Below are 288,358 nucleotides of genomic sequence, written 5' to 3' on the forward strand. Positions count from 1 at the left end.
TTGAAAATTTCCCTGACCTGAAGAAGGAAACAGATATCCAGGTTCAGGAAGCACAGAAGATCCCAAATAAGGTGAACCTCAAATAGACACCCACCAAACAAAGCTGAAACTCCAGTACTTTGGCCACTCATGCAAAGAGTTGACTCATTGGAAAAGACTCTGATGCTGGGAGGGATTGGGGGCAGGAGGAGAAGGGGACGACAGAGGATGAGATGGCTGGATGGCATCACTGACTTGATGGACGTGAGTCTGAGTGAACTCCAGGAGTTGGTGATGGACAGGGAGGCCTGGCGTGCTGCAGTTCATGGGGTCGCAAAGAGTGGGACACAACTGAGCAACTGAGCTGAACTGAAGACATATCATAATTAAAATGGAAAAGGCAAACAGAATTCTAAAAGCAACAAGAAAAAGAGAGTTTTATACATGGGAATCCCCTTAAGACTATCACTTGTTTCTCTGCAGATCTTTGCAGGCCAGAGGGAATAACATGATGTATTCAAAAAGGTGAAAGAAAAAACCCTACAACGTAAATACTCTACCTAGCAAGATTATCACTTGGAATAGGAAGAGAGATTAAAAAAAAAAAAAAAAAACAATAAACTCTCCAGGGAAGAAAAAACTAAAATAATTCAGCAATATTAAATTCATCCTAAAAGAAATGTTAAAGCATCTTCTCTAAATGAAAAAAAAAGGTAATAATATATACGAAAGGGAAAATTTCACTAAGAAAAGCAAATATACTTTAAGTTTGGAATAGCACTTAAGCCAGTACATAGATATAAGACAGAAGACAAAGAGGTATAAAAGCAAATGTAAATACAATAAAGTATGAAGGGATAAGCATGAAAATGTAAACTATAATGTCAAAAACAAAATGTGGGATAGGGGAGTATAGAATGTAGACCTTTTAGAATGTGTTTGAACTTAAGTTTAAAACAAGTAGATATAATTATGGATCAACATATACAAACCTCATGATAACTGCATATCAAAAACCTATGATAAGTACACAAAAATGTAGAAGAAAGGAACACAAGCATAATATTCAAGAAAATTATCAAACCTTAAGGAAACAAGGAAAAAAGATATGAACAGAGGACTACACAACCAGAAAACAGGTAGTAAAATGGCAATAAGTACACACTTATAAGTAATTACTTGATGTCAAGGGACTAAAGACTCTAGTGAAAAGACATTGGGAGGCTGCTTGGATTAAAAAAAAATAAAAAGCAAGACCCTTTAATATGCTATCTACAAGAGAATTCAGGCTGAAGACACACAGTGCCTAAAAGTGAGTGGCAGATGTAAATGACAAGAAAGCAAGGATAGCAATACTCATATCATAGAAAATAGACTTTTAAAGGCTAACAAAAGAAAGACAGCCACCACACAATGATAAAGAAATCAACATGAGAAAAGAATATTAAATTCATTAACATGTGTGTCTCTAATATAAGAACACCTAAATATAAAAGCAAATACCAAGAGACATAAAGGGAGAAACTGACAATACCATGATAATAGCTGTAGGCTTTAACATCCTATGAAGATCAATGGACAGATCATCCAGATAGAAAATGAATAAGGCATCAAATGGTCTTAAATGAGATAATATTGGGCTGGCTAAAATGTTTGGGTTTTCTGTAACATGGTGTGGAAAAACCTGAACTAACTTTTTGGCAATCCAATAGATACCTAAAGGACATTACATCCAAAAACAGAAGAATACACATACTCTTCAAGTGCACATAAAACATCCAGGATAGACCATATGCCAGCCCACCAAATAAATCTCAACAACTTTAAGAGGCTCAAAATAATATTAAGCATTTTTTCTAACAACAGTGGTGTGAAACTAGAAATCAACTACAGAAAGACAAATGGGAAAAGAACACACACATAGGGACTAAACAACGTGCTACTACAAAACCAACTGGTCAATGGAAAAATGAGAAAATAGCTTTACATAAATGAAAATTTAAGTTCAACACTTCAAAATCTATGGGCTATAGCAAAAGCAGCTCTAAAATTGAAGTAACGATACAGGCCTAACCTATGACCTAAAATAATTAGGCAAAATAAAACAAACAAAGACCAAATTCAGCAGCAGGAAGGAAATAACAAAGATTCGAGAAGAAATATTAATGAAACCAAGTTCCACTTAACAAACAAACAAACATAAAATTGATAAACTTTTATCCAGGTTCACCAGGATGTAAAGAGTGGACCCATAGTACTCCTAGAAGTGAATATAGATGAAATAGTCTTTGGCATAAATCACATCTTTTTGGGTCAGTCTTGTAAGATAGAAGAAATAAAAGTAAAATAAATAAATGGAACCTAATTAAATAAAAGCTTCTGAACAGCAAAAGAAACCAACAATATCAAAATATGAGTTATAAAGCTGGAGAGAATATTTACAAATGATATGATCAATAATTGGTTAATATCTGAAATATATAAACAGTTGATAATAATATAAAAAATCCAATCAAGAAATGTATAGAAGATCTAAATAGACATTTTTCCAAAAAGGCATACAAATGGCTAACAGACCCATGAAAAGTTGCTCAATGTCTCTAATTATGAGGAATATAAATCAAAACAGCAATGAGATATGAACTTACACTGGTCAGAATGGATGCCATTATAAAGTCTGTAAATAAATGCTGAAGAGAATGCATAGAAAAGGGGACGCTCATATACTGTTGCTGGGAATGTAAATTGGTGCAGACAGTAGGGAAAACAGTACAGTGTTTTCTCAAAAAACTAAAGTATAAAACTCATAATCCATCAGTTCCACTTTTCAGTTTGTTATCTACAAAAAAATGAAAACAGCAATCTGAAAAGATACATGCAACTCAGTGTTCACAGCAGTAGTATTTACAATAGCCAAGATACAGATGCAATCCAAATGCCAAGTCAGATGAATGGATAAAAAATATGGTGTATATATATACACACACAATTGAATACTACTCAGCCATGAAATGAACATGGATTGACCTAGAGAATATTATGTTTAGTGAAATAAATCAGAGAGGTAAATTCTATGTGATATCACTTGTATTTGGAATATAAAAAAATAAAATAAATATTTGTGCAGAGCAGAAATAGACAGATATGGAAAATAGTGGTTACCAAAGGGGAGAAGAAAAGTGAAATATTAGGGGTTTAGGATTAAGAGATGCAAACTACTATATATAAAATGGATATGCAACAAAGATATATTGCATAGCATAGGAAATTATAGCATTATTTTATAATAAAATTTAATGGGGTATAATCTGTAGACACATCAAATTATGATGCTGTATACCTGAAACAAATATAACATTGTAAATCAACTATACTTCAATTTAAAAAATTAAAAATACTCACACATTCTTTTTTTAAAGATTAAATTTAAATGATTTAGGAACATAGGAGAAATCAGGCCACAAATTTAAAATAACAAAAATATTGGTAAAAGAAATATATTGATATTTCTTATGTTTAATATTGAATATTTTCATATAAAGTCTGATATTAATGCTTGGCTTTCTACTCTAAAAGCTATTGTGATTCAAATAATTCAAGTATGACTGGTCTTGATTATTCTGAATTTTAAATTCATAGAATTCTGCCTTCTATTATATATAATCAAATCTTCAAAAATATTTATATGCCTAAAATTTAATTTTGATCCATAAAAAAGCCATTGTTTTTGATTCTGCATTTAAAACATCATTCTTCTAACTCTAGACTGTATATTGTCTCTATATTTTATCAAACAGTCCTTCAAATAATATTTGAAAATAACTACTAGAAAAAAAGATTTAAAAATTTATTTATTTTTTAGAATGTGTTTGAGCCTATATGACTATCAATCTAAAGCAAGTTGATTTAAGAAGGGGTTACTGTACTCAAAAAATAGGGTAACCACAAATCAAAAACACACAACAGAGTCACAAAACCCCAAAAGAAGGAAACATAGCATAAAATAAAAGGAAATTATTAAACCACAAAAAGAAAAAGGAACAGATAAGAAACACAGAATTAGTAGGAAAAAAGGTTTAAAATGGCAATTAAATCTGTACCTATCAATTAATTACCTTAAATATCAATGGACTAAATGCTCCAACCAAAAGACATACAGTGGCAGACTGGATAAGAAAATAGTAGCCTACAATATGTTATCTACAAGAGACCCACTTTAGGGTAAAGGACATACATAGATTGAAAGTGAAGGGATGGAAAAAGATATTTCATGAAAATGGAAATGACAAGAAAGCAGAGGGTGCAAAACTCAGATGAAACAGACTTTAAAAGAAAGGCCATAATGAAAAATAAAGACACTATACTATTGAAAGGGTCAACACAAAGAGATTTTATGCTTATCAGCATATATGTGATTAATATCAGAGCCTCCTAAAACGTAAAACAAATACTAGCAGACATAAAGGAATTGACAGGGATACAATAGTAGCAGGAGACTTTAACACCCTGCTCTTATCAATAGACAAGTCATCTTGACAGAGAATCAATAAGGCCACAGACATCCTAAATGATAAAGAGCAGTTACACTTCACTGATATTATCAGTGTATATATGTGCATATATATATACACACACACACACATTCTTTTCTAGTACACACGGAACATTTTCTAGCATTCGCCACATACTCAGAACAAACCTCAACAAATTTAAGAGCACAAAAATTATCTCAAGTATCTTCTCTGAGCACAATGGAATGAAACTTTAATAGAAATCAACCTCAGAAAAATAAATGAAAACACACAGAAAAAGTTACATAGAGACTAAACAATCTACTAAAAAAAATTAACAGGGAAATCACAGAGGAAATAAAAAAACACACTGAGACAAATGACAATGAAAATATAACCAAACAGAATCTAAGAGATGAAGCAAAAATCATTCTTAGTGGGAAGTTCCTAGCAATACAGGCCATTCTCAAAACAGAAAATCTCAGATAACCTAAACTACCACTTAAAATAGAAGAATTAAAAAACAAAATCAGCAGAAGGAATGAAATAATAAACATCAGAGAACAAAGAGATTTAAAAAACAGGAAAAAATAAAATCAACATCTGGTTCTTTGAAAGTATAAATTAAATTGATAAACTTCTGGCCAGGCTTACCAAAAAGAAGAGAGAAAAGCCAAACAAACTTAATATTAATAATAAAAAAAGGAGAAATAACAACTGATACTGTAAATATGCCAAAAAAAGAAAAGCATAAGTGAATACCATGAACAGCTATATGCCAAGAAATTTGATAACCAAGAAGAAACGGACAAGTTTCTAGACACAGCCCATCAAAATAGAATCAAGAAGAAACAGATAATTTGAACAGACTGATCACTAGAAGTGAAATTGAGTCTCGGGATGGAAACATACATGCACACACACTCTACAAATAAAAGTTTAAGACCAAATGGCTTCACAGGCAAATTCTACCAGATATACAAATAAGAATTTATCTAACCCTTCTCAAGCTTTTCCAAAAGATCAAAGAGGAAGGAACACTTCCACAAATGTTCTATGAGGCCACCATGACTCTGATATTGAAACTAACAAAGCACCACCAAAAAATAAAATTAGAGTCCAATATCTTTGATGAATATAGATGTAAAAATTTCCAAGAAAATACTAATAAACTGAATCTATCAGCACATAAAACAGATTATATACCACGACCACCGGGGATTCATCCCAAGTTCACAAGGATAGAGCCACATACTCAAACCAATCAATATGATATGTCATGTAAAGGAAAAAAAACACACATTATCACCTCAATAGATATTTAAAAAACATTTGACAAAATTCTTACATCCATTCATAATAAAAACACTTACCAAAGAGGGTATAAAGGGAACATATTTCAAAATAATTAAAGCTATTTATGGCAAACCCATAGCTGATATAATATTCACTGGTAAAAAAGGTAAAAACCTTCCTGCTAAAATCTGGAACAAAAGAAGGATGCCCACTATTACCTCTTCTATTCAACAGTAGTCAGACAAGAAGAATAAATAAGTTTATCCAAATTGGAAGGGAAGAGGTAAAACTGTCGTTATTTGCAGATGATATCACACACACACACACTATGTATATATATATATATATATGTATAACTCTATAAAGACTCTACACAAAAACTTTTAGAGCAGATAAACAAATTCAGCAAGGTATAAGATTAACATACAGAAATTGGTATTTCTTTACACTAACAATGAAATATCAGATAGGGAATATAAAAAATATACCTTGTAAAATTACTTCCCCAAAAATAAATTATTTAAGAATAAACCTGAACAAGGAAGTAAAAAAAAAACTCATATGCCGAGAACTGATAAAACATTAATAAAGGATATAGAATGTGATTCAAAGACGAGGAAAGTTATCCCATAATCTTGGATTGGAAGAATTAATATTGTTAAATGGCCACACTACCCAAAGGAACCTATGGATTTAATGGAATCCCTTCAAATTACCCATGATTATTATTATTATTATTATTTTTTGCATTCTTTTTTGTAAACCATTTATCATTTATGTATTCATTTATTATTATTACTTTACAATATTGTATTGGTTTTGCCATACATCCACACGATGTTTTTGCTGAACTAGAACAAATAATTCTAGAATTTATATGAAACCATAAAAGACCCAGAATTGCCTAAACAATTGTGAAGAAAAAGAACAAAGCAGGAGACATAATACCCAGATTTCAGATAGAACTACAAACTTCAGTAATCAAAACCCATAATAATCTATGGTCAATTAATCTTTGAAAAAGGGGGCAAAAATATCCAATGGGAAAAAGTTTCTTCAGCAAATGGTTTTGGCAACATTGGACAGCTGCATGTAAACCAATGAGGTTAGAACACACCATCTCACCGTACATAAAATAAATTCAAAATGGCTTAAAGACTTCCATAAAACTCCTAGAAGAGATCACAGACAAAATATTTTCTGACATAAATTGTACCAATGTTTTCTTTGGTCAGCCCCCCCAAGGCAATATAAGTAAAAACAAAAACAAATGGAATCCAGTCAAATTTGCAAGCTTTTTCACAGCAAAGCAGTCCATAAAAACAGATAACCTACAAAATGGGAGAAAATATTTGCAAAAGATGCACTGACAAGGGCTTAATTTCCAAAATATACAAACAGCTCATATACTTAAACAACAAAAACACAACTCAATCAAAAAATGTAAGACCTAAATAAACATTACTAAATAGATACATGAAAAGATGCTCAACATCACTCATTATTAAATGCAAATCGGAACAGCGATGTGGTAACACCTCAAACCCTTCAGAATAGTCATCACTAAAACCTACAAATAACAAACGGCAGAGAGGATATACTGTTGGTGGAAATGTTTCTACAATCACTATGGAAAACAGTAGAGAGGTTCCTGAGAAAACCAAAAATAGTATTACCATATATCCAGCATTCCTACTCGTAGGCATATATCCAGTCAAAACCAACCCTCAAAAGGTACCTGTACCCCTGCATTCATTGCAACACTATTTACAGTAGCCAAGCCAGGGGAACAACCTTAATGTCCACTGACAGAGATGAGTAACTGTAGAAGATTGGTACATATATACAATGAATTGCTACTCAGCCGTAAAAAAAGAACTCAGCTACGGCAAAAGCTACCCCACTTGCGGTAGCATGATTCCAACTAAGAGATTAAATTGCAACGTTAAATAACTAAGTAAAATAAGTCAGAAAGAGAAGGACAAACACCATATGATATCACCTATATGTGGAATCTAAAATGGGACACAATTAACCAATCTACAAAACAAACATACTTACTGGACAGGACAAAGAGAACAGACTTGTGGTTACTGAGGCGGTTGGAGGAGGGATGAAGTGGTAGCTTGCAGTTGGCAAATGCAAGCTATTATGTACAGAATGGATACACAACAAGGTTCTACTGTATAGCACAGAAACTATATTTAATATCCTATGATAAACCAACAGAAAAGAATATTTGAAAAAACGTAAATAAAAATAAAGTTTAATACATACAATAAATAAAAAATAAAAATACCTTCTTGAGTAAGAGGATACAACAGTTAAAAACAGCAAGAATATCTCCTTACCTGGTTAACAATCTCACTGTCAGAATCTGTCTAATGTAACCACTGTAACTCTGTAGTCTGCTAAAAACTTGTAAACTTTCAGGGAAACCTTGAAGGGTAAATGGCAGTTAGCTTTGTTCACTTAAGAAGAGGAAGCACTAATATTAGATGAAATGGATGTTCCTTAAACTAAAAATAGAGCTATCATATGATCCAGCAATTCCACTCCTACACATATATCCAGAGAAAACCACAATTTGAAACAAGGCATGCATTCTGATGTTCACTGCAGCATTATTTACAATAACCAGGACATCAAAGCAACCTAAATGTCCACTGACAGGAGAATGGGTAAAGAAGATGTGGTGCATATATACAATGAAATATTTCTCAGCCATAAAAAATGAAATAATGCCAATTGTAGCAACGTGGATGGATCTAGAGATTATCATACTAAGTGAAGTAAGAAAAAACCGAATACCATATGATATCACTTATATGTGGAATCTAAAAAAGGCTACAAATGGACTTATCTACAAAACAGAAGTAGAATTACAGATGTAGAAAATAAACTCATGGTTGCTGGAGGGTAAGGGGCAGGATGGATAAACTGGAAGATTAGGATTGACACATACATACTACTCTACATAAAATAAATAACTAAGATGGCAAAACCAATACAACATTGTAAAGTAATTAACCTCCAATTTAAATAAATAAATTTATATTAAGAATTAAAGATTTTAATGCATGTAAGAATTAAAGATTTTAAAATTTAAAAAAATATATAAAATTAAAAAATAAATAAATAAATAAATAAATTTATATTAAAAAAATAAAATTAGTTGAGTGCCCCAGGGGGGAAAAAAAAAGAGCCTACTGTATACCACAGGGAACTCTACTTAATAGTAGCCTAAATGGGAAAATAATTTTTAAAAGTGGATATTCATAACAGATTCACTTTACTGTATACTCGAAACATAACCCCTCTTATAACAGCATGTTTTCCATTTAGTAGCAGTACCACAACATTTCTTCTTTCTGCCTTGTTTTCTCTGTATAAAACTCACAGCACATTTTTTTCTAGTTTTTTTTTTTTTCCTTTATGACATCAGCTTCATTAGCACTAAGGGAGATTATGAGTTCTTTAAAAACCAGGTCTTTACAATGGAGTAAAGACAATCTGTTTAACAAGTGGTGCTGGGAAAACTGGTCAACCACTTGTAAAAGAATGAAACTAGATCACTTTCTAACACCGCACACAAAAATAAACTCAAAATGGATTACAGATCTAAATGTAAGATCAGAAACTATAAAACTCCTAGAGGAGAACATAGGCAGAACACTCTCAGACATAAATCACAGCAGGATCCTCTATGATCCACCTCCCAGAATTCTGGAAATAAAAGCAAAAATAAACAAATGGGATCTAATTAAAATTAAAAGCTTCTGCACAACAAAGGAAACTATAAGCAAGGTGAAAAGACAGCCTTCTGAATGGGAGAAAATAATAGCAAATGAAGCAACTGACAAACAACTAATCTCAAAAATATACAAGCAACTTATGCAGCTCAATTCCAGAAAAATAAACGACCCAATCAAAAAATGGGCCAAAGAACTAAATAGACATTTCTCCAAAGAAGACATACGGATGGCTAACAAACACATGAAAAGATGCTCAACATCACTCATTATTAGAGAAATGCAAATCAAAACCACAATGAGGTACCACTTCACACCAGTCAGAATGGCTGCAATCCAAAAATCTGCAAGCAATAAATGCTGGAGAGGGTGTGGAGAAAAGGGAACCCTCCTACACTGTTGGTGGGAATGCAAACTAGTACAGCCACTATGGAGAACGGTGTGGAGATTCCTTAAAAAATTGCAAATAGAACTACCTTATGACCCAGCAATCCCACTGCTGGGCATACACACCGAGGAAACCAGAATTGAAAGAGACACATGTACCCCAATGTTCATTGCAGCACTGTTTATAATAGCCAGGACATGGAAACAACCTAGATGTCCATCAGCAGATGAATGGATAAGAAAGCTGTGGTCCATATACACAATGGAGTATTACTCAGCCGTTAAAAAGAATTCATTTGAATCAGTTCTGATGAGATGGATGAAACTGGAGCCGATTATACAGAGTGAAGTAAGCCAGAAAGAAAAACACCAATACAGTATACTAACACATATATATGGAATTTAGGAAGATGGCAATGACGACCCTGTATGCAAGACAGGGAAAGAGACACAGATGTGTATAACGGACTTTTGGACTCAGAGGGAGAGGGAGAGGGTGGGATGATTTGGGAGAATGACATTCTAACATGTATACTATCATGTGAATTGAATCGCCAGTCTATGTCTGACGCAGGATGCAGCATGCTTGGGGCTGGTGCATGGGGATGACCCAGAAAGTTGTTATGGGGAGGGAGGTGGGAGGGGGGTTCATGTTTGGGAATGCATGTAAGAATTAAAGATTTTAAAATTTAAAAAATAAAAAACTAAAATTAAAAAAAATAAAAAAAAATCAAAAAATAAAAAAATAAAAAAAAATAAAAAGCAAAAAAAAAAAAAAATTGTATAGTGTATCTTAAGGCTGTAGAACAGTGCCTAAACCATTATAGACATTCAATATTATTATTAGTAACTTAACAATAAATATGTTGATTTTCATCTGTATACTATTTTTCTTTTATTAATTTGATGAAGAATTGTTTTATCTACTTTTTGTCTTCATTGATTTCAAGAGAAACTAATTCCACATGTTATTAATAACAGCTTCTGGTCCCCGTATCACTCTACTTTTGATGCCAGAGCCAAACACTTTTCATTCTTTTATTTGTCACTGTTTTTTTTCTGTTTTTGATACTCCATGTATCTAAATAATATTATCACATGAATACTTCTTAAAACCGTCAGTTTGAGAAATATTTTAACTCCCTGCAATTGAAGGTAAACATTTATCTATTTAATATATCACACTGCATCACCAAATCCATCACAGACATTCACATACACATTCATACTCACACACTAATATGGTATCTATAGCCTATAGACTGAAAATAGTTACTTTGTTTATAATATCATTTATATTAAAACTACATGAATGTCATTTGCAACTTAGATTCATAGAATTTGATTATCTTACCCATTTTGAGCAACTTCTTGTCCCTGAAATTAATAGTTGTCTTGTTTTCATTTCCTTAATCTTTCTTGTACTTATCATAAATTCAGTTGCAAATACCCCTTTCATCAAACTGTCTAAATCTTCTTTAGCAAATGAATTTGAAAAAAAAATGAAAAACAGAGCAATAGTAAGGATTAAAAATTATTTGAAAATTATAGCCATATCCATTTCCTGCAGCTGCTCTAACAAACCACCACAAACTATGTGGCTTAAAACAATAGAAATTTGTTTTCTCATTGTTCTGGAAGCCAGAATTCCGAACTCAAGGTGCTGGTAGGAATATGTCCCCTCCAGAAGCTCAGGGGGAGAATGAGTCTAAGCCTTGCTCAAAGCTGCTGGTGGCAATTCTTGGCCTGCCTTAGCTTTCAGATGCATCATTCTCATCTCTGCCTCTATCCTCACACTGCCCTCTACTCTGTCCCTGTATTTTCTCCTTTTCTGACTGTCCTCAATTCCTTTGCTCAAATCTGGTAACACTCACAGATTCTAGGGGTTAGTGTGTGAATATATTCTTGGGAGAGGCCACTGTGCCTCTACCCACAGTAGTACTACCCACAGTAGTAGCATTCTGTTGAAAATTATGTTTTCCCTGCAACTTTTTTCCTAAACAGAGAACCCAAGATTTTACATATTTTAATGTACAATATTAAACTTTAATATACAGTATTATACTTAGTGTATAGTATGTATCATATAAAATTTTATCTAACACATAAACTTCAGTTATAAAACAAGTAAAAAAGAACAGATATACAAAACAAGCTATGAAACTATATTTACTAATGCATAACAAAATAACAGTGTTACTAGACCAAGCATCTTAGGACAGATGATATTCATGGTGTAGCAAAACAATGCAAGATACAGAACTGACACAGTGCTGTGCTTATCAAAAATGGTTCACAGAGTACATACTTCTAAGACTTGACATCATACCTAAATTAAGCAGAAAATTATTCCTCTGAAAATGTGAAAAATAAGCTCCAAGTACTATGACGTGTTCATTTAATAATCTCAGTTCATCTAATACCAATAATTTGGCTTAACTAGTAGCTATGTAACTTTTATTCTTTTTAAAATGTGACAATCTACAGTAAAACAGTAAATGCAAAAATCAGATGGTTGTAATCTGGAGAGGATTATGAATAAAGAACAATATACAGAGATTTGATGTTTTGATTAACCTAAAAGAAATATTGTTAGTTTTTATTTTAAATTTAGCTCTGAAAGATATTTTACTTCTTTTCAGTGTTATCAATGTTTAATAAATTTTGCAATTTATTGGGTATTTTACTTGAGAATAGAACGGTTTGCAAATTTAGCAGTAAAATTCAGTGTATATGTGACACATTAAAATGTTAATATTTCTTTATGGCATTAAAGATTTGCTGATTCAAGAAGCAATCACAATTATAATTTATTACCATACTATTCCAGCAGCAAAATCCATTTGCTTATATGCTGACATTTATATTGATGTCTGTTTTCTTTAATTACAGTTAAGCCATTAATAGAACATCAATTCTGCATTGTCTTTCTAGATAACTTACCTTATCTAGGTTTGCATGGTTTGTCAATTCAACTGGTTCAAGACTGCATGCCACCAGTGAATAAGATTGCTGAATGGATAATCTAATTCAGTCATTAAAAGAAAGCCCTTTCTGCAATCAACATAGATCTTTCTCTTTTATAACGATCAAGCCAGCTTTACTTTGATGAAGCACATTGGTTAGGAATTTTTCCTAAAGCTATTTGCAGAAATCTAATAAAGGGATAGCAAATAAATTAAGAGTTATTTTTATTTTACATAAAAGAAGTTTGGTTGTAGGCAGCTTAGATACTGCATAGTAGTTCATCCCATCTTTCTCTTTTGTAGCACTTGTCTGCCTGCTCTCAGGGAACCTGCCAGAGTTTTGGCTTACACTAGTCATGTTTCAAGTGGCAGGATGGTACAGAATCAAGCAAATGACCCATGAAACCTCAGAGTCTTTTCCCATTAAGGAGTTTTTTCAGAAGTGTTACACCATGACTCCCTTTATGTTCTGTCTACTAAAATCATATCACATGACTAATTCATCTTGCAGGGCTTGCCTGTCATAGGCAGAATAATAGCTCCCCAAGGATATTCATATCTTAATACCAAGAACCTCTGAATTTATTACCTTATTTGGCAAAAAATTATTCTTTGCAGATAATTCTTTGCGGATTAAGATTAAAGACATTGATGAGATTAAACCTAACTCTTAGGATGGGCCCAGTCTAATCACAAATTTTTAAAAACTGAGTATCCTACCCAGCAGGCTGAGAGAGAGAGAGAGAGAGGGAGAAAGAGATGGGGCATGAGAAAATCTCAACCAGCCTTTAAAGATATAAGGTGGTGGTCATGTGCCAAGGACTATCTTAGACATGTTATTAGCTGGAAAAATAAAATAAAAGGATTTTCCTCTTGAGTTTCTAGAAATACAGGGTACCAGCACTTTGAGTTCTGCTTGCTGAAACCTATACCAGGCTTCTGATATACATTATTATAAGATAATAAATGTGTGCTGTTTTAAGCCATAAAGTTTGGGGTGATTTGCTGTGATAGCAATAGAAAACTAAGGGGGGGATATATATATATATATATATATATATATATATATATATACACACACACACACACACACACACACACACACACATATATATATATATATATATATATATATATCTGTGGAGGATTAGTGCCCTTAACAAAATAAGATTTCTTTGGATGAAGAAATGGCAAATGGGTACTAGATAGGCAGTAATTTAATATTATCAAACTTTCTCCACTCACTCAGCCTCCTGTAAAAAGCAAAATAATTAGAATAAAATAGAATCCCAACCAATGAAGAATGTTACTAATCTAGAAGGTTAAAAAATCAAAACTCTAGATAATGTTAGTCAAAAATTTTCAATATCCCAAGATTTAATGCTTACCTTTCAGTTTTATAAAGAAGTAAGTTTGTTGATGTTGCTTTAGTCACTGAATTGTGTCTGACTCTTTTGCAACTCCAAGGACTATAGCCCACCACGTTCCTCTGTCCATGGGATTTCCCAGGTGAGAATACTGGAGTGGGTTGCCGTTTCGTCTCCAAGGGATCTCCCCAAATCAGGGATCCAACCTGAATCTTTTGCATTGGCAGGTGGATTCTTAACCACTGAACCACTTAGGAAGCCCAAAGAAGTAAATATCTGTACTAAATTACTAAGGGACAGATGCAGTTTCAAATTTTTATATTTAGTACTCTGTAGATGGTAATTGCAGCCATGAAATTAAAAGACACTTACTCCTTGGAAGGAAAGTCATGACCAACCTAGATAGCATACTAAAAAGCAGAGATTTACTATGCCAACAAAGGTCCATCTAGTAAAGGCTATGGTTTTTCCAGTGGTCATGTATGGATGTGAGAGTTGGTCTGTGAAGAAACCTGAGTGCCCAAGAATTGATGCTTTTGAACTGTGGTGTTGGAGAAAACTCTTGAGAGTCCCTTGGACTGCAAGGGGATCCAACCAGTCCATCCTAAAGGAGATCAGTCCTGCATGTTCACTGGAAAGACTGATGCTGAAGCTGAAACTCCAATACTTTGGCCACCTCATGCAAAGAGTTGAATCATTGGAAAAGACCCTGATGCTGGGAGGGATTGGGGGCAGGAGGAGAAGGGGACGACAGAGGATGAGATGGTTGGATGGCATCATTGACTTGATGCACATGAGTTTGGGTTAACTCCAGGAATTGGTGATGGACAGGGAGGCCTGGCATCCTGCAATTCATGGGGTCACAAAGAGTAGGACATGACTGAGTGGCTGAACTGAACTGGATTGAACTCTGTTTTTCTGTAATCCTTTATGTTTTGTCTTTCATATATTAAGGTCCCAACTTAAATATTTTTTTTGTGAAGAAGCTTTTCTTGACCACACCTGAATGGTATAAATTACCACATTCCCTCTCATTTTTCTCTCCACAGCATTACTTTCTATTACTTTTGTCATAGAACTAATATTTATTAATATCTCAAGTTATCTTGTTCATTCTTGCTTAATTTCCTAATTTCACTTCTATTAATTTTATCAGGTTGGACTCATTTTCTGTCTTGTACACTCTGTATCTCAAATACCTAGAACAATGCCTGGCACTTAATATGCACTCAGTAAGATTTCTTTGAATTAACAAGAAGCCAAGTTGCTTCAAACTCATATGAGTTAACTTTAATTATCTAATATACATGAAAATCATATAGTTAATGTCGTGTAGTCAATAAAAATATATTAGGTGCTATAAATGAAGTATGAGCTAAAAATGAGTCAGGTAGTACTTGATAATGATAATATATTTTGCATTACATCCAAAAATTGAAAGGAGCAGAATGGACTAAGTTTTTTTCCTAAGCAGAAGAAAAGTATCTGAAAGCCCAAAACCTCTGGAAATGGTCTAAAGAAGTGGTCCTTAAGTTATAGTGGTTGTATGGAGCACATGAAATGTTTAAGATTAATATTACTGTGGCCTGATCACAGAGATTTTAAGAAATAAGACCCCACTGAGAAATTGATCTAACAAGTTAAAAAAAAAATGGTGAGCAAGTAACTAAAATGTTGTTAGAGTTTTATAAACATTATGGAGCTTTTGAAAGTGAAGTGAAAGTGAAATTCACTCAGTCATGTCGGACTCTTTGCGACCCCATGGACTATACAGTCCATGAAATTCTCCAGGCCAGAATACTGGAGTGCATAGTCTTTCCCTTCTCCAGGGGATATTCCCAACCCAGGGATCAAACCCAGGTCTCCCACATTGCAACAGGCAGATTCTTTAGCAGCTGAGCCACAAGGAAAGCCCAAGAATACTTAAGTGGGTAGCCTGTCCCTTCTCCAGTGGATCCTCCTGGCCCAGGAACCTGGAGTCTCCTGCACTGCAGGTGAATTCTTTACCAATTGAACTATCAGGGGAGCCCTAAATGGAAAGAGAAATAGATAGAGAATTGTTCCAAGAAGAATAACTAGACTGAAATAATATAAAATCATGGGAAAATTGAAAGACATTTCTGAGGTACATTAATAATTGTGATGGGTAATTGGATGGGGGAGAAATGTATAATTTGGAGGCTATTGCCAAGTTTTCCTCTGAGGAAAAAACTCTACAGGTATCATAGTAAAGTTGAAAAGAAAAGGGAAATTTTAACTTAAAAAAAAAACAAACTTGTTTATTTGGAGGTGCCTAAAAGTTGGTTCTTTGGCAGTGCCTAAAAATTATTTATCATATGGTTCCTAAAAACAAACAAAAAACAAACTAAATCTTGTAGTTTTGTGACCTTGGGTAACAGTCTCCAATATTAAATTTTCGTGCAGTTCATTTCATTGCTCAGTCATGCCTGACTCTTTGCAACACCATGGACTGCATAGTGCCAGGATTCCCTGTCCATCACCAACACCCGGAGCTTACTCAAACTCATGTCCATCGAGTCAGTGATGCCAGGCAACCATCTCGTCCTCTGTCATCCCCTTCCCATTCTGCCTTTAATCTTTCCCAGCATCAGGGTCTTTCCCAGTGAGTCATTTCTTCACATCAGGTGGCCAAAGTATTGGAGTTTCAGTTTCAGCATCAGTCCTTCCAATGAATATTCAGGAATGATTTCCTTTAGGATGGACTGGTTGAATCCCCTTACCGTCCAAGGGACTCTCAAGAGTCTTCTCCAAAACCACAATTCAAAAGCATCAGTTCTTCAGTGCTCAGCTTTCTTTATAGTCCAGCTCTCACATCCATACATGACCCCTGGAAGAACCATAGCTTTGACTAGATGGACATTTGTCGGCAAAGTAATGTCTCTGCTTTTTTAATATCCTGTCTAGGTTGGTCACAGCTCTTCCTCCAGGGAGCATGCATCTTTTAATTTCATGACTGCAGTCACCATCTGCAGTGATTTTGGAGCCCCACAAAATAAATCTCTCACTGTTTCCATTATTTGTCATATATTTGCCATGAAGGGATGGGACTGGAACCATGATCTTAGTTTTCTGAAAGTTGAGTTTTAAGGCAACCTTTTCACTGTCCTCTTTCACTTTTATCAAAAGGCTCTTTAGTCCTCCTTCACTTTCTGCCACAAGGGTGGTATCACGTGCATACCTGAGGTTATTGATATTTCTCCTGGCAATCTTGATTCCAGCTTGTGCTTTATGCAGCCCAGAATTTTGCATGATGTACTTTGCATATAAGTTAAATAGCAGGGTGACAATATACAACCTTGACTTATTCCCTTCCCGATTTGGAACCAGCCTGTTGTTTCATGTCCAGTTCTAACTGTTGCTTCTTGATTGCATACAGATTTCTCAGGAGGCAGGTCAGGCGGTCTGGTATTCCGATCTCTTTCAGAATTTTCCACAGTTTGTTGTGATCCACACAGTCAAAGGTTTTGATGTGGTCAATAAAGCAGAAGTAGATGTTCTTCTGGAACTCACTTGCCTTTTCAATGAACCAGCAGATGTTGACAATTTGATATCTGGTTCCTCTGCCTTTTCTAAAACCAGTTTGAACATCAGGAAGTTCATGGTTCATGCAGTGTTAAAGCCTTGCTTGGGGAATCTTGAGCATTACTTTACTAGCATGTGAGATGAGTATAATTGTTGGAAAGCTTGAGCATTCTTTGGCATTGCCTTTCTTTGGGATTGGAATCAAAACTGACCTTTTCCAGTCCTCTGACCACTGCTGAGTTTTCCAAATTTTCTGCCATATCAGTGCTGCAGGGTTGGGGCACTGAATGCAGGACCTTTTGAAGGAGGTCATCATTATATTCATTACCTCTACCATATTTTGGTGTCAGGTCAAATAACTTGGAGGGAACACAGCCCTTCCCATTAATAGAAAATTGAATTAATGATTTAGTGAGCCTGGCCTTGCCCATCAGAACAAGACCCTGTTTTCCCCACAGTCAGCCTCTCCCTTCAGGAAACTTTTAAAGTCTCTTATCTTTATCCATTAGAGGGCAGACAGAATGAAAACCACAATCACAGAAAACTAATCAAATTGATCGCATACCACAGCCTTGTCTAACTCAATGAAACTATGAGCCATGCCATGTAGGGCCACGCAAGATGGATGGGTCATGTTGGAGAGTTCTGACAAACTGTGGTCCACTGGAGAAGGGAATGGCAAACCACTTCAGTATTCTTATCTTGAGAACCCCATGAACAGTATAAAATTCCATTAGTCCATATGAATTGATTTGGGCAACAGAACACTAACAAGCTTTTTGCAAGTGAAGGCTTGAGAAGCACTAGCCCATATAGGTTTGTTAAAGTGTAGCCTGAATTTTCCTTGGAAAATTCAGCTACCATGCTGTGAAAAACCAAACCCAGCCATATGGAAAGGCCACATGGAGGAATTCCTACACTCTGACCAAAGACTGAGACTCCAGTCAACAGTGAACAACTCCTTGCCTACCAGACAAGAGCTGAGGCCATCTTGGACTGCTAATCCTCAGCAGACATAGCAGATCCTTGTTTTATGCCTCTTAGTTTGGGGATACTTTGTTCTATAGCAATAGCTGATTAAGCAGAATTTTCTGTCTAGATGTTGGGTGACGCTGTAAACAATAACAACAACAAACATAAGATATTGGCTTTGGCACATGAAAGGTTGGTAAATAGTATTGATATAAGCTATAAAGACTGGTGAGAGCTGGAATTTCAGGAAGGACACTTTTATTGCAAACTGGAGAAAGTATAATGTGAAATGTAGAAGAAAGTATGACAACTGTCATCTGCAGTAGTGGGAAGGATAGTAAATGTACACAATGAACTTGTTCATCTGGCTAAGATTAACAGGAAGAATCTTGAATGGTTTCCTTTACTGAGCATAATAAGTAAGTTTAGAGCAGATGAATTAAAGTAGAAGTTGCTCAGTTTTAAAGTAGAATCTGGAGAAAAAGTGTAATCCATAACTGTTTGGGTTAGGGGATAATACTGTTTTTCATTCTCTTTACAGCTAACAAAAGAATCTCAAATGTCCTGAAGACCTCAAACATCAAGCCCAGGGTGCTACCAGTAAAAATGGAATCAGACTCAAGTCCAGTACAGAGCAGTAAGTCCTTTGTTATGACCTCAGAAAGATTTCAGGGCATTGTCCTACAGAACTCTGACTCCTGAAGTGGAGGGGGGTTTATCCATAAGGGTTTCTGATCCCATGGACTATTCAGTCCATGGAAATCTCCAGGCCAGAATACTAGAGTGGGTAAACTTTCCCTTCTCCCTGGGTTGTTATCTTTCCAACCCAGGGATCGAACCCAGGTCTCTTACTTTGCAGGCAGATTCTTTACCAGATGAGCCACAAGGGAAGCCCTCTGTCTAATGAATAAACCTCAAGACGATTCACAGGAAATAAATGCCAATTGTTTTCAAATGCAAAGTCTTCATGGAAACATCATTGCTCAGACTAAAAACATGGAGACAGTCTTAAATGAAAAGGTCCCTTTGAGTCCCCAATCACCCCCCATCTTTTACAAATAGGAAGCCAACTGAGAAAGTTACTTATCCACAATTATGGACTATATCTTATGGAAAAGGAGGTATAGGGAGCACTGAAGACTGGTTCAGTAATCCAGAAAACAGACCCAAGTAACCAGGAAATCCACTTCCAGGGAGTAAACCTCATCACCAATCAACATACCTTTCCTGACCGCAGAAGAAAAGGAATATTGGTAATATACAATTGATACAGAGCAGTAATTTCTAGGTACCACTGATTCTTTCACTCATTTATTTATTTATTTGGCCGTGCTACATGGCATGTGGGATCTTACTTCCCCCACCAGGAATTAAAACCTCACCTCTTGCATTGGAAGCATGGATTCTTAGCCACTGGACCGCCAGGGAAGTCCCTCCATTCCTCACTTTAGAACTCAACTGTCAACAGAGATTAGTCTATCTCAGCTTCACCATTACTACATTGCCTGTGTCTCATCAGTTTATAGGTAGGTAAAGACTGACAAATTAGATAAGAACTTCAGATAGAAAATAACTATACTTAAAAAGCTACACCTGAACAGTTACCTGCAATGACTTTGTTGCTATGTAGACCTTATTCACATGAAGAGATCCTGTATCCATAAATCTGAGCCCAATTCTGTAATAAAAAGATGTGTATTTTCTATGTGAAAGGACTATGACCCGAGGTAGCAAAGGCACACTGTGAAAGTCTTTTCATCTTGCTAGTTCACAATGAACCATACCTCTTAGCATTTACACCCTGCATATACCCTTACCTTTGAGGCAGGAATATCTTGTGATTTGATTATGTTTTAATCAATAGAATACAGTAGAAAAGTGATATCATGTCAGTTCAATCTGTGAGCCTTTAGAAGCTAGCATCTTCAGCTTTTGTGCTCTTAGGAACTTTGGATTATGATGTGCTAAATCCAGCTATCCTGCTGAAGATACCACATGAAGAAGTCATGTGGTGAAAGAGGGTTTTCTGAGACTACAAAGGAAGACAAAGGTTCAGGCATCCCAGAATCAAAACTGACTCTAGTCATCAGCTAACCATTCAGTTAAAAGAAGAAGAATGTTGTTCACTCACTCACTCGTGTCTGACTATTTGCATCGCCGTGGACTGTAGCACATTAAGCTTCCCTGTCCTTCACTATCTCCTGAAGTTTGCTCAGACTCATGTCCATTGAAGTGATGATGCCATCCAACCATCTCATCCTCTGTCACCACATTCTCCCCCTGTTCTCAATCTTTCCAAGCATTAGGGTCTTTTCTAATGAGTTGGCTCTTCTCATCAGGAGGCCAAAGTATTGGAACATCAGCATCAGTCCTTCCAATGAATATCCAGGGTTGATTTCCTTTAGGATTGACTGATTTAATCTCCTTGATGTCCAAGGGAGTCTCAAGAGTCTTCTCCAGTGCCACAATGCAAAAGCATCAATTATTTGGCACTCAGCCTTCTTTATGGTTCAACTCTCTCATCTGTACATGACTACTGGAAAAACCATAGCTTTGACTATATGGACCTTTGTAGGTAAAATAATGTCTCTGCTTCTGAATATGCTGTCTAGATTTGTCATAGATTTTCTTCCAAGGAACAAGCGTCTTTTAATTTCATAGTTGCAGTCACGATCCTCAGTGATTTTGAAGCCCAAGAAAATAAAGTATGTCACCATTTCCATTGTTTCCCCATCTATTTGCCATGAAGTGATTGGACTAGATGCCATGATCTTAGTCTTCTGAATGTTGAGTTTTAAGCCAGCTTTTTCACTGTACTCTTTCACCTTCATCAAGAGGCTCTTCAGTTTCATTTTGCTTTTTGCCATAATGGTGGTGTCATCTGAATAGCTGAAGTTATTAATATTTCTCCCAGCAATCTTGATTCCAGTATGTGATTCATGCAGTCTGGCATTTCACATGAAGTACTTTGCTTAAAAGTTAAAAAACCAGGATGACAATATACAGCCTTGATGTATTTCTTTCCCAAGTTTGAACCAGTCTGTTTTCCCATGTCTGGTTCTAATTGTTGCTTCTTGATCTGAATACAGGTTTCTCAGGAGGCAGATATGGTGGCTTGGTATTCCCATCTCTTGAAGAATTTTCCACAGTTTGTTGCAATCCACATAGTCAAAGGCTTTAGTGTAGTCAATGAAGCAGAAGTAGATTTTTTTTCTGGAATTATCTTGCTTTTTCTATATTGTAACAGATACTGGCAATTTGATTTCTGGTTCCTCTTTCTTTTCTAAATTCAGCTTGTACATCTGGAAGTATTCAGTTCATGGACTGTTGAAGCCTAGCTGGAAGGATTTTGAGCATTACCTTGATTGTATGTGAAGTGAGTGCAATTGTGCAGTAGTTTGAACATTCTTTAGCATTGCCCTTCTTTGGGACTACAATGAAAACTGACCTTTCCAGTCTTGTGGCCACTGCTGAGTTTTCCAAATTGGCAGACATATTCAGTGCAGGACTTTAATGGCATCATCTTTTAGGACTTCAAATAGCTCAACTGGAATACTATCACCTTTACTAGGTTTGTTTGTAGGAATGGTTTCTAAGGTCCACTAGACTTCACACTCTAGCATGTCTGGCCCTAGGTGAGTGACCACATGATCGTGGTTATCTGAATCATTAAGACCTTTCTTATATAGTTCTTCTGTAGTCTTACCACCTTTTCTTAATCTCTTCTGTTTCTGTTAGGTCCTTACCATTTCTGTCCTGAATTGTGCCCATCTTTGCATGAAATAGTCCCTTGTTCTGACAAAACCTGGTTTATTGGAGAAAGGAATGGCAAACCACTTTTGTATTCTTGCTGTGAGAAACCCATGAACAGTATGAAAAGGCAAAAAATGCGACGCTGAAAGATGAGCTCACCCACCCCAGGTCAGTAATTGTCCAATATGCTACTGGGAAAGAGGGGAGAAATAGCACCATAACAAAAGAAGAGGCTGACCAAAGCAGAAATAATGCCCAGTTGTGGATGTGTCTGGTGTTGAAAGTAAAGTCTGATGCTGTAAAGAACAATTTTACATAGGAACCTGGAATGTTAGGTTCATGAATCAATGTAAAATGGATGTGGTCACACAAGTGATGGCAAGAGTGGCGCATAGGTATTTTAGGAATGAGTGAATTAAAATGGATGGGGATGGGCAAATTTTATTTCAGATGACCTTTATCTCTACTACTGTGGGCAAGAATCCCTTAGAAGAAATGGACTAGCTCTTGTAGTCAACAAAGTCTGAAATGCAGTACTTGGGTTCAGTCTCAAAAATGACAGAATGACCTCAGTTCATTTCCAAGGCACACCATTAACATCACAGCAATCTAAGTCTATGCTTTGACCACTAATGCCAAAGGAGCAGAAGTTGAACAGTTATGTGAAAATATAAAAGACCTTCTAGAACTAACATCAAAAAAAGATGTCATTTTCACTGTCATTTCATTTTGGAATGCAAATGTAGGAAGTTAAGAGATACCTGGAGTAATAGACAAGTTTAGCCTTGGAGTAAAAAATGAAGCAGGCAAAGGATAACTGTGTTATGCCAGGAGAATGCACTAATCATAGCAAACACCCTCTTCCAATGACAAGAGAGACAGCTCTACACATGGACATCACCAGATGGTCAATACTGAAATCAGATTGATTATATTCTTTGCAGCCAAAGATGAAGAAGCTCTATACAGTCAGTGAAAACAAGACTGGGAGCTTGTTTTCAGATCATGAACTCCTTATTGAAAAATTCAGACTGAAATTGAAGAAAGTAGGGAAAACAAGTAGGTCATCCAGGTGTGAGATAAATCCCTTGAGATTATACAGTAGAAGTGGCAAACAGATTCAAGAGTTTAGATCTGATAGACAGAGTGCTTGAAGAACTATGGACAAAGGTTCATAACATTGTACAGGAGGTGGTAACTAAAACCATCCCCAGAGGGGGAAACAAAGTACAACAAGGCAAAATTGTTGTCTGAGTAGACCTTACAAATAGCTGAGAAAAGAAAAGCGTGACAGGAAAAGGAGAAATGGAAAGATAATACCCATCTGAATGCAGAGTTCCAAAGAAGAGTAAGGAGAGATAAGAAAGCCTTCTTTTAAGGCTTGAACAATACAAAGAAATAGAGAAAAACAGTATAATGAGAAAGGTTAGAGATCTCTTCAAGAAAGTGAAGAGGAATGAACCCTAGCAAGACCAGCAGAACTTCCCAACAAAGCATAACCCTGTTTGCAGTATTATGAGTAAATAAAGTGTTTCTTGATTCAAGCCACTCAGTTTTGTTGTGGTTTGTTATTCAGTAGTATATCACTAAACCAAAATCCAAGTGGAAAATGCCTTGAAAATAAAGATGTGCTGCTAAGATATAGTCAAGGTGGGGCATACAGATTTGGGACCAACCATGACATCAGCACTTACAGAAAAGTTTATGCCACTTTAGGGTATAATACTATGACCTAGTAAAATGTGCAGTGGGGCTTCCCCAGTGGCTCAGTGTAAAGAATCCACCTGCCAAAGCAGGAGACACAGGTTCAATGCCTGGGTCAGGAAGATCCCCGGGAGAAGGAAATTGCAACCCACTACAGTATTCTTGCTCAGGAAATCCCATGGACAGAGGAGCCTGGGCCCCATGTGGTTGCCAAGAGTCAGTCACGACTTAGTGACTGAACAAACGAAAACGCAGAAGATAATTTCTAGTGGCAGAAAGAGAGATATCTCCAATATTTATGATGCATAGATGAAAAGATTAAGAATTGTTAATAATTAGGAAAAGATTCATGGAAGCCAAGAGAAACTGACTGTATCTAGCAAAAACTGAAGTGTGACTCTTTGTGCTTCATTTTGTACTCCAAGGCTAAACATGACTATTACTCCAGGTATCTCTTGACTTCCTACTTTTGCACTCCAATTCCTTACAGTGAAAATGACATCTTTTTTTGATGTTAGTTCTAGAAGGTCCTATATGTCTTCATAATACTGTTCAACTTCAGCTTCTTTGGCATTGTGGCCAAAGCATAGACTACCAGGCTCCTCCATCCATGGAATTTTCCAGGCAAAAATACTGGAGAGGGTTGCCATTCCTTCTCCAGGGGAGCTTACCAACCCGGGGATCAAACCCAGATATCCTGCATTGCAGGCAGACACTTTACCCTCTGAGAGAGATGAAATAAAACTTCAGTTTAAAGGTCTACTGATTTGGTAATGAAGAGGTCATCAGTGCCTGCCATGTTAGCAATTTTAATCAAGTGTTTTCAGTCGCATATGCACTGTGCTAGATTAAGAAGGAAATAGAAGACTAAGTGAAGGTATGTGTGTGTGTGTGTGTGTGCTTTGGATATAAAGTTGATTATATGTTTTGCATTGGCATTGAAAAGATAGAAAAAATAGAAACTCAATGAAAGAGAAGGGAAAGAGTCAAAATGAATAATTCATTGCTCATGATCATAGAGTCACTGGGATCCTTTTCATTCTGGGAGAAGAGGAAAGGAGTATATTTGTCTTTCTGAGTAGGGAAAGTCTCTCAGATTTGATGACTACATATGCATATTCCCTTACAAACTTATGAGAAAATTAACTTGCTCGTAGGTGTACCATGATGTATTTTATCTTTTTCAGTAAAATTAGTCCTTGAATTTATTACACAATTGGATCATCAACAGTTCAAGGTAACCTTATTTATTAAAAAAAATGGCAGGACAGAAGAAATATATAAGTTTTACTCAAATCAGGCATATTAATTTTTTTCTATATTTTTAATCATTCAATTCAGTTTAGTCACTCAGTTGTGTCCGACTCTTTACAACCCTATGAACTGCAGCACCCAGGCCTCCACATCCATCACTATCACCCTGAGTTTGTTCAAAGTCACGTGCATTGAGTTGGTGAGGCCATTCAACTATCTCATGCTCACTTGCCCCCTTAGGCTCCTGCCCTCAATCTTCCCAAGCATTAGAGTCTCAGTTCAGTTCAGTCACTCAGTCAAGTCTGACTCTTTGCGACCCCATGAACCACACCACGTCAGGCCTCCCTGTCCATCACCAACTCCTGGAGTCCACCCAAACCCATGTCCATTGAGTCAGTGGTGTCATCCAACCATCTCATCCTCTGTTGTCCCCTTCTCCTCCTGCCCCCAATCCCTCCAAGCATCAGGGTCTTTTCCAATGAGTCAGCTCGTTGCATCAGGTGGCCAAAGTATTGGAGTTTCAGCTTCAACATCAGTCCTTCCAATGAACACCCAGGACTGATCTTTAGGAAGGACTGGTTGTATCTCCTTGCAGTCCAAGGGACTTTCAAGAGTCTCCTCCAACACCACAGTTCAAAAGCATCAATTCTTGGGCACTCAGCTTTCTTCATAGTCCAACTCTCACATCCATACATGACCACTGAAAAAACCATATCCTTGACTAGACAGACCTTTGTTGACAAAGTAATGTCTCTGCTTTTTAATATGCTGTCTAGGTTGGTCATAACTTTCCTTCCAAGGAGTAAGCATCTTTTAATTTCATGGCTGCAATCACCATCTTCAGTGATTTTGGAGCCCAGAAAAATAAAGTCAGCCACTCTTTCCACTGTTTCCCCAACTATTGGCCATGAAATGATGGGACCAGATTCCATGATCTTAGTTTTCTGAATGTTATTCATTGGAAGGACAGATGCTGAAGCTGAAACTCCAATACTTTGGCCACCTGATGCAAACAACTGACTCATTTGAAAAGACTCTGATGCTGGGAAAGATTAAAGGTGAGAGGAGAAGGGGATTACACAGGATGAGATGGTTGGATGGCATCACCAATTCAATGGATATGGGTTTGAATATACTCTGGGAGTTGGTGATGGACAGGGAGGCCTGACATGCTGCAGTTCATGGGGTAACAAAGAGTCAAACACAACTGAGCGACTGAACTGAACTGACTGAATCTTCATATAAAAACAGCAATTCACTTTAGATATACATTTTTTGGCATTAAAAATAAACCAAATAACATGAAAGATAATAGAATAGTTCAATTATATTAGTTTTTCCAGAAGCATTTGATGAAAAGTTCAGAAAATAATATATTATATGTTAACCTAGTCTATCTGAATTTCATAGTTAAAAAGTATCTAATATTGTTGCTACTAGATATTCTAAAGAGCAGCAACAATATCCACCTATAGACTGAGAAAGCCAAGTGGATATGTTGTATATGTATTTCTTTGCCTGACATTCTTACTAATTTATATTTATCAAATGGAAGAATTATAAAATTATGTCATGTCCTAAATTTTAATTCAATAAGACAGCAAAAATTATACTACAGAGAGAAAAAAGGTATTGATTACTTTCCTGGAAACCACATGAATATTTCATATGCTGTGAAAGACTAGATAGCAAGAAGTTACTCAATGTAAACTGGAATCTAAATCAGTAGGGTAAAGTACCAAGTACAGGAGCAGTGGCTAAGATCCTAGGATAAACTCAATGCAGCTGAGGATGTACATACCCTATAACATGGCAATTTCACTCCGAAATCTGTGACTTTGAGAAAACTTTACTTATGTGCATAGATCCAACCAGTACATTCTAAAGGAAATCAGTCCTGGGTGTTCATTGGAAGGACTGATGCTAAAGCTGAAACTCCAATACTTTGGCCACCTCATGTGAAGAGTTGACTCACTGGAAAAGACTCTGATTCTGGGAGGGATTGGGGGCAGGAGGAGAAAGGGATGACAGAGAATTAGATGGCTGGATGGCATCACTGACGCGATGGACATGAGTTTGGGTGAACTCCGGGGGTTGGTGATGGACAGGGAGGCCTGGCGTGCTGCAATTCATGGGGTCGCAAAGAGTCAAACACAACTGAGCAACTGAACTGAACTGATGGAGACATAATCACAAATGTTTTATTAAAGCATTGCTTATAAAAATTAAAAAAAAAACAATCTTTTAAATAGCAATAAACAGAAAGGTAAATTGCGGTAGATTCATCTAAAATGAATAAATATTATCATATGAAGCAACATGAATACATCTCTCTAAATCATCCTGATTAGCAAAAAAAAAAAAAAAAGAAAACACTGTATAAATGATATCATTTTATATCCTTCTGCAAAGTTGAAAATTCAGACTATGCTAAAATTCACAGATCTGTACATAGATAATAATTTTAAAAATTACCCAGAGTAAGACATGCTAGTTTCATGAAATTAAAAACATTTGGCAGGTGTGGAAGGGGTTGAAGAAGAATAAGACAGAATGTCATAAATAACTAGAAAACAGGACAGAATAAATATATTTGTGTATTTGTTTCATATTTATATTGATTAGATGAATAAATTCCAAGGCAAATACAGAAGATTATTAGGTTATGAGAAACTTGACTGTTATAAATGAGTATCTGTTACTTTTCTCCATATGATTCTATGTGCTTAAACTATTTCAGGGCTTCCCTGGTGGCTCAGAGGTTAAAGCGTCTGCCCACAATGCAGGAGACCCCGGTTCAATCCCTGGGTGGGGAAGATCCCTTGGAGAAGGAAATGGCAACCCACTCCAGTATTCTTGCCTGGAGAATCCCATGGAGGAAGGAGTCTGGTAGGCTACAGTCCATGGGGTCACAAAGAGTTGGACACGACTGAGCGACTTCACTTTCAAACTGTTTCAAGATAAAAAGGAATCACCATCAGCAAGGTGATGATGATGATGATGATGATAACAATAATAACAGTCACTAAAGACCTGGTAACTTCTTGCATATGCAAGAACTTCTGTGAGACTCAAAAAATAAGCACACATCTCTTGGATAATTTCTTTCTTTACTAGCTCTACATATGAAAATGGTTTGGCAAATTTTATACTTGAATATATACTTGCTAGTATGTAAAAAAAATTGATGTAGTACAGAATTTTATAGTTACTCAGTTCAGAGTCTAATATCAATATGAAGAAAAATGTCCTGATATGTAACATTATAAAAAAATATCCACTTTAATGTTATTATATTCTCAGAGGATTGTGAGAAAATAAAGAGAAAAGTGGTCTCCTTTATATATGACTTTATTTTGGGGGCTCCAAAATCACTGCAGATGGTGACTGCAGCCATGAAATTAAAAGACGCTTACTTCTTGGAAGGAAAGTTATAACCAACCTAGACAGCATATTAAAAAACACAGACATTGCTTTGCCAACAAATGTCCGTCTAGTCAAGGCTATGGTTTTTCTAGTGGTCATGTATGGATATGAGAGCTGGACTGTGAAGAAAGCTGAGCGCCGAAGAACTGATGCTTTTGAACTGTGGTGTTGGAGAAGACTCTTGAGAGTCCCTTGGACTGCAAAGAGATCCAACCAGTTCATTATGAAGGAGGTCAGTCCTGGGTGTTCTTTTCAAGGAATGATGCTAAAGCTGAAACTCCGGTACTTTGGCCACCTCATGCGAAAAGTTGACTCACTGGAAAAGACTCTGATGCTGGGAGAGATTAGGGGCAGGAAGAGAAGGGGATGACAGAGGATGAGATGGCTGGATGGCATCAGTGACTCGATGGACGTGAGTCTGGGTGAACTCCGGGAGTTGGTGATGGACAGGGAGGCCTGGCGTCCTGCAATTCATGGGGTCGCAAAGAGTCGGACACGACTGAGCGACTGAACTGAACTGAACTAATGTATGTACTAAGGGTAAAACAAAGCCAAACCTCAAGGATCAATTTTTCGGAGAGCAGTGAATTAACCCTCTTGGCACTTCTACCAAAAGATGAAAATCATGAATAAATATACTGGCATATCACAAACAATGCTATGCCCCTACATTAGCAAGTCTCGAAAATTATCAGTACCTGTTTTGTGACGACCACTCTTCTAAGAACTCCCATCATAAAGAAAATATTCAACACTTATTGTTAGAGTCGACAGGAAATGACCGTAATGAGGCAAACCCCAAAATAGATAATATAATAAAATATAAAGCATTAGAAAATGAGATAAAATATAGATGTAGATATAGATAGAGATTATAGGTACAGCTGTCTTGGAAAAAGCCATGAGTTTACTGATGCAAAAGGTTTTGATTTGAGTGTTGTGTCTACAAGAAACTTAACTCTGCAATAAAAAAAGGTTTTAGTTGTCAAATTGGTCCATCAAATTATAAGCCCACTGGGAAGTCTGTTGGAAAGATAGATTTTTTTTTCCTTCTAACTGAAGCATTATGGCATCTCTGTGTGGAGATCTGAAATACATTTTAGTATAATTCCAAGTTAGTAATAATAGACTAAAGCATATTACTATTGAGAAAATTACGAGTCATGGAAAGTGGTAAGGAATTTCAAAAGGTCAAGTAATCTTTGTTCATCAACCCTTTATTGAAAGTGACAACTCATGTTTTAAACTTTTTGTTAGCTTTATTAACCATAAAACAGTCACATCACATAATTTATACCATCTTTGAATTAAATTAGTAAGACAAACTAATCTGACTATCTGTCTCTGAACTTTTATTCAACTGTTCTTTGAGAAGTTTTCCTGCTTGAACAGCTCTGAGAAACTGCCCTAAATTGAAAGTCAGACATGTTAAAGATGTTAGTATGATCTTTACTCTTATAACATCAGTCCTTCCCCAACCTCAATAGTGATGGCCTTTTCTAGATCTTGAGTTGTGATTAAAAGATGATTTTACAAAGGGAAAAATCATTACTCTTGCATAAATACAAAATTAATATATGTCAAACCAATACAGTATTGTAAAGTAAAATAAAGTAAAAATAAAAATTAAAAAATTAAAATTAAAATAAAAATGGAAATTAAACCAATTTTAAACTATACAATGAAACTAAAAAAAAAAATTTGCTTACCTAGTACTTGAATGAAGAAGTAGCAAGGTGTCATAAGCCAGCTGAAATTTAATTCAAAAAAAAGAGAAATATATGCATATCTGTTACATGAAGTTTGTTAAAATAAAATTACCACATGCAAAACTGACATTTTTCATAGGAGATGAAGAGTGACTCATCTGCACCAGACAAAAATACTTTTCATTTCTCTGAAAGAAAATTATTTGCATCACTATTAATTTTTCTACAATATATAAAGTTATGAAATACTCTAAAAGACTTTGATGGGGAAGGAAATGGAAACCCACTCCAGTATTCTTGCCTTTGAAATCCCATGAACAGAGGAGCTTGGTGGGCTACAGCCCATTGGGTTGCAAGACAGTCAGACACTACTAAACAATAACAAAAGACTTTGAAAGACTCAGACCTCCACAGAATCAGATAATCTGATAATTTTTGCCATTTCAAACTCCTTCAAATTTTTTTTTTCCTGACCATAGCTGGAAAAGACAGAAAAATATAGAGAGAAGTAACTTAGAATATTCTATTTATTTCTTGAAATAAAGAGCAGTCAATAGAAAAATCTCAAAATTGCCTCACTGTAGTACAGTAGAGTTTAGGATTGTAGCAATCTTAGAAACTCTTTCTCCCTTGAAGCATATCAGAACACAGGGCAGAAGAGAGATTTTTGATGTTTCTCTCTTCTTGCGTCTTCTGTTCTCAACTTCCTGTTATCCAGTCACGGTAACCACTATGGATAGTGCTGTCAAGGTGTATCAGAGACATTCTTATTTTAGACTATCAATCAAGACTTTATTGTACCATTGGTTCTGATGGACTATAAGAACCCTAAGAACAGGAATAATTGAGAACACTGGTATTACTGCCCTTATACCAAAACTGCTTGCAACAAGAGAAGAAACAAACATGAACAAAAACTTAGGTTATTTTCAAGCACTTCTGTCTTAAGGGTTGAAAAGATTCCACTTTATGGTAATCCTTAACAAAGAGTGAGAGAGAAGGAATTATAAATTCATTTTTCATCTGAGAAAATATTCAGTGTTCTATCAACACTCTAAAAACATGCCTGTTAATATCTGTTATTTTGTCAAAGTATGAGAACTATGAATTAAAGCTTTATACATATTTAGACCTTTATATAATTATTTATAACTATAGTAAACCTATTTTGTATATCAACTTATAAAAATTATAATAAAACTTTAATAATAAATATATACCCATCTTGCCAGTCTTGTCCAGCTTCTTCAGGCCTTGGATTTTACATTCTCAAAACATTTTTTGGTAAACAAAATCCCTGGCACTAAAATTATTATCTTAGTAATGAACTGAAAGAAATTATTTCAGAAAGTAAAGACAGAAACTTGACATTCTTTTCTCTTTGTATTTCTGTATTAATAATGCAATTTTTTCCAGCAGCAAAACTTTTTTAATAAGAGGAAAGTTACAAGGAAGTTGAAAAAGAAAAATTTATTAATATTTTGATTTATTATTTCCCATTATTCTACACTTATGCTGTATATAGGCCCTGTTGAGAAAATCATGTATGTTCCCTTTCCTTTGAGTAGAAGTTGCTCCTTTTCCTCTTTTCCTTCTCTTCCTCTTTCTCCTTTCTTCCCTCCCCTTCTTCTCTTGGTTTCTATATTGAACCTCTCCATAACCATCGGTTCTGCACTTGTCACCACCTTATCAACCAGAACCTTGAGAACTAAGTCAAGATAAGTCAGAGCTTCTATTATATGGCATTGATTGATGTACAGAAATTCTAATCATTGATCTCATGGTGACATGGCTCAGAGACTTGTGCCAGGACATCCATATTAAATAGTAGCTTTATGTAACTGTAACTTCAGCCAACACACTTTTAAACAACCTCTATCAAAAGTGAGACAGTCATAGATCTTCCAAACCTCTATGGTGTGTAAAGCATAATGTGTAAACAAAAATCATTTAAAATTGGCTCAAATGCAATGTATTCAGAATTTGGGAAAGGGGGAGTCTAGGTTAATAACAGTGTCCTTTAGACCAACAGTTATTGACCATACAAATACATATACATCATATAAATGGGTATTCATCTACATGTGTAACTATACAACAGAATTTTCCTGACAAATACAGAAGCATATACCATAATATATGCATATCTGTAAAGGACAAAACAGAGCTATAGAGTCCAAGGGATATGAATGATATACTTCCTATATGAATCTATTGTGTTCCTAAGTTTTGGACAGTGCATAGCAAAAGATGGCACTGTAATGAATACCTGTATATCAAAAATTTTACACCAATCTACTGCGCATCTGGAATCAAGAAACAAGAGAGCAGATAGCCACAGAGAAGCCTGTGTATCGAATGGGTCATAAATGTGGACTTTGCCTCTGTGATGGGATTAGGCAACTCTGCCACCTTGTGGTGCTCAGTGGACTCACAGCAACAATCTCCTGTGATGGTGGTGGTGGCATTTAGTCCCTAAGTCCTGTCCGACTCTTGCGACCGCATGGACTGTAGCCTGCAAGGTTCCTCTGTCCATGGGGATTATCCAGGAAAGAATACTGGAGTGGATTGTCATTTCCTTCTCCAGGGGATCTTCCCAACCCAGCAATAGAACCCAGGTCTCTTACATTGCAGGTAGATTCTTTACTGACTGAGCTATGAAGGAAGCCAAAGTTGCTCAGTTGTGTCTGACTCTTTATGACCCCACGGATTATACAGTCCATGAAATTCTCCAGGCCAGAATACTGGAGTGGGTAGCCATTCCCTTCTCCAGGGGATCTTTCCAACCCAAGGATTGCACCCAGGTCTCCTGCATTGCAGGCAGATTCTTTACCAGCTGAGCTACCAGGGAAGCCCAATCTCCTGTGGATCATAAGTTTGGAAGCAGTTCTTAAGTGTCACTGACTGTGCCTATGCATTAAAGGCCATCTTCCCTGGTGGCTCAGACAGTAAAGAATCTGCCTGCAGTGCAGAAGACCTGAGTTCTGCCCCTGGGTCAAGAAGATGCTGTGGAGAAGGGAATGGCAACCCATTCCAGTGTTCTAAATCTTTTCTAACTAGGGTAGAGTACTGCTGAAACAAACACATTCTCACTGGCTTTACATATCTCGGTCAGTGTGGATATTTGTGTTAGGCAACCTCCCATAAGTGACCCAGCAACTCAGGCTCTACCTTGTGGTTGTGCTGTCTTCTAGGTCCTTCAAACTCTCTGCTGGCTGCTCAATCAGCAGATAAGGAATAAAGAAAATAGAAAATTGTGGGGGAAGCTTTTGAACGTCCAAACTTTTAAATAGTATATGTGATTTTCACCCATATTCTATTCTCAAAAAAAAAAACCTAGTCACAAAATCATACTTATATACAATGATGGTGGAAAATAGAACCTTATTTGGCTGAGAGAGAGAGAGAGAGAGAGAGAGAGAGAGAGAGAGAAATAAATTTAGCCAAGAACTAAATAGCATCCCACTCCAGTACTCTTGCCTGGAAAATCCCATGGATGGAGAATCCTGGTGGGCTGCAGTCCATGGGGTCGCTAAGAGTTGGATACAACCGAGAGACTTTACTTTCACTTTTCACTTTCACACATTGGAGAAGGAAATGGCAACCCACTCCAGTGTTCTTGCCTGGAGAATCCCAGATACGGGGGAGCCTGGAGGGCTGCCGTCTATGGAATCGCATAGAGTTGGACACGACTGAAGTGACTTAGCAGCAGCAGCAGCAGCTAGCCTCTGACTCTTTTTCTATAATTAGGTCTTATGTGTGTACGGATCCCACTCAGGGATTCATGACCCTAAAAAGAAACTGAACTAAAGGTGGAAAAACAAAAAGAAAACAATATATCCCCTTAGAGAAATTCACCATCAGTGATGTAAAAGACCAGAAGAATAGACCAGGCTAAAGATCATTATTCAGACATCAGGAACAGCATTGATAGGCTTTCATTCAGTGCAGTATCCTTCCTCAGGTTATGCATTGCTACTCCCTTGCCCAAGAGCTCATCATTCTAGAAAGTGAGGCAAATCACTAAAACTCCACAAACTCTCACAAGAGCTGGTCAAATCAGCAGAAGGTGCTCGGGAATAAAATATTGAGGTGTTTATTTTCTTTAAAATACATCAATATATTATTGCTACAATGCAGTTAGTACCATGAAGGGTAAATATGTACCATCAGAGGAAAAACAGTCTTGCTCTATAAACAAAAGTGAAAAGGTGGAGAGGTCACTCTGACACCAAATCTCCATCTACAAAAATAGTCTATTACTGAGTAAAACCTTGTCTCATGGATTTTGAAATGGGAAACACAAAACCAAAAACTCTCTAAGTGCTCCTAATATTAGGCCTATGGTTAAATTTTTAGGCTTTCCTTGTAGCTCAGCTGGTAAAGAATCCACCTGCAATGCAGGAGACCCCAGGTTGATTCCTGGGTTGGGAAGATCCCCCAGAGAATGGATAGGCTACCCATTCCAGTATTCTTGGGCTTCCCTACTGGCTCAGATGATAAAGAATCCACCTGCAGTTCAGGAGACCTGGGTTTGATCCCTGGGTTGGAAAGATACCCAGGAGGAGAGCATGGCAACCCACTCAAGTATTCTTGCCTGGAGAATTCAGGCAAGGTTGGCGCTAATTTAGCTTCATAACGATTTTAGAGTATTGATGCCAATCATTTTTCAAAGTACTTTTCATTTACTGAGGAGCCTGGTGTGGGGGGCTACAGCCCATGGTGTCACAAAGAGTCAGACTTGATTGACCTACTAATCATAGCACAGCACATAGTATGGTTAAATTTTCAGCTTCAGCATCCTGAAGGAAGTACTGGTCATCAGCATTGAGGGAGAGAAGAGGGAGGGGGGAAATACTCCTTTTTTTTTTTTTCCTTACCTATTCCTACCCATTGTGATTAATTATCTGCTCTTTGCTTGCTTACCTTATTATCCTCTATGACCAACATCATATAATTGGTATTATTGCCTTTTTTTTTTTCCTGTTGGTGTTTTCCATTTTTCTGTCTAACCCATACTGCCTCTATGTGGTAAGCACCTGAACCCTGACTCGTTTGTGAAGATGTATTTGTTATTAATAGTTATTTGGACTGCTGTCTCCAGACAGTCCTCTAATTTGGAGGATTTGTACCAGGCTTAGCCTGTTTTTCCCTTTCTCCAGAAAACTGCTTTCTTGAACTGAAATTGTGAGGAGCTACAGAAAGACAGCTGACTTTCCAATCATCTTTAGCAGTGACTATTCAACTTTCAGAAACCTCCTACAAAGTTGTCACATGAACCACAGAAATGTAAATATGCACACACCACTACTCCCATCCATATGACCCCTCTCTGATCCATTTTATTTCTTTTAGGCCATTTTCCTAATGCCATAGCCTTATGATTTTAGAGGATGAGCACATTTCAGACAAACAGTTATCATCAGTCTTTGACTTACTTGGAAAGGAGAGATTTATTTAACTCCTAAATATTATAGAAAACAAAGGAATGATACTGTATCTTTCAGTTCAGTCACTCATTCATGTGCGACTCTTTGCGAACCCATGGTTTGCAACACGCCAGACTTCCCTGTCCTTCACCAACTCCCAGTTCAGTTCAATTCAGTCGCTCAGTCGTGTCTGACTCTTTGTGACCCCATGAATTGCAGCACGCCAGGCCTCCCTGTCCATCACCAACTCCCAGAGTTCACTCAGACTCACGTCCATTGAGTCAGTGATGCCATCCAGCCATTTCATCCTCGGTTGTCCCCTTCTCCTCTTGCCCCCAATCCCTCCCAGCACCAGAATCTTTTCCAATGAGTCAACTCTTCGCGTGATGTGGCCAAAGTACTGGAGTTTCAGCTTTAGCATCATTCCTTCCAAAGAACACCCAGGACCAATCTTCTTTAGAATGGACTGGTTGGAACGAACTCCCAGAGCTTGCTCTAACTCATGTCCATTGAGTTGGTGATGCCTATCTCATCCTCCGTCATCCACTTCTCCTGCTTTCTGTCTTTCTCAGCGTCAGGGTCTCTTCCAGTAAGTCAGTTCTTCACATCAGGTGGGCAAAGATTTGGAGCTTTAGCTTCAGCATCAGTCTTTCCAATGAATACTCAGGACTGATTTCTTTATGATTGACTGGTTTGATCTCCTTGCAGTCCAAGGGACTCTCAAGAGTCTTCTCCAATACCACAATTCAAAAGCATCAATTCTTCAGTGCTCAGCTTTCTTTATGGTACAACTCTCACATCCATACAACTACGGGCGAAAAACATAGCTTTGACTAGATAAACCATTGTTGGTAAAGTAATCTCTTTTTAATACACTGTCTAGCTTTGTCATAGGTTTTCTTCCAAGGAGCAAGCATCTTTAATTTTATGGCTGCAGTCACCATCTGAAGTGATTTTGGAGCCGAAGTAAATCAAGTCTGTCACTGTTTCCATTGTTTCCCCATCTATTTGCCATGAAGTGATGGGACCAGATGCCATGATCTTCATTTTTTGAATATTGAGTTTTAACCCAGCTTTTTCACTCTCCTCTATCACTTTCATCAAGAGGCTCTTTAATTCCTCTTCACTTTCTGCCATAAAGGTGGTGTCATTTGCATATCTGAGGTTATTGATATTTCTCCTGGCAATCCTGATTCCAGCTTGTGCTTTATCCAGGCCAGCATTTCTCATGATTTACTCCTCATAGAAGTTAAATCAGCAGGGTGACTATTTACAGTCTTGATGTACTCCTTTCCCAATTTAGAACTGGTCTATTCCATGTCTGGTTCTAACTGTTGCTTCTTTACTTGCATACAGATTTCTCAGGAAGCAGGTAAAATGGTCTGGTATCCCCATCTCTTTAAATCTGTACCTTCATCAAAAAGAAGGGAAGGGTAAAGGAATGGGCAGCCCTCCCATTGTTCCACACTGTTCCCAAGGAAGATACCTGATTGGTCCATTGTGTGTAATTTGCATTTTCACGGGCTAGGTTCCTTGCAATGGATGTGTACTATGATTGTGTCATATACTCAGTCTTGTGGGCACAATAGCAGGGTACACCAATTGTTCCAAAATAATCATGGAAAATAGGAGGTAAAATTTCACAAAGTAAGTGCTCTTACCAGAGGCAAGAGAAATGCTATTAAGATAAAATTAAAAATCTTTAATGCATAAAGGGAAAGAGAATATATGTGTAGACTTGCACATAGACTTCCGTATATTTTATACAGCTATATAATGGTAGAGAGGACTATAAGTGTAATAGAAATAGGGCTCAACTTGAAGTTAGTAAACATTTCATGTCTTTTGTTGGTTCTGCTGTTAATTCATTCCATGGCCTTATGAAAATCTTATTCTCTTCTGTGATAATTTCTGTCTTCCTAAAATCAAGGTCTGGGCTAAATCAGAAGTCAAACTCAATTTCATATGGGTACTAAGATTGTAGCACAGACGTATGACATTGACTATGCAGGGCTATCTATCTAGCTTCTCTTTATTTGCATGTTTAATAAAATAAACAAAAAAGTTCACTTTTCTTTTCTTGAACTATACAGCCTTTAGGTACATCTGTCATTTTATAAATTCTGAGAGTTTGGCAAAGACAATCTATCCAACAAATGCTCTTATTCCTTCTTTCACACAAGCATTGAAGGAGCTGCGTGCAGGGACTTCATTTCTCAGCCCTCCCCTCGCATCTGGGTGGCACATGAGGCTTGTTACAGCAAAAGAGTGTCAGGAGAAATGGTGTGTGTCACTTCTAGGTCATGAAATTACATAGACACAGAATTATGAAATGCATGTACTACACACACGCTTTCTTTTCCCTTCCACTAAGTGGTCACAGACGATCTTGAGGTCTCAGGGGATCTAAAAGTCACAAGATGAAAGAAAAATAATTTCCTAAATCACCACTTAGAAGAACATACTCACTGAACTATAACATAAAATTTAAAAAATCAAATTATTTTGGGTTAGGTCACTGACTATTTTGTCCTTCTTCATAGAAAGTGGCCCTATTCTAACTAATATAAAAGTAAAAAGGGAAGAGCGAAAATTGTCTTTACTCAAAAATATATAGATGTGCATTTGTGATAAATGGGCAAGAAGACACTGTTGTAGTGTCTTGGAGAACAGTGACTGATAGGGACCATCTTGAACCAAAGAGCGCATGTAAATTTTCTGTTTTGCCCTTAGGAGTTTGAATTCTAATAACTGTGCAGTTTGTCTGTTTATTTTAATTTTCTGAGCAACTAGAAAATATTGTCCAAATTGGCCATAAATAGATATTAGTTTGAATAAACGAAGGAATAAATGTTTTATATAAAGGAAACAGTTGCTAAAAAAATGTAGCACACTGCTGTTACTCAATAATGCAGATTTTCTTTTGTCAGACTTTTCCTTTTTCAAGAGAAGCTGTAAACGTGAGTATTTTATGTTGATTCAAAATATCTGAAAACATTCCATGGGTCAAAGAGCTCATTTCTGTGAGTTGGACTCAGCCCACTTGCAGCTAGTCTGTGACCTCTGAATTGTAGTATTGATTCTCAAACTTGGATGAGCTGAATGCTTTTGAGAATTGCTTTGGGAGCTTTATGCTAAAATTAAAAAAAAAAGGCTCTCCTTTCATCTTGTTAATTAGAATATCTAGGAGTGGGGCATATTAATATATATATCTTAAAAGTTCCTCTGGCTATTTTCAGATAACCTGCCTAGAACTAATCCATGGAATAGCACTAGTAATCACTATATCAAATGACTCCAACTTGTATGCAAAATATTATATTTTCTATTATGAAACATTATAAGAAGTCAGACTAAATTATGACAACATTTTAGAGCTCCTATAATTTATACGAAGAAAGTTTTTATTATTAACATCTCAACTTTTTGTGTCCATGAGAACTTCCAGAATTTCTTTCAAATTACTAAGAATCAACACATACCTAGCCTTCATAATGTTACTATGCATTATAGGAGATAAGTTATAAAGCTATTAAATAAATCTATAATATATTCAAGTCAATATCTAATAAATGAATGAAGCCTTATGTAAATTGAAAACACCAGTGTTTTGCAATACCTAGAAGTAATAGTTACTGGATTTTATCAGTCCGCTTTCTCTGACTGTGGGACAACTTTCATCTTAACAGAGTTGGTGCAAACATTAAAATAAATATTTTAATATTAATGTGAAAATAACACACTACCAAATACTGATTTGAAGTATCAGTAAGCAATTTTTACAAAACTTAATTTGACTAATTTAAAGAATAATCAGTTTACATTTTGTCTCACATTAGGGATCTTTTGGTAATAAGTTATATCAAATTATTATCCATGTATTTATTTTAGTTGGTCACTTCCATTAAATATATTTAATGAACTGTGATCAATTTGTACATATTTAATCACTGCACTGAATCTGATGCAGCTGTAGCTGACTTTAAATGTGAAACATTCATTCACTTTGTAATCATTTATTGAGTCCTGTTGGGTAGCTGATCAGTATTCTAAACACAGAAGATACAAATAATGATAAACAATTACATTTCCTGCCCTATGTGAGTTTGTAATATATCAGTTAAGATAGACACTAAGCCAATAATTACATAAATAATTACTGAATCACAATTGTGCTTACTGCAAGAAGATAAAGCCCAGTGGCCTGAGCACATATATTTTGGGCAGGAATAGCATATAGCTTGTGAGATCAGGGAACATATTTAAAGAAATATCAGACTCAAAGGCTGAGTTAGTTATCCAGGTGCAGAGGGAGCAGAGTGGAACAGAAATGTGCCAAGAGAGATTACAGATGATGACTGAAAGAATATAATTAGTTGGAGTAACATTTTTGAAATGATATGAAAAACCTTGATTTTCAAAATGAGATTAAAGACGATTCTTTACTAAGTTTTAAGTTATCAGGAAATAAAATTTTCTATTTGTGGGGATTCTTATTGCCTTTATAAGATTATTTCCTGATACAAGCTGGAATGTAGGGAGAGAAGAAGAGATGCAGAAATAACATTAAAGTGCAGCAGCAAAATGCAATAGAAGATGGTGACTTACCTGATGAATGTGGAAAAATATGTACTGATTAAAAAAAAAAAAAAAAGAAATAGAGCTAACATAGCACTTCCTCAGAGAAATTTAGGCTGAATCTTTCCAATCTAACTTAGGTCATCTTACAATATTTCAAAAGGCACAGCCTATCCCTTTATGTAAAAATGTATAAATGCACTTATTTATTTTTAACATACTGTCCTTCACTAGTTGGTAAGGTCCACAAGCACAGGTTCAATGTTTTATTTGTCACTTGCTGCTGCTGCTGCTGCTGCTGCTAAGTCACTTCAGTCATGTCCGACTCTGTGCGATCCCAGAGATGGCAGCCCACCAGGCTCCCCCATCCCTGGGATTCTCCAGGCAAGAACACTGGAGTGGGTTGCCATTTCCTTCTCCAATGCATGAAAGGGAAAAGTGAAAGTGAAGCTGCTCAGCTGTGTCCGACTCTTAGCTTAAGTCACCATTAATGATAGAGTTTAGCAAAGAATATTTTTTGAGTTATTTTGTTAATTTTGGAATGATGATCTGGGAAACAGGAAAAAATTCTAAGTTTCTGGTGTAAACAGCTAGAAGTATGAGGATTTATTCTAGGTGAAGGGCAGGTTGTTAGGTCTGTCTTGAATGCACTGATGTTGAAGGCTCTCAGATATCACAATAGGTGTACTGAGCAAACAGCTGGACATAGGGGTCTGTGATTTAAAATGGACATCTGAGAGATATAAATTTGGGATCTGTCAGCATGTGAACTGTAAGAGAGATGGAGGCTACAAAATCTAAGCAGGGTATAAGAAGAAAAAAAAAAAGAAAAATCCTGGGACAGAATCTTGTGAAACCCCGAAATGTAGAGATCTTAGAAAGAAAGAGACTTGTCAGATAAAACCAATAACCCAAAGCCTGACAGGTTAGAAGAAAAGACAAAGAAAAAGAACCGTATGCTTTTTCTAAGAATTTGAAACAGGAATGTGTTTGAAAGAGGGAGTTATTAACTGGGTCAAAGGTCTGTGAGATCAGGTGAAAAGGGAAACTCTACAAATATTTATTGGCTTGTGTTTGTTTGAGGTCATTTGTCAGGATTCTTGGCTTCTTTCCTTGCCAGCCCTGAGACATGTCGCTTGAATTGTCACCATTCATCCGCCATCATCCACTCACTTATTAAAGCCAGAAATCAGGGTGTACTCATTGATCCTATCTTTCTCTAATTCTTTTAATTTTTTTTTAATAATTGGAGAATTGATTTACAATGTTGTGTGGTTTCTGCTGTACCATAATGTGATTCAGCCATAATTAGACATATATGCTCTCCTTCTTGAGCCTCCCTCCCATCCCCCATCCCACCCTTCATCACAGAGTGCCAGGCTGGGCTCCCTGTGTTACCAGCTCCCTGGGCTCACCAGCTACCTACTCCATCCTCTCCTTCTCTCAGTGTTCACAAGTCTCTTCTGTACATTTGTGTCTCCATTCCCTCCCTGCAAATAGGTCCATAAATACCATTTTCTAGATTCCACATGTATCACTTAAAATTACAATATCTGTTTTTCTCTTTATGGCTTCATGCCGCAGAACAGGCTTTAGGTTCTTGAGTCCTTGTTCTTTATGAAATCTGGCTCTTCAATCTCTAAGAGGTATCTGCATCTCTCCCTATCTCTGACTCAGTTGACCACTGTCCTAGTTTAAGCTCTCATTATCACCTAGGCCATTCTAACTGTCATTCCTTGTTCCTGCCCTTGCCCTCTGCACCCTTTCATTCCATTCAACATCTGAAAAGACAAAATCACATGCTATCACTTTTCTACTTAAAACATTTTCACCTTTCTGACCCAGAGGGATGGGATGGGGAACACATGTACACCCGTGGCAGATTCATGTCAATGCATGGCAAAACCAATACAATATTGTAAAGTAACTAGCCTCCAATTAAAATAAATAAATTTATATTAAAAATTTTTTTTCAGTGACTTTTCTTTACACTTAAATAAAACCCTCACTTCCTAACAAGCATTATAAAGTATTCCTGATCTAGAGCCTGACTAGTCGCAATCTCTTCTTTTTCAGTGTCCTCCTTACTCACTAAACTCTGCTCCTACCACCCTTTTAAAATTTTTTTTCAAGAACACAACAAACTCTTTTTCACCTTACAGTTTTTGTCATCCTTGTGTATTTTCCAGGAATGCTTTTTTCCTCAGATATGACTGAATTTACATCTCAGCTTGTCATCTATTAACAATAACAAACAAAAACTTCCCTTGCTACTTAAATAAGTAACTCCACTCTACACCAAATTACTTTTCTTTAAAATTTATCACTATTTGTAAATATCAGTATTTGTCTACTTTTTCTCTGTCCGATACTAGTTGTCCTGTTCACAGCTGCATTTCCCAACCCTATCATAGCGTCTGCCTGAGTGAAAGCATTCAATATATATTTGCTGATAATTAGTTAGAGCTGTGTCATTTAAGTCATGGGAACAGACTTTCTGTTGGGGTGACTAGAACAGTGAATGGCAAGTAAGAGAAAACCTGGGAGAATGGCCATGATGGAAAAGAGAGAATAAGAAAGATTTAAAGAGCTGTCTTTTTGAAGAAAATTTTACATACTCTTTTAATGGGTATGATAGAGAGAAGGAATAAGAATATATAGGAGAAAAAGGTAACATTTGATAGTGAAAGATTCCTGAGAAGGCAAGGGTGGCAGTGATTCAGATTGGCTGTGAAGGGATTAATCATTAATGTAAGGATAAATTCTCTTGTTAAGACAGAAGCGTAAAATTTGGGAAGAGAATTGTTAGTATGCAGTCTTCCTGAACAGTTACATAAATTTTCAGTTAGATAATGATTTCACTTTTGCTTCTGATGATTCTTTTTTTCCTTATTTTTTATTAGAAGCTTATGGTTACTCCATGATTAGCAAATTTCAAATTGATTATTTCAGTTCAGTAGGTTAATAGAAAATCTTCCTTATATTGTTTTGCAGCTAGTTGCATACTTTTCTGACATTAATGCAAAACTGTCCCACTAATTCAAAATATAGTTTCCTTATCCTATACATTGGTCTCAAAATTTTGGAGTATATTACTAAGACATTAAAGAGAGGTGTTGTATTCTGACTAAATTTGGAAATGCTATTAATTCTCTATGCATAATTTCTACTGTCTGTCAAAACACTTGCCAGTAAGTTTTATAAACTGATTTTCTGAACTAATGAATGTATTTCTCATTATTTCTCAGATATTGTATATAATTCCTGATAGCTTTCATTAACACTTTCTCACACATTTAATCTCATACCTTAAACACCTCATGAAATCCTTATGTGAGAGGTTGTCAACTCTGGTAATTAGCAATAATGCCCTAAATTTCTACTACTGAATGAGATATTAAAATAGGGAAAAATAAAATTAAAAAAAATCCCTTTGCTTATTTAGATTTTTAGCATTAGATAACTTTATTTTCTACAGGGAGGTCATTAGATTGACTAACAGAAGGAACTAAACTCATTATTTAGGCTCACTCCTGTCCACCTTCATGAGCTGAAAATAGTAGGTATACCCAGAGAGCAGAAACAGCTTTTTATTGTTGAGTCCTGGACATTGTTCTAGATCAGAACTGAAGAAAGTGTGCAAATATGCAAGTAAAAACTGGATATAACAGGTATACTGCAGAAGGTTTGCTGTGAAGTTTGTGTCTTTTATGTTCATAAGTCTCTTCTTAGTGAGAACTCACAAAAGAACAAGCAACACTGTATCAGAAAAAAAAAAAACACACCAAAAATAGCACTGATAGAAATGCATTTCATAAATGACATATGAAACAGACTTCCTGTATCAGAAAGCCATGACGTTTGACTTCCAGAAACAAACAGGAAATTTGGTTGCTCTGTAGGTCTTGAATCTTTCCTCCACAGAGCATTCCTCTCCCTTTCTCTTCAAGTCAATTCTGGCACTCACTCTTTAATGTGGTGCTGCCCTGTTGTATTTTAAAATTTTTAAATGAGTAGTATATATGGACTGAATATCTATGTCCTAATAAAACAACAGCAAAAAAGAGAAATATAGAGGTTAATGAAACAGGCTGCAGTAACCACTCTTTTAGATTTTCCGAAAATGATAATTAATTGTCTATCTCCTTTGCCTCCAAGTTTTTCTTACTGTTGGCAAACACATTAGGTGGGCCAACACTACACCTTGTGCTGTAATACAGACCTCAACTACACAGTGATCGGAGCCCTTATGCTTCTCCATGTCAAGGAGTAATTGCTTCACTGTCCTATTCAGTGTTATCACCAGGAATGGAAGCACCAAAAGACATCTATGTGAATTTTAGACCTATTGCTCCTTGATGACATTATATAGCAACCCTAAATTCTCAACACGATCACTTATCAATACATCTTTGATTATGTTACCTCATTTCTGTGACTATAGTCTACTGGCATAAAAAGCCCAAAATACCCTGGTCACAGTGATATGAAGTTCAGTAACCCTTATTTACCCACTAGCAGAAGCATCCTGCTCCTGGGATGTAAAACCAATAATAAAACATTCCTAAAGTAATGATATAGGAAGAACAAATTCTACAGGATAGTTAGTGGAAATAGTGGTGGGAGTGGTCAATTCTAACTTTTTGTTTTCTAGACCTATATATTCTAGCTTTTGGGGACATAGCACTATATGATCTTTAGTTTAATAAATATGCCATATACCATCTGGAAGGAAGTATAGCAAACCAAGATGGCACCATCTATAGGCAATTTCAAATTTCCATCAGGTTGTCTGCTTCTATATGACACGGTGTGTAGTGGTGAATATCATGGGTATGTCACACATCTTTCACTGTGAAATGTGTTTCTTTGAGACAACATTATCCATATTTCATGTCAGTAAATAAAACATGGTAAAGCCCTAGGATTATGGTGCTATCAAGACACTACATGCAAGAAAATCATGTCGCCATCTGGTATAAGTGCAATTCCAGTAAAGATGAATTGTTTTTGCTGCCTAGAGCAGAAACATTGAGATGAACTGATTCACTATCCAGTGCTGGTGGTTCCCTCAAAGGAGAATATCATACTGAGGGCTCAGTTTTTATCTTTGCTGCTGACCAGTTAGTCTTCAGTAACAGTACTCTTGGGCTTCTCTGGTGGCTTAGATGGTAAAGAATCTACCTGTAATGTGAGAGACCTGGGTTCAATCCCTGGGTTCGATCCTTGGGTGGAGAAGATTCCCTGGAGGAGAGCATGGCAACCCACTCCAGTATTCTTGCCTGGAGAATCCGCATGGACAGAGAAGGCTGGTGGGCTACAGTCCATGGGGTCACAAAGAGTCAGACATGACTGAAACTAAGCACAGCACAGCAGTACTCTTAATGAGAAGTCCCTGATGCTGAATCAGTTCATAGTTTCCAACCTGCCACTTTGTCCTCTACCTTCTGGGTGCCATTGCATAAACTGCCTCTATTTTATGAGGTATTTGACAGGTTGAAAGTGGTAGGGTTTGAAAATTCTTCTCTTTAAAGGAAACAATAAATTGGACAGTGAAAATGATTCAGTTGAAACAGTTAGATGAAAACAGGGAATGTGGTAGTCAATTCTGTGTTTCATTTTGATTGGCCATGGGGCCCCCTGGGGAAATATTACTGGGGGCTGTGTCTGTTTCTGAATGAGATTAGCATTGAATTGGTGGATTCAGTGAAGCAGATTGTCTTCCCCAATGTAAGTGGGCATATTCTAATCCCTTGAGAGCTTGAATAGAACAAGAGGACAGGAAGGAAGAATCTGCCCCTTCCTCCCACCATCTCTCACTGCTTGAGCTGGGGCCTCTTATCTTTTCTGGCCATTGGACTGGCATTCATATCATCAGCTACCCAACCTTCAGACCAGACTGAATTACACTACTGGCATTCCTGGGTCTTCAGCTTCTCATAGAACTTCTCAGATTCCATATCACATTAGCTAATTCCTCATAATAATAAATCTCCTTTAATATCTGTAGCTATAGATCTATAACTATGCCTCTATCTACATCTATGTCCATATTATATAATACACAGGTATCTTCATCCTACTGATTCAATTCTCTAGAGAACCCTGTCTAATATAGAATAGAAGTTCAGCTGTCTATGGATTCTATCTAGAAACTGTTTCAGAAAATTATGCCTTCAATTGAGAATAGTCTTTGGGCCAAAATGATAGGAGCAACTTGGATTTTTCAGAAGCCAAATCTACATTTACAAAAGATATTGGATGAACACATAAAACAGGAAATGAGCATAAACAAAATAACTAAAAATTACTAAGCAAATCATATTATTGAACATGCAATATTTCCAATAATGTATGACATTTTTCATATGATTTCATTTAAATTTTCTTTGAAAATTAGTATTAATATTACCCCTTTATAGATAAGGTAATTCAGGCCCACAAGCGCTTATCAATGCACCTTAGGTTACGCAATAATGAAAGACCTGGCTGTTACTCAACTTAGGCTCTTTTTATTCCAATGCTTATGCTCTTGCTCAGTGAAAGAAGCCAGACAGAAAAGAGTTCAAACTGTATGATTCTGTTTACATTTTTTAAATAGAATTCAAACTAATGTGTAATGAAAGAAAATAGATCTGGAAATCATGGGTAAAATGGGGGTACTGACTGTAAGGGACACAAGGAAACTTCTAGGAGAGAGGAAAATGCTTTTATTGCTGATTATATTGATGGTTTCATGTGCATATATAATTGTCAAAACTCAGACTGTACACTTTAATTGTACATAATTGTTTACCTAGTGGTATAAATTATGCCTAATAAATGACAGTTTTATTAGTAATTAGACATTAATGCATGTATTGAAAATACAAAATAGTATAAAGAAAACAAAAACTATCCAGAAGTTGGTTTTATTTTAGTTTTCTATCTTTCTTCTAAACATCTATATGTGTGTTTTTCTGAATAAATTAAAACTTTTACTAAATATACAATCAAGTAGATTTTATGTTTCAGCAAATTTTTCCTAAATAAATACATTTAATTAAAAAAAAAAAGGTAAATACTGAAAACTTCTCAGAAGTAAATATATTTGAAGGAAGGAAAATCCAAACCACATTGCAAACAAAAACATAACCTCTCAAATGAAGTGGATAATTTAAGCAATACTGTAATATTTTTCAGGCTCCCCTGATAGCTCAGTTGGTAAAGAATCCACCTGCAATGCAGCAGACACCAGTTCGATTCCTTAGTCAGAAAGACCCATGGGAGAAAAGATAGGCTACCCACTCCAGTCCGAGATATGAAGGGACTTTACTGAAGTTAGTGCATATGCTGATAGTATGTACTATGAAAAGCAAAAACATATTAAAAAAGAATTCTTTTAAATTTTCCTTTGTCTATACTGAACAGAAGCTATAAAAATTCATATTACCCATTTAGTTATTTTACTACAAGTTATTCATGAGAAAATTAATCAGTAATTCAGTCAAAATTTAGGTAAAATGATGTTTATACTTATTTTACTTTCTAAAAGCACAAAACAATGCAAGAGTAATTGTGATAAAGAAACTAGTCTCCATAATATATAGAACTTCAATTCACAGTAAAATAACTATTGCAGACATTTTTACATTTGCCTTCCTGTTTAAACACTATATGCCAGTTACAGATCTGAGGTATTTTCTGCACAAATCATGTGACTTATGTTATGAGCACCTCACTTTAGTAGATTTTAATTAAGTACAAATCCATCACTCCCTTTCCCATATTTCTCCCTTGGGGATATGCTCTCCTACCTGTGGTCACAAGGCTCTTGCCCTTCTTCCAATCTCAGGAGTAATTTTCAGGGGGTCATTGATTGTATTTGTTTATACAGAACGTCCTCATTTCAGTGTGGGAAGGTACTACTGACTGACGAGTGTCTTTCCTTTTCACAATTCAGTTCTTATAAAGGACAAGGTTCTATCTTCTTAGTCTTTGGTATTATTTTTCCCAACACTTGTATGAATTGTTATACAAAATTATATTATGAAGGCATTTTAATCATGGTTTTCAACAACTATTTAAAGGATTACAAATATCTTTGACATATAATACTAAGTTAAAAAAATAGTGCACAATTGTGTACCCAGCCTGCAGCAGGGAAATAAAGACTAGTTCAAAGTTAAATTAAGCATGTACAAAATGAGGGGTTTTTGAAAGAAGTATACTTGTAACTGCACTTCTGAACTGATTGTAGTTGTAATTGGATTTCTGCATTGCTTATGAGCTTTCTTTTTTCCTTTTCTCCCCTCAAGCATACAGCAAGGTTGAATCATATTTATTCTTCGTGTGTGTGTGTGTGAGTGTGTGTGTGTGTGTGTGAGTGTGTGTGAGTGTGTGTGTGTGTGTGTGAGTGTGTGTGTGTGTGCGCACATGCGTGCTTAGTTGCTTCATTCATGTCAAACTCTTTGCAACCCTATGGACTATAGCCTTCCAGGTTCCACTGTCCATGGGATTTCCCAGGCAAGAATTCTTGAGTGGGTTGCCATTTCCCTCTCAGGGTATCTTCCTGACCCAGGGATCAAATCCATGTCTCCTGCACTACAGGTGGATTTTTGCCCACTGAGCCACTTGGGAAACCCTATTCTTCAAGTGCCATCTTTCAATTACTACTCTACGGTCTAGATTCTATCAGTCCATACTGTTAATATGTAACTTTCAGAATAAGTTGCTTTTACCCACTGGTTTATCTCATACTTCAAAGATTTTACCTGGGTTTAAAAAAACACAATTTAAATAACTATATCACTCCTAATGGAGAAGGCAATGGCAACCCACTCCAGTACTCTTGCCTGGAAAATCCCACGGATGGAGGAGCCTGGTGGGCTGCAGTCCACGGGGTCGCTAAGACAGACATGACTGAGTGACTTCACTTTCACCTTTCTCTTTCATGCATTGGAGAAGGAAATGGCAACCCACTCCAGTGTTCTTGCCTGGAGAATCCCAGGGACAGGGGAGCCTGGTGGGCTGCTGTCTATGGGGTCGCACAGAGTCAGAGACAACTGAAGTGACGTAGCAATAGCAATAGCAATAGCAATAGCAATAGCAATAGCAATCACTCTTAACAAATATTTATGAAGGATTTACTATGTTCAGACCATACATGGATGCACAGTCACATCTGGCTCTCTGCAACCCCCATGGACTACAGCCTTCCTGACCTCCCCTGTCCATGGGATTTTCCTGGCAAGAATACTGGAATGGGTTGCCATTTCATCCTCCAGGGATCTTCCTGACCCAGTGATGAAATCGGCATCTCCTGTGACTCCTGAATTGGCAGGTGGATTCTTTCACCACTGAACCACCTGGGAAGCTCATGTTCAGAGCACTGCAGTGTAAATTCTGGTAATTCTAATGTGAAATTCAGAATACCTATGAGATAGTTCAAAAACAATGCTAAGAAACAAATGAAGGGATTTCCCTGGTGGTCCAGTGTAAGACTCTGTATTCCCAACTCAAGGGGCCCAGGTTCAATCCCCAGTTGGGGAATTAGACCTAACATGCTGTCACTAAGAATCTTTATGCCACAACTAAGGATTCTGCATGTCACAACTATGACCTGGCACAACCAAATAAATAAATATATTTGAAAATAAACAAATACATAATTTCAATGTGAGAGGGTAACAGGAAGGCCAGGGGTCTCCAAACAGAGGAAATAGCCTGAATACTGGAATGGGAAACCATTCCCTTCTCCAGGGGTTCTTCCTGGCACAGGGATTGAACCTGGTCTCCAGCGCTGCAGGCAGATTTTTTACCATCTGAAACACAGGGAAGCCTAATACATATAAAGTGCTCAATATATGCCAGGATTTAATCTAAATGTTTATAACTTATTTAATGTTCATAAATACATGCATTTACTTTTGTTCTTCTCAATTTATAGATGAGAAAATGAAAGGACTAAAGACATGAATTAATTTGAACAGGATTACATAACTAGTTCTGGAATTCAGATTTGAAGCCAGACATTTAAATTCCAGAGTCCTTGCTCAGAACCAACCATGCCATATCAACTTGCCTAATTGAAATAAAAGATAAAGAATAAAAGACACAGTTTATTCACTAACAAGAATGGGTGGTAAAGATAATGGATAATTTATCCCAAGCATTTAAATTGTAACATAGTTATGCCATTATTTTAAATTAACTACATATGTGAAGGAGAAAGTCTATTTAAGGGCCTTAAGGCTGTAACAAACATCTGAACCTTTCCACTGGTAACTTATTTCAAATCCTCAAAGAGTATGTATGGAAAAAAATTCAAAGAATTTCTTTAAAACTGAAGTTCATAAACTATAGTACATATCATGATTGCCTGATGAGTGCACTTGCCAAAGTTCCATTCTTTTTCCTTGAGACTGAAAATAGCATTTCTTTAAACTCTATATTTTCCATTGACTCCTAGAGGAATAACATAAAAATGCAAAAACAACATCATTTTTGTCACCTTGCTCATTGACTGGTAACAAGCTAATGGCTAACAAATAGCATGTAGTTAATCTTTTCTGCAGATTAATTCATGTGTACAAACAGGGTAGAGATACATTTCCAAATTAGTGTTCTGACAGTCAGTGTTCTCATGCATTTTTTATTACTGCCTGATGTACTAATGTTAGACATCCCCAGCACCTACCATCAGCAGGGAGGCTAGCAAATATTGTGAACTTCGCAGAAGTACAAAATTTCCTGTAGTAAAAAAAAGTCTGTAGAGAGATTTTAAAGGAATGTCCAAATCCTTAAAATAATCTGAGCACAAACGAGGCTATATTTGTACAGTTGTCATCTATGCTATAAACAATGATATCATAACATGTTTCCAGAGGCCCTCTGAATCTAAATTCTACCTCTGGGCTGACCTAGATTCCCTGAGAATACTTTCTGTGTGCTGGTTTGCCTCCCAGCTCCTATCCAGAGTTTTATAGCTATTTGTTCACAGCACTTACCGACCTGCTCACAGTGAATTTTCTCTCCCAGTTTAGGGCTTTTCAGAACCCCAGATCAGAGGTACATGTGTTATCAAGACTCTGTGCAGAGCTGTGGTGAATATTACTTTCATACTGGTAGTAGCTGTTTGCCATTTAATTTTAAATCTACCTTCTGGCCTCTAGGAAGGACCCATCTAAATGTGCCTGCCATGAAGAACAAGGAGCATTATCACCTCTTCACAGCCTTCATCACAGTTAAGAGCTTCAGGCTATTGGATGTCATACTCTCTCAGCCTGCCACCTAAAAACCTGGTCTGCCTGTCTTGTTTTTGTTTTTCCTACTTGTTTATCTATCAGAGCAGTGTTGTACATGATGTGGTTTGTGAGAGATCCAAGCCTGGGGCTCCAATTAGATGGGGTTGAATGAAACCAAAAGCTAGGATAACTGCAATCTGTCTACCACTAATATATTAGGCTCCAAGTACGTACATTGTTGAATAGGTGAGAAGCCGAAAGGAAAAAAGAATATTTTATTAATAACTGTTGGTATTTAAGTTAGGTTTTAATTTTTTTAATCTCCTGAAATAATGAAAACAATGGCACTTACTGGATGATGCAACACTTTGAAAACATTGGAAAACCCACTTGGATAATTTTCAATTGTAATTCTCATACTGCACATTAAGACACATGGACTAAGGTAGAAAATATTTACTTTTATTTTTAGTTAACCCTTACTCGTCTTTCATTCCACTTGTGTAGATCATGGTTTAATGTAAAATGTATTTACATAGCACCACTTCTTATTTGCAAAAAAAAAAAAAAAAAACAAACAATGAAAACAACATAAGCACTGTATATTAGGATTCTCCAGAGAAAAAGAACAATGAGGTATAGATACAGGTATATAGGTAAAGGAAACAGTGTCAGGCTTAATTTTTTGGGCTCCAAAATCACTGCAGATGGTGATTGCAGCCATGAAATTAAAAGATGCTTTCTCCTTGGAAGAAAAGTTATGACCAACCTAGATAGTATATTCAAAAGCAGAGACATTACTTTGCCGACTAAGGTCCGGCTAGTCAAGGCTATGGTTTTTCTTGTGGTTAGAGTTGGACTGTGAAGAAGGCTGATCGCCGAAGAATTGATGCTTTTGAACTGTGGTGTTGGAGAAGACTCTTGAGAGTCCCTTGGACTGCAAGGAGATCCAACCAGTCCATTCTGAAGGAGGTCAGCCCTGGGATTTCTTTGGAGGGAATGATGCTAATGCTGAAAGTCCAGTACTTTGGCCACCTCATGCAAAGTGTTGACTCATTGGAAAAGACTCTGATGCTGGGAGGGATTGGGGGCAGGAGGAGAAGGGGACGACAGAGGATGAGATGGCTGGATGGCATCATGGACTCGATGGACGTGAGTCTGAGTGAACTCCGGGAGATGGTGATGGGCAGGGAGGCCTGGCATGCTGTGACTCATGGGGTCGCAGAGTCGGACACGACTGAGCGGCTGAACTGAACTGAAAGAAATAAATATATATAGATACAGATAAGAGCATAGTGATAGAGATGATAAAGATTCACTGAGTGGTAGGTTTCTTTAAAGGAAGTGACTCATGTGACTGAGGACTACATTATTGGAGGCAATCAACTAGCACAATTTCTTCTTGCTGAAGGGAGTTTCCTTTGTTCTCCTAAGATTTTCAACTGATTGGAAGAATCCCATCACTTTATGGAGGGTAATCTACTTTACTCAAAGCAATGTTAATCTCACTGGGAAAAAAAAAAAAAAGCCTTCACAGAAACATCTAGAATAATACTTGATCAAATATCTGGGCACTATGGCCCAGTCAAGCTGATACAAAATTAACCATCATAAGCATCATATAAATTTCAAAAGAAAATTAAGACTAGAACACATTTATTTCTCAGGATTCTTGATTACAATATTTATTAAAAGATATGATATAGCTACTTTCCCTTTAACACCTAGCATTTTTTGCCTTATAGGAACATTTTTGGTTACTTTATATTCTACAATGATTTCAGTTCAATTTGACTAAATTAAACACATGCCCACAAGCAATATAGGGTAAAGTCAGAACTAATATTTTTCATTATTAAGAAGAGACATGGTGTCTCTCTCTTTTTTCATAATTTTAACAATTTTCCAAATTGAAAAATGCATTAAAATGTTCTTGTTGCTGCTGCTGCTAAGTCACTTAAGTCGTGTCTGACTGTCCAACCCCATAGATGGCAGCCCACCAGGCTCCCCCGTCCATGGGATTCTCCAGGCAAGAACACTGGAGTATGTTGTCATTTCCTTCTCCAATGCATGAAAGTGAAAAGTGAAAGTGAAGTCACTGAGTCATGTCCAACTCTCAGCGACGCCATGGACTGCAGCCCACCAGGCTCCTCCATCCATGGGATTTTCCAGACAAGAGTACTGGAGTGGGGTGCCATTGCCTTCTCCGAAATGTTCTTAGATAATGCCAAAAATCCCTAACTCACCTAGACTACTAAATTTATCAGGCTATTGATAAATTAAACAAGCTGTGTAGCATATCAGCTTCCTTTTTGAGATGTTTTTAAACACCCTATCCCTTGTTCAGTTTCATGAGAAATAATGTACATTATCTATAGATTTTTTAACTTAGGGAATTTATAGAGAAATGGATACTAAATACCTAAATATAGTATATGTTATTTAGGTGAACTTTTTCTTTTATCCTGTCTCATTTACATTTTAAGCAGTTTATTTTCTGCTTAAATTGAGAATTTGCTATGCCTTTTTCTAAGTTTCTTTATGATCCCAATGTTCTGTGCTTTACTGTCCAAACCATCAATCTATATGTCATGTCAAAGGGTAAATCTGAAGTTAAGCCTGAGGTATATTTGAATAACAATTCTGTTTATTAAGGACATTAAGTGCTTTACATATATGTCTCTGATAATCTAGTCATCAAATCTGTGAAGTTAACATTATTCCCACTGTTTATCTGATGACACCAGTATAACATAAATTGCCACTGCTAACATTTTCGTGGTAAAGTCATAATAGGTAAAACCAGGCTAAGTAAATTCTATCTCTGGAGTTATAATAACTCAAAGTACTTAGTTACTCAGACATTTTGTGGACATATATATATATATGGCAATGGCAACCACTCCAGTACTTCTGCCTGGAAAATCCCATGGACAGAGGAGCCAGGTAGGCTGCAGTCCATGGGGTCACTAAGAGTTGGACACGATTGAGCGATTTCACTTTCACTTTTCACTTTCATGCCTTGGAGAAGGAAATGGCAACCCACTCCAGTGTTCTTGCCTGGAGAATCCCAGGGATAGGGAAGCCTGGTTGGCTGCTGGCTATGGGGTCGCACAGAGTCGGACACGACTGAAGTGACTTAGCAGCAGCCGCAGCATTTATATATATACACACACTATTACTAGGATCAACAGCTAAAATTTAGGATGTTTGGTTAAATTTGAACTTCAGATAACAGTGAATATAATAATGTACAGGACACAATTTCACTTGAAAATTTTTGTTTATCTTATGTTCAAATTTAACTTTTTATTTATTAAATCTGACAATCATTAGAATGAATGAAATTTTATGTATGATAAAAAATCACTTAGTAAATACTCTGGAAACAAATCTCATCTCAGTAGATGAATTAGAAGTTTTAGTTTTATTTTTTAGGTACTGTAAGAGCACAGAATCATAACTTTTTTGAACCTCTGACAGCTCTCTTGTACCCATAGCTTCTACACTGAATTTCTTTCCATATTCTTTGTTCTCATTTTCAATGAATTTGCTTCAGTTTACTTCTCTCATGTTTTTCTTAGAGTGGCTCAAATATTTTATTTTTTGCTTGTTTTAAATTTATTTATTTTAATTGGAGGCTAATTACTTTACAATATTGTAGTGGTTTTGCCATACATTGACATGAACCAGCCATGGCCAAAGTGATTGTTCCTTTTTTTCTAGTTGCTAAGGTGACTGATCATATTGAGAGAAAAAATATTCCCAGCATTTCTCAGATTAATTACTGCTGAATATTCAAATTTTATTTATAATATTTTAATTTGCTACTTTTTCATATGGCTGATGTGGTTAGATGGCTGATCTTCAAAGAACTGAGGAATATTAGGATCACTATTTGTAAATTAATTGATGGCTATAAATGTTAATTTACTTGAAAATTCAGATCACTCAGATATCTGTCTAAGGAGGAAATTAAGTTATAAAACAAATGATTACTTTTAGCTCATTTATTCCTTAGCAAGAGTAAAGAGCTCAACATGTGGAACACTCAAAAGTAAACAGGTCAACACATTTTGATGTTGGTTAAAGTACTTTGGAAAATGATGGAATTTGTTTGTATGGGACCCTTGGTTGTTAGGATATCCTCTATGAGGAAATGTTCATTCAAACACTTTACATTTTATTCCAAACTGTATATAACAACATATTTATATTAGTTTCCTTCTCTATTCAATATGAGCTTCTCAGGTGGCACCACTAGTAAAGAACCTGCCTACCAATGCAGGAGACTTAAGAGATGCAGGTTAGATCAGATCCCTGGGTCAGGAAAATCTGGAGGAGGACATGGCAACACACTCCAGTATTCTTGTCTGGAGAATCCAATGGACAGAAGAGCCTGGCAGGCTACATACAGAACATAGGATTGCAGAGTCGGATACAACTGAAGCGACTTAGCATGCATGGTATATTCAATGTATCAATCCCCTGAAAGGACTTTAGATTTAGATTTCCTTATATAAAAAGGAACATAAATAACAGTACTAGGTGTTCCCAGGATCTAAGACTTGGAATTTGAATATACTTTAAGAATTATTTATGGAAAATATGTATTATTTCAAGTTAAAAAATTCTAATCACTCCTAAGTTATCCTTCCAGTACCAAAACACTTCTGTTGACTCAATATTACTAATAGTTTTCTTGAATCGGGGACCAACATAATTCACATGTTCCTGGAGACCCTATCCTCACTTCCTTGGACATAATCACAGGTCCCTCTGGACACTATTGGATGACACATTCATTTTGTTTTTTTATTTTTTATTTATTTATTTATTTATTCTAAATTTATTTTTATTATTTTTTTTTTAGTTTTTTATTTTTTAAATTTTAAAATCTTTAATTCTTACATGCATTCCCAAACATGAACCCCCCTCCCACCTCCCTCCCCATAACATCTCTCTGGGTCATCCCCATGCACCAGCCCCAAGCATGCTGTATCCTGCGTCAGACATAGACTGGCGATTCGATTCTTACATGATAGTATACATGTTAGAATGCCATTCTCCCAAATCATCCCACCCTATCCCTCTCCCTCTGAGTCCAAAAGTCCGTTATACACATCTGTGTCTTTTTTCCTGTCTTGCATACAGGGTCGTCATTGCCATCTTCCTAAATTCCATATATATGTGTTAGTATACTGTATTGGTGTTTTTCTTTCTGGCTTACTTCACTCTGTATAATCGGCTCCAGTTTCATCCATTTCATCAGAACTGATTCAAGAAGACATACGGATGGCTAACAAACACATGAAAAGATGCTCAACATCACTCATTATTAGAGAAATGCAAATCAAAACCACAATGAGGTACCACTTCACACCAGTCAGAATGGCTGCAATCCAAAAATCTGCAAGCAATAAATGCTGGAGACGGTGTGGAGAAAAAGGAACCCTCCTACACTGTTGGTGGGAATGCAAACTAGTACAGCCACTATGGAGAACAGTGTGGAGATTCCTTAAAAAATTGCAAATAGAACTACCTTATGACCCAGCAATCCCACTGCTGGGCACACACACCAAGGAAACCAGAATAGAAAGAGACACATGTACCCCAATGTTCATCGCAGCACTGTTTATAATAGCCAGGACATGGAAACAACCTAAATGTCCATCAGCAGATGAATGGATAAGAAAGCTGTGGTACATATACACAATGGAATATTACTCAGCCGTTAAAAAGACACATTCGTTTTGATCCAGATTGTCAACTATTAAAAAAAACCCCAAGATTCACAGAAAACCCAAGATTCCTAAGTCATCATTCATCTTCATGCTTCATCACCTAGACACTAAAATCCTTTGGACTTTAGATAGACTTAATCTTAATCTGACCTGCCTCTTGAGAAACCTATATGCAGGCCAGGAAGCAACAGTTAGAACTGGACATGGAACAACAGACTGGTTCCACATAGGGAAAGGAGTATCTCAAGGCTATATATTGTCACCCTGCTTATTTAACTTATATGCAGAATACATCATGAGAAACACTGGGCTGGAAGAAGCACAAGCTGGAATCAAGATTGCTGGGAGAAATATCAAAAACCTCAGATACTCAGATGACACCACCCTTATGGCAGAAAGTGAAGAGGAACTAAAAAGCCTCTTGATGAAAGTGAAAGTGTAGAGTGAAAAAGTTGGCTTAAAGCTCAACATTCAGAAAACTAAGATCATGGCATCTGGTCCCATCACTTCATGGGAAATAGATGGGGAAACAAAGGAAACAGTGTCAGACTTTATTTTCGGGGGCTCCAAAATCACTGCAGATGGTGATTGCAGCCATGAAGTTAAAAGCCGCTTATTCCTCGGAAAGAAAGTTATGACCAACCTAGACAGCATATTAAAAAGCAGAGACATCACTTTGTCAACAAAGGTCTGTCTAGTCAAGGCTATGGTTTTTCCAGTGGTCATGTATGGATGTGAGAGTTGGACTGTAAAGAAAGCTGAGCACCGAAGAATTGATGCTTTTGAACTGTGGTGTTGAAGACTCATGAGAGTCCCTTGGACTGCAAGGAGATCCAACCAGTCCATCCTAAAGGAGATCAGTTCTGGGTATTCTATAGAAGGACTGATGCTGAGGCTGAAACTCCAATATTTTGGCCACCTCATGCGAATTGTTGACTCATTGGAAAAGACCCTAATGCTGTCAGGGATTGGGGGCAGGAGGAGAAGGGGATGACAGAGGATGAGATGGCTGGATGGTATCACTGACTCGATGGACATGAGTTTGGGTAAACTCAGGGAGTTGGTGATGGACAGGGAGGCCTGGCGTGCTGCAATTCATGGGGTCACAAAGAGTCAGACACAACTGAGCGAATGAACTGGACTGAACTGAATCTCATATGTCTTTCCCAGCCTTTAATCCTTTCAATCTAGAGCTCAGAATCTCCAGTCCTCAAAATTTCCTCTCTCAATAACATCCTTGCTGATATTCCATTCATTTTCTTGTTTAATTGATAACAACCCATCTTTTCTAGAGTTGCTTAATTCCTCCTCAACTTCATGATTAATAGTTGTTTTTTTTTTTTTCCTCTCCTTCTTCCTAGGCTCACATTGTTCCTAGAGACAGATTATCTAATTACCTTTCTCCTCATTGCCACTTCCCAATAATTAAAACTTCTTGAAAAATTTTTTCCTTCATTTGAATTTCATTATAATAATAACACCAATTGCTTTTTTCATTTCTTTATAAATTGCCACATCATTTCTTATTTCTTCAGTATTTTACCACTTCAGTTCAGTTCGGTAGCTCATTGGTGTCCGACTCATTGTGATCCCATGAACCACAGCACACCAGGTTTCCCTGTCCATCACCAACTACCTGAGTCCACCCACATCCATGTCCATTGAGTCGATGACGCCATCCAACCCTCTCATCCTCTGCTGTCCCCTTCTCCTCCTGCCCTCAATCTTTCCCACCATCAGGGTCTTTTCAAATGAGTCAGCTCTTCACATCATGTGGCCAAAGTATTGGAGTTTCAGCTTCAACATCAGTCCTTCCAATGATCAACCAGGACTTATCTCCTTTAGAATGGAGTGGTTGGATCTCATTGCAGTCCAAGGGACTCTCGAGAGTCTTCTCCAACACCACAGTTCAAAACTATCAATTCTTCGGCGCTCAGCTTTCTTCACAGTCCAACTCTTACATCCATAGATGACTACTGGAAAAATCATAGCCTTGACTAGATGGACCTTTGTTAACAAAATAATGTCTCTGCTTTTTAATATGCTCTCTAGGTTGATCATAACTTTCTTTCTAAGGTGTAAGTGTCTTTTAATTTGATTTTACCAACTTAGTCTTATTAGAAGTAAAAATACAAATGAAAACCCTACTGTTTCTTTTTTTCTCTACATCATTTTTGTTTTATTTCTTGGTAATTCTGATATACTTATAGTTACTTCTAATACATTCTACCTTTCTAATTCATTCACCCTAATATTACCACTCAAAAAATATCACTGGGAGCAGGAGAAGAAGGGGACGACAGAGGATGAGATGGCTGGATGTCATCACTGACTCGATGGACATGAGTCTGAGTGAACTCCGGGAGTTGGTGATGGACCGGAAGGCCTGGTGTGCTGCGATTCATGGGGTCACAGAGTCGGACACGACTGAGCGACTGAACTGAACTGAACTGAACTGATTTAAACTGCTAATCTTACAGAATTCTCATTGACTTTTATTTCACCTATGATCTTAACTCATTGTTTATCTGATTTATATTGAACCAGTCATCTCTTTAATAACTCCTTATATATACTTTTATCTCTCTAGAGATACATATATTCCATTTCATATGAAGAGTAAACCCTGAGTCCAACACTCTATTTCCTATACTCATCTAAATAACTAACTCATGTGTATAAATATAAAACTACATATTATAGTGTCAATTTAACTCAATGAACAATAACACGAAGGTGGCCCTTGGTGTTGGTTAGCAAAACTACTGCTTTTTACCCAGCTGGTTCACTCTCAAAATCTCTTCACTGATCATTCTACACTTATGTCTCCTCATGCCTGGTGTTCTTTTCCTTATTCCTCATTTTCAAGTGATGAGAATAAAAGCTATCAAAACAGTATGTCCACCACTCCTAACAACAAAACCATCCACTATCCCAGACTTCAGTTCTCACATTTTTCAAAGAATAAAGAGCTGGTAGTCATACCTAGAAATACATCCTGCATTCGCTCACTGGATTCCCTTATTTTTCAGGTATTCATATGCTTTTCCTGTAATTATTTGCACTTTCTCCCAAATCAGTGATCATGCTTTCCCTACTTCCATCAGCACATACCAGAGGTTCCCAAAATTTCTCATTTCAAGCTCCCCTCGATGTGCCTCACTAATTTTTTTCCAAGCCAAAATTTTCCAGGGTTGGGTGATCCTCTGGAGGAGGGAATGGCAATTGACTCCAGTGTTCTTGCCTGGAGAATCCCATGGACAGAGGGGACTGGCAGGCTACAGTCCATGGGGTTGCAAAGAGTCGGACATGACTGAGTGGCTAACACTAAGCCAAAACAAATATTTACCGTTTCTGTTACCAAGCAGTTCAGTTTAAATAAGTCAATCAGTGTTTATCTCCTAAAACTTTAGCACCCCATACAGCAATGGCTCTATTTTGACTGTCACTTAGGCCTCAGATCCTGACTTCTGTTATACTCCACACCCAAACCTACTGGCTCTAAATTTATAAAAGCTATTGCTTCTTAACTTCACAAACCAAAAATCTAACAATTTCTCTCTAGTTCCACCACTACTACCTGACTTTGAGACATCAGTATTTCTCATCTAGGTTATTATAGTAGCCTCTTGCTTCCACTGTTGGCTGCTACAGTTCACACAGTAACAAAAAGAAGACCCTTTAAAACCTATTTTCTTCTCTTTGAAGCAATCCAGTGTCTTCTCATCTAACTCAGAATAAAATTCAAAACTCTGCATGATCTCCCAAATACTCCTTTGTCCCTTGATGTCATCTCCTCCCAGTCTCCTCTTCCAGCCACACTGGCCTCATTTCTGTTTCTTGAATATGTAAACAGGGTTCATCTCAGAGCTCTTGTACTGTTCTCCTGCTTGATCTTTTCTTCCCTTATATAGGAATTAGGCTCATTACCTCATTTTATCCTAATCTTTACTAAAAAACTCATTAAGTAAAAGCAATTTCAGTTACTGTTCCATCAAAAATAGAACGCTGCTTACTCACTTAGCATCTTCTTCAGTTCCGTTCAGTTCAGTCACTCAGTCATGTTTGACTCTTTGCAACACCATGAATCGCAGCACGCCAGGCCTCCCTGCCCATCACCATCTCCCGGAGTTCACTCAGACTCAACGTCCATCGAGTCCGTGATGCCATCCAGCCATTTCATCCTCGGTCGTCCCCTTCTCCTCCTGCCCCCAATCCCTCCCAGCATCAAAGTCTTTTCCAATGAGTCAACTCTTCGCATGAGGTGGCCAAAGTACTGGAGTTTCAGCTTTAGCATCATTCCTTCCAAAGAAATCCCAGGGTTGATCTCCTTCAGAATGGACTGGTTGGATCTTCTTGCAGTCCAAGGGACTCTCAAGAGTCTTCTCCAACACCACAGTTCAAAAGCATCAATTATTTGGCACTCAGCCTTCTTCACAGTCCAACTCTCACATCCATACATGACCACAGGAAAAACCATAGCCTTCACTAGCTGGACCTTAGTTGGCAAAGTAATGTCTTTGCTTTTGAATATACTATCTAGGTTGGTCATAATTTTTCTCCCAAGGAGTAAGCGTCTTTTAATTTCATGGCTGCAGTCACCATCTGCAGTGATTCTGGAGCCCCCCAAAATAAAGTCTGACACTGTTTCCACTGTTTCCCCATCTATTTCCCATGAAGTGATGGGACCGGATGCCATGATCTTCGTTTTCTGAATGTTGAGCTTTAAGCCAACTTTTTCACTCTCCTCTTTCACTTTCATCAAGAATCTTTTTATTTCTTCTTCACTTTCTGCCATAAGGGTGGTGTCATCTGCATATCTGAGGTTATTGATATTTCTCCCAGCAATCTTGATTCCAGCTTGTGTTTCTTCCAGTCCAGCGTTTTTCATGATGTACTCTACATATAAGTTAAATAAGCAGGGTGACAATATACAGCCTTGACATACTCCTTTTCCTATTTGGAACCAGTCCGTCGTTCCATGTCCGATTCTAACTGTTGCTTCCTGAGCTGCATACAGATTTCTCAAGAGGCAGGTTAGGTGGTCTAGTATTCCCATCTCTTTCAGAATTTTCCAGTTTATTGTGATCCACACAGTCAAAGGCTTTGGCATAGCCAATAAAGCAGAAATAGATGTTTTTCTGGAACTCTCTTGCTTTTTCCATGATCCAGAAGATGTTGGCAATTTGATCTCTGGTTCCTCTGCCTTTTCTAAAACCAGCTAGAACATCAGGGAGTTCATGGTTCACGTATTGCTGAAGCCTGGCTTGGAGAATTTTGAGCATTACTTTACTAGCATGTGAGATGAGTGCAATTGTGTGGTAGTTTGAGCATTCTTTGGCATTGCCTTTCTTTGGAATTGGAATGAAAACTGACCTTTTCCAGTCCTGTGGCCACTGTTGAGTTTTCCAAATTTGCTGGCATATTGAGTGCAGCACTTTCACAGCATCATCTTTCAGGATTTGAAACAGCTCCACTGGAATTCCATCACCTCCACTAGCTTTGTTCATAGTGATGCTTTCTAAGGCCCACTTGACTTCACATTCCAAGATGTCTGGCTCTAGATTAGTGATCACATCATCATGATTATCTGGGTCATGAAGATCTTTTTTGTACAGTTCTTCCATGTATCCTTGCCACCTCTTCTTAGTATCTTCTGCTTCTGTTAGGTCCATACCATTTCTATCCTTTATCGAGCCCATCTTTGCATGAAATTTTCCCTTGGTATCTCTAATTTTCTTGACGAGATCTCTAGTCTTTCCCATTCTGTTGTTTTCCTCTATTTCTTTGCATTGATTGCTGAAGAAGACTTTCTTATCTCTTCTTGCTATTCTTTGGACCTCTGCATTCAGATGCTTTTATCTTTCCTTTTCTCCTTTGCTTTTCACCTCTCTTCTTTTCACAGCTATTTGTAAGGCCTCCAGAGACAGCCATTTTGCTTTTTTCCATTTCTTTTCCATGGGGATGGTCTTGATCCCTGTCTCCTATACAATGTCACGAACCTCATTCCATAGCTCATCAGGCACTCTATCTATCAGATCTAGGCCCTTAAATCTATTTCTCACTTGCACTGTATAATCATAAGGGATTTGATTTAGGTCATGCCTGAATGGTCTAGCGGTTTTCCCTATTTTCTTCAATTTGAGTCTGAATTTGGTAATAAGGAGTTCATGATCTGAGCCACAGTCAGCTCCCTGTCTTGTTTTTGTTGACTGTGTAGAGTTTCTCCATCTTTGGCTGCAAAGAATATTATCAATCTGATTTTGGTGTTGACCATCTTGTGATGTCCATGTGTAGAGTCTTCTCTTGTGTTGTTGGAAGAGGGTGTTTGCTATGACCAGTGGATTTTCTTGGCAAAACTCTCTTAGTCTTTGCCCTGCTTCATTCCGGATTCCAAGGCCAAATTTGCCTGTTACTCCAGGTGTTTCTTGACTTTCTACTTTTGCATTCCAGTCCCCTATAATGAAAAAGACATCTTTTTTGGGTGTTAGTTCTAAAAGGTCTTGTTAGGTCTTCATAATCACCACATAGAAGAGTCTATGTTCATTTATTTATACCTTGTCTATTAAAGTCTGGCACCCCGTTAAGAACATAAATCCTCTGAAAACAGATGCTTTTTTTTTTCACTACTGTACTCTGATTCATATTAAATTTTAATAGATATTTTGATGCATTAATAGAGGGACAAATGAAATAATTTGTTGAAAACATTCAGAGGCCATATTCATTTTGTGGTGATTGATTAGAAGTTTTGGCAGCACAATGTTAGTGTACCTTATAAATATTTTAGAAGAATAGGAAAGGACTCTGCATTGACTAATTTAAGTATTCTTTAAATGAGCATTACTTCAAAGTAAACCAAGAGATCAGCTGTGTTATTTACTGTAGTATAGGCCAAGAATTGCACTCAGGTTTGTATTTCTAGAGCTAGGGTGCAAGGTGAGCTGTGACGGGGTCGAGGGAGAAAAAGTATGGTCAATTAATGAATGACTTCATACATAGCCCATAGAAATACTTTACTCTTCAAGTTCAATGGACTTAGGAAGTCAAATTACAGATCATGACAAGTTGGGCAGGAACTAGTTTTACAACATCAATTCTTTTTACTAATCAGGCTGAATTAAGAGTCATTTACATTCTTGTGAAAATAATGCATTTTTATGCTTTGTGTTCAGATAGGTATTTTCCATTCAAATGCCAGTGAACCTGAGGGAATCTTTTTTCTATTATTTTATATAGCAAAACTACATATAGCAAGCTTATCAACTATTTTGATGTGAGCAATTAAGCTTTCCTTTCTCATAATTAACAATGCATAGCGTTCCTGGTAATGTGTTTTCATGACCATGGCTAATTGTATCCACCTGCTAATTTTTAATGAATTTTATGGCATGTATGCAGAAATTAATGGATGGTAAAACATGCAAATTTATTAGCTGAGTTCAATGCCACTAGTTAAATGAGATTTATTATGCAAATATATTTTAAATACTTAAGTGATTACTATTTTATCAGAAGTAGGTTTATTCACCTTAATATTTCAAAGCATTCTTACTAAAAATATTGATTCCCAGTAATTATAACTTAAAGCATCTAATAACAAAGCACTATTTACAACAGCCCAGACATCAGTTCAGTTCAGTCACTCAGTCGTGTCTGACTCTTTGCGATCTCATGAACTGCAGCACGCCAGGCATCCTTGTTCAACACCAACTCCTGGAGTTTACTCAAACTCATGTCCACTGAGTCGATGATGCCATCTAACCATCTAATCCTCTATTGTCCCCTTCTCCTCCTGCTTTCAATCTTTCCCAGCATCAGGGTCTTTTCCAATGAGTCAGCTCTTCACATCAGATGGCCAAAGTATTGGATTTTCAACTTCAACATGAGTCCTTCCAATGATCACCCAGACTGATTTCCTTTAGGATGGACTTGTTGGATCTTCTTGCAGTCCAAGGGACTCTTAAGAGTCTTTTCCAACACCACAGTTCAAAATCATCAATTCTTCAGCGCTCAGCTTTCTTCACAGTCCAACTCTCATATCCATACATGACCACTGGAAAAACCTTAGCCTTGACTAGAGGGACCTTTTTTGGCAAAGTATTGTCTCTGCTTTTTAACATGCTGTCTAGGTTGGTCATAACTTATCTTCCAAGGAGGAAGCGTCTTTTAATTTCATGGCTGCAATCACCATTTACAGTGATTTTGGAGCCCCCCAAAATAATGTCTGCCACAATTTCCCCATCTATTTGCCATGACGTGATGGGACCAGATGCCATGATCTTCGTTTTCTGAATGTTGAGCTTTAAGCCAACTTTTTCACTCTCCCCTTTCACTTTCATCAGGAGGCTCTTTAGTTCTCCTTTTCTTTCTGCCATAAGGGTGGTATCATCTGCATATCTGAGGTTATTGATATTTCTCCTGGAAGTCTTGATTCTAACTTGTGCTTCTTTCAGCCCAGTGTTTCTCATATACACTCTGCATATAAGTTAAATAAACAGGTTGACAATATACAGCCTTGACATACTCCTTTTCCTGTTTGGAACCAGTCTGTTCCATGTCCCGTTCTAATTGTTGCTTCCTGGCCTGCATATAGGTTTCTCAAGAGGCAGGTCAGGAGGTCTGGTATTCCCATCTCTCTCGGAATTTTCCAGTTTATTGTGATCCACACAGTCAAAGTCTTTGGCATAGTCATTAAACCAGAAATAGATCTTTTTATTTTCTGGAACTCTATTGCTTTTTGATGATCCAGTGGATGTTGGCAATTTGATCTCTGGTTCCCCTGCGTTTTCTAAAACCACCTTGAACATGTGGAAGTTCACGGTTCATGTGCTAATGAAGCCTGGATTGGAAAATTTTGAGCATTACTTTACTAGTATGTGAGATGAGTGCAATTGTCCAGTAGTTTGAGCATTCTTTAGCATTGCCTTTCTTTGGGATTGGAATGAAAATTGACCTTTTCCAGTCCTGTGGCCACTGCTGAGTATTCCAAGTTTACTGGCATATTGAGTGCAACACTTTCACAGCATCATCTTTTAGGATTTGAAATAGCTCAACTGTAATTCCATCACCTCCACTAGCTTTGTTTGTAGCGATGCTTTCTAAGGCCCACTCTACTTCACATTCCAGGATGTCTGGCTCTAGGTGAGTGATCACACCACAGTGATTATCTGGGTCATGAAGATCTTTTTTTGTACACTTCTTCGATGTATTCTTGACACCTCTCAATATCTTCTGCTTCTTTTAGGTCCATACTATTTCTGTCCTTTATCGAGCCCATCTTTGCATGAAATGTTGCCTTGGTAACTCTAATTGTCTTGAAGAGATCTCTAGTCTTTCCCATTCTATTGCTTTCCTCTTATTTCTTTGCATTGATCACTGAGGAAGGCTTTCTTATCTCTCCTTGCTATTCTTTGGAATCTACATTCAAATAGGTATATCTTTCCTTTTCTCCTTTTCTTTTCACTTCTTTTTTTCACAGCTATATGCAAGGCCTCCTCCCAGAACCATTTTGCTTTTTTGCATTTCTTTTTCTTGAGGATGACCTTGATCCCTGTCTCCTGTACAATGTCATGAACTTCCATCCATAGTTCATCAGATACTCTGTCTATCAGATCTAGTCCCTTAAATCTATTTCTCACTTCCACTGTATAATCATATGGGATTTGATTTAGGTCAAAGCTGAATTAGGCTTCCCTGGTGGCTCAGACAGTAAAATGTCTGCCTGCAATGCAGGAGACCGGGGTTTGATCCCTTGGTCCAGAAGATCCTCTGGAGAAGGAAATGGAAACCCACTCCAGTACTCTTGCATGGAAAATCCCATGAACAGAGGAGCCTGGTAGGCTACAGCCCATGGGGTTGCAAAGAATCTTACATGACTGAGTGCCTTCTGTCTCTCTTCTCTCATACCTGAATGATCAGTGGTTTTCCCTGCTTTCTTCAATTTAAGCCTGAATTTGGCAATAAGCAGTTCATGATCTGAGCCATACTCAGTTCCTGGTCTTGTGTTTGCTGACTGTATAGAGCTTCTCCATCTTTGTCTGCAAAGAATATAATCAATCTGATTTGGTGTTGACCATCTGGTGATGTCCATGTGTAGAGTCTTCTCTTGTGTTGTTGGAAGAGGGTGTTTGCTATGACCTGTGTTTTCTCTAACTCACAAGACATAGAAACAACCTAAATATCTATTGACAGATGAGTGGATAAAGAAGATGAGGTACACATATATGATAGAATACTATTTAGCCATAAAAATAAATGAAATAATGCCATTTGCAGCCACATAGACAGACCTTGTGATTATCATACTAACTGAAGTAAGAAAGAAAGAGAAAGTAGCATATGATATCACTTATATGTGGAATCTAAAGGATGACATACATGTACTTATCAATGAAAGAGACTCACAGACCTAGAGAACAGACCTAGAGACCTAGAGAATCTAGAGATGTTTGGTTGCCAAGGTTTGGGCAGGGAGGGATGGATTGGTTGTTGAGATTTGCAGATGCAAACTATTGTACATAGAATGGATAAACAGGGTCCTACTATTTGTTTGCTGCTGCTACTGCTAAGTCGCTTCAGTTGTTTTCGACTCTGTGCAACTCCATAGATGGCAGCCTACCAGGCTCCCCCGTCCCTGGGATTCTCCAGGCAAGAACACTGGAGTGGGTTGCCATTTCCTTCTCCAATGCATGAAAGTGAAAAGTGAAAGGGAAGTCGCTCAGTCATGTCCGACTCTTAGAGACCCCATGGGCTGCAGCCCACCAGGCTCCTCCGCTCATGGGATTTTCCAGGCAAGAGTACTAGAGTGGGATGCCATACTACCATATAATTGCTTTCACTTCACATGTTAGTAAAGCTGTGCTCAAAATCTTTCAAGCTAAGCTTCAGCTGTATGTGAATTGAGAACATCAGATGTTAAAGCTGGGTTTAGAAAAGACAGAGGAACCAGAGATCAAATTTCCAACATTTATTGGATCATAGAGAAAGCAACGGGGTTGCAGAAAAACACTGATTTGTGTTTCATTGACTATACCATGTGGATCACAAGAAACTGTGAGAAATTATTAAAGAGATGGGAGTACCAGACCACCTAACCTGTCTCCTGAAAAACCAGCATACAGTTCCAGAAGCCGCAGTTAAAACTTTAAATGGAACAGCAAATAGATTCACAATTGGAAAAGAATTACAATAAAGTTGTATATGGTCATCCTGCTTATTTAATTTATACACAAAATACATCATGCAAAAAGCTAGGTTGTATGAATCACAAGCTGGAATCAAGGTTTCTGGGAGAAATATCAGTAACCTGAGAAATGCAGATGGTACTACTCTAGCAGCTGAAAATGAAGAGGAACTAAGGAGCCTCTTCATGAGGATGAAACAGGAGAGGGAAAAAGCTGGCTTAAAAATCAACATTCATAAAACTAGGATCATGGCATCTGGGGTCCTACTACTTCATGGGAAATAGGGAAAATGTGGAAGCAGTGACAGATTTTATTTTCTTGGACTCCAAAATTGCTGCAGATGGTGACTGCACCATGGAATTAAAAGACACTTTCTCCTTGGAAGGAAGGCTATGACAAATCTAGATAGCATGTTGAAAAGCAGAGATATCACTTTGCTGACAAACATCTGCATAGTCAAAGCTATGGTTTTTCCAGTAGTCATGTATGGATGTGAGAGTTGGACCATAAAGAAGGCTGAGAGCCAAAGAATTGATGCTTTTGAATTGTGGTGCTGAAGAACACTGACCTCCTTGGACTGCAACAAGATCTCAACCGTGAATATTCATTGGAAGGTTTGTTGCTGAATCTGATGCTCCTATACTTTAGCCATCCAATGGGAAGAGCTGACTTATTGGAAAGCATCCTGATGCTGTGAAAGCTTGAAGGCAAAAAAGAGAAGGGGGTGGTTAGATAGCATCACTGACTCAATGGACCTGAATTTGAGCAAACTTCAGAAGATAGTGGAAGACAGGGGAGCCTGATGTGCTGCAGTACATGGAGTAACAAAGAGTCAGACATGACTTAGTGACTGAACAAGTAACTGAAAAACAACTGTATAGCACAGGGACCTATATTCAACATCCTGTAATAAACCATATTGGAAAATAATATGTAAAATAATATACATATATGTATGTGTGTATGTATCTGAATCACTTTGCTATAGAGCAGAAACTAACAGCATTGTAAATCAACTATACATCAAATAAAATAAAATTTAAAATATGTGCTATATTAAAGAGGAAATAAATACTACATGTAAAAGTAGTGTGCATAACAGGATTCAGTTCAGTTCAGTTCATTTCAGTGGCTCAGTCATGTCCGACTCTTTGCGACCCCATGAATCGCAGCATGCCAGGCCTCCCTGTCCATCACCAACTCCCAGAGTAGGATAATGCCTATAAAATAATTAGATTCATAATTATTAAGGGGAACAAAGCTATAATCACACACTGACCATTATCACTTAGCATTAAATGGTTCATTAAATATGAAAGACTGAAGAAAAGATTATTATGTCAAAAAATTGTTAGAATATTTTTTACATTTCTAACTTCAAAAAAGTTAGAAAAGTAAAACAAAATAAATTTCCACCTTTATAAAATAATAGAGGGGAAGTAGTGAAGAGAGAGAGACTGAAGGGGAAGGAGAGAGGAAAAGAGAGAGAGGAGCAAAGGAAGAAAGGAAAGAAGGTAGGTCAAAACTAAATACAGAAAGAAGTGATAGCATTTTAAATGAAATTGAAGTAATAAGTACTTAAAATAACAAAATATTTCTAACAGTTTGTGAAAATTATTTCTACACAAATTAGAATATAAAACAGATATAACAAGAAGGGCGTCCCTGACAGCTAAGTTGGTGAAGAATTTACCTGCAAAGCAGGAGACACCGGTCAGATTCCTTGGTCGGGAGAATCCACTGGGGAAGGGATAGGCTACCCGCTCCAAGATTCTTTGGCTTGCCTTATGGCTCAGCTGGTAAAGAATCCACCTGCAATGTACGAGACCTGGGTTGGATCCCTGGGTTGGGAAGATCCCCTGGAGAATGGAAAGGCTACCCACTCCAGTATTCTGGCCTAGATAAATTCACTTTCATATAACAAAAGAGAAGGTTATATTTTTCTAAATATGAGGCAAAACAAGAAATAAAACACATGAAAAACTACCAAATATAAATGTAAATACAATCCCTATTTTATGTGTAATTATAGTTAAATAAATATTGGACTTAACAGATAAACAATACAAATAAAGTTATTTACAAAACAGAAATAGATTCACAGAGAGACGTTAAAAAAGGAAATGCTTGGTAAGGAGAGGGTTAAGAGGTTTAAGCAGGAGTTGGGGATTAACATATACACACTCAGTTCAGTTCAGTTCAGTTCAGTACATTTCATTCACTCAGTCGTGTCCGACTCTTTGCTACCCCATGAATCGCAGCACGCCAGGCCTGCCTGTCCATCACCAATTCCTGGAGTTTATCCAAACTCATGTCCATCGAGTCGGTGATGCCATCCAGCCATCTCATCCTCTGTACTCCGCTTCTCTTCCTACCCTCAATCTTTCCTAGCATCTGAGTCTTTTCCAATGAGTCAGTTCTTTGCATCAGGTGGCCAAAGTACTGGAGTTTCAGCTTTAGCATCAGTCCTTCCAAAGAATACCCAGGACTAATCTCCTTTAGAATAGACTCCTTTAGATCTCCTTGCAGTCCAAGGGACTCTCAAGAGTCTTCTCCAACACCACAGTTCGAAAGCATCAATTCTTCGGTGCTCAGCTTTCTTCTACCATACATAAAATAGATGAACAACAGGGACCTACTGTTTAGCATAAGGAAATACATTCACTGACTTGTAATAACACAATAAAAAACAATCTGGAAAAATTTGTGAATATAATTATATATAGCTAATATATATAGCTAACCGAATCACTTTGCTGTGTGCCTAAAACTAACAGAACATTGTAAATTAACTAGACTTCCATTTAAGAGAATGTTTAAAATCAGAGCAACCAAACTTGGAAAGAAAGGAAACAAAAGTATCAAATTGGAAAATAATGTAATTAATCCTACAATTAGGTCAAGGTGAATATCATCTATCTTTATAAACAATAAGTCATCTGAAATAATTCAGTGTTTGTGACTAACATACAATTTTTGGAAATTAATACAGTTCCCATAAATGATCTAAAACTCTTTCAAGCAATAGAAAACATTTTTTATAGTGAATCATTAAGAAAATCACATTGAAACTTGAGTCAAGTCAAAAATAACTGTTCTTGAAGGGGAAGTTCAAGATGGTGAAGTAAAATGTGGAGGTAACTTCCTCCTACAAATGCATCAGAAAATACATCTCTATGTGGAACAATTGTCACAGAAAACTAATTGGAAAGAAAGATCCTCATGTAACCAAGAAGGACAGAAAAGAAAAAGCATTGGGTTGCAACATGGACCTCTGGGAGTGGGAGGCAATCTGTAAGGGAGAGAAGGTCCATATGGGTGGATTGCCATCCTGGGAGTGTGTAGGTCAAGGCGAAATCTGGGCATTCCAGTCCTGCGGTTATGAACAGAAGAGAGAATCTTCCTTGCCTGCTAAGAAATCCCTTGGACAGCCAGAAGGACTAGAGAAGCCTAGAATCTACTGTAAGCAAGCTGACATGCTAGCAATCAAAGTAAAAAGAGCCTTTGCACTTTTACCTAGCCTTGCAAGGTAAAAAGACCCTTGCAAGGGTAGAAGCAGCCTTGTGACCATTTCCAATCTGAAGGGGCAAACAATCTGGCTCCACTCACTCCAAGCCACAGCATGACATAAGATATGAGCAAAGATTTGGTCTAGCTATGCAGGAGCACCTGAAGTATGGGCCTATGGAACAGAGCCATAAGAGGAAGCAGCAGCTAAGTGCTGAATCTCTAGCAGGCAGGCCCTGAGCAGGAGTACACAGTGGTTCCTTTCCCAGTGAGACCACCTTGGTTCCTTTCATTCCAAACTGCAGCTTAGTGCTAGATCTGGGGCAGATGGATCCTGAGACAAGTCTACTACAGAGGCAGCCCAGATCTCAAGCTGCAGTGCAAACCACCTCAATTCTGGCAGCCCAAAACCCTGATGCCTAACATTAGCCTCCTCCACATCACAACCGTGCACTAGACCTGGAATTAACATAACAGAAAAAGGAGAAAAAGGGACAAGACTTTGGGCTACTTGGAGTGGAACCATGGACACCTGCCTAAGTCGTGCATAGGTCCTTCGTGACTATGTGGACCTCACTTGCTTCAGTAATCACTTCCCATGGGTCACGGCACACACTCAAGGGCAACAGAACGTGATCAAATCTGATCCTTAGGGCTTCTACTTAAACTGTAGAGAAGACCCTGCCCCCTGACAGGGCAGCAACACCCATAGAGCAGAGAGGAAGCCCCTTCTCACATCCTGCACAGGCTTTAAATACCCCAAGGCCAAACACATCCCATCAGGGATATAATGATCAACACACTCTGAGGAAACATGCATCTGGCATCCATACCAAAACCAGCCTTCAAACCAAAAATATCAGACACAAACTGTCAAGACAGAGACACTCTCATGTAACAATACCCCTTCAAGACGATAGCAGATAACTATTTCTTCTAAATTCGTAGAGACAGAGAAAGTTAAGTACAATGAAAAGGCAGAGAAACTAACCCAAATTAAAAGAATAAGAGAAATCAGCTGAAAGAATAAATAATAAAGCAGACCTCACAATCTATTATACTCTGAGATCAGAAAGAAGATGATAAAAATACTAAAGGAATTAAGTAAGATTATTGATAGAAAATGCAGATCAGTGTGACAAGCAACTAGAAACTATAAAGACAGACAATTCAAAAATAGACAATCCAATTGCTGAGATAAAAATCAATCCAGAAACAATGGACATCAAGCTATATGACACAGAAGAACAATACGTGGTATGCAAGACAGAATAATGAAAATCACACAATCAGAATAGCAGACAGAGAAGAAAAAAAAGAGCAACGTGCAAGATCTGTAAGATGATATATAACATATGCCCAATTATGCATAATAGAGGTTCCAGGAGGAGAGGAGAAAAATAAGGGGATCAAATGTTTAATGAAAAATTATGGCTTAACATTTCCCAAACATAAAGGAGGAAATGGATACTCAGGTACTGAAAGCACAGAGAGTCCAAAACAAGAGGGACTCAAATGGACCCACATCAAGACATATCACAATTAAAATAGCAAAGTTAAAGATAAAGAGAGTTCTAAACGCAGCAAGAGAAAAGCAGTCACATATCTGGGAATCCCTTTAAAGCTATCAGCTGATTTCCCTGAAGAAACATTTCAGGACAGAAGGAAGTGGCATAATACAAAGTTATGAAAAGGAAAAAGCTGCTTCCTTGGATTCTTTACCCAGAAAGATTATCATTTAAAATAGAAGGTGAGATAAAGCATTTCTCAGATAAGCAAAACCAAAAATAATTCAGCAATAGGAAAGATACCCTAAAACAAATATTGAAGGATCTTTTTAAAAATATTAATGAAGCAAGAATCTATAGAAAGGAAAAATCACAATAGGAAAGGCAGGTATATAAAAATATTAAATATCATTTAAATACCAATACATAGATTGAAAAGATATGTAAAAGTAATTTAATAAAATTAATAGTAAAAAGATAAACTCAACAATAGGACATCAAAATCACAAAATGTGAGGGAGGGGAATAAAAAAATTTAGAACATTTAGAATGTGCTTGAATCTGAATGACTATAAAGCAAGTAGATATTGTTATGGATCAACATACTTGAAAGCCATGGTAACCATAAATCAAAAATATATAATAGATTCTAAAAACCAAATAGAAAGAAACTTGAGCATAATACAAATGAAAATCATCAAACCAGAAAAGGAATAACAAAAAAAGAAGACATAAAAAAATACAAATATAACTGGAAAACAGGTAAATAAATAGCAGTAAGTACATACCTATCAATAATAACTTTAACTGTCAATTGACTAAATGCTCCCATCAAAAGACATAAAGTGACAAACTGGATTAAAAAATAGCCTACTATATGCTGCCTCCAAGAGACTCACTTTTATGGGACTGAATATGATGGAATGGAAAAGAATTATTTCATGCAAATGGAAACAAGAAAGTGGGGGGGTAGGAATACTCATATCAGGCAAAATAGACTTTAAAACAAAGGCCCAAAAGAAAGACAAAGAAGGGCATCATGTAATGATAAAAGGATCAAAACAAGAGGAGGATATACATGACCCAATAGAAAGGTGCCCAAATACATAAAACAAATATTAACATACATAAGGGATGATTTGACAATAATACAACAACAGTAGGAGTTTTTAACACCCCACGGACATCAACAGATTAACCAGAAAGAAGTTTAGTAAGGCAACAGAGGTTCCAGAGGCTTCAGCATGATGTGAACTGAGAACTTTCAGATGTCAAAGCTGGGTTTAGAAAAGGTAGAGGAACTAGAAATCAACTGCAAATATTCACTGGATCATAGAGAAAGCAAGGAAATTCCAGAAAAGCATGTACCTCTGTTTCATTGACTACATCAAAGCCTCTAACTATGTGGATAATAACAAACTGTGGAAAACTCTTAAAAGAGATGGGAATACCAGACCATCTTACCTGTCTTCTGAGAAACCTGTATGCTGGTCAAGAAGCAAAAGATAGAACCTTGTATGGAACAACTGACTAGTTCATGGTTGAGAAAAGAGTATGACAAAGCTGTCTGCTGTCACTCTGTTTATTATGAGCAATGCCAGGCTGGATGACTTACAAGCTGGAATCAAGATTGTCAAGAGAAATATCATCAACCTCAGATATGTGGATGATACCACTCTAACGGCAGAAGGTGAAAAGGAACTAAAGAACCTCTTAATGAAGATGAAAGAAGAGAGTGAAAAAGCCTGTTGAAAACTACTAAAAAAACCCAAAAACTAAGATCATGGCATCTGGACCCATCATTTCATGGCAAATAGAAGGGGGAAAGATGGAAGCAGTGACAAAGTCCCTTTACTTAGGCTCTAAAATCACAGCAGATTGTGACTGCAGCCATGAAATTAGAAGTTAATTATTCTTGGCAGGAAAGCTATGACAAACCTAGACCAAAGACATCACTTTCCGACAAAGTTCCATATAGTCTTGGCTATAGTGCTTCCAATAGTCTTTTGGTTGTGAGAGGCAGACCATAAAGAAGGTAGCAAACCAAAGAATTGATATTTTTGAACTGTGGTACTGGAGAAGACTCATAAGAGTCCCTTGGCCAGCAAGGAGATCAAACCAGTGAATCTTAAGGGGACTCAACTCTGAAAACTCATTAGAAGAACTGAAGCTGAAGCTCCATTCCTTTGGCCACCTGATGTGAATGGCCAGCTCACCAGAAGACACTGATGCAGGGAAAGATTGACAGCAGAAGGAGAAGAGGGCAACAGAGGTTTTAATGGCTGGATGGCATCACCAATGCAATGGACATGAACGTGGGCAAAACTCTGGGAGACGGTGAGTGACAGAGAAGCCGGACATGATGCAGTCCAGGGGGTAGGGAAGAGTTGGACACAACTTGGCGACTGAACAACAATAGCAAATAAGGAAAAAATGAAAAAGTGACAGAGTTTATTTTCTTGGTCTCCATAATCACTACAGACAGTGACTGCATCCATGAAATTAAAAGACACTTGCTCCTTGGAAGAAAAGCTATGACAAACCTGGACAGCATATTAAAAAGCAGAGACATCACTTTGCCAACAAAGTTTCATATACTAAAAGCTATTATATGCAGAGTACATCATGAGAAACGCTGGGCTGGAGGAAGCACAAGCTAGAGTCAAGATTGCCGGGAGAAATATCAATAACCTCAGCTATGCAGATGACACCACCCTTATGGCAGAAAGAACTAAAGAACTAAAGAGCCTCTTGATGAACGTGAAAGAGGAGAGTGAACAAGTTGGCTCAAAACTCAACATTCAGAAAGCTAAGATCATGGCCTCTGGTCCCATCACTTCATGGGAAATAGATGGGGAAACAGTGGAAACAGTGTCAGACTTTATTTTAGGGGGCTCCAAAATCACTGTAGGTGGTGACTGCAGCCATGAAATTAAAAGATGCTTACTCCTCGGAAGGAAAGTTATGACCAACCTACACAGTATATTAAAAAGCAGAGATGTTACTTTGCCAACAAAGGTCAAGGCTATGGTTTTTCCAGTAGTCATGTATGGATGTGAAAGTTGGACTACAAAGAAAGCTGAATGCTGAAATATTGATGCTTTTGAACTGTGGTGTTGGAGAAAACTCTTGAAAGTCCCTTGGACTGCAAGAAGATACAACCAGTCAATCCTAGAGGAGATCAGTTCTGAATGTTCTTTGGAAGGACTGATGTTGAAGCTGAAACTCTAATACTTTGGCCACCTGATGCAAAGAGCTAAATCATTTGAAAAGACCCTGATGCTGGGAAAGATTGAGGGCAGGAGGAGAAGGGGACGACAGAGGATGAAATGGTTGGATGGCATCACCAACTCAATGGACATGAGCTTGAGTAAACTCTTGGAAATGGTGAAGGACAGGGCAGCCTGGTATGCTGCAGTACATGAGATCACAAATAGCTGGGCATGACTTAGTTCCTGAACAACAAATAATAAGTGTATTCAGCAAGGTAGCAGGATAGAAGGTTAACATAAAAAAATCTGTTGTATTTTCCTACACTAATAATAAAATATCAGAAATTTAAAAAAAATCATGTTTAAAATCACATAAAAAAATTCTTGGGAGTAAACTTTTTTTTTTTGATGAAACATTTTTTTTTTTTTGAGATGAAAGACCTACATGCTGAAAACCACATGACTATGATAAAAGAAATTCATGAATCAGTAGGAATGGAAATATATATCACGCTCTTGGATTGAAGAGTTATCATTTACATGGACATAAACTCCAAAGCAATCTACAACTTTAATGCAATCCCTATTAAAACACCCATGACATTTTCCACAGAAGAATAAATAATTCTAAAACTTGGTGCCAGTCGTTGAGTCATGTCCTAATTTTTGTGACATCATGGACTGTAGCCTGCCAGGCTCCTCCTTGTCCATGGAATTCTCCAGGCAAGAATACTGGAATGGGTAGCCATTACCTTCTCCAGTGATCTTCCCAACCCAGGTATTGAACCCTGGTCTGGCATTTCAGGCAGATTCTTTACCATCTGAGCAACGAGGGAAGGCTTAAAATTAATATGCAACTACAAAAGGCCCAGAATTGCTAAAGCAATCTTGAGGAAAACATCAAAGCTAGAGGCATTATCGTTCCTTATTTCAGATAATGCTGGAATTCTACAGTGATGAATACAATATGGGATTGGCACAAATGCAGACATACAGACAAATTGAATAGAGAGTCCAGAAATAAACCCATGTACTTACTGCAATTAATATATGACAAAGGAGGCAAGAATATACAAGGGAGAAAAGGCAGTGTCTTCAACAAGTGGTGTTGTAAAAGACAGCATATTCAACAAGTGGTATTGTAAAAGCAGGACAGTTAAATGTAAATCAATGAAATTAAAACAGTCACATACCATATACAAAAAATAAACTCAAAATACTTAATAGAAAACATGATTACAACTCCTAGAAGACAACATAAGCAAAAATTTTCTGACATATATGATAGACATATTTTCTGAGATCAGTCTCCCAAGGCAAAAGAAATAAAATCAAAAATAAATAAATGGGACCTTAATGAAAACCAATATTTTGCACAGCAAAATTTCAACAAAATGAAACAACAAATGGCAGAATGGGAGAAAATATTTGCAAATGACACAACCAACAAGGGGTTAATATCTAAAATATACCAGCAGCTCATAACAACTCAATATTGAAAAAACAAACAACCCAATGCAGAAAATAGACAGGGGACCTAAATAGATCTTTCTCCAGAGAAAACATGCAGATGGCCCACAAGCATACAAAAAGATACTCAACAATGCTAACTTTTAGAATAATGCAAATCAAAATCACAATGATGTATCACCTCTTACCATCAAAATGTCTGCAAACAATAAATGCTGGAGAAGTTGTAGAGAAAATGGAACTCTCTTACACTGTTGGTGGGAATGTACATTAATGCAGCTACTACAGAAAATGATATGTGAGTTCCTTAATAATAAAAATATAGAGTTACCATATGATACAGTAATCCTATTATTGGATATGTATATTAAAAGACAAAAACTCTTAATTTGAAAAGATACATTCACCTTGGCATTCATAGCAGCACTATTTACAATAGCTAAGACACTAACAAAGCTAGTGGAGGTGATGGAATTCCAGTTGAGCTATTTCAAATCCTGAAAGATGATGCTGTGAAAGTGCTGCACTCAATATGCCAGCAAATTTGGAAAACTCAACAGTGGCCACAGGACTGGAAAAGGTCAGTTTTCATTACAATCCCAAAAAAGGCAATGCCAAAGAATGCTCAAACTACTGCACAATTGCACTCATCTCACATGCTAGTAAAGTAATGCTCAAAATTCTCCAAGCCAGGCTTCAGCAATATGTGAACTGTGAACTTCCAGATGTTCAAGGTGGTTTTAAAAAAGGCAAAGGAAACAGAGATCAAATTGCCGACATCCGCTGGATCATCAAAAAAGCAAGAGAGTTACAGAAAAACATCTATTTCTTCTTTATTGACTATGCCAAAGCCTTTGACTGTGGATCACAATAAACTGCAGAAAATTCTGAAAGAGTTGGGCATACCAGACCACCTGACCTGCCTCTTGAGAAATCTGTATGCAGGTCAGGAAGCGACAGTTAGAACTGGACATAGAACAACAGACTGGTTCCAAATAGGAAAAGGAGTACATCAAGGCTGTATATTGTCACCCTGCTTATTTAACTTATATGCAGAGTGTATCATGAGAAACACTGGGCTGGAAGAAGCACAAGCTGGAATCAAGATTGCTGGGAGAAATATCAATAACCTCAGGTATGCAGATAACACCATCCTTATGGCAGAAAGTGAAGAGGAACTAAAAAGCCTCTTGATGAAAGTGAAAGAGGAGAGTGAAAAGTTGGCTTAAAGCTCAACCTTCAGAAAACTAAGATCATGGCATCTGGTCCTGTTGGGATCTGCATTAGGTATTACTGACAAAATGGAGGCATGGCCCCAACCCCCTCTCCTCATCTCGCAGGCATGGCCCCAGGATGAAGGAGTTAGGCCTTGTGATTCTGACTTCTTTCCTTTCTTCGGTTGAGTTGGCTGGAAAGAATGTTACAGTGCTTGAGAGAAGCATGAGAAAGCACAAAGCCTTCTACAGTTGTGCCCAGAAAATAATCTATAAAGTAATAATTGACATTTGTTCAAGGATCTTTACAAAGAATGTTCCAGGATGAGCACATAGGCCGCAGCTTAAGGCCGTGGGAAGGATTATTATCTGAGACTTGTTTGTGAGGGTAATGTTTATGGCAAAAGAAGTTTGCTGAGTTTAGGGTTTAGGAATAATTCAGAATAGCTAGAAGCCTTTTTAGGAGATAGCAATCTTAAGACGCTAGGGGCAAACAGGGTTTAGAAAGATAAAAAATAAACTGAGGAATGTAGTCTGAGTTACAATGTAATCACAAGTTAAGTATAGGACACATAAGAAGTAGATAATAGATAGTAAAGCCAATTCTGAGGAATCACTGAAGCAGGACCTCTGTTTGTAGGACAACAATGATTTATGGAGACAACAAATCTGGGTCAGGGGGAACTGAATATTTCAAACGTCTGACCTAATGCTTTTGTAAAAATATAAAAGAGAATATTAAGCTTGAAATAAATATGCAGTCCAAGAAAACTTAGAGGCTGCATCATTTCTGGCCAACACTGCCCATCCCTTCAGGGTGATTCCCTGACTGCTGGACCTGAACTCCGGCATGGTCCCATCATTTCATGGAAATAGATGGAGAATCAGTGGAAACAGTGTCAGACTTTATTTTGGGGAGGCTCCAAAGTCACTGCAAATGGTGATTGCAGCCATGAAAGTAAAAACACTTACTCCTTGGAAGGAAAGTTATGACCTACCTAGACAGCATATTCAAAAGCAGAGACATTATGTTGTCAACAAAGGTCTGTCTAGTCAAGGCTATGGTTTTTCCTGTGGTCATGTATGGATGACAGAGGTGAACTGTGAAGAAGGCTGAGTGCCGAAGAATTGATGCTTTTGAACTGTGGTGTTGAAGAAGACTCTTAAGAGTCCCTTGGACTGCAAGGAGATCCAACCAGTCCATTATGAAGGAGATCAGCCCTGGGACCTCTTTGGAAGGAATGTTGCTGAAGCTGAAACTCCAGTGCTTTGGCCACCTCATGCGAAGTGTTGACTCATTGGAAAAGACTCTGATGCTGGGAGGGATTGGGGGGCAGGAGGAGAAGGGGACGACAGAGGATGAGATGGCTGGATGGCATCACCGACTCAATGGACATGAGTCTGAGTGAACTCTGGGAGTTGGTGATGGACAGAGAGGCCTGGGGGGCTGTGATTCATGGGGTTGCAAAGAGTCAGACACGACTGAGCAACTGAACTGAACTGAAGACATGGAAACAACCCATGTGCCTGTCAACAGATGACTGGCTTCAGAAGACGTGGTATATATGTACAATGGAATATTTCTCAGCTATGAAAAATAATGAAATATTGGCAGTTGCAGTACATTTTCAAATCTAGAAATATTATACTTAGTGAAATTAAATTAGGTAGAGAAAGACTAATATTATATGATATCACTTATATGTGGAATCTAGATAATAATGTAAGTCAACATCAATACATAAGAAATGGGCTTGGAGACTTTAAAAACACATTTACTGTTACCGATGGAAGGAGAATGTAATGGACAAATTGGCAGTATGGGATTAACAGATCCCGCTACTACACATGAGATAGATAAGCAACTAGGATTTATTGTATAACATAGGGAATTCTATTCACTGTGTTATAATAACCTATGCGTGTGTTAGTTGCTTAGTTGTGTCTGACTCTGTGCGACCCCATGGACTATAGCCCACCAGGCTCCTCTATTCATGGGATTCTCCAGGCAAGAATACTGGAGTGGATGGCCATGTCTTTTCCAGGGGATCTTCTCAATCCTGGGATTGAACCTGGGTCTCTTGCATTGCAGGCAGACTCTTTACTGTCTGAGCCACTAGGGAATCCCATAATAACCTATAATGAAATAAAATCTGATAAAATATATAACTGAATCACTTTGCTTTACACTTGAGAAACAAATAATATTGTAAATCAACTACACTTCAATTTAAAAAATGTTAAAAATATCCTCACAATTATTATGTGATTTTTTTTCTGGAAATTACACCTTAATATAATAGATAAAAGTTTATAGAGCATGTATGCTTTTCTCCCTCTGCCACACACATAGAGGGTGGCATTTGTGTATATTTGTAAGCACCCACATATGCATATATGCAAAAGGAAACAAAACCACAATTGTCAATTAATTTCACATTGATCCTAGGAAAACATCTAATAGGAAAAAAAGATTGTAAAGGAATGAAAGAGCTCAAGATGTTCTCTAGTTCCTTTATATCTGTAGGACATTTTAAAATCCAAAGCAGGATTAAAGAAACACATCTAATTTATTTCATATATCAAAATTTTTACAAAAGCCATCATGATGCTCCCTTATTTGTTCCAATAATAATGATTAAAGAAGTGAGAACTTATTTCTATAGCTCTCAAAAATTTATAACACATAATAATATCCCTCATCTTGAGCATTAGGAATTTAACCTTAGAGAAGAACCTGCTGAAGGGTTTGTGATTAGTGACACTGAAGTCCATGACCTGTCCATTAGAGCATGTTATGAAATCAACTGAAGACTATTTTGGCATTTTAGACTTTAATATGCAATAATTCATACTAATAATACCATAACAATGTTTGTGTGTTTTAAATTTATCATCTCTCATACCCAGAAGCACCCTTTTTTTTTTTTTTTTTTTTTACTGTTCTGTGATAAAGGAGGTAGTTATATAAATATCTCCAGCCTGGTATGCTGCAGTCCATGGGGTTGCAGAGTCAGACATAGCTGAATGATGAAACAAAAACTCCTTTGCCACCTAGCATTGTGTTAAGCAATATCAGTAGAAGGCAATGGAGAAACACAGGAGGAGGATGGGGTGTTCTCTTCCTGGCAGCTGGTTTGTCTCACTTGCCAGATTTCTACAGTATGATGTTACCACAAGTAGGCTTCTGAGTTTACAGATTTATGTCCATTTCTAGTGGACAGCTTAGCACACTTTTTTTCCAGTACTTAGCTTAAGAAAGTGCCTGATTCTCTCACCTATGAGTTTTCTGGTCCAACATATCTTTAGTACCTGACTTCAGCACACTATATTTTCTCTGAAAGAAAGTGAAGTGAAAGTTGCTCCAGTCCTGTCTGACATTTTGCAACCCCATGGACTATATAGTCCATGGAATTCTCTAGGCCAGAACACTGGAGCGGGTATCCTTTCCCTTCTCCAGGACATCTTCCCAACCCAGGGACTGAACCCAGGTCTCCCACATTGCTGGTAGATTATTTACCAGCTGAGCTATCAGGGAAGCCTAGCTCTCAGCAACCACTTACTTGTTCTGCTTAATCTGGTTCCTTCATACAGGAGTTAAGAAGTAGTACCCATCAGTCACTAAACTCCTCTGGTATTTCCCTTGGCAGCTTTCCAGTAGAATGCCACAGGTTAGGCACTTGCCCATGAAGAGAATTGCTAACATCTCTACAGGTAAGTTTACAGTGAGTTTTCCTTGTTTTTAAGACAAAGACTTTTTTTTCCCCCTTTACAACAGTTTCAAGTTAACAGCAAAATTCAGAAAAAGATACAGAGACTTCTCATATTTCCCTGACCCTAAACACACAAAGCCTCCCTCATTAGAAACATCTTTCACCAGACTGGTACATTTGTTAACACTGGTAAATTTACACTGACACATCATAATCCATAGCTTACGTTAGGTCCAAGTCCATTGAAAATATTAAGGTTTGCTCTCGGAGTTGTGCCTTCTTTGGATTTGGGCAAATGCATCCATCCCTACTGTATCATACAGAATGTTTTTTCCACCCTAAAAATCCTCCATGCTCTGCTCTTTCATCCCTCTGTTCCTCCCAACTACCCTTGGAAACTACTGATCTCTCTACTCTCTGTAATTTTTACCTTTTCCAGAATCACACAGTATGTAGCTTTTACATATTTGGCTTCTTTTTATTTAATAATATACATTTAAGTTTCCTCCATGCCCTTTTATGTCTTAATAGCTCATTTATTTTTAGTGTTGAGTGATATTCCTTTCTGGATGTGTACCTTTATTTATCCATTCAACTGCTGAAGGACATCTTGGTTGCTTCCAAGTTTTGGCGATAATGTATAAAGCTGCTCTAAAAATATCCATGTGCAGGCGTTTGTGTGGAACTAAGTTTTCAACTCCTTTGAATAAATTCAGTGAACACAATGATAAGAGGATGCTCTATTTTGTAAGGAATCTCCAAATTGTATTCCGAAGTGACTGCATTCCCACCAGCAATGTATGAGCGTTCCTGTGGCTCCACACCCTCACTAGCATTTGGTGTTGTCAGTGTCCTGGAATTTGGTCATTCTAATAGGAGTGCAGTAGTCTCTCTCTGGTTCAATTTACATTTCCCTAGTGACATGTGATGTAGTGAATCTTTTGCAGTCTATATATATTTTTCATGAGGTGTTTGATAAGCTCTTTGATCCACTGTTTAATTGGATAGTCTGTTGTCTTATTGAGTTTTATGTGTTCTTGATATATTTTGGAAAACAATCCTTTATTGGATGTGTCTTTTGCAAATATTTTCTTCCAATCTGTGGCTTTTCTCTCATTATCTTTACATTGTTTATTGCATAGCAAAAGTTTTAATTTAAATAAGTTGAAGCACACTGATTATTTCATGGATTGTACCTACGGTGCTGTATCAAAAAAAAAAAAAAATCGTCATGCCCAAGGTAATCTAAGTTTTCTCATGTTTATCTTCTAGGAGTTTTATATTTTTATATTTTATACTTAGGTCTATAATTAATTTTTAATTAATATTTGTGAAGTAAGGTCTGTGTTGAGATTCATTCTTTTTTTTTTTTGCATGTGGATTGTCCAGCTGTTCAAGAACCAATTTATTTAAAAAAAAAATCTTTTTTTCCATTTTATTTCCTTAGCTCTTTATAAAAAAATAAGCTGACTGTATTTAAGCAGGTCTATTTCTGGGCTCTATAGCCTATTCCATTCAACTTTTTTTCCCCATATTTTTTTAACCAACATCCCACTCAATTGGTTATTATAGTTTTATAATAGGTATTGAAAGTACTTAGTGTTACCCGTCCAAATTTGTTCTTCTACTTTAATATTATTTTGGCTACTGTGTGTCTTTTGCTTCTCCATATAAACTTTAGAATAATTTGTTTTCAATACACACAAAATGATTTGTTGGCACTTTAACTGGGACTGCGTTTAATCTGCAAATGAACTTGCAAAGAACTGAAATATTGACAATACTGTCTGTCTAAGGACATGGAATATCTCTCCATTTATTTAGCTCTACTTTAATTTCATTTATAGCTTTCCTCATACAAATCTTTTACATAGTTTAGTAGATTTATATCTGAATGTTCATAATTTTGGTGCTAATTTAAATGTTATTGTGTTTTTAATTCAAATTCTAATTGTTCATTGCTGGTGTATAAGAAAGCAATTGACTTTTGTGCACTGACCTTGTATTCTGCAAACTTTGTATAATTGCTTATTAATTCTAAGAGGTTTTTTGTGATTCTTTTGGATTTTCTGCATAGATGATCATATCATCTGTAGGGAAAAACAGTTTAATATCTTCCTCTTTAATATGCAGACATTTTGTTTCCTTTCCTTTTATTGCATTAGCTAGAGCTTCCAGTTCCATGTTAAAAAGGAGTGGTAAGAGAAGTCATCCTTTTCTTCTACCTTCAAGTTTCTCACCAGTACCTATTATTTCAGTTGTAGGTTTTTGTCAAAAGTTTTTCAACTCCAGTAAGTTTCCTGATATTCCTAATTTGCTGAGTTTTTTTCTTTTTTTCTCATCATGAATGGCTGTTGAGTTTTCTCAAATGCATTTTCTGCACCTATTGATATGATCATGTGTGTGTTGTTGTTGTTTTTTGGTCTGTTGATATGATGGATTATAGTAGTCAATTTCTGATGTTGAACCACCCTTACATAACTGGGATAAGTTCCACTTTGTCATGGTGTATAATTCTTTGCATACACTGTTGGATTTGGTTTGCTAATATTTTTTTGAGGATAGTTACATCTATATTCATGAGAGATACTGATCTACAGTTTTCCTTTCTTGTAATGTCTTTCATTTTGATGTTAAGATAATGCTGGCCATGCAGCATTATGAATGAATGGGGAAGCATTCTCTCTGCCTCTGTGCTTTGGAAGAGACTGCAAAGAATTGGCCTGTTTCTAAAATCTTGGCAGAATTCACTGCAAATCTACCTGAGCTGAGAGTTGTTTTTTCATTTTTGTAAATCAACACTTTGTTTTATTTTTACTTTTGACTGGAGGATAATTGCTTTACAACATTGTGTTTTTTTTTTTTTTTTTTTTTCTGGTACAACATGTACCAGCTATAAGTATACATATATCCATCCCCTCCCTCTTGAGCCTCCCTTCCAGGAATTTTCTATTTTAGAAGGTTGTTGTTGTTGTTTAGTTGCTAAGTTGTGTCCAACTCTTTGTGACCATATGGATGTAGCCTGCCAGGCTCTTCTGTCCATGGGATTTCCCAGGCAAAAATACTGGAGTGGGTTGTCATATCCTTCTCCAGGGGATCTTTCTGACCCAGGGATTGAATCCCTGTCTCCTGGATTGGCATGTGACAATTGGATTAAAGTTTACTGAGCACAGCTTTGCCTACCAGAGCAAATCAGTTTTTCCCACAGCCAGTCCCTCCCACCAGGAAGTTTACACAAGTTTCTTAGCCTCATCTGATGGAGGGCAGACAGAGAAGCATGAAGAACTACAAACCCATAGCTGCCAGGATGAAGACAGAATGAAAATAAATGAAGACAGCCTGAGACCTCTGGTTCAACATTAAACACACTAAAATTCACATTATAGGGGTCCTAGAAGGAGAAGAGTTGGAGAAAAGACCTGAGAAAATAGGTAAAGAGATAATAGCTGGAGACATCTCTAACATGTGAAAGAAAATAGTCAACCAAGTCCAGGAAGCACAGAGAGTCCCAAGCAGGATAAACCCAAGGAGCACACTGAGGAAGAGTAATCAAACTGCCAAAAAAAAAAAAAAAAGATAAAATATTGAAAGCAACAAGGTAAAAATGACAAATAATATACAAGGGAAGTCCCATAAAGTTGTCAGCTGATTTCTCAACAGAAACTCTGCAAGGCAGAAGGGAGTGTCATGATATATTTAAAGTAATGAAAGGGAAGAAACTACAACCAAGAAAACTCTACCCAGAAAGTCTCTAGTTCAGAATTAATGGAGAAGTCAAAAGCTTTACAGACAAGCAAAAGTTAAGAAACTTCAGCATCATCAAACCAGCTTTACAAGTGCTAAACGCACTTCCCTCAATAATAAATACAAGATAAAAGACCTGCAAAAATAAATCCAAAATAATTATTAATGGTAATAATATCATACATATCAATAATTACCTTAAGTGTAATTAGACTAAATATACCAACCAAAAGACATAGACTAGCTGGGTGGATACAAAAGCAAGACCCCTGCATATGCTGTCTACAGGAGACTCACCTCAAACCTAGAGACACTTACAGACTGAAAGTAAGGGGGTAGGAGAAGGTATTCCTTGTAAAGGAAATTGAAAAGAAAGCTGGTGCAGCAATACTCATATCAGACCAAATAGACTTTAAAGCAGACTGTTGTAAGAGACAAAGAGGGACATTACATAACAATCAAGGATCAATCCAAGAAGATATAAAAGTTATAAATATATATGGATCCAATATAGGAGCATCTCAATATGTAAGGAAAATACTAGCAACCATAAAGGGATAAATTAACAGTAACAAAATAACAGTGGGGGACTTTAACACCCTGCTTTCATCAATGTACAGATCATCCAGACAGAAAATAAGGAAACAAAGGCCTTAAATGACACATTAGACATGATGGACTAATTGATATTTATAAAGCATTCCATCCAAAAGCAGCAAACTACAGATTCTTCTCAAGGGCACATGGAACATTCTCCAGTATTGACAACATGCTGGCCACAAGTCAAGACTTGACAAATTTAAGAAAACTGGAATCATAACAAGCATCTTTTCTGATCACAAAGCTGTGAGATTAGAAAGAAACTAAAAGAAAAAAGAAAACTATATAAAACAATGTGCTACTAAACAACCGACTGATCACTGAAGAAATCAAAGAGGAAATGCAAAAAAAAACAAAACAAAACAAAACAAAACAAACAAACAAAAAAAACAACTAAAGACAAGTGAAAATGAAACCACAGTGGTCCAAAAGTTATGGGATGTATCAAAACCAGTTTTAGGAGGGAAGTTTATAGCAATACAACCCTACCTTAAGAAACAAGAAAAATCCCAAACAATTTAACCTTACGATAACCAGAGAAAGGAGAACAAACAAAACCTAAAGTTAGCAGAAGGAAAGAAATCATTGAGATCTAGCAGAAATAAATTAAATAGAGACAAAGAAAAATATTGCAAAGATCAATGAAACTAAAAGCCAAGTCTTTGAAAAGATAAACAAAAATTGATAAAACCTTGGTGGCTCAGTTGGTAAAGAATCTTTCCACAATGTAAGAGACCCAGGTTCAGTCCCTAATTGGGAAGATCCCCTGGAGAAGGGAATGGCTACACACTGCAGTATTCTTGCCTGGATAATTCCGTGGACAGTGGAGACTGGTTGGGATTGCAAAGAGTCAGATACGACTGTGAGACTCACACACACATACACACACACACACACACACACACACATATTAGCCAGATGCATCAAGGAAAATTAGGGAGAAGAGTCAAATCAATAAAATTAGAAACGAAAACAAGTTACAACTAGCTCCACATAAATACAATGGATCATAAGACTACGATGAGCAATTCCATGTCAATAAAATGGACAACCTGGAGGAAATTAACAAATTCTTAGAAAGATAGTTTCCCAAGACTGAATCAGAAAGAAATAGAAAATATGAACAGACAAATCTCAGGCACTGAAATTGAAACTATGATTAAAGAACCCCCAACAGATGTGGGAGGGGGAGGGATGCTCAAAAAGGAGGGGCACATATATATACCTATGGCTGATTTATGTTGATATATGGCAGAGGTCAATGCGATATTATAAAGCAATTATCCTCCAGTATAAAAACAACAACAACTCCCAACAAACAAAAGTGTAGGACCTGGTAGCTACATAGGCAACTTCTATAATGCATTTAGAGAAAAGTTAACACCTATCCTGAAACTGATCCAAAAAAACCAAAAAACTGCAGAGGAAGGAAAACTTCCAAACTCATTCCATGAGGCAACCATCACCCTCCTATCAAAATCAGACAAAGATACCACAAAAAGAAGAGAACGTTACAGGCCAACATCACTGATGAACATAGATGCAAAAATCCTTAATGAAATACTAGCAATCTGAACCCAAAAATACATTAAAAAGAGCATACACCATGAAAAAATGGGATTCATCCCAGGGATGTCAGATTTTTTTCAACAGCTACAAGTCAAGCAATGTGATACATCACATCAACAAACTGAAGAATGAAAACCATATAATCATCTCAACAGATGTAGAAAAATCTTTTGACAAAATTCAGTACCCATTTATGATAAACACTCCAAAAATGGACATAGAAGTAATATACCTTAATATAACAAAAGTCATACATGACAAAACTATAGCTATCACCATACTCAATGATGAAAAGCTGAAAGTATTTTCTGTAAGATCAGGAAAAAGACAAGGATGTTTACTCTCACCACTTCAACAGAGCTTTGGAATCATAGCCATGGCAATCAGAGAAGAAAAAGAAGTAAAGGGAATACAAACTGGAAAAGAAGTTCAACTGTCACTGTTTGCAGATACATAAAAGATCCTACAGACAGTGCCAGAAAACTACTAGAGCTCAATGGATTTGGTAAAGTTTCAGGTCACAAAATTAACACGAAGATATCTGTTGCATTTCTATAAACTAACAATGACAGATCAGAAATAGAAATTTAGGAAACAGTTCCATTTACTACAATTTCATTTGTTACATCAAAAAGAATAAAATAGGAATAAAATTACCTAAGAAGAGCTGCAATGCAGGAGACCTAGGTTTGATTCCTGGTTGGAAAAGATTCCTGGAGAAGGGAATAGCTGCCCACTCCAGTATTCTTGCCTGGAGAATGCCATGGACAGAGGAGTGTGGCAGTATACAGTCCATGGGGTTGCAAAGAGTTGGACACAACTGTGTAACTAACACACACATAACACACACAAGAAGACAAAAGACCTGTACTCTGAAAACCATAAGACTCTGATGAAAGATATCAAAGAATACATGGATAGAAAGATATACCATGTTTGTGGGGTGGGAGAATCAATATTGTCAAAATGACTATATTACTCAAAACAATCTACAGATTCAATGCAATCCCTATATAATTATCAATGACATTTTCCACATAACTAGAACAAAAAAAATCTTAAAATTTGCAGCAGACACAAAAGACCCTGAGTAGCTAAAGCAATCTTGAGAAAGAAAAATATAACTGGAAGAATCAAGCTCCCTGACTGCAGACAATACTACAAAGCTGCAGTTACCAAACTGCTTTTCCAACGTTGTATAATATTGCCTCTTTAAAACAGATTAATTGTCTGTATATGCATAGGTTTATTTCTGGCACTAAAACATAAATATAGATCAATGGAACAGGATAGAAAACCAGAAATAAACCTATGCACCTATGGACAATTAGGCTATGACGAAGGAGCCAAGATTACAAAATGTTGGAAAGTCTCTTCAACAAATGGTTTTAAGAAAACTGGACAACTACATTATTAAAAATGGAATTAGATCACTCTTTAACACCATACACAAAATAGATTAAATACCTAAATGTGAGATTGGACACTGTAAAACTCTTGGAGAACACAGACAGAATACTCTCTGACATAAATTACAGCAGTATATTTTTCAGCCTGTCTCCCAGACTAATAGAAATATAACTTGGTATCGCCACTCTGGAAAACAATGGAGGTTCCTTTAAAAATCTAAAAATAGAGCTTCCATATGACTTGGTAATCCCCCACCTGGGCATATATCCCGAGAAGAGCATGATCCGAAAATATACATACACTCCAATATTTATTGCACCACTATTTACAATAGCCAAGACATGGAAGAAACCTAATTGTCCATCGACAGAGGAATGGATAAAGAAGATATGGTACATATACACAATAGAATATTGCTCAGCCATTAAAAAAAAGTAATAATGCCATTTGCAGGAACATGGACGGACCTAGAGATTGTCATTCCGAGTAACAAAAGTCAGATAGAAGGATAAATACCTTAGATATCTCTTATATGTGGAATCTAAAATGAAATCATACAAAATAACTTACACAACAGAAACAGACTCATATATTTATAGAATGACCTTGCGGTTGCTGCTGGAAAGGATGGGAGGAGAGGAAAATAGGGAGTCTGGGACAGACATGTACACACTGCTATATTTAAAATGGATAACCAACAAGGACCTATTGTATAGCACTTGGAACTCCTCTCAGTGTTATGTGGCAGCCTGAATGGGAGCAGAGTTTGAGGGAGAATGGACACATTGTATATGTGTGGCTGCCTTCCTTGCTGCTCACTGGAAACTATCACATTGTAAATCAGCTATATCCCAATACAAAATAAAAAGCTTTAAAAAATACAGTTGCAAAGATGTGTAAGTCCTTAATTTCTTAGTCTTTTCTATAATTAAGCATTATGGTTATTACCTTTTGTATCAACATGTATCACCACTTTTGAGCATGTAAGTAGCAGAAAGTAGTAGCTGTCTCCCACTGTCACGTCTCCCTTATTCCATAGTAATAAAATAAAAATTTTCACATTTCAGTATGGGAATTTTCTATTGGTCTGTTCTTAAGCTCACTGATTCTTACCTTGGTTCTGTCTAGTCTACTGATGAACCCAAAGGAAATTTTCATTTTTATTACAGTTTTTGATTTCTAGAACCTTCTTGTGATTTGTTTTCAGAGTTTCTATCTCTCTACTTATAATACCCATAAGTTGTTATATTTTATCTACTTTTTTTGAATTACATTTATTAGCATATTTATTTTAAATTTGTCTGAAAATTTCAAAACCTGTACCATAAGGATAGCATTGATGCTTGCTTCATCTCATTCTTCAATCATGTTTTTTTTTTTTCTTTGCCTTTTAGCATGACTTTAATTTTTTGTTAAAAAGCCAACTATGATGTATCAGGTAATAGGAACTGAATCAATAGGTTTTAGTATGAGGACTAGGAGTTAGTTTGTGTTGAAAGCTTGTTATACCACACACACTGTCGCTGCCAGAGGCTTCACATTCCTCTGACATCCTTGATTTTGCATATATTTTTGACTTTAGGCTTCCATGAGAATGCCTCCTCAGATCCTGCACCTTGTAGCTCTTTCAGCTATAGTCCATCTTCATTATACTAGGGCTCTGTTGTTAAGGTGTGGGAGAGGAATAGCATTCTATCACATCATTAATAAATCTCATTCCCATAATGCTACTGTGTTTCTGGGCTGCGACTTTTAAAATTTATTTTTAGTTGTAGGATTATCGCTCCCTAGGGGCTCCCCTGGAGGCTCAGACGGTAAAGCGTCTGCCTGCAGTGTGGGAGACCCTGGTTCAATCCCTGGGTTGGAAAGATCCCCTGGAGAAGGAAATAGCAACCCACTCCAATACTCTTGCCTGGAAACTTTCATGGACTGAGGAGCCTGATAGGCTACGGTCCATGGGGTCGCAAAAGAGCTGGACATGACTGAGTGACTTCACTCATTGCTCCATAATACTGTGTTGGACTCTGTCATACATCAACTCTGTCATACATCAGGCACAGGAATACATATGTCCTTTCCCTCTTGAACCTCCCTTCCACCTTTCACTGCATTCTACTCCTCTAGGTTTTCACAGAGCACCTGATTTCAGCTCCCTGCCTTATAAAGCAAATTTCCACTTACTACTTCACATATAGTAATGTATGCATTCCCACACCACTCTCTCAATTCATCCTACACTCTCCTTCTCAGGCTGTGTCACAAGTCTGTTCTCTATGTCTGTGTCTCCACTGCTGGCCTGCAAATAAGTTCATCAATACCATCTTTCTAGATTTCATATAAAGGTGTTAATACGCAATATTTTCCTCTTTTCGTTAGGACTGACTCAAATCTGTTCTTTTTTATGGCTGAGTAATAATCCATTTTGTATATGTACCATAATTCTTTATTCATTTTCTGTTGATGGGCATCTAGGTTGTTTCCATGTCCTGGCTATTGTAAATACTGCTGCAATAAACATTGAGGGTATATGTGTCTCTTTCAATTATGGTTTTCTAAGAGTATCTGCCCAGTAGTGGGATTGTTGGGTCATATGTAACTGTAAATGAAGCAACTGACAAAGAATTAATCTCTAGACTATATAAATATCTCATTACAGCTCAACATCAGGAAAACTAAGAGCCAAATCAAAAAATGAGTAGAAGATCTAAGCAGACATTTCTGTAAAGACATACAGATGGCTAATAAACACATGAAAAGATGCTCAATATTGCTCATTATTAGAGAACTGTAAATCAAAACTACAGTAAAGTATCATCTCACATTGGTTAGAATGGCTAGCATAAAAAAATCTACAGTTAACAGAGGATGTGGAGAAAAGGGAATCCTCTTGCACTGTTGGTGAGAATGTAAATTGATAGAGCCACCATGGAGAACAGTATGGAGATTCCTTAAAAAAAACTGGGTTGTGATTTTCAAAAGCATCACTTAGTCTTGCTTCTCTTAGATGAGACAGGAAGGCTAGAGGAGCTGAAGTGAGAGAAATGCCCCTCTCCTCCAGGTGGCATCAGACTGGTAGAGGTTACTGTGATGGGTAATCCTGTGAGGATATTTCACAATGGTTCTTTTTCTTCTACTCCTGGTAAAGTAACCAAAGGATCTTTCTTTGTTGTTTACTATAAGAACATGGTGAGGTGCCTGAGAGTAAAACCCACAAAATGTGGAGCCTCTCAAGACTATGGTCCTTGACAATTTTTACTCATAAGCTAGTCCAGATGATTTTAACTCTCTGGATTTGCTTGTCTTTCCAGATTTCAGGGATTGTTTTCCCTGAAACCTTACTTTTCTGATGGGTTAAAAAAAGGTCATTTTCAGTTTGTTCAGATTTTTTAATGTGAGAACATGAATGATGAGTAGTAATGCCTTCACATACTGGCACTGGAACCAGAAACCAAAAACCAGTGTTGAAATCGGACAGTTATATTCAGCCCAGGCAAAGTTACATGGTGAGTTTCACTAAAAGAACACTGGTTTAGGAAACAAAACCACATAACCACTAATCTTTTTTCCCTGATTTAAAACTGTATGACTTTCTCCAAATTATAAGCTTTACAAATTTTCCTCAACAGGAAAATAAATATAAAATTCTGATAGAATTATCTGGCAGTTTGAATCCTGGAACAATGAAAGAGTGGGCAGTGGGATGTAGCTAGGTGTCTGACTAGCTCTTTCTCTGCCTTGCTGGTTAGAGCTTCAGCATAATTTTGAAATGGCAGATGACAAGTCTGGGAGAAATGTAGGGAAGACCAAGAGAAATGTACCTTCCTACTCACAGAGAGCCAGCTTTCAGTTCCCAGCTGGCCATATTCATGGCACCTAAAATCTAGGATGACCAACCACAGATCTGTGGGCACAACTGCAACTGTGTACAGCACAGACATACTGGTTATATCGTGGCAAAAGGACTTAAACCAGAAAGAAACACATTGAATGACTTTAAAAAAGAAAATGTAATATTCCTGGTCAATTCTAACTTTCTATTTGCAAAGATGAAGAATTAGACTCTCTCATTATGCTATAATTGCTATCATTCCACCACACACCCACAGGTGTGTGGGAGAAAAGGACAGTGGAAGACAGTCTAAGCAATGCCTGGATTCCCTATTATCTCAGGATTCTAAATATTCTAACAGTTGCCTAGTTTTGGTGATTCCAGGGAATTGAATCTCTGTGAAAAGCACAATTCTGTCCTTTTGTAATTTTACTTGAGCAAACTCAAGTTAAATTTTACTTGAGAAAACTCCAAATTCTATTTTGAGCAAGTATAATTAGCTTTCCAACCAGCCTAATTTTTGCATTCTAGTCTCAGCAAATATTTAAGTGTTACTGTGGCTTGAAAGAAGCTATTGATTCTGAAGTAGTGGGGTTTGATCAAGTTGACTATTTTTAAAAACCTGTTTGTATTTTAATTATGATGCAGAACCTAGAGTAACAAATATTTGGTTTTGTGCAGACATTATTTCTATTCTGATACCTAAGCTCAATAAAAGTTAAACCCCCATACCTCCCCATATATATATCAGGGTTCTTATACAGGTGATGGAAGGAAAGTAAAATGGAAATACTTTAAAATTACACTTTAAGTTTTAGCAATACATGTGAAATATATTCTTAGAAAAAGGTAATACTCTCAGGGAAAGATTTATAACATTTTAATAAATGTTTTAAAATTGCCTTAAAGGAACTAAAATATTCCCAAAGTAAGCATAACATTGTAGGTTCTGTTGAACAGTGTATTTGTCATAATGTCTAAGCAACAGGTCACGGATCACAGGCAGTATTTCAAATTTAAACATGGATCATTGCAAATATTATAGCAGTGTCATAGGACATAATGAATACTAAAATAGAAAGGGGAAGCTATACTGCTGAAAAAGTAGATCTGTAAATCTTGATCTCAGAAGTTACTCACTGAATCACTCTCCAATATTGCTCCTGTGGAGTGAGTTATTAAAGTTGATTACAACTATTTACCTAGTTAAAAAAATAGCAGAAATCTTTTGGTTTTGTTATCCTCTTTTGCTTTTATTTTTTTCCAACACAGAGAGTGATGGAACTGTAGTTAAATTGCAAATGCTTGGGTAATATTTTGTATCTATGAATTGTTTTATCAGCTATATGAGATCTTATTTAATTCTAACAACTATAAAATGAAATGTGATCATAATTATCAAAATTAGCAGTACTCCTAAAAATGATAATTACTTTTTACTGGCTACATAACATGTAAAATGGAATCCAAATTTATGATTTTAACAATATAGCAGATAAGATGAATATCCAAAATGAAGATGTAATGTAAAGATTGAGTTTAACTAGGCCAAGCATAGATCATCTGAATATTAATCTAGACCAAGAGTCAGCAAACTTAATCTCTAACGTGTGTGAGCTCAGTTGCTCAGTTGTGTTTGACTCTTTGCGACCACATGGACTATAGCCTGCCAGGCTCCTCTGTCCATGGGATTTCCCAGGCAAGAATACTGGAGTGATTGCCACTTCCTTCTCCAGGGGATCTTCCTGACTCAGGGATTGAACCTGCATCTCTTACCTCTCTGGCATCGGCAGGCAGGTTCTTTAGTACTGTGCCACCTGGGAAGCCTTATTTTCTAACATGCAGAATAGTAAATGTTTTAGGCTCTGTGATTCATCTGGTTTTCATTGCAACTCCTGAATTCCAATGTTTAGGGTGAAGATAGACAAAGACAATGTGGCTGTGTTTCAGTAAAATTTTACTTATGGCTATGAAAATTAGAATTTCATGTAATTTTCATTTGACCAAAACATACTAATTTTCTTTTGAATAGTTTCAACCACTAAACTTTTAGCTCCCATGTGATTAATACAAGGGCCTTAGTTTGCCAACCCCTGTTTAGATTTTTAATAATCCGTCCAGTGTTTTGTCAGTAAATTACTTAAGTCCTTCATTGTATAACATATTGTACTACACATTAGATTATGAAAAATCTAGAGATACGAGGCATCTGAACATATAATCCTCATGTATTTCCTCACTCACAGTATAAGGACATGGTCATGTTTTCAGAAATTATTTGCAAAGCATTAATATAGGTCAGAAAAACATCTATTTCTGCTTTATTGACTATGCCAAAGCCTTTGACAGTGTGGATCACAATAAACTGTGGAACATTCTGAAAGAGATGGGAATACCAGATTACCTGACCTGCCTCTTGAGAAACCTATATGCCGATCAGGAAGCAACAGTTAGAACTGGACATGGAACAAGAGATTGGTTCCAAATAGGAAAAGGAGTATGTCAAGGCTGTATATTGTCACCCTGCTTATTTAACTTATATGCAGAGTACATCATGAGAAACACAGGGCTGGAAGAAGCACAAGCTGGAATCAAGATTGCTGGGAGAAATATCAATAACCTCAGATATGCAGATGACACCACCCTTATGGCAGAAAGTGAAGATAAACTAAAGAGCCTCTTGATGAAAGTGAAAGAGGAGAGTCAAAATGTTGGCTTAAAGCCCAACATTCAGAGAACTAAGATCATGGCATCTGATCCCAACACTTCATGGGAAATAGATGGGGAAACAGTGGAAACAGTGTCAGACTTTATTTTGGGGGGCTTCAAAATCACTGCAGATGGTGATTGCAGCTATGAAATTTAAAAGACACTTACTTCTTGGAAGGAAAGTTATGACCAACCAGGACAGCATATTCAAAAGCAAAGACATTGCTTTGCCAACAAAGGTCCATCTAGTCAAGGCTATGGTTTTTCCTGTTGTCATGTATGGATGTGAGAGTTGGACTGTGAAGAAAGCTGAGCGCCGAAGAATTGATGCTTTTGAACTGTGGTGTTGGAGAACTTGAGAGTCCCTTGGACTGCAAGGAGATCCAGTCAGTCCATTCTAAAGCACATCAGTCCTGGGTGTTCTTTGAAAGGATTGATGCTAAAGCTGAAACTCCAGTACTTTGGCCACCTCATCCGAAGAGTTGACTCATTGAAAAAGACTCTGACGCTGGGAGGGATTGGGGGCAGGAAGAGAAGGGGATGACAGAGGATGAAACGGCTGGATGGCATCACTGACTCAATGGACATGAGTTTGGATGAACCTTGGGAGTTGGTGATGGGCAGGGAGGCCTCGCATGCTGCAATCATGGAGTCGCAAAGAGTCGGACATGACTGAGTGACTGAACTGAACTGAACTTAATATAGTTTAGGCACCATTCTGATACTGGAGCTGTGAACAAAACAAGTAAGCTGTTGCTCATGGGGGAGGTTAAATTATAGAGGTGAGTGACAGACTACTAGAAAACAGATATATAATAGGATACCAGGTAATAACTGTGAAGAGTTATAATCCAAAATGAACATCATAGTGGAAATAGTTAATGAGTAGTTTGTTAATCAAATGGGATTATTAAGGAAGGCCCTAAGAAGATAGACTTGACTTTAAAAAAAGAAGGAGAAGAGGAAGGAAAGAATAAGTCATGGGATATATGCATAAAAGCATTGAGGAAGATGCCTGTTCCTTGTTTTTGAAGAAAAGTCAAGAGAAGCCATGTAGTTGGAAAATAACAAACGAAGTATAAACTGATAGGAGAAAAGGTAAGTGAATTATCAGAGGCTCAGTTCAGTTCAGTCACTCAGTCATGTCCAACTCTTTGTGACCCATGGACCCCAGCACGCCAGACATCCCTGTCCATTGCCAACTCCTGGAGCTTATTCAAACTCATGTCCATTGAGTCTATGATGCCATCCAACCATCTTGTCCTCTGTCATCCCCTTCTCCTCCTGCCTTCAATCTTTCCCAGCATCAGGGTCTTTTCAAATGATTCAGTTCTTTGCATCAGGTGGTAAAAGTATTGGAGTTTCAGCTTTAGCATCAGTCCTTTCAATGAATATTCAAGACAGATTTCCTTTAGGATGGACTGGTTGTATCTCTTTGCAGTCCAAGGGACTCTCAAGAGTCTTTTCCAACACCACAGTTCAAAAGCATCAGTTCCTCAACACCTAGCATTCCTTATAGTCCAACTCTCACATCCATACATGACTACTGGAAAAACCATAGCTTTGACTAGACGGTCATTTTTGGCAAAGTAATGTCTCTTTTTATCAGAGGCTAGACTATGCAAAAATATTTTGGGCCATAATGAGAACTTCAGATTGTACTCTCAGTTATGAAACTGTTGGATATTTTTGAGCAGAAGAATCACATTTCTATTTAAAAGGATGATTCTGGTTGTTCTCTGAAGAGTGGTAAAAAACAGTCCAGTAGAGGCTAATCCAGGCAAGAGATGAGAGTGGTTTGCACTAAGGAGTTAGGATTAGTAGCGGGAATAGTGAGCAGTCATAGGACTCAAAATGTTTCTTATTTCCCCAAATTATTAGCTTTAAAATCCCAAATGAGCATGTAAATTATTAACTATGAGTATCTTGCACATAGTTTTTAGATTCTCAGAAGAAACAAATAGAAAAGATAGAAAAAGCTAGACCTGTATACATATAACAATTTATAATTTAGTATAATTACTTCCACAGATCAGATTTCAAGCCACTAACATGAAGGCACTTAAATCAGTGTTGTGAAGACTTGGTCACAGTCAGCCTCTCATGCTGGTGAACATCTCCTGTACACCACTGATTCCTTCCAACAACACATATTGAGATGCTCTCAGAGTTTATCTGAACAGTACAGTTATTGAATATTTGAATAAATGTGTTTAAACCTCCAAGGTAAAGATGCACATCCACATGAAATTTTGGGAAATATAAAGAGGAATTTTCAATATAAAGAAAGAAAAAAATAATAAAGTGAATGTATATGGGCCTTGGATAAAACACCAACATTATAAATGAATGTGTTGCTTAATTTCTGAACAGAGTCCCCAGATGTTTTGGACTCTTTAAGTTACATTATGCCTGGAAGCTTGATCTCATTTCAAGCCATATGTCAGGCAGACATATAAATGGAAACTGGCATATATACTGTCTTGATGTAAAACAGAGGATAATATAATATGAACAAAAATGCAGGCAGCTCGAACCACTTAAAGCCCCTAAAAGTATATTGTAAGTGCTAGAATTTATATTTCTTAGTTCATGCTCTGTGTGAGATGAATAGCCATCTCTATTTTAATTACCACCAATTTTGATAACACAAAATTCAAACTCAGTTCAATCTACAAAGGGCTATTGCAGTTTTTGTCTTAAAATATATTTATCTTTAAATAGTAAAAACAATTATACAGTTGTTGTCTTAAATATATAGTTATTATCTTTGAATATTAAAAATAATAATATATCAAGTCTATCTAAAATTTCCCTTACAAATGGAGGAAATTATACATTGTTTACAAATAAAGAGAAACTAAGATGCTTATTATAAATAAACATGTAAATATATCAAAGGGTGAAAAGCAGTGTTTTTTATAAGGTGATGCAGATGTACAACAGTTAATAACAAGGTCACATTGTTGAGTAATTTATGCTTTTGAATAGAAATTTTCCAGCAGCCATAAAATCCAATGTTTACTCAAATTTAATCACTCTTTATAAGAATACTTGTGTATTTCTAAGAAAGATTTTCCAGAGACATACAAACCAATATCTGCAAATCAATGCCACATGGGTTCCTGATCTCTGTCACAAGATTATAAAAGCGTGGTTTCATAACCAATAAGGGATTATGCACAGGATGAATTTAATCTGAGAACTACAAGAGAGAACACAATCTTGTTTTGAGTGTATGTTTACCTCTAATAATTTGAAATTTCCTCAAAGAGCTGTATTTCTTTGGTATATTTTCAAATGCTAGGAGAACTCCAAAGTGAGTGTACTGAGGAGTTTTAGAAAAAAGAAAATGAGGCAGAGGAAACCTGAAACACATACAACAAAGGGAATTATGAATGAAAAAGAGTATGACCTTGTGCCTCGGCTCTAATACCCCCAAGGCCGCACTTTGAACAGAACCCAGGGCTCAGGGCTGCTGGTATTGCTCTATTTAAAGGAGAACAAGTCTAAATCCTAGGCACATAAAGCTTCTTCTAGAAGTGAATTTTCTAGTCACTAAGCAGGCAACCTCTAAGACCCGTTAAAGTAGGTTGTTTTCTTCAATATGCAGCACATATTGGAAATGTGAGATGGGAGGAAGGCAAAGTTATGGTTTGTTTACTAATGTGAAAAAAAAAGTAGAATTCACAACAAAATTGATCATTCTTATTTATTATCTGTTCTCTTCTGGACCATGTTTCAAATGCAGAAGCCTACCATATTATTACTAAAATCTCCTTCTCTAATATTTCTCTTCCTCTGTTGCAGAGTTCCCTGTGTTTCCTTCCTTCTCTCAAATAGTTATACAAATATACCCTTGTTTTGGCTCCTGCTCTTTGTCTAACCCCTAAACTTTTACAGAATTCTATATTTTCAAAAAAAAAAAGATTAAGCAATTGATTCATTTAATAACTATAAGCCAGATTTATGCCTGGGATTTTAAATAATTCAAAAAAAGAAGCATAACCTAAAAGAGTCATCCTAGACTTGAGTCTGGAAAAGAAAACTGGTATTAATCAAAAAGCTCTTCAAGTAAATGTAACATTGCAAAAGTAGCTGGTGCCATGAATGAGAGATACTAAGTGACATATTAGCATCTACCAAGAGTGATGTACTCAAGAAGGACAAGACAGTTTTATCTCTGGGAATGATGATTGGAGTTGGGTATAGATATGAAGATGTTAATTTGAAGACGAAGGGGGTAGGGGTACAGAAGTAATTAAAACTGTAGATTTTCTATAGTTAAATTCAGTTCAGTCGCTCAGGCATTTCTGACTCTTTGTGACCCCATGAATTGCAGCACGCCAGGCCTCCCCATCCATCACCAACTCCCGGAGTTCACTCAAACTTACATCCATCAAGTTGGTGATTCCATCCAGCCATCTCATCCTCTGTCGTCCCTTTCTCCTCCTGACTCCAAATGCCTCCCAGCATCAGAGTCTTTTCCAATGAGTCAACTCTTTGCATGAGGTGGCCAAAGTACTGGAGTTTCAGCTTCAGCATCATTCCCTCCAAAGAAATCTCAGGGCTGATCTCCTTCAGAATGGACTGGTTGGATCGCCCTGCAGTCCAAGGGACTCTCAAGAGCCTTCTACAACACCAAAGTTCAAAAGCATCAATTCTTCAGCACTCGGCTTTCCTCACAGTCCAACTCTCACATCCATATATGACTAGTGGAAAAATCATAGCCTTGACTAGACAGACCTTTGTTGGCAATGGAATGTCTCTGCTTTTTGATATGCTATCTAGGTTGGGCATAACTTTTCTTCCAAGGAGTAAGCATCTTTTAATTTCATGGCTGCAATCACCATCTGCAGTGATTTTGGAGCCCAAAAAAATAAAGTCTGACACTGTTTCCACTGTCCCCATCTATTTCCCATAAAGTGATGGAACCAGATGCCATGATTTTCGTTTTCTGAATGTTGGGCTTTAAGCCAACTTTTTCACTGTCCTCTTTCACTTTCATCAAGAGGCTTTTTAGTTCCTCTTCACATTCTGCCATAAGGATGGTGTCATCTGCATATCTTAGGTTATTGATATTTCTCCCGGCAATCTTGATTCCAGCTTGTGCTTCTTACAGTCCAGCATTTCTCTTTGTATACTCTGCATATAAGTTAAATAAGCAGGGTGACAATATACAGCCTTGACATACTCCTTTTCCTATTTGGAACCAGTCTGTTGTTCCATGTTCCGTTCTAACTGTTGCTTCCTGACCTGCATATAGATTTTTCATGACCTAAATCAAATCCCTTATGACTATACAGTGGAAGTGAGAAATAGATTTAAGGGACTAGATCTGATAGACAGAGTGCCTGATGATCTATGGACAGAGGTTCATGACATTGTACAGGAGACAGGAATCAAGATCATCCCCAAGAAAAAGAAATGCAAAAACGCAGAAAGGATTTCTGAGGAGGCCTTACAAATAGCTGTGAAAAGAATGGAATTGAAAAGCAAAGGGGAAAAGGAAAGATATACCCATTTGAATGCAGAGTTCCAAAGAATAGCAAGGAGAGATAAGAAAGCCTTCCTCAGCGATCAATGCCAAGAAATAGAGAAAGCAACAGAATGGGAAAGACTAGAGATCTCTTCAAGATAATTAGAGATGCCAAGGGAACATTTTCTGCAAAGACAGGCTCAATAGAGGACAGAAATGGTATGGACCTAACAGAAGCAGAAGATATTAAGAAGAGGTGGCAAGAATACAGAGAAGAAATGTACAAAAAGATCTTTGTGACACAGATAATCATGATGGTCTGATCACTCACCTAGAGCCAGACATCCTGGAATGTAAAGTCACATGGGCCTTAGAAAGCATCACTATGAACAAAGCTAGTGGAGGTGATGGAATTCCAGTGGAGCTATTCCAAATCTTGAAAGATGATGCTGTGAAAGTGCTTCACTCAATATGTCAGCAAATTTGGAAAACTCAGCAGTGGCCACAGGACTGGAAAAGGTCAGTTTTCATTACAATCACAAATAAAGTCAATTGAAAGAATGCTAAATCTACTACACAATTGCACTCATCTCACATGCTAGTAAAATAATGCTTAAAATTCTCCAAGCCAGGCCTTAGCAATATGTGAACCATGAACTTCCAGATGTTCAAGCTGGTTTTAGAAAAGGCAGAGGAACCAGAGATCAAATTGCCAACATCCACTGGATCATTGAAAAAGCAAGAGAGTAACAGAAAAACATTTATTTCTGCTTTTTTGACTGTGCCAAAACCTTTGATTGTGTGGATCACAATATACTGTGGAAAATTCTGAAAGAAATGGGAATGCCTGACCACCTGACCTGCCTCCTGAGAAATATATATACAGGTCAGGAGGCAACAGTTAGAACTGGACATGGAAAAACAGACTGGTCCACATAGGAAAAGGAGTATGTCAAGGCTGTATATTGTCACCCTGCATATTTAGCTTATATGCAGAGTACATCATGAGAAATACTGGGCCGGGGGAAGTACAAGCTAGATCAAGATTGCCAGGAGAAATATCAATAACCTCAGATATGCAGATGACACCACTCTTATGGCAGAAAATGAAGAAGAACTAAAGAGCCTCTTGATGAATGTGAAAGAGGAGAGTGAAATAGTTGGCTTAAAATTCAACATTCAGAAAACTAATATCATGGCATCCAGTCCCATCACTTCATGGTAAATAGATGGGGAAACAGTGGAAACAGTGTCAGACTTTATTTTTCTGGGCTCCAAAATCATTGCAGATGGTAAGTGCAGCCATGAAATTAAAAGATGCTTACTCCTTGGAAGGAAAGTTATGACCAACCTAGATAGCATATTAAAAAGCAGAGACATTATTACTTTGTCAAGAAAGGTCCATCTAGTCAAGGCTATGGTTTTTCCAGTGGTCATGTATGGATATGAGAATTGGAGCATAAATAAAGCTGAGCACCAAAGAACAGATGTTTTTGAACTGTGGTGTTGGAGAAGACTCTTGAGAGTCTCTTGGACTGCACAGAAATCCGACCAGTCCATTCTAAAGGAGTTCAGTCCTGGATGTTCATTGGAAGAACTGATGTTGAAGCTGAAACTCCAATACTTTTGCCACTGATGTGAAGAGCTGACTCATTTGAAAAGACCCTGATGCTGAGAAAGACTGGGGGCAGGAAGAGAAGGGGACAACAGATGATGAGATGGTTGGATGGCTTCACCAGCTCAGTGGACATGGGTTTGGGTAGACTCTGGCAGTTGGTTATGGACAGGAAGGCCTGGCTTACTGTGGTTCATGGGGTCGCAAAGAGTGGGACTTGACTGAGAGACTGAACTGAATTGAAATGGGAAGTTACTGAACTCTTTCAAGCATGAAATACTATATAATATACTTTTGTTTCAGAAATATTTCTCTAGTTTCAGTGAGGACGTAAAAAGAACAACTACAGGCGATAACTGATAAAACTGCTCACTTTAGAAAACAGGAGTAGTCTTAGAAAAAGATGATGGGAGGTTAAATAGCACTGGGGTATGGAGGTGAAAATAGATACATGAATTAAAAAAAAAACAAACCCTTATGTAACCACAGTGTTGGCATTTTGTTGATCTGTGGCTTAAATTCACCTTTTAATACTATTTTAACTTATGGGTAACATTTGTGTCCTTTTTAAATGTATCATCTATATTCTAAACTAGATTATATGTAATTTAAGGGCAATGACAAAACATTTCATTTAAAGGGAATCACAGAGCTCCATGTGTCAGGAGATAAGCCCATTCTGGAAATACCCACATTAATACCAACCCAATTTGCCTAAGATACTACCAGGACAATTCCCACCAAGGTCATCAAATAGATCTTCACTGCTAGACTTGCTCACATGGTACTCTTTTACCAATTGCTGCCTCTTTCAATTTCCCCCAATGTTTTCACTGTATCGTCTGGATTTCACCTCCTATGATATCTTCTTTCTTCCTTCAGATAATTATTCTTTCCTTCTGACTGAAATCTATAATGCTTGAAGATTGTAGCCTCACATTTTTACTCAATTTTATTATAATGCTTGATTATTAAATAATATATAGAATAAATTGTCAATAATCTTTCCTCTTGGAAACCTAGCTTCCTGTCTTTAGTCATGTGCTCCATCTGCTCACTCCCTACTGTTACCTTAGGCTTCTCCTTTGTCACCAACAGTAAGTCCCTCCAACATATAATTTTCAAGGACACCATTAAAAACTCTCTGGCACACTCCCTTTCTTACTCCTAGCCAAACTCACCCCACTTGCAATCTTCACTGATTGATTTTGTCAGCTTTCCAAGTACCACAGCCTCATAAAATCTTCACATCTCTCCTTATCCAGCCTACACAAATTGCTATATATTCAGTTCTTTGCATGCACTCTTATCCCTTTTTATCTCTGTTATTTTGGCCTGGCAAAATACCAGTCTGTTAAATTTGAATTTCTATTTTACAATTTCTCAAGATAGCTAAACACAGCTTGGAAAAATTTGCAATCTCAATGACTGATCTTACTTTATTTTTATGACCACCAGCATGAATTAGACACCTAGTATTACTATCCAATTCTGTAATGTTTACTGAACACATTCACTCTTATACAAAATCCTCTCTCTAAAATTTGATAACCCCATTTTTCATTCATAAGCAATAAAAGTGCATAAAATTTTCAACAAGAGGATAGAAATAATTAGAAAATGGTTTCTACCAAATCTCTCCACAAGTTATATCAATGCATTTGCATCTTTAAACGTATATGCTGATATTCCTTTTCTTAGAAAGGATGACTCTCTATGTTCCACTTTTGGACAAATCCCATTCCTCTCTTTTCTACTTAAGGGCATCCCAACGGTGATTTTTGCTTCTTTCTTCTTTATCACTAGTATTGATCTTTTCATGAATTATTTATATCAGCATATAAGCAGTATTTAATATCTCCCTGGCTTCCTAGTGGCTCTAGTGGTAAAAGAACACACCTGCCAATGCAGGAGATGTAAGACACGCAGGTTTGATCCCTGGGTTGGGCATTTGTCCTGGAGAAGTGTATGGCAACCCACTCCAGTATTCTTGCCTGGAGAATCCCATGGACAGAGGAGCCTGGTGGGCTACAGTCAATGGGGTCGCACTGAGTTGGACGTGACTGAAGTGACTGAGCACTATGTTTCTTGAGGAAAAGCCTTATTTTCCCCATTATCATTCTCCAGTTAGTACTTCTATTCTGTACTATTCTTCATAATATATTTCTTCATAATTATCTTCTAAACTGATTACAACCAATTTCACTTCTCTCATTCTCTCTTGATGTTGAATGATTCAAGGTTGTTCTACCACACTACTAAATGTTCTTGTCAAACTCAATATCATTTGTCATAATAGCAAGTCCATTGGATGAAAATTAATGATTGCTTCATCATCCCTTCCCAAACTCTTAACTGCCTTTATGAAAAATCAATTTAGATATTTGATATGTATCTATTGAGAGAATCTGCCAACCTTCCGATTTTCAGCACCTTATTAAAAGTCTGCTTAATTTTTTCCCATTGTAGGTAAAAAAAAAAAAACAAAAAAACAACTTCTAGAATCATTGACTCTTTCCTTCAATTACTTGCATTCACTTTTACAAAAATAAATTTATTTAAGTATTCCTGTACGTGTTGTGAGGTATGCAGGGAGTATCATACAATATTTATTCATCATGGGGCTTATATTATTATAAACTTTACCTATAAATTTCTAGGCTTTACAAAGAACTGGACACCTAAATTAACCATACCTAAATATCTGCTTTTAAATTTTAAATAAATTTATTCCTTAATATCTCTATATATCCTCTGGTGGCACTAGTGGAAAAGAACTGTCTGCCAATGCAGAATATGTAAAAGACACAGGTTTGATCCCTGGGTTGGGAAGATCCCCTGGAGGAGGAATGGCAAACCACTTGGAGCCTAGCGGGCTCCAGTGCATGGGGTCACACAGAGTCAGACACAGCTGAAGTGACTTAGCATGCACATATATCCACATATTATAAGTCTGATCTATATACGTCATATTAGTAAAGAACACAGGATTTTTAAAAGATATATTAGCATGTCATAAACTTAAAGGAAAGTGTGCAAATTATAATGTGCAGCCAAATATATTATCAAAAGTAAAAACACCCATATAACTGTCACCCTGGTTAAGAAAGAGAAAAATTACCTGCATCCTAGAAGGTGCCATGCCTTTCTCAATAACAGTAACCTCTCTTTTTACTTCTAGCACTACAGCTTGTTTTTTTTTTTTTAACTTTACATAACACAATCATGTAGTAAATATTTATAACTTCTAGCTATTGGCATAGTACTGGCATAAAAAATTACTCCAAGCCCATGACTTAAAACAGGAATCATTTAATCTCACATAAACATCTAAGGAATTGCTGATGGTTACCTGATAAGAGTATGGGTGTGACTATGTGGATTTTCTTTAAAAATATGTACCTGGCTGATTTTGGCTCCTCACTGCATGTTAGACTAAATTATGTCAATGTGAGTTTATTCTTGTCTAAGCAGAAGGAGCAACAGCTACATATGGGGCACTCATCACTTGGCAATGGCAGCATTTCAAGAGGGCAAGCCCTACTAGATAAACACATTTTAGACTTTTCTTCATATTATGTTATTAAAAGTCATGATTTGGTCAAATCATGCCACAGGGTAAAAAGCAAACCTTTGGTGGGGTGGGGTGGGTAATAGAGTACACTTCATAGTGAGAACTGCCAAGTTTTATGACAAGGATATAGGGATGAATAAAGAACTGAAGTCAGTAATCCAATATATATAGTGTGTCCCTTTCATCATAGTTATTTGTCTCTCCAAGTTACCTCTCTCCAAGATTAATAAAATATTCTTGCTCTATCATGGCCAACAAAAATCAAACTGAATCATGTCTTCAAGTTTCACATTCTGTATAAGATACAGTCACCCACCTCCAAGCACAAACATGCAGACACAATGATGGAAAGGGACAAAATTGCTACAGTAAACTTTCCCATTCCAAAGGAAGAAGAATACATTCCACATAGTAATTTTTGCTCCAAAAATTTTTTGAAAACAAACTTGAAAATCTGACAAGCACTGTAAACTCCAGTTCCTCTCTCTGGAAGGGCTTCCCTGAGGGCTCAGTGGGTAAAGAATCCACCTAAAATGCAGGAGACACAGGACCAGCCCTGGGTTGGGAAGATTCCTTAGAGAAGGAAATGGTTAACCCACTCTAGTATGGTTGCCTGGAAAAGTCCCATGGGGAGAGGAGCCTGTTGAGCTGCAGTCCAAAGGGTTGCAATTAATCACTGCTCCTCAGGAAAGCCTTCACAGTCAAGTCTTTTCCAGTAAAAGGTCCATCTCGTCAAGGTTATGGTTTCTCCAGTGGTCATGTATGGATGTGAGAGTTGGACTGCGTAGAAAGGTGAGCACCGAAGAATTGATGCTCTTGAACTGTGGTGTTGGAGAAGACTCTTGAGAGTCCCTTGGACTGCAAGGAGATCCAACCAGTCCATTCTGAAGGAGATCAGCCCTGGGATTTCTTTGGAAGGAATGATGCTGAAACTGAAACTCCAGTACTTTGGCCACCTCATGCAAAGAGTTAACTTATTGGAAAAGACTCTGATGCTGGGAGGGATTGGGGGCAGGAGGAGAAGGGGACGATTGAGGATGAGATGGCTGGATGGCATCACCGACTCAATGGATGTGAGTCTGAGTGAACTCCGGGAGTTGGTGATGGACAGGGAGGCCTGGCATGCTGCGATTCATGGGGTAGCAAAGAGTCGGACATTACTGAGCAACTGAACTGAACTGAACTGAACTAGATCCTGTAATCAAGGTAATCTTTTCTGTTATTTTCATTGGCCCTTCCTAAAATGAACACTAGATAATGTGGTACATTTTTTAATATGAAGCTTTCTTAGCCTGCCTCTTTACTATACAAAGTTATTGGCCCAGAAGTTGTTTTATATCCAGAAGAATCTTGCCTCCTTTAGTACAGTGTTTTGTTTCTTTTTTTTTTCCAGTATATATAGTTATAAGCTTCATTGGTTTTCAAAATATTTAATCTCATGTAGTATCATGTTCCAATAATCACAGACAGTTTCTTTTACAGAATACTGGTCCCTCAAGACTCAAAAACAGTTATTTTGGGTGCATTAAGTAACTGAACATCTAATTCTGTTGTCTGCTACTTCTGTAGATATTTTTAATTACATCAATTTGAATCCCTGTGCACTCAAATATTTTTGATTAAATGCCAAACAATTAAAAAATTGGGGGATTAAATTCAGTCTGATTGGTTTTTTTTCTTCCAGAAAAGGCACTAGCAAATACCAGATTCATTTATCCATTTTCCATTAAGATAATTTGAAGCTGAATCTCAGGGCCTGTGGTAGCCAACTTAGTTCCAGTTTTCATTATTCTTAGAATATATTTCTACTTGATCCCAACCAAACATGGTAACTAGGGAGTCTCTCCTATTCTTTAGACTCTGATGTCCAAATATTATTTCCTATCTGCCATATCTGTCAGAAGTTCTGCTCAATTCCTCAGCTTCTTCATTAGCTTTTGCTCAATCAGAATAGTTGAGAAATCAGAAATCTATAAACAGAGCCCAAAAATATAGGCTAAAATTTTTATTTTTTAAGACTTTGGTCTAGTAATTTTTTAAAAAAAATCTTATTAGCTATCCAATTCAGTTTACTGTCATGTCCAACTCTTTTTGACACCACGGACTGCAGCAAGCCAGGCTTCCCTGTCTATTATCAACTCCTAAAGTTTATTCAAACTCATGCTCATTGAGTTGATGATACCATCCAACCATCTCATCCCCTGTCGTCCCCTTCTCCTCCTGCTTTCAATTTTCCCAGCACTGAGGGTCTTTTCAAATGAGTCAGTTCTTCACATTCGGTTCAGTTCAGTTCAGTCGTTCAGCTGTGTCCAACTCTTTGCGACCCTGTGAATTGCAGCACGCCAGGCCTGCCTGTCCATCACCAACTCCCGGAATTCACTCAAACTCACATCCACCGAGTCCGTGATGCCATCCAGCCATCTCATTCTCTGTCACCCCCTTCTCCTCCTGCCCCCAATCCCTCCCAGCATCAGAGTCTTTTCCAATGAGTCAACTCTTCGCATGAGGTGGCCAAAGTACTGGAGTTTCAGCTTTAGCGTTATTAATTCCAAAGAATACCCAGGACTAATCTCCTTTAGAATGGACTGGTTGGATCTCCTTGCAGTCCAAGGGACTCTCAAGAGTCTTCTCCAACACCACAGTTCAAAAGCATCAATTCTCGGGTGCTCAGCTTTCTTCACAGTCCAACTCTCACATCCATACATGACCACTGGAAAAACCATGGCCTTGACTAGATGGACCTTTATTGTTCTTCACAATAGGTGGCCAAACTATTGGAGTTACAGCTTCAGCATCAATCCTTCCAATGAATATTCAGGACTGATTTCCTTTAGGATGGACTGGATGGATCTCCTTGCAGTCCAAGGGACTCTCAAGAGCCTTCTTCAACACCATAGTTCAAAAGCATCAATTCTTTGGCACTCAGCTTTCTTTATAGTCCAACTCTCACATCCACACATCTCTACTGGAAAAACCATAGCTTTGACTAGATGGACCTTTGTAGGAGAAGTAATGTCTCTGCTTTTTAATATGCTGTCCAGGCTGGTCATAACTTTTCTTCCAAGGAACAAGCATTTTTTAATTTCATGGCTGCATTCACCATGTGCAGTGATGTTAGAGCCCGCAAAATAAAATCTGTACTGTTTCCATTGTTTCCGCATTGGTTTGCCATGAATTGAAGGGACCAGATGCCATGATCTTAGTTTTCTGGATGTTGAGTTTTAAGCCAACTTTTTCACTCTCCTCTTTCACTTTCATCAAGAGGCTCTTTAGTTCTTCACTTTCTGCCACAAGAGTGGTGTTATCTGCATATCTGAGGTTATTGATATTTCTTCTGGCAATCTTGATTCCAGCTTGTGGTTCATCCAGCACAGCATTTCTCATGATGTACTCTGCATATAAATTAAATAAGTAGGGTGACAATATACAGCCTTGAGATACTCTTTCCCCGATGTGGGAAAGAGTCTGTTGTTCCATGTCCAGTTCTAACTGTGGGTTGCTGACCTGCATACAGATGTCTCAAGAGGCAGGTCAGGTGGTCTGGTATTCCTATCTCTTAAAGAATTTTCCATAGTTTGTTGTGATCCACACAGTCAAAGGCTTTGACATAGTCAACCTAGCAGAAATAGATTTTTTTTGGAACTCTCTTGCTTTTTTGATGAACCAGTGGATGTTGGCGATTTGATCTCTGGCTCCTCTGCCTTTTCTAAAACCAGTTTGAATATCTGGAAGCCTGGCTTGGGGAATTTTGAGCATTACTTTACTAGTATGTGAGATGAGAAAAACTGTGTGGTAGTTTTAGCATTCTCTGGCATTGCCTTTCTTTGGGAAGCTCGCCAATACCTCCAAATTATTTTTTTCTTTCCATTTAAGTCAAGTTTTCTAGTTATTCCCTATGGGAGTTTTTGCCCATTACTGGAAGGAAATAAGGTATCTTAATCTTATATTAATAGTTATATGATCATAAGTAAATAGGCAACTTTTAGAAGACTGGGCTATCTCATATTTAAAATATGAATACACATATTCTATGGTCTTTATCAGAATTATAAGGGGTAATACTTTAAATACTAAACTATAGATTTTATGCTTGCTGTAATATAAAGGCCTAATAAAAGTTACTAATCACTATTATTATTACTCATTTTAGTTCATTACCTCTACATTATGTATCTTATTTAACTTTTAGTTTATTTTTTTAAATATATGGTATACAGTGGAAAATGTATTCCCCAAACTGAACTTCTTCCAATATCATCTTGCTATCATATCATCATCTTATTTTATATAGGAATATAAGATAAAGTAGTAAAAGATCATCCATGTCTTACTCTTTGGTGACCTCATGGACTGTAGCCCTCCAGGCTCCTCTGTTCATGGAATTCTCCGGGTAAGAATACTGGAAAGGTTTGCCATTTCCTTCTCCAGGAGATATTCCTGACTCAGGGATAGAATCCAAGTCTCCTGCATTACAGGCAAATTCTTTACCATTTGAGCCACCAGGAAAGCCTGGTAAAAGACAAATCCAATTTTGTTGGATTGAATAACAGGATGGATGGGAGGTCACTAAAATTGGAAAAATTGTAATTGAAAGAGATGTGGTGCCAAATTCAAGGCTGTTCCCTAGTGATCTTTGATTATTATATAAATGTGATGTGTAAACTCTTCCCATATGAGAAGGGCTAGCTTGTGCAACTAGAAGGATATTGTGGAAATGACAGTGCTACTTCCAAGGCTAGTTCATAAAAGACATTATGAGTATTTCTCTTATTCTTTCAGGAAACACTCACACCACAGGAAACTAAACATCATGTCATAAGGGTACACACGAAGGCCTATCAGTTCAGTTCAGTCACTCAGTCATGTCCGACTCTTCGCGACCCCATGAATCACAGCATGCCAGGCCTCCCTGTCCATCACCAACTCCCGGAGTTCACTCAGACTCACGTCCATCGAGTCAGTGATGCCATCCAGCCGTCTCATCCTCAATCGTCCCCTTCTCCTCCTGCCCCCAATCCCTCCCAGCATTAGAGTCTTTTCCAATAAGTCAACTCTTTGCATGAGGTGGCCAAAGTACTGGAGTTTCAGTTTCAGCATCATTCCTTCCAAAGAAATCCCAGGGCTGATCTCCTTCAGAATAGACTGGTTGGATCTCCTTGCAGTCCAAGGGACTCTCAAGAGTCTTCTCCAACACCACAGTTCAAAAGCATCAATTCTTCGGTGCTCAGCTTTCTTCACAGTCCAACTCTCACATCCATACATGACCACTGGAAAAACCATAGCCTTAACTCCTAGAGGAGAACATAGGCAAAACACTCTCAGACATAAATCACAGCAGGATCCTCTATGATCCACCTCCCAGAATTCTGGAAATAAAAGCAAAAATAAACAAATGGGATCTAATTAAAATTAAAAGCTTCTGCACAACAAAGGAAACTATAAGCAAGGTGAAAAGACAGCCTTCTGAATGGGAGAAAATAATAGCAAATGAAGCAACTGACAAACAACTAATCTCAAAAATATACAAGCAACTTATGCAGCTCAATTCCAGAAAAATAAACGACCCAATCAAAAAATGGGCCAAAGAACTAAATAGACATTTCTCCAAAGAAGACATACGGATGGCTAACAAACACATGAAAAGATGCTCAACATCACTCATTATTAGAGAAATGCAAATCAAAACCACAATGAGGTACCACTTCACACCAGTCAGAATGGCTGCAATCCAAAAATCTGCAAGCAATAAATGCTGGAGAGGGTGTGGAGAAAAGGGAACCCTCCTACACTGTTGGTGGGAATGCAAACTAGTACAGCCACTATGGAGAACGGTGTGGAGATTCCTTAAAAAATTGCAAATAGAACTACCTTATGACCCAGCAATCCCACTGCTGGGCATACACACCGAGGAAACCAGAATTGAAAGAGACACATGTACCCCAATGTTCATCGCAGCACTGTTTATAATAGCCAGGACATGGAAACAACCTAGATGTCCATCAGCAGATGAGTGGATAAGAAAGCTGTGGTACATATACACAATGGAGTATTACTCAGCCGTTAAAAAGAATTCATTTGAATCAGTTCTGATGAGATGGATGAAACTGGAGCCGATTATACAGAGTGAAGTAAGCCAGAAAGAAAAACACCAATACAGTATACTAACACATATATATGGAATTTAGGAAGATGGCAATGACGACCCTGTATGCAAGACAGGGAAAGAGACACAGATGTGTATAACGGACTTTTGGACTCAGAGGGAGAGGGAGAGGGTGGGATGATTTGGGAGAATGACATTCTAACATGTATACTATCATGTGAATTGAATCGCCAGTCTATGTCTGACGCAGGATGCAGCATGCTTGGGGCTGGTGCATGGGGATGACCCAGAGAGTTGTTATGGGGAGGGAGGTGGGAGGGGGGTTCATGTTTGGGAATGCATGTAAGAATTAAAGATTTTAAAATTTAAAAAATAAAAAACTAAAATTAAAAAAAAAATAAATAAAAAATAATAAAAAAAAATTAAAAAAAAAAAAAAAAGAAAAACCATAGCCTTGACTAGATGGACCTTTGTTGGCAAAGTTACTCTGGTTTTCAATATGCTATCTAGGTTGGTCATAACTTTCCTTCCAAGGAGTAAGCATCTTTTAATTTCATGGCTGCAATCACCATCTGCAGTGATTTTGGAGCCCCCCAAAATAAAGTCTGACACTGTTTCCACTGTTTCCCCATCTATTTCCCATGAAGTGCTGGGACCAGATGCCATGATCTTCATTTTCTGAATGTTAATAGAAAAGCATTAAATATATACTGGGAGGAATTTGGGGCATGAATCAAGAGTGAACCTGCAACGCATGTCAGTGAACTTTCCTGGAACTGAGTCTTCCAGCTCTAGTTAAGCCTTCAGATGAATGTAGTCCCAGGTGAGATCTTGACTACAAACCTGTACTAGAAACACTAGGCTGACCCATTCTTGTATGAGACAATGTTTGTTGCTTTAAGCTTCTAAGCTTTGGGATAACTTTTTTTGCATAAATAAATAATGACAATGTCAGGTTTTATGGGGGGAAAGCTTGACTTTGGACAAAGTAGCAGATATCTGTGGTCCTAGGTGAATAATTTCCCAAAGGAATAAATATAGGGAGATAGACCAAAGTATAAGAACAGCTTTATGATGCACTCTGACAATATGGATTATATATGTTATACATTACAACAATATAGGTTATTTTTGCTTCTATAAAATACAAACTCTGATACATTTGCCTATTCTGTACCTTTTTTTTTCCCTTTACTACTGCGTAAAATATACATGCATGTGTATTAGTAAAAATTTTCCAGAAAAAAAAAATAAAACTCACAGAATGCATCTGTGTGTGTGTTTAAAATAAATAAATGTGGATTATTCCTTTTGAGTACAATTCACATTCAAAATCTCCCATTGGGAATGACTGAAAAATCTGGACTGAATAGGAAAAAAAAATATATCTATATATCTATATATCTATATATCTATATATCTATATCTATATCTGTTTGAAGGCATAGGAGAGTTAATGAGAAAACATTATTGAGTCAAGGTTTGGAGAAGAAAGAAACCCAGAATTGTGAGCCTGTATACTGGAATCACTTATTTTATAGATATCTGACTGGGACTTTCTTTCTGACTTTTTTTTCTTCCACTCTGATGATTGAATATCCCAGTAACCACCATCATCAGCACGTTTGTTCATTTGATTAATCCCATATTTCATTGAAATTGGTTTCAGAATTGCTTCTCCACTTACCACTACCATAAGCATATCTACTAAAAAAATGTCGAGATTTCTTGGCATTTTGATTTTTAATCCCCACAGCCTACCAACCAGACATCATATTCAATCACATAGTATATATGTGCTTCTAAGTTATCTAAGTTTTGTCTTATCTGGTTATTTTCTATCTTCCCTTTCTCCCTTTCTGTCATTCCCTTCCTTCCTCCCATCTCTCTTCCTTTTTCTCTTTCAATGTGGTTGCTGCTGCTGCTAAGTCGCTTTAGTCAGGTCCGACTCTGTGTGACCCCACAGATGGCAGCCCACCAGGCTCCCCCGTCCCTGGGATTCTCCAGGCAAGAACACTGGAGTGGGTTGCCATTTCCTTCTTCAATGCATAAAAGTGGTTATGGTATTCATTTGAAGTATACCTTTTAGGTTCATTTCTTCCAGTTTGCTTTTGAGTTTTTTCCCCTCTTTCCTCAATATTACTGATTTATTTTATAGGCACAATATTATCATGATTTTAAAAGTGAAAGTTGTGTAAAAAGGTAGACTTTGAAAAATAGCTCATCACTCACTTTTGCATCCATTTACCCCATACATAGGGGCTTCCCAGTTGTCTCTGTGGTAAAGAATCTGCCTGCTATATAGGAAATATGGTTCAGGAAGGGCCCCTGGAGAAGGAAACACCAACTCACCCCAGTATTCTTGCCTGGGAAACTTAATGGACAGAGGAGCCTGGGGGGCTACAGTCCACGAGGTTACAAAGAGCCAGACAAGGCTTAGAGAACAAACACAAGGAACATGATCCCATACCCACCCCATTCCTTGTATGCATTGTGATTTTTCTTTCTAATGTTTCTTCTTATAATGATAACCAGTTATATGTCCATTTTCTATTCTCACTTACTTACAGAAAACATACCATGTATATTCTTTTCCACTTTTTAATTTTTATTTGTTCACTAAATCACATCACTTGAAAATCCCTCTAAGCCTGCTTCATATAGCTTTTCATTAAAATTTTTGTAAAATTGAATTAAAATGCATTTCAATCACTAAAATGTATCTCTCTTATATTGCTTCTGTTGGGTATCCAATAGTCACTTCAAACTTTCAAACTTAATGTCTGCATTTGAGATGATGTTTTTGGTCCACAAAATTCCCAAGGACAAATTCAATTTTTGCATGTAATCTTTGTAAACATATAGACTGTTGGATAATTACTATTTCTTTCCTGCCATTCTGCATTTACTAAATTTTATTCTTTGTAATATTTTTATTCTTGGAATATGTTATTCATCCTATCACTACTATCCTAGTCCTCAACACGTCCACCTTGTATTATCTTCCTTGATAGCTCATTGTTTTGGGGATTCCCCCTCCATTTTAGTCTAACTTACATTTGCTTGTCAAACTATGATTTTTAGAATATGCTTTCTTAAATTCATTGCATTCACAACCTATAATATCTCTTCACTATTTATTTCAGCATGTTAAAATATCACTCCCTGGATGCTAATGATCTTTCTTCTGGGGTTTTTCCTTAATTATGTCAATTATTGTCTATAATTTCTCACATCTTGATCGCATACTATATGTTCACTTTGGCCTAATTTTGATTAAACTATTCCTATAAACGAAAATGCTCTCATCTGATAATCTAAATGGATCATATTTCATGATTCTCCTGTAACTGGTCTTGACCCCATGCCTTTGAAGTTCAGTTACACTCCTCAGTCATTAAGGTATCATGTAACTGCATAAAAATATTGTTCATCTCTATAAGTTTATGAAATAGATTATGTGAAATATTGCTTTTCAAATACTTCACAAAAAAGCTTTTATTAACAAATAATTTCCTGAATAATTAAAAAATATATTTCAGAAGTACTTGAGTTATATTTCATTGTAAAAAATTAAAATTATTTATACATTATCTTTATGTTATTTTTAATTAATATGGATATTAAAGTCATTTTGCCTATTTCCAAGCAACTGTGGACTTTGAGATTCTATTTTTAAAGTTGTACTGTTAATAACTACTGTTATTAATATGAAAGCAATTATCTTACAAGACTGATGGATTCTTTTTCATCTTTATTTAGTGAAGAGTATGCTATATATTATGACTGAGAAATAAACAAAGATCAGCTTCACTGGAAATAGAACACCAAAGACCTGTATGCAGAAAACCATAAGACACTGATCACAGAAATCAAAGATGACACAAACAGGTGGAGATATAGACCATGTTCTTGGATTGAAAGAGTCAATACTGTAAAAATGACTCTGTTGCCCAAGGCAATCTACATATTCATTGCAATCCTTATCAAATTACCAATGATATTTTTTCACAGAACTAAAAAACAATTGACAATTTGTATGGAAACACTAAAGATCTCATATAGCCAAAGCAATCTTAAGAATGAAAACAGAGCTGGAGGAATCAGGCTCCCTGACTTGGACTATGCTACAAATCTGGGAAAACTAGACAGCTATATGTAAAAGAATAAAATTAGGACACTCCCTAACATCATACACAAAATTAAACTCAAAACAAATTAAAGACCTAAATGTAAAACCAGACATTATAAAACCCTTAGAGGAAAACATAGGCAGAACATTCTGTAACATAAATTGCATCAATATCATTTTGATCCATGTTTTATAGCAATAAAAATAAAAAATAAACAAATGGGAACTAATTAAACTTAAGATCTTTTACACAGCAAAGGAAACCATATATAAGGTGAAAAGATATCCTCAGAATAGGAGAAAATATTTGCAAGTGAAGAAACTGACAAAGGCTTAATCTCCAAAATACACAAGCAGCTCATAAAGCTCTCTCTCTAAAATATATATATATATATATATATATATATATATACACATACATACACACACACACATATCCAATCAAAAATGGGCGGAAGACCTAAACAGATATTTTCCCAAAGAAGACATATAGATGGCCAAGAAACATATGAAAAGATGCTCAACATCACTCATCATTAGAGAAATGTAAACCAAAACTACAATGAGGTATCATCTCACAATGTTCAGAATGGTCATCACCAAAAAATCTACAAACAATAAATACTGGAAAGGGTGTGGAGAAAAGGGAATCATCTTGCACTACTTGTGGGAATGTAAACTGATACAATCACTATGGAGGACAGAATGGGGTTCCTTAAAAACTAGTAATAAAAATACCATATGACCCAGCAATCACATTACTGGGCACATACCCTGATAAAACCGTAATTCAGAAAGACACATGTACCCCAGTGTTGACTGCAGCACTATCTACAATAGCCAGGACATGGAAGTCACCTAAATGTCCATCAACTTATGAATAAATAAAGATGTGGTACATATATAAAATGGAATATTACAACTACAAAAAAGGAATGAAAGTGGGTCATTTGTAGTAATGCGGATGAATCTAGAGTCTGTCATGCGCAGTGAAATAAGTCACAAAGAGAAAAATATCATTTAGTAATGCACATAAATGGAATCTAGAAAAAATGGTCCTGGAGAAGGGAATGGCAACCCACTCCAGTATTCTTGCCTCCCCCCTCAAAAAAAAGGGGGGGCTCAGGAGAAGGAAATGGCAACCTACTCCAGTACTCTTGCCTGGAAAATCCCCGTGGATGGAGGAGCCTGGTAGGCTGCAGTCCATGGGGTGGCAAAGAGCCGGATACGACTGAGCGACTTCACTTCACTTCAACCTATTTTCAGGGCAGGAATAGAAATGCAGATGTAGAGACAGATTTGTTAACATTTTAGGGGGAGGTTGTGGAGAAGAGAGCGGCGAGATGAATTGAGAAGCATTGACATATATACACAACAATGTGTGTAAAATTGATACTATCATGTGTAAAATTACTTTTGTACCAACTTAATAGCTAGTGGGAAACTGCTGTATAGCACAGGGATCTCAGCTCAGTGCTCTGCAATGACTGGGGAAGGGGTAGTCAAGAGGGTCAAGGGGGTAGGGTATATGTATACATATAGCTGATTCATGTTGTATGGTAGAAACCAGTTGCAAAGAAATTATATTCCAATAAAAAACCAAAAATCTTTTAAAATTAATCATAAAAATAGCTGTAAAATGAACCATTCTATTTCAGTTTTAAAAATAGCTGATAACCCTGCTCTGCCTATTTTAAAGCATTCACCTATTTCAGCTTGGTGTTTTCATTATGCTCAGGAACTACTCTTCTCCAGATTGCTTCCCCGCCCCACCCCGACCCCCCCCCCCCCCCCGCAATGGTCAACTGGCTTTAATAGGAATTTGTACAAGTTAATCTTATTTAACCATTCATCATTTATTATTATTATTACTTTACAATATTGTATTGGTTTTGCCATACATCAACATGAATCCACCAGATTGCTTTTAAAGTGTTTGTGTTAACTACTGAAGTAGCAGGGACTCATATCTTCATCATTATTTCATCACTATTTAATTTTTTGGTTGTATAGCTTTTTATTTGCTCTTCTTCAATAAATACCAATGAATTTTCCGGTTGAGTTAAGTTCTTCTAGCTATACTTATTGTTATCACTATGCAATAATGTTATTATGAAAAATATCAGTTTCTGGTTAAGAGAAAAATATTTAAATGCCATTTATTCTATTGTATAGTGAATTTTTAATATCTTTGCTTTTCCCCACTAGTATCAACAATAGATGGGTTTATTGACAAGTGTATGCAACCTTTGCTGCATCTGAATAATCTAAGGATATATAAAATAAATGCCAAAGGAGATTGATCAAGATGAGAAGTAATATTGGAGTTCAGTGTGACTAGAGGTCAACAGTAAAGAATTGTGGAGGACAGGACAAACATAAGCTCAATTTTGAAGGAAGGATAATATTTAAGTAATTGGGAAAGGATGAGTATGACATTTCCAGTGAGCTAAATGACACAGTACATAACTTTGAGAAGACAATAGGATAAAAGTTTAGGGAGTCTGAGGGACAGATTTTAATTCATAAATGCCAAGTGCAGGAGTCCGGACTCCTGATGCAAGCCTTCAAATCTGATCTTTCAGATGCTTACTAGTAATTTCAAATAATTAATATGTTGATATGATTTATGATGAATTTTAGTGGCAATAAACCAGTTAAGAATCAGGTGTGAGATGTGGAATGCCTGAACTAGGGTATATGCTAAATTCTCATTACAATTTTACATTCAGACCCCATCTTTAGCTTCTGGATTTACAATAAAAGTACAATCTTGCTGCATTTGTAAAAGAGTATTAATCAAAACTTCTTTTCCTTTCAATGCAGTTATCTGTAACAGATGAACACCAAGACCTTAGTTCTATTACTTTAAAAAGGTCTTGACCACCTGATAAAATCCATTACAGAAAATTCCGCTTGTAATGGATACCATGTTGCCTCTTCAAGACAGATAAAGTGCAATAAATCTAAAATTCTCACCATAGTAATTATAACTCCAGAGAAATTCTCAGATTGAATAAAGTGACAAAGTAACTTCTTATTTCTGGACTCTGAACAAAGGAGAAAAAGTTAATTGACTAAAATGATAGAGTTTACCTTTAGAAGGAAAGCACATTAACCTACAAAGTCAGTCTACCCCATTGAAAATAAATGATTTTACCTCTGTATTTCCACAAGAAATCTCTTGTGGAAAGAAACATCATTAAACCATAAATTGTGAGGTTTGACAAAATTCATCAGTAATGGTTAAATAAATTCACTTTCATGGCATCCACCCAAATGTTGCAGGCACACAAACATGTGTTTCTGGCTTAGAATTGTTGGGATATCATTAGAAGCATATTATATATATTTTAATAATTCACTCTCATCAGAGCAGCACAATGAACACTAAGCAATAAGGGGGGAGGGTTGAGAAAATGAGTCAATAATTGTTACTGTAGTTGCTACCAGTCCCCTGCTCAAAACCCATCAATCCCTCCCTTGAACAGGAACTAACATGCATCATTAAGTTGCAGGGTCTGGACACAAAGAAAGGAAGCTATCGGAAGAGAAAAACCCCAAACCAGATAGAACCAGCTGAAACCAAGATGGCAACAAATTTGACCTCAAACAGACCCCAGTCTCATTCTACACTGATTGTCCTACCTTAAGTACTGTAGGACACTCATATGCATAGCCATGACTGGAAGTTATAGAACAAAAAAAGGATAGAAATGGGACACCCTATTTCCAGGAAATCTGTGCCTCTTTCCCAAAAAAGTAATGCACATGCCTCCTCATCATTGGAGAGGCAAATTACAACCCACTCCAGTATTCTTGCCTGGAGAATCCCATGCACAGAGGAGCCAGGCAGGCTACAGTCCATGGGGTTGCAAAGAGGACACAACTTAGTGACTAAACCACCACCACCCTATCATTAGTCTCATTCTGCTCCCCATTGTCCCTGCTTCTTAAAAGCAAATCCCTCTCACCATGAAGGCCAAAAGTTGATTTGTGGACTTCCTGTTTTTCTATCCTCTGGCCACTGAATAAAGCTTGTGGGGCTTCAATCTCAGCTTCAGTTTCATTTTTGGCTACATGAACTCAAACAGAAAAAAATACCTTCCTCACAGAGGCAGGGGAACTCGGCTGAGATAGGAGTCCATACAAACTAATTAGCTATCATGATGTTTGCAACATATCCGGTCCCATCACTTCATGGGAAATAGATGGGGAAACAGTGGAAACAGTGTCAGACTTTATTTTTTGGGGATCCAAAATCACTGCAGATGGTGACTGCAGCCATGAAATTAAAAGACGCTTACTCCTTGGGAGAAAAGTTATGACCAACCTCGATAGCATATTCAAAAGCAGAGACATTACTTTGCCGACTAAGGTCCATCTAGTCAAGGCTATGGTTTTTCCAGTAGTCATGTATGGATGTGAGAGTTGGACTGTGAAGAAAGCTGAGCACCCAAGAATTGATGCTTTTGAACTGTGGTGTTGGAGAAGGCCCTTGAGAGTCCCTTGGACTGCAAGGAGATCCAACCAGTCCATTCTGAAGGAGATCAGCCCTGGGATTTCTTTGGAAGGAATGATGCTGAAGCTGAAACTCCAGTACTTTGGCCACCTCATGCGAAGAGTTGACTAATTGGAAAAGACTCTGATGCTGGGAGGGATTGGGGGCAGGAGAAGAAGGGGACGGCTGAGGATGAGACGGCTGGATGGCATCACTGACTCGATGGACGTGAGTCTGAGTGAACTCCGGGAGATGGTGATGGACAGGGAGGCCTGGCGTGCTGCGATTCATGGGGTCGCAGAGTCGGACACGATTGAGCGACTGAACTGAACGACTATGGAAATACATTATAGTTGTTTTGAACTACATATTTGAGCATATTTTATTATGGAGTGGTTTTACTTAAAATTGTATTTCAATCTATTCAGTGCATATTGGTAAGTGAAAGGACCACTCCATTATAAACCCCAGCAGTTTTAAATAAAAAAAACAAACAAACAAACAAAAAAAATATCTATACTACCAAGCTTTTCCTAATCAATATATAGCCCACATTCCAAGACTTGTTAACATAAGGTTTAATGTAAATATTGCATTTAAATTATCTGAAACTTATGGTTAACTCAAAGAAGCATATGGTGAAAAAAAATTGCTTACTAAATACTTTGGGCCAGTTCATTATTAGTCACTCCTAGCCCCTAGCAAGCACCCAGTACTTGATAAAGTGCTAAATGTACATAAGTTATTATTATTATTTTATCTAGCTTTCCACAGTTACAAAACGAGTTGAATAAATGTAAGCATTAGAATCACAAACTTCTGGTTTAAGAGACAAGCAAAAGTTGACTGCCTATAAATATAGAATATTTACTGTAGAAACAAATGAAGAAATACTTTGTGTTGAAAGGGAAACTAGAACTTTAGAGCAACTGTTAAGTAATATTTGAGTAATTCTTAGGTAGGGGAGAAAAAACTAAGCAAAATAGCAATGCTGTCACTTTTTAAGAATAGCTTCCTGTCTCCACTGAAGTAAGATCAGGGTGTGAAAAACTAGTTCATTCTCCATTTTGCTGGTGAGGCAGTGGAGACCACCAGAGGATATTTGAACTTTCAGCCTTTAGTACTGCACACATGAAGCTTGGAAATCATCACTGTGTCCTCACAAGTAAAAAGCAGAATGGAGAAATCAACAATCCCCTAAAATCCTTTAGAGCAGTGGTCCCCAATGTTTTTGGCACCAGGGACCAGTTTAGTGGAAGACAATTTTCCACAGATGTGATGGGATGTTTTCAGGATGATTCAAGTTCATTACATTATTGTGAACTTTATTTCTGTTATTACTACATCAGCTCCACCTCAGATCATCAGGCATTAGATCCTAGAGGCTGGGGATCCCTGCTTTAGAGAAATGAAGTCACAGGGCAAACTGCTGCCCCCCCCCCCCCCCCAAATGGAGTGAATACAGAAAATCACGTTACTGGAGCAGAGACACCATATCTGAAAGCTTGGCAGGAATCGCTGATGAGGAAAGGAAACCTGAAATTCAACTGAACTGAAGGAGGCTCCAGGCAGACAAGTCTGAGGGTTTAAAACCCCTGGGGACCCAGTTCTAGCAGGTTCCTTAAACATTTTTGTGAGTTTTATTTCCAGGAGTTTGACCTGGTCCTCAGAATGAGTATCAGAGAAGAATCTCTGTCTGGCAGGTGGAGGAGGAAAGAGCCATTTTGAAATCTGCCAGAGCACTCTGCTCTTAACAAGGGTTGCCTTCAGGAGAAACTAGCTGGCTAGAGCCTAATCTAATGAAGTTTTATCAAAGCAAGCTGATCTAGAGAAAGGTACATACCAAATGAAAGCTGGATCTAGCCATCCAATCCCATCTAAGTGGGATGGGTTGGTGCAGAGAAGCATGTGTGAGGTTCAGAGGACAGGCTCACTCAAAGACTGCACCTACACTCTTAGGACTGTAGAATGTTTCTTCTTCCTTGCACCTCGCTACCAGTTCCTACAGGTCTATTTAGAGCAGATACTTGTACATCATGTCCAGCTATAAATACATATTAAAAGGCAAGAAAATAGTCAGAAGAGAAGAGTAAGCATCAGAACCAGACTCAGACATGGTACCATTATTGCAATTATCAATCCAGAGATTTAAAATGACTATGAGAAATATGCTTTAATAGATAAACCAGATTAATAAAAGACCAGATAAGTAACGAAAGCAGGAAAGTTGAAATTCTAAGAAAGAATTCAAAAGAAATGCTAGAGGAGGTCAAGAGCACTAACAGAAATGAAGAGTGTCTTTGGTGCACTTATTAGTAGACTGGACACACCTGAGGCAAGCAACTGAATTGAAGATGTCTCAGCAGAAACCTCCCAAACTGAAAGCAATCAGAAGAAAAAAAAAAAAAAAGACTGAACAAACAGAGTGCATAAGAACGGTGGGACAACTGCTGCTGCTGCTGCTGCTAAGTCGCTTCAGTTGTGTCCGACTCTGTGCGACTCCATAGACGGCAGCCCACCAGGCTCCCCTGTCCCTGGAATTCTCCAGGCAAGAACACTGGGGTGGGTTGCCATTTCCTTCTCCAGTGCATGAAAATGAAAAGTGAAAGTGAAGTTGTGTCCGACTCTTAGCGACCCTATGGACGGCAGCCTACCAGGCTCCTCTGTCTATGGGATTTTCCAGGCAAGAGTAATGGAGTGGGGTGCCATTGCCTTCTTCGGTGGAGCAACTACAAAAGGTATAATGTAAGTGCTATAAAAATACCAGAAGGAGACTATTTGAGCTTGAAAATGACAGTTTTAGTCCTCAGTCATGTCCCACTCTTTGCAACCCCATAGACTGTAGCCTTCCAGGCTCCTCTGTCCATGGAATTCTCCAGACAAGAACAGTGGAGTAGGTAGCCATTCCCTTCTCAACCCAGGGACTGAACCAGGGTCTCCTGCATTGGAGGCAGATTCTTTACTTTCTTTATTTTTCTCTACCCCACACATGTGCTTCCCGACTAACTTGTTCCCTCAAATGGCTGGCTAATAAGCTCCTCCTGGAATTTTCTTTGCAAATACCTTGTCCTTCAATATACTAATATATCCATCCACAACCAAAATAACATCACACAGATTAAACTTTGCAGTTTATGCATGTATACTAAGCCGCTTCAGTCCTGTGCAACTCTGTGTGACCCAATGGACTATATAGCCTACCAGGCTCCTCTGTCTATGGGTTTCTCCAGGCAAGAATAATGGAGTGGGTTGCCATACCCTCCTCCAGGGATCTTCTGGATCCAGGAATTGAATCCGTATTTCTTACATCTAACCTGCATTGGCAGGCAGGTTCATTACAAATGAGAGTTAACATGTTAACAAACAAATATTTTATTTATTTTTTAAAGCATGAAAGTGGAAATCAATGTATGTGTTCATTTAGTTGCATAAAAATAGAAGGCAATCAAAATGAACAACAACAAAAATAGAATTTGCTTAACATACTCAGGATTTCCTTGCTAACATCCCACTGTAAATTGAAATAGCAGCTTATTTCCTGTTCTTAGATATTTAAAAAATAAAATAAAATTGTCATTTGTACTTCCTGGAAAGTAATACTTACATTATTGCAAAGTAATTCAGCCTTTCCCAGCTGTGGATTTTGATTGCCACTATTATAATGACAATGAAAATAAAACAAAACTTGTCAAATTTTAGTTATAGACTAGCTGCCAGTTCCTGTTATATCAGAAAACATACACTGTTCCCATAACTTTTGGCTTTGGGATGGATTAATTACTCAAAATGTATTTTACCTGAACTTGGGGAACATATGTTAGAGAGACATAGTATGTGGTTTGAGAAAAGGAGTGGTAGTGAGTAAGGTTTCTTATTTCCAAAGTATTGCTTATTCTTGTGTTCCTTAAGGTAGTTTTATTTTCTGTAATATTACACTGCCTTGCAAAAAGCACAGTCTTCTGAAAGGGCCATGAATTTTGGAAGTCACCTTTTCATACATGCAGTTGCTCACTGTATTTCAAGGTCATGCCTGTAAAATATTTATGAAAATAGCTCTCATATCACTGCATTCTCAAGTCTCCTTTAAGTATAGATGTCTTAGGGGAGAAGAAAATATTTTCCTAATTAGTAAACTTTATGGTTCTTGGGTAACTGGCAGTCTTGGAGTAAGAGAGCATCTCAACTACTGTCCATGAGTATCCTACTCAGTGCATGTTATTTTAGCTAATGAGGAACATTTTAAATTCCAATGGAAAAGACGTTTAATGAGCCCATTCTTGTTAATACCCCACAAAAATCATTACTAGTTTTTCCTGAGAGCCTTGTACTAGGCCTTTTATGTGTATTATGTGCAGGTTTTGTAACAGCCCTGCTAGATAGATAAATAGATAGATATTAAATCCATTTGTAGATAAGGATAGTTAAACTTGATGATATTAACTTAACTTGATCAACCACAGGTCTGAGCATTTTACTAATGTCCTTAGGACAAGATTATGGAAAAGTGCTTCTAAATAGGATCAGCATGAATAGCTCCTTATAAAAATATATACAATGACAAGATATATAATTATTTTTCCTCCATGGTGCCTGATTTACTCCTTCTGGCTAAGGCATTGCAAACATTAAAAAAAAAAAATTGCATAGTAGGGAAAAACCATTAACCATTGAGCTTAAATATATATTTTTAGATCTGCTAAGAGAAAATCAGAGTCTGAGAGAAATAGGTGATACATGGATCTTTTGTGAAACAAATAAAAAGAATCCACAGTTCTGGAGTAGTGTATTTCTCTCTGAGGTGTCCTGGTGATGTCCCAGAGTTGCCTGGAGGCAGGAGAGCAGATAAATAAACAAATGGTACCTTGCCAGCTTGAGGAACTCCACCCATGGCAAAGGTCATGAGGAAGGAGGCTTCAGCATACGCAAAGGTGGATTGAGTCTCAGGAAACACCCTGTTCCCGAGCATCTACCCCCAAAATCAGAGTCTACCTACTTTACTGTCTCATGCTCTCACCTATACCTCTGACTTTAAGGGGGGTTGACCCCCATTACCTCTCTCGGAGAAGGAGTTAACTGACAGCTCCAAGTCAATAAAAATTTCTGGGCGTGACAAGAGTGTTTCAACTTATGAACTCCTCTGAAGGTTATCTAGCCTCCCTGTACAGTTTCGTCCAGCCACATGTGATTGTTTACAGCCTCCCAACTGTGAGAGGCATGAGATGTTTTAGACTTACTAAAGGCAGATCCTTTTGGGAAGTTAGAAATTATTGGTATAGTGGGTTGGTTAGGAATTATGTTGGTGAAGAGTTTTTCATTTGTTGTGCCAATAATTGCTGCTAATTCCCTGCCCTGGGTGTGACAAGGGTGTCTCAGGTCAAACCTCTCTGCTGACAGACTAGCTTGTGTGACAACCTCTCAACCATAAACAGCACAGAGAGTTTGGAGTATTTTGAAAATCTTAATTAGCATAGGGCTTTTCTCATTGTTGAGTCAATGATTGCCACCAGACCTCCATATCCTTAGGCACCTGGGAATATATTAATCAATGTATTTGGAATATAGAAAAGGAAATACAGTAGTTTTTGATGTTAGCAATACTAGACCTTTTGAGTTAATGAATTTTCTCTTTTGTTATAGATCACTGTACTTTGTTATAAATCACGGTGTCTATGCTATGTAAAAATGTAACTTTATCACTATCTTAAGACTAAATAGATCTTAAGGGGAACATTGGTGAAGGGTTTTCATTCGTTGGGCTGATGTTTGCTGCTAAATCTCCATATTCCCTGCCCTTTTAATGAATATAACTATCATATAGGAGAAATAAGTATTAACCTTTAAGATTAATCATGTTAACCTTAGGTTAAATAAATTCCTTTCTTGATTGTAACCCACTACACCCTCACCTATAGGAATGCAACTTTATTTGGAGGGTGGTGCCTGGTTTAAGAAAAAACACCCTTGGAAAAATAAGTTTTTTGGTTATCAGAAAGAAAGGATCATAAAATGTCAGCAGGCCTCATGGCCAGAAGATGATGTAAAACCCCTAAGACCTTTTTTTATATATTTATGTGAAGCACCTGATTTTGATAAAGGTTAGGACTGCTGACCCCTGTGTGATTCTGTATTCATCCCATTGTATAACAAAAGGTATATAAGCAAACCTAAAAAGTAAAGAAATGGGATCAGTTTCTGGAAAGACTGATTCCCCCATGTCGTTCGTTCTTGCTCCCAATTTTTCTGGCTGAATTCCCGTCTAGTACGTGGGTACTCACCAAGCCTGCTAATTTTGCCTGGGCTTCTAAGATCGGACCGGGGAGGCCTCAGTGCCTCCTCTCCTTTGGGAGAACGGAAAGACGCCTGTGGCCTACGTAGGTGGTGATTGGTATTCCACATAAACCAAGTTATTCAGTCTCTTTTTCTCCGCTAGTTTTCTAATCTCTCTCTATATGTAATCAAATAAGTTTTTTTCCTAGGACACCAGTTCTGTCCACACCTTCGAATTACCCTGGATCCAAAGGGGCTGGACCCCGTCAGTACCTGACAAAATGTGGTCCACTGGAGAAGGGAATGGCAAACCACTTTGGTATTCTTGCCTTGAGAACCCCATGAACAGTATAAAAAGGCAAAAAGATATGACATTGAAAGATGAACTCCCCAGGTCAGTATGTGCCCAATATGCTACTGGAGCAGAGTAGAGGAATAATTCCAGAAAGAATGCAGAGATGGAACCAAAGGGAAAACAACACCAGTTGTGGATGTGACTGGTGATGGAAGTAGTCTGATGCTGTAAAGAGAAATATTGCATAGGAACCTGGAATGTTAGGTCCATGAATCAAGGTAAATTCAGTTCAGTTCAGTTCAGTTCAGTTCAATCGCGCAGTCCTGTCCGATTCTTTGCGACACCATGAATCGCAGCATGCCAGGCCTCCCTGTCCATCACCAGCTACCGGAGTTCACCCAGACTCACGTCCATCGAGTTGGTGATGCCATCCAGCCATCTCATCCTCAGTCGTCCCCTTCTCCTCCTGCCTCCAATCCCTCCCATCATCAGAGTCTTTTCCAATGAGTCAACACTTCACATGAGATGGCCAAAGTACTGGAGTTTCAGCGTTAGCATTATCCTTTCCAAAGAAATCCCAAGGCTGATCTCTTTCAGAATGTACTGGTTGGATCTCCTTGCACTCCAAGGGACTCTCAAGAGTCTTCTCCAATACCACAGCTCAAAAGCATCAACTCTTTGGTGCTCAGTTTTCTTCACAGTCCAACTCTCACATCCATATACGACCACTGGAAAAACCATAGCCTTGACTAGATGGACTTTTCTTGGCAAAGTTATGCCTCTGCTTTTGAATATGCTGTCTAGGTTGGTCATAACTTTTCTTCCAAGGAGTAAGCGTCTTTTAATTTCATGGCTGCAATCACCATCTGCAGTGATTTAGGAGCCCCCCAAAATAAAGCCTGACACTGTTTCCACTATGTTCCCATCTATTTCCCATGAAGTGATGGGACCAGATGCCATGATCTTCGTTTTCTGAATGTTGAACTTCAAGTCAACTTTTTCACTCTCCACTTTCACTTTCAACAATAGGCTTTTTCGTTCCTCTTCACTTTGTGCCATAAGGGTGGTGTCAACGTATATCTGAGGTTATTGATATTTCTCCCAGCAATCTTGATTCCAGCTTGTGCTTCTTCCAGCCCAGCATTTCTCATGATGTACTCTGCCTATAAGTTAAACAAGCAGGGTGACAATATACAGCCTTGACATACTCCTTTTCCTATGTGGAACCAGTCTGTTGTTCCATGTCTAATTCTAACTGTTGATTCCTGACCTGCATATAGGTTTCTCAAGAGGCAGGTCAGGTGGTCTGGTATTCCCATCTCTTTCAGAATGTTCCACAGTTTATTGTGATCCACACAGTCAAAGGCTTTGGCATAGTCAGTAAAGCAGAAATAGATGTTATTCTGGAACTCTCTCACTTTTTCCATGATCCGGTGGATGTTGGCAATTTGCTCTCTGGTTCCTCTGCCTTTTCTAAAACCAGCTTGAACATCTGGAGTTTCATGGTTCACGTATTGCTGAAGCCTGGCTTGGAGAATTTTGAGCATTACTTTGCTAGCGTGTGAGATGAGTGCAATTGTGTGGTAGTTTGAGCATTCTTTGGGTACTCTATCTATCAGATCTAGTCCCTTAAATCTATTTCTCACTTCCACTGTATAATTATAAGGGATTTGATTTAGGTCATACCTGAATGGTCTAGTGGTTTTCCCTACTTTCTTCAATTTCAGTCTGAATTTGGTAATAAGGAGTTCTTGATCAGAACTGCAATCAGCTCCCGGTCTTATTTTTGTTGATTGTATAGAGCTTCTCCATCTTTGGCTGCAAAGAATATAATCAATCTGATTTCGGTGTTGACCATCTGGTGACATCCATGTGTAGAGTCTTCTCTTGTGTTGTTGGAAGAGGGTGTTTGCTATGACCAGTGTGTTTTCTTGGCTAAACTCCATTAGTCTTTGCCCTGCTTCATTCCGCATTCCAAGGCCAAATTTGCTTCTTACTCCAGGTGTTTCTTGACTTCCTACTTTTGCATTCCAATCCCCTATAATGAAAAGGACATCTTTTTTGGGTGTTAGTTCTAAAAGGTCTTGTAGGTCTTCATAGAACTGTTCAACTTCTGCTTCTTCAGCATTACTGGTTGGAGCATAGACTTGAATTACTGCGATAGTGAATGGTTTGCCTTGGGAACGAACAGAGATTATTCTGTCATTTTTGAGATTGCATCCAAGCACTGCATTTCAGACTCTTTTGGTGACCCTGATGGCTACTCTATTTCTTCTAAGGGATTCCTGGCTGCAGTAGTAGATATAATGGTCATCTGAGTTAAATTCACCCATTCCAATCCATTTTAGTTCTCTGATTCACTCTTGCCATCTCTTGTTTGACCACTTCCAATTTGCCTTGATTCATGGACCTGACATTCCAGGTTCCTATGAAATATTGCTTTTTACAGCATCGAACCTTGCTTCTATCAGCAGTCACACACATAACTGGGTATTGTTTTTGCTTTGGCTCCATCCCTTCATTCTTTCTGGAGTTATTTCTCCACTGATCTCCGGTAGTATATTGGGTACCTACTGACCTGGGGAGTTCCTCTTTCAGTATCCTATCATTTTGCCTTTTCATACTGTTCATGGGGTTCTCAAGGCAAGAATACTGAAGTGGTTTGCCATTCTCTTCTCCAGTGGACCACATTCTGTCAGACCTCTCCACCATGACCCACCCGTTTTGGGTGGCCCTGCAAGCATGGCTTGGTTTCATTGAGTTAGACAAGGCTGTGGTCCTAGTGTGATTAGATTGACTAGTTTTCTGTGAGTATGGTTTCAGTGTGTTTGCCCTCTGATGCCCTCTTGCAACACCTACCGTCTTACTTGGGTTTCTTTTACCTTGGGTGTGTGGTATCTCTTCACGGCTGCTCCAGCAGCAAATTGCAGCCGCTGCTCCTTACCTTGGATGAGGGGTATCTCCTCACTGCTGCCCCTCCTGACCTTGATCATGGAGTGGCTCCTCTCAGACCCCCTGCGCCTGCATAGCCACTGCTCCTTGGACATGGGGTTACTCCTCCCAGCTGCTGCCCCTGACCTCAGACGTTGGATAGCTCCTCACGGCTGCTCCTGTGCTGTCACAGCCTGGCACTCTCGGCCACTGCCCCTGACCTCGGACGTGGGGTAACTCCTCTTGGCTGCACTATGTGGGCCAGTCACAAACTGCCCACGCTATGTGCTAAAGGTAAATTAGAAGTGGTCAAACAGGAGATGGCAAGAGTGAACATTGATATTTTAGAAATCATGAACTAAAATGGACTCAAATGGGCAGATTTTATTCAGATTACCATTATATCGACTTCTATGGGCAAGAGTCCCTTACAAGAAATGGCATAGCCCTCATTGTCAACAAAAGAGTCCAAAATGTAGTACTTGGGTGCAATCTCAAATATGACAGAATGGAGAGAACAAGATGGTGGAGGAGTAGGCGGATGTGGAGTACATCTCTCTCTATGGATAAATCAGGAATACACCTTCAGACACAGAAGTGCATGCAAAACACCAGCTGAGAATGGACAGGAAGACGTGACCAGTGGAAAAGAATATATAGAACCATGAAAAACTTGGTAGGATGAAGGAACTAGAGAGAAAACCAGGAGTGTTCGTTAGATTGGACCTACACTTGGTGGGTGGGGGAACTGAAGCAGGGGTCCAATCCCCATATCAGGGCAATTGTTTGAGTCAGGGGAGAAACATTCAAGGCTGAGAGTGAAACATCTGATCAGTGGCAGCATAAATGGCATGAGAATCAAACAGTCCTTGTCACAGCCATACATATCCCAGGCAGCAATGCTGGTCCCCTAGAAGGTGCAGCAGCTGGGAGCTGGAGTTTAGGGATTGTGGAGCAATCCCAGGGTGAGGGCTGCTGTTGACTGTGGAGAGACAGATTGAGGGAATGGGAGGGAGGAGATCTGGGTAGGAAATGCCGGTGGAGGAAAGCCAGGCAGCCATGGAGCAAGATGATACTGCTGAGTCACACATAGTGGGTGGAGTCATCACCATAGCCTATCTTTCCCCACACTCCAGCATTGTAGCTGGACAATAGAGAAGCTGGCCCATCAAATGCCTGATGCACTGAACTACAGAGTAGGACCCCACCCAGGATGCCCCTTTAAGTGCCTGATGCATCCAACAGCAAAGAATGACCCCAGGCAAAGGAGCCCTCTAAGCTCCTGAATGGGCAGAGCTACGGAGAAAGACTGGCCAAAGAGGCCTTCTGATCGCCAGCTACAAGAGGCTCAGAAAAACACTCTGATAGGGCCATAACTCCTGCAGCAGAAGCAGTCTGTATCCCTGCACACTTGGCACTGCCAGGGTCCTAGCAAGCCAAGCAGCTGTGCTACCTTCATGCTCAACTCTCACTGGTGGAGAGCTGCCACAGGCAAAAGAAGTCTTGCCTTTATGTGTGCAAGGTCGCTTCAGTCCTGTCTAACTCTTTGTGACCCTGTAGACTGTGGCCTGCCAGGCTTCTCTGTCAGGGAGTGGGTTTCTCCAGACAAGAATACTGGAGCCTATTGGCCAATACTGGTTGCCAATACAGAGCACTGTATTTCCTGCTGCCCTAGCTGCCCTAGCTGCCAACCCTCTTGAGTACTTGGTGCTGCCAGAAGCCCTGAAACCCAAGCAGCTGGACCACTTCCACACCTGGCCCTCACAGAAGCAAACCCAAGACCTCCAGGGCAGCCTCAGGAGCAAACCCCAGTGGACGACCCACATGTAAAAGTGGAAATAAAACTATAACTGAAACTCAGGGGCAGTGTGGCTAAGGAAAAAGACCCAAAACTCCCACCAGTTGTACAAGTTGCAGATTTAAATCCACACGATCAACTATGCAGACTCTGTGTCTATGGAATATATAAAAGGCCATTGAGAGCTCCCACAAAAGAAAACACACTAGTTCTGATAGTCTTGGACATTGGAGGAAAAACACACAGGAGTAGGACAAGATTAGAATCTGAGCTTCCCCACAGCAGGTACAAAGATCAGCACAGTGTTGGAGGGCATCCTAGGGAGGTAAGGTGGACTGTGACTCCCAGTGTGGGAAAGGACTCTGACAGCAGTGACTCAAGAAAAACATTAATTAATTAATTAATTAATTTATTTATTTTGCCTTGTTCTATAGATTCTTTTGGGTTTTTCTTTTTCCCCCTTTATTGTAGTTGTTGATTTTATTGACACAAAAAAATCCAGTTAAGCTTTTGATATATACTTTTTTCTTCCACAGTCATATTTTTTATTGTTGTTATAAACCTCTGCCTCTGCATTGGGCTTCTGTAGTTCTGTGGAGTTTCCCCTTTTATTTATTTATTTTTTTATTTTCTATTTAATTTTAATTTTTAAAATTTATTATTATTTTTTCTACATTTATTCCTTTGTTTGCTTTCCCTACTGTTCTCTTCTTCTTGCACTTAATCTTTAATCTTCTTAAATCTTAAATCTTTAATCTTAATCTTAATCTTCTTCAGCTACCTCTATTTAACTTTGCATATCTATTCTTTCTTTTCTTTCTTTGCTTTCCTTTCCTCTCAACATATTTTGTTAGTTTTGTTTTCATTGCTTTATTCCCCACTTGGCATCTTGCTTTAGTTTTGTTTTCCAATCTGTGCTTTAGTTAGTTTTATTCTTATTTGGTAAATATAATTTTTGATTGCTTCAGTATGTTGGGTCAATCTACTCTACTTTATTTTTGTTGGACTGTTTTGATTTTGCTTATGGGTACATATGTATATATGTATACTCCATTATTTTAATTATCAATTGCCTGATTTTGTAATTGTCACTTGTCTGGGATTCATCTTTGATTTCTCCTTTTTGGATTTTTGTTTTAATCTCACTTAATGCCATAACAATCCAGTGTGGAATCTTGGTTCCCAACCAGATATCAAAGCCTGAGCTTTTGGAGTGGGAGCACTAACTCCAAGACACTAGACTACAAGAGAACTAACCCTAGGGAGCATCAGATGGTGAGAATTCACAAAAAGGAAACCACCTGAATGCAAGACCTGACATTATGCAACCACCAGTAGCACCCTGTGCAGGATGTTTCATCTAAACAGCAAACAAAACAAAAATACAAACCCAATCATCAGTGGACAGGATTACCACCTCACTCAGCCATGGCAAACAGAGGAAAAACAAACAAACAAACAAAAACTCAGCACAAATCACACCCTATACTAAGCTTGCACAAACCACTGGCCAAAACTTAGGAGGCCAGAAACCAAAAGGAAGAAAGAATTCAACCTTCTTCAAGGAAATAATTCAACTTTCCTTGAAACCTGGGAAAAGGAGATCTCAAACACAAGTTATAAAAAAAAAAGGCAGATAAATACTATACAAATGAAAGAACAAACTAGAAAGAAAGAAGTCCAAGCATAACTATGGACTATATATAATAAGCATACAGCAAGTATTATTCTCAATGGTGAAAAACTGAAAACATTCCCCTTAAGATCCCCCTAAGGAACAAGACAAGCTGTCTACTTTTACCACTATTATTCAACATAGTTCTGGAAGTCCTAGCTATAGCAATCAGAGAAGAAAACTAAATAGAAGGAATCCAGATTGGAAAAGAAGAAGTAAAACTCTCAATGTTTGCAGATAATATGATACTGTACACAGAAAACCCTAAAGATAGTATCAGAAAATTACTAGGGCTAATTAGTGAATGTCTAGAGAAGGAACCCACTCCAGTACTCTTGCCTAGAAAATCCCATGGACTGAGAAGTCTGGTAGGCTAAGGTCTATGGGGTCACAGAGTCGGACACGACTGAGCGACTTCACTTCACTTCAATCAGTGAATGTAGCAAAGGTGCAGGCTACAAAATCAATACACAGAAACCACTTGCATTTCTATATACTAACAATGAAAAATCAGAAAGAGAAATTAAGGAATCAATCCCATTCACCATTGCATCAGAAAGAATTAAATATCTAGGAATAAACTTAGTTAGGAGTCAAAAGAACTGTGAAAATTATAAGACAATAATGAAAGAAATCAAAGATGACATAAACAGATGGAGAGATATTCCATGTTCCTGGGTAGGAAGAATCAATATTGTGAAAACAATTATACTACCAAATGCAATCTCCAGATTCAATGTGATCCCTATCAAATTACCAATGGCATTATTCACAGAACTAGAACAAAATATTTCACAATTCATATGGAAACACAAAAGACCCCAAAAAGCCAAAGCAGTCTTGAGAAAGAATAATGGAGCTGGAGGAAACAAGCTTCCTGACTTCAGGTTATACTACAAAGCTATAGTCATCAAGACAGTATGGTACTGGCACAAAAACAGAAATATAGACCAATGGAACAAGATAGAAAGCCCAGAATAAACCCATGCACCTATGAGAACCTTATTTTTGACAAAGGAGGCAAGAATATACAATGAGGAAATGACAGCCTTTTCAATAAATGCTCGGAAAACTGGACAGCTACATGTAAAAGAATGAAATTAGAACACTTCCTAACATCATACACAAAGATACTTAAAATGGATTATAGACCTAAATGTAACACCAGAAACCAAAACTCTTAGAGAATACATAGGCAGAACACCCAATGACATAAATCAAAGGAAGATCATCTATGATCCACCTTCTAGAGTAATGGAAATAAATTCAAAAGTAAACAGGTGGGATCTGATTAAACTTAAAAGCTTTTGCACAGCAAAGGAAACTATAAGCAAGGTGAAAAGACAACCCTCAGGATGGGAGAAAATAATAGCAAATGAATCAACTGACAAAGGATTAATTTCCAAAATAGACCAGTAGCTCATACAACTCAATGTCAGAAAAACAAACAACCCAATCAAAAAGTGGCAAAAATACCTAAATAGACATTTCTCCAAAGAAGACAGACAGATGGCTAACACATGGAAAGATGCTCAACATTGCTCTTTATTAGAGAAATGCAAATCAAAACTACAATGAGATATCACCTCACACCCATCAGAATGGCATCATTAAAAAGTCTACAAACAATAAATGCTGGAGGGTGTGGAACAAAGGGAACACTCTTGCACTTTGGTGGGAATGTAAATTGATACAACCACTATGGAAGACGGTATGGAGATTCCTTAAAAAATAAAAAGGATATTCCTTAAAAAAAAAAAAAAAAAAAACTACTATATGACCCAGCAATCCCATTCTTAGGCATACACTCTGAGGAAACCAAAATCGAAAGAGACACATATATTCCATTGTTAATTGCAGCACTATAGTACAATAGCTTGAACATGGAAGCAACCTAGATGTCCATTGATAAATTAATGGATAAAGAAGGTGTTGTAAATATACAATGAAATATTACTCAGCCATAAAAAGGAACACATTTAAGTCAGTTCTAATGAGGTGGATGAACCTAGAACCTATTGTACAGAGTGATGTATGTGAGAAAGAGAAAGATAAACGTTGTATTCTAATGCGTATATACAGAATCTAGAAAAAATGGTACTGAAGAATTTATTTGCAGGGAAACAATGGAGCAACAGACATAGAGAACAGACTTATGGACATGGGGTGGGGGAGGAGAGCATGTGATGTATGGAAAGAGTAACATGGAAAATTACATTACCATATGTAAATATATAGCCAATGGGAATTTTCTGTATGAATCAAGAAACTCAAACAGGGGTTGGTATCAAGCTAGTGGGGTGGGGAAGGGGATGGGAGAGAGGCTCAAAGGGTGGAGATATATGTATACCTATGGCTGATTCATGTTGAGATTCTGCCAGAAAACAGCAAAATTCTGTAAAGCAATTATCCTTCACTAAAAAAATAATTAAGAAAAGTCTAGCTGAATTAAAAAAAAAAATGCAGGATGATCTCTGTTCTTTACCAAGGCAAACCATTCAATATCACAGTAACCTAAATCTATGCCCAAACCAATAATGCTGAAGAAGCTGAAGTTCAATGGCTCTATGAAGACCTACAAGATCTTCTAGTTCAGTTCAGTTCAGCCGCTCAGTGGTGTCCTACTCTGTGCGACCCCATGAATTGCAGCACACGAGGCCTCCCTGTCCATCACCAACTCCTGGAGTTCACTCAGACTCACATCCATCGAATCAGTGATGCCATCCAGCCACCTTATCCTCTGTTGTCCCCTTCTCCTCCTGCCCCCAATCCCTCCCAGCATCAGAGTCTTTTCCAATGAGTCAACTCTTCGCATGAGGTGGCCAAAGTACCAGAGTTTCAGCTTTAGCATCATTCCTTCCAAAGAAATCCCAGGGCTGATCTCCTTCAGAATGGACTGGTTGGATCTCCTTGCAGTGCAAGGGACTCTCAAGAGTCTTCTCCAACACCACAGTGCAAAACCATCGGTTCTTCGGCGCTCAGCTTTCTTCAGGGTCCAACCCTCACATCCATACATGACCACTGGAAGAACCATAGCCTTGACTAGACGGTCCTTTGTTGACAAAGTAATGTCTTCTAGAACTAACACTAAAAACAAGATATTCTTTTCATCATAGGGGACTGGAATGATAAAGCCGAAAGTTAAGAGAAACCTGGAGTAACAGGCAAATTTGATATTGGATTACAACATGAAACAGGGAAAAGGCTAACAGAGTTTTACCAAGAGAACTCAGTGGTCATAGTAAACACCTTCTTCTAACAACACAAGAGAAGACTCTACTCATGGACATCACCAGAGGTCAGCACTGAAATCAGACTGATTATATTCTTTGCAGCCAAAGATGGAGAAGCTCTACACAGTCAGCAAAAGCAAGATTGAGACCTGACTGTGGATCAGATCATGAACTCCTTTTGCCAAATTCAGACTTCAATTGAAGAAAGAAGGGAAAGCCACTAGACCATGCAGGTATGACTGAAATCAAATCCCTTACAATTGTACAGTGGAAATGACAAATAGATTCAAGGGATTAGATCTGATAGATGAGTGCCTAAAGAACTATGGATAGAGATTTGTGAAACTGTGCAAGAGACAGTGATCAAGACCATCCCCAAGAAAAAGAAATGCAAAAACGAAAACTGGTTGTTTGAGGAGATCTTACAAACAGCTGAGGAAAGAGGAGAAGCAAAAGAAAAAGGAGAAAAGGAAAGATATACCAATTTGAATGCAGAGTTCCAAATAGTTGCAAGGAGGGATAAGAAAGCCTTCCTCAGTGATCAATACAAAGAAATAGAGGAAAACAATAGAATGGGAAAGACGAGAGACCTCTTCAAGTAAATTAGTGATGCCAATGGAACATTTCATGCAAAGATGGGCTCAATAAAGGACATAAATTGTATGGACCTAGCAGAAGCAGAGGATATTAAGAAGACATGGCAAGAATACACATAAGAACTGTACAAAAAAGATCTTCATGACCCAGATAATCACGACGGTGTGATCACTCACTTACAGCCAGACATTCTGGAATGTGAAGTCAAGTAGGCCTTAGGAAGCATCACTACAAACAAGCTAGTGGAGGTGATAGAATTCCAGTTGAGCTATTTCAAATCTTAAAAGATGATGCTGTGAATGTGCCGCACTCAATATGTCAGCAAATTTGGAAAACTCAGCAGTGGCCTCAGGACTGGAAAAGATCAGTTTTCATTCCAATCCCAAAAAAGGGCAATGTCAAAGAAAGTCAAACTACCACACAATTACACTCATCTGACACACTAGCAAAGTAATGCTCAAAATTCTCCAAGACAGGCTTCAACAGCATGTAAACTGTGAACTTCCAAATGTTCAAGCTGGTTTTAGAAAAGGCAGAGGAACCAGAGATCAAATTGCCAACTTCTGTTGGATCAGAGAAAAAGCAAGTGAGTCCAGAAAAACATCTGCTTCTGCTTTGTTGACTATACCAAAGCCTTTTACTGTATACATCACAACAAACTGTGGAAAGTTCTTCAACAGATAGGAGTACTAGGATGCCTTACCTTCCTCCTGAGAAATCTTTATGCAGGTCTAGAAGTAACAAATAGAACTGGACTTGGAACAATGGGCTGGTTCAAAATGGGGAAAGGAGTATGTCAAGGTGGTATATTGTCACCCTGCTTATTTTACTAATATGCAGAAACAGCATGTGAAATACCAGGCTTGATGAAGCACGGACTGGAATCAAGATTACTGAGAAAAATATCAATAACGTCAGATACACAGATGATACCACCCTCATGGCAGAAAGAGAAGAGGAATTGAAGAGCCTCTCAATGAAAGTGAAAGAGGAGAGTGAAAAAGCTGGCTTAAAGCTCAACATTCAGAAAACTAATATCATGGCATCCAGTCCCATCACTTCATGGAAAACAGATGGAGAAACAATGGAAACAGTGACTGACTTGATTTTGTTGGGCTCCAAAATCACTGCAGATTGTGATTGCAGCCATGAAATTAAAAGTTGCTTGCTCTTTGGAAGAAAAGCTATGACCAACCTATACAGCATATTAAAAAGTAGAGATTTCACTTTGCCAACAAAGGCCCATCTAGTCAAAGTGATGATTTTTCCAGTAGTCATATATGGGTATGAGATTTGGACTATACAGCAAGCTGAGTGCCAAAGAATTAATACTTTTGAACTGTGGTTTTGAAGAAGACTCTTGAGAGTCCCTTGGACTGCAAGAAGATCAAACCAGTCAATCCTAAAAGGAAATCTGTCCTGAATATTCATTGGATGGACTGATGTTGAAGCTGAAACTCCAATGCTTTGGCCACCTGATGCAAAGAATTCATTGGAAAAAACTGACTCATTGGAAAAGCCCCTGATGCTGGGAAAGATTGAAGGCAGGAGTAAAAGGGAATGACAGAGGATGAGATGGTTGGATAGCATCACTGACTCAATGGACATAAGTTTGAGCAAGCTTTGGCAGTTGGTGAGGGACAGGAAAGTCTGGCATGCTTCAGTCCCCAGGGTCATGAAGAGTTGGACACGCCCAAGCAACTGAACTGAACTGAATGGTGGGCTAGCGGTTCCTCATTTGGGCTTCCCAAGTGGTGCTAGTGGTAACAAACATGCTTTCCAATGCTGGAGACTTGAGATATGTTGATTTGATGTCTGGGTCACGAAGATCCCCTTGAAGAAGCCATAGCAACACAATCCAGTATTCTTTCCTGGAGAATCCACTGGACAGAGGAGCCTAGCAGTCTACATTCCGTAGGGTCTCAAAGAGTCAGACATGACTGAAGCAACTTAGTATGTATTCATGTTCCTCATTTACTTAATTTGGAAATTCTTATTGAATATTTTGATGAGAGATTTAGTCAGGGAAAATAATGTTAAAAACATAAATTTAAAGAATGAGATGTGGACAGAAAGTGAATCAGACAATCAGTAGATTTAGGAAGAAAACACAATGATAGTGAAGGGGGATAATTTTCTTGCATCCAAATTTTCCTGGACTCAGGCTGGTAGGTACTCATCACCCTATGAGAGGAGGGAAGCAATACCAAGCCTGAGAGTACAGAGTGACAGTTCTACCATTACTTCTCAAACTCCTCTTGGCAATGTATTTTCCACTGTACTTATCTATAGCTTAATTTACTGGTATAGCACACAGGCAAAATTTTCAATGCTATCATCAAAACAAAACTGGGTTACAATCCCTGATCTAGGATCACAAAGCTCTCCTGCACTTTGTATACACTGTACGAAGATCCTAACCAAGGGCACAATTAGAAGAGGTAAAAAGCAGTTGTGACTCAGCCCACCAAGCCTTACTCTGTGGCTCAGGAATGAGTCCTCATGGAAGAAGAAGTATCCTTTTCTCACTTACACAAAGGCATATCACATGGGCTAGTGATCACCCTGCCCTGTGCAACAGCACTCCCCCATCCCCCACACACATAGTAATGTAACATCCTGTGAATTTAGAATCTTATTCCTTATCATATAACAGCATAAGCATAATGATTTTTATTTTGTCTTTACATACTAGTACTATTCCTAACATATCATATATAATTTTTAAATAATTTTGAGTTATTATTGAATGAATCTTCCATGTGGTAAATTTAGTTCACACAATTCTCAATATAGATATTTGAAAAATGTATATGTGCTTATGGACTTCATGATTTTTTATGCTAAACAATAAGATATTTTATGCACTATATGAATTAGATAAATCAAAAAAGTGTATTTAATTCACACTGATTCCCAGTTTAAAATTAGATGGTTTTCTAATATGTACTGCTTGTCTAAATTTTTTAAACACTGTGTGTTCTCCAGTGGCATAGAATAGTAAAACATAAAAGTCATGATTTAGTCAAATCATGTGTTTGACTAAGAGACCCTAGACTGGAGAGGAATGAGGAAGTTTCTACTAGGTGGTGGATTTCATGTCCACTTTTAATCAATGTATTTCACTTTAAAGTTACATCACTCTTTGATTTAGGTATTTCATTCTAAAGATGAGGTAACTGAGTATGAAAGAACTTGAACAACTTAGTAAAAGTTACTCATAAGTGCCAGAGCTGGAAAGTTCAGTTCATATGAGACTATTTTTCCAGTTGATATTTTACTTACACTGATGCTTTCACAATGATGAAGTACTTTGTTTACTTGAAAATTTCAGCTAATTATCTCAATGGTTTTCCACACAACAAAAAATGACCAATCTGAGTGACGGTATTTTCCCTAAATTAAATGGCAACCCACTCCAGTATTCTTGCCTGAAAAATCCCATAGAATGAGGAGCCTGATTAGTTACAGTCCAAAGTGTCACAAAGAGTCAGTATAACTGAGCATGCTTTTCCTCTATTAGGTGATTTTTTTTTTTTTCATTTAACTGAATGTGTTGTTTTGCATGGTCCAGAGCCAGTCTCTAATATCCCACTGATTCCATGTACATGAAGTAAAATATGAAGACACATCTGAATACAGACCAAGAACAATTATTATCAGTCCTCACAAAGTATTTTCTATGTCTTTTAATAAAAATGGTCATCTTTTCCTAGCTTTTGTTCATGCAGGATACCTGAGTTTTAATTATTTAAAAATACCTATCTCCTTCAAACTGTTTTCCTCTATTGCTCTTTCTCTTGGCTAAGTTCTTTTTTTTAAAATTCGACTCTGTAATTCTAATATACATAATATACACTTTTCCAAAAATACTATTAATATTAAATCATCATGGGATATATATTTTAAAAAATAAAAGATATTAAAACATGCCAAATGATAAATCAGATATATATATATTTATTTATTTATACATGTTTTATAAGACAAAGAAATAAAACAAAAAATTTAGATTTCACTCCATAAATATATGTGAAAGATTATATGTGTATGTGTATGTTCTCTTGCTGTTTCAATTAAGTCAGAATTAAATTGTAACTGTGCCTAGAGGTGAGAACTTTTCTTCAAATAGAGAACTTTTCTTTCAAATAGAAATGATGGCTATTTGCACAATATTCAAATATCAAATGAGGTCCTAACCAGGTAGCTTAAGTATGAATAAATCTTGATTTCATGCAGAACTGGTAAAATAAGTTTAATAATTCAATTAAATCTCACACTACTCCAATCATTTGTCAGGTTTTTCAAACTTAATTATTTCTGCAAATACAAACAACATTATGAAGCAAACTTAGTCATCCATTTCAATGGTATTTAGCATGTTTGTGGAAAAAAGACACTATGTTCTGCTATTTTTTTAATTTTTATTTTTACTTTATTTTACTTTACAATACTGTATTGGTTTTGCCATACATTGACATGAATCCACCACAGGTGTACATGCATTCCCAAACATGAACCCCCCTCCCACCTCCCTCCCCATAACATCTCTCTGGGTCATCCCCGTGCACCAGCCCCAAGCATGCTGTATCCTGCATCAGACATAGACTGGCGATTCAATTCTTACATGATAGTATACATGTTTCAATGCCATTCTCCCAAATCATCCCACCCTCTCCCTCTCCCTCTGAGTTCAAAAGTCTGCTATTTTTAGACATAGCTTTAGGCATATATAGATAGATAGATAGATAGATAGATAGATAGATAGATAGATAGATAGATAGATATCATGTATTGTAAATAATGTTACAATGAAAATAGGGGAGAATATATCATTTCTAATTAGTGTCTTTCTTTTCTTAGGTTAAAATATCCATAAAAGGAATTGCTGGGTCATATGGTAGCTCAATTTTTAAGTTTTTGAGGAACCTGCATACTATTTTCCATAGTGGCTGTACCAATTTATATCCCCACCAAAAGTGCACGATGGTACCCTTTTCTCCATATCCTTGCTGACAAGTGTTATTTGTTATATTTTTGATGATAGACAAGCTGAGAAGTGTCAGGTGATCTTTCACTTTGGTTTTGATTTGCAGAGCCACATTAGTTTAGTGATATGAAGCATCTTTCCATGTGTCTGTGGGCCATCCATATGTTTCCATTCAAAAATGTCTATTTGGGTCCTCTCTACATTTTTTAAAAAAATTAAGTTGTTTCTTTTGACATTGAGTTGTAAGAGATCTTTCCATATTTTGAATATTAAAAGCACAGCTCAGTGCTCCGTGATGACCATGCTGCTGCTGCTGCTAAGTCGCTTCAGTCGTGTCTGACTCTGTGCGACCCCATAGACGGCAGCCCACCAGGCTCCCCCATCCCTGGGATTCTCCAGGCAAGAACACTGGAGTGGGTTGCCATTTCCTTCTTCAATGCATGAAAGTGAAAAGTGAAAGTGAAGCTGCTCTTAGCAACCCCATGGACTGCAACCCACCAGGCTCCTCCACCCATGGGATTTTCCAGGCAAGAGTACTGGAGTGGGGTGTCATTGCTTTCACCTATCTATGGTCATTGTGATGACCATAGATAGGTGGAAAGGGGAATAGGAAGGAGGCCCAAGAGGGATAGGATATATGTATACATATCAGTTCAGTTCAGTTCAGTTCAGTTGCTCAGTCATGTCCGACTCTTTGCGACCCCATGAATCGCAGCACGCCAGGCCTCCCTGTCCATCACCAACTCCCTAAGTTAGCTGTTTCAATTCATTGTACAGATTAAGAAGAGGTGGCAAGAATACACAGAACTATACAAAAAAAGATCTTAATGCCCCAGATAACCACGATGGATCACATATGATGGTATGATCACTCATTTAGAGCCAGATAACTTAGTGTGCGAAATCAATGGGCCTCAGGGAGCATCACTATGAGCAAAGCTGGTGGAGGTGATGGAATTCCAGCTGAGCTTTTTCATATCCTAAAAGATGATGCTGTGAAAGTGCTGCATTCAGTATGTCAGAAAACTTGGAATACTCAGCAGTGGCCTTAGGACTGGTAAAGGTCAGTTTTCATTCCACTCCCAAAGAAAGGCAATGCCAAAGAAGGGTTCAAACTACTGCACAATCACACTCATTTCACATGCTAGGAAAATAATGCTCAAATTCTCCAAGCAAGGCTTCAACAGTACGTGAACTGAGAACTTCCAGATGTTCAACCTGGATTTAGAAAGGGCAGAGGAACCAGAGATCAAATTGCCAACATCCACTGGATCAAAGAAAAAGCAAGAGAATTTCAGAAAAACATCTGTTTCATTGACTATACTAAAGCCTTTGACTGTGTGGCTCACAACAAACTGTGGATAATTCTTAAAGAGATGAGAATACCAGAACACCTTACCAGCCTCTTGTGAAATATGTACATAAATCCAGAAGCAACAGTTAGAACCACATATGGGACAACTAACTGGTTCCAAATTGGGAAAAGAATTCGTCAAGACTGTACATTGTCACCCTGTTTATTTAATTTATATGCAGAGTCTAGTTCAGTTCATTTGCTCAGTTGTTACCAACTCATTGAGACCCCATGGACTGCAGAAGGCTAGGCTTCCCTTCCATCGCCAAGTCAACTCATCAAGCTTGCTCAACTCATGTCCATCAAGTTGGTGATGTCATCTGACCATCTCATCCTCTGTTGTCTCCCTCTCCTCCTGCTTTCAATCTTTCCCAGCATCAGGGTCTTTTTTTTTTTTTTCTTCTTCTTCTTCTTCTTTAAAATTTAATTGAAGGGTAATTACTTTACAATATTGTGAAGGTTTTTGCCATACTTTGACATGAATCAGCCACGGATGTACATGTGTCTCCCCATCCCAAAAGCCCCTCTCATCACCCTCTCCATCCCATTCCTCTGGGTTGTCTCAGAGCCCTGGCTTGGAGTACCCTGTTTCATGCATCGAACTTGAATTGGTCATCTATTTCACACATGGTAATATACATGTTTCAATGATATTCTCTCTAATCATCCCACCCTCACATTCTCCCGGAGTGCAAAAGTCTGTTCTTTACATCTGTGTCTCTTTTGCTGCCTTGCATATAGGGTTATTGTTCCATCTTTCTAAATTCCACATATATGCGTTAATATACTGTATTGGTGTTTTTCTTTCTGATTTACTTCACTCTGTATAATAGGCTTCAGTTTCATCTACCTCATTAGAACTGACTCAAATTTGTTCTTTTTTGTAGCTAATATTCCATTGTGTATATATACCACAACTTCCGTATCCATTCACCTGCTGATGAACATCTAGGTTGCTTCTATGTCCTAGCTATTATAAACAGTGCTTCAGTGAACATTGGGGTACATGTATCTCTTTCAATTCTGGCTTCCTTGGTGTATATGATCAGCAGTAGGATTGATTGCTGGGTCATATGGCAGTTCTATTTCATTTTTTAAGGAATCTCCACACTGTTCTCCATAGTGGCTGTACTAGTTTGCATTCCCACCAATACTGTAAGAGGGTTCCCTTTTCTCCACACCCTCTCCAGCATTTATTGTTTGAAGACATTTTTTAAAATATGAATTTATTTATTTTAATTGGAAGCTAATTACTTTACAATATTGTATTGGTTTTGCCATACATCAACATGAATCCACCACAGGTGTACACTTGTTCCCCATCCTGAACCTCCCTCCCACCTCCCTCTGTTTGTAGACTTTTTGATAGCAGCCATTCTGACCTGCATGACATGGCACCTCATTGTGGTTTTGATTTGCATTTCTCTGATAATGAGTGATGTTGAGCATCTTTTCATGTGTTTGTTAACCATCTGTTTGTCTTCTTTGGAGAAATGTCTGTATAGTTCTTTGGCCCATATTTTGATTGGGTCATTTATTTTTCTGGAATTGGGCTGCTTGTATATTTTGGAGATTAATTCTTTGTCAGTTGTTTTATTTGCTATTCTTTTCTCTCATTTTGAAGGCTGCTTTCACTTTGTTTATAGTTTCCTTCACTGTGCAACTCTTTTAAGGTTTGTTAGGTCCCTTTTGTTTATTTTTGTTTTTATTTCCATTACTCTGGGAGATGGGTCATAGAGGATCTTGCTATGATTTATGTCGTAGTATCATGCCTATGGTTTCCTCTAGGAGTTTTATAGTTTCTAGTCTCACATTTAGATCTTTTATCCATTTTGAGTTTAATTTTGTGTATGGTGTGAGATAGTGTTCTAGTTTCATTTTTTTACAGGTGGTTGATCAGTTTTCCCAGTACCACTTGCTAAAATCTTTGCATCAGTTGGCCAAGTTATTGGAGCTTCAGTTTCAGCATCAGTCCTTCCAATGAATACTCAGGACTGATTTCCTTTACAGTTGACTTTAGAATTGAGAATACATCATGTGAAATGCCAGGCTGGATTAGAATATGCAGAGTACATCATGCAAAATGCCTGGGTGAATAAAGAACAGGCTGGAATCAAGACTGTCAGGAGTAATATCAATAACCTCAGATATACAGGTGACACTACCCTTATAGCAGAAAACAATGAGGAACTAAAAAGTTTCTTGATGAAGGTGAAAGAAGAGACTGAAAAAGCTGGCTTAAAACTCAACATTCAAAAACCTGACATCATGGCATCTGGTTCCATCATTTCATGGCAAACAGATGGGGAAGCAATGGAAACTGACAGATTTTATTTTCTTGGCCTCCAAAATCACTGCAGATGATGACTGCAGCCACAAATTAAAAGACACTTGCTCCTTGGAAGAAAAGTTATGACAAACTAGAGAGAGTATTAAAAAGCAGATACATTACATTGCCGACAAAGGTCCATATAGACAAAGCTATGGTTTTTGTAGTAGTCATGTATGATGTGAGAGTTATTTGGATCTTAAAGAAGGCTAAGCATTAAAGAATTGATGCTTTTAAACTGTGGTGTTGGAGAAGACGCTTGAGAGTCCCTTGGACTGCAAGAATATCAAAACAGTCAATCCTAAAGGAAATCAATCCTGAATATTCACTGAAAGGACTGATACTGAAACTGAAGCTGTAATACTTTGGCCACCTGATGAGAAGAGCCCACTCATTAGAAAATAACCTGATGCTGGGAAAGATTGAAGGCAGGAGAGCAAGGGGATGATAGAGGATGAGATGGTTGCATGGCATCACTGACTCAGTGGAAATGAGCTTGAGCAAGCTTTGGGAGATGGTGGCGGACAGGGAAGACTGGTATGCTGCAGTCCATGGGGTCACAAAGAGACAGACAAGACTGAGCGACTGAACAACAAGAAGAACACAACATTGTACAGCGATTATATTCCAATAAAGAAATAAAATCAAGTGACCTGTACAAAGGAAAAACAACAAACTCCTTATCAGATATATAATTTGAAAATACCTTCTCCCATCCAGTTGATTGCCTTTTCATCTTGTCAAAGGTTTCCTTCAATATGCAAGAATTTTCTAGCCTGATGCAGCCCCATTTGCTTATTTTTGTTTCTCAGGTGTCTCAGTGTTAAACAGGAGACACAGGTTCGATCCCTGGGTCAGGAAGATCCCCTAGAGGAAGAAATGGCAATCCACTGCAGTATTCTTGCCTGGGAATTCCCATGGATATAGGAGCCTGGCCAGCTACAGTCCATGGGGCCATAAGGAGTCAAACATTACTGAGCGACTGAGCACAGCACAAAAAAGCAAATAAAATTAAATAAAACTAAGCAGCATCAAAGTAATAACAGAACCCCACAGAAAATGATTTTAAAAATAAAAACATTGTTCAGTTCAGTTGGACCAGAGTTTTATATGCTTATGTGATGAACAATAGACCTAGGGTTGGAAACAGTTGTTCAGATCTTGAATGTTAGATGTTACCATGTAGAGGGATATGCAGATAGTCAGGAATTTGATATGCAGAGGGACCAGCAATTCATTTAACTATGACTGGCAGACTTTTGAGAAGGGATACTTAGATAGGAAAAGCCTAGAAAGAAGTATAATTTGGAAGATATGCCAGGAATTCAGGATCAAATTTAAAACAACCTAATAAAAGTCTATATTGAGCAACAAGAGTGAGAAGAGAATGGGGAAGAAAACAGACATGAAAAAGCATAAAATATATATGAATAGTGTGTGTGTGTGTGTGTGTGTGTGTGTGTGTGTGTGTGAAGGAGTAAGGGTGAAAAAGGATATACTTTAAGTATGAATACCTTAAATTGGATAATGGATAAATGGTGGTGTCATTTCAAGATGACATAGGGAGTCCAGACTGAGCACTCACAAAAACCTCACATAATTTTAGGGCTAGGAGAAAGATGAGAACTCAACTAGGATAATTATTTATCTCACATATTAAAAAATGAGGCTCCGAGAAGTTGACTAAATTCTAAGACTATTAGAAATTTGGAAACATGTTGATCTTGAGGGTTCAGTAAAGGGGCAGTGGAGACACCCTATAAGGCAGTGGGATACACCTGATGACAGCAATAAAATTAAAGTTTACTGTGAGAGTAAAATGATCACCTTGCCGCAGTAATAACTTTGAAAGAAATCTGCAGAAGAACAACTGTTACTAAAGTGCCAGGAGTTGCAAGAATATTGTATTATAATTTTAGGAAAACTAATTTTCTTATGACACCTCCAGATTACACATTGTAAAGAAAACTGGGAAAATAAAACAATTTTAAACCTCAGAAATATTTCCTGCTGTTCTGTTACACTAAGATTAATTGCAAGTCACACAAGTTAAACAGTACAAAATCTTTTACAGAACACATGGAAGGTTTCACATGCCCTAAAATAAAAGGCTATAAATGTGACATAATATACTCTGCTGGAACAATTTCTGAATATTTCTATCATAAAGTAATTTTCTCCCACTTCAGCTTCCCTAGCAAAGTGACAAGATAAAATTGGTTTCTTAAGCCACCATTTCAAGGGATGATATAATTATCTCATTTTAAAATTGAAAAAATATAATGGAGTGATGCTGTTAGTAGCTTTCATGTTTCAGAAAAGTTTCAATAAATTTGCATACTACAATTAAGAAATTGCTAAAAGGGATAAATGGAATGAATTTATAAATAGTAAAATTTGTCTCCAGTTAAATAGTTTTAATCTTTGTAGTTATATTTTTAAGAATACCTGTGTCATTTCTCATAAATATTATGTTTTTAATAAATATAACCATTATATAAAATTAAGTGTTACTTAATTTCCATCTATTCATATTTCATATAATTCCCAAATATATAATGACCAAAATGTTGATATACTTAGAACCTATAACTCTCAATTTTAAAATTTCTGCTACTAATATTGATAGAAACAAAAATATGAATATGAAAAATAACAATTTCAAAAATTTTATTTTGGAAATATTCATGTCACTGTTAGTGATGCTATCTTGCATAAACTTTCAGCATCTCAAGTAGATGAGCATATATGGATGTATCCACATACGTATCTGTTGCACAGAAACAACCAGTTGTTTTTCCAAGCATATCTGAATATTGAATCATCTAAGAACGGAGAAAGAGAGGATGAAGAAGAGGAAGAAAAAGGAGAGTAAGAGGAAGGAATAAAGTGAGGAAGGAAGGGAGAGAAAAAGAAGGGAAGGAAGAAAGAACTCACAAAATCTGGTTACTTTACCTGTTGTAACCAAAGAGGATAAAGGTCATTCAATACTAAATCTGTGTTTTTGAACATTCTAAGAGCTTCACCTCTGCCCATATTCTATGCCTATCATTAGAACTATGACTCAAACGTAATGGACACTAGAAGAGGAAAACAGGTTTAGGGAATGAATATGTGCAGTAACTCTGTAGCAGAACCTTGATTATCCAGATTAATACCTTTTTTACACACTTTGGGTATGGCCTTTCTCTTCCATGTAGCTAATCCATACCTATATGCTTTAGGCTTTGATCAACGCTAGCTATGAAGAAATTCTGCCATTATTATCTGTTAAATCAATCATATCAAGAATATTTACTTTTTATTAAACAAGAAAAAAAATTCTCATTTAATAGTAACGTACATGGGGTGACAAAAGATAGAGTCCAGTGAACTTTTCCATATACTATTAAATTGACACCCACCCATTCTGCCTTCTGAGAAGGTCAGTTAAGTCATTAAAAACTATATTAAATGATTGTTCCCATGTACCACAGAAAGAATATAATATGTACTTGCCTGGAATCATAATATAAAATAAATAAAAATAATCATACTGCATAGTGTTCAACAGTTTTATTTAGAAAAAGCATCATATATGAGTGCTTCATTTTTTCTTTTTAGTTCTTTAGAACTGTTTACAGTTTTTTAAGCTTTAGATTTATGTTAATTTATTTACTTAAGTTGTAAACCCATTTTTCCTAAAATTATTTTTCATTGTTGATTGCTCTTTTCTGTTCTTTATAACTTATATTAATCTAGATAAAATGATAAAACTGGCACACTTTTAGTACAAATGTCAGATCCATCAAAGACTGTTACTAAAATAGATTGATTCTAAAGGCAACTCCCCTTTGAGAACATTCTCTTGAAACATTTAAAAAAAAAACTATAAAATATGATGACCAGTGGAACTATTATGTATCATATCAAGTAACACTATTTAGTTATTCTTAAGATGGTTTGAATATTTTAAAATTTCACATTGCAAACACATGTCATACCATACAGAATAAGATATAATACTTACTAGATATTTGTACTCTCATAGACAATTAGAAATTTCAAGTAAAACTATTAAAGGTAAAAAGTATGTTCCTTTGTGCTTATATCTGTCTTATTTGAAGTTTAATAATAATAGCAGTAGACTATGTCCAATTTCCCAAGGCTAAGGAGAAAATTTAAATTGTATTCTTTTGGTATCTGGAACATAACAGTAACAAAAGAATACTCCACATTAAAAAAGTACTTGCTCATGATCTAGGGAAAATAAGAATACTTTCTCCAATTTTTACATGAGATTTAAGTTTGATTGGATATTGAGACTTTATTCTGTGAACAATTTTTATAATATTTCTAGGTTTTATATTTAATCAGACTTTTGGTTTTCTGTCTAAAAAATTATAAGTATTATGTATATGAGATAGTTTGCATCTAATGTCAACACCTCGTTAAAATTAAAGAAATTTTCTAGTATTACATTCACAAATACTATGTGTTACTGAAATATGGCCTGCTCATTTGAAAATTTTGCTACTTGCCAATGCCATTCCTTCTAAGCCTTGTAAACCATCAAATAGTCTTTTGCATAAATAAATAATATCTTAAAAAATTATTTGCTTAGCACTATGTGCCATACCATACTAAGAACAGAAACCAAAATAGCTGTAGGCAATTGATTCAATAGTAGCATTTCCTTTCTATTTTTTATTCCTGTAATATACTTGGTGTTCTCTGAATAACTACAGATGACTCTTTGTAAATAAGGTTTCATAGTCCCTAGTTAAATCATTTTTTCATGTCATTTCAATTTATTTTTCAGTCATTCAAACATATGCTGAGATAATTGTGATATATCAAATGTCTTCTATTCTTGTAAGACAAAAATTTGATAAAAACGGCAATGTCTCAGTCCTCAAGTTCTCACTACCTAGGAAAGAAACATTATAATATATATGTATGCCAATGGCATCATAATAATATATTATATAAATATATGATTTCTGTGAAGTAAGTTAAATGAAAATATACAATGCATATAATTATATACACATGTACATCATAGATGAAATTGAAATACTGATTACCTCTATTGGGAAAGGTCACAAAAGGTTTCAGAAAAGATAATAAAACTCAGCAGGATATTGTATTTCAAATAAGGGCTATCTTGTTCTCAAGATAACAAAATGATTTAAAAACAGAAGCATTTCAGTATCTCTAAGGTATCTCATCCCCTGTGGATGGTAGTTATAGATGACTCTGAATGTGCAGACTAAAGCAAAATCATGAGGCACAATTTAGAACATGCTAATAACCTTAAAGTTGAGGAAGGGTTCTGAGCAATTGACTCATAGCCATGTTTCATTTGAGAAAGCTCTTTTAAAGTCTGAATAGAGAGGATGCATTGTAGAGAAATTACATAATTGTTTTTCTACTTATAGTAACCCACTTCTAAATTTCCTTTTTGTGTGTGTGACAATTATCACTTTCTCATGTGTGCTATAATTTATTCATTATTACTATTGATTTCAAGCCCTCAAGTGTGAGTTGCAAGGAGGCTGGGATCTTTACATACTTTACTGATATTTTGCAGGTACCTAGAAAGTACTTGGCCTAGTATGGGCCATTATTTAATCATTCCTCTATAAATAAAATGTATGGATTGTACTAGTTTATAAGTTTTTGATTTATTTTGTAATGACAATTCTTTGAATAATCATAGAATATTTTATCTGTTGTCAGGCTTTCTAAGTATGTAAGCAAGTTACCATCAAAAGAGATAATTTTCTCTGATATGCAATATTTGTATAAATGATTCTTATTTTTGTCTAACCACATTCATTAGTATATCCTAAACAATGATAGTCAGTATCCTTGTAATTTTCTTGACATTAAAGAAAAATGTAGTTAACATGCAAAAGTTTTAAATTATGGTGAGGATTATGGCAATTTTCAAGAAAAGCAAGGACATTTGTGTGGCAGGAAGATAATAAATCATAACTATGAGATAGATATTTTTAAATGTTTCATACTTGGCTGTCGTATACTCTTCTGTTATGTTCTACTTTATTCCTCTCTATTTGGTTTGTATATCTTCTATTAACCTTCAATTTATGTTTGATCGTCTTATGTCTCTAGTCTTATCTCTATTTTCACTTAATATTAATAATGTCTACTTGTCTGCTTTTTTGTTATATTCACTAGTTTATTGTATTTTTAGATTCCACATATATGTGATATATGACTCACAGATGTAGAGAACAATTTAGTGGTTACCAGATGGGGAGCGGCAGTATAGGAGTGGGCAGGGAAAGTACAAACTATCTGGTATAAGATAGTCTCAAGGATGTATTGTACAGCACAGAGAATATAGCCAGTAATTTTGTAATAACTGTACATGGGAAGTAATCTTTAATGTCAAAGAAAAATAGTCTACCTTTTTGTCTCCTGGAAGTGACTGTCTGCTAGAGCTTTATGCTTGTACCAATAATCGGTAACTGCTTCTCTAGAAAAATGTCTACAAACTACTGGCATGGAAATTTCATATTGCTAGAGTATTAGACTACTTCAAGATATTTCTGTTGCCTTCAAATAATTTTGGAGGATATTTTGCCTGTTTTTTTCTGGGTGATGACATAGATGCATTAATCTACTCCCAAATAGTCCGTCTGCTATGAAGTGAAAATTCTGATAGATCCAATTTGTCTGAATGATTTGCCTTATTATAAGCCAGTAAGAATAGAAGCTGGAAGACCAAGGGGGAAGATCATTGCAGTATTGAGCAAGAGGTTATGATGATGCTAATGTATTCCAAGGTTGCAGAAGAGACAATATTGGTGAGTCATCAGGTTTTGAAGGCAGGACCAACAAGATTTGCTGATAGATTTGATGAATCGCCAGTCTATGTCTGACGCAGGATGCAGCATGCTTGGGGCTGGTGCATGGGGATGACCCAGAAAGATGTTATGGGGAGGGAGGTGGGAGGGGGGTTCATGTTTGGGAATGCATGTAAGAATTAAAGATTTTAAAATGTAAAAAATAAAAAACTAAAAAAAAAAAAAAAAAAGAAAGAAAGAAAAGACGTATGATTCTAAAATTTTGGCTTGGTCAACACCTGAGTAAATAAACAATATCCACTGGCCTTGGGGAAACAGGTGAAGAAGAAAGTTTAAAAAATATAAAGAATTTAGCTTTGGGATTATGCGCCTATTCAAAATTCAAGGGGAATTACTGGGATAGGCAGTTGAATATACATGGCTTCGCTGGTGACACAAACAGTAAAGAATCTGTCTGCAATGCAGAAGATCCAGGTTCAATCCTGGGTAGGGAAGATTCCCTGGAGAAGGGAATGGAAACCCACTCCTGCATTCTTGCCTTGAGAATTCCATGGACAGAGGAAGTTGGTGAGCTGCAGTCCATAGGGTCACAAATAAAAGTTGCATATACAAGTCTGGAATCCAAGAAAATTAAGACCTGGAGTAATCCTATAGAGATAATATTAGGATAGTAATTAGGTAATTAGAAGTAATCCAAGGAGATCATATAGACAGAAAAGATGGCAGGACATAGTACTTAAAACAAACAAACAAAGAGCACTTCAAGCAGGTAAAAGAAGGATCTGATAAAGAAGATGAAGTTGGAATATCTAGTGGTTATATGAATAATCAGGAAAGAAAGAAAATTCAAAAGGAATATGAAGAAAATGTTTTAAAATGGAAGGAGTGATCTACGGTATTAAATGCTGCTGAAAAAGATTGAAATTTGACCAGAGTATGTGATGCTGAGACCATAGTTTGACTCACTAGTACTAGTGACAGAAGGTTTACTCTAGACTTGACTGGGCTGGCTCTAGATAAAGAGGAATTTTACTTTAAATAAGAGTGAAATATAGCTAATAGCAATTGAGTTAAAGGGAGCATTTATTTTGTTAATTGGAAAATAATAACAGTATGTTTTGTTGCTGTTGAAAGGGTCCTATAGACAAGTAAAATGTAATGATGTTGGATAATAAGATAATAATGAAAAAAGCATGATCCTCAAGGCAAGTGGAGTTGCTGCCCTTGGGGAACATGGACAGTTCATATGCTATAATGGGAAGAGAGTACAGTATGTGTGGGTCAGTTATATGTAGCTGCGGAATTGCTGGTGATGTGTTTTTATTAATGAAATAAAGAGCAAATTTATTGATATCTGAGATGTAGGCATGTGTTACAAGGTTTTTAAAAAGAGTATAAACTACAATATCTATGGGAGGAGAGAGTGAATGGTTTAATAAAATATAGTAAGATTGCTTTTGGCACTAAGGGCCTATATGAGATGCTTGGTCACGAAGTCAACATGGCTGTGTTTTCCCTACACACAATTTGAGAGTGTAAGAGGCTATTTTAGTAAGCCAGAAAGAAAAACACCAGTACAGTATGCTAATGCATATATATGGAATTTAGAAAGATGGTAATGATAACCCTGTATGCCAGACAGCAAAAGAGACACAGATGTATAGAACAGTCTTTTGGACTCTGTGGGAGAGGGAGAGGGTGGGATGATTTGGGAGAATGGCATTGAAACATGTAAAATATCATATATGAAACAAATTGCCAGTCCAGGTTCGATGCATGATACAGGATGCTTGTGGCTGGTGCACTGGGATGACTCAGAGGGATGGTATGGGGAGGGAGATGGGAGGGAGGTTCAGGAAGGGGAACACATGTACACCCGTGGAGGATTCATGTTGATGTATAGAAAAACCAATACAATATTGTAAAGTAATTAGCCCCCAACTAAAATAAATAAATTTATATTGAAAAAATAAACTCCCTTTGCTTTCCTGGAATAAAATCTACTCAGTTTTCTTAACAGAAAATAATTTTCAGAGTATCTAATATCTACTTATTTTTGTTTTGGTAGTAGAATCTACCACATATATCATAAAAATGGCCATTAGATCAAACACTACAGTTTTTATTCCTCCCACAGCTAACTGTGTTCTTATGGCAGAATTCAAGATAATGGACTATGACATGTTTAAGTTTCAGTTGATTTCATTAAAAACCAAGAAGCTTGTCCTTAATTTTCTTTGTTCCACTGGCTGCAAATAGCAATAGCTGGTAAACACCAAAAGTCATGTGTTATGAAGGGCATTAGTGTCCTGCTAGGCTGTGTCACCAGAGGAGGCATTTACTGTAACATTTAGAACAAAAGAAATAAACATTTATTGTTTTGAGCCACTGTATTTTGCAGGGTTTTACTGGAAGTTTATGCTAATAAAATAGTATATTGTTTTTGTAAATTATTTCCTAATGTTTAATTAAAATATTTATGTTTATAGTAATAAGCAAAATATAAGCATTTTTTAAATTTAGTATACCAATTTTACTATTACATTTACATATTAGTTTTCTCATATTGACTGGCTTGTGCATATATTTGCATTCTGTATCACTAAAATAACATTGTATTATCTGTACTTTACTAGGTAGCTGGAACTTGGTTTTGGAAATACCTGCTCCAAATGCCTATTTTAAAAGATTAACTTTGAATCTTTTCTTTTCCTTCAAATATAATAGCCAGCTTAGGTATGGGTATTTCTCAGGTAAATTTTGTTACTTTTTGCTAAGATATCAATAGTTTCCTTTCGGATTTCTGATTTACCGTAATATTTATTCTTTTTCTTATTATAGATGACATTTTTTACATTTCTAATTTTTTTTTGCTGTCCCTTTTTAATCTTATTGATCCATTAATTCAAGCAATCAGAAAGAGTTTAGGATTTCTTTTTTGCCCATTTCATTAACACCATTTACCTCTTGTTTCCTTTAAAAATGTATTCTAAGTCTTTTCTAATTTCTAAGCAAATAATTTAAATATAATCTCATATTTTTCTAAATTTTAAACAAAATTAATTTGTTCAGGAATATATGTTGAAATTTCTTGAATACCATCTCTTCTGGGTCTTATGTTGATTTTTCTTATTTTATTTTATTTAATTTTATTTTTTTAATTTTTAAAAAATTTTTATTTTTACTTTATTTTACTTTACAATACTGTATTGGTTTTGCCATACGTTGACATGAATCCACCACGGGTGTACATGCGATCCCAAACATGAAACCCCCTCCCACCTCCTTCCCCACAACATCCCTCTGGGTCATCCCCGTGCACCGGCCCCAAGCATGCTATATTCTGCATCGGACATAGACTGGTGATTCGATTCTTACATGATAGTATACATGTTTCAATGCCATTCTCCCAAATCATCCCACCCTCTCCCTCTCCCTCTGAGTCCAAAAGTCTGCTATACACATCTGTGTCTTTTTTGCTGTCTTGCATACAAGGTCATCATTGCCATCTTTCTAAATTCCATATATATGTGTTAGTATACTGTATTGTTGTTTTTCTTTCTGGCTTACTTCACTCTGTATAATCGGCTCCAGTTTCATCCATCTCATCAGAACTGATTCAAATGTATGTTGATTTTTCATGTCTCCTGTATCTGGGAACTTCTAGGTATTCTATAATTAATGTAATATTACATGTTAGTAATAACTAACAGTTTTTGTTTAGCTAATTAGCTCCTCCATAGCACTCAGGTCACAGAAAAAAAGTAACCAATGGTTGATCGAACTCATCTCTGCATGTTCATCACATTTTTCCTCCTGTTCAGGGTTTCTACAAATCTAATTTTCTCCAGATTCCAAAGCAGCTGTTCTGATCCTCAACTGATTAGTTTCTCATCGTTTGCAAAGAATAAAACATTCCTAGGCCAAATTCACTGTTACAATGGAGCAGGACCATTGAGACTGCAGTAGCTCTTAATCTGCAAAGGTAGAACAAAGCTGCATTAGCTTTGTGGGCAAAAAATCAAGAATGAATATATAAATGGTCACTTATTTTGGTGAATACCCCCCTATGTCTAACCTACCATGATTGGCCACCTGGTCTATGACTATCTAAACTTACCTAAGTGGTTATAAGATTCTTTTTACTACAAAAGACCTTCAGATTTCCTGTTAAAAAATATGATTTAAAACACAATGAGGTATCATCTCACGCCAGTCAGAATGGCTGCCATCAAAAAGTCTACAATGAATGCTGGAGAGGGTGTGGAGAAAAGGGAACCCTCTTACACTGTTGGTAGAAATGCAAACTAGTACAGCCGCTATGGAGAACAGTGTGGAGATTCCTTAAAAAACTGGAAATACTGTATTGGTGTTTTTCTTTCTGGCTTACTTCATTTAAAACAAAAACAAAAACAAACAAACAAACAAAAATATCTAAAAATAGAACTGCCATATGACCGAGCAATCCCACTGCTGGGCATACACACTGAGGAAACCAGAATTGAAAGAGACACGTGTACCCCAATGTTCATCGCAGCACTGTTTATAATAGCCAGAACATGGAAGCAACCTAGACGTCCATCAGCAGACAAATGGATAAGAAAGCTGTGGTACATATACACTATGGAGTATTACTCAGCCATCAAAAATAATACATTTGAATCAGTTCTAATGAGGTGGATGAAACTGGAGCCAATTATACAGAGTGAAGTAAGCCAGAAAGAAAAACACCAATACAGTATACTAACACATATAAGGAATTTAGAAAGATGGTAATGATAACCCTATATGTGAGACAGCAAAAGAGACACAGATGTAAAGAACAGACTTTTGGACTTTGTGGGAGAGGGAGAGGGTGGGATGATTTGGGAGAATGGCATTGAAACATGTATACCATCATGTAATAAACAAATCGCCAGTCTAGGTTCGATACAGGATACAGGATGCTTGGGGCTGGTGCACTGGGATGACCCAGAGAGATGATATGGGGAGGGTGGTGGGAGGGGGGTTCAGGGTTGGGAACACATGTACACCCGTGGTGGATTCATGTCAATGTATGGCAAAACCAATACAGTATTGTAAAGTAAAAAAATAAAATTAAAAAAAAAGAGATACATGTACCCCAATGTTCATTGAAGCACTGTTTACAATAGCTAGGACATGGAAGCAACCTAGATGTTCATCAGCAGGCAAATAGATAAGGAAGTTGTGGTACATATACACAAGGGAATGTTACTCAGCTATAAAAATAACACATTTGAGTCAATTCTAATGAGGTGAATGAAACTGGAACCTATTATATGGAGTGAAATAAGTCAAAAAGAGAAACATCAATACAGAATATTAACGCATATATATGGAATTTTGAAAGATGGTAATGATGGTCCTATATGCAAAGCAGCAAAAGAGACACAGATGTAAAGAATAGACTATTGGACTATGTGGGAGAAGGTGAGGGTTGGATAACATGAGAGAATAGCATTGGAACATGTATATTACCATATGTAAAATAGATGACCAGTGCAAGTTCAATTCATGAAGCAGCACACTCAAAGCTGGTGCTCTGGGACAACCCAGAGGGATGGGGTGGGGAAGGAGGAGGGAAGGGGGTTCAGGATGGGGAGACACATGTGCACCCATGGCTGATTTGCATCAACGTATAGCAAAAATCACCACAATACTGTGAAGCAATTATCCTCCAATTAAAATAAATAAAACAACAACAAAAAAATACCACTTATAAAGTCAGATCTAATCTAGTTCTAAAGCAATAACAGCTAATGCCCTTGAAATTGGCAATCCAGATGCACTTTTTGAAGCGAATTCACATAAAACTAGACAGATCACAATAGAATATTTCTGCTATTCATTCAGAATGTGCTTCCATGTCTGACGCAGGATGCAGCATGCTTGGGGCTGGTGCATGGGGATGACCCAGAAAGATGTTATGGGGAGGGAGGTGGGAGGGGGGTTCATGTTTGGGAATGCATGTAAGAATTAAAGATTTTAAAATTTAAAAAAAATAAAAAATAAAAGTAAAAAAAAAAAAAAAAAGAAAATTAAAGTCCAATAAAATCATGCAGCTATATTGATATAGCTATATGGATATAATTATAAATTTATAGATAAGAATTCCATTTAAGAAGGCAAAGAGTTTTTAGTAATATAAAATTCATTTTAAATGATTGTTTAAAATGTATGAAAAACAGATTTAAAAATTTTTGTAAGATAATTTTGTTAAATCAAAATGTAAGCACTACTAAGATATCAGTGTAAATAAAGGATAACAATTTTAAAACCTTATTCCCTCCCTAAAATGAACTACTAGAGATAATTGTTTTCTGATTTCAAATTATTTTTTTAAACCTTTTAACCTTTTAAGATATAGTTTTAAACCTTTTAACAAGCGTGTGACATTGATAAATATAAACTTAAGGGTGCTTAGCAAAATCTTGAGGCCATTATTCTAATATGCTATATGAATCTTTTCATATTTTATGTATGTAAGGAAGCACATATACAGGCATGCTTTTAAAAAATAATTTTCCACTGATCTATTACATTTTCCATAGGACTACAGAGAGATGTCGTTATTATCACTGTATATATCTGTTGCCTAGGTAAGTGTTTTTTACTTGGAAGGTCAGTAAGGACTTTTTAAGTAAATTAAAAACCATCTTTTATGTTCACTGGTTTGTCAAGAGTTAAATTAATATTCCTAATCTACTTTTACTAATAAGATACAATTTTTCCCATATTTTTTCACTGAAGAATAAAACATAAGTGTTTCTTTTGGGATGTTCTGTAAAGGTTTGTTTCCAAGATTACTTGGTAAAATCATTAATCTATGAACATAATATTTCTACAAATGTTTAATAAGGTTTTCCAATAACTTTTCCTAGAGTGTGAAAAATGAAAATCATAATACCCCATGGATGTGATAGGAAACCAAGTATTTCTTTTTGGATTGATGCTATGGGAATAACACAGTCATATTATGCCTTTAGGAGATGATGTGTTGAATATCTGTTTATTGCTGTTGTTGTTTAAGAAATAAAGTTTAAATTTATATATTTAGTCTTTAAATTTTTAAAGTGCTACATTCCACCTAATTTCCTGAAACCTAAATAAGCTTAAAAGTAACAAATCACTCTATACTTATTTAACATTTTTTCTCTTTTGAATTTTGAAATTCTAAATTATATTTTAAAAGTATTAAAAAAACCAGAGTTACTATTAAAGTATAACTTTTCTGATCAAGCATGCTCATTTGTAAACACAAGTGCTATAACATAAGATGGGTTAATAGGGCATTGAAAAAAATTATAGATGTCAAGAAACCATAGTACAAATCTTTTAGATAAAGTCAAATAGAAGAAAATAATTTGGGAAAATCATGATGCAAATATGATATTTGAAATATTTCAAGATAAATCAATGATAAAATTTTAACACTTAGTTGGATCTCTATATGCATGTGATGAAACTAAATATTCTAATCAATACAAAAATTGACTTATATAAATTATGCCAGAATATTCTTCACTTGATTTATGTATAGGCTGTATAATTTTTATAGATTTTTGCTTAATAGCTGATTTTTTCATTTTATCCTACAGATTTTATTAATAATTATCATGGATGCCTGTGGTAATAGCTTCAAATGATTCTTGCTTCTTGATATGAATGCACTTGTGTATCCTCTCTTCTTGGTGTGTGGGCCATACTTAATGATCCACTTTTAAAAAATGAGAAAGGCAAATATGTCACTTCTGAGAGACAGTTATAAAATATTGCTACTTCTGACTTGCTCACACACTCTTCTGCCTTTTCTTGTATGCTTTCTCTGATGAAGCCAGTGTTAATGCTGTGAGTTGTCTATGCTGAGACCCATAGAGCAAGGAACTGAGCGTGGCCTCTGGCCACCAGTCAGTGAGGAACTGTATCCTTCAGTACAGCAACCTCCAAGGTACAATAACCGCATAATAAGATTGTTGTGCCTTCTGACGAGATTATAGATCAACCAACATTTTAACTGTAGCTCTGGAATGGACCCTGATACAAAGCACGCAGCTAAGTCACATTTGGATTCCTGACTCCTAGAAACTGGAAGATAATAAATGTGCTTTTTTTTTTAAACCTCTAAGTTTTGAATAAATATGTTACTCAACAATAGATAACCAATACAATGATTTTAAAATTTTGGTTTCATAAACTCAGTAAAAATCTATGAAAACACTTAGGTGTGAGGCTGAGACTAAGGAATTTCAGTAGATTTCATTCTTCTGCTGTAATTCAGTGTATTTCATCCTCAGCCTGAAGCTTGAAGCAAGACGTATGTTTCTACCAGGGTCTTATGTTCTTGGATACAGAACTAGCGATTGCCTGAATCATTCTCAATATGTTTTTTCTAGTTTTTTTTTTTTTTTTTTACCCTAAGAAGCTACAGCTTTTGTCATATCATAATGATCCATTTGCTCCCTGTGTTTAAAAACAAGTGATTCCTAAAGAGCCTGTTAACGATACACTATATATGGAATGCGCTTCCCTGGTGACGCAGACAGTAAAGAATCTGCCCACAATGTGAGTTTGATCCCTGGTTTGGAAGATCCCCTGGAGGAGGGCATGGCAGCCCACTCTAGTATTCTTGCCTGAAGAATCCCCATGGATAGAGGAGCCTGGCAGACTACAGTCCATGGGGTCGCAAAGAGTCGGATAAGACTGAGTGACTAAGCACAGCACATATATGGAATATGGAATGAGGACTTCACTAATTATTCTATTTTAAAAATAATAATTTTATGAAATGAACTATGTATTTTAATTTATAATGTTGAACAATCTTTTCATTCTAAGAACTCCCAGTTCTATCATAAAAGGTTAATCTACCAAATTCAATAAGCTCACAAATCTGCATTTGTATATCAGCATTTTTGTGCTCACTAGAAAGCATCTGATACGTGTATAGACAATTTCAGTGAAGCAAAATATTTTAGAATTATATATTCTTATGTCTTATATGGGCTTCCAGTGAAGAGGAACTAAGGGACCTATTGATGAGAGCTAAAGAGGAGAGTGAAAAAGCTGGCTTAAAACTCAACATTCTAAAAATGTAGATCATGGCATCTGGTCCCATTACTTCATGGTAAACAAAAGGGGAAAAAGTGGAAACAGTGACGCACTTTATTTTCTTGGGCTCCAAAATCACTGAGGATGGTGACGGCAGCCATGAAATTGAAAACACAAACAAACAAACATAAAAAACCCCCTTGCTCCTTGGAAGAAAAACTATAACAAATCCAAGCAGCATATTAAAAAGTAGAGACATCACTTTGCTGACGAAGGTCCATATAGTGAAAGCTATGGTTTTTCCAGTAGTCATGTAAGGATCTGAGAGTTGGACCATAAATAAGGCTAAGTGCTGAAGAATCGTGCTTTTGAACTGTGGTGATGGAGAAGACTCTTGAGGGTCCCTTGGACTGCCAAGAGATCAAAGCAGTCAATCCTAAAGGAAATCAGTCCTGAATATTCATTGGAAGGACTGATGCTGAAGCTCCAATATTTTGGCCACCTCATGTGAAGAGCCAACTCACTGGAAAAGACTGATGCTGGGAAAGATTGATGGGAGGAGGACAAAGAGGGAGGCAGAGGATGAGTTTTTTAGTAAACTTACACAGCTGTGAAACCACCTTCACCATTTCACCATTCAGTTTTAGAAAATCTCCATCAATCCAAACAGCTCACTCCTGCCCTGTAGTCAGTTCCTAGTACCATCCTCAACCTGACAATCACTGTTCTGCTTTATGTCTATATAGAACTTCTTTTCTGGATGTTTCATATATTGAATTAAAAAATAAACAGGATTAGCAACCGGTTTCTTTCACTTGGCATACAGTGTCTTAGATTCAGTTACACAGTATGATGAATAATGCATATTGTGTTCCTTTTTATGGTGAATAACATTCTGTTTTTCTTTATACCAATTTTTCTACCCATTCACCAGTTTATGGACATTTGGATAGTCCAAATTCTATCGTGTCATTATGAACATTTGTGTATAAGAATCTGGTGTAGATATACATTTGTTCATTTTATGTAAATTCCCAACAATGAAATAACTAGGTTATATGGTAAATCTATGTTTAACATTTTTTAAATAAATATCAAACTGTTCTTTAAGATGGCTGTACCATCTAATATTCCTAACAGCAATGTTTGAGGACTGTAGATTCTCCACAGCATCTTAACATTGTTATGTTTGTCTTTTTATTTATTATAGTCATTTGGTGGGTATATTAACATAATGATTGTACATTATGCTCTAATTTTTATTTTCTTAATGACTGTTGGTGTTGAGCATTTTTCATGTGCTTATTACACTTGACACATATTCTCCAGTAAAATATCTATCCTCCAGCGAATTCATATCCTTTTCTCAATTTTAAAATAAGGTTCTTTGTCTCATAAATCTCTAAAACTCTTTATCTTTCTCTTTTTCTTGCTGTTGTTTAGCTTTGACAATTTCTATTTCTCTGTCTTGAAATGTGCAGTTCTTTTTTTCTGCCATTTCAAATCTCCTTTTGAGATCATCTAGTTCAAAGAATAGCAAGGAGAGATAAGAAAGGCTTCCTCAGAGATCAATACAAAGAAATAGAGGGAAAAAAAATAGAATGGGAAAGACTAGAGATCTAAAATTAGAGATGCCAAGGGACTATTTCATGCAAAAATGGGCCCAATAAAGGACAGAAATGGTATGGACCTAACAGAAGCAGAAGATATTAAGAAAAGGTGGCAAGAATACACAGATCTATACAAAAAAGATCTTTATGATCCAGATAATCACAATGGTGTGATCGCCCACCTAGAGGCAGACATCCTGGAATGTGAAGGCAAGTGGGCCTTCGAAAGCATCACTATGAACAAAGCTAGTGGAGGTGATGAAATTCCAGTTGAGTGATTTCAAATCCTGAAAGATGATGCTGTGAAAGTGCTACACTCAATATGTCAGCAATATTGGAAAACTCAGCAGTGGCCACAGGACTGGGAAAGGTCAGTTTCCATTCCAATCTCAAAGAAAGGCAATGCCAAAGAATGCTCAAACTACCACACAATTGCACTCATCTCACACACTAGTAAAGTAATGCTCAAAATTCTCCAAGCCAGGGTTCAGCAATACGTGAACCGTGAACTTCCAGATGTTCAAGCTGGTTTTAGAAAAGGCAGAGGAATCAGAGAGCAAATTGCTAACATCCACTGGATCTCAAAAAGGCAAGAAAGTTCCAGAAAAACATCTATTTCTGCTTTATTGACTATGCCAAAGCCTTTGACTGTGTGGATCACAATAAACTGTGGAAAATTCGGAAGGAGATGGTAATACCAGACCACCTGACCTGCCTCTTGAGAAATCTCTATGTCAGTCAGGAAGCAATAGTTAGAACTGGACATGGAACAAAAGACTTGGTCCAAACAGGAAAAGCAGTACATCAAGGATGTATATTGTCACCCTGCTTATTTAACTTATATACAGAGTACATCATGAGAAATGCTGGGCTGGAAGAAGCACAAGCTGGAATCAAGATTGCTGGGAGAAATATCAATAAACTCAGATATGCAGATGACACCACCCTCATGGCAGAAAGTGAAGAAGAACTAAAGAGCCTCTTGATGAAAGTGAAAGAGGAGAGTGAAAAAGTTGGCTTAAAGCTCAACATTCAGAAAACTAAGATCATGGCAACTGATCCCATCACTTCATGGCGAATAGCTGAAGAAACAGTGGAAACCATGTCAGACTTTATTTCCTGGGGTTCCAAAATCACTGCAGATGGTGATTGCAGCCATGAAATTAAAAGATGCTTACTCCTTGGAAGAAAAGTTATGACCAACCTAGACAGCATATTGAAAAACAGAGACATTACTTTACCAACAAATGTCCATCTAGTCAAGGTTATGGTTTTTCCAGTGGTCATGTATAAATGTTAGAGTTGGATTATAAAAAAAACTGAGCACTGAAGAAATGATGCTTTTGAACTGTGGTGTTGGAGAAGGCTCTAGAGAGTCCCTTGGACTGCAAGGAAGTACAACCACTCCATCCTAAAGGAGATCAGTCCTGGGTGTTCATTGAAAGGACTAATGTTGAAGCTGAAACTCCAGTACTTTAGCCACCTCATGCGAAGAGCTGACTCGTTTGAGAAGACCCTGATGTCGGGAAAGATTGAGAGCAGGAGGAGAATCGGACGACAGAGGATGAGATGGTTGTATGGCATCACCAACTCAATGAACATGAGTTTGTAACTCATGGAGTTGGTGATGGACAGGGAGGCCTGGCGTGGTACACTTCATTGGGTCACAAAGAGTCAGACATGACTGAGCGACTGAACTGAACTGAACTGCAGAGAATTGTGTGTCTTTTATTTTTTTATTTATAACTCCAGAATTTTCTTCTGCTTATTTTAGTAATTTATTTTATGTTCTGTATGTGTGGCATCATTATTATCATGCTTTTCTTTAGTTCTTTGAAGATGGTTTCCAGTAGCTTTTTCACTACATTTTTTTGATTTAAAAATCTGTTAACTTCACTATGAAAACAGTTTCATTGAATGCCCTCACTTGAATATGTGTGAGACATTTTGGTTTATTTGCAAGCATCTTAACTTCTGTTGTGGCTTCTCAGGTTTCATGACTGTTAATGAATCCACCTGCTAGGGAAGTAGACATAAGAGATGGGATTTTGATCCCTGGGTTGGGAAGATTCCGTGGAGAAGGAAATGGCACCCCACTCCAGTATTCTTGTCAGTAGAATTTGGGTTGCAAAAGTGAGATGTGACTGTCTGAGCATTACAACTAACTTCTGTTGAATAACTGAAAATGTAGATATTATATTTTATCAACTTTGCATTCTGGTTATTCTCCTATTGTTTTTGTTACTGGGTTTTGCAGTGTTGTTATTGTTTAATAACTTTACTGAACTAAATCTGTGGAATCTCTTGGTATTTGGCCACAGATGTCTCTAATCAGATTTTTTAAAAATTCAGGTAGTCACTGGGCAGAGGCTGTGTTCAAATACTTCTAGTGTGAAAGGCTTATACCCTCTGCTGACGGATATGATATGTTTGTATGCCCGTGGGTGGGCCTGTGTTGATATTCAAGGTAGTTTTCAAATGTGTCTCACTTTTACTTTTAGCTGACCATCTTATATGTTCTCTGAGATTCTCACAGTTAGTCAGGAATATGTGGTTCAGTGAGATCCTCTCCATTTTCTCCTGAAAATGCAGTCTTCCAATCAACTACTGGATAAATGGTAATCTTACCATGATCCTTTAGGCCACTTTATGTCCTGGATCTTTCATTTGCATTTCTACCTGGTCTGCTAGTTCATTGCTTACCTCAATCAGGATCAAATCCCTGCCTCATAGATCTGCAGATTTTTACATTTATTTGTCCTGAGATCACTAACATTACTAGCTTAATGCCCATGTCTCTGCAAATGAATTGGGCTCCCTCTAGTGGTGAAGCTGTTGTCTTACATGGCTGGTCATTGGTAGGACTACTTCAATGGCTGAAGGGGAGCTGGGAGTATGAAAACAAGAATTTGTCTTGCAATGCAGGAGACTGGGGTTTGAGCCCTCAGTTGGGAAGATCTCCTGGAGAGAGGAAGGCTACCCAACCCAGTATTCTTGCCTGGAGAATTCCACATGGACAGTTGGAGCCTGGTGGGACAGTGAGCACTAGTCCATGGTGTTGAAAAGAATCAGACAAGACTGAGCCACTAACACTTTCATTTCAAATAGTCTTCAGTAAGAATATTGCATTCTCACACTGTTTTTATTTAACCAGAAGTTTAATAATATTCCTGCATAAACAATTCTCAATATTTGTGTTCCTTGGCACAGCAACCCACTCGTATTCTTGCCTGGAGAATTCCATGGACAGAGGAGGTGGAAGGGCTGCAGTCCATGGGGTTGCACAGAGTCGGACACAACTAAAACAACTTAGCACACACGTCAACTATCAGAACTTGAATATATATCATTTAATCCAGTTTTAGCACTGTTTTCAGAGAGATTTACTGAGAAACTCATTCCATTATGTCAGATGTCCCAAAGGTATGTCACTGCTCCTTCCAGTGGATGCATGTTATTTCTAATTACTGCAGTATTCTGGTATCAGACTTTTTTCTCAATAGTCTATAGATAGTATTTTACAATTTCTTATAATGTAGTATTGTTGATAAATTCAGTATTAGTAAAATCTCTTTCCTTTTTAAAATCCTATTTTTCAAAAAAATAAAAATAAAAAAAATAAAATCCTATTTTTCCCCTACTGAATTGTATACACTCCTTGTAGTGCATATTCTTTGTTTCTCAAGTTTGGAAACTTCATCAGTGTTTAACTCACAGAGTCCCCTTTCACATGTTTTTCAAACTCAAGGGAATTTACCTCCTCCTCTAAGGATGAATTTTAAAAGATATCTCTTTGAGCTTCTTGTGATATCTACCTGCGTCCAGTTTCAAGGAAAGAAATCCAAGCTACCTATTGTGAATGGCCATTTATTTAAGCTCCTTCCAAGAGGTACAATACATCCACTCTCTAAAAAGGGTATCACAGAAAAATCTCTCTTTCAGACATATAATTGTGATTTCATAAAACATGCTGACATTTACTTTGTCTAAGGAGGAAGTTGAAGGGTTAAAATCACATAATGAAGTCACAATTATTTTTGCTCACTCATGTAATTTACATTCTATTACAGAACTCTGAAGAAGGCTGGAGGGCCACAAGGAAAGAATAATTAAATTAGAGTGTGTGTGCTTAGTTCCTCAGTCGTGTCCAACGATCTCATGGGCTGTAGCCTGCCAGGCTCCTCTGTCCATGGTGATTCTTCAGGCAACAATACCGGAGTGGGTTGCCATGTCTTCTTCCAGGGGATCTTCTCAACACAGGGACTGGACCCAGGTCTCCCACGTTGCAGGCATATTCTTTACTGTCTGAGTCACCAGGGCAGCCCAAACTTAAAACGGTAAACAGTATATGGGAGATGACTTCCTGCTTCAGTTTACGGTTGATAATCAGTGGGTCTAGTACGGTTGACTAATCAGTGGTTCTAGTGAATACAAGGGTAGAGATCAGCTATTTATACACAGACATACACACATAAGAAAACAGCAAGTGGTCAAACTCATTATAACTTAACCAGATGCCATAACACCTCTGGTCAAGTCCATGTTCAGAACCACAGTGAAGTTTGGCCCCTACCACTCAAGGTGTGGTCAAGCACTGCCTGGAAGAGGCTGGTTACCCAGGCTATAGATGCACACAAACTATCTATAGAAACCAGTGTAACCATTATAGATACTTTGTAAATGCGTGGTCCTGTGGGAGTAAAGACTTCCCTGGTGGCTCAGAGAGTAAAGCTGCCTACAATGTGGGAGACCTGGGTTCAATCCCTGGGTTGGGAAGATCTCCTGGAAAAGGAAATAACAACTCACTCCAGTATTCCTGCCTGGAAAATCCCATGGATGGAGGAGCCTGGTAGGCTACAGTCCATGGGGTCGCAAAGAATCGGACACGACTGAGCAACTTCACTTCACTAGTAAATTTAATAATGTTGCTAAGTATATTTCACCCTTGAACTAGGATAAATTTTGTGCATTTTTTTTTTTTTCAGGAAAACAGAAACTTTATTTTGTAAATGAGCTGTCCTATCGACCAAAATGGAGTAACAAGGACTAGATTTTCCCTTCTACTTTAAACAACTAAGAAAATAGACAAAATCTATGAAACAAATGAGACTAGTCATTCAGTTCAGTTCAGTCGCTCAGTTATGTCTGACTCTTTGCGACCCCATGAATTGCAGCACGCCAGGCCTCCCTGTCCATCACCAACTCCCGAGTTCACCCAGACTCTTGTCCATCGAGTTGGTGATGCCCTCCAGCCATCTCATCCTCTGTCATTCCCTTCTCCTCCTGCCTCTAATCCCTCCCAGCAACAGGGTCTTTTCCGATGAGTCAACTCTTCGCATGAGGTGGCCAAAGTATTGGAGTTTCAGCTTCAACATCAGTCCTTCCAATGAACACCCAGGACTGGTCTTCTTTAGGATGGACTGATTGGATCTCCTTGCAGTCCAAGGGACTCTCAAGAGTCTTCTCCAACACCATAGTTCAAAAGCATCAATTCTTCAGTACTCAGCTTTCTTCACAGTCCAATTCTCACATCCATACATGATCACCAGAAAAACCATAGCCTTGGCTAGACAGACCTTTGTTGACAAAGTAATGTCTCTGCTTTTTAATATGCTGCCTAGGTTGGTCATAACTTTCCTTCCAAGGAGTAAGCGTCTTTTAATTTCATGGCTGCAATCACCATCTGCAGTGATTTTTAAGCCCCCCAAAATAAAGTCTGACACTGTTTCCACTTTTCCCTATCTATTTCTCATGAAGTGCTGGGACCAGATGCCATGATCTTAGTTTTCTGAATGTTGAGCTTTAAGCCAGCTTTTTCACTGTGCTCTTTCACTTTCATCAAGAGGCTTTTTAGTTCCTCTTCACTTTCTGCCATAAGGGTGGTGTCACCTGCATATCTGAGGTTATTGATATTTCTCCTGGTATTCTTGATTCCAGCTTGTGCTTCTTCCAGCCCAGTCATTAGATAACAACAAAAAACACTGATTCCTGAATGATGGGAAATAAATGAGTTGAGTCCAATGATTGCCCCAGTTTACTGTATTGAAATAATTTCCAGGCCATGAAAATGGTACCTGTTGCTCATACAAGGACTAAGAATAGTGCACTGCTTTCTAGAAAGACTGGAAATATCATCATCCACAGGAATTGGGTAGAAAACTATGAAGAATCTTGCCTCCATAATGAGGAATAATTAAACAAGTCCTAATGCTTTAGTCTTTCCTGTCAAATCGTAAAAGAAAGATGCAAAAAGATCAAGCCATTTCTAAACCACCTAAATATGCCTCCTTAGGAAGCTCAAGAATATTTTTAGGAATGCAAAAATATCTAGCACCCAACAAAGTAAAATTCACAATGCCTGGGAACCAACCAAATATTGTAAGACATGAAAGACCCAGAAAAATATAACCTGCAATCAGAAATGAAAAGGAAATGAAACTTAACCACAATGGCAAGGATGCTTTAGTTATTAAAAAAGGATATTAAAACTTTTAAATGAACTTATTCTCTGGAGAATATTAGAGAAAAGCTAGGCGATAGATTGAATTTATTAATTATAATATCATAAATAATAAGAGGGCTGCCTGAGATTAATGGCGATTAGACCACTGCACTGCACCAAAACACGTGAAACTTAAAGACAGTGATAATAACTATCCAAAGTAAAAGACAAGGAAAACAGTCATTTAAAAATTAGTGCATCAGTAAGCTTAACACTATAACTACAAGAGACCTAATATGTATGTATACACGCACACACACACACACACACACACACACACACACACACATAAAATTAGAGTTCCCAGATGAAAAAAGTGCATACAAAAAATATTTATGTCCAAAATTTTCAAATGAATAAAACTATTTAAATTATATCAAGACACACTAAACACAATTGTTCAGGCAACTAATAAAGAGAAATATTCTAAAGCAGATACAGAGAAAACAGATATCAGGTACAGTGGAACAAAATAATGATGGCAGTATTTTTTCTGGTTGGGGAAATGCAAAGAGAGTAGAACTACATACTTAAGTCCTAGAGAGGTTAAAAAAAGGCCCATAGACCTAGAACTTGTATTCAGTAAAAATATCTTTCAAAACTTAAAGTGGAATAAAGTAGTTCCCAGACAGAAAAGATGAAAAACCTCATCACCTGTAGGCCTGCATTGCAACAACAAATGTTAAAGGAAAGTCTTCACATAGCAAGAAGAGGATAGCAGATAGAAATGTGGATCTGCATGGATATAGACAATAGAATGGAGAACTCCCCAGTTGGTAGCCCCAATTAGTTGGTACATGTAAAACATTTTTATAGTAAATTACTTATAATTTTATGGTAAATTTTATATTATTATATAATTTTCTATAGTACACATATATGTACTATGTATAATATATGTAGTGTAATTTTATTGTAAATTAATTAGAAATTATTGAAGGTTTCCACAAAAACGATATTGATGCTATATGAGGTTTATAATGTATAAGTAAAAGGTAGGAAAAAATAGTACAAAGGCCAATAGGTGAGAACTGGAATTATATTCTCATAAGGGTTTTATACCAAGCATGAAGTGATATACCATCACTTGCAGGTAGACTATGATAACTTGGAAATGTAGAGCATAAACTCTAGAGCAAACATTTAATTAAAACTCAATTGCTGATAGAAAAATAATAAAATAATTGAACTATGAAAAACAAGCCACATTATGGCAAAAAATGGAAAAATGTAATGTATGTTAGAGTTCTCCAGAGTAAAAGAAGTCAGGAGTCATACATATATATAGGCTTCCTTGGTGGTGCAGATGGTAAAGAATCTGCCTGTAATATAGGAGACCCAGGTTCAATCCTTGGATTGGGAAGTTCCCGTGAAGAATGTGTGTATGTATATGCATTATATATGTACATCTATTATCTAAAAGATAAAGTAAATATATTTGTTTTAGGTTATGGATAGACAGAGATTTATGTTAAGAATTTGGCTCATGATTCTGGGGCCTGACTAGTGTGCAGTCTGCAGAGCAGGCCATAGCAGGCTGGAAATTTTGGCAGCAGTGGATGTTGCAAGTCCTGAGTCTAAAGGCAATCTGAAGGAAAAATTCCTTACTCTTCTGGGGACTACAGTCTTTCTTTTAAGAACTTCACCTATTTGGATGAAGCCCAATCACTTTATGGAGGGTAATCTTTATTCAAAGTCTACTAATTTAAATGTTAATTGCCTCTAAAAAAATGCCTTCACCACAACATCTAGACCATTGTTTTACCAGACAACTGGGCACCAGAGCCTAACCAAATTTACAGAGAAAATTTAACCATCACAGAGAACAAATAATGAATGTGACAAATAGGAAATAAATAGTGAAGTAAGCCAGAAAGAAAAACACCAATATAGTATACTAACGCATATATACGGAATTTAGAAAGATGGTAATGATAACCCTGTATGCGAGACAGCAAAAGAGACACAGATGTATAGAACAGTCTTTTGGACTCTGTGGGAGAGGGAGAGGGTGGGATGATTTGGGAGAATGGCATTGAAACATGTAAAATATCATATATGAAATGAATCACCAGTCCAGGTTCGATGCATGATACTGGATGCTTGGGGCTGGTACACTGGGATGACCCAGAGGGATGGTATGGGGAGGGAGGATGGAGGAGGGTTCAGGATGGGGAACACGTGTATACCTGTGGTGGATTCATGTTGATGTATGGAAAAACCAATACAATATTGTAAACTAATTAACCTCCAATTAAAATAAATAAATTTATATTAAAAATAAAATAAAATAAATTTTTTATTTAAAATTAGAAAAATAGCAAAGTGATAGATCTAAACTTAACCATATTAATAATCACATTAAATATAAAATAGTACAGACACCCTGATTAAAAGGCAGATATTGTCAGAGCAGTTAAAACAGCATGATCCAACTATACGATATCTTCAGTAAACCTACTTTCTTTATAAAGGTACACATAAATAAAAGTGAAAGGATGGAAAAGATATACCACAATGACACAAGTTGAGACAGCTGGAGGAGCTATATTAATATCAGACAAATTATTTTTCAGAGTAAATAATATTGTCAGGAATTAAGAAGTTAGTGTCATAGTGATAGAAGACAGAAGTATATAATCACTAAGAAATCTTAGCCATCCCAGACATTTATGCATATAACAGCTTCAAAACACTGGAGCCAATTATACAGAGTGAAGTAAGCCAGAAAGATAAACACCAATACAGTATACTAACACATATATATGGAATTTAGGAAGATGGCAATGACGACCCTGTATGCAAGACAGGAAAAAAGACACAGATGTGTATAACGGACTTTTGGGCTCAGAGGGAGAGGGAGAGGGTGGGATGATTTGGGAGAATGGCATTCTAACATGTATACTATCATGTAAGAATTGAATCGCCAGTCTATGTCTGATGCAGGATACAGCATGCTTGGGGCTGGTGCATGGGGATGACCCAGAGAGATGTTATGGGGAGGGAGGTGGGAGGGGGGTTCATGTTTGTGAACGCATGTAAGAATTAAAGATTTTAAAATTTAAAAAATAAAAAACTAAAAAAAAACAAAAAACACATAAAGCAATATTTGATAACACTGCAAAAGAAATGGGAAAATGTGAAGTTGTAGTCTCTCTCACCAATAGAACTATAGAGAAAATAATTAATAATATGAGACACAAATAACTTGACTTAAAACCACTTGACTTGGTGGTTTTTACAGAGCACTCCATCCAACAAAACAGAATACATACTTTCTCCAAGTGCATAAATAATATTATAAAGATTATCATATTTGGGGTAATAGACATCTCAACTGATTCAGAGGATACAAATCATACCAAGTACTTCCCACTGCAGCCATGAAATTAAAAGACACTTACTCCTTGGAAGAAAAGTTATGACCAACCTAGAAAACATATTGAAAAGCAGAGACATTACTTTGCCGACTAAGGTCTGTCTAGTCAAGGCTATGGTTTTTCCTGCGGTCATGTATGGTTGTGAGAGTTGGACTGTGAAGAAAGCTGAGTGCTGATGAATTGATGCTTTTGAACTGTGGTGTTGGAGAAGACTCTTGACAGTCCCTTGGACTGCAAGGAGATCCAACCAGTCCATTCTGAAGGAGATCAGCCTGGGATTTCTTTGGAGGGAATGATGCTAAAGCTGAAACTCCAATACTTTGGCCACCTCATGCGAAGAGTTGACTCACTGGAAAAGACTCTGATGCTGGGACGGATTGGAGGCAGGAGGAGAAGGGGACGACAGGATGAGATGGCTGGATGGCATCACTGACTCGATCGACGTGAGTCTGAGTGAACTCCGGGAGTTGGTGATGGACAGGGAGGCCTGGCGTGCTGCGATTCATGGGTTCGCAAAGAGTCAGACACAACTGAGCGACTGAACTGAACTGAACTGAACAGTATGAACCTAGAAATCAACAATGAAAAAGATCTCTGGAAATCCTCAAATGTTTGGAAATTAGGTAATAACACATATGTTGCTTCAAGATCTCTTCAGGAGCTACTGTGTGTAATCTGAAACCATCCCTTCTACTCAACTGGCAGAGAAAGACTGAAGAAAGAGGCATGCCACCCCAGAATATAGGTGGCAATTTTAGTAAGCAAAACAACTTAAAAGGCTTAATCTTATGTGGCTCAATAGATCTCTGCACCCATCTTAGAGTTTATATACATCCCTTCTCTATGTTCAGTCATACGCACAGAAGAACTGAATTAGGTTCAGTCATATAACTGTCCAGAAAGCCTCAACATCACATTTTTCTATTTCAAGGCTGTATCCTTGGAGCAGCTTCTGGGAGCAGAGAAGGCAAGTGAGCACACATTTCAAGAGGAGCTATGGGGAGCCTCTGATTGACCAGGCTCAGCTTGAGGGTTAACTGGAATTTAAATCTTTTTGATGGTCTCCTCCAACACTGTATGGGCTTTCCTCATAGCTCAGTTGGTAAAAAATCCACCTGCAATGCAGGAGACTCAGGTTTGATTCCTGAGTCAGGAAGATCTGCTGGAGAAAGGATAGGCTACCCACTCCAGTATTCTTGGGTTTCCCTTGTGGCTCAGCTGGTAAAGAATCTGCCTGCAAATGCAGGAGACCTGGGTTCAATCTCATGTTGGGAAGATCCCCTAGAGAAGGGAAAGGTTACCCACTCCAGTATTCTGGCCTCCAGAATACAGTCCATGGGGTCCCAAAGGGCCGGACATGACTGAGCAACTTTCACCTTCACTTTCCAACACTGTGGATCAATCAAGAAAACAAATGGGAAATCAGAAAGTTTATTTTGCTTAGATGAAAATAAAAACATAATACATCACATTCTATGGAATGCCACTAAACCAGTGTTTAGAGAAAAATTTATGGTACTAAATCCCTATTTTAGAAAAGATCTTAAGTTGACTCTTAATTAGTGATCTTAGCTTCAATCTAATAAAAGTATCAAAAGAAAAGTAAACTAAACAAAAAATAAATATAAAAAATTAATGCTAAAGATCAGCACAAAAAAACAATGATATTGGGGCAATAAACAAACAACAACAACAAAAAAAAACAGAAAGAAGTGGTTCTTTATGAAAATCAACAAAGTTCAAGTTTATGAAACTTTAGAGGACTGGAAGAAAATGGAGAAAACACAAATTAACCAGTATCAGGAATTAGATAGGTGAAATGATTACAGTTGATACATGGTGGCTCAAACAGTAAAGAATCTGCCTATAATGCAAGAGACCTTGGTTTTATCACTGGGTCAGGAAGATTCCCTGGTAAAGAGAATGGCAATGCACTCCAATATTCTTGCCTGGAGAATTCCATGGACAGAGCAAGCTGGTGGGCTACAGTTCCTGGGGTCGCAAAGAATTGGACATGATTAAGTGACTAACACTTCCACACTTTCAAAAGAACAACAGGGAAATGGTCAATATTTTATTTTGCCAATAAACAAGACAAATTAGATGAAATGCAAAAAATAAATCCCTGAAAGACACAAACTACCAAAGCTATTCAAGAAGTAGATCTGAATGGTACTATATCTATAAAAGACACTGAATTTATGGTTCAAAATTAATGAAGAGAAATCATCAAACCCAAATATTAATAATTTTATTGGTGAATTCTGTCAAACATTTAAAGAAGAAATAATACCAATTTGATGCAAACTCTTCAGAAAATTGAAGTAAATTGTAGTTCCTAATTTATTCTATGAAGCCAGTATCACCCTGATACCAATACTAAAGCTCTTGTAAATAATTAAAACTCACACCAATGAACATGTATGAGAGAATTTGCAACAGGTTTTAGCAAACTGAATAAAAAATACTTAACAAGTGTGGTTTTCAACCAAGAATGGAAGGTTATTTAAACATTAAAAATGAATAAGTATAATTATATATATATATAAATGTCTATGACCACTCAAGAGAGAAGTTCAGTTCAGTTCAGTTGCTCAGCCATGTCCAACTCTTCATGACCCCATGGACTCAGCATGACAGGCTTCCCTGCCCATCACCAAATCCCAGAGTTTGGTCAAACTCATGTCCATTGAGTTGGTGATGCCATGCAACTATCTCATCCTCTGTCATCCTCTTCTCCTCCTGCCTTCAATCTTTCCCAGCATCAGGGTCTTTTCAAATGAGTCAGTTCTTCACATCACATGGCTAATGTATTGAAGCTTCAGCTTCAGTATCAGTCCTTTCAATGAATATCCATGGTTTGATTTCCTTTAGGATTGACTGGTTTGTTCTCCTGAAGTCCAAGGTACACTCAAGAGTCTTCTCCAGCACCACAGTTCAAAAGCATCAGTTATTCAGCACTCAGTTTTCTTTATGGTCGAACTCTCACATCCATCCATGACTACTGGAAAAACCATAGCTTTGACTAAATGGAATTTTGTCAGTAATGTAATGTGTCTGCTTTTTAATATGCTGTCTAGGTTTGTCATAGCTTTTTTTCCAAGGAGCAAGCATCTTTTCATTTCATGGCTGCAGTCACCATCTGCAGTGATTTTGGAGCCCAATAAAATAAAGTCTGTCACTGTTTCCATTGTTTTCCCATCTATTTGCCATGAACTGATGGAACCATGATCTTCAAGAGAGAAATTACACAATAATTTTAATACACTACAATAGCAATTGGTCTAATGATAAACTGGCTGGTAAGAAGCAAACATAACTGTAAAGAATTTTCTAACAAATATAGAAGCAGTCACTTTGCACAGAAACAGGGTAGGGAGGAGCCTCTGCCTACAGTTCAAACACCCGGAATGTGATGGAGATGGCAAAACCGTGACTTGCTGAATGGCAGAGCAGTCACTGTTAGACAGCACTGCTAGAATTCCCTAGAAAACAATCCTCTGGAACTTGCCAGAAACCTGTCCTGTAGGATAGTAGGGAAAGTGCTTCACGGGGAATTTTCTACTGGGACAGTTGGCTGCTATATATAAAATAAAAATAGGAAAAAGAGGAAATGCAATGGCTGATATATAAATATATATAGATGTATATTTATATAAGAAATTAGAAAATATACAACGCTACTATAGTTCTTATTTCTGTAATTGTTCATGTGGTCTGAATATCTATGCCTTTCTTCTTCAACTACTCTTCCAGTGTGTCCTTTGTCCTCAGAACACCTGCTAGTCAGAGTTATTCATCTAATGTGGAAACCTAAACCTTCATTCTACAAAGGCTTGAGCCCTTGTTGCAGCGACCTTTTTGATTGCTGTAGTTTTTCATTAACATTTACTATTAGGCATGGATACATACTAGCAAGTACTCCCAGAAAATCCCCTGAGATCCAAATATAGTTTACCTTGACTTAACTGTATAGACAACACATTTTCACTTAGCAGTCTAGGTCAATCACACTAGCACGTATTTTAATCCCCTCCCTCCACATTTTTCCTGTTCGTTTAGTTGCATAAGGAGCTCCAAAAATCCAGGAGGGACTCTCATCTTTCAACTTAGTGGCACCATTGTTGTGTGCCCTGGCAGGAATCATCCCACCTCAAGAATGAATATCTCCAAAGAAATAGAGCTCAAAGTCATCAGATAGGAAATTAATATGCTCTACGTGGGTTGATATAGTATAGTATAGTATGACAGGAGATTCCATATATATGACACAGGGATCCCAACCTGGCACTCTGTGTGAACTACAGGAGTTTGATGGGGGGAAGGGAGGAGTCTCAAGAGAGAAGGGATATATGTATAATTATAGCTGATTTCCTTCCTGGTATTTCAAGTTGGTAAATAATCTGCTTGCAGTGCAGGAGACCCAGGTTCAATCCCTGGGTCGGGAAGTTCCCCTGGAGAAGGAAATGGCAACCCATTCCAGTATTCTTGCCTGGAAAATCCCATGGACAGAGGAGACTGGTAGGCTACGGTCCATAGTGTCGCAAGTCAGACACGACTTAACAACAAAACCGCAACATAGCTGATTAACATAGTTGTATAGCAGAAACCAACACAAGATTGGAAAGCAATTGTCCTCCAATTAAAAAATAAGTTATAAAAAGTAAAGAAAAGGAATACACTTTATGGAAGATGGTTTTAAATCCTTCAGGTACATAAAGAGAACAAAAATTATACATTGTACTAAATTAAACATGATAACTTGGATAAAGAGTAGGAGAGAACTAAGTTGCTTTTTACAGGAAATATGTAAATTTGTTTGTAACTAAGGAGTACATCAAGGCTGTATATTTTCACCCTGCTTATTTAACTTACATGCAGAGTACATCATGAGAAATGCTTGGCTGGAGGAAGCACATGCTGGTATCAAGATTGCTGGGATGAATATCAATAACCTCAGATATGCAGGTGACACCACCCTTACGGCAGAAAGTGAAGAAGAACTAAAAAGCCTCTTGATGAAAGTGAAAGAGGAGAGTGAAAAAGTTGGCTTAAAGCTCAACATTCAGAAAACTAAGATCATGGCATCCAGTCCCATCACTTCACGGCAGATAGATGGGGAAACAGTGGAAACAGTGTCAGGTTTATTTGTCTGGGCTCCAAAATCACTGCAGATGGTGATTGCAGCCATAAAATTAAAAGACGTTTACTCCTTGGAAGGAAAGCTATGGCCAACCTAGACAGCATATTAAAAAGCAGAGACATTACTTTGCCAACAAAGGTCCATCTAGTCAAGGCTGTTTTTTCCAGTAGTCATGTATAGATATGAGAGTTGGACTGTGAAGAAAGCTGAGCACACAAGAATTGATGGTGTTGAACTGTGGTATTGAAGAAGGCTCTTGAGAGTCCCTTGGACTTCAAGGAAATCCAACCAGTCCATCCTAAAGGAGATCAGTCCTGGGTGTTCATTGGAAGGACTGCTGTTGAAGCTGAAACTCCAATACTTTGGCCACCTGGTGCGAAGATTTGACTCATTTGAAAAGACCCTGATGCTGGGTAAGATTGAGGGCCAGAGGAGAAGGGGACAACAGAGGATGATATGGTCGGATGGCATCACTGACACAATGGACATGGGTTTGGGTAGACTCCAGGAGTTGGTGATGGATGGGAGGCCTGGTGTGCTGTGGTTCATGGGGTGGCAAAGAGTTGGACAAGACTGAGTGACTGAACTGAACTGAACTATATGATATAACTAATAAATACTAAGTCTTCCTGATTTAAAAAAATAAAAGAAAAGACAGGAGCCACTCTCATTTCTATATCTTCTTTCTCAGTTCGAGGGACTCTGTCTACAGGAGAGACAGTATTATATTTATATATATATATATATATATATATATATATATATATATATATATATATATATATATATACTGTATCTTGTAAGCAGAATCTGATTCTTTTAGGTGGTTCTCTTCTAACTCTTGCCAAAATGAGCCTTTAATATGCCATTATACTTTTCAATTAGGCCTGTTTCTTCAGTTTATGGAGTATATGGTAAAATCAATTAATACCTAGAGTATGAGCCCACTTCTGCATTTCTACTCTGAAATGAATTCCTTAATCATACTCAAAGCTGTGTAAAAGGACATGAAGCATAGGTGTCTTGGTCACCTGAGTTCAGTGAATAGGCTGTTAGTCTCTACCAACATCTATTGTTGGTACAGTAGCAAGTCTGAATCTGATTTGCAAAAGGAGACTAGTTATCTGCTGAAGATGGCACAGATTTTGTTCAAAAACCTAGAGGTCTTCTTTGGGATTTTTCTATTTTTGCTTGCCAGGGGCCCATATAGAATGCCTATATGCCATGTATATTACAAACATTATTAGATCTGTTAAATAATAAGGCCCAAGAATGGATTATGCTGCTGCTGCTGCTGCTAAGTCGCTTCAGCCGTGTCCGACTCTGTGCGACTCCATAGACAACAGCCCACCAGGCTCCCCTCTCCCTGGGATTCTCCAGGCAAGAACACTGGAGTGGGTTGCCATTTCCTTCGCCAATGCATGAAAGTGAAAAGTGAAAGTGAAGTCACTCAGTCGTGTCCCACTCTTTGTGACCGCATGGACTGCAGCCTACCAGGCTCCTCCACCCATGGGATTTTCCAGGCAAGAGTACTGGAGTGGGTTGCCATTGCCTTCTCCAAAGAATGGCTTATTCTAAAGCCTAAATATGCTATGGTGTCTTCTCTTTTTCTGGTACTCATTCATAAATGGAAGTCTTATGAGTAAGTCTGCAGATAAGTCAATGTAACACACTGAAATGGAGTATATATATTACCTAAAAAATCCAAAATGGCCTATCAAGTATTGTACCTCTTTTCTCATATTAGATGGTGAAAGGTGCAGCAACTGGTTGTTCTCTTTAAAGGGTGTATCTTGACATGTTCCAGACCACTGAAGTATCAGAAAGTACACTGAGGAAGCAGGCTCATGAAATTTGGAGTATACATCATTTCTATCCTCTCCTAGGCAAACTCTATATGCTATTCCTGCTCATCAGATCCAATCAGTACAATGCCACTAGGGTAGTGAATCACCTAGATGTTTTGTGAAGATGATCAAGATCTATAGGCTATATTATACGGAGTGAAGTAAGTCAGAAAGAGAAAGATAAATATTATATACTAATGCATATATATATATATATATATATATATATATGAAATCTATAAAGATGGAACAGATGAATTTATTTGCAGGGCAGCAGTGGAGAAACAGACATAGAGAATAGACTTATGGAGATGAGGTGGGGGAGGAGGGGAGGAGGAGAGGGTAAGATGTATGGAGAGAGTAACATGAAAACTTACATTATTATATGTAAAACAGATGGCCAATGGGGATTGTTGTATAACTCAGGGAACTCAAACAAGGGCTCTGTATCAACCTAGAAGGGTGGGATGGGAGGGAGTTGGGAGGGAAATTCATGAGGGAGGGGACATATGTATACCAATGGCTGATTCATGTTGATGTTTGACAGAAAATGATACAATTCCATAAATCAATTATCTTTTGATTTAAAAATGAATAAAATTAAAAAAATATATCTATAGGCTCTATTATCTCAAGGAGAAGAAAAATTAACATAGAAACTCTGAAATTACAGTCTGGCACAGCACTGATGACCCTTCCAGGTAAAAGTAAACTGCTCTGGTAATCCCTGCAAATTAATACAGAGAAAAAAGGAATAGTCAGGTCAGTAGATGCATGCCAAATGTCAGATGTTGTGGTAAGCTGAATAACAGTCCCTAAAAGATGTCCAAGTCTCCACCCTGGAACCTACAAATTGCTTACTTTATATGGCAAAAGGAATGCTGCGGTGTCTAAGAATCTTGAGGTGGGAAAATTATCTTGGATTATTCATATGGGTCCAATGAATGTAATCACAAGCATACTTATAAGAGGGTGAAAGAGGGATCAGAAGCAGAGAAAATATGTGATGACAGAAGCAGAAGGTCAACTGGCAAAAAGATGGAGAAAAGTGCTATACACCAAAAAAATACAGATGACCGCTGCTGCTGCTGCTGCTGCTAAGTAGCTTCAGTCGTGTCTGACTCTGTGCGATCCCATAGTTGGCAGCCCACCAGGCGCCCCCATCCCTGAGATTCTCCAGGCAAGAACACTGGAGTGGGTTGCCATTTCCTTCTCCAATGCACAAAAGTGAAGCTGCTCGGTTGTGTCCGATTCTTAGCGACCCCATGGACTGCAGCCTACCAGGCTCCTCCATCCCTGGGAATTTCCAGCAAGAGAACTGGAGTGGGGTGCCACTGCCTTCTCTGAGGTGACTGCTAGAAGATGTAAAAGAAAAGGAAGAGATTTTCCCCTAAAGCTTTCAGAGAGAATATAGCCTGCAGACACCATGATTTTAGCCTGCTGAGACTGATTCTCAACTTCTAATCCTAAGAATTATAAGAAGATACATTCATGTTGTTTTCAGTTGCTAAGTTTCTGGTTGTTTGCTAGAGCAGACCAAGGAAAAGAAAATAATGGCTATGGTAATTTGTTTCTGTGAAGATGTCACATTTACAATTGAGTATTATTAGGTGATAAATCCCCTCCAACTATCCAACCCACCCCTACCCACCCCCCAAGCTTCTGCATTTCTTTCTCCAAATTATGCCAAGTTGCTCTGGTAATTGAGTCTCATCAACTGTAATCTACTTCTGAGTCCAAGTTTCAGTCCACCAACCAAGTTAACTGATAAAAGTCACATCAAGCTGTACAAGCTAATATTTACTCCAGACTCTTCCCTGGTGGCGCAGAGGGTAAAGCATCTGCCTGCAATGCAGGAGACCAGGGTTCAATCCCTGAGTCGTGAAGATCCCCTGGAGAAGGAACTGGCGACCCACTCCAGTACTCTTGCCTGGAAAATCTCATAGAGGAGAAGCCTGGTAGGCTACAGTCATGGGGTTGCAAAGAGCTGGACACAACAGTGACTTCACTTTCACTTTAGTAAATACACTGACTACAGGCATAACAGATAACAGGTATTACTTCTAGGGCTGAGACAGAGCATCCAAGAAATAGCACCCCCTCATAAAAGACACCTATGGGCCTTGGGTTTTGGAGAAGGCAAAGATATGGCTCACCAAAGAGCAGAGAAATTGCTATGGTGATGATTCTGCCAGAAATCTGCTCCTCAGGGTGGTGGTGAAAGCTATTTATGGGGAGGTAACTCACCAGGGTATCAGAAGAAAGCAGTTGGTTACTAGATGCTGCTGGCTTCCATGCAAAGCAGGAACCAGGTTGTGGAGAAAACTGTAAGCACTGTAGGAGCCTGGTGTTAGAGCAAGCCTAACAAGACTGAAGTGACTTAGCGGCACACTTGGAGGAGCGCGTCAAATAAGCATAACAGGGAGAGGAAATCAAACCTTTATTCTCCAATATCTTTTTCCCTCTACTGATAGATCTTGTGTCAGGTGTTAACATGAAAATATTTAGAAGCGTCAGATTCATTTTCACAGAGCCGGCAAAAAGGGTGAGTTTATAGCTGAGAGACAATAAATCAATAACTAACATATCATATTGAAAAACTAAAAATTAAAAATGATGGGATCATGTTAATATATGCAGTTTATGCAACCTCAGTTTCCAGTATGTCTAGAGAAAAAGTTAAAATGATATATTCCATATATATATATATATATATATATATATATATATATGCTTTATTTCAGGAACATTTTCTGTCTACTCTTAGTATGATATTCAAACAAAATATTGCCAAAGTATTGTCATTCATTTTCTTAGCCATGTTATTGAATTCACAGCATTTACAAATTCATAATGCTATTTCTTCCATTTGTTCTGCTATTTCTAGCTGTAAGCTCAATTTTAAATTAGAAAAAAATATGCTTATATAAGTGTTGCAAAATTGCACTTGCAGATCTTCAGGCAGATTTTTCATAAATAAAAATAAGCATATTTCAGGCAGAATCCAAAAACAGAAGAATGATGGAATTTGATCATTGGGGAAATCTCCTTTGGCTAGAAAGAAACTAATCACACATTCATAAAAGAAACCGCTATTTTAGATGCTTATTTATAAAAAACGCATGGTACATCCTAAAATAATACAGAAGACAAAAGCTATAGAAGATATGATTACACAGCATATACACTGGCCCACATTATGTACATAATTTCTGGTAATAATATTTTTTGGGGAAACCATTAAAGGTTGACACTGAGATAAATGTTTCATAGCGATAGAAGATAATTATTTTTTACAATAAATAATATAATCAATGTGGTTTGATTACTTTTAATTCAAAGCAAAAATCTTGCTAGGATATATATTTATGCCCCAGAGTATCATTTAAACATTATTCTATTAATATACAATTATTAGATATGAGTAACTAATGAGCTGGTTAAAATATATGACTCTAACAAGATTAGGTAGGAGGATGGTTTGCTCTTTAAACATATACTATTTTATTATATTGTAATGTAAAAAGACTGGGTTAATATATCAGAAAACTCTGTTTCCTTTAAACCAGTAAATAAATGTGTGACTCAGATTATTAACATTATTGACTCCAAATTGTTATTTGTTAATAATTTGGAAAATGTTTTTTTTTTTCTGGCAGATGCAATGAATTTAAATAAAAGACTAACCTGTGGAATATTTCTGTCATACACTAGATTCATTATATATATGTTATAATTTCCTAATTATCAGAAATTATAGTTTGCAAATTGTCTCTAAAAAGCCTTTCAGATTTGAAAAGAAAAAATACTATATATATATATATTATATACATAGTACTTTTTAATGAAAACCTTATATATTATTCTGAGAAAGATATGTTTCATCTGCACAATAAAATAATAAGAAAGGTAATAAATGAATAAAATGTTTATACAAAAAGTTGTTTACATAGGTAATAGATCTTTTGATGCTACAATCTTGTTTGTAAATTATGAAAAGAACATGGATAAGAATATTATTTTCTATTGTAATTAGCTGTCATTATATATTTTCCATAAATCAGCCCTGTTATAAATACATCTGTGTACATTTTATTATTTTCTTTGTAGACAGTATAGAGGCCAGTGATTTCATACTAATAAGGGACCAAGCAAATACTATGAATGCTGATGGAATTAGAAATGATGGGAATTATGAGTATAATCACCTTCATTTTACCCTTACAGAAAGAAATTGTGTCAGAGTACTGCACAGCCCACAATGTAATGAATAAAAGCATCTGAGCTGAATGCCTGCCTACTTCACATTAACTAGTCAAGGCTGAGTCACTACCACCACCCAGGTAAAAATTCAGTTCTACTTGATACTTGCTGTTACAAAATTAGAACAATAGAAAGAAGACATAGGCATCTATGAAACCATGGAGCTTCCAGTTAACTTTTTATTTTAATAGGTTAGTTTCCAATTGCTGCCTTAAAGGGAACTGTAATTCAACATCTATACCACTGCCATTTATAAATGGCAGGAGTATTATTATCATTCCACTTATTTTCTAAATTTGGAAATAAATATAACCCTATGAGAAACAAATGCCATTATCTTCCCCAGTAGTCACTTCATAAGAGAGATATCTCCAACTATGATGAAACCAATTTAAGTTTCTACTAAAAAAAAAAAAAAAACTTGATTAAATGAGTTTATATTCCCTTCGCACTATTTTTAAGGGACTATAAGTCTTTTAGAGAAGAGTTTCTAAGAGTTGTCATTTCTGAAATAGTTTTGAAATGATACACTCCTAAGTTTCAGACAAAACTTAAGTCTAAGACAAGATACTCTTGTCTAACAGTGATAGAATTTTGTGATAGAATTTATACACCTAATTAAAGTTCACAGTAATTGAGAATACAAAAGTTGAAGTCAAGTCTAGACAGTTAAGCCAATATATGTACTTCTTTAAAGTTTGTATACTTATTGTTATATTTTGCCTTGTATATTTTCTCTTGTTTATTTTCTTTTACCTAAAGTCAAAACATATAAATAAATTTTAAACTCTGGAACAGGAAATTTAAGTGAATAAAGCAAATTTGTCCTTGCAATTGCCTCACACCACTTTAAGAAGTTATATGAAACATAAGGCTAAAGTAAAAATATAGACTTAATTCAGTGCCAACAGGACTCTAGCCCACCTAACTTTCAACGTAAATTTTACCTATTGAAAAAAAATCTAGTGCTTTGAAGAACCAAAAGTATCTGAGCTTTCAATTAAAAAATAGGAATGAATTATTAGAGGAAAATAATTAGAATATAATTAACATATATTTATCAAATTATTTCAAAGGTATAAAATTCTAGTCTACATACTCTTTCACTTATACCAAGTATTTTAAAAATTTCTCAATTCAATTCAGTTAAGTTGCTCAGTCATGTCCGACTCTTTGCGGCCCCATGAATCGCAGCATGCCAGGCCTCCCTGTCCATCACCATCTCCCAGAGTTCACTCAGACTCATGTCCATCGAGTCCGTGATGCCATCCAGCCAGCTCATCCTCGGTCGTCCCCTTCTCCTCCTGCCCCCAAACCCTCCCAGCATCAGAGTCTTTTCCAATGAGTTAGTTCTTCCCACGAGGTGGCCAAAGTACTGGACTTTCAGCTTTAGCATCATTCCTTCCAAAGAAATCCCAGGGTTGATCTTCAGAATGGACTGGTTGGATCTCCTTGCAGTCCAAGGGACTCTCAAGAGTCTTCTCCAACACCACAGTTCAAAAGCATCAATTCCTTGGCACTCTGCCTTCTTCACAGTCCAACTCTCACATCCATACATGACCACAGGAAAAACCATAGCCTTGACTAGACGGACCTTAGTCAGCAAAGTAATGTCTCTGCTTTTGAATATGCTATCTAGGTTGGTCATAACTTTTCTTCTAAGGAGTAAGCGTCTTTTAATTTCATGGCTGCAGTCACCATCTGCAGTGATTCTGGAGCCCCCTAAAATAAAGTCTGACACTGTTTCCACTGTTTCCCCATCTATTTCCCACAAAGTGATGGGACCGGATGCCATGATCTTCTTTTTCTGAATGTTGAGCTTTAAGCCAACTCTTTCGCTCTCCTCTTTCACTTTTATCAAGAGGCTTTTTAGCTCCTCTTCACTTTCTGTCATAAGGGTGGTGTCATCTGCATATCTGAGGTGATTGATATTTCTCCCAGCAATCTTAATTCCAGCTTGTGTTTCTTCCAGTCCAGCGTTTCTCATGATGTACTCTGCATATAAGTCAAACAAGCAGGGTGACAATATACAGCCTTGACACACTCCTTTCCCTATTTGGAACCAGTCTGTTGTTCCATGTCCAGTTCTAACTGTTGCTTCCTGACCTGCATACAGATTTCTCAAGAGTCAGGTCAGGTGGTCTGGTACTCCCATCTCTTTCAGAATTTTCCACAGTTTATTGTGATCCACACAGTCAAAGGCTTTGGCATAGTCAATAAAGCAGAAAATGATGTTTTTCTGGAACTCTCTTGCTTTTTCCATGATCCAGCGGATGTTGGCAATTTGATCTCTGGTTCCTCTGTCTTTTCTAAAACCAGCTAGAACATCAGGGAGTTCACCGTTCACGTATTGCTGAAACCTGGCTTGGAGAATTTTGAGCATTACTTTACTAGCATGTGAGATGAGTGCAATTGTGCTTGTAGTTTGGGCATTCTTTGGCATTGCCTTTCTTTGGGATTGGAATGAAAGCTGACATTTTCCAGTCCTGTGGCCACTGCTGAGTTTTCCAAATGTGCTGGCATATTGAGTGCAGCACTTTCACAGCATCATCTTTCAGGATTTGAAACAGCTCCACTGGAATTCCATCACCTCCACTAGCTTTGTTCGTAGTGATGCTTTCTAAGGCCCACTTGACTTCACTTTCCAAGAGGTCTGGCTCTAGATTAGTGATCACATCATCATGATTATCTGGGTCGTGAAGATCTTTCTTGTACAGTTCTTCTGTGTATTCTTGCCACCTCTTCTTAATATCTTCTGCTTCTGTTAGGTCCATACCATTTCTGACCTTTATCGAGCCTATCTTTGCATGAAATGTTCCCTTGGTATCTCATTTTCTTGAAGATATCCCTAGTCTTTCCCATTCTGTTGTCTTCCTCTAGTTCTTTGCATTGACTGCTGAAGAAGGGTTTCTTATCTCTTCTTGCTATTCTTTGGAACTCTGCATTCAGATGCTTATATCTTTCCTTTTCTCCTTTGCTTTTCACTTCTCTTCTTTTCATAGCTATGTGTAAGGCCTCCCCAGACAGCCATTTTGCTTTTTTGCATTTCTTTTCCATGGGGATGGAATGTCACGAACCTCATTCCATAGTTCATCAGGCACTCTATCTCAGATCTAGGCCCTTAAATCTATTTCTCACTTCCACTGTATAATCATAAGGGATTTGATTTAGGTCATACCTGAATGGTCTAGCGGTTTTCCCTACTTTCTTCAATTTCAGTCTGAATTTGGTAATAAGGAGTTCATGATCTGAGCCACAGTCAGCTCCCGGTCTTGTTTTTGTTGACTGTATAGAGCTTTTCCATCTTTGGCTGCATAGAATATAATCAATCTGATTTTGGTGTTGACCATCTGGTGATGTCCATATGTAGAGTCTTCTCTTGTGTTGTTGGAAGAGGGTGTTTGCTATGACCAGTGGATTTTCTTGGCAAAACTCTATTAGTCTTTGCCCTGCTTCATTCCACATTCTAAGGCCAAATTTGCCTGTTACTCCAGGGGTGAAAATTTCTGTAAGGAAAAAAATGTGATTTATATCTATATGTTTAATGAGAATATTTTTATAAAATTATATTTTATAATGAAATCTTAATAAAAACATGAGTTACTATTTAGATCACTTGGTCATATCATACTCTCTTAATGATTATTATTATAATAACTATTATTATACATACATCCTCCTATACCCTTTGGTGGTGGTTAGTCGCTAAGTTGTGTCTGACTCTTTGTCACACCATCGTCTAGCCTGTCAGTCTCCTCTGTCCATGGGATTCTCCAGGCAAGAATACTGGCAGGTTTGCCATTTCCTTCTCTTGGGGATCTTCCCAACTCAGGGATCAAACCTGATCTCTTGCGCTATGGGCAGACTCTTTACCAACTGAGCTACGAGGGAAGCCCTCAAATATATAAAATTACATATGTACAAAGTTATATAATATTATATGTTATATGTATAAATAATCCATACATATTGATATATGTATATTAGTGAAATAAATTATTTAACATAATATTATAATCATATAAATAAATTATGTTATATGCATAATGTGTACCTTAAAATTACTAAACATTATATTATGTGTAACTACTTATTACATGGGACTTCTCAGGTAGCACTCATGATAAAGAACCTGCATGGCAATGCAGGAGATGTAAGAGACTTGGGTTTGAGCCCTGGATCAGGAAGATCCCCTGGAGAAGGAAATGTCAACCCACTTCAGTATTCTTGCCTGGAGAATCCCATGGACAGAGGAGCCTGGTTATAGCCCATAGGGTCACAAAGAACTGGACATGACTGAAGTGACATAGCATGCAAGCACTGATTACATATTCTCCTATATTCTTTATGTATACAAAATTATATATTGATTAATAATAGGTTATCTGAGAAGGTAAAATTTCAGCAGAGACTTTATTGAATTTTGTGAGCCTTTGAAAAACTGGGGAACAAGAATTCGGGTAAAGCAAGGGTCAGGGTTCCAGGGGCAGAAGTCAGCTTGGTAGTGGTCAAGCAAAAAGAAGTCCAGCGTGACAAAAGCATAACTTGTGAAATAAAAGAAGTAGAAAATCAGGATATAAAGAAAACCAGATTTTAGAAAGGATGTATATTTTGCTTTACATGTGATGGAAGTCTTTGTAGAATTTTATGAATGGAAATCATGGAATGACATGTCTTTAGAGGGTCACATTGACTGTAAAATATTCCATAAGCATCTAAGATTGACAGCAGTGAAAACAGTGAGAAAGTTATTTCAGTGGTGATTTTCAGCATACTGAAATAGTGGAGAAACCAGTAAGTGGTTAGAGTCAGCTTCTTTTCATTCAAATATTTGCAGAGAATGTAATCAATATATTTTGCTGAAATGATATATGATATAGGTTTAAGATTCAAAGTTAACACCAAATGCATTTTAGCAAATGTTTCAGTGATACTTTAAAACTGATTTAGGGAGAACTCAAGGAAGAATTTAGTTTTTGGTCTAGTAAGCTTGGGAAAACAGACTTCTAATCAGATATTAAGAAAACAGAAACCATGAAAAATTGTAAAAATCCATGGAGATTTAAAAGTTCTTCATCTCCTATAATAGCCAGGAAAGAAATGTCAGGCTGAATCTGAGAGTAAGAGAGAGTGAGTTAGATCACCAGTTAATGCCCGCCTCCTCCCCACCCCGACCCACTCCACATTCCAAATCTCCTGTGCTAAAATAAGGATTCAGGTATGAAGAAATAGGACCCTAAAACCTGGGGTGAGGAAATTTGGGCAGACATAGATAAGGCCAAGAGTATCAAACTCACAAATTTCGCCAAGCCTCCTTTGCCACTAAGGTGGACATCCCTCCTCTTTTTGAAGGAACCAGTCCTCTTCTGTGTGGAAGACTTCCCATAACTTTATCTGGAGAAGTTGCTCCAAAAGTTGAAGATTGTTTTCATCAGAATCTACCATTACCATTCTTGTTGCCCCCAAGCCTTCAGTGATAGTCTTCCCAGAATACCCTAGCATGACAGATTAAGGCCTATGTGTGGAAATAGGCCTATATAGGAAAGACAGGATTTCACAAATCTATTCTGTAAGGAGTATGAAGTACATAGTGAGAATATCATAAGAGTGAGAGAGCAAGTTGGACAAAATAGAAGGCTCAGTCGGCTGTCATTAGTGTACCTCAGGGGGAAGGAAATGGCAACCCACTCCAGTGTTCTTGCCTGGAGAATCCCAGGGATGGGGGAGCCTGGTGAGCTGCCATCTATGGGGTCACACAGAGTCGGACATGACTGAAGCGACCTAGCAGCAGCAGCAGCAGCAATGTACCTTATCCAAAATTTTGAATTTAATGGATTGGACTGAACACCTGAGAGAGATATAATTATGAGAGATGTAACTATATTAGTCAATTAAGGCCTGGACTCAATATGACCTATAGTTTTTTTTTTTTTTTTTTTTAATTTTTAGTTTTTTATTTTTTAAATTTTAAAATCTTTAATTCTTACATGCATTCCCAAACATGAACCCCCCTCCCACCTCCCTCCCCAGAACATCTTTCTGGGTCATCCCCATGCACCAGCCCCAAGCATGCTGCATGCTGCATCCTGCGTCAGACATAGACTGGCGATTCAATTCACATGATAGTATACATGTTAGAATGTCATTCTCCCAAATCATCCCACCCTCTCCCTCTCCCTCTGAGTCCAAAAGTCCATTATACACATCTGTGTCTCTTTCCCTGTCTTGCATACAGGGTCATCATTGCCATCTTCCTAAATTCCATATATATGTGTTAGTATACTGTATTGGTGTTTTTCTTTCTGGCTTACTTCACTCTAAATTTGGAACTTTGCTGGCACACTATAAAACAGTTCTAAGGCTCAAGAAATGGGCTCCACCACAGCCTAGTCATTATCCTGCCCCTGTCCCATGTTGTGGAGGGAATATTTACAAAATTATTTTTAGGATGGATAAAACTACAGGGAATATTGCAATATCCTGCTGGTGCTAGCAGGAGCTGTTAACACCTCCAGGGCGACAGGGAAATGTGTTTATATGAAACAAGAATTAATGAGATGAAAAACACCTAATGGAGACTTGTTTTCTTAAGTGAGTTGGCTTACAACAAGCTAGACAAGCTCATAATGAGATATTTAGAAATGAATTATTTGACTGTGAAAATTACAATTGCATTAGAATGTGTCACTTCCGCACTTAGCACGTGCCTTCTAAAACCATGGTTTCTCTCTTATTCCAGACCTCTCTCCAACCCTGACATACACAAGGTACTTGGTTTATGAACTTTAATATTTTATTTTCCATTTTGAGTTTTATTTTAAAATCTATATCTAGAATCATATCAAAATGAGGATAATAGTCCCTACTGCATAAGGTGCTTGTAAGGATTAAAAAACATAATACCTGCAAAGTACTTAGAATGGTTTACTCAATAAATCTCAACTCTTATTAGCACTAATAGGATTATGTCCATTACAAAAGCTGCAGTATCAGCTAGGTCAGTCTTTTAAGTTTCACCTGATTGTATCATTTCACTTTTATCTCCACATTTATATTACAATCTGTCTTAAAGAAAGAAATAAATAAAATCATATTTCGCTTTCTAGATCTAGATCTAAATAAATTAGCTCAAATTCAATTAATTATTACTTCTTTTTATATTATTCACTTGGCTTCTTTATTTTTATTGCTAAATGATTTTGGTATATATGGCTAATAATTGTTAAAGAAAACTGGGACTCAACAGTAGGTAGAATGATTGAAAAAATTGTTTTATTCAAGAAGTATCACAACAAATGAAAGAGACCACAGGATAGAATTCAATTCCACGTATGACATGGACAAAAGGAAATGTAACCAAGAAAGCTGGTGTTCACTGGATGAAAAATCAAGAGAAAATATCAAGATTAGGGGAGATTTCAGTTAAATAGATTAGCATGATTCTTGTTAAAGATAGGCAAGGGTGATCAGATATCACTTGGAGGATGGTGGGAGATACGGAATTTGATCAGACATCAAGGGTGGGGTCTTCTGGCTGGACTGAAATCAGCTAAATTTGAGCCATGTATGCCCCACAGGACAGATGCCAAAGTAAAAACTTAGAGGAGTTCGAGGAGCCCGCCTGAAGTTAAGTCAGATATTAATAGGTGGACACCTAGCTTCTGAGTCCTGAGGGCAGTCAATCGGGAAGATTCTATTTCCTGGCTTGGAAGCAGCTTTGGTGGAGTTAGTGAGGATGGCAGTGGCAATTCAGTGGATATCCTTGGTGTGCAGTTGAATGTGTTTGATGATGGCACTGGGTATTCCAGCAAACTTTCTGAGTGTTCCACAGCAAGAGGACTGAAGTTGCTCATAAAGGATCAGTTTTTGTGATTTTTTTTTTTAAAAATTCATCAACTCAGCTTCAGTTTACAGGGTTTCAGGAAAAAAAGTAGCTTTAATTCTCAGCAATGCCATATCATGGGAATGAGAGGAAAAATTGGAAATGCTATTAATAATTACTAACAGAATTAGTTAGTAATTGTGGATTTAATCAAATTGCCAACATCCATTGAAAAAGTAAGAGAGTTCCAGAAAAACATTACGTCTGCTTTATTGACTATGCCAAAGTCTTTGACTATGTGGATCACAACAAACTGAAAAATTCTTAAAGAGATGGAACTACCAGACCACCTACTTGCCTCCTGAGTAATCTGTATGCAGGTCTAGAGGCAACAGTTAGAACCAGCCATGAAACAACCAACTGGTTCCAAATCGGGAAAGGAGTATGCAAAGGCTGAAATTGTCATCCTGCTGACTTAACTTATATGCAGAGTCCATCATGAGAAATGCTGGGCTGGATGAAGCACAAGCTGGAATCAAGATTGCCAGGAGAAATATCAATAACCTCAGATATGCAGATAACACCACCTTTATGGGAGAGAGTGAAGAGGAACTAAAGAGCCTTTTGATGAAAGTGAAAGAGGAGAGTGAAAAAGTTGGCTTAAAACTCAGTATTCAAAAAGCTGAGATCAATGGACATGAGTTTGAACAAGTTCTGAGAGTTGGTGTTGGACAGGGAAGCCTGGCGTGCTGCAGTCCATGGGGTCACAAAGAGTTGGACATAATTGAGTGACTAAACTGAACTGAACAGAATTAGTACCAGATCAAGTTACAGGTAAATAAAGAAGTAGAAAGTAATATAGTTTACGAAGTGGGAAAAAAAGTACCTTAGAGAAAATGAACAGAATTATAGCCTAATAATCTACATAAGTGTCTTATAGCTTCCCGCTGAATCATTTAAAAAAGAAAATTGTCTCCATAGTCACCCCTCTTTTGATTCTTGTTTACCAAGTAAGTGTGATCTCATTAGATTTGGTCTGATTTTTTAGACAAGGGGAACAAGAATGGTAACTGACCAGATAAGCCTTTTTAAGTTTGCTTTGCTGAAACTTTTCATAAAGAATCTCAGATTAGACTTTTAAAAGCCTCTTGAGCCTAGATCACCACATCAAGAACTCACTACCAGACTTTGCATTACCTACAGATTTGGGTGTATTTGTTTTTTCTTAATGTCCCAAAACAGCCTGACCTTCCCAGGCCTGTGAGGAGGTAAACTTCAGTATTCATCTCTATGGCTAGAAATCCTATAAGCCAGGTACCAGGCCAGTTTTTCCAAAGGGGACTTATAAGCATTGGTTCCATATAGCAAAACCAATACAATATTGTAAAGTAATTAGCCTCTAATTAAAATAAATAAATTTAAATTTAAAAAACCAACCATTGATCTTTAAAGCTATCTGGTCAGATCAGGATCTTTGCATTATTTTCAAATATGGTATTTCAGGAAAACTTAGGCAATATAATTGATATTTCTAATTATATCTTGTTACCAGGAAGAGAGATTTGCATTGAACTTCCGCAAATAATTATATTTTTAATAAAAAGAAGAATATGTCATTCTAGCTTTCAAATTCTGGAGGAGCAAAGTGAAAGATAAATGTTTCATTTTTGTTTATAAAAGTATAATCTACTGATTTTTTAGATCTTAAGAGAATAGTGAAAGTGAATGTTACACAGTCGTGTGCAGTTGTATCTGACACTTGCAAACCCATGGACTATACAGTCCATAGAATTCTCCAGGCCAGAATACTGCAGTGGGTAGCCTTTCCCTTCTCCAGGGGGATCTTTCCAACTCAGGAATCAAACCCAGGTCTCCTGTGTTGCAGGCAGATTCTTTACCAGCTGAGCCACAAAGGAAGACCAAGAATACTGGAGTGGGTAGCCTATCCCTTCTCCAGTGGATCTTCCTGACTTGGGAATTGAACTGGAGTCTCCTGCAGAAAAGGGTGCCTTATATACAGAAAATAGAACATTAAAGAACTAGCAACATCTCAAAGAAAAACTGTAATCATCTTTTATTAGTCCATTCGGTAGCATGTAATTTTTCTTATTCTGCCTGATCTTGGGTTAACAGTTTTATGACTCCATTAATTCTTCACAGAGTTCTGGAAATCTTTACTCAATCCAGTGGTATGCTTTTAAGATTAAACAGTGCTGTCAGAAGGGTGTGCATCAGATATCGGTCATAGTCCTTTCAATGGTCCCTGAGACAGTCACTTGCTGTTGAAGAGGAAGCATTCTGGCCATAACTGATTGCAAATGCATTCAAAGAGAATCAGAGTAGGACAGAGAATATTTGTGGGTGACAAATAAAAATGGCCATGGCCATGTCAAAAGATATGAGTGTTCACAGGACAAAAAAAACCTAGTTATTCCCATGACATAAAATATTTTAAGATAATAATTGGAATTATGACTGATAACATCCTACTGAATCATGGGTAGTGACAAAAAATTCATATAATTTTTAAAAAACTTATATTAATAATGTTTACTCATATCAATATAACCTAGGGTAGGTTAAGGTACCCCTTCATATGTGATAATGCCTTTTTATGTAACTTGGCATATCAAATAAACCGAATTAGCTTAGAATCTCCTTTTTTTCAGATGTAAGGGAAAAAATCATTTAGATTTTTCCAAGAGCTCTCTGGGAGATTTGAAAGTCAGTTTGGGAATAAAAAGGGTTAATTTAATAATTGATTTTGGAAAGTTGTCAAAATGTCAAAAATCAATACTTGATTAAATGGTATCACAGATCACATGAAAAACTATTTAGTTTATCTTAAACAACTGAGAACATGATAAAGTTTAAAATAAATCACAGGAAAATATTCTAATAAGATATAAAATCTTGGATTTCTAGACAGATTACTTAAAAAGCTATACAAAAATATTTCATCATCTTTTATTAACAGTAGGCAAACAATCAAAGAAAACTTTGCTGTTTTAACATTGAGAAAACCAAACTCTAGTTTTGTATCAGCCCACTATTGAACTCACCTAAAACAAAATAAAACAGGACTTCCCTGGTAGCCCAGTGGATAAGAATACACTTGCTGATGCAGAGGACACAGGTTTGATCTCTGGTCCAGGAAGATTCCACATGCTGGCAGACAACTGAGCCAGCGCACCAAAACTAAGCCTGAAAACCCTACAGCCCATGTTCTGTAACAAGAGAAGCCACTGCAATGTAGAAGCTCCCACACCACAACTAGAGAGCAGCACCCGTTATCCACAACTAGAGAAAGTCTGTGTACAGCAACAAAGACCCAGTGCAGCCAAAAATAAATGAATAATAAAAAATTAAATTAAAACAACAACAACAAAAAACACAAGCAAAAACCTTTGACTCCTTTTCTAAGAATTCTTTCCCACAAAACTTCCACAACATTTTTTTTTTACATTCATTTATGGATTATTTTCCCCCTGAATTTTCTTTTGTCTCATTCTAAAACCACAAGTAACTTCTTTTTACAGAAAGTTATAGGAAGTAGACAATTGTAAATGTCTGTCACATACTAGGATTTTGTAGCAGACTGGCAAATTTTACAAATATGGTATATCACAATTTTTATAGGTTTAAACTCACTCATGGTACATCTTATCAAAGTGAAAAGAAGAATATGTTTATTAAATATATATTTATTAACTGAACAAAACATATTTGGCTTCTCTATGCGATCACTCACTCTCACCTAGAGCCAGTCATCCAGGAATGTGAAGTCAAGTTGGCCTTAGGAAGCATCGCAACAAACAAAGCTACTGAAAGTGATGGAATTCCAGTTGAGCTATTTCAAATCCTGAAAGATGATGCTGTGAAAGTGCTGCACTCAATATGTCAGCAAATTTGGAAAATTCAGCAGTGGCCACAGGACTGGAAACGATCAGTTTTCATTCCAATCTCAAAGAAAGGCAATACCAAAGAAAGCTCAACTGCCCAATTGTACTCATCTCACACACTAATAGAGTAATGCTCAAAATTCTTCAAACCAGGCTTAAGCAATATGTAAACTGTGAACTTCCAGATGTTCAAAAAAAAAAATGAAAGAAAAAAAGAAAAGAAAAGAAAAGGCAGAGGACCCAGAGATCAAATTACCAATACCGCTCAATCTTTCCCAACATCAGGGTCTTTTCAAATGAGTCAGCTCTTCACATGAGGTGGCCAAAGTACTGGAGTTTCAGCTTCAACAGCAGTCCTTCCAATGAACACCCAGGGCTGATCTCTATCAGAATGGACTGGTTGGACCTCCTTGCAGTCCAGGGGACTCTCAAGAGTCTTCTCCAACACCACAGTTCAAAAACATCAATTCTTCAGTGCTCAGCTTTCTTTACAGTCCAACTCTCACATCCATACATAACCACTGGAAAAACCATAGCCTTGACTAGATGGACCTTAGTTGGCAAAGTAATGTCTCTGCTTTTTAATATGCTGTCTAGGTTGGTCATAACTTTCCTTCCAAGGAGTAAGCGTCTTTTAATTTCATGGCTTCCATCACCATCTGCAGTGATTTTGGAGCCCCCCAAAATAAAGTCTGACACTGTTTCTACTGTTCCCTCATCTATTTCCCATGAAGTGATGGGACCAGATGCCATGATCTTAGTTTTCTGAATGTTGAGCTTTAAGCCAGCTTTTTCACTCTTCTCATTCACTTTCATCAAGAGACTTTTTAGCTCCTCTTCAGTTTCTGCTATAAGGGTGGTGTCATCTGCATATCTGAGGTTATTGATATTTCTCCTGGCAATCTTGAGGCCAGCTTGTGCTTCTTCCAGCCCACCGTTTCTCATGATGCACTCTGCATGTAAGTTAAATAGGCAGGGTGACATATACAGCCTTGATGTACTCCTTTTCCTATTTGGAACCAGTCTGTTGTTCCATGTCCAGTTCTAACTGTTGCTTCCTGACCTGTATACTGGCTTCTCAAGAGGCAAGTCAGGTGGTTTGGTATTCCCATCTCTTTCAGAGTTTTCCACAGTCTATCATGATCCACACAGTCAAAGGCCTAATATCTCTAAGCCAGTTTAAATATAAATCTTTTAAAGGATTTTATAACTTAGCATGGTAATACTGTCCAGAGGTAGAAAAATACCAGATACGCTATAATACACATATACACATGTAAATATACATACAGATGGAAACAGGGATCTTACCCCTTTTATTCTAAAATTTAACAGTATTCTAACTTCATTCTTTTACATTCAGCTTTCCAGTTTTACCAGTGCCATTTACTGAAGAGGCTCTCTTTTCTCCATTGTATATTCCAACCTCCTCTGTCAAAGATAAGGTGACCATAGGTGCATGAGTTTATGTCTAGACTTTCTATCCTGTTCTATTGATCTACATTTCTGTTTTCATGCAAGTTCTATACTGTCTTGATGACTGTAGATTTGTAGTAAGTCTGAATTCTTGATTCTTCCAGCTCCGTTTTTCTTTCACAAGATTGATTTTGCTGTTCAAAGTCATTTGTGTTTCCATACACATTGTAAAATTTTCTGTTCTAGTTATGTGAAAAAAACACCGTTGGTATTTGATTGCATTGAATCTGTAGATTGCTTTAGGTAGTATAATCATTTGTACAATACTGAGTCTTCCAATCCAAGAACATAGTATATGTCTCCATCTCTTGTGTTTTTTATTTCTTTCATCAGTAACTTATAGTTACTGCATACATACATGTCTTTTGTCTCCTTAGGTGTCTTTATTATTAAGTATTTTATTCTTAGTGTTGTAATTGTGAATGAGATTGTTGCATTAATTTTGTTATCAGATTTTTAATTGTCTATGCAAGAGATTCATGTGTATTAATTTTGTACCCTGTGACTTAATTAAATTAATTGATTAGTCCCAGTATTACAGTTTTCTGGTGGTATCTTTATAATTTTCTATATATAGCATGTCATCTACAAACAGTGAGAGTTTTACTTCTTTTCTAATCTGGATTCATGTTGTTTTTTTCTTCTCTGATTTCCATGGCTAAGACTTCCAACAATATGTTGAGTGATAGTGGTGAGAGTGGGTACCGTTTTATTGTTTCTCTCTTACAGGAAATGCTTACAGCTTTTCACCATGAGAATAATGTATGCTGTGGTTTGTCATATATGGACTTTTTACGTAGAGGTAGGTTCCCACTATGCCCAGTTTCTGGAGAGTTCTTATCATAAATTAGTGTTGAATTTTGTCAAAACCATTTTCTGCACCTACTGAGATTATCATATGGTTTTTATCCTTCAATTTGTTAATAAGGTGTATCACACTGACTGATTTGCATATATTGAATAATCCATGATCTTTGGGATAACCCCCAGCCACCCTTATGGCAGAAAGTGAAGAGGAGCTAAAAAGCCTCTTGATGAAAGTGAAAGAGGAGAGTGAAAAAGTTGGCTTAAAGCTCAACATTTAGAAAACGAAGATCATGGCATCCGGTCCCATCACTTCATGGGAAATAGATGGGGAAACATTGGAAACAGTGTCAGACTTTATTTTGGGGGGCTCCAAAATCACTGCAGATGGTGATTGCAGCCATGAAATTAAAAGACACTTACACCTTGGAAGAAAAGTTATCAGCACTCAATGGTGAAAAATTAAAAGCATTTCCCCTAAAGTCAGGAACAAGAAAAGGGTGTCCACTCTCACCGCTACTATTCAACATAGTTCTGGAAGTTTTGGCCACAGCAATCAGAGCAGAAAAAGAAATAAAAGGAATCCAAATTGGAAAAGAAGAAGTAAAACTCTCACTGCTTGCAGATGACATGATCCTCTACATGGAAAACCCTAAAGACTCCACCAGAAAATTACTAGAGCTCATCAATGAATATAGTAAAGTTGCAGGATATAAAATCAACACACAGAAATCCCTTGCATTCCTATACACGAATAATGAGAAAGTAGAAAAAGAAATTAAGGAAACAATTCCACTCACCATTGCAACGAAAAGTATAAAATACTTAGGAATATATCTACCTAAAGAAACTAAAGACTTATATATAGAAAACTATAAAACACTGATGAAAGAAATCAAAGAGGACACTAATAGATGGAGAAATATACCATGTTCATGGATCGGAAGAATCAATATAGTGAAAATGAGTATACTACCCAAAGCAATTTACAAATTCAATGCAATCCCTATCAAGCTACCAGCCACATTTTTCACAGAACTAGAACAAATAATGTCAAGATTTGTATGGAAATACAAAAAACCTCGAATAGCCAAAGCAATCTTGAGAAAGAAGAATGGAACTGGAGGAATCAACTTGCCTGACTTCAGGCTCTACTACAAAGCCACAGTCATCAAGACAGTATGGTACTGGCACAAAGACAGACATATAGATCAATGGAAAAAAATAGAAAGCCCAGAGATAAATCCACACACATATGGACACCTTATCTTTGACAAAGGAGGCAAGAATATACAATGGAGTAAAGACAATCTCTTTAACAAGTGGTGCTGGGAAAACTGGTTAACCACTTGTAAAAGAATGAAACTAGATCACTTTCTAACACTGCACACAAAAATAAACTCAAAATGGATTAGAGATCTAAATGTAAGATCAGAAACTATAAAACTCCTAGAGGAGAACATAGGCAAAACACTCTCAGACATAAATCATAGCAGGATCCTCTATGATCCACCTCCCAGAATTCTGGAAATAAACGCAAAAATAAACAAATGGGATCTAATTAAAATTAAAAGCTTCTGCACAACAAAGGAAAATATAAGCAAGGTGAAGAGACAGCCTTCTGAATGGGAGAAAATAATAGCAAATGAAGCAACTGACAAACAACTAATCTCAAAAATATACAAGCAACTTATGCAGCTCAATTCCAGAAAAATAAACGACCCAATCAAAAAATGGGCCAAAGAACTAAATAGACATTTCTCCAAAGAAGACATACGGATGGCTAACAAACACATGAAAAGATGCTCAACATCACTCATTATTAGAGAAATGCAAATCAAAACCACAATGAGGTACCACTTCACACCAGTCAGAATGGCTGCGATCCAAAAATCTGCAAGCAATAAATGCTGGAGAGGGTGTGGAGAAAAGGGAACCCTCCTACACTGTTGGTGGGAATGCAAACTAGTACAGCCACTATGGAGAACAGTGTGGAGATTCCTTAAAAAATTGCAAATAGAACTACCTTATGACCCAGCAATCCCTCTGCTGGGCATACACACCGAGGAAACCAGAATGGAAAGAGACACATGTACCCCAATGTTCATCGCAGCACTGTTTATAATAGCCAGGACATGGAAACAACCTAGATGTCCATCAGCAGATGAATGGATAAGAAAGCTGTGGTACATATACACAATGGAGTATTACTCAGCCATTAAAAATAATTCATTTGAATCAGTTCTGATGAGATGGATGAAACTGGAGCCGATTATACAGAGTGAAGTAAGCCAGAAAGAAAAACACCAATACAGTATACTAACACATATATATGGAATTTAGGAAGATGGCAATGACGACCCTGTATGCAAGACAGGAAAAAAGACACAGATGTGTATAACGGACTTTTGGACTCAGAGGGAGAGGGAGAGGGGGGGATGATTTGGGAGAATGGCATTCTAACATGTATACTATCATGTAAGAATTGAATCGCCAGTCTATGTCTGATGCAGGATACAGCATGCTTGGGGCTGGTGCATGGGGATGACCCACAGAGATGTTATGGGGAGGGAGGTGAGAGGGGGGTTCATGTTTGGGAACGCATGTAAGAATTAAAGATTTTAAAATTAAAAAAATAAAAAAACTAAACCATAAAAAAAATAAAAAAATAAAGGAGAAAAAAAAAAAAAGAAAAGAAAAGTTATGAGCAACCTAGATAGCATATTCCAAAGCAGAGACATTACTTTGCCAACTAAGGTCCATCTAGTCAATGGTTTTTCCAGTAGTCATGTATGGATGTGAGAGTTGGACTGTGAAGAAGGCTGAGTGCTGAAGAATTGATGCTTTTGAACTGTGGTGTTGGAGAAGACTCTTGAGAGTCCCTTGGACTGCAAGGAGATCCAACCAGTCCATTCTGAAGGAGATCAGCCCTGGGATTTCTTTGGAAGGAATGATGCTATAGCTGAAGCTCCAGTACTTTGGCCACCTCATGCGAAGAGTTGTCTCATTGGAAAAGACTTTGATGCTGGGAGGGATTGCAGGCAGGAAGAGAAGGGGACGACAGAGGATGAGATGACTGGATGGCATCACTGACTCGATGAACATGAGTCTGGGTGAACTCCGGGAGTTGGTGATGGACAGGGAGGCCTGGCTGCGATTCATGGGGTCACAAAGAGTTAGACACGACTGAGTGACTGAACTGAACTGAACTGATCATGGTATATTATAATCCTTTTAATGTGTTATTGAATTTGAATTGCTAGTATACTGTTGAAGATTTTCACATCTATGTTCATCAGTGATACTGGTGCATAATTCTCTTTTATGATGATATCTTCGTCTGATTGGTATCAGGGTGATGGTGGCACTGTTGAAGGAGTTTGGGAGTTTTGTTCCTGCTGCAGTTTTCAGAAGAGTTTGAAAGAATAGGTGTTCAATTCAGTTCCGTCTCACAGTCATGTCTGACTCTTTGTGACCCCATGGACTGCAGCACGCCAGGCCTCCCCAACCATTGCCAACACCTGGAGTTTACTCAAATTCATGTCCATTGAATTAGTGATGTCATCCAACCATCTCATCCTCTGTCATCCCCTTCTCCTCCTGCCTTCAATATTTCCCAGCATCAGGGTCTTTTCCAATGAGTCAATTTGTTGCATCAGGTTGCAAAAGTATTGGAGTTTCAGCTTCAGCATCAGTCCTTCCAATGAATATTCAGGACTGATTTCCTTTAGGATGGACTGGTTGGATTTCCTTGCTGTATAAGGGACTTTCAGGAGTCTTCTCCAACACCACTGTTCAGGAGCAACAATTCTTCAGTGCTTAGGTTTCTTTAAAGTACAAATCTCACATCCATACATGACTACTGGAAAAGCCATAGCTTTGACTAGACAGACCTCTGTTGGCAAAGTAATCTCTCTGCTTTTTAATATGTGGTCTAGGTTGTTCATAGCTTTTCTTTGAAGGAGCAAGCTTCTTTTAATTTCACAGCTGCTGCCACCATCTTCAGTGATTTTGGAGCCCACAAAAATTAAGTCTCTTATTGTTTCCACTGTTTGCCCATCTATTTGCTATGAAGTGATGGGACCAGGTTTCATGATCTTAATTTTCTGAATGTTGAGTTTTAACCCACCATTTTCACTCTCCTCTTTCACTTTCATCAAGAGGCTCTTTAGCTCTTTGTCGTTTTCTGCCATAAGAGTGGTGTCATCTGCATGTCTGAGGTTATTGATATTTATCCCAGCAATCTTGATTCCAGCTTGTGCTTCTTCCAGCCCAGCGTTTCTCATGATGCACTCTGCATATAAGTTAAATAAGCAGGGTGACAGTATACAGCCTTGACGTCCTCCTTTTCCTATTTGGAACCAGTCTGTTGTCCCATGCCCAGTTCTAACTGTGGCTTCCTTACCTGCATACAGACTTCTCAAGAGACAGGTCAGGTGGTCTGGTATCCCCCTCTCTTTAAGAATTTTACAGAATTTATTGTGCTCCACACAGTCAAAGACTTTGACATAGTCAATAAAGCAGAAATAGGTGTTTTTCTGGGACTGTCTTGCTTTTTTGATGATCTAACAGATGTTGGCAATTTGATTTCTGGTCCCTCTGCCTTCTCTAAATCCACCTTGAATATTTGGAAGTTCATGGTTCATGTACTGTTGAAGCCTGGCTTGGAGAATTTTGAGCATTACTTTACTAGCTTGTGAGAGGAGTGCAATTGTGCAGTAGTTTGAGCCTCTTTGGCATTGCCTTTCTTTGGGATTGGAATGAAAACTAACCTTTCCCAGTCCTGTGGCCACTGCTGAGTTTTCCAAATTTGTTGACATATTGAGTGCAGCACTTTCACAGCATCATCTTTTAGGATTTGAAATAGCTTAAGGAGTTCCATCACCTCCACTAGCTTTGTTTGTTGCAATGCTTCCTAAGGCCAACTTGACTTCACATTCCAGGATGTCTGTCTAGGTTGGTGATCACACCATCATTGTTATCTGGGTCATGAGATCTTTTTGTATAGTTCTTCTGTTCCCTGGTGTCTCAGAGAGTAAAGCATTTGCGTGCAATGCGGGAGACCCAGGTTCGATCCTAGGGTCAGGAAGATCCCCTGGAGGAGGAAATGGCAACCCACCCCAGTACTCTTGCCTGGAAAATTCCATGGACAGAGGAGCCTTGTAGGCTATAGTTCATGGGATCACAAAGAGTTGGACATGACTGAATCACTTCACTTCACTTCTGGGTATTCTTGCCCCCTTTTCTTAATATCTTCTGCTTCTGTTAGGTCTATACCATTTCTGTCCCTTATTGTGCCCATCTTTGCATGAAATTTTCCCTTGATATATCTAATTTTTCTAAAGAGATCTCTAGACTTTCCTATTCTATTGTTTTCCTCTATTTCTTTACATTGATCTCTGAGGAAGGCTTTCTTATCTCTCTTTGATATTCTTTGAAACTCTGCATTCAAATGGGTATATCTTTCCTCTTCTCCTTTGCCTTCAGCTTCTTTTCTGTTAAAAGCTATTTTTAAGGTCTCCTCCGACAAACATTCACCTTTTGCATTTGTTTTTCTTGGGGAAGGTCTTGATCCGGCCTCCTGGACAATGTCATGAACCTCCATCCGTAGTTCTTCAGACATTCTATCAGATCTAATCCTTTGAATCTATTTGTCACTTCCACTGTATAATCATGAGAGATTTGATTTAGGTCATGCCTAAATGGTCTAGTGGTTTTTGCTACTTTCTTCAGTTTAAGTCTGAATTTTGCAATAAGCAGTTCATGGTCTGTGCCACAGTCAGGTCCCAGTCTTGCTTTTGCTGACTGTGTAGAACTTCTCCATCTTTGGCCGCAAAGAATATCATCAATCTGATTTCAGTGTTGGCCATCTGGTGATGTCCATGTGTAGAGTCTTCTCTTGTGTTATTGGAAAAAGGTGTTTGCTATGACCAGTGCATTCTCTTGGCAAATCTCTATTAGTCTTAGCCCTGGTTCATTCTGTACTCCAAGGCCTAATTTGCCTGTTACTCTAGGTATTTCTTGATGTCCTACTTTTGCATTCCAGTCCCCTATAACGGGTGTGGGTGTTACCAATTCTTTAACCATGGTGGCTCAGACAGTAAAGAATCCACCTTCAATGGGGGAGACCTGGGTTTGATCCCTGTGTTGAGAAGATCCTCTGGAGGAGATCAGGGCACCCCACTCCAATATTCTTGCCTGGAGAATTCCCTCAGATCGAGGTGCCTGGGCAGGCTACAGTCCAGGGGATTGCAAAGAGTCAGAATCAACTGAGCAACTAAGCACAGCACAGCTCAACCATTTGATAGAATTCACCTGTGAAGCCATCTGGCTCTTTGTTTTTACTTGTTGGAAGATTTTTAATCACAGTTTTAAATTCAGTGTTTGTTACTTGCCCCTTGATATTTTCTAATTGTTCCTGATTCAGTCTTGGAAGATTGTACTTTCCTAGGAAAGTGGCCATTACTTCCAGGGTGTCTATTTCATTGGTATATAGTGGCTGGCAGTAGTCTATTATGATTCTTTATATTTCTGTGGTGTCAGTTGCAACTTCTCTTTTCTCATTTTTAATTTTATTGAGTTGCCCCCTTTTGGCCCTTAATTAGAACACTAGTGAACACCATACAAAAAAATAAACTCAAAATGGTTTAAAGACCTAAATGTAAAAGCAGACAATATAAAACTCTTAGAGGAAAACATAGGCAGAACTCTATTTGACATAAATTACAGCAAGATCTTTTTCACCCACCTCCTAGAGTAATGAAATAAAAGAAAATAAAATAAACAAATGGGACTTAATTAAACTTAAAAGTGTTTGAACACCAAAGGAAACCATAAACAAGATGAAAAGACAATCTTCAGAATGGGAGAAAATATTTTCAGATGAAACAACTAACAAAGATTGATCTCCAGAATATACAAAAAGCTCATGCAGCTCAGTAACAAAACTGACAACTCAATCAAACAAATGGGCAGAAGACCTAAACAGATATTACTCCAAAGAAGATAAACAGATGGTCAACAAACACATGAAAAGATGTGCATCATTGCTCATTATTACAGAAATGCAAATAAAAACTTCAGTGAAGTATCACCTCACATTGTCAGAATGGCCATTATCAAAAAAACTACAAACAATCAATGCTGGAGAGAATGTGCAGAGAAGCGAACCTTCTTGCACAGCTGGTGGGAATGTAAACTGATAATAATTACTATGGAGGATGGTATGGGTTCCTTAAAAACTAGGAATAAAACTACAATATGACCTGCAATCCCACTACTGAGCATATACTCTGAGAAAACTATATTTCAAAAAGATACATGTACCCAAATGTTCAATAGCCAGGATATGGAAGCAACCTAAATGTCCATAAACACATGATAAAGAATATGTAGTTTTCATTCCAATCCCAAAGAAAGGCAATGCCAAAGAATACTCAGACTACCACACAATGCACTAATCTCACACACTAGTAAAGTAATGCTTAGAACTCTCCAAGCCAGGCTTCAGCAATACGTGAACTGTGAACTTCCAGATGTTCAAGCTGGTTTTAGAAAAGGCAGAGGAACCAGAGATCAAATTGCCAAAATCAGCTGGATCATCAAAAAAGCAAGAGAGTTCCAGAAAAACATCTATTTCTACTTTATTAACTGTGCCAAAGCCTTTGACTGTGTGACTCACAATAAACTGTGGAAAATTGTGAAAAAGATGGGAATACCAGACCACCCGATCTGCCTCTTGAGAAACCTATATGCAGGTCTGGAAGCAACAGTTAGAACTGGAACAGTTAGACATGGAACAACAGGTTGGCTTCAAATAGGAAAGGGAGTATGTCAAGGCTGTATATTGTCACCCTACTTACTTAACTTATATGCAGAGTACATCATGAGAAACACTGGGCTGGAGGAAGCACAAGTTGGCATCAAGATTGCTGGGATAAATATCAATAACCTCAGATATGCAGATGACACCAGCCTTATGGCAGAAAGTGAAGAAAAACTAAAGAGCCTCTTGATGAAAGTGAAAGAGGAGAGTGAAAAAGTTGGCTTAAAGCTCAACATTCAAAAAAGTAATATCATGGTATCTGGTCCTATCACTTCATGGGAAATAGATGGGGAAACAGTGGAAACAGTGGCTTATTTTATCTTTCTGTGCTCCAAAATCACTGCAGATGGTGATTGCAGCCATGAAATTAAAAGACGCTTACTCCTTGGAAGGAAAGTTATGACCAACCTAGACAGCATATTAAAAAGCAGAGACATTATTTGCAAAGGCTATGGTTCTTCCAGTGATCATGTATGGATGTGAGTGTTGCACTATAAAGAAAGCTAAGCACTGAAGAATTGATGCTTTTGACCTGTGGTGTTGGAGAATACTCTTAAGAGTCCCTTGGGCTGCAAGGAGATCCAACCAGTCCATCCTAAAGGAGGTCAGTCCTGGATGTTCATTGGAATGACTGATTTTGAAGCTGAAACTCCAATATTTTGGCCACCTCATGTGAAGAGTTGACTCATTTGAAAAGACTCTGATGTTGGGAAAGATTGAGGGCAGGAGGAGAAGGGGATGACAGAGGATGAGATGGTTGGATGGCATCATTGACTCAATGGACATGGGTTTGGGTGGACTCTGGGAGTTGGTGATGGACAGGGAGGCCTGGCATGCTGCGGTTCATGGGATCACAAAGAGTTGGACACGACTGAGCAACTGAACTGAACTGAAGTGCATATATACAATGGAATATTACTCATCCATGAAAAGGAATAAAAGAAGGTCATTTGCAGTGATGTGGATGACCCTAGAGTCTATCACACAGAGTGAAGTCAGAGAGAGGAAACAAATATTGTATAGTAATCTGAATGCATAGAATCTAGAAAAATGGTACTGATTAACATATTTGCAGGGAAGAGTAGAGACACATAGAGAATGGACTTATGGACACAAAGCAGGAAGGAGAGGGCAGGATGAATTGACAGTGTAGCACTGACATGTATACATCAGTATATGTAAGACAGATAGCTAGCAGAAAGTCTCTGCATAACACAAAGAGCTAATCTTGGTGATGACCTAGATAGATGGAATAGAGGGTTGGGGGCAAGGCACAAGAGGGAGAGGATATATGTATACATATAGTTCAGTTGCTCAGTCATATCCAACACTTTGCAGCCCCAAGGACTGCAGCACTTCCAGGCTTCCCTGTCCATCACCAACTCCTGGAGCTTACTCAAACTCATTTTCATTGAGTCAGTGATACCATCCAACCATCTCATCCTCTGTCACCCCTTCTCCTCTTGCCTTCTATCTTTCCCAGCATCAGGGTCTTTTCCAATGAGTCAGTTATTTGTATCAGGTGGCCAAAGTACTGTAGATTCAGCTTTAGCATTAGTCCTTCCAATGAATATGCAGGACTGATTTCCTTTAGGATTAACTGGTTGGATCTCCTTGCAGTCCAAGAGACCCTCAAGAGTATTCTACAACATCACAGTTCAAAAGCATCAATTCTTTTGCTGGTTGTTGGCAAAGTGATGTCTCTGCTTTTTAATATGTTGTCTAGGTTGGTCATAGCTTTTCTTCAAATGAGCAAGCATCTTTTAATTTCATGACTGCAGTCACCATCTGCAGTGATTTTGGAGCCCAAGAAAACCAAGTTTCTCACTGTGTCCATTGTTTCCCCATCTATTTGCCATGAACTGATGGGACCACATGCCATGATCTTAGTTTTCTGAATGTTGAGTTTTAAGCAAACTTTTGGACTGTCCTGTTTCACTTTCATCAAGAGGCTCTTTAGTTTTTCTTCACTTTCTGCCATAAGGCTGGTGTCATCTGCATATCTGAGGTTATTGATGTTTCTCCCAACAATCTTGATTACAACCTATGCTTCATCCAGCCTGGCATTTTGCATGATGTACTCTGCATATAAGTTAAATAAGCAGGGTGACAATATACGGCCTTGATGTACTCCTTTCCCTATTTGGAACGAGTCTGTTGTACCATGTCCAGTTCTAACTGGTGCTTCTTGACCTGTATTAGATTCCTCAGGAGGAAAGTCAGGTGGTCTGGTATTCCCATCTCTTTAAGAATTTTCCAAAGCTTTTTGTGATCCACACAGCCAAAGACTTCGGCGTAGTCAGTCAGTCAGTTAGTTCAGTCACTCAGTCTTGTCTGACTCTGTGACTCCATGGACTGCAGCACACCAGGCCTCCCTGTCCATCACCAACTCCCAGAGTTTTCAAACTCATGTCCATTGTGGTGGTAATGCCATCCAACCATCTCATCCTCTGTCATCACCTTTTCTTCCTGCCTTCAATCGGCATAGTCAATAAAGCAGAAGTAGATGGTTTTCTGGAACTCTCTTGCTTTCTTGATGAGACAACAGATGTTGGCAATTTGATCTCTGGTTCTTCTGCCTTTTGCAAATCCAGCTTGAACATCTGGAAGTTCATGGTTCATGTACCATAGAAGCCTGGCTTGGAGAATTTTGAACATTAATGCTAGTGTGAGAAATGAATGCAGTTGTGCAGTAGTTTGAACATTCTTTGCCATTGCCTTGGAATGAAAACTGACCTTTCCCAGTCCTGTGGCCACTGCTGAGTTTCTCAAATTTGCTGGGCATATTGAGTGCAGCACTTTCACAGCATCATCTTTCAGGATTTGAAATCACTCAACTGGAATTCCATCACCTTCAATAGTTTTGTTCATAGTAATGTTTCCTAAGGCCCACTTGACTTCGCATTTGAGGATGTCTGACTCTAGGCAAATGTTCACACGATCATGGTTATCTGGGTCATGAGGATCTTTTTGTATAATTCTTCTGTGTATTCTTGTCACTTCTCTTTAAAATCTTCTGCTTCTGTTAGGTCCATACCATTTCTGTCCTTTCTTGTGCCCATCTTTGCATGAAATGTTCCCTTGGTATCTCTAATTTCCTTGAAGAGATCTCTAGTCTTTCCCATTCTATTATTTTCTTCTCTTTGCATTGATCACTAAGGAAGGCTTTCTTATCTCTATCTGATATTCTTTGAAACTCTGCATTCAAATGGGTATACCTTTCCTTTTCTCCTTTGTTTCAGTCAGTCTTCTTTTCACAGCTATTTGTAAGGCCTCCTCAGACAATCATTTTGCCTTTTTACCTTTCTTTTATCTTGGAGATGGTCTTGATCACTGCCTCCTGGACAATGTCACAATCCTCCATCCATAGTTCTTCAGGCACCCTCTCTTGAATCTGTTTGTCACTTTCACTGTATAATCATAAGGGATTTGATTTAGTTCATGCCTGAATGATCTAGTGGTTTTCCCTACTTTCTTCAATTTAAGTCTGAATTTGGCAATAAGGAGTTCATGATATGAGCCACAGTCAACTCCAAGTCTTGTTTTTGCTGACTCTATAGAGCTTCTCAGTCTTTGGCTGCAAAGAATACAATCTATCTGATTTTGGTATTGACCTCTGGTGATCTCCATGTGTAGAGTATTCTTTTGTGTTGTTGGAAGAGGGTGTTTGCTATGACCAGTGCATTCTCTTGGCAAAACTGTTTTTTGACCTGCCTCATTTTGTACTCCAAGGCCAAATTTGCCTGTTATTCCAGGTATCTCTTGACTTCCTACTTCTCATTCCAGTCCCCTATAATGAAAAGAACATCTTTTTGCATGTTAGTTCTAGAAGGTCTTGTAGGTCTTCACAGAAACACTTCAGTTTCTTCAGCATTACTGGTCAAGGCATATGTATGTGTGTATATATATGTGTATATATGTATATATGTGTATATATATATATATATATATATAGCTGACACACAGTGTAGAGCAGAAACTAGTATAACATTATAAAGCATGTATACTCCATTTTTTTAATTAAATAAAATTTTAACAATGCATCAGATGAACAGAGAAAAATACTCTTATCCTTGCTTTACCTTATGTTTGTGTGTGAATTGTGTTTATTGGAGCTTCCCTGGTGGCTCAGCTAGTAAAGAATTTGTCTGTAATGCAGCAGACCCAGGTCAGGAAGATCCCCTGGAGAAGAAAATGGCAACCCACTCCAGTTATTCTTGCCTGAGGAATCCCATGGACAGAGAAGCCTGGTGGGCTACAGTCCTTGGGGTCACAAAGAGTTGGACACAACTGAGTAACTTCACTTTTTCTTTCTTGTATTTATAGCAGATGGGACAAGTTAAGAGTACCTGTTCAATGTGAAAGGTACAGCCTTTTACCAGTATTTATGAAGGTGATTTTTAAGTTTTTCTTTATTCTAATAAGTAATCTTTTGGAGACTGTGGGCTTTGTTTTAGGTAAGAGACTAAGGGAACAACAAATAGCACTGGATGTTTCCAAAGTTCATATGAATAGATAAAGTATCCAGTGTGTTTCCATGTAGTGTTTTTTCCCTTTTGTTTCATTCATCTTCAAAAATTTGCTTTGGGGGGTTCCTTAGTTTCTTGAGAGATATGATGTGGGCAGGTAACTGAGGGTGTGTATAATGGGAAAGGGAAAGTCTGACTAAGGGATGGAGGAGCTAGAGGTTTGAAGCAGGATATAACAGAGAACTCAAGGGAGGTTAAGGGAAGACTGAAGGTGATAAAAGGAGAGAGGAACTGAAGATGGGAAGGAAAAGTTCCTCGTGTACCCAGTTTTGGGAGATCTTAAATCCCAAAGAGATTACTGATGTTTAATGCTAGTATTTATAAAGTTATATCAACAACAAGGGGAAAAGGCCAGTGGTGAATGAAGTCAATATGGTTTCAAGAATGGGGTTTTCAATTACTAGAGACATTTTCATGATAAAAGCAGGACCAAGAGAACAAAGATACCTCATAAAGAGATAGGAAAACTTCTCCAGAACAGGAGCTGGAGAGTGAGTTCCCACATGAGAAAAATAGGAAGAATTTTCCAGACCAAGGAGTCAGGAAATGAATTCTTACTTGAAACAATGAGCCAAGAAAAATTTCTAGTCTATGAATCGCACTGTGAATCACCACACCAAAGAGCTAGCAAGAAAGACATTTCTCTAGCCCAATAGATACCTTTCAAACAAGGAAGCCTAGACCTCTAATCCATCTTCAGAGAATAACTGGAATCTTAGGAATCAAAATTTGTCTTTACTGTGCTTCAGTGGACTGTCATTCAGAACACTGGTTTGGGAGACAGACTCACCAACTGATACCTGATCAATCAGCCAGGAGTGAAGACAAAGGCTTCAAAGGCAGGCATTTGGGCTCCTGGGTGAGAGGTCCTGGTGTCAAATGGTGAAGTTGATCCTATCCAAGTCATGGCACCACAACTGTTCAAGATAACCAGAGCTGCGTGTGTGTGGTCAGTCACTAACTCATAGGCGACTCTTTGCAACCAAATGGACTGCAGCACATTAGGCTTTCTTAATGTCCATTGAGTCAGTGATGCTATCTAACCATCTCATCCTCTGCCACCCTGTTCTCCCCCTAGACCATGATAAAAACAGATATTATTTAGCAACTACTGTATTTGGGAAAAAGAAATCTCAATATAGAATTTAGTTCAATCCAAATACAACATGGGAAAGAAAGGAACGGGATGGGACTCAGTGGGTGGTAAATTTCTAAGAGGAATCATCAGAGTAGGGGTGAGGATTCTGTTTAAACAGGATTCTTATTAAAGTAGTCCGTGGTTGTCAGATATCACCTGATGTATGCTATGCATGAAGAATTTCATCAGGTAAGATATCAAGGGTAGGTTTTCTGGCTAAACTGTCCTAAGGAGGATTCTGGCTAAAATTGGGCCATGTAGGTCCAACAAGAATGAAAGGCCAAGGTCCAGGCCTAGAGGTCTTAGAGGAGCCTACCTAAAATTAAGCTATGGAGGGATCTTGTTATTTCTCTAGAATCATTTTGAAAAATGTCTTATTCTCATAAACATTTTAATCAAAAAATAGAATACACATGCATAGGAAGGATTCAGTTCAGTTCATTTCAGTCACTCAGTCATGACCAACTTTTTGCAACCCCGTGAATCTCAGCACGCCAGGCCTCCCTGTCCATCACCAGCTCTTGGAGTTTACCCAAACTCATGTCCATTGAGTCGGTGATGCCATCCAGCCATCTCATCCTCTGTCTTTCCCTTCTCCTCCTGTCCCCAATCCCTCCCAGCATCAGTGTCTTTTCAAATGAGTCAGCTCTTCACATGAGGTGGCCAAAGTATTGGAGTTTCAGCTTCAACAGCAGTCCTTCCAATGAACACCCAGGACTGATCTCCTTTAGGTTGGACTGGTTGGATTTTCTTACAGTCCAAGGGACTCTCAAGAGTCTTCTCCAACACCACAGTTCAAAAGCATCAATTCTTTGGCGCTCAGCTTTCTTCACAGTCCAACTCTCACATCCATACATGACCACTGAAAAAAAACATAGCCTTGGCTAGATGGACCTTTGCTGGCAAAGTAATGTCTCTGCTTTTTAATATGCTGTCTAGGTTGGTCATAACTTTCCTTCTAAGGAGTAAGCATCTTTTAATTTCATGGCTGCAATCACCATCTGCAGTGATTTTGGAACCCCCCAAAAAAAATCTGCCACCGTTTCCACTGTTTCCCCATCTATTTGCCATGAAGTGATGGGACCAGATGCCATAATCTTAGTTTCCTGAATGTTGAGCTTTAAGCCAACTTTTTCATTCTCCTCTTTTCAAAGACCAATTAACAACCCTCAACATTCTCCATGTTGTTATTCCTACTGCAAGCAAAACAACTCTTTATAACACTACTCACTGAGGAAAGAAACATACAGAAAAGAGAAAAATATGGTAATTGTTATAACACAGAAACTTTATGATATAGAACCATTATAACCTAGAATCATCAAGCTTGAAAAATGATTAATTTGGAGGATTTACAGTGTCAGACATGAAGGTTCATTATAAACTGTAGCCCAGAAACAGAACCACTTATATATGGTAAACTGAATAATGACAAAACTATCACTGTGATGCAGTGAGTGAGAAAATGGATATTCTTTTCAATATGTGGTGATGAGATCATTTGAATATTTATATGGGAAAAACATTCCTGTTCAAGTTCCAGTGTATCATAAATGTAAAACGTGAATGTGCAAAGTGTACAGTGTCCTGTATATATCTTCTACTTTGAAATGAGCTTACAAAAAGTTTTAACACGAGTGGAACTTTTCAGTTAAGGACTTCTGGTATTGAAATCTCACTTAGCCTAACTGCTTATTATTAGAATCTTAGGGCAATACTAATTTGTATAATAATTAGATGTTTTCCAGAACATCATACTTAAGAGGTAATTATTTTGGCTTTCAATATATTATAAAAATAGTCATATTATTGTAACTTAAACATCTAAATAATTTGGCTCTAATTCTCTACTATTTCTTATCCAAAGTCAGTTTAGGTGCATTCATTTTTTGGGTCTACTTCTGGCTTAGGGAACTCAGACAGGGGCTCTGTATCAACCTAGAGGGGTGGGATGGGGAGGGAGATGGGAGGGAGCTTCAAAAAGGAGGGATATATGTATACCTATGGCTGATTCATGTTGAGGCATGACAGAAAACAATAAAAATTCTGTGTAGTGATTATCCTTCAATAAAAATAAATTAATTAAAATAAAATGAGAGGCCTTATTCTCCCTGTTGAAACAGAGAAGATGCTTTACATTCTCACTTTTCTTAGAGGATTTACTTTAGAAAACTTAACAATTTATTTTTGTTTTCCTTGTAATCTCTTTGAAATGTATTCAGATACCTTTAAAACCTCGAAGGACAAGCCTTAGAGCATTGTAACCCAGAAATGTCTTTATCAAGAACATGAGAAATATGTCTTCAAAAGGAAATCAAGGAACATACTGCCCTTACCTCTCTATTTCTATCATAGGGTTGTAAACTAAACTTGTGGGCACCTTACTCCAAAACTACCTCCTGTAAAACAGATAAGAGTTTATGTTTATTTGGAGAAAGCCAATAAACTAACACAGACTGTCACCCAGTTACTAGCTGAATTTAAGATGAATTATGTGTGGTGGGTGATGTTGGCAAATCCTCTCACTTGAGGACTAGATATTGCTTGTCTTGAAAACAAGTAGATGATGGGTATATACTTGACTATTTAAAGGGTGAGATGTCTTTTTGTCTTTGCAATCTCCTTAGCAGATTGCCTCTGATAGGCATCACCTTCTGGTTCAATGTTTACTCAATAATGAAACTGTTTCTTTCTCTTCTAGTTTTGAGGAAGTTATCAGGGAGAATAGATTTAGTTTTAACTGTATTTCCCCAAAATTAAATCATATAATTCCTTTGATAACTATTTCTTCTTTATTTTACATATTTTACAATCAATGTGAAAGCATTTTGAGGTTTATCTTGGGGGAAAAGAAAATATCAGTCTAATATCCATGGTCAAACACTGTACATGTGCTGAAGTTATAGCATGTAACTTTTTCAAGTATATCACTTTGAAGGATACAGGAAATATTATATCCATAATTGTCATTTTCACTATATTCTATGAGATTTCTAATTCTGTTCTACCTTATGGGTTTTGAATTACACAATATAAAAGATTAGTATCAAAAACATCATAACACAATACTCAGGTAGAAAAAGACAAAATTTGCCTTCATATAGAAAGAATTATGTTGTTTTGAAAAAACATTATTTTCAGGATTATATTATGAGTTGCTTTCTCAAATAAAATGCATGTAAGAATTAAAGATTTTAAAATTTAAAAAACAAAAAACTAAAATGTTAAAAAGAAAAAAAAAATAAAGTAGTTTGCCTTACCAAAAAAATTATTATAATACAGTGAGTGCCCATATACTACACACATAGTTTCCTCTATTACTGTATTACTCTATGATACCTGTGCCACAATTAATGTACCAACATCAATAGATTGTTTTTGAGTCCGCACTTTATTCAGACATTCTTAGATTTTATTTAATGTACTTTTTCTAATCTAGAATACCAGATAAACTTTAATTACTATGTTATCTTTGGTATCTCTTGGCTATGGCAATGAATTAGTTTGTGATGTTTCTTTGTTTTTAAAAGGAATAGAAATATAGAATTGTTTTAATTTTGTTCTTGTAAAAAGAAAACAAAGTAAAATCCCATACTGTTGCATCATTCTGGGCTGAAATCTTGTGTCCCCCAAGAAAGTCATCTGTTGCAGCCCAATACCTAATGTGATGTGGGGACTATTTAGAAGTGGGTGGGGCCTTTGTGAGGTAATTAAGTTTGGAGGATGTCAGGGTGGGTAAAGCCCTTATGATGGGATTGGTACCATTTTAAGGAGATTAAGAGCCCTGAGTTCTCTCCCTCCATGTGAGGAGGACACAGTGAAAACACCATCTATGAAACTGGAAGAGAACTCTCATCAGACACTAAATCTGCTGGCACCTGGACACCTCAGCCTCTAGAACTGTGAGAAATAAATGTTGTTTAATCCACCTAACCTATGATACCTTTGTTATAGCATCCCTAACTGATGAAAATAATCATCCATTCTCTTTTTATGTAGCATCCTAAATTGTATTTACTCCATTGAAAAAATAGTTAATTTTTAAAAATGGCATCTGCTGATACTATGAAATAAACTTACAATGCTGGATTTTTAAAACTTGTTCATTATAGATACTCGATATATATTAAATAACCACAAAAATACAAAAATTGAGATAAACTGTTTTATACTGGTATAAATATGATTCTAGCAAGGCAAGATAATTTTGTACTCTTTCATGTGGTAATAATTAAATTCATAAAATTATTATTTTAAATGTGCAAATTCCAAGCCAAGTTGACTTGTAATGACTTGCATAATTATGAGCAGTGTTTCATTGCAACCTTCCAATTACTTCTGTCAATAGAAATGTGGTTACTGAACTGTGTTTTTTTTCATTCTCTACCCAGATCTTTACATTATTATCCCCAATAGATAAAATGCTTGCTGAACAAAGGGTAATCTTGAAATATTCTTCTGGTAAACAATTGTAAAATATTTTAGAATTTTACTTGAAGGCTTTATGCCTAGTGAAATACAATTAGGGTCAATGTTTGTTTCATAGTATTTCCTTTGAGAATACAACACTCTTACTGTTAGACTTCTTAGAGACAGAGCTCACCATTACATTCTTGATGCGTTTGCACTTGAAGGTAGGCACTAATTTTGGCCAAGAGCCTGTGAGTAAAAAGGCTGGAGATATATATGTATGTATATATATATATATATATGTATATATATATACATACATACATATATATATATATATATAGAGAGAGAGAGAGAGAGAGTGAGAGAGAGAGTACTGTTCACTAATTTGTCTGCTAGTATGTGGCTCTACTGGAGAGGAATTTCATAGATTTTGGAAAATAATTATGTATTTTCAAAAACTATAGTTTGTGCTATTACTTGTCTCTATCAGTTAGACATAACAGATTTTAGAAAGTAATTGTGTATTTTCCAAACTAAAATTTAACCTGTGTTACGAGAATAAAACAAACTATGTGTGCTATGGTTTTGTGACAACAAATTAACCAAGAGATCATAGTCATATAACAGAATGTAGGTTTATTTTTTGCTAGGGTAAAGTCAGATGTGGGTTTGAAGTTTTATTCCTTCTTGAGGATACTCCATGTAACACATGGCTTTGAAGGCCTGTTCTAGCAAATAAGGGCATTATACAATAGGAATCTCAGTCAGTAACTGCCACAACACATGCAAGTGATATGTATCAAGTCCACTCACAGACATGTTTCATATTTGAGGGCCTTACTTAGGACGCTAATGCCAATCATAAAAGCAAGTTATCATTACCAAGTCTAAGTTCATACTGCCTCCCGCAAACAGACCAATAATAGAGAGATAAGCTACTAGGGCAAGGAAGAGTGATTTTGTTTAGAAAGCCAGCATATCAAGGAGATGGACCCATCTCCTCGGGTCCATCCCAAAGATGGACACAAAGATCCCAAGGATCCAACTTTCCTCAGTTAGAATTCAGGCTTCTTTTACACTAAAAAGGGAAAGAGTAATCTCCAGGCAAGAGTACTGGAGTGGATTGCCATTGCCTTCTCTGAAAGTTAAGACCAGACTCCAGAAAAATGAAAGTGAAAGTCACTTAGCCATGTCCAACTCTTTGTGACCCCATGGGCTATACAGTCCATGGAATTCTCCAGGCCAGAATATTGGAGTGGGTAGTCTTTATCTTTACTCCAGGGGATCGTCCCAACCAGGGATCGAACCTAGGCCTCTCACATTGCAGGCAGATTCTCTACCAACTGAGCTATCAGGGAAACCTAGACTTCAGATGAGATATGTTAATATTTTTCTGCTTGTAGCCTGGTCAGGATATTTCTCATACTAAACAAAGGTATTTTGAGCTTAATGTTTACTACCTGGAAAGTAGGAGTCCCAGAGATGGGCAGTTATGTATAATTTAAACTTGCAAACAACATCCCTTTAGTGGTTAACTTGTAATAGAATACAAAGTTTCTTCCCTATTATTATGGGAGAACTTGATAGTGAATATTTACACTGAAGAGAAAGTCTGCTGCTGCTGCTAAGTCGCTTCAGTCGTGTCCGACTCTGTATGACCCCATAGACGGCAGCCCACCAGGCTCCCCTGTCCCTGGGATTCTCCAGGCAAGAACACTGGAGTGGGTTGCCATTTCCTGAAGAGAAAGTCTAGTGTGGTCATTTAGACCATTAGCTCAACAGTTAGACTGAGCAGGTTAAAATACCTATACTATCAACTCTGCCTATTCCTTTCTGGTCTCTTGAACAATAGTTAACCTCAGTTTCTTCATATACAATAACACCCAATTAATATTACTATTCTAAAAAATACGTTATTGAGACTGACCATAATACTGTGCATGGAAGCAACAACCATTTATTTAATGAGTGTTAGATACACATGTATTGGGCTTCTGCAATGGCTCAGTGGTAAAGAATCCTCCTGCCAATGCAAGTAAAATTCTAAAATATTTTAAAACTATTTACTAGAAGAATATTTCAGGTGAAAATCCACCTCAGTGCTTTTCTAGCTAAAGATTACATTATTATCCCCAATAGATAAAATGCTCACGGAACAAAGGGTAATCTTTAGCTCCGTCTGCAATATCCCCTGGAAAAGGAACTGGCAACCTACTCCAGTGTGCTTCCTGGGGAATCCCACGGACAGAGGGGCCTGGAGGGCAACAGTCCATGGGGTTGCAAGAGTTAGATGTGACTTAGAAACTAAACTAAACTATACAAGTAATAAATGGGTGGTGGTTGTTTAGTCGCTAAGTTGCATTCAACTCTTGGTGAACACGTTAACTCATTACAGTGGTCCAAAATCAAGTAAACATTTAAAATTTCTGTTTATGGATGGCAAAAAGTTGTTTAGAAACTTAAAGTTTTAAAATAAATTTTAAGTTACTTCACATATTCACTCAGTTAGTCATTACTTAACCGTGAGCCTAACTCTTTGCCAGGTGCTCTCACCGCCAAAGGGACCTTGTGGAATAAAATAAACAAGGTATATTACAATACTAGAGGAGGTGGAGGGGGAGAAATTAAATAGCCCAAAGAAATGGCCCCAGTGAAAAGGGGACTTGATCTGATCTGATGCACACTGCATCACAACTAGGCTTCAGGAGGACTCATGTGTCACAACTAGGCTTCAGGAGGACTCATGTGCCAAAGTGTGAGTTTATGAAGCTGGGAAAAGAGCCGCTTAGGTTGGACTTAACCCTCCTCAGTCCTGTCTGAAGGTCAACTTCGCCAGGCCCTGTGGCAGGTTACCTGGGCTTCCTTTGAAGAAAGGGCAGAGACTTGTGGGCATTCCTGGCTCACTTCTCAGTCAAATCAGCCTCCCGCAGGAGAGACACACCCGTGGCTCCCAAAGGTGGCCCATGCGCAGCTGACAACATGACCATGAGGAAGGTGTGCTGCCCCCGGTCCACACGGCTCTTCCAAGCTCAGCAGAGGGCTGCAGGGTGAGGGGAAGGCTACCTCCACCTGCTGGCCTAGGACAGACGTGCAGGCTGTCACACCTTTTACCAAAGTCTCTGGGAAGCCAGACGGGGTTTATGTGGAGCAGCCAGTTGCCTGTGCCTATGAGAGATGGACATCACTGTGGGGACGGTAGGTTGAGAGCTCACCTGCCTCTCCCCAGAGCCAGGCGTGGTCCAGGCAGGATTGGTGGCTGAGCCCTGCTTGCACTGGTGGTCCTCTAGAACTGGTAGACCATTCTCAACACCACTTTCCGGCTGACCCTGAGGCAGCCTCTGAAGCCACCAATCCTTAGGTTCTCTTACCGAAAGTTGACTTTGGGTCCCTAGTTGTGCTTCCTCCATCCTGACTGTGAGAGCTTCCAGAGGTCACAGTCCATTGGCTGCACCATCCTAGCGTCTTTATCCCAGATCACGAAGTCCTATGTCAGCATTCCGCCAGGAAGGGCAAGGCCTGGTCATAAAAGTCAGACTCCTAGGACGCCAGGGCTCAGGCAGTGTTGGGGTAGAAGATTAAACATGTTTTCTGCTGGCTGTGATGCCAGGGAAGGGTCACCTCTGTGCTACCCCTGGACTAGACAGGTCTGGATGCCCTTGAACTGTATTCCCGAAGGACCTCCAGTTCAAAGCCACCAGTGCAGCAACTAGGACAACACTGTGAGGAACATTTCCAAGCAGAGGAAAAAGTACAAAAACCATAAGGGGAGAATGAGATTGTTGTGTGCAGGTACAGAATGGCAATCAATGTGGCCAGACCATGGGGATTCAAGAGAATAATAGAACAGAAAATCAGGCAAGGACCAGATTATGTAATATTTTAGAGACCACAGTAAGGAATTTGCATTATCTTTTGGTTGGCTTGGGAAGCTGTTGGAGGGTTTAAAGCCAGTAAGGGATATGCTCCCAGTGGCTCACTGCTGTGGATAATGTGCTCTGTGTGTGTGTGTGTGTGTGTGTGTGTGTGTGTGTGTAAGGAGGGCAGTGAGCAAGTGTAGAATAAGCTTATCTGTAAGATGGGATCAAGGTAGTACCTACCTACCTCAGAAAATTGTGATCACAGAGAAGCAAAAGTAAGGGCATGATACTTCTCTGCTCAGAATACTCAGATCCCTTCCATCAGATTCAAAGGCCTTGCATAGGCCCCAAAGCCCTAAATTATTCAGCTTCTATTTCCTATCTAACCAAACCACCTGTTTCCCTACCCCTATATCATTTCCAATGTTTTAAACACAGTAGGCATGTAACTGATTTAGGGTCCCTACTGTCTGGCCTACTCTTCCCACAGAGTGTGGTTCATTGATTACTTCCTTCCCGTCTTTGAGTGAATCACCTCAAAGAAGACTTTCTCTAGCCATACTATTTAACTATTTATAATTACAACTGCCCATTCCCCATCATACTGTTATTCTTTACTTCTGCCCTGCTTTCCATTCCTCTGTAAACTTATTGATAGGTTACTGTTAGATTACATATTTTATTGATTTGTCTGTGAGTATATATGGGCACATGTATATGCTAGGTGTGTGTCTACAATCTCCAATTTAAGATTCATGAAAGCAAGATGATTCCTTTGTTCTCTGAGTCATAAAATCCCTATCCTATTTCCTGGCATATTTTAAGTGTGCAATATATGTGTGTTGAATGAATACTTGATGAATAAATAAAGGGATCATCCTAGAAAGAAATCAGATTGAATCATTAGGTACTAAAGTTTTACTTTAAACAGATATCATCCTTATAATTTATATTTTGAGAATTTTTTCTATCTTTATAATTTATATTTATTTTGTTTTTTTTTTAATTAAAATATCTGTAATATTTATATACAAGAAAAAAAAATCTGAAAATGATGTGACCTGATGGGTTTGTAGTGTCATGATTTTCTTTGAGTCTTTATAAAATATGACCAAATAAAAATGAAAGAATAGGACAAAATTTTTTTCACTTATTTTTGTGTGTGTTATTTGATGTGTAATTTGTTTTCTATAATTAAAAATTATTATGTTTCATGAATTGTACAAAGCATGTACATAACAGAAGAAAAGCAGACAATGTATTCAGCTTGACTGACTGGCAGAGTAGTGTTCCTTTCAGAGTAGTTTTGAAGGGGACAGATAATAGCTTATTACAAAAACTGACTATCTTCCATTATGGGAAATTTAATTGTTTAATAGTGTTTTGGCTAAATATAAATTTAATTATTTTTACTTCATGTGAGTCTATAATTATCTCAAGATAAAATGATTTTAAGACTAATGTTACCTAATTTCATTTTTACTTAGCCATTTAGTAAATATATTTTTTTAGCAGCTATTGCATTTCCCACATATGTCACAAGTGTCCAGAATAAGCATGGTGTTTGAAACCTGGTGTTAGAATTTTGAAAAAACAAAAACAATGTCTGTGTTCCCATGAAGAGTTTATAGAATTCTAGAAGAAAATTAAGTAGAATAACATGTAAGATATCAGTAGGTGGTGCCATTTTTGATATTATAATGATAAAAATTATCTCTAAGGTGAAATTAGTTTAAAAGAGAGGGAGTGTGCATCTCAAATACCTGAGGGAGAATATTTCAGGAAGAGAAGCTGTCAACTGCAGGTCTAGAAAGCGGCAGACAATAGTTTGGAGTCTGGGGCTGGAGACATAGCTTCTGTCAACAAATGTGTATGAATCGTTCCCACTCTTTCATTTCATCTGTGTCTTTGGGACTTTTGACAACAAAACAAGCTAAAAAAATACAAGAGTGCATAGAAGGTAGAAATTTACTGTTTCATGATATGGAGCTTATTGTGTATAGTCCTGTAGTGATGTGAGGTAGAGAAACTCTACAGACAGCAATGGAGAGATTCAGCATTTCTACCTTATTACACATTCCTCATAGTTACCTTCCCTCTATTTGTAATGGGAAAACAGGTTTCTGTCTGCATAATAATTATAGATATATTTTTAACAACTGGTTCATGGTATAATTTATTTCAGAGGAAATTGAACAAACCTGGCTTCCTCAGCCTCACTTTCTATCTGGTTACAGTCCTCTCTTTTCAGTTGCATAGTTCACTTTTTGCCTCTGCTTTACTTCCATATTCTGTGATTTCATCCCTATATTGCCTTGCATATGTCTGTTCTTACACACACAGGTATAAACACACTCTTATATGAATGCTGCTTTTCATATGAATTGCATTTCATACTGTATTTCAGCTTGGTTTGAGCATGTCAAAAGCAATAATCATATATTTTCATCCTTTTATGACTGGTAAAATACAATGCATTTGACACTTAAGAGTGTAGTAAATATTTGTTACATGAAGTAATGTTGTTAAGTTCAATACACTAAACATATTGAAGCAAGCAAGTAACTCCTAGAAACTGAGTTGTTCCTTTTGCACTAGAAGTTAAAACATGTGAATGACAATGATTGTGTGTGTGCATGCGTGCTCAGTTGTGTCCAATTCTTTGACACCCCATGGACTATGGCCTACCAGGCTCCCCTGTCCGTGGAATTTTCCAGCCAAGAATACTGGAATGGGTTGTCATTTCCTTCTCCAGGGGATCTTGGAGGGATTGAACCTGTATTTCTTGTTTCTCCTGCATTGGCAGATAGGTTCTTTGCCAGATGAGCCACTGGGGAAGCCTGGCAATGATAAAAATAATGTTTACACTTTGTTCTGCCTATCTTTGTGCCAGCTAATTGATAAAAGGGCACATTATCCCCTTTAGTCCTTATACCAATCTTAGAATGTGAATACTATTATCATTCCCATTTTACAGATAAGAAAACTTAGCCATAGTAAAGGTAAACAACTTATTCATCTTCATTCAGTTTTAAAAAAGAGAAGTTAGATCATATAACATCTGATTCCATAATTTATATTTATAAAACTATGCTATAAAACAGAGTGGAAGATTTTGCTTACAATAGCAAAATCCCTATTTCAACCTACTTAGAAACACTTATAAAGCAAAAATGGTTTCAAGTAGTACTAGATTCAGTGAAAAAATATTAGGTAGCCTCTATATCCTGTTGCTAATGCCCACTTGCTCCACTCAGGCAGATTTTTTCTTTATACTGTATATTGAGCTCCTAGCAGCTTCAGCCTATATTCTATATTCATGATCCCTTAGCAACATCAGTTATAAAAGGGTTGTGATCTTTTCTAAGGATTTCCTTTTGTATCACAAACTAGGCTTCATACATAGATACATACATACATACACTTCAATCCTAAAGAAAATCAGTCCTGAATATTCATTGGAAGGACTGATGCAGAAGCTGAAGCTCCAAAACTTTGGCCACCTGATGCGAAGAACTGACTTATTGGAAAAGACCCTTATTCTGCTAAAGATTAAAGGCAGGAGAAGGGGACGACAGAGGATGAGATGGTGACATGGCATCACTAATTCAATGGACGTGAGTTTGAGCAAGCTCTGGGAGTTGGTGATAGGGAAGCCTGGCATGCTGCAGTCCATGGGGCTGCAAAGAGTCGGATACAACTGAGCAACTAAACTGAACTGAAGACTTCATACACATAAGGGAAGGAGAGATCAGTGAGGAAGGCCATTTCAGATTAGTAGGTGGCACATTTAATAATCAAGGAAACTTATGCATTGAAGCTTGTTTTGGGCAGCTTCAAGAAGAGTGGATCTCCATACCTGCCTCCACAGGCTTTACTGAGTTCAGTCATATAAATCATCCAGATGGTCTCAATAATATCTCATTCTCAAGGCTGCATATTTGAAAATGGTTACAGCAGTGGAAATAATGAGCAGAATGTAAGTTCCAGGGACAGGGGAGGGGCTGAGGAACCCCCAGTTGCCCAGGTCCATGTCATTGATCTGTCTGTGGTTGTATCCTCTCCATTGTTGATGAGTCCACACTCATGCTGTTTGTTGTACCAGTAAATACTGAAACAAGTTATTGAGGCAAAGAATAGCAACTTTACTCAGAAAGCCAGCAGATCCAGAGGATGGTGGACTAGTATCCCAAAGGACCATCTTCCAGAGTTAAGAATTCAAAGTTTTTTTATGCTGGAAGGGGAGGGATTGTGACTGACCACTACAGACTTCTTGATGCAAGGATCCTTTGTTCTTGCAGATGTTCATGATGGTTTGGTCACAATATTCTTATAAGCTTCCAACAAGGCAAATGGTATTCTCTGTTTTGCAATGTTTTATTTCTGTATAAATGGAGAAGTGTTATATACCTTTAAAGGTCAGAGCTTTGAAAATAGGCTATCCTGTGTATTTCAAGCTGCAGACAACATTCTTATAGCAAAAGCAATGAAATACAAAGATTAAAAGAAATAGATCCTTTATGGAATTAGATTTGTTCTTCCCTGGTATACCATGACCTCCTCCAACATTATGCTCCCTCTGCAGAAGTCTTTTCGGATCTAAATGGTGTGATTAGGGCCTATTGTCCCCGTCTGAACTGCGGTCTCCGATATAAAAGGCTCAGATGGGTCAGCTTTCAGTTACAAGCCCACTGTGAACTGCAGATAGGGTAAATACTCTACCCTCTCATTAAGTAAACGTATACATTAAGGGCTGGGGAGAGATTTTAAGTAAAACTTGTGCTGTTTCCAGAAGGGTCAAACTGCACTGAGGGAACAAAAAGTATATGTGCCTATTAGAGATAAACAATGATTCATTCAATTCATGTAGATAATTAAATGCCTAAAGTAGAAGTTGAAATTTTATGTTCTAAACAATAGGAAACCATCATCATGAATACAAAGAAATGTTTTCAAAGAATTCCATAGACTCTTAGAGGGAAGGCAATGAGTCTATATTTTTTAAAAGTTGTATCCTCTAAATTTAGAATAGTATCTGGCACAGAAAGATTGCATTATGTATTTGCTGATTGGAATTAATATAAGTCACTTGAACTATAGGAAGGATAATGAAGGAGAAAATTAAGGACATCACTTTGCTGACAAAAGTCTATATAGTCAAAGCTATGGGTCTTCCAGTAGTCATGTATGGATGTGAGAGTTATACCATGAAGAAGACTGAGTGCTGAACTGATGCTTTCAAATTGTGGTGCTGGAGAAGACTCTTGAGTGTGCTTTGGACAGCAGGGAGATCAAACTAGTCATTTCTAAAGGAAATCAACCCTGAATATTCACTGAAAGGACTGATGCTGAAGCTGAAGCTGGCCAATACTTTGGCTACCTGATGCGAAGAACTAACTCATTAGAAAAGACCCTGATGCTTTGAAACATTGAAGGCAAAAGGAGAAGAGGGCAGCAGATGATGAGATGGTTAAATAGCATCACTGACTCAATGGATAAATTTGAGCAAACTCTGAGAGAGGGTAGAAGACAGAGCAGCCTGGCATGTATGCTGCAGTCCGTGGGGTTGCAAAGAGTTGGACACAACTTAACAACTGAACAATAACAACGATCCTGTGAGATGTCACAAAAACATTTCAGTCTAGTCTTACCTTTTGTCTTTCTTATCCACTCTCAGAATTTTAAACCAATTTTAATAAATTGATTAATATGAATAAGTGAATAATATGAATAAAATGAATATAAATGGAAAGAGTGGACATCCTGGACCAGGAAGAAAGTCCCAATCTTATTCCTGATCTTAGAAAATAAAAAGGTTTAACATTTCAGTATTTAGCTGTGGTTTTGTTGTATATAGACTTTATTATGTTGAGGTATTTTTTCCCATAGCCATATTGTTGAGAGCTTTGTTATGAAAGGATGCGTTTTGTAAAATACTTTTTCTGCATCTATTGAGATTATCATGTGATTTTTATCCTTCACTTGTTACTGTGACACATCACACTTATTGTTTTGTAGCTGCTGCACCATCCTTGCATCCTTGGAATGAATCCCACTCTACCATGTTGTATGATTCCTTTAATATCCTGTTGAGTTTGTTTTGCTACTATTTGTTGAACATTTTGCATCTATGTTCATCAGGGATATTGTCTTTATTTTCTCCCTTTTTTTTTGTAGTATCGTTGTCTGCTTTGGTATCAGGGTAATGATGGCCTATAAAATGAGCATAAATTATTCCTTATTCTTCTATTTGTTGGAGGAATTTGAGAAACTTGACATTAGTTCTTCTGTAAATTCTTGGCGTTATTCACCAGGTTTAATTTCCTTACTAGTAATTGGTCTTTTCAGATTTTCAGTTTCTTCCCAATTCAGTCATTGTAGGTTTTATTTTTCCATGAATTTATCCATTTCTTTTTGGTTGTCCAATATGTTGCTTTATAATTTTTCATAATAATTGTCCATTATCCTTTCTTTGTATTTGTGTGGTATCAGTTGTAATGTCTCCTCTTTCATTTATAATATATTTATTTGAGCCTTCTCTCTTTTATCTTGGTAAGTCTAGCTAAAGTTTTGTCCATATTGTATATCTGTTAGTTCTTAGGTCCATTGATCTAGCTTATTAAGATTCTAAGCATTTTAAATTCTAGTTTAGTAACACTTGTTTTGTGTCCTGTTATGATCTATCTTGGAGAATGTTCCATGTACTTTTGAGAAGAACCTGTATTCTTCTGCTGTTGGATACAATGTTCCATAACTGTTAAGACTATCTTGTTTAATGTGTCATTCAAGTCCATTGTTTATTGATTTTTTTGGCTGAATGAACTATTCATTGTTGAAATAGAGGTATCTAGGTTCTTTACTATTTTTGGATTACTGTCTATTTTCCCCTTCATATATGTTAATACTTGCTTTATATACTTAGATGCATGTATATTGGGGAAGGAAATGGCAACCCACTCCCGTGTTCTTGCCTGGAGAATCCTAGGGACAGAGGAGCCTGGTGGGCTGCCGTCTATGGGGTTGCACAGGATCAGACACGACTGAAGTGACTTAGCAGTAGCAGCAGCAGCATATTGAGGAAACAGCTATTAATGTTGTATCCTCTTGATGAATTGATCCCTTTATCATTATATAGTGATCTTGTTTGTCTCTTGCTATAGTTTTTGGCTTAAAGTCTGGTATGTCTGATATGAGTATTACTACCCCTGCTTTCTTTTGGTTTCCATTTGCATGGAATATATTTCCATTCCTTCACTCTTTATCTATATGCATCTCTAAATTTGAAGTGTGTCTCTTATAGGCAGCATAAGCTGATTTTTTTTTTTTCCACTCAGCTACTCTATGTTTTGATTAGGGAATTTTCACTTAAGGTAATCATTAATAGGTATGGACTTATTGTTGCCTCTTGTCTGATTTATCTAGTCTATTATCGAGCCCTCTACTGAACTTTTCAGTTCAATTATTGTTTTCTTCAGTGCTGTGATTTCTATTTGCTATTTTGAAAATACTTTCGTTGAAGTTCTTATTTTGTTCATATATTGCTCTTCTTAACTCAGTGAGCATATTTATGACTGATACTTTGAACTCTCTATCAGTTAAATGACTTATTTCTGTTTCATTAAGATCTGTTTCTGAAGATTTATCTTGTTCTTTTTTGAGGGGAACATGCTTTTTTGTGTCTCCATTTTTCTTGACTTTCTGTTGGTTTCTGTCCAGTAGATAAAACAATGTTAGTCTTGTTGGACTGCAGGGCAGGGGGTGCTGATTCTCATGTAGGGGATGAACCTTGTCAGTCAGCTCAACCCAAGTACCTGGTTGATTCTCAGTCCTTTGTCTCAGAAAAATTCTGTGTTCTTTGTGGCCACCAGTAGTTGAGGATGTACCAGGACTTGTCAGTGTCCCAAAGGGAAGAATCACAGTCACTGCCTAGATGCAGACTTATTGGAAATAAGACCCACAGGTAGCAACTAGGATAGTAGGTTTAAATGCCTTCCAGGAGGAACTGGGTGATGAAACTTTTTGCCTGTTCCTTCTGTTTTGAGCTTGAGTGTATAGCCATGGGGGTGGGGGTACACTTGTACCTATTAAGTACTATTTCATTTGCTACTGTCCTGTGGGTTTCATAAATGGAAGCCCCTTTGGCTGTAAGAGCCAATTGATCTGGATATTCATCTGCCAAAGCTGCAGCACAGGTGTGTCACAAACTCCTTCCAGGGAGATACAGGTGAGAGCCTGCACTATAGGGAGATTGACCCTGCTCTATATTCAGACTGACCCCTTTCAAGGAAAGACTGGGAGATGGGTGTTTTTATCTATTCCCTCTCTGCTAAGCCCTGGGGAGATAGCTGGCTAAGAAACATTTCTTAGTTTGCTATAGTCCTTGAGACTCATGAGTGAAAGCCATGCTAGATATTAAAGCCCAGTAATCCAGGCCCCTGTCCCCTGAGTGGCTATAAACCTGTTAGGAGTAGGAGTTGTTCAGTGAGTTTCTTGATTTTTCTCAGAGGTCATTGTTTCATATGTAGCTTTACATTTGATATGTCCATGGGAGGAAAGTTCAGGAACTTCCTATGTCACTATCTTGGTTAACCTTCCTCCAAGAAGACTCTAAAATTAATTTTATTTTTTTAAATTAATATTTTAATTGAAGGCTAATTACAATGTTATAGTGGTTTTTGCCATACATTTACATGAATCAGCCACGGGTGTACATGTGTCCAATGTTCCTTCTTTACCTGGAATTTCATACTCTCAAATTCTCCTATTTATTCCATCCAATTTTTTCCTGTTACTTGTTATAGTGGTCATTCATTTCAGTGATGTTTTAATTTATATTCTGAGTCTGCTTCTCTTTACCTATCACCCAAATCCTGGTCTAGGGTAGTTTTTCCCACCTGCTTTCTCTTCCCTGGACCTCTTGCTTGACATGGTAGAAAATCTGATATAATTGTTGTTGCTCTTTTTGAAGATTTTATGTTTAGCCAAGAAGAGGACAAGAAGTAGAGGTTTTAAGGAAAAATCCCTGGGCAGTGTTAAGCAATGGGTGAAATGGTTACACTCAAAGTGACTGATTCCCTGTTTTGTGTTTTTTTGTGTTGTGACAGTAATATCCAAGCTTTGTGGATAAAGAAAAGGTAAAGAGAAGTATATTTTATAGAAAAGGGGATATAATTTTGTTAGTATGTAGAAGTTATTGTTGAGAGGATAATGGATTACTCAGAATCTTTTAGATTGAAGTCAGAACGTATAGTGTCCAACAAACAAATCCAAACTTTGTAAGGAGAGATGCTGCTTGAAATAATTATTGCAATGAGGAGGATGGGATACTTAAAATAGAGGGAGTACAATTGGATTAGGGAGGACACTGGACATAAGCTCTGAAAAGGTCTGAAGAGTTATGTAAAGTGGGGCTTTACTGTATAGAGGGGAGTGAAGAAGGCTAGAAGGAACTGAGGATAGGATGAAAGCATGGCATGATAGGATAACAGATCAGGGAATGTTTTAGCCTAACATAAGTCTGTTCTTGGAAGAGGCTATTAGGAAGGGTCTGTATGCTGGCTCAGACTGAGGGTGATAAGAATTCAGGGACCTGGGGAAGGAGAAAATCTTAACCAAAGTTTGGATAATAAACATTTTATTCTGATTAATCAGTGGGGACCAAACAGTTCAGCTAATTATTTATGAGGCAACACATGGAGATTTGGAGGGTCAGTGTCTATCCTTGTCATAGGTACACAAAGGGAGACACCCATGAATCTCATGTAAGTCATATGGGGAAGGGTGGTTCTGTGTAGTAAGCCATTTCCTGGAACACAGGATGTCTTAGCCTGTTCTGTTTTCTAGCATCAGAGGGCTTGGGTAAAGTTCAATATGGCCATTGGAAAAACAGAAGAGAGGGTCTAAGTTAGGAAAGAGAGGTCTAGCTTCATCCATTATTAGTAAATTATCTTAGTAAATATGTATTCTAGATGGTTGATAAAAAATACAGGTTTGTTGAGAGGAGAGGGTTGAAAACATTGTATCTGAAGCCATTACCCAGGACTTAAAACAGTTTGTACATTTTTTTGTGAATGAATAAACAAAAATGGGTAATATTATCTATAGTGAGAAATCAGTTCTAGGAATTATCTTATTGATTCAAGAATTTTTTTTTTGTATATTTAACATTTTTGCTTAGAGCCTTAATAGACATCTCCAAAGGAATTCTCAACTGTAGTCATTCAATGCACTAACTTTTCACACTTAAAAAAAAAAAAAAAAGGAATACTGATTCTCCTTAGTATCCTCAGATAAGTAAAAGGGGCTACTATTCACTAGACTTATGTTATGCACAAAGCTAAGAATTATCCTTGCTTCATTTCTACTCCATATTCAATCTTTCAACAAGTACTTGTGAGGCTATCTTCAAATACGTGCTGAATTTGATTATATGTCCTCACTTTTTCTGTAACCATCTGGGTTTATACCATCATACAGTGCCAGGAGTACCATAATAACTGTTTAAAAAAAAAAAAAAAAACTCCAATTTGGTTCCCTTAGACTTTGTTATCCACCTAGCAGCCAGAATGATCTTTTAAGAAGTTTAATCACATCATCCTCTTTTTTAAACCAATTTATGACTTCCCACTGCTCTCAGAATGAAATTAAACCTCTTCTTATGGTCTATGAAGCTTTACATAAAAGCTCTCACTACATAACTGTGGGACCTGTTCTTTTACATTCCTATTCTTGTTCACTAGTTTGGTTCCTAACTGATCTTTAAAATGCCATGTGTTGCAGGAGTATAGGAAATAGTCCTCTTCTCTCTGTCTAATAAATCTTTCTCCAGATTATCTTTTATCCTTTTGTGCATTTCTTTCTCTTATACACAATTATATGCTGATGGTTATTTCAGTATTCACTGAAATTTCCCTTAACCTAATTTATTAATTTTTAAGTTTTTCATCTGTGCCTCATTTTCTCATCTGTAAAATGGAACACAGGGTGCCTACATTAAAGTTGCAATTAAATGCAATAGAAAATTGCATAGGATCTTTTCCAGAACATGATAACATTAATCATTATTGTCATCTTCAACATCACACCTAGAAAAAAGCATTTTACTAATTTATATGCATTCTTGAATTTGTCTCCTCTAGAATAGAATGAAGTCCTATGAGGCCAAAGATTTCATCTTTTTATATCCTTTACAATGAGTCAAATAAAATATCAGGCATACAATGAGGAGTCAGTAAATATTCATTGAATGAATGATTTTTGTGAGAACTGTTGTCTAATCATCCCCTCTTTATGTGTGCTTTTAGTTTTCAAAAGGCACAGGTATTCTTGTGTCATTCAGGTGGTGGTATTTGTTTTAAGAGAATACAGGTGAAGTCAGGGAGAGAGAAAACCAACAGTGTATCAAAAGGGCAAGATATCAAAGAGCACTGGAAAATCATTTATCACCATTCAAAACATAAAAGTAGCTCCAGTGACCCATGAGCAGCTCTAATGACCCAGACAGTAGATATAGTAAGCCAGTAATTTTGTTGATGCCTTTGAATCAGACATCTATTGCTTTTTGGTCTAGTAACTTGTCACACTCATGACTCTTTCTTTGTTTGCTAGTATTTCTACTTTTAGGACTTCTTAACTACTTTTCTCCTTCTACTGTATTATCTGTTTAGCTTTGCATTTAAACACTTTGATATAGATGTGATTGTAATATAACGATCTTTTGTGGGAGATGATGACATTTTTGATTGTCTACTTGATAGCCATCACCCACATTTCTTACTTACAGTAGCTTTATTTGGTTTAGACAACAATATCCAGCTGTGTTTATTACTCATCATTGTTTTAGTTCAGTCCTGCATATCTGATTCCCAATGAAATCAATTGTGAGTAAGAAATTAGGGATTGCCTATTAGAAAGCTTTGAGACAGGTTTTATTTCCTGAAAAAATTGAAAATGTCATGAGGAAAAATTGCTTTTGCTCCTATTCCCTTCCATTTTTTTCTGCATATTTTTGGAACGACATAATGCCTGAAACTATGACAACAATCTTAAACCATGAGGTTTCAAGCCTTAGATTTAAAGACAATATGCTGAAGATGTGGAGGCAATGCTAAATATAGTTATGTGCTCAATGCTATCCTTAAATGTAATACTTGACTTGGTGCTATTCTTGATTAGTCCTGGAATCACTGATATCCAGACATCTGATTAAGTGCACTATCCATTTCCCTGAGGTTGAAGCCTCCTTAAGCCATTTTTTTTTTCAACAGAACAAATCTGATACACCTACATGCACATGCACACGCACACATGCGTAACCTAAGGGACTGATTTATCTAGAGAGGACACCAAAATATCGTGGAATGCCTTTAATATTCTAGAAGAATGTTTCATCTCATGCTTTGAGAACATGACAACAGGGTCACAAGATTCAAAACATGGCCAGTAATGTATGAATGGCTGTTTATAACCTCTCTCCTCTTCAAAGATGACTGTTGGAAGAACAGGGACTTACAGATACCCCTTGTATTTGGTTCTGAGACATTCTGACATATTATTTGGAAAAGCTGAAGAATCAACCTTTCTATGTAACACCCATAATAGATCACAAAACAGCACAAATGTCTAATGTACTCCTAGCTGAATATTTGTCCTGTGTTTCCATACCTCATGCTCCCTTACTCAACTTTATACAGACCCCTAGTGTGAGAAGATGGCTCAGAACTTTTGTCTTATAGAAGAAAGGTAGAATGTTTAATATACAGAAATTAAGAAGATACGGATTACTGAGTGAAAAATAAAGCTGTGCTCTCATGCCAAACACTAGAATGCAAACATCAGAACCCAATGTAGGGTGATTAATGGACAATGTGTATATACATTTATAAATGTATGTTTTTCAACCCCAAATCACCAGTATACGGCCAGTCATCTATTCTATATCTAAATACACAAATAGTTCATTAAAGGACTTTAGACTTAGTGGCAGTCTAAAAGACCAGTCACTAGTGAAAAAGACCAGTGAAAATGACCAGTCACTAATCTATTCTACTTTTGAATATTTTAAATCGACTTGTTCATAATGCCTAATATACTGAGTTAATTAAATGTTTACCTCTCTCCTTCATAAGTAATGACAAGTCACTTAAAGCAAATCCAATTATTCTACTAGATAACTCTTCAGGATATAGTTTTTGTGTATGTCTCAATCAAGTGTAGTACTCCTTTGAAAAGAAAAAAATATTCTCAACCAAATTGAATTATTGGCCTTTCCAACAATTGTATTTTAAAAGTATGTCAGAAAGTGACAGAAAAGTCACAGTCATTCATGAAGCCATATTATAAAGTGGCCTATCACATTTCAAACCCTTCATTTTGTCATTCTTAAAAGTAGTCGTCTTCCCCGAAAAGAGGAGGTGGGGGACCTATCACTAAAACGACATGAATATCAGATAGTGCTGACAGACGGGACCCATTACCACACTCCCTGTAGTGCTGCAGGCTACAGAGGCTGTGTTGAAAGGCCCACAGTGACAGTGACATTGGAAGACTTTATATACCCAGGTTTTCTGTATATTTTAAACAAGTATCTGGAAGCATCATGTTATAAACAGCATTTACTAATCTGTTAAATATTTAGAAGAAAGTAGCATATAAATATACACCACATATGATAACTTGTTAACACATATCCATAATACTTTAGGAAATGGCAAATTCTGGTCATTCATCATCAAGAATAAGTTTCAAAACTGAAAGCTGAAACCATGCAGGTACATAAAACTCATCTTCCTCTACAAGAGGTACTAAGAAATCTGTTCATTGAATCCATCCTTTTTACTATACCTGTGTTAGAAATAAATTATCCTTAAAATATGTTTTAACATGTTATGAGATTGAGATATGAGATTACAGACAAGTGAACATACAACTGTACAGCTTTATGAATTGCCACAAACTAAAAGCACTCATAATATACATAAAATGCATAAACCTTAAACGTACAACTCAAAGAATTTTTTATATGGTAGTACATTTGCAATAACCAACCAGACGGATACACAGAACATTTCCCACACCGCTCAAGATTCTTCCTTTTGTTTCCCAATCAGTACATCTTCAAAGCTAACTAATTATTCTGACTTCTATAGTCATAGATTGGAGAAGGAAATGGCACCCCACTACAGTATTCTTGCCTGGAGAATCCTGTGGACGGAGGAGCCTGGTGGGCTACAGTCCATGGGGTCACACAGAGTCAGACACGACTGAAGCGACTTAGCATGTATAGTCATAGACTGGGGCTTCCCTGGTAGCTCAGCTGGTAAAAAATAATCCACCTGTAATGCTGGAGATCCCGGTTTGATTTCTGGGTTGGGAAGATTCCCTGGAGAAGGGATAGGCTACCCACTCCAGTATTCTTGCCTTGAGAATCCCCATGGACGGAGGAGCCTGGTGAGCTATAATCCATGATGTCTTGAATAGCTGGACATGACTGAGCAATTGAGCACAGCACAGTAGCATAGTCATAATTAGACTTTTTTATTGCTCCATTCTTTTTTTTTTTCCTCTCAGTGCTTATGTTTATATTTTTTTGAGTTGAGATAGCTTTTGTTTACTAATTCTATATTCTGCTTTTAAATTCAAGTGCTTAATTGTATTTTATAGTCTAAAATATCCATTTGGCTTTTTAAATCTGCTTTAATTTTCTGTGGAAATTCTCTATGTTCATATTTTTTCAGTTTTTTCCTATTTTTTTAAGTATTAATCATAAGTTAAAGAAAATTTTCTTGTCCAGATTATCCCTGCATTTGCTTCTCTTTTTATCTCTATTTTGATTTTTGGTCAGATTCTTACACTGTTTACATGTATGGTGATTTTTTCTTTTTAATTATGTGGCTAGACAAAGAACCATAGAAGTGGCAAATGATATTTTCCACTAGAGACAGTTTTCCTTTGAGGCTGAGGATCTGCTCACTTTGATTAAATCAGAGCTGTGTTGCTATTTTGGTAAGACCCAGCTCACTTTGTTCTTCAAGGTGACTCTCCTGGCATTTTTTAAACTTATATTTATTCATTTTGGCTTCATAATGCAGCATGTAGCATCTTAGTTCCTCAAACAGGAATGGAACCCACACCCACTGCAGTGGAGGCCTGGAGTCTTAACCAGTGGACCACCAAGGAAGTCTCTCTTCTGGTATTTTTAAGACTCCTCCTGGGTTTCTGACACCTTAGACCTAAGAGACTATAGGAGTTTCAGTTCTGACCGTGCTGATTTTGTGCTTAGCTTTTGGTCCTCAGTCCCACAAAGCTTCAACTGTGATAAAAGGAAATTTTATTTTTCATGGTGGATTTCTTCTTCTACTGAAACTTTGTCTCGTAAATGCTGTTAGGCAGCTCAGCTCTCTAGTCTCCCTAGCTGCTCCTAAAAGTCATGGTTAGAAGCTGAGCTGAATTTGGGGCTCTATTTGCTTGCAATCCATCATACCAACTGTACTCAACTGCAAAAACCTTATTGCTTTTTCTATGCCCCAACAGTAAAGACTTTGCCTGGGCCAAGCTAGATCTTCAGCTTATGCTTAGAATAGGCAAATAACTCCCTATTTTAAGTTCATCTGGTTTTTGATTGATTCCACAGTTCTTCAGTTGTTTTTTTTTTTTTTTGAAAATAGTTTATTTATTCATTTATTCTTCATTGGAGGATAATTACTTTACAACAGTGTGTTGGTTTCTGTCATACATCAACATGAATACGTAAACATATGCCCCATCCTTCTTGATAAAATAGAGTTTTGAAACTTATTATTTGTCTTTTGAAGCAGTTGCATTGAGTATTGGCCAGCATGAACTTTTACATTTTTCACCATGATAATGATAACTTTTGTATAAAGCTTTATACTAAAATAGATTATCTTTTTGACTCCTCCCTCTTAAGGCTTTACCTATTCAGAGTACTGTTTAAGAAATATAACTTTTTGCTTAAGAACTACATGAGTTTTATTATTTCACTTTATATCAGTGTTATATATTGGTAAATACTCATCAGTTTTAGGGAATACATTTACTAAGAATATCTTATGTGTCCAACATTTTATAATGCATGCTTTTCAAGTGGTAATATGTAATTGAAATTAACAAACATATTTTTATTTTAGCCATAGAATTTTACAACATAGACAATATGAAATCTTCATAATTGAAAAAATTATTAGGTCTTTTTCATGATGACAGTTTTGATTCCTTATAAAAGAGTGAATTATGCTTAGCTTTTTTTAGCAAAAGATAAAATCCATCTTATTTCATCCTTACTCCTTGACTTTTCACTGAATTAAATATTAAAGCTGGTGACACACTAAACTGATGCCATCTGCTATGATGCCAGAATTTCAACATTGTGACAACAATGTCATATCACATGTAATGACTGATATATTTGGGGGAAATTAAATGCCATAAAAAGAAATGTTGAAACAATTAGTAAATGTGTTAGTGAACATTTTTAAAATGTGAAAGGTAAATGGATGTTGGCTTTATGTATGATAGTTTTAATTTCTTGATTTTCTCTTCAATGAAAACACAAATGTGTTAACCATGTTTTATTGCAGTAGAATTTTAATCAAAATAAAATGTTTTTCTGGGACAGTAGATTTGTTCTCTCTATATAGCCTTCTATGTGATATGATTTCAGGCGCTACCTCTCAATAATAATTGGTCCACGCAAGAAAACAGACCTGGATTTAAGCTTGATGACCCCACAGGGAAAAAGAAAAAAAAAAAAAAAAAACTTGTACCAGGTGATGCTAGTGCTAACGAACCCACCTGCCAATGTAGGAGACATAAGAGATAAAGGTTCGATTTCTTGGTCAGGAAGAGCCCTTGGAGGAGGGCATCAAAACTCACTCCAGTATTCTTACCTGGAGAAACCCATGGACAGAGGAGGCTGGTGGGCTATGGTCCATAGAGTTGTGAGAGTCAGACATGACTGAAGAGACTTAGCACGCCTGCACACACCAGTTAAAATAAATGTTATTACTGATAAACATTATATTTTATATAAATGAAGGACTATGGCATGTAGTGAGAGGTACTAGGCAAGTATAGTCACTCATGGTTCATTGGTCTTAACTTCAGAGGCAGTCTCGTACCTATTAATAGCACAAAGTGAATTAAAAAACAGAGACATTGCTTTGCCGACAAAAGGTCCATCTAGTCAAAGATATGGTTTTTCCAGTAGTCACGTATGGATGTGAGAGTTGGACCATAAAGATGTTGGAGTGCCGAAGAATTGATGGTTTTGAACTGTGGTTTTGGAGAAGACTCTTGAGGGTCCCTTGGACTGCAAGGAGATCCAACCAGTCCATCCTAAAGGAAATCAGTCCTGAATATTCATTAGAAGGACTGATGCTGAAGCTGAAGCTCCAATACTTTGGCCACCTGATGCAAAGAACTGACTCATTGGAATAGACCCTGATTCTGGAAAAGATTGAAGGCAGGAGGACAAGGAGACCACAGAGGATGAGATGGTTGGACGGCATCACTGACTCAATGGACATGAATTTGAGCAAGCTCTGGGAGATGGCGAAGGACAGAGAAGCCTGGCATGCTGAAGTCCATGGGGTCACAAATAGGCGGACGCGACCAAACAACAACAACTGCAACAACAACAACATGAATAAGAGATAGAGAGTGTTTAATGCCAAAACACATGTACAACCACAAAGTGAAAAATAAACTTTAAGTAGACATTGATTAGTATATCAAAAACCAAAATTAGAAAATAGATTCTTCAGGTCTGTTGCCATCAATGACAGAGGATATTTGTGTAGGATTAATGAATCTACAAAATCAGTGTTAATTTTAAAATGCATTTAGATCGATACAGATTACTTTTTTATGAAGTAACTTTAATTATTTAGTGTTAACATTTTAATAAAACTGAAATTACAATAGGCCATATAGCATTTAATATTTTACTATAAAAATATAAAGTATTTTATTTCCAGTAGTGTTATACAGATAACATAATACTATATTGCATGTTACTTAGTACAAAGAACCCACAGCTGATCAAGATTTTTGAGAGAAATAAATGGTGCTTATTTTAATTCACTAAGTTTTGAGGGGATTTTCTATGCAATAAAAGTTACCTAAAAGAATTCAGATTAAAAATAGATAAATCATAATCATTACAATAAAATTTAATCAAATTATGGAATAATTTCCTTAAATATGTGTGTGTTTGTGTGTTAGTCCCTCAGTCGTGTTTGGCTCTTTATGACCCCATAGACTATAGCAGACCAGGATCCTCTGTCCATGGAATTCTCCAGGCAAGAGTACCGGACTGGGTTGCCATTCCCCTTTCCAGGGGATCTTCCCAACCCAGGGATCGAACCTGGGTCTCCCACTTTGCAGGCAGATTCTTTACCATCTGAGTCACCAATGTACCAATAAACTTGAAGATACAGATACAATGGAAACATTCCTTGAAAATATAAAGTGACAGAATCCTATAAAGGAAATATAAATATTAAAATAAATAAACAAATATAAATCAACCCAGGCTAAGATGATTATAAACAGCAACTCTATGAAATTGTTAAGTAAACTTGTTCCAGATAATAGAAAAATCAGGAAACTCTACTATTCATTTTGTATAGCAAGTATAACCCTTGATACTATAACCAGACAAATATACTACCAGGGGGAAATAAACTGATTTAATTTATTAATATGAATGAAAAAATTCAAGTATAAATTTTAAAATTTTATATCATGACCAAGCAAGACTTATTCTAAGAACTGAAAAAAAATAGTTTTAATTATATATATAATTATGTATATATAGGCTTACTAATACGGGCTTCCACCAGTGGCTCCAGTATTCTTGTCTAGAAAATCCCATGGACAGAGGATCCTCGTGGGGATAAAGTCAATCGGGTCACAAAGAGAATACAAAATTGGCAAACAAACAGCAGCAGCAGGCTCACTAATATAAGCATAACAATATTCTGAAGGAGGAAAATAACAATATTTGAACAAAATTATCATTTGAAAATGTTTAAAATGTAACTAAGATTAAAAATTCTAGAACTATGAGGTAGAGAGTAGATTTTCCTACACTATGACAAAACTCAATTATTAAGGATAACATAGACACATTCTAGTTAGACCAGGTATAAAACACATGAATTCCCACTATCTGTTTGCTCTTCTTTGCAATATTGGATATCCTGTTGAACATTTTAATTAAAGAGAAATATACAGTATTCCATTAGTTTCCCAGGGTTGCCATATCAAAGTGGTGCCACAAACTAGGTGACATAAACAATCGAAATCTACTGTTTCACATTTCTGGAGGCTGAAAGTCTTGGATCAAGGTGTTGGCAAGGTTAGTTCCTGCTGAGGGTGGTAAGGACAAATGTATTCCATTTCTCTGCCCAAACTTTTGGTGGAAGTCTTTGGTGTTTCTTGGCTTGCAGAGATATCACTCTTCTGCCTTTATCTGCACATAGCATTCAACCTTATGTCTATCTTCAAATTTCCCCTTTTTACAAGAACACCAGCCATTTTGTATTAGGACCTAATGACCTCATCTTAACTAATTACATCTGCAAAGATCCTGTTTCCAAGTCAGTTCATATTCTGAAGTAGTAAGATTTAACATTTAAATTTTAGGGGATGCAATTCAACCCATAACAATGCTCTAATTTGGAAAATATATGAAAGACATAAAAGAAATAACAGATCTATCTATAGAATGAGAGATTTCTCTACGTTTGCCAGATTTCAGGTGTTATCATCTAGGTACCAAATTTGATACACAGATATAAGCTGATACTCGATCTGGGAGATAGGGTCCAGGGAAGGAAAGAGATGAAGAGAAGTGGATGTGAGGCAAGAAAAGTTGTGAACCATTGCTCTTCGGGTTACTCTTTCATGAGAAGTGACCAAAAAAGCAATTTGCAGATTGGATGTCTGTTTAGCGCTGTGGGATTTTGTAGAAACCTTGCAAGTGGAAGTTTTGGTGCCTTCCCCACAAGAGATAAAGGAGGTGGAATTTTCTTACTCATTACCTCTCATCTGAGGTATTCCATTGGTGAGTGTTCAGCCTTCAGGAGCTACATTTCTCACCATTCTGATTTGCATATCTGGCAAAACAACTTTTATATAACAATAATCTGATATGATAGTCCTTTAAACAACAAAATTATAATTAGATTCATTTATTAAAATGGGTAAAGATTCTAGTTGTATTATGTAAAATGAAATTATCATATTCACTTTATAAATGTAATTTAAATTTGTAATTATTCTCTGTGCATTTTATACATTTCATATACTAATACTGTAATATCACTAGAACATTATGAAACCATAATAAATATTTATTTTAAACTTTTATTTGTGAAAATCATACTTGCATAGCTATTAAATCTGAAAAAGATAGTCCTCTGATAATCTCCCTTTGTCATGTGAATTAGCTTTTTAACCATTGCTGAAAAACTTTCTGTGATGCTATATCTTTAATTCTTAGAGAATCTTCTCTGAGTGGGGGGCCAATTAGATATATTCTTTGGACTTCAGTGGTAATAGGCAAAGAAATAGTAACTTGGGTATTTCAGGCCAAGGCTGTTTTATTATTATCTTACATGTCACTTTTTTAGTTATTGTTGGATACTACCTTAATCTATTAACATTAAAAGATTTCTAGAAATACTAAAATGTACAACCATTAATCCTTTTTGTAAACAATATTATCAGTATGAACAGAGAAAAATAGTGAGCATCTAGTTCAAAGAGGGATTTCTAAATATACTATTATATTCCTCAGATTACATCCTATTATTTTAAACATGTTATATATAATCCTCATGCTTCTTTAAACATTCATATCTAGGGATAGAGAGATTTTAAAAGAAAGAATTGATATATCCTGCATCATTCATCAGTTAATTTTAGTAAGCTTATTATTTTGAAAATGTCTAATTATTCCTTTAAACTTTAATTGCAGTAGTCTTTATATGACACCTGTTGTCATCATGCAATTATTATCTAAAATAAAATAAATACTAAAATGAAATAGTATGCATACTTTTAGTCTAATCTGTCTATTGCCAAAAGCAGTGGTCCAAAGGGATCAGTTTCTTTAGTTCCTTGTTTGCCAGAAAACATAAAGATACAAGATAAACCTGTGTTTCAATTAAATGTCAAAGAAAAAGTCATTAGATTAGCATAGGCCACACAGGGTTCTTATGAAGAAACTTTTGAAAGGAGTGTCATGATAAATCCCCTATAATATATTAACTTTGCCAACCTTAGTCCACATGGCAATTCTTCCATTCTGCAACCAGACTGTTTCATGTAGAGATTAACCCAGTGATCCTGCACTTGAAAGGGAATGCTCTGGGACTTAATTTATATTCAAGCCTCACTGTTCTTTGGGGAAAGGCTGAGTAATCCATACAAATTGCCAAGTGATGAAACCAGGAACAGAAATGGAAATGACAAAACTGGCATGTATTTAACCACTTTTGGAAATAAAACTAAAGAGAAATTGATTAAATATGCTACTGTGAACTCTTTAAAAAATTATGCCTGAAAAGAATATAACATTCTCGAAAACATGAAAAATTTTGGCTATTAGTTAGTATTTCATAGTCAGAGCCACTGACCAGAAGACTACTCAATATTTAATGTTTGTAATGAGGATTCAATATTGATTCATTTATTTAAAAGAACTGCAAAGTCTGTTGTTTTTAAAACACTCTATGGAGAAAATGTCTCTTGAGAAAACAACAGCATATTGTATCAATGCTATATGAAGTGTATGGCTTCATTAAATGAAACTCCTCTTGTCACAGGTCTGTAATTTTGTTCAGGTTCAAGTTCAGTTCAGTGGCTCAGTCATGTCCAACTCTTTGCGACCCCATGGACTGCAGCACACCAGACCTCCCTGTCCATCACCAACTCCCAGAGTTTACTCAAACTCATGTCCATTGAACCGGTGATGCCATGCACCCTCTGTCGTCCCCTTCTCCTCCCACCTTCAATCTTTCCCAGCATCAGGGTATTTTCAAATGAGTCAACTGTTCACATCAGGTGGCAAAAGTGTTGGAATTTCAGCTTCAACATCAATCCTTCCAATGAATATTCAGGTCTGATTTCCTTTAAAATGGACTGATTGGATCTCATTGCAGTCCAAGGGACTCTCAAGAGTCTTCTCCAACATCACAGTTCAAAAGCATCAGTTCCTCAGCACTCAGGTTTCTTCATTTTTTTTTCTTTTTTTTTTTAGTTTTTTATTTTTTAAATTTTAAAATCTTTAATTCTTACATGCAGTTTCTTCATAGTCCAACTCTCACATCCATACATGACTACTGGAAAAATCATAGCCTTGACTAGATGGACCTTTGTTGGCAAAGTAGTGTCTCTGCTTTTAAATATGTAATATTGTTATATCTATTCAATATAAAAATACATAGACACAGGGAAGTAATTATCCAATATTATGAAATGATATCTTGAAGCATATAAATGAAATGAATATGAAGCATATATGAATTGAGAAAAGCAGTTTATGTTGAAAATCTTAGTATGTAAATAGATATATCTTCAAATATGTATGTACACAAAGTACTTCTCTTGGTTCTAAAAATCACTTTTATGTGATATACCTATACTTCAATACTGAAATTTTTCATTATAAACTTAAAAACACATGTCATCATTAGCAAACTTTTAGAAAACATGTGCCAGGTATATCTGAATGCTTCAAAATTATAAAAAATAAATGGGATACTCCAATAATGAGCCTAAAATATAGTGGGACAGAAAGAGTTTCATGTGATAATCCACAAAGGAATGATCAGATAATTGGTATCAAAGGATACAAAGAATGTCATAATATTAATGGTGAGTGGAATTTCAGGCTGAGAGAATTCTGCACAGAGAAAGGAAAGCTATTCTTATATTCCAGATTCAAGGGTGGCTGGAGACTAGAGTGTGAGTTAGTGTTATATTGTCTATTGAAGTGGAATGGTAATGGAGTTACTATGGAGTTAAAACGTCTAATCGAAGTTTTGGTTACTTCTTGTAAACCAGTTTCTATGAAAAGCATGCCAAGTTGCTACCCTTATCACATTACAGCTATATCATACTAAATAATAGATTCTCATGTCTTTTAAACAATGTGAATACTGCTATGCTATGCTGGCCACACCTCCATTTTCTCAGAAGCTTTATCTGAGCAATTCATCCAAAGGTGTCTTGACAAATTTGTGTATGTATAGGAAATAAACACAGTGGAGTAATTGGATATACTTTCTTGTTCTGTGGGTCTGAAAGTCATATGTCTGTATGTAACAGGCCAAGATCAGAGCTTTTCATATCACCAACTGTTGGACAATTGTTAAAACAAATTAGATGAAAATAAGACTAGAGTATTTGAAATGGAAAATAGATAATTCTCTTGGTATCTCTATGATATATATTATGTATATATGTATAAAATCCTAAAAATACCTTAAACAACAGCTATTTACCTGGTTACTAATATAATGAATAATTGAGAATATTATAAAATTCACTAGATCAAAATGTGTTTGTTTTAATTTTTATTTTTTTAATTTTTTAATTTTTAAAATTTTTAATTTTACTTTATTTTACTTTACAATACTGTATTGGTTTTGCCATACATTGACATGAATCCACCACGAGTGTACATGCAATCCCAAACATGAACCCCCCTCCCACCTTCCTCCCCATAACATCTCTCTGGGTCATCCCCATGCACCAGCCCCAAGCATGCTGTATCCTGCGTCAGACATAGACTAGTGATTCGATTCTTACATGATAGTATACATATTTCAATGCCATTCTCCCAAATCATCCCACCCTCTCCCTCTCCCTCTGAGTCCAAAAGTCCGCTATACACATCAGTGTCTTTTTTGCTGTCTTGCATACAGGGTCGTCATTGCCATCTTTCTAAATTCCATTTATATGTGTTAGTATACTGTATTGGTGTTTTTCTTTCCGGCTTACTTCAATCTGTATAGTCGGCTCCAGTTTCATCCATCTCATCAGAACTGATTCAAATGTCTTCTTTTTAACGGCTGAGTAATACTCCATTGTGTATATGTACCACAGCTTTCTTATCCATTCATCTGCTGATGGACATCTAGGTTGTTTCCATGTCCTGGCTATTATAAACAGTGCTGTGATGAACATTGGGGTACATGTGTCTCTTTCAATTCTGGTTTCCTCGGTGTGTATGCCTAGCAGTGGGATTGCTGGGTCATAAGGCAGTTCTATTTGCAATTTTTTAAGGAATCTCCACACTGTTCTCCATAGTGGCTGTACTAGTTTGCATTCCCACCAACAGTGTAGAAGTGTTCCCTTTTCTCCACACCTTCTCCAGCATTTATTGCTTGCAGATTTTTGGATCGCAGACATTCTGACTGATGTGGAGTGGTACCTCATTGTGGTTTTGATTTGCATTTCTCTAATAATGAGTGATGTTGAGCATCTTTTCATGTGTTTGTTAGCCATCTGTTTGTCTTCTTTGGAGAAATGTCTGTATAGTTCTTTGGCCCATTTTTTGATTGGGTCATTTATTTTTTTGGAATTGAGCTGCAGAAGTTGCTTGTATATTTTTGAGATTAGTTGTTTGTCAGTTGTTTCACTTGCTATTATTTTCTCCCACTCAGAAGGCTGTCTTTTCACCTTGCTTATAGTTTCCTTTGTCGTGCAGAAGCTTTTAATTTTAATTAGATCCCATTTGTTTACTTTTGCTTTTATTTCCAGAATTCTAGGAGGTGGATCATAGAGGATCCTGCTGTGATTTATGTCAGAGAGTGTTTTGCCTATGTTCTCCTCTAGGAGTTTTATAGTTTCTGGTCTTACATTTAGATCTTTAATCCATTTTGAGTTTATTTTTGTGTGTGGTGTTAGAAAGTGATCTAGTTTCATTCTTTTACAAGTGGTTGACCAGTTTTCCCAGCACCACTTAAAGAGATTGTCTTTACTCCATTGTATATTCTTGCCTGAGAAATATACCATGTTCATGGATCAGAAGAATCAATATACTGAAAATGAGTATACTACCCAAAGCAATTTACAAATTCAATGCAATCCCTATCAAGCTACCAGCCACATTTTTCACAGAACTAGAACAAATAATTTCAAGATATGTATGGAAATACAAAAAACCTCGAATAGCCAAAGCAATCTTGAGGAAGAAGAATGGAACTGGAGGAATCAACTTGCCTGACTTCAGGCTCTACTACAAAGCCACAGTCATCAAGACAGTATGGTACTGGCACAAAGACAGAAATATAGGTCAATGGAACAAAATAGAAAGCCCAGAGATAAATCCACACACATATGTTTTAATTTTTAAAATATAGAGGAAAGACATTTAAGTTCAGCGAAAATTAGTATAATAAATTAGACTTCTGCAAGGCATAACTTCATTCCCTACCATTGAAGAAGCTCTGACAAAAGTGTGAAGCTTTATCCTTTTCCTGTCAACTCTTCCAATCCTGCCTTAGTGAATTTTTGCATAGGCTTTTCTTCTGCCAAATATTTACTGATTATATTCTGTAATCTCCTAATTATATTACTAGAGAAAAATATTTTAAAATTTGAATTTAAACAATTTTGAATTAACAGATCTGAAATGATTTAATACTTTGTATAAATATTATCTATATGTTATATTTTACAATATACTATGTAGACATATATGAAACAAATCCTTGCTCAACTCGAGTTGCCCACATGATAGGCAATTTAGTCACAAATCAGTGTTTCTATGTTATAGACTTGGAGCATCTACCCTTGAGCCTTGCAGTCAAAACTATAGATACTTGTTACAAGGTTCTCCAGTCTTTTGAAACAAAAGTGGTTCGATCAGTCATTTAAAAATAGTTTAATAGCTTATTGCGAGATAGGGACTGTTTAGGCTGATGGGGAACTAGAAATAAATGGAATATGCAACAGCTCTGTCTTTACCAAACTTATATTCTATTAAGGGGAGGAAATTTATTTCCCTTACATTCTTCTTACACTGCTTTGGTATATGTGTGTGTGTGGTAGGGGCGATATACCTCTAGACATAGAGATGGAGAGATAGATTGATTAATGCCCTATTTCTGTAGATTATTTCATCCAATAATATTTCAATAGGACTTTTTGGATTATGTAATATATTGTGGAACCTATCTTAAATTACTGTTTGATTGCTTTATTTGCAGCATGTGCCTGTCTCACTCTGTGCTATGTGATTACTTTGCCATATCTCAACCACTCTGTTCTGCTGGTGTCTATATCCTTGGGTCCCTAAGTTTCTCCCACATTGATACCACTCAGTTGTCCTTGAAAGGCTGCAAGTTTCCTATCATCTCTCAACATTATTCACTTTCATTTGCAGTAAAAAAAAGATATTTTGTAAATGATCTAGAGGTTGTCATTCCTCTCAGACTGATGTTTAGACTCTTACCAAAATTTTCTTTTTAGCTCTCAGTAGTACTGTTGCCTGGAAAATCCCATGGACAGAGAAGCCTGGTAGGCTGCAGTCCATGGGGTCGCTAGGAGTTGGACATGACTAAACAACTTCACTTTCACATTTCACTTTCTTGCATTGGAGAAGGCAATGGCAACCCACTCCAGTATTCTTGACTGGAGAATCCCAGGGACGGGGGAGCATGGTGGGCTGCCCTCTATGAGGTCACACAGAGTCGGACACAACTGAAGCAACTTAGCAGCAACAGTATGGAACTGACACTTACTGATCTTCACACTGGGACCTTGTCCAGTATAATTTGTGTTTATTCACTAAAAAGTGAAATTAAGATCAATTACTGTGGTAAATTGGGGCTTTCCTGATAGCTCAGTTGGTAAAGAATCTGCCTGCAATGCAGGAGACCCCAGTTGGATTCCTGGATCAGGAAGATCTGCTGGAGAAGGGATAGGCTACCCACTCCAGTATTCTTGGTCTTCCCTTGTGGCTCAACTGGTAAAGAATCTGCCTGCAATGTGGGAGATCTGGGTTCAGTCCCTGTGTTGTGAAGATCCCCTGGAGAAGGGAAAGGCTGCCCATTCCAGTATGCTGGCCTGGAGAATTCCATGGACTGTATAGTCCATGGGGTTACAAAAAGTCAGACACGATTGAGTGGCTTTCACTTTCACTCTGGAAAATTAGTATGAGTTCCCAAATATATAATTATAGAAACATTTGAGGTATGTAAATTTCTGAAATTATCTACTGAAAAAGAAAAATATATATGCTTAATCCCCTCAAAATTAATATTGAATATTTTATTCAGAACCATCAAAATTATATCAGTGAATTTTATAACTTTTCATAATGAATTTATAAGCAGAAATTTAGATAATTCATTAGTTTTATAGTATTGTGTATATATATAATTAATTAAAACAAAATTACAAATAATATGTGTAAAATGTAATACAATGATAAATATTGATCTATGAGGAACCTAATATCAAAGCTGAGATCTGTTTTTATAACTGATTTAAAGAACAAATGTTCCCATCACTTGCTGATGTTGTTTCTGAATGTAAGTGAAGGTTAGATGGTAATACGGATTAATTGACTTACTTGTTATTTTATGTTTCTATTGCCAGGACAGAAACTGTGACAGCTTTAGTCACAGTTCTATATACTGTACCTAGCATGGTGTCTGACTTCATTCAAGGAGCTCAATAGATATTAGTGAATGAATGATAAAATAAATTTGGTTGTGTTTGTAAAATGAAACCTATTCAATATAAACTCTGAGCATTTATATAAAATATGAAAAGAAGAAATATAGGTACATGGAATTATGTCAACAGTTTTATTGAGATTCAATGTGCAGCTACTTTCTATAGAAACTCAGGATACAAGATATTTAAGAACATAATTTGATTAGAAGCAGACATTAATTCCAGAATCTCACAGAGACATTTTTCCTAAACTCATTACAGATAAACAAATGGAAATAAACCCCAGTGCTATTTGTGTGTAAAGTGAAGTAACTCAACTCACACTGAAATTTAGGTTGGTGCAAAAGTAATTGCAGTTTTACATTGTTGAACTTTGAATTGTTTTTACATTTGTTGAACTTTACTTTGTTGAACATTACTTCTTAAGTAAATTTGCTTATGTTATACATTCATTTTAATGCACATTTCTTGCTTCATTTTTTTGCTAATAACATTACATTAGCATGCTGTTTATTTACATGCTGTTTAATTACATGCTGTTTATTTTATATTTATTTTAGACTATAGAAATGGTAGACAAAAAGCAAATTGGAGCGATTCTTTTATTCAAGTTCAAAATGGGTGGTAAAGCGGCAGAGACAGCTGCTGCTAAGTCGCTTCAGTCATGTCTGACTCTGCGTGGAAGCCCACCATGCTCCCCTGTCCCTGGGATTCTCCAAGCAAGAATAGTGGAATGGGTTGCCATTTCTTTCTCCAGCGGAGACAGCTAGCAACATCAATAACAAATTTGGCCCAGGAACTGCTAATGAACACACAATGCAGTAGTAGTTCAAGAAGTTTTGCAAAGGAGCCAAGAGCCGTGAAGACTAGGAGTGTAGTGACCAGCCATTGGAAGTTGACAGCGATGAACTGAGAGCCATCAATGAAGTTGAGCCTCTTACAACTACTGGAAAAGTTGCTGAAGAAATCAGTGTCAACCATTCTACAGTAATTTGGCATTTGAAGCAAACTGGAATGGTAAAAAAGCTCAATAAGTGAGTGCCTTGTGAGCTGACTGAAAAAAATAATTGTTTTGAAATGTCATCTTCTCTTATTCTACACCACAACAGAAGAGCATTTCTTGATTGGATTGTGACATGTGATGACAATCAACAATGACCAGCTCTGTGGTTGGACTGAGAAGAAGCTCCAAAGCACTTCCCCAAGCCAAACCTGTACCACAAAAAAAAAAAAAAAAAAAAGTCATGGTCACTGTTTGGTGGTCTGCTGCCCATCTGATCCACTACAACTTTCTGAATCCTAACAAAACCATTACCTCTGAGAAATATGCTTAGCAAATCGATGAGATGTACCAAAAATGGCAGTGCCTGCAGCTGGCATTGTCAATAGAATGTGCCCAATTATCCACAACAATGCCTAACTGCAAGTTGCACAGCCAACATTTCAGAAGTTGACTAAATTCGGCTATAAGGTTTTGACTCATCTACCATATTCACCTGACCTCTCACCGACTACCACTTCTTCAAGCATCTTGACAACTTATTGCAGGGAAAATGCTTCTACAACCAGTAGAATGCAAAAAAAAAAAAAAAAAAAAAGATTTCTAAGAGTTTGTTAAATCTTGAAGCATGGATTTTTATGCTACAAGAATAAGCAAACTTATTTGTCATTGACACAACTGTGTTGATTGCAATGGTTTCTATTTTGATTAACAAAGATGTGTTTGAGCCTATTTATAATGATTTAAAATTCATGCTCCGAAACTGCAGTTACTTTTGTAGCAACTTAATAGGTGCGATAAAGCAGAAATAGATTTTTCTGGAACTCTCTTGCTTTTTCCATGATCCAGCGGATGTTGGCAATTTGATCTCTGGTTCCTCTACCTTTTCTAAAATCAGCTTGAATATCTGGAAGTTCACGGTTCACGTATTGCTGAAGCCTGGCTTGGAGAATTTTGAGCATTACTTTACTAGCATGTGAGAAGAGTGCAAATGTGTAGTAGTTTGAGCATTCCTTGGCATTGCCTTTCTTTGAGATTGGAATGAAAACTGACCTTTTCCAGTCCTGTGGCCACTGCTGAGTTTTCCAAATTTGCTGGCATATTGAGTGCAGCACTTTCTCATCTTTCAAGATTTGAAATAGCTCAACTGGAATTGAGTCTTCCCTGGTTGGTCAGATGGTAAAGCGTCTGCCTGCAATGCAGGAGACCTGGGTTTGTTCCCTGGGTTGGAAGAATCTCCTGGAGGAGGAAACGGCAACCCACTCCAGTACTCTTGCCTGGAGAATCCCACGGGCAGAGGAGCCTGGTAGGCTACAGTCCATGGGGTCGCAAAGAGTCGGACGCAACTGAGCGACTTCACTTTCACTTTCAACTGTAATTCCATCACCTCCACTAGCTTTGTTCGTAGTGATGCTTTCTAAAGCCCACTTGACTTCACATTCCAGGATGTCTGGCTCTAGGTGAGTGATAATACCATCATGATTATCTGGGTCATGATTATCTTTTTTGTACAGTTCTTCTGTGTATTCTTGCCACCTCTTCTTAATATCTTCTGCTTCTGCTAGGTCCATACCATTTCTGTCCCTTATCAAGCCCATCTTTGCATGAAATGTTCCCTTGGTAGCTCTAATTTTCTTGAAGAGACCTCTAGTCTTTCCCATTCTATTGTTTTACTCTATTTCTTTGCATTGATCGCAGAGGAAGGCTTTTTTTTTTTAATCTCTCTTTGCTATTCTTTGGAACTCTGCATTCAAATAGAAATATCTTTTCTTTTCCCCTTTGCTTTTCTCTTCTCTTCTTTCACAGCTATTTGTAAGGCCTCCTCAGACAGCCATTTTTCCTTTTTGCATTTCTTTTCCATGGGGATGGTCTTGATCTCTGTCTCCTGTACAATGTTACGAACCTCCATCCATAGTTCATCAGGTACTCTGCCTATCAGACCTAGTCCATTAAATCTATTTCTCACTTCCACTGTATAATCATCGGGTATTTGATTTAGATCATACCTGAATGTTCTGGTGGTCATGATCTGAGCCACAGTCAGCTCCCAGTCTTGTTTTTGCTGAAGTCTATGATTTTTCCAGTGGTTATGTATGAATGTGAGAGTTGGACTGTGAAGAAAGCTGAGTGCCAAAGAATTGATGGTTTTGAACTGTAGTGCTAGAGAAGACTCTTGAGAGTCCCTTGGACTGCAAGGAGATCCAACCAGTCCATCCTAAAGGAGACCAGTCCTGGGTGTTCATTGGCAGGACTGATGCTGAGGCTGAAACTCCAATATTTGGCCACCTCATGCAAAGAGTTGACTCTTTGGAAAAGACCCTGATGCTGGGAAGGATTGGGGAAGGAAGAGAAGGGGACGACAGAGGACAAGATGGCTGGATGGAATCACCGACTTGTTGAGCATGAGTTTGGGTGAACTCTGTGAGTTGGTGATGGACAGGGAGATCTGGCATACTACGATTCATGGGGTTGCAAAGAGTCAGACACGACTGAGCGACTGAACTGAACTGAACTGACTGAATAGGTGTAAGAGGGGGCAACTTATGTGTCTATGTGTCTGTTAGTCTGTGGGAAGTACTAGGAAGATAAGCAAGATAATAAATTTCCTTGCTTACTCACATCCTTGATATCACTTGTAGTTAACTTTATTTTTTTTATTACTTTACCAAAAGAACATGTTTTTGGTCAAAGAAGAAAAAGAGTTAAATTACTAGTAATACTCTACATTCTAGAATTCTTTGCACATGTTTGTAATCAGTGAGGTAAATTATCTAAGGACAAGGGTTTTACTAATTGTGTAAATGGAAAACAAAGAAGTCATCAGTAAAGAAATAATGACTGAAAAGATGTATTTTTCCTTTTTATTAGCTGTGTATTAACCTATAGGTAGAAATTGAGGCAGAGATTATCATCAATAAAATGCTTAACAGTGACCGAAGAAGACTTTTATGTTTTCCTGATGATCATCCTTACCTCGTAATTTAAAAAAATATGTAGGGGCAATCCTTATTTAACATCAATTCATTAAATATCAGTGAGTAGAAGGGGACGACAGAGAACAAGATAGTTGGATGGCATCACCGACTCAATGGACATGAATTTGAGCAAGCTCCTGGCGATGGTGAAGGACAGGGAAGCCTGGCATGCTATAGTCCATGGGGTAGCAGACATCTGGGCATGAATGAAGGGTTGAACAATAACAACAACATTCATATGTGCATGAAGATGCTAATGTCACAAAGTTGTCTAGAAAAGGCAAGTATTTCATAAGAGTTTAATCCAATCTTGAAATTTCTGAATAGAGAAATAAGAAAATCATGTACTCAAGAACTTTAATGGACAGTGTTTTGTCATTTAACATTCAAGAATCCATTGAACCCATGAATCAAGAAGTCATTTTCATGACTAGCTTAATAATTTACTTTGGTGCATACGACAATTTTTAAGCAGTTATAAAACTCAAGGAACAGAATAGCAGAAAAGTATCAGAAAATTTTTTAAAAGACTTAAAAATTATAATTTTAAAATGCAAATTTATTTTTATATAAATTATAAAAATAATTTTATTATATAGAAAATACAGTTATATGTATTATATATATTTAATATATAATATCTAAATAATACCATTAAAAAAAAACTTTAATCCTCCAAAGATTTCTACAGCATGTGGCAGATGTCTAAAAGTCTATGAAGTTGGAGTGATAGGTTTCTTCTCAGTTAAAGTATTCATTCTACATCAGGAAATAATCATTGATATATGGCATATGCATATGAAGACTTTAAAGTAAGACTTGATTGAAAATAATGAACTATTAATAGAAGCCTCACAGGTGAATAGGATTTATTTCCCAGATAGAATGTGTAGGGCTAGAAGAGAGGAAGCAGAGAGCTGAGGTACCTCAACACAGAGAGACTAGAATGAACTGATTTGGTCACATTAAAGTACTCTTAAAATTCATACATACATTTGTTCAAATCACAATTCTGCACCCTCAAAAAATAACACTCATATTAAGATGAATGCTGATATTAAATGCAGATCTCTGATGTATAAATATGAGATTAAGTGTTAATGTGCATTTACAGAAACAACAGAGGACCCTGGCAAGCTGCTGTCCATGGAGTCACAAAGAGTCGGACATGACCGAACAGCTAAGCACAGAACACCTTCACTTTTCATTTCAGGCTTCTCTGGTGGCTCAGTTGGTAAAGAATCCAACTGCCATGTGGGAGACCTGGGTTTGATCCCTGGGTTGGGAAGATCCTCACTCCAGTATTTTTGCCTGGAGAATCCCCATGGACAGAGGAGCCTGACATACTGCAGTCCATGGGGTCACAAAGAGTTGGACATGACGGAGTAACTAAGCACAGCACACAGCATGGAAACAACAAACAGTTTAAAGTATTCTTGTTACGAAAGTTGATAAGAACTTAATATGATTTATGCATTGCATGAGAACTAATACAGTCTTTTTGATATACTGAATAGTTTATCTTTTTCTTAACATTTATTCAACTAATCTCCAAATTTGAACTTTATTTACAATAGTTGTTTTATTTATAATAAGTAATATAAATTTTCAATAAATAAAGCAATTTAAAATATATCTCAGGAACATTGACTATCTCTATAAAATATCTAAAAGTTATATATTCAGAGTCATGAATAAAGTGGCATATGTGATACATATGCAATACATACTTACATTTTTATACATATAGAAACTGACTTATTACTCTATAGTCATTGCTTTCTGGAAGAAAGGTTTTTATTTCCTAGTGGCTCAGATGGTAAAGCGTCTGTCTGCAATTCAGGAGACCTGGGTTCAATCCCTGGGTTGGGAATATACCCTGGAGAAGGAAACGGCAGCCCACTCCAGTATTCCTGCCTGGAAAATCCCATTGACGGCGGAGCCTGGTAGGCTGCCATCCATGGGGTCGCAAAGAGTAGGACACGACTGAGAGACTTCACTTTCACTTTTCAAGACTTCATTAAATGGAGGAAGTATGTAATTTGTCAACATTCAATTGAGAAATTTCAATTAATGCCTAACGTCAGTATTTAAAAATTTATTTTAGTTTCAGTAAGAGTTAGTAGCCTAATATTGCCCATTCGTTATGTGTTTATTTTTAACTTAAATTTTATATATTTTATAAGTCATATACTTTGCACTTATACTATTATATATAGTTTTTCACCAGTCCACTTTAGATCATTTTGAAGGGTATGTCCTACCAGTGACTGTGGTTATTGGCCAAATATTTCCAGCTCTCCTCCCTTCCAGTCACATGTTAGATGTGCATTTTTTTATTTTGTTATAAAATTTTGTAACTATGTGATGGAATATAGGTAATGACAATGATACTTCCAGACTGAGCATTTAATTATTATTTTTTGATTCTTTCCAAAACCTCCTCCCCCTCCCAACAGCTTGGCAATGATAACTAGCAATGTTTAAAGTTGTGCCTACTCCATAATCTTGAGAAAATTCTCTCTCCATCTTTGATAAAGTATAGCGTAATCAACAAATAAATTTGTGTTGTGTAAGCTAGTAAGATTTTGAATTTTTTTTTTTTTTTTTTTTTTTTTGTGTGTGTGTGTGTGTGTTACCATAGCATGATTCAGGCTTCCCAGGTGGTGCTAGTGGTAAAGAACCTGCCTGCTAATGTAGGAGATGTAAGAGAAATGAGTTAGATCCCTGGGTCAGGAAGGTCCTCCGGAGGAAGGCATGGCAACTCATCCCAGTATTCTTACCTGGGGAATCCCATGGACAGAGGAGCCTGGCAGGCTATGGTCCATAGGGTCACAAAGAGTCGGACACAACTAAAGTGACTTAGCGCATAGCATGATTCAGTCGATCCTTAAGATACAGAGATTGGTACTGAGACAGGATAATGCTGCTGTAATAGCATCAATTATAGACCGTGTGGTAAGCAGGGAAAAAGCTATAATTAGAGGATTGGAGAATGGGATTTTCAATGCAGTCGCAAAATACTTAGTAAACGTGTTGCCTGAAATGGTGTTAAAAAGAAATAATGTGCTTAAGGCCTTATACTCTAAAATAAGAGGTTAGAAAATAGAAGGCTAGTAGCCTTTGCTCATTGGTATCGGCTATATGTAAAAAGTACTACTAGGAAGAGACAAACATGAAATAATTGGTTGTTGTTACAAAGAAAAATGAAAAGAAATAGAGGGTTCAGATTTGGCAGCTGAGTTAGAGGAGACAACTGCTTTCATCTCCAATGTGTAAAATATAAAATGGAAAAAGTTTTGAGAAACAAAGTCTACTTAGAACTTAACTTTCTGCATGATTGAGATCACTAGTCATCCGTTCAGTTCAGTTCAGTCCCTCAGTCGTGTCCAGCTCTTTGTGACCCCATGAATTGCAGAACGCCAGGCCTCCCTGTCAATCACCAACCCCTCGGAGTTCACTCAGACACGTCCATCGACTCAGTGATGCCATACAGCCATCTCATCCACTGTCGTCCCCTTCTAATCCTGACTCCAATCCCTCCCATATCAGAGTCTTTTCCAATGAGTCAACTCTTCACATGAGGTGGCCAAAGTATTGGAGTTTCAGCTTCAGCATCATTTCCTCCAAAGAAATCCCAGGGCTGATCTCCTTCAGAATGGACTGGTTGGATCTCCTGGCAGTCCAAGGGACTCAAGAGTCTTCTCCAACACCACAGTTCAAAAGCAACAATTCGTCAGTGCTCAGCCTTCTTCACAGCCCAACACTCACATCCATACATGACCACTGGAAAAACCATAGCCTTGACTAGACAGACCTTTGTTGGCAAAGTAATGTCTCTGCTTTTCAATATGTTATCTAGGTTGGTCATAACTTTTCTTCCAAGGAGTAAGCGTCTTTTAATTTCATAGCTGCAATCACCATCTGCAGTGATTTTGGAGCCCCCCAAAATAAAGTCTGACACTGTTTCCACTGTTTCTCCATCAATTTCCCATGGAGTGATGGGACCGGATGCCATGATCTTCATTTTCTGAATGTTAAGCTTTAAGCCAACTTTTTCACTCTCCTCTTTTACTTTTATCAAGAGGCTTTTTAGTTCCTCTTCACTTTCTGCCATAAGGGTGGTATCATCTGCATATTTGAGGTTATTGATATTAGTCCTGGAAATCTTGATTCCAGCTTGTGCTTCTTCCAGCCCAGAGTTTCTCATGATGTGCTCTGCCTATAAGTTAAATAAGCAGGGTAACAATATACAGCCTTGATGTACTCCTTATCATATTTGGAACCAGTCTGTTGTTCCATGTCCAATTCTAACGGTTGCTTCCTGATCTGCATATAGGTTTCTCAAGAGGCAGATCAGGTGGTCTGGTATTCCCATCTCTCTCAGAATTTTCCACAGTTTACAGTGACCCATACAGTCAAAGGCTTTGGAATAGTCAATAAACATAAATAGATGTTTTTCTGGAACTCTCTTGCCTTTTTGATGATCCAGCAGATGTTGGCAATTTGATCTCTGGTTCCTCTGCCTTTTCTAAAACCAGCTTGAACATCTGGAAGTTCATGGTTCACGTATTGCTAAAGCCTGGCTTGCAGAATTTTGAGCATTACTTTACTAGCATGTGAGATGAATGCAATTGTGCGGTAGTTTGAACATTCTTTGGCATTGCCTTTCTTTGGAATTGGAATGAAAACTGACCTTTTCCAGTCCTGTGGCCACTGCTGAGTTTTCCAAATTTGCTGGCATATTGAGTGCAGCACTTTCACAGCATCATCTTTCATGATTTGAAATAGCTCCACTGGAATTCCATCATCTCCACTAGCTTTGTTCGTAGTGATGCTTTCTAAGGCCCACTTGACTTCACATTCCAGGATGTCTGGCTCTAGGTGAGTGATCACACCATCGTGATTTTCTTGGTCATGAAGGTCTTTTTTGTATAGTTCTTCTGAGTATTCTTGCCACCTCTTCTCAATATCTTCTGCTTCTTTTAGGTCCATACCATTTCTGTCCTTTTTCAAGCCCATCTTTGCATGAAATATTCCCTTGGTGTCTCTAATTTTCTTGAAGAGATTCACACTCATATTCTCGTTACTAAGCCCTCTTAATTGTGTGAAGTAATGTCCAGGAAATTCTTTCAGGGGAAGGAATTATGTCTTTCTTTCTAAATTCTGATAAGGCCCATGTGCCAGAGTATTTTTTTTCAAGTTCTAGAGATGTATGTCTCCAAAAAAAATAAAGAAAAGTACTTTGCAAAATTATTACCACATTAAACTGAGTAGAAGCTCTTCTAGTAGGAAGTTGGATAAGCTTGTGGAAAGCACCAAAAAAAAAAAAAGGAAAAGAAAAGAAAGAAAGAAAACACCATATAAATTGGATTAGGGCTTTTTAGGGCTTTTTGTGACCTAAAATCTCAACAACCTTTGACAACCTTCTGGATATGATACCCAGAATTCTTGAAGAAAATAGCATTTGTCTCCCCTACTTCCTTGACTCTGGCTTGATGCAGGAATTGGATGGTTCCTTGAAAAGTGAGGGAACGGTAACATTTTGAGTGTGGGAAGGAGTGTAAGTGGATCTTTTGATAGCCAGGGAGGAGAACTATAACAGTTACTGTTTACCAAATATCTCTTTTCCCTTTTGGGGACAATGCTGGGATTTAATTTTTGGACCTGCTTGTCCTTGAGTGGGAACAATTTAGGTGTTCTAGCCATGATTTTTACATAAGCATAAGTGATGCATGACATTCTCATGTCAGGAATTTACTTAAACTAAAGACCTCTGGAATAACATTTCTCCTGGAATGGCATTCAACAACATTTGCTGGAGGCTTCTCTGTCAGTTTTGTTAAAGGATGGATGATTAGGAAACTGCCCATCCTCCACCCATCACTGAGTTTTAGTAGGCACAAAACATAAAGGGGAGAAATACACTTTTGTTTTATGCTGTTGAGATTGGAGAGTATTTATGATGGAATATGATCAAACCTTTGGTTACTGACATAGGGAAGTGTGTAAGTTTGGAAAATTCTCCATTCCCACTGGAATCAATCTTTCAGAGGTCCAAGTAGAGCATGGAAATTAAGTCCTTATATAGTAAGAAATGATTACAATATTTCCCATACTGTTAAACAGAAAATAGAGAGGGCGGTCCTAAGATGGTGGAGGAGTAGGATGGGGAGACCACTTTCTCCCTCACAAATTCATCAAAAGAACATTTCAACGCTGAGTAAACTTCACAAAACAACTTCTGAATGCTGGCAGAGGACATAAGGTACCCAGAAAAGCAGATCATTGTCTTCGAAAACAGGTAGGAAAAAATATAAAAGACAGAAAAAAGAGACAAAAGAGGTAGGGAGGGAGCTCCGTCCCAGGAAGGGAGTCTTAAAAAGAGAGAAGTTTCCAAACACCAGGAAACACTCTCACTGCTGAGTCTGTGGCGAGCCTTGGAAGCACAAAGGGCAACATAAAGGGAGGAAATTAAAAGCAACAGATTACGAGCCCAATGGTAACTCCCCCAGCAGAGAAGCAGCGCAGATACCTGCACCCACCACTAGCAAGTTGGGGCTGGGCAGGGAGGCGCAGGCTGCAGTGCTTTTTAATAATCTGGGCCAGAATGCCCCAAGCATGACCAGAGCAAACTAACTTGGGCTAGCAAACCAGACTGTGGAATAGCTACCATGCGAAAAGCTCTACTACTGCTAGGACCGCGCACAGAACAAAGGAAGGTACAGAATTAGCTGGCTGCAGACCATCCCCCTCTGGTGACAGGCAGCCAGAGCTGGAAGGGCCGGAAGGGGGCAATCGCAGCCCCAGAGAAACATTAACTTCCAAACTGCAAGCAAGCTTCTTTGCTAACTAAGACTTCTTGGGGTTCTGGACAGTCACCATCTGCCTAAGAAGGGGCGCCAGTTGTACACCCAGAAAACTGAACAGCAGGGACGGGATAAGGTGATAAGTTGCAGTGACCACACTCACCAAACACCCGAGCTGCTGGGACCTAGGAAGGGCACAAAACGCAGGCCCAACCGAGTCTGTACCTCTGAGGACTACCTGAGTGCCTGAGCCTGAGCGGCTTAGGCCAGGGAGGTGCACGCAAACGGTTCCCGGCAGAGCAACCTAGAGCCTGAGTGGTGTGCACCATGAGCAGGGGCAGGCCCAGCGTGGCTGAGACACTACGAGCACATGCCAGTGTTATTTGTTTGCAGCATCCCTCCCACCCCACAGCACGACTGAACAAGTGAGCCTAAAAAAAAAAAAAAAAAAAGTGTCCACCACCATCCCCCTTGTGTCAGGGCAGAAAACAGACACTGAAGAGACCAGAAAACAGAAGAAGTTAAAACAGAGGGAACCGCCTTGGAAGTATAGATCTTAAGAAATATAAGCCAGACCAAGGAACTATCCAAAAATGAACTGACCCCACACTGCCCACAAAAACACCAGAGAAAGTCCCAGATATACCTTTACTATTTTTACAATCATTCTTTTTTTGTTTTGTTTTTTTTTTCTTGTTTTCTTTTTCTTCTTTTTAAATATTTTTTTTATTTTAACATTAAAAAATTTTTAAGTTCTTAAAGCAAACACCATATATATTTTTGTGTGTGTGTTTTTTTTTAATAATTATTGTGACTTTTTTTTTCTTTCTACTTCTTCTTTTGTTTAATATTGTATTTTTGAAATTCCAACCTCTACTCTAGATTTTTAATCTTTGCTTTTTGGTATTTGTTATCAATTTTGAACTTTTAAAAACCCAATCTTCAGTACCCATTTTTACTTGAGAGCAAGATTACTGACTTGACTGCTCTCTCCTCCTTTGGACTCTCCTTTTTCTCCACCAGGTTGCCTCCTGGTGGAGGCAGGTTGTCTCCTCCCTCCCCCTTCTCTTCTCTACCCAACTCTGTGAATCTCTGTGTGTTCCAGACGGTGGATAACACTTAGGGAACTGTTTACTGGATGGATCTGTCTCTCTCCTTTTCATTTCCCTCTTTTACCCTCCTGGCCACCTCTGTCTCCTTCCTCCCTCTCCTCTTCTCTGTATAACTCTGTGAACATCTCTGAGCAGTCCAGACAGTGGAGTGCACATAAAGAAGTGAGTACTGGCTAGCTTGCTCTCTCCTCTTCTGATCCCACCTCATCTCATTCCAGTCACCTCTAACTCCCCCCCTCCCTCTTCTCTTCTCCATGTAACTCAGTGAACCTCTCTGGGTGTCCCTAAATGTGAAGAAATTCTTTGTCTCTAACCTAGATGTTTTATCATCTGTGCTGTATAGATGGAGAAGTCTTGAGGCTACTGTAAAAATAAAACTGAAAACCAGAAGCAGGAGGCTTAAGTCCGAATTCTGACAACATCAGAGAACTCCTGACTCCAGGGAACATTAATCAATAGAAGCTCATCAAACACCTCCATACCTACACTGAAACCAAGCACCACCCAAGGGCCAACAAGTTCCAGAGCAAGACATACCATGCAAATTCTCCAGCAACACAGGAACACACCCCTGAGCTTCAATATAGAGGCAGCTCAAGTTACTCCAAAACCACTGACATCTCATAATTCATTACTGGACACTTCATTGCACTCCAGAGAGAAGAAATCCAGCTCCAGCAACCTGAACTCTGGCACAAGCTTCCCTAACCAAGAAACCTTGACAAGCCACTGATACAACTCCATCCACAGTGAGGAAACTCCATAATAAAGAGAACTCCACAAACTGCCAGAATACATAAAGGCCACCCCAAACGCAGTAATATAACCAAAATGAAGAGTTAGAGGGATACCCAGCAGGTAAAGGAACAGGATAAATGCCCACCAAACCAAACAAAAGAGAAAGAGATAGGGAATCTACCTGATAAAGAATTCTGAATAATGATAGTGAAAATGATCCAAAATTTTGAAATCAAAATGGAATCACAGATAAATAGTCTGGAGACAAGGATTGAAAAGATGCAAGAAAGGTTTAACAAGGACCTAGAAGAAATAAAAAAGAGTCAATATATAATGAATAATGCAATAAATGAGATCAGAAACACTCTGGAGGCAACAAATAGTAGAATAATGGAGGCAGAAGATAGGATTAGTGAAATAGAAGATAGAATGGTAGAAATAAATGAATCAGAGACAAGAAAAAAGAAAAACGAATTAAAAGAAATGAGGACAATCTCAGAGACCTCCAGGACAATATGAAACGCTCCAACATTCGAATTATAGGAGTCCCAGAAGAAGAAGACAAAAAGAAAGATCATGAGAAAATACCTGAGATAATAGTTGAAAACTTCCCTAAAATGGGGAAGGAAATAATCCCAAGTCCAAGAAACCCAGAGAGTCCCAAACAGGATAAACCCAAGGTGAAACACCCCAAACTCATATTAATCAAATTAACAAATATCAAACACAAAGAACAAATATTAAAAGCAGCAAGGGAAAAACAACAAATAACACACAAGGGGATTCCCATAAGGATAACAGCTGATCTTTCAATAGAAACTCTTCAGGCCAGGAGGGAATGGCAAGACATACTTAAAGTGATGAAAGAAAATAACCTACAGCCCAGATTGCTGTACCCAGCAAGGATCTAATTCAAATATGAAGGAAAAATCAAAAGCTTTACAGACAAGCAAAAGCTGACAGAATTCAGCACCACCAAACCAGCTCTCCAACAATTGCTAAAGGATATTCTCTAGACAGGAAACACAAAAAGGGTGTATAAACCCGAACCCAAAACAATAAAGTAAATGTCAACGGGATCATACTTATCAATAATTACCTTAAATATAAATGGGCTGAATGCCCCAATCAAAAGACAAAGACTGGCTGAATGGATAAAAAAACAAGACCCCTATATATGTTGTCTACAAGAGACCCACCTCAAAACAAGGGACACATACAGACTGAAAGTGAATGGCTGGAAAAAGATATTCCACGCAAATAGAGACCAAAAGAAAGCAGGAGTAGCTATACTCATATCAGATAAAATAAACTTTAAAACAAAGGCTGTGAAAAGAAACAAAGAAGGACACTACATAATGATCAAAGGATCAATCCAAGAAGAAGATATAACAATTATAAATATATATGCACCCAACATAGGAGTACTGCAATATGTAAGAAAAAATGCTAACAAGTATGAAAGGGAAAATTAACAATAACACAATAATAGTGGGAGACTTTAATACCCCACTCACACCTATAGACAGATCAATTAAACAGAAAATTAACAAGGAAACACAAACTTTAAATGATACAATAGACCAGTTGGACCTAATTGATATCTATAGGACATTTTACCCTAAAACAATGAATTTACCTTTTTCTCAAGTGCTCATGGAACCTTCTCCAGGATAGATCACATCCTGGGCCATAAATCTAGCCTTAATAAATTCAAATTTCATGTTTGGGAATGCATGTAAGAATTAAAGATTTTAAAATGTAAAAAATAAAAAACTAAAAAAAAAAAAAAAAAAGAAGTAACCTGAAAAAAAAAATAAAATAAAATAAAATAAATAAGCTATGAGGCTATAATAAAAAAAAAAATTCAAATTAATTGAAATCATTCCAAGCATCCTTTCTGACCATAATGCATTAAGATTAGATCTCAATTACAGGAGAAAAACTATTAAAAATTCCAACATATGGAGGCTGAAAAACACGCTTCTGAATAACCAACAAATCACAGAAGAGATCAAAAAAGAAATCAAAATATGCATAGAAATGAATGAAAATCAAAACACAACAACCCCAAAACCTGTGGGACACTGTAAAAATGGTGTAAAGGGGAACGTTCATAGCAATACAGGCATACCTCAAGAAACAAGAAAAAAGTCAAATAAATAACCTAACTCTACACCTAAAGCAACTAGAAAAGGAAGAAACCAGGGTTAGTAGAAGGAAAGAAATATTAAAAATTAGGGCAGAAATAAATGCAAAAGAAACAAAAGAGACCACAGCAAAAGTCAACAAAGCCAAAAGCTGGTTCTTTGAAATGATAAATAAAATTGACAAACCATTAGCCAGACTCATCAAGAAACAAAAGGAGAAAAATCAAATCAATAAAATTGGAAATGAAAATGGAGAGATCACAACAGACAGCACAGAAATACAAAGGATCATAAGAAACTACTATCAGCAATTATATGCCAATAAAATGGACAACGTGGAAGAAATGGACAAATTCTTTGAAAAGTACAACTTTCCAAAAATGATTCAGGAAGAAATAGAAAATCTTAACAGACCCATCACAAGCATGGAAATTGAAATTGTAATCAGAAATCTTCCAGCAAACAAAAGCCCAGGTCCAGATGGCTTCACAGCTGAATTCTACCAAAAATTTTGAGAACAGCTAACACCTATCCTACTCAAACTCTTCCAGAAAATTGTAGAGGAAGGTCAACTTCCAAACTCATTCTATGAGGCCACCATCACCTTAATACCAAAACCTGACAAAGATGCCACAAGAAAAGAAAACTACAGGCAGATATCACTGATGAACATAGACACAAAAATCCTTAACAAAATTCTAGCAATCAGAATCCAGCAACACATGAAAAAGATCACACACCATGACCAAGTGGGCTTTATCCCAGGGATGCAAGGATTCTTCAATATCTGCAAATCAATCAATGCAATTCACCACATTAACAAATTGAAAAATAAAAGCCATATGATTATCTCAATAGATGCAGAGAAAGCCTTTGACAAAATTCAACATCCGATTATGATAAAAACTCTACAGAAAGCAGGAATAGAAGGAACATACCTCAACATAATAAAAGGTATATATGATAAACCCACAGCAAACATTATCCTCAATGGTGAAAAATTGAAAGTGTTTCCCCTAAGTCAGGAATAAGACAAGGGTGCCCACTTTCACTGCTACTATTCAACATAGTTCTGGAAGTTTTGGCCACAGCAATCATAGCAGAAAAAGGAATCCAAATTTGAAAAGAAGACGTAAAACTCTCACTGTTTGCAGATGACATGATCCTCTAAATAGAACACCCTAAAGACTCCACCAGAAAATTATTAGAGCTAATCAATTTATACAGTAAAGTTGTGGGATATAAAGTCAACACACAGAAATCCCTTGCATTCCTATACACTAAAAATGAGAAAGTAGAAAAAGAAATTAAGGAAACAATTCCATTCACCATTGCAACGAAAAGAATAAAATACTTAGGAATATATCTACCTAAAGAAACTAAAGACCTATATATAGAAAACTATAAAACACTGATGAAAGAAATCAAAGAGGACACTAATAGATGGAGAAATATACCATGTACATGGATTGGAAGAATCAATATAGTGCAAATGAGTATACTACCCAAAGCAATCTACAGATTCAATGCAATCCCTATCAAGCTACCAGCGGTATTTTTCACAGAGCTAGAACAAATAATTTCACAATTTGTATGGAAATACAAAAAACCTCGACTAGCCAAAGAAATCTTGAGAAAGAAGAATGGAACTGGAGGAATCATCCTGTCTGACTTCAGGCTCTACTACAAAGCCACAGTCATCAAGACAGTATGGTACTGGCACAAAGACAGAAATATAGATCAATGGAACAAAATAGAAAGCCCAGAGGTAAATCCACACACCTATGGACACCTTATCTTCGATAAAGGAGGCAAGAATATACAATGGAGTAAAGACAATCTCTTTAACAAGTGGTGCTGGGAAAATTGGTCAACCACTTGTAAAAGAATGAAACTAGAACACTTTCTAACAACATTCACAAAAATAAACTCAAAATGGGTTAAAGATATAAATGTAAGACCAGAAACTATAAAACTCCTAGAGGAAAACATAGGCAAAACACTCTCTGACATAAATCACAGCAGGATCCTCTATGATTCACCTCCCAGAATACTGGAAATAAAAGTAAAAATAAACAAATGGGATCTAATTAAAATTAAAAGCTTCTGCACAACAAAGGAAACTATAAGCAAAGTGAAAAGACAGCCTTCGAAATGGGAGAAAATAATAGCAAATGAAGCAACTGACAAACAACTAATCTCAAAAATATACAAGCAACTTATGCAGCTCAATTCCAAAAAAAAATAAATGACCCAATGAAAAAATGGAGCAAAGAACTAAATAGACACTTCTCCAAAGAAGACTCACGGATGGCTAACAAACACATGAAAAAATGCTCAACATCACTCATTATCAGAGAAATGCAAATCAAAACCACAATGAGGTACCATTTCACACCAGTCAGAATGGCTGCGATCCAAAAGTCTACAAGTAATAAATGCTGGAGAGGGTGGGGAGAAAAGGGAACCCTCTTACACTGTTGGTGGGAATGCAAACTAGTACAGCCACTATGGAGGACAGTGTGGAGATTCCTTAAAAAACTGGAAATAGAACTGCCTTATGACCCAGCAATCCCACTGCTGGGCATACACACCGAGGAAACCAGAATTGAAAGAGACACATGTACCCCAATGTTCATCGCAGCACTGTTTATAATAGCCAGGACATGGAAGCAGCCTAGATGTCCATCAGCAGATGAATGGATAAGAAAGCTGTGGTACATGTACACAATGGAGTATTACTCAGCCATCAAAAAGAATACATTTGAATCAGTTCTAATGAGGTGGATGAAACTGGAGCCGATTATTCAGAGTGAAGTAAGCCAGAAAGAAAAACACCAACACAGTATACTAACACATATATATGGAATTTAGAAAGATGGCAATGATGACCCTGTATGCGAGACAGCAAAAGAGACACAGATGTAAAGAACAGACTTTTGGACTCTGTGGGAGTGGGAGAGGGTGGGATGATTTGGGAGAATGGTATTGAAACATGTATACTATCATGTAAGAAATGAATCGCTAGTCTAGGTTCGATACAGGATACAGGATGCTTGGGGCTGGTGCACTGAGATGACCCAGAGAGATGATATGGCAAGGGTGGTGGGAGGGGGTTTCAGGGTTGGGAACTCATGTACACCTGTGGTGGATTCATGTCAATGTATGGCAAAACCAATACAGTATTGTAAAGTAAACAATAAAAATAAATAAAATTTAAAAATGGATTAGGGTAATGTTTCCTTATGCTGTATTCTCAGATGGGTCTAGTGGCTTATTATGCATGAGAGGTCACATAATTTTTGTGATATTACTATGAAGGAATGCTCTAGTAAACTCCAGAAATTATAGACAGGGAGAACCAGGAGCCTTATATTATTTGTGACAGAAAGTTAGATTCTGAGCAATAGCTTCCTTGTACAGTAACTGTGCGTTGGCATCTGTACTCTGAGTCTTCCTGTATCATGATTGGAGAGGCTGAATTTTTTTAGTTCAATCTTCCCTGGTGGCTCAGATGGTAAAGCGTCTGTCTATAATGTGGGAGACCTGGGTTCGATCCCTGGGTTTGGAAGCTCCCTGGAGAAGGAAAAGGCAACCCACTCCAGTACTCTTGCCTAGAAAATCCCATGGACGGAGGAGCCTGGTGTCCATGGGGTCGCAGAGTCAGACACGGCTGAGCAACTTCACTCACTCACTCATTTAGTAAATTACAGAGTATAAACTTAGAATTGTCATTCACCTAGGATAAGATTTTCTATAGATCTAAAGGTACACTGACCAGGTGAATAGTGTAATCTTAGTAAAAGTTTTTAGGTCAGAAAATACATTTAAATGCCAAGAAAAATATTGTAGATTCACAGGTGTATTACTATAAAAGTTTCCTAGTTCTCAGGTATAACTTTGATAGACAAAATATTCTCTTATGGACTAATAGAAAATTACAAATCTTTGACCAAATTCAAATAACATTCTTATTCATGGTTGTATGGCCTTTGTTGCTATGGAATTTTAAAATAAATTAAAATAAAAGAGGAAAACAAGTCTGAGTCTGATTAGAAAGGTAGCCTATTTCAATTTCACTGTTTACTCTGCTTGAGGAATAAAATAACAAGGAAGTTGCAATTGCAAAGTGAGAGAAAAGATAGGATGCTGGATCATTTTGGAACATTTTGAAAGAGCAAAAAGTCAGACTGCCTTTTCTGCCATTTTTGCTTGAGGAAACATCATTTCTTGTTAGGCCACTGTCCATAGAGCTGGACCAGTTTAGCCTAATGATGTTCATTCCCATTTGGGCTATCATTACTACAGCAGTGCTGATAGAGGAAATGGACAACAAGTTCTCTTGAGCTGAAGATATTTTAACCTCCTTTCAAAAATAGTTTGTATAAACTCCTACATGCTTTTAAATAGAAACAGTATGAATCATGAATTTCTTTGACATGACTTCAAGAAATTATAAAGACACTATTTTAAATAAAATTTAAGGATCTTAGAATAAAACTCTTAGACTTGATGGTGTTCCACCTTTGCATGAATAGATCACAGTTTGCCAAATAAAGGATGAAATGTGAAAAGGTCAAGAGATTTTTCTGTGTAGAGTGTTTGGTGCAGGGCTCTAGTGATGGTAGTCACTGAAGAGAAATTTCCGGCAAGGAAGGAGATTACTTGTGTTCAGTACCAAGATGTCTGTTAGGTTTTATAAGCAAGTAAAGAAACACACAAAATCATCCCTTCAGGATGTGAAAGGATAAAATTAAAAGCAGAGATGATAAAGCCATACTACCCATGGGAATATAAAATTGGTAATCATTAAGGAGGGGAGAAGAAAGAGTTTTGGTACCTGAAAATAAGTTAAAACTCTAAAGACCAAATACTGCACATATGAAACTTACTTAAATTTTAATAACAATAAAAGCAAAGTAAAAACGTTAGCCTGAGGAACAGTCAGCAGGACTATCTCAGGAGTCAAGTTTCCTCTTTAGAGAAACAGAAATGATTGGGTTAGCCTTGCAATGATTTGGCTTTTAACAGGAAGATGAAATGTAATGTTTGATTTCTAAGTCTCCTAGCTACCTCAATAGAAAATTAACGCATTGTGTTATTGGAGCATTTTTTGTTCCTGAAATGTATTTCACTGAATGTAATGACATTATTATGATTTATTTTGATTCTTTGATTAAAAATAGGCATGCATAATCCTTATAGATTATTGTTATGCTGATGAACACATCAGTGACACAAATAAAATGCCAGTTGATAATTATTTGGGATACCTTGTTTTTTATACTTAAATTCTTCAGGAAATAATTCTATACATATATGTGAAAAACTAATTTCCAGAATAAAATATGCCTTGTTCTTGTAGGAAAAGACTATATTTATCTGTTTTTATTAGTCTGATCAAGGTCATATGTGTTCAGGACAGTAGCCTGTAAAATATAGACGTTAGACTCTCTCTGTTTGAAGCTAGACTTGCAACAATATTTATCCAATAATTTATATTCTTTAGCTTAGTAAAAATCATTCTTTTAAATTTTATCTAGAGGCCTTCTCCTAAATTTCTATTTAAAAGATACTATTTTATTTTGTCTAGTTCAGAAACAGAATCATCCATTCTAAAATTGCTTATTGAGAATTAGGCATTATGGTAGATTCTAAGAAAATTAATCTCAATACAAAAGAACATGGAAACTGGATTCTGGGAATATTATTCTCAAATAGAAAGATGCAGGACTTACCGTCTAGTTGTGAATGTTTATAATAATAAACAAATACATTTTTATTTGTGATAAGGTGCTAAGAGACAAGTTACAGAAAAACTGCATGTTAGTGATTTATTTAGGGAAATTTTATTTATGCTGGAAATCTGAATGTGGAATTTTTGACAATAAAATGGGGCATTTGCCAGAAAAAGAGACCAGCATATCAAGCACTCATGATAGAAAGGGCATTGAAGAATATAATTGAGGCATAGCCAGTGAAGGAAGAATGACAGAAGTTGAATTTGGAATTAGGCAGGTGATTGGTTATACAGAGCCTTGACCAAGAAATCAAAATGAGAATATTTACATGCAAACACACGCAAATGTCAGGATAATATGAAGCTGAGGATGTTTATGTGTGTATATATTTGTTTAAATTATAGGTGGAACCTAGACTTCTACAGTGTTGACATTAGTCAAAAAAAGTCTGTGTAGTTGGAAATGAAATAAAGCATGACAATGTTGTTATCGAAAAGTCTGTTTGCCTTGTTAGTAAAGGGAATGAGAAAGAAGTGGAATTTGTATGCAGCTATTTCAGAGAAATTTAGAATGTTTCCTATTCTCTTCATACTGGGAATGAGAGAAAAGATGCATGAGAAAATATTTTCTTATAAAGTGTTAGATTCCTTTCTACCCCAGCCCAAAGGCAAGGAGAGCTGAAGGACTCATTTATTTCCTTTATAACAAGCTATGACCATATAGATATATATGGTCAAGTGGCAAAGGAAACAAACAAAGATTGAATTCTAGGTTTCTACTCAGATGTGTGTGCGTGTGTGTGTGTACACACACACATATGCATATACCTATATGTATATATGTGTGTGTATATATATATATATATATACACACACACATACCTCTAGGTTACATAGAACTGTGTGTGTGTATACGTATACATGTATACACATATATATATATATATACACATACCTCTAGATTAAGTAGAACTGTGTGTGTGTATGTATGTGTGTGTGTGTGTAGTTGGAGAAATAGAGGCCTCTGCATACCTCATTTTATTGCACTTCACTTTATTTTGCTTTGTAGATACTGTATTTCTAAATTGCAATTTTCTGGCAACCTTACATTGAGCAAATTTATTTGTATCATTTTTCTAACATTATTCACTTCATGTCTCTGTGTCACATTATGGTAATTCCTGTAATATTTTAAACTTTATTATATTTGTATGGTGATCTGTGATCACCAGTGATCTTCAATGTTATGTAATTGGAGAGCTCTCATATAAGACTGCAAACTGAATGAATGTTTTGTACATTTCCACTGTTCCTCTGCCTTTTCATACTGTTCGGCAAGGCAGAGGAACAGTGAAAACACATAAAACGTACTTTAAGTTATGAAGAAAAGCCAGCCTAGACAGCATTTTTAAAAACAGAGGAATTACTTTGCCGACAAAGGTCCATCTAGTCAAAGCTATGGTTTTTCCAGTAGTCATGTATGGATGTGACAATTGGACTATAAAGAAAGCCGAGCATCAAAAAATTGATGCTTTTGGAATTGTGGTGTTGAAGAAATCTCTTGAGAGTCCCTTGAACTGCAAGGAGATCCAACCAGTCAATCCTAAAGGAAATCAGTCCTGAATATTCATTGGAAGGACTGATACTGAAGCTGAAACTCCAATACTTTAGCCACTTGATGCAAAGAACTGACTCATTGGAAAAATTCCTGATGCTGGGAAAGATTGAAGGCAGGAAGAGAAGGGGAGGACACAGGATGAGATGGTTGGATGACATCACTGACTCAGTAGTCATGAGTTTGAGTAAGCTCCAGGAGTTGGTGTTGGACAGGGAAGCCTGTCATGCTGCAGTCCATGGGGTCACAAAGAGCTGGACACTGAGTGACTGAAGAGAACTGAACTGAACTGTTCCTTTGAGTGGCTATCCCCCCATCTTTCTCTCTCTCTCTTTGGGCTTTCCTATTCCTTGACACACAATAATATTGAATTTAGGCCAATTAACAAGTCTACAATGCCCTTTAAGTGTTTGAGTGAAATGATGAGTAACATATTTCTTACTTTAAATCAAAATGAAGAAATGATTAAGCTTAGTGAGGAAGACATGTCAAAACCTGAGACAGACTGAAACCTAAGTCTCTCTTGACAAAAGATTAGCCAAGTTTGAATAAAAAGGAAAAGTTCTTGAAATTAAAAGTGCTACTCCAGTGAACATGAATGATCAGAAAATGAGACAGCCTTATTGCTGATATGGAGAACGTTTTAGTTGTGTAGATAGAAGATCAGACCTGCTATAATATTCCCTTGAGCTAAAACCCTAATCCAGAGAAAAGCCCTAACTCTCTTCAATTTGATGAAGGCTGAGGAAGGTGAGGAAACTGCAGGAGAAAAATTTGAAGCTAGCAGAAGTTTGTTCATAAGGTTTAAGGAAAGACAACATTTCCAAAACATAAAAGTACAAAGTGAAGTAGCAAGTGCTGATATAGAAGGTGCAGCAAATTATACAGAAAATCTAGCTGAGATAATTAATTAAGGTAGCTACACTAAACAACTTGGGTTTCTCTTACCTTGGGTGTGGGGTATCTCTTCATGGCTGCTCCAGCAAAGCGCAGCCTCTGCTCCTTACCTTGGATGAAGGGTATCTCCTCACCACCACCCTTCCTGACCTTCAACGTGGGATAGCTCCTCTAGGCCCTCCTGCACCCGCGCACCCACCGCTCCTTGGACATGGGGTTGCTCCTCCTGGCCGCTGCCCCTGGCCTCGGGAGTGGGGTGGCTCCTCCTGGCCGCCACCCCTGACCTTGGATGCGGGGTAGCTCCTCTTGGCCACCGCCCCTGGAACCATGAACTTCCTGAACCCTGAACCGTGAACTTCCTGATCTTCAAGCTGGTTTTAGAAAAGGCAGAGGAACCACAGATCAAATTGCCAACATCTGCTGGATCATTGAAAAAGCAAGAAAGTTCCGGAAAAACATCTATTTCTGCTTTATTAACTATGCCAAAGCCTTTGACTGTGTGGATCACAATAAACTGTGGAAAATTCTGAAAGAGATGGGAATACCAGACCACCTGAGTTGCCTCTTGAGAAATCTGTATGCAGGTCAGGAAGCAACAGTTAGAACTGGACATGGAACAACAGACTAGTTCCAAATAGGATAAGGAGTACATCAAGGCTGTATATTGTCGCCCTACTTATTTAACTTATATGTAGAGTACATCATGAGAAATGCTGGACTGGAAGAAACACAAGCTGGAATCAAGATTGCCAGGAGAAATATCAATAACCTCAGGTATGCAGATGACACCACCCTATGGCAGAAAGTGAAGAGGAGCTAAAAAGCCTCTTGGTGAAAGTGGAGAGTGAAAAAGTTGGCTTAAAGCTCAACATTCAGAAAACAAAGATCGTGGCATCCCGTCCCATCACTTCATGGGAAATAGATGGGGAAACAGTGGAAACAGTGTCAAACTTTATTTTAGGGTGCTCCAAAATCACTGCAGATGGTGACTGCAGCCATGAAATTAAAAGACGCATACTCCTTGGAAGAAAAGTTATGACCAACCTAGATAGCATATTCAAAAGCAGAGACATTACTTTGCCCACTAAGGTCGGTCTAATCAAGGCTATGGTTTTTCCTGTGGTCATGTATGGATGTGAGAGTTGGACTGTGAAGAAGGCTGAGCACCAAAGAATTGATACTTTTGAACTGTGGTGTTGGAGAAGACTCTTGAGAGTCCCTTGGACTGCAAGGAGATGCAACCAGTCTCCATTCTGAAGGAGATCAGCCCTGGGATTTCTTTGGAAGGAATGATGCTAAAGCTGAAACTCCAGTATTTTGGCCATCTCATGCGAAGAGTTGACTCATTGGAAAAGACTCTGATGCTGGGAGGGTTTGGGGGCAGCAGGAGAAGGGGACGACCTAGGATGAGAATGCTGGATGGCATCACTGACTCAATGGACGTGAGTCTGAGTGAACTCCGGGAGTTGGTGATGGACAGGGAGGCCTGGCATGCTGCAATTCATGGGGTCGCAGAGTCGGACATGACTGAGCAACTGAACTGAACTGATGCTAAACAACTGATTTTCAACATTGATGAAACACCCTTCTAGTAGAAGATGCCATGTATGACTTTCATAGCCAGAGAGGAAATGTCAATGCCTGCCCTCAGAGCTTCAAAGGACAGCTGTCTTATTAGGGGTTAATGTAGCTGGTGATTTTAAGTTGAAGCCAGTGCTCATTTGAAAGTGAAAGTGAAAGTCACTCAGTTGTTTCCGACTCTTTGTAACCCCATGGACTATCCAGTCCATGGAATTCTCCAGGCCAGAATACTGGAGTGAGTAGCCTTTCCCTTCTCCAGGGGATCTTCTCAAACCAGGAATCAAACTCAGGTTTCCCACATTCCAGCTGGATTCTTTACCAACTGAGCCACAAAGGAAGCCCATTTACCATTATGGAAATCTGAAGAATTATACTAAAATGACTTTGTTCATACTCTTTAATTATAACAACAAAGTCTGGATGACAACACATCTGTGACAGCATGATTTACTGAATATTTTAAGTGACTGTTGAGACCTACTGCTCAGAAATAGATTATTTTCAAAATATTACTGCTCACTAACAATACACCTGGTCACCCAAGAGCTCTGATGGAGATGGGCAATAATATTATTGTTTTTATGCCTGCTAACAAAACATCCATTCTGCAGCCCATGCATCAAAGAGTAATTTTGATTTTCAAGTCTTATCATTTAACAACTTATTGATCAGAGACTTATTAATATATCCTTTGTTACCCAAAATGTTATTGACCAGTGACATTTCAACATTCACTTACAAAACAAATTGCCAGACACAGGCATTATTTTCTGCAGAAATCCCCAATCAATAATCTGTTAAGAAGTATGTTGCATAAAGCTAAAGCTGGCATGGATAGTGGTTACTCTGATGGATCTGGGCAAAGTAGACTGAAAACCTGGAAAGGATTTGTGACCCTAGATTACATTGAGGACATTTATGACTCATGAAAAGAAGTCAAAATATCAACATAAACAGAATTTGGAAGAAATTGATTCCAATCCTCATGGATGACTTTGAGGGGTTCAAAACTTTAGTGCAAGAAGTACTGGAGATGTGGTGGAAATAGCAAGAGAACTGGAATTTTAAGTGGAGACTGAAGATGTGACTGAAATGCTGCAGTCTCATGATAAAACATGAATGGATGAGGAGTTGCTTCTTATGGATGAGGAAAGAAAGTGGCTTCTTGAGATAGAATTTATCTCAAGAAATTTATCTTCAGTTTATCTTCATCTCCTGGTGAAGATGCAGTGAAGAGTGTTGAAATAACAATAAAGAATTTAGAATGATTTATAAAGCAGAGGCAGACTTTGAGGGGGTTGACTCCAATTTTAAAGATGTCCTACTGTGGGTAAGATGCTATCAAACAGCAACTGCATACCATGGAGAAATTGTTCATGAAAGGAAGAGTCAGTCAATACAGCTAAATTCATTACTGTCTTATCTTAAGAAATTGCCACAGCCACCCCAACCTTTAGCTACCACTGCTCTGATCAGTCAGAACCATGAATTTCAAGGCAAGACCCTCCATCAACAAAAAGATTACACTTAGTTTAAGGCTCATATGATGGCTAGCATTTTATAGTATTTTTAACTAGGGTATTTTTAGCACATGATTAAAATGCATTTTAACACATAATGCTTCTGCACACTTAATAGCCCATAGCATAGTAAAACAAAACTTTAATGTGCACTGAGACCAAAAATTTATGTGACTCTCTTTATTGAAATGCACTTTACTGCAGTAGTCTAGAACTGATCTCATCACATCCTTTAGCTATACCTCTGTTTCTTTTCTTCATTGTTCCTCTTCTTCTAGTTATATTGAGATATAATTGACATACAGGACTGTATAAGTTTAAGGTATACAGAGTAATGATTTGACTTACCTACATCATGAAATTATTATAACAGTAAATTTACTAAGCATCCATTCATAATAACAAAATTAAAGACATTAATAGAATATTTTTCCTGTGATAAGAACTCTCAGGATTTACTTTAACAACTTTCATATGTAACATACAACCCTGTTAATTATATGTATCATATTTTAAACTGCACCCCTAGTACTTATTTATCATATAACTGGAAACTTGTACCTTTTGACTCTCTCCATCTTATATTTCTTATATGCTATTCCTCATCTTCTGACTTGGTGTAGAAGCACTGGCAGAAGAAACCGGAAAGTAGAGATTTCCTCTATGTGAGAGTTAGTTATCCTGACATTAAAAAAAATATATATCTAATACATAAACAATCAAAGTATATTATATTACAGTGTTATTTCTTTTTTTAGTAAAACATGACACAATTTCCTATATGCTCAAAAAATAATTTCTAAACCTTCCCAAATCTAAATTAATTATCTAGTGATTTCCCATATAAGTCCATTTATATTCCTGGTTATGTTTCATTCATGGAATATTCTTTATGTGTATTTAAGGGAATATGGTGTACTGTGTAGATCTCTCAGCATCATATTGGATCTACATAAAAGAATGTATCAATGTAAATAATGCCTTGGGTTTATCCAGTGTTCTTTCTACCATGAATAAAAACAAAACAAAACTTGGGAAAGTAGAGAAGAGATGAGATTAAGTGTAACAATAAGGAAGTTCCATGCATAATTGCCTTGACAAAGTTTTAAATACTATTTGTTGTTGTTGTTGCTGAACTGAACTGAACTGTTGTTGTTCAGTTGCTCAGTCATGTGCAACTCTTTGAGACCCCAGGGACTGCAATAGCACACTTCCCTGTCCATCACTATCTGCTGGAGTTTGTACAAACTCATGTCAATTGAGCTGGTGATGTCATCCAATCATCTCATCCTCTGTCTTCTCCAAGTCAGCTCTTTGCATCAGGTGGCCAAAGGATTGGAGCTTCAGCATCAGTCTTTCCAATGAATATTCAAGGTTGACTTCCTTCAGGATTGATTGGTTTTACTATTAGCTATACTGAAAAGAAAGAGAATTCTGTGGTGCATGAGTTAAGTTCTTTGCATAACATAATGAATATTACATCTCTGTGACCAAAATATTTTTGATTCTACATCTAATATTGAAGAAAATGTCACTTGACAATTCGCTAGATCAGCTGATCAATCCAACTGCTTCTATATGTGAATTATGACAATAAGATTTATTAAGTTGGATAAAAACTCTATTTCCGGTAAATTCTTAAAGAGCTTTCAAAATTGTTATTTGAGCTGGGTGTTAAAAAAGAAAGATATATCTATTAAGATACCAGCAAAGTAATTAGCATGTCTACAATAGTAACTAAATTTTGAGTTCAGTTCAGTTCAGTCTCTCAGTAGTGTCCAACTCTTTGTGACCCCATGGACTGTAGTGCACCAGGCTTCACGGTCCAATACTAATTCCTGGAGCTTGCTCAAACTCATGTCCATTGAGTCAGTGATGCCATCCAACCATCTCATCCTCTGTTGTCCTCTTCTCCCACCTTCAATCTTTTCCACCATTAGTGTCTTTCTAATGAGTCATTTCTTCACATTAGGTGGCCAAAATATTCAAGCTTCAACATCAGCATCAGTCTTTCAGTAAATATTCAGGAATGATTTCCTTTAGGGTTGACTGGTTTGATCTCCTTGCAGTCCAAGGGACTCTCAAGTGTCTCCTCCAATGCCATAATTCCAAACACATCAATTCTTCTGCACTCAGCTTTCTTTATGATCCAACTCTCACATCCATACATGACTACTGGAAAAACAATAGCTTTGACAAGATGGACATTTGTCAGCAAAGTAATGTCTCTGCTTTTTACTATGCTGTCTAGGTTGATCATAGCTTTTCTTCCAAGGAGCAAGCATCCTTTGATTTCATGGCTGCAATCACCATCTGCAGTGATTTTGGAGCCCAAGAAAATGAAGTTTCTCAGTATTTCCATTCTTTCCCCATCTATTTGCCATGAAGTGATGAGACCGGATGCCATGATCTTCATTTTTTTCGGAGTTTTAAGCCAACATTTTGACTCTCCTCTTTCACTTTCATCAAGAGGCTCTTTAGTTTATCTTCACTTTCTGCCATAAGGGTGGTGTCATCTGCATATCTGAGGTTATTGATATTTCTCCTGGTAATCTTGATTCCAGCTAGTGCTTCATCCAGCCTGGCATTGATCATGATGTACTCTGCATATAAGTTAAATAAGCAGGGTGACAATATACAGCCTTGGTGTTCTCCTTTTTTGATTTGTAATGTGTTCATTTTTCCATGACCAGTTCTAACTGTTGCTTCCTGACCTGCATACAGATTTCTCAGGAGGCAGGTAAGGTTGTCTGGTAGACCCATCTCTTTAAGAATTTTCTGCAGTTTATTGTGATCCACACAGTCAAAGGCTTTAGCATAGTCAATAAAGCAGAGTAGATGTTTTTCTCAAATTCTTTTTCTTTTTCTATGATCCAGCAGATGTTGGCAACTTGATCTCTTGTTCCTCTGCCTTTTCTAAAACCAACTTCAACATCTGGAAGTTCACAGTTCATGTAATGTTGAAGCCTGGCTTGGAGAATTTTGAGCATTACTTTGCTAGTGTGTGAGCTGAGTGCAATTGTACAGTAGTTTGAACATTTTTTTGGCTTTGCCTTTTTTAGGATTGGAATGAAAACTGACCTTTTCCAGTCCTGTGGCCACTGCTGAGTTTTCCAAATTTGCTGGCATATTGAGTGCAGTACTTTCACAGCATCATCTTTAAGGATTTGAAATAGCTAAGCTGGAATTCCATCACCTTCACCAGCTTTGTTTGCAGCGATGCTTTGTAAGGCCCACTTGACTTCTTAGTCCAGAATGTCTGGCTCTAAGTGAGTATCACACCGTCTCTGTTATCTGGTCATTAAGATCTTTTCTGTATATTTCTTGAGTGTATTTTTGCCACCTCTTCTTAACATCTTCAGCTTCTATTAAGTCCATAACATTTCTGTCTTTTATTGTGACTATCTTTGGTACCCTTGGTACCTCTAATTTTCTTGAAGAGATCTCTAGTCTTTCCCATTCTATTTTTTCCCTCTATTTCTTTGCAGTGATCACTGAGGAAGACTTTCTTATCTTTCCTTGACATCCTTGGAACTCTGCTTTCAGACGGATATATCTTTCCTTTCACTTCTCTTCTTTTCTCAGCTATCTGTAAGGCCTCCTCAGACAACCATTTTGCCTCTTTGTATTCTTTTTCTTGGGAGGTGGTTTAATCACCACTTCCTGTACAGTATTATGAACCTCCATCCATAGTTCCTTCCTCATGCTGTCTATCAGATCTAATCCTTTGAACCTCTTTGTCACTTCTGCTCTATAATTGTAATGGATATAATTTAGGTCATACCTGAATGGTCTAGTGGTTTTCCCTACTTTCTTCAATTTAAGTCTGAATTTTTCAGTAAGGAGATCATGATCTCAGCCACAGTCAGTTCCTGGTCTTGTTTTTGCTGACTGTGTAGAGCTTTTCCATATTCAGCTGCAAAGAATATAATCAATCTAATTTCGGTATTGACCACCTGGTGATGTCCATGTGTAGATTTGTCTTTTGTTTGTTGGAAGCAGATGTTTGCTATGACCATCGTGTTCTCTTGGTACAACTCTGTTAGCCTTTGCTCTGCTTCATTTTTACTCCAAGGCCAAACTTTCCTATATCTCCAGATATTTCTTGACTTCTTACTTTTGCATTTCAGTCCCCTGTGATGAAATGGACATCTGTTTTGGTGTTAGCTCTAGAAGGTCTTGTAGGTCTTTATAGAACTGTTCAACTTCAGCTTCTTTGACTTTAGTGGTTGGGGCATAGACTTGGATTACATTGATATTGAATGGTTTGCCTCCCCTCCAAAACAAACAAGAGATCTTTCTGTGATCTTTGAGATTGTACCCAAGAACTGCATTTTGGACTCTTTTTGAACTGATGTTTACTGAACACTTGCTGTGTCCCATGCACTATCCTAAGAGCTTTTATTTATACAAAGTCAGTTATTTCTCAAAACCCTATGAGGTATGTATTTTATCATTGACTTTCTGAAGAGCAGAAAGTTGAATTAACTTGTCTCAGCTGGGCTTGCTCAGAAGGTAAATAATTTGTCTGCAATGCAGGAGACTTGGGTTCAATCTCTGAGTTGGGAAGATCCCCTGGAGAAGGGAATGGCAACCCACTCAAGTACCCTTGTCTGGAGAATTTTCTGGACAGAGTAGCCTGGTGGGCTGTAGTTCATGGGTTTGCAGAGAGTTGGACACGACTGAGCAACTAACACATAGACACACAATGAATAAGTGGTCAAGTACAGAATTCAAAAGTGCATTCTGTCATCGAGCCATGGTAAGCACTTCAACATGGTTAAGGTACAGAGGAATACATTTTGTAAATTAAAAAAAAAGAACACATTTAAGCTGTATATTTATATACAGTGAGTGCACACACACACACACTCCAGTGGTCCACTTGGATATTATAAGGTATATAAATCCACCTTCATGACTTATTACATGTGTGGTTTGGGAGAAGTTCTTTTATTCTCACTTGTTTCAGCTTCCTCATCCATAAAATAGATATGATGTTTACATTTACCCTACTGGAGTTTGGTAAGAATTAATGAATTAATATATGAAAAACCCTTGAAGCAGGGCCTCGAATATTCCAAGTGTTCAGCAAATGTTAGTTTATGAAGATGATTGTTATGATGATAATGAAGATATATCGACATACTTAAACATGGAAAAAACATTATTTTGTTCCTTTAAGCCCTATAGCCAAATAATTTTGTGTAATACTTTTTACTCTAAAATCAGAACTCCTGAACTCAATTGCATTCGCATAATATTGGCCAGTCCTAATCTCATTCTGTTTCAAAGATCTTTCTGAATCTACAGTTGTTTTTGTAGCAAACACTATGTGTCTTATTTCCACTTCAAACTCAAGCTCAGAGAAATTGAGGTCTATATTCTGTTTATGAATGTGAATCATATTAAACATCTAATAGATGCTTAATAATGAACAGTCAAAATATAGAATAACCCCAGTATTTAAGTATAACTGCTTAGTCAATCTAGGTCATCTCAGGTTATGAAATACACACAAATGAGTTTTATAAAGTTTAGACACCATGGCTTTACAAAAGTACACATAGGATAACCTGCCAGAATTTCATATATCTTAAAAAAATCAGGTCAACTGATACTTATTTTAAAATACCACAAAACATAAGCCCTCAGTGAACAGAATTTCAGAAATGTTCTTTCTGATTGGACACAGGGAAGAAAGGGCATAACTTAGAAACAAAATCTGTAGTTGAGGTTAATCGTGACTTGTGAAGAGCTGTTTCATAAGTAAATGCCTGTTCCATACTATTTTATCTATTCTGGATGTGGAAGCTGTGAGTTTTAAGTCAGGTCAAGAAAAAAGAAAAAAAAAATACAAAGAAGGAAAGCTATTTCTTAAAAAAAAAAAAAAATCTAGGCCACATTTGGCTTCAAAAACTTCTTTGCTCATTTATTTGACTGTTGGCCTAAATTTAAAAACTCAAATTTCAAATAAAATAATCTTTCTTTGTATCAGTTTTTGGGCTACAAATGAGGACAAAAAATGGTGTTTTGCCATTTATGTCTTCATGTCTCCATTATATCTCTATTGTTTACTGCTCATACGCAAATCTTAAAACCATGTGTCCAACTGTAGTTCAAAACTTTTGATTTAGAAATATTGAATTTGTAATGAATTCATTTATTCAATGACCATTTATTGATTTTGTTTGTTTTTTTATTTCATTTTTTTAATTTTTTTTTAGGTATTCTTTTTTATTTTTTATTTTTTTAATTTTAAAATATTTAATTCTTACATGCGTTCCCAAACATGAACCCCCCTCCCACCTCCCTCCCCAAAACATCTCTCTGGGTCATCCCCATGCACCAGCCCCAAGCATGCTGTATCCTGCGTCAGACATAGACTGGCGATTCGATTCTTACATGATAGTATAAAGCCTTACTCTGCTTGAGGTTTGAAGTGAAGTGAAAGTCATTCAGTTGTCTCCGACTCTTTGCAACCCCGTGTCCTGTAGCCTGCCAGGCTCCTCTATCCATGGAATTCTCCAGGCAAGAATATTGGAGTGGGTTGCCACTTCCTATTCCAGAGGATCTTCCCAACCCAGGGATCAAACCCGGATCTCCTATATTGCAAGCAGATTCTTTCCTGTCTGAGCCACCAGGAAAACCCACATGAGGCTTGGAAGTGAAGTGGAAGTGAAGTCGCTCAGTCATGTCCGACTCTGTGACCCCATGGACTGTAGCCTACCAGGGTCCTCCATCTGCGGGATTCTCCAGGCAAGAGTACTGGAGTGGGTTGCCGTTTCCTTCTCCAAGAGATCTTCCCAACCCAGGGATCGAACCCGGATCTCCCGCATTGCCGGCAGATGCTTTACCATCTGAGCCACCAGGGAAACTCACATGAGGCTTGAGAGGGGTCAAAATCTATTTCATCTTAGTTAAATCATCAGTAGTTTAGTTTCATAGAAAGGAATCAACATTCATGCCTGTTGTATATATGGTATGATATCTAAGGATCGAGGTACTTGGCTTCATATTCAAACCACCTCAGCACCTCATTTTCCTAACTGTAAGACTCTGTGCTAGTTTTATTTTATTTTTTTTAATTGATCTGAGACTTTGTTGAAACACCTACTGCTGCTAAGTCGCTTCAGTCGTGTCCGATTTTGTGCGACCCCATAGAGGGCAGCCCACCCGGCTCTCCCGTCCCTGGGATTCTCCAGGCAAGAATACTGGAGTGGGTTGCCATTTCCTTCTCCAATGCATGAAAATGAAAGTGAAGTCATCTCCGACTCCTAACGATCCCGTGGACTGCAGCCGATCAGGCTCCTCCATCCATGGGACCTTCCCAGAAAGAGTACTGGAGTGGGTTGCCATTGCCTTCTTCGTCCAGTTGCCAACTCAGCTGCAGGAAAAGGATAATGATATCTACCTCAGAATTGCCTGAGGCATAAATGAAATGATCTAACTTGAAAGGCTGGTATCGTGCCTGGCAAAAAATAGTTATTCAGTAAATTATAGTTGCTATATATCATTACTGTTATGATTACTCCACACACAGTAAAAAATGCCCCCACCAATGCCCAAAGGTAGATGATGCTGTATCTCATTATCTGCTAAACCCCAAATCGATGTCATGGGACATGTGTTCTCTGAATCTAGAATGCTCAATCAGCATGTTTTTCTCAAATCAGGTATGGATGTTATTTATCATGGTCCAGGAACCTTTGGCTAAATAGTAAAATTTCACTCATAATACCTTCAATATATGATCATGGGATGGCAACAAAACAGACAGGCAAGGTAGAGTATCAAATAGCATTTGAAGGAGAATAGAAGACATACAGCAGGCAGGATTGTAGCTTATGTCATGTTTATCTGGAGTGGACTATCAGTAATTATTCCCTGTCTTGGCCATGGCATGAATTCTTGGTTCTATATATGTTTATTTCTATTTCTATTCTCTGAAAGTTTTTTTTTTTTTATTGATTTATCTATATCTAAGAGAAGGAAGTGGAGCCGGTGACATTTTAGCAGAAATCTTGTTCTTGTCTACTTAAGAACTGGGGATTTTGTTAGGGGTGAGTTATACTAGGCTCATGTTTCCAGGTTAATGTATCTCTGGGACTGTAACTCCCTTAAAATTCAGTAAAATGTGACTAACTTTAATGACTGACAACTCCAAGAACTACAAATACAAATCTCAAATCTTGGCAATAGCTGTGTTCTAAAATCTACTTTGCCTGATAGAAAAATGTTCATGTTATATTTTTCCATCTTTTAATTTTTAGCATAACTGCAAAGTTTTATTTACTACGGATTTAGTTGGATCTTTATTTGTAAATAAAAATTATGTCTCTACTTTTGAATTGAATAGTTTGTGAAATTTAATCGATTTTAATTGATCAATATAGTTGGATTTAGTCCTGTATCTCACTAAATATTATTTTCCTATCCATTTTTTGGTGCTGTTCTACCTTAATTTGGACTAATTAGCTTTATGAGTCTATTTATCTCAATTATTAATTATTAACTACAAATTCTATTGCACTTTGTCTTTGGTGGTTGCTTCAGGGTCTATAATGTACATCATAAAATTATCATAGTCTTGCTCTCAAATGATACTATAACACTTTAATTATAGTATAAGGACTTCCAGTTCAGTTTCAGTTTCAGTTCAGTTGCTCAGTCGTGTCCAACTTTTTGTGACCCCATGAAACACAGCACAGCAGGCCTCCCTGTCCAACACCAGCTCCCGGAATTTACCCAAACTCATGTCCATCAAGTCGGTGATGCCATCCAGCCATCTCATTCTCTGTCATCCACTTCTCCTCCTGCCCCCAATCCCTCCCAGCATCAGGGTCTTTTCCAATGAGTCAACTCTTTGCATGAGGTGGCCAAAGTATTGGAGTTTCAGCTTCAGTATCAGTCCTTGCAATAAACACCCAGGCTTTATTTCCTTTAGGGTGGACTGGTTGTATTTCCTTGCAGTCCAAAGGACTTTCAAGAGTCTTCTCCAACACCACAGTTCAAACGCATCAGTTCTTTGCTGCTCAGCTTTCTTCACAGTCCAACTCTCACATCCATACATGACCACTGGAAAAACCATAGCCTTGACTAGACGGATCTTTGATGGCAAAGTAATATTTCTGCTTTTTAATATGCTGTCTAGATTGGTCATAACTTTCCTTCCAAGGAGTAAGTGTCTTTTAATTTCATGGCTGCAATCACCATCTGCAGTGATTTTGTAGCCCCCAAAAATAAAGTCTGACACTGTTTCCACTGTTTCCCCATTGATTTCCCATGAAGTGATGGGACCAGATGCCATGATCTTCATTTTCTGAATGTTGAGCTTTAAGCCAACTTTTTCACTCTCCTCTTCCACTTTCATCAAGAGGCTTTTTAGTTCCTCTTTCTGCTATAAGGATGGTGTCATCTGCATATCTGAGGTTATTGAGATTTCTCCTGGCAATCTTGATTCCAGCTTGTGTTTCTTCTAGCCCACTGTTTTTCGTGATGTACTCTGCATATAAGTTAAATAAGCAGGGTGACAATATACAGCCTTGACGTCCTCCTTTTCCTATTTGGAACCAATCTGCTGTTCCATGCCCAGTTCTAACTGTTGCTTCCTGACCTGCATATAGGTTTCTAAAGAGGCAGGGAGGGGGGGCGGGTCTAGTATTCCCATCTCTTTCAGAATTTTCCACAGTTTATTGTGATCCACACAGTCAAAGGCTTTGGCATACTCAAAAAACAAAAATAGATGATTTTCTGGAACTCTCTTCTTTTTTTCATGATCCAGCAGATGTTGGCAATTTGATCTCTGGTTCCTCTGCCTTTTCTAAAACCAGCTTGAACATCTGGAAGTTCACGGTTCATGTATTGCTGAAGCCTGGCTTGGAGAATTTTGAGCATTACTTTACTAGCGTGTGAGACGAGTGCAATTGTGCAGTAGTTTGAGCAGTCTTTGGCATTGCCTTTCTTTGGGATTGGAATGAAAACTGACCTTTTCCAGTCCTGTGGCCACTGCTGAGTTTTCCAAATTTGCTGGCATATTGAGTGCAGCACTTTCACAGCAGCATCTTTCAGGATTTGAAATGGCTCAACTGGAATTCCTTCACCTCCACTAGCTTTGTTCATAGTGATGCTTTCTAAAGCCCACTTGACTTCACATTCCAGGATGTCTGGCTCTAGGTGAGTGATCACACCATCATGATTATCTGGGCCATGAAGATCTTTTTTGTACAGTTCTTCAGTATTCTTGCCACCTCTTCTTAATATCTTCTGCTTCTGTTAGGTCCATACCATTTCTATCCTTTATCGAGCCCATCTTTGGATGAAATGTTCCCTTGGTATCTCTAATTCTCTTGACGAGATCTCTAGTCTTTCCCATTCTGTTGTCTTCCTCTAGTTCTTTGCATTGATTGCTGAGGAAGGTTTTCTTATCTCTCCTGGCTATTCTTTGGAACTCTGCATTCAGATGCTTATATCTTTCCTTTTCTCCTTTGCTTTTCACTTTTCTTCTTTTCACAGCTATTTGTAAGGCCTCCCCAGACAGCCATTTTGCCTTTTTGCATTTCCTTTCCATAGGGATGGTCTTGATCTCTGTCTCCTGTACAATGTCATGAACCTCCACCCATAGTTCATCAGGCACTCTGTCCATAAGATCTAGGCCCTTAAATCTATTTCTCACTTCCACTGTATAGTCATAAGGGATTTGATTTAGGTCATACCTGAATGGTCTAGTGGTTTTCCCTACTTTCTTCAATTTAAGTCTGAATTTGGCCATAAGGAGTTCATGATCTGAGCCACAGTCAGCTCCTGGTTTTGTTCTTGCTGATTGTATAGAGTTTCTCCATCTTTGGCTACTAAAAATATAATCAATCTGATTTTGGTGTTGACCATCTGGTGATGTCCACATGTAGAGTCTTCTCTTGTGTTGTTGGAAGAAGGTGTTTGCTATGACCAGTGCTTTCTCTTGGCACAACTCTATTAGCCTTTGCACTGATTCATTCCATATTCCAAGGCCAATTTTGCCTATTACTCCAGGTGTTTCTTGACTTCCTACTTTTGCATTCCAGACCCCTATAGTGAAAAAAACATCTTTTTTTGGTGTTAGTTGTAAAAGGTCTTGTAGGTCTTCATTGAACCATTCAGCTTCATCCTCTTCAGAGTTACTGGTTGCAGCATAGGTTTGGATTACCGTGATATTGAATGGCTCGCCTTGGAAATGAACAGAGATCATTCTGTCGTTTTTGAGATTATATCCAAGTACTGCATTTTGGACTCTTTTGTTGACCATGATGGCTACTCCCTAAAGTAAGGACTTTATGACACTGTAATTCCATTTCCCCCTCCCATTCTTTGTGCTGTTTTTATTTTGTATTTTATTTCTGCATGTCATATATCTACAAAAGACACTTTGCTTTATGCAGTGAATTACATTTTAAAGAAGGAGAATTTTAAATGGAAAAACAAATTATCACACATTTATTATTTCTAGTATTAATGCTTTCAAATCCAACTTTCTGTTATTATTTTTATTTTCAAAAGTCCTGTCTTTAATTTTTTATAGTGCATATTTGCTGATAAGTTCAATTAGTGTTTGATTATCTGAAAGAAGTCTTTATTTCTTACATATCAAAATAAGAATTTATAAATGCATAAAACAAAAGTACATATTTAAGTATATACTCTGATAGGTATTGTTATATATACAGTCTAGGTATATTCCTCCTTACTGCCTTTGACAACTCAGTTTGATCACCAGCAACTATCAACCTACTTTCAGTTGCTATGGATTAGTTTGAATTTTTTACAATTTTATATAAATAGATTCTTACTGTATATACTTTATCTGGCTTCTTCAACTCAGTATAATTTCTTTGATATTCAACCATTTTATTGCAGAAAGCAAATTGCTGAGCATTTCATTCCATCAAGGAGTAGAAGGACTGGATGGTAGAGTTGGTGTGAATTTAACTT

The sequence above is a fragment of the Ovis canadensis genome, chromosome 1, assembly GCF_042477335.2.
Source record: "Ovis canadensis isolate MfBH-ARS-UI-01 breed Bighorn chromosome 1, ARS-UI_OviCan_v2, whole genome shotgun sequence".
Classification (NCBI taxonomy): Eukaryota; Metazoa; Chordata; class Mammalia; order Artiodactyla; family Bovidae; genus Ovis; species Ovis canadensis.